This window comes from Lynx canadensis, chromosome B3, assembly GCF_007474595.2.
Source record: "Lynx canadensis isolate LIC74 chromosome B3, mLynCan4.pri.v2, whole genome shotgun sequence".
In the NCBI taxonomy this organism is placed as follows: Eukaryota; Metazoa; Chordata; class Mammalia; order Carnivora; family Felidae; genus Lynx; species Lynx canadensis.
In genome coordinates this window covers 133,792,860-134,051,324 of record NC_044308.2, presented here as the reverse complement: position 1 = coordinate 134,051,324, position 258,465 = coordinate 133,792,860, and the positions used below count along the sequence as shown (strand labels likewise).

Here is a 258,465-nt window from a genome sequence, read left to right as displayed (position 1 = left end):
ATTAAAATTTACATCAGCAACTGTCTTGAGAATTCAGGGAAATAGAGTGGAATTTAAAATTTCAACCATTTTGTTAAACCTAGAAACGTGAAATTAGTATTCCAAAGAGATTCTGAAATTTCATATCTTGGGAAAATGACGGTACATTAAATCTAAATTGAGGCTGGATGATTTAAAAATAACATATTTGACTTTTGAATAATAAAAAGAAAAGTGAAGAGTAAGAGAAATTGTATTAGTTGTATGTTTCTTTTCTTTTCTTTTTTTTTTTAACTATTCCCTTTGGAATACCAGCTGGAGTTGTAAGTGGTGGTCCCTAAATAATACGTGGCCAAAGGACCATCAGCTATCACCTTAGTGCAACAGTATTTTTAAATAGGTTCCTTTTATTGTCGTAGGTGTTAAAATTCTTTTAAGGAAGTGAAAACATACCTTGACATCACATACCCTCACTTTTTTTTTTTAAATAAGCTTTTAGAACTTAAGAATGGGTTTACAAATGTGAATAAAAATCCATATCCAGGAAATGATACTATTTTAAGTATCATACTTTTAACTGAGTTAATCTAACAAGCACTGTGTGCTTCTACTCTTTTGCTTAGTTTAGTCCTCAGTAAATTCTAACATGTGGTACCAAAAACAAGGTTATATTTAATAGTTGGAAAGAAAACCAGGAAGTGATAACTTGTTACAGTCATGAAACAAGTTTTATTGTTGGCTGTTTTTTTAAACAAATTTTGGGTGCATAATTAACTATAAGCGTTTAAGTGTATTTCACTACAGTCTAGAGATACTTCGGAGACTCCAGTTCTGGCTATTAATAATTGAAGTTAATCAAGTTACCTTATCAATAAAGCGAAGAAAGATCTTAATTATATTACGTCTTCCTTTGTTACCTAGCAAGTCCCATGTTTGTGCCTTAACCGTACAGTTTAAACTCACTGCTGGTTGGGCTCCTGGAACACTTGTCTTGGTGTTCTCACAGCTCTGAGTAGAGGGGAGGAGCGCCCCATGCTTTCATAAATTCCGGTCCAGTAGTTAAATTAACTATTGGCCCTTGACAGGTAAGAGATACCCCTTCATTGATGGATAGTTGCATTTTCTCAGCTATTAGCAATTACAGGTACTGAAGCAGAAAACTGACACCAACTGCTATAATAGAAATTAGTTCTAAAACAGCTGGTCACTTTGCAGAGGGAAACTTAGCAATAAATTGCTAGAAGGACAACACTTGAATTGACAGGTCCACCTGACTCAAAAGCTTGTACTGTTGAATAGATACGGTCTTGAAAATAGATGTAAATATAATGGTGTGAAGTTAGAAATTCTTATTTTCCATTTTAATGATACCTATTGGCTCTTTTGCTCATTTTGCAGTGCTTAAAATGAAAAACAAAAATTGCATTTCTGTGGGGTGATTTCCCAACAACTTCTGAAAAAGACTTACAATTAACTGCATGAAACACCTTGATATCCTGTCTGGTCCAGAAATGCCACCCTGGCTTTTTTTTTTTTTTTTTTTTTTTAAATAGAATTGAAGCCTGATAGTTTTTTCCCTGCCTGACTATACTCAAATCTTGCACATGATTTTCTCTGGAAGTCAGTTTTTGTGAATTTGGAAATGAAGGAGAGAAGCATGGAACGGGGGACACATTCCTCCTACTTTTGTCCTTAAGCAGTAGTCTTCGTAAAGTTACCAAGATAAGAATAGAATAGCAAGCAGTTGATATTAGAAGATCTCTTTAAGTGGAAAACTTTTCAGTTTCTCAACAGAGTTTTGGTATTTATCATAACTGTTTAAACAGCACGGTCAAAATCACTTTTGGAGGAAAATTTAGGACCTTCAAAATTCTTATATACAAGGTTATATTAACTTTTTCTGCCATAATATCCATTTTGAGCAAGAGGATTATAAAAACAAATTTGTATGGGCTGGATTATTGTCTGCTGTTATACTGGGACACTCAGAGAACACAGGGAAATGGGGAAATCGTATATTGTGATACCCAGTATAAACTGGTAAGCCAGTTTGATTCCTTTCTCTGCCTTTCATCTTGGCTCCTGAGAATAGTTCTGAAAGGAAACTGTAGAGCGCCTCTCTTCAGACAGATAAATGTCTAGTGGAGTCAGATGTCTTGGTCCTTAAAATAGCTCTGGTTGGAGACAGAAGTTTACTTGACCTTTTTGCTGTCCTAGGTTAAGTTCTTCCATCGACTCGTAGGGAACACTGATTTCTCCAACATGATGCTGAATGGGTTTTGATTTAAATTCTATTCCTACTATTCCAAAGACACTGCTCTAGTGTAAGTCACATTCTACCTACAAATTTGGAGTGGACCCTTGTTCCATCCTTATGTATATTTTTTAAAGTTTATTTATTTTGAGAGAGAGCGAGAGGGGCAGAGAGAGAATCCCAAGCAGGCTCCGCATTGTCAGTGCAGAGTCCCACGCCAGGCTCGATCTCACGAACCATGACATCATGACCTTAGCCAAAATCCAGAGTCAGACGCTTAACTGACGGAGCCACCCAAGCACCCCTCCATCCTTATGTTTCTTGACACTTAGGTCAAATCTTTAAGCACGTGGTGTTAATGGAGGCCAAGGTATGGAGAAGACCGTGGATAGTAGCAGATGCTCTCTTCCTTTGATAGCTCCCTTGTTTATCCCTTAAATGCTGGGATTCTCTACTGCCCCGTCTTGGGTGCTCATCTTCCCAAGCTCCAGCCAGGGCATGTTAATGTCCCTGTCCAATCATGCTGTGCCCTACAAGACTGCCTAATCTGTCATGTGCCCCTTTGAATGCTCTTCTTGCTTTGCCTGCTGATAAACTTATATTCATCTTTCAACCTTGGGAAGTGTGCTCCTGACACTACTCCTTCCTTGAGGAAGGGGTTATATCCTCTTCAACTTTGTTTCCATAGTACCTAGCAAGATACCCTAGCCCACAGATGGCTCTCCAAAACGTTTACTGGGTGAATGAAAGATGGAGTAAGGTGCACACAGATCATACACACTGGGGAAGTCTTTTGGCTGATGCCCTTACGTAGTTACGAGTTTGACTCCTTGACCATGAGATTCCCACTCTGTGGATATAAGGGGAAGACTCGAGACCTCTGTCCTGTCTCCTGTCCTGCCTCAGGTTAGAAATACCAACAAAGGGCTCTCTCAAGTTCACAGAATTACCCTATATTGAGTTATTTCAGCAACTCCTAAAATTCTGTTTAGGCTTTCCTGGTCTGTTCATCCCTGGCTCCAGCACCTTTAAGTCATTCTCTCTCTTACTGGTCTTTCGATCATAGATCTTTGCCTGTAAGTACAGACCCCTGCCTTTTATCACTGGACCAAGCCATGAGCTACCAATTCCAAACAACACTTGCCTATTGGGATGGAGTGTTTATTAAGCCTCATTCTATTAAACTTTTACATCTTGGCATATTTCCTGGAACGTGAGATCCTAGAAGGCGGGCCCCAGATTTATGCGATTCTCTCTTGTGCAGCTATTAGAACACAGATGGTAGGTAGACGGCACATAGGTCAGGCAGATAGATTTCCTATGTAGGATTGATCAACTGATACTTCTCAGTAACTTGATAAAAGGGATTCCTTTTCTTTATTTCTTAAAGAATAATTCATTTTAGATAAAGAGCCTGAAAAATGTGATCAAAAATTGCAGCACCTAATTTTATCACCAAATATCTTTCTACAGGAATGTGTTTCTGTTGCCTTACAGAAAAAAAAGCAGATTAATTTTACTTTAATGTTACTGTAATTCGTGAATTGCTACCTCAGGTGTTCTCATTCTAACTTGTAAAGCACTACTCTAGAGGAGCATAAGGAAATCATGAGACAGTTTATTAACCAGCCTCCAAGATGGTTCTGTCGGGTTTGTACTGTGAGGTAGGAGTTCCATCAAAACTAAGAGCCCAGAAAAATTTGGCCTTTAGAATTCCCAGGTGGCTTTCAAAAAGTTTAGGTAGGGAATGTGAGGAATTGCTATTAGTGAAAACCTTTCACCGAAGTCCACCCCCAAGCCCCTGACCCCTTTTGAGACCTCAGGAAGAGGTCTATTCTGGAAGACCGTGATGGGGGTAGATAAAATAAAAGAGGCTGAAGGAGCGCTCAGGAAACCTCACAATATGTGCTCCATGCATACCGAGTGGTGACTGGATTCTAACAGCAGGTTTCCTGGTAGAAAGTGGTGAAAAGCCGAGGGCATGGACAAAGTACCTATGTGGCAACAGCATAGTCAGAAAGCTGTGGGTGTGAACAATCATGGTTATTCAGACCGTGGGCAAGTTCCTTGAACCTTGGTTTCCCCGTCTGTAATGGGAGTGACTTCACAAGCTTGAGGACGGCAGAGCGGATGTGTACACGGACAGCAACTCCCACGGGCAGCTTTTCCAGGGACAGCAGCCATTTAATATGGTGCACTAATACAGTCCCCACCTGGAGGGAGACGGGCTACGGTGCGGACCTTTTAAAACCTGAAACTGCCTGCTTTTAGAAGTCGCTCGTAGTCTCTGCAGTGTAGGGACCAGTATACAATATACTAGTTACGATTATACATCCAGGGATGGCCCGGGGTAAGGAGCCTGGCCGATCTTCCCTCAAAAAGCAATTTAAAAATGACAAAATTGTTACAGTCAACCATTTCAGGGCTTTCCAAATTAGCTGAAGACACGTAACAGACTGAAAAAAAGTTCACTCGAGAATCTTCAGACCGGTGAAGAGTCTGTGCCATTTGGACCTGTGGTGACTCATCCCCACCCCTGCTCCTCCCTCAGCTCAGTCTGCTAGGAGCTCTACCAATGCAGTTTCCTAACTGGAAGTGGCTCACTTGGAGTACAGGAAAACACACACGTGGTTGTTCACAGAAACAGGAGCTTGACCAAGAAAAATGATTCCGATTATTCAATTCAGAAATGAGAGACATTTGGTTGGGGCCATCGTTATCCACCTTACAGAAAGAAAAAGAATTAGAAAGGAATATTATGATTAACTGTATGCCAATACACTTCGGTAACTTAGGTAAGAATGGACCCAGTCCAAAAAGACACAAAACTACTGAAATTAAGTCAAGAAGAAATGGACAAAAATCTGAACAGACCGGTAATCAAAAACTTCCCAAGAGAAGTCTAGGACCAGATGGCCTCACTGGTGAATTCTAGCAAACATTTAAAGAAGAGTACCAATCCTCAAATTCTTCCACAAATTAGAAAAGGTAGGAACAACTTCCAAATTCATTATACAAGGCCAGCATTGCCCTGAAAGCAAAATCAGACAAGGACACCATAAGAAAAGAAAGTGACAAGCTAACATCCCTGAAGACCACGGATGCAAAAACTGTCAACAAAATATTATCAAACCAAATTCAACAATACATTAAAAGAATCATGCACCACGATGAACCTAGATTTATTCCAGGCATATAAGGGTTCAATATCCACAAATTCAATCAATGTGATAAATCAATAAAATGAAGGATAAAAATCATAGGATCAACTCCGTGGATGCAGAAAAAGCATTTAACATAGTTCATCTAATTATGATAAAAACTCTCAGAAAAAATCAGGCATATATATATAAAGATATCCCAACATAATAAAGGTCATATATAACAGGCCTACAGCTAACATTCTTGGTCAATGGTGAAAAGCTAAAAGCTTTTCCTCTAAAATCAGTAACAAGACAAGGATGCCCACTCTTGCCACTGTTGTTCAATACAGTATTGGATGTCCTAGCTGAAAAAAAAAATAAGCAAAAAGAAAAACACAAGACATCCAACTGGAAAGGAAGTAAAACTGTCACTATTTGCAGATGACATGATATTATATAGAAAAAAAATGAAGGCTCCACCAAAAAGCTATTAGAAGTACTAAACAAAGTCAGTAAGGATGCAGGATACAAAATCAATATATAAAGCTCTCTTACATTTCTATACGCTAATAACAAACTATGAGAAACAGAAATCAGGCTCAGGACCAAGGCAGAGCAGAGAGATCCTGAGGTCACCTCCTCCCGCAGACATGCCAAATTCTACGACTACACACACACACAACCACCACCTCTGGGGAGGAACCAAAACCAGCAGAACAGATCACACCCAACCAAGGAGGTAAGGAAAAGCCACGTGACACACCGGAGGGGTGGAGACACGGTTTGGTGGGGACCCGCACTGTTAGGAACGTAGAGGCCCTCCCCAAGGAATGAGGGGTCTGGGCCCCACATTGGGCTCCACGGCCCGGGGACCTGCATTGGGAAGATGAGCCCCCAGGGTGCCTGGCTGTGAAAATGGAGGGGGCTTACTGTCCGGGAGAGGAAGAGCAGTGGGAAACCAAGACGCTGCTCTCGAAGGGCACGCCCACAGTCTCATCGCTGAGTTCCAGCAGAGGCAGCAGTCTGAAAAGCGCCTGGGTTACATGTGAAGGAAACCCACGTGCTAAATGAGGGCACTGTCAAAGGGGCAGGGATCCGCTGGAATGCTTGCTCCCTGGCAATGTGAGAAAAGTGGTGGGCACCATTTTGTGTTCTGTTGTTCTGTTTTGGCACTTACCTCCCACCCGGAGGCCCAGTGCCGGCAGGTGCCTTTTCTGAATATCACCATCTACTGTGCCACCACTGCTGGCCCCTCCCAGGTGCTCCCCTGCGGACGTGCTCTGTCAACCCTGGAGCCCCTCCCCAGTGGCTCCCTACCCCACCTCATGTGCTGGGCAGGCTCAGCCAGCCCTAGAGCCCTTTGAAGCGCTCTTACCCCACAGCAACGTGCCTGCGGCAGTGGTGGCCCGGCCTCTGAGCCAGACAGGCCAAGGCCACACTCGCACACCCATACCACGTGCAGCCGAGCGCACAGGCAATCACTCTGGGGGACAGCCCCACACACGAGTGAGCCTGCGCCAATGCCACCCAGCCACGACAGGAGGGTGCTTGCAGCCCACACGGACACTTCTATGGTGCCTGGTTTGGGTGACTGGGGCGGGGGGCGGGGGTTGTGTTACTGGGCCCCAAGAGACACCTTCTGCATAAAGCCACTCCTTCAAAACTGGGGGAAGTAACTGATGTAATACATAACAACACATAATAATAAGAGAACTGGGCAAAGTGAGGAGATGGAGAAAGATGTTCAAGATGAAAGAACAAGACCAAACCTCAGGAAAAAAGAAAAGGAAACAGATAAGGATGTTCAATGGACTTGAGAGAACAACAGATGACCACAGTGAGAACTTCAAAAAACAGAAAATGGAGAGCCAACCAGAGCTGGAGAATATAATAACAAATAAAAAGAAAATACACTAGAGAGACTCAACGGCAGATAAGAGGATACAGAAGAAGAGATCAGTGATCTGGAAGGCAGGGTAGTGAAAATCATCCAGGCTCAACAACAATAAGAAAAAAGAATATTAAAACATGAGGCTAGGTTAAGGAACCTCTGGGACAGCATCGAGCATACTAACATTCACATTATAGGGGGCCCAGAAGAAGAAGAGGGAAATGGGCAGAAAACTTAATTGAAGAAATAATAGCTGGAAAATTCCCCCGAACTGGGGAAGAAAAAACATCCAGGTCCAGGAAACATAGCCCCAAACAAGATAAGCCCAGGCAGGTCCACATCAAAACACACACAAAAACAGGACCCATCTGAATACTGCCTGCAAGAGATGCTTCAAACATAAAGTCCAATACAGACTGAAAGTGAAGGATGGGAAAAGATATTCCATGCAAATGCTAAACCTAGGTTAGCAATCCTTACATCAGAAAAAATAGACTTTAAAATAAAGATGATACCAAGAGACAATAAGGTCATGACATAATGATACAGTGATCAATCCAACAATACAGAAATTTAAGGTTTATGAACCCAACATAGGAACACCTAAATATATAAAGCAAATATTAACAGACATAATAAGGGAAACTCACTGTAATGCAATAAAAATAGGGGACTTTAACACCCCATTTACACCAATGGATAGATCATCCAACAGAAAAATCAATAAGTAAACGATGGTTTTGAGTGACACATTAGACCAAATAGACTTACCAGATATTTACAGAACATCCCATCCAAAAAACAGCAGGCCACATACCTTTTCAAGTGCACATGGAACATTCCCTAAGATTGAACACATGGCAGGCCACAAAACAACTCTCAATAAATGTGAGAAGACTGAAATCATACTAAGCATCATTTCTGACAATAGTGGGATGAAACTAGAAACCAACCATAAGGACAAACTGGAAAAACACAAACATGTGATGCTAAACAACATGCTATTAAACAACCATGCAATACATTAACAAAAAGGTAAAAACCATATGACCAGCTCAATAGATGTAGAGAAAGCATCTGACCATATTCAATATCCATTCATGATTAAAAAAATTATCAGAAAAGTGAGTATAGAGGGAACACATCTCAGAATAATAAAGGCCATATAAAATAAATTATACCCAATGGTTAACATCATACTCAATGGTAAAAAGCTTAAAGCTTTTCTTCTAAAATCAGATATAAGACAAGGATGCTCACTCTTGCTACTTTTATTCAACAAAGTATTCGAAGTCTGAGCCACAGCAATCAGACAAGAAATAAAAGGCATCCAAAATGGAAAAGAAGTAAAACAGTCACTAATTGCAGATGACACGATGCTATATATGGAAAATCCTAAAGACTCCATTAAAAAGCACCAGAATAAACGAATTCAGTGAAGTTGAAGGATACAACATACAAAAATCTGTTCATTTCTAGACACTAGTAAAACTACCAGAAAGAGAAATTAAGAAAGCAATAACATTCACAACTGTATCAAAAAAAAAAAAAAAAAAAAAAAAAAACACAAAGGGGCATCTGGGTGGCTCTGTCGGTTAAGTGTCTGACTTCAGTTCAGGTCATGATCTCATGGCTCATGAGTTCGAGCCCCGTGTTGGGCTCTGTGCTGACAGATGGGAGCCTGGAGCGTGCTTTGGATTCTGTGTCTCCCTCACTCTCTGTCCCTCCCCCACTTGTGCGCACACACGTGCTCTCTCTTGAAAACAAATAAACATTAAAAAAAAATTTAAAAACTCCACAAAACAACATAGGAATAAATTTAACCAAGGAGAAAGACTTGTAGTCTGAAAACTATAAGACATTAATGAAAGAAATTGAAAAAGACACAAATAAATACAAAGATATACCATGCTCATGGACTGGAAGAATACTGTTAAAATGTCCACAATACCCAAATAATCTACGGATTCAATGCAATCTCCATGAAAATCATCATAGAAATGCAAATAAAAATCTCTTTGAGTTATCAACTCACACCTGTCAGAAAATGGCTAGTATCAAAAAGATAAGAAATAGTAAGTGTTGGTAAGGATGTGGAGAAAAGGGAACACTTATATACTATTGGTGGGGATACAAAATGGTACATTCACAATGAAAAACAGTATGGAGGTTCCGCAAAAAATTAAACACAGAACTAGCATATGAACCAGGTATTATCCAAAGAAAACAAAAACACTAATTCAGAAAGATACACACACCCCTTTGTTCACTGCAGTATTTACAAAGCCAAAATATGGAAACAACCTAAAGCGTCCTTCCATCAATAGATGGATGAAAAAGATATTGTATATGTACACACACACACACACACACACAGACACACACACTGGAATATTACTCAGCCATAGAAAGTATGAAATCTTGCTATTTGCAATAACAAGGGTTGACCTAGAGGGTATTGTGCTAAATGAAATAAGTCAGACACAGAAAGGCAAGTCATACACACACAAAAAGATATGATTTTACTTCTATGTGGAACCAAAAAAGTAAAACGAATGAACAAACAAAAACAGACCAACTGATACAAAGGACAATCTGGTGGTTTCCAGACAGGAATAGGGTAGATGATGGGCAAGATTAAAAAGGCATTAAAGGTACAAAATTCCAATTATGAAGTAACTAAGACACAGAGATACAATGTACAGCACAGGAAACAGTTAACAATATGTACCAACTTTTTATGGTGACAGATGGCAGCAAGATTTATCATGGTGATCACTTTTAATATACATTAACGTTGAATCACTATGTTGTACACATACAGTCAATATTCTACGTCAATCAAAATGAAAAAAAAAAAGAGAAATTAAGAAAACCATTCCATTCAGGACTGCGTCAAAAAGAAAACACCTAGAAATAAATTTAACTAAGAAGGTGAACAACCTGTACGCTGAAAACTATAAGACACTGATGGAAGAAATTGAAGACACACATGGAAAAAGAAAGTATTCTGTGCTCATAAATTGGAAAAAATATTGTTAAAATGTCCACACTACACAATGCAATCCACAGATTTACTGTAATCCCTATCAAAATTCCAATGGCGTTTTTCACAGAAATAGAACAATCAATCCTAAAATTTGTATGGAACTACAAAAGACCTCGAGTACCCACAGCAATCTTGAGAAAGAAGAACAAAGTGGAAGGCATCACACTTCTGTTTCACATTGTATTACAAAGCTATAGTAATCAAAACAGTATGATACTAGCATCACAACAGAAACATAGATACCTGGAACAGAATAGAGAGCCCATAAATAGCAGGGAACAAAGGCGCTGGCCAGTGCCATCTCCCTCTCCCATCCCCCAGCCGAAATCCCAAAGGGAACCAGTTCCCGACACCGAACTTGCTTGCACCACGCAAACACCCAACGCTGTGCTTCTGTGGATCCATCCCTCCGAAGGGTCGGCCTGCCTCCCTCTGGTGCTGCAGGGCCCTTCCCACAGGGGACCACCTACGGCAAAGCGAGCTAAGCCTGCTCCCCCTGCCCCTGTGCACCTTACGGATCCACCCCGGCTAATACGCCAGATCCCATCAAAGCAGCACCACAAGCCTGGCAGTGTGCAAGTAGCCCAGACAGGGGCCACACCACTCCACAGTGAGTCCTGCCCCTGGGAGAGGGGAAGATAAGGTAGACACCAGTCTGACTGTGGCCCCAGCGGTGGGCTGGTGACAGACATCGGGTCTGACTGCGGCCCCGCTCACCAACACAAGTTACTCCAGACAGCACAGGGGAAGTGCCCTGCAGTTTGGCCCCACCTCAGGGACTATCCAAAACGACGAAACAGAAGAACTCTCCTCAAAAGAAACGCCAGGAAGTAGGGACAGCTAACGAAGTGATCAAAAACAATTTAAGCAATATAAAGGAACAAGAATTTATTATTTTATTTTTTTATTTAAAAAAATTTTTTTAATGTTTATTTATTTTTTTTTTGAGAGAGACAGAGTGTGAGCCGGAGAGGGGCAGAGAGAGGGAGAGACAGAATCTGAAGCAGTGTCCAGGCTCCAAGCTGTCAGCACAGAGCCTGACACAGGGCTCGAACCCACGAACCGTGAGATCATGACCTGAGCCGAAGTTGGATGCTTAACCGACTGAGCCACCCAGGCACCCCAAGAATTTAGAATAATAGTCATAAAATTAATCGCTGGGCTTGAAAAAAGCATAAAGGATAGCAGAGAATCTATTGCTACAGAGATCAAGGGACTAAGAAATAGTCATGAGGAGCTAAAAAATGCTACAAATGAGGTGCAAAATAAAATGGAGGCGGCCATAGCATGGATTGAAGAGGCAGAGGAAATAGGTGAATTAGAAGATAAAATTACGGAAAAAGAGGAAGCTGAGAAAAAGATAAAAAAAAATCCAGAAGAATGAGGGGAGAATTAGAGAACTAAGTGATGCAATCAAATGGAACAATATCCGTATAGTAGGAATTCCAGAAGAGGAAGAGAGAGAGAAAGGGGCTGAAGGTGTATTTGAACAAATCATAGCTGAGAACTTCCCTGATCTGGGGAAGGAAACAGGCACTGAAATCCAAGAGGCACAGAGAACTCCCTTCAGACGTAACTTGAATCGATCTCCTGCACAACATATCATAGTGAAACTGGCAAAATACAAGGATAAAGAGAAAATTCTGAAATCAGCTAGGGATAAACATGCTCTAACATATAAAGGGAGACCCATAAGACTAGTGACAGACTTATCAACTGAAACTTGGCAGGCCAGAAAGGAATGTCAGGAAATCTTCAATGTGATGTACAGAAAAAATATGCAGCCAAGAATCCTTTATCCAGCAAGTCTGTCATTCAGAATAGAAGGAGAGATAAAGGTCTTCCCAAACAAAAACTGAAGGAATTCATCACCACTAAACCAGCCCTACAAGAGATCCTAAGGGGATTCTGTGAGTAAAATGTTGCAAGGACCACAAAGTACCAGAGACATCACTACAAGCATGAAACCTACAGACATCACAATGAGTCTAAACCCATATCTTTCAATAATAACACTGAATGTAAATGGACTAAATGCTCCAACCAAAAGATACAGGGTATCAGAATGGATAAAAAAACAAGACCCATCTGTTTTCTGTCTACAAGAGACTCATTTTAGACCTAAGGACACCTTCAGATTGAAAGTGAGGGATGGAGATCTATCATGCTACTGGAAATCAAAAGAAAGCTGGAGTAGCCATACTTATATCAGACAAACTAGACTTTAAATTAAAGGCTGTGCCAAGAGATAAAGAAGGGGATTATATAATAATTACAGGGTCTATCCATCAGGAAGAGCTAACAATTATAAATGTCTATGCGCCGAATACGAGAGCCCCCGAATATATAAAACAATCACAAACGTAAGCAACCTTATTGATAAGAATGTGGTAATTGCAGGGGACTTTAATACTCCACTTACAAAAATGGATAGATCATCTAGACACAGGATCAACAAAGAAACAAGGGCCCTGAATGATACATTGGATCAGATGGACTTGACAGATATATTTAGAACTCTGCATCCCAAAGCAACAGAATATGCTTTCTTCTAGAGTGCACACAGAACATTCTCCAAGATAGATCACATACTGGGTCACAAAACAGCCCTTCGTAAGTATACAAGAATTGAGATCATACCATGCATACTTTCGGACCACAATGCGATGAAGCTTGACATGAAGCATGACATGTGGTTCATGTGGTTGACATGAACCACAGGAAAAAGTCTGGAAAACCTCCAAAAGCATGGAGGTTAAAGAACACCCTACTAAAGAATGAATGGGTCAACCAAGCAATTAGAGAAGAAATTAAAAAATATATGAAAACAAATGAAAATGAAAATACAACAATCCAAATGCTTTGGGATGCAGCAAAGGCAGTCCTGAGAGGAAAATACATTGCAATCTAGGCCTATCTCAAGAAACAAGAGCTCATAAATAAATCCACACATATATGCTCAATTAATTTACAACAGAAGCCATGAATATATAATGGAAAAAGGATAGTCTGTTTGATAAATGGTGCTGGGAAAACTGGACAGTCACGTGTGAACGAATAAAATGGGACCACTAACTTAGACTATACACAAAAATTAACTCAAAATAGATTAAAGACTTGAACATAATACCTGAAGCCATAAAACTCCTAGAAGAAAACAGGAAGCTTGTTCCTTGAGAGGAGTTTTGATGATTTTGGGGGGGTCTGACAGAAAAAGGAAAGACAACAAAAGCAAAAATGAACAAGTGGGACTTTGGCACACAAAAATGCTTCTGCACAGCAAAGGAAACCATCAACAAAATGTAAAGGCAATCTACACCAAATGGGGGGAAATATTTGCAAATAACATCTAATTAAAGGATTAATATGCAAAATATACAAAGAACTCCTACAACTCAACACCAAAGGCTCATACAATCCAACTAAAAAGTAGGCAGAGGATCTAAATAGACAGTATTCCAAAACAGACATACTGACTGCCACAGGCACTTGTAAAAGTGCTCAACATCACTAATCGCTGAGAAATGCAAATCAAAAACCAGAATGAGATCTTACCACACGCCTGTTAGAATAGCTACTATCAAAAAGAGATAACTAGTGTTGGTGAGGGTATGAGAAAAGGGAACCCTCGTACACTGACGATGTCAATATAAAACTGCCCCTGCCAAAAAAGTACGGAGTTTCCCCAAATTACAAATAGAACTATCGTATGATCTAACAATTCTATGTCTGAGAATTTATCTAAAAGAAATGAAAACATTAACTTGAAAGATACATGCACCAACACTGAATCTTCCACGTGGGACCACTCCCCTAGAGTAATCAGCCAGCTACCTGCTAGTAGGTTAACTACACTGGATGCTTCCATCACGGAAAGGCAGGATTCTTTTTCCTTGCTAGAATACACACATACTCTGGACACAGGTTTGTCTCCCCTGCATACATGCTTCTCCAAAAATCATCTGTGGACTTACAGAGAGCCTTATACACCACCACGGTGCTCCGTATCATTGCTTCTCATCAAGGAACTCACTTCACAGCCACCGAAATGCAGGCATGGACTTGTGCTTGTGGAATGCAGTGAGTGGTCTTCCCACATTCTTCACCACCGTGAAGCAGCTGGCTTCACAAAGGATGCTGGAATGGACTTTTGAAGACATAGATACAGCATCAGCTAGGTGGCAATACCTTGCAGGTTGGTGCAAGTTTATTAGAAAACTCTATATGCTCTGAATCGGTATCCAATATATGGTACTGTTTCTCCCATTGCCAGGACCCACAGATCCAGTAATCAAGGCTGAAAATGGGGGTGGCACCACTCACTATGACCCCTTGCGCTCCACGGGCAAAATTTCTGCTTCCTGTCCCTACAACCTGATGCTCTGCTGGCTTAGAGGCCTTAGTTCCAAAAGGAGAATCGCTTTTACCAAGACGATTTCATTAAACTGGAAGTTAAGACTGCCACCCAGCCACTTTGAACTCTTTGTACCCTTGAATCAACAGACAAAAACGGAGTTCTGTGCTGGCTGGAGTGACTTGATCTAGTCACCAAGGGGGAAATGGGGCTGCTCCTCCACAATGGATGTAAGGAAGAGTATATATCTGGAATGTAGGAGATCTCTTAGGGCATCTCTTAGTATCACCATGTCCTGTGATTAAAGTCAACGGAAAACTACAATTCAACTTATGCAGGACTCCCAGTGGCCCAGACCCTTCAGGAATGAAGGTTTGAGTCACGCCGCCCAACTAATGAAGGTCAAGAGCCATGACCACGTCAGGTGTTTACTGAGAGCAAAGGGAATGTGGAGTGGCTAGTGGAAGAAGGAAGTTATAAATAACAGCTATGACCAAGTGATCAGTTACAAAAGTGAGGACTGTAACTGTCATGAGTATATCTTCTTTATTTTGTTATGAATGTGTGTATCTCAAATATATTTTTTTGTCTCTCTTACCCTTTATCATCTTACCCTAAGGTAAGAGGTCCTGACTTCATATATTGAAGTGTTGTTAATGACATCAGAGTATTTCAGTTATAGGACTTCAAGTACAACAGGTCATATCACACAGGACTTTGTATTCTCTTCTAGGGAAAAGTTCGGCCCAATTTTAGTTGTGCACAAGACGAGTGTTACCATGTTAGGCAGAAACATAACCTTGTTATTGTCTTTTTTCAGAGATAGAGTGTGGTTTAAGAAGATGTGTTTGGGCACCAAGCTGATTAAGTGGTAGATTTAATCAGTTCATTGCGATAGTTCATTTTATGTGCTTACTTAGCTAGGCCGAAGTACCCAGAGACTTCATGGAACATCTGAATGTTGCTGTGAAGGCATTTTTTAGATGAGATTAACATTTAAATGGGTGGACTGTGAGTAAAGCAGATTTCCCTCCAGAGTGTAGGTGGGCTTCATCCAATCAGTTGAAGACACAAAGAAAATAACTGAGGTCACTGGAGGAAGAGGCAATTCTGTCTCTGGACTGTCTTCAGACAAGAGCTCCAACATCATCTCCTCCCTGGGTCTCTAGGCTGCTGCCCTAAACCTGCAGGTATGAACCTGTCAGCTCCCACAATTGCATGAAACATTTCCTTAAAATAAATCCCTCCCCCCATCCTCTCCCTCTCTCGATATACTGACATGTACACACACACGTGTGTGTGTGTGTGTATGTGTGTATGCACATATCAAATATAAATACACATACAAATATAGATACACACATCTTATTGGTTCTGTTTCCCTGGAGAACTCCGAGTGATACAGATGCCAAGCCAAGATCACATCATTCAACGGGGAAGAGTATTTTCTACAAATAGTACTGAAACAAGAGAGAGCCACATATCAAGAATGAAACTGCATCCTTACCTCATACAAAAACCAACTCATAGGAGCGCCAGGGTAGCTCAGTTGGTTAAATGGCCAATTTCGGCTCAGGTCTTGATCTCATGGTCTGTGAGTTCGAGCCCCACACCAGGATCTGTACTGACAGCTCTGAGCCTACAGCCCACTTCAGATTCTGTGGCTCCCTCTCTCTCTGCCCTTCCCCTGCACGCACGCATGCGCATGCACTCTCTCTCTCTCTCTCTCTCTCTCTCTCTCCCCCCTTCAAAAATAAATAAACATTAAAAAAAATCAACTCATAATGGATCAAAGCCCTAAGTGTAAGAGCTAAAACTATGGAATTCTTACAAGAAAACATAGGAGGTTCAGCATTTTGATCTTGGATTTGGCCATGAGCCAAAAACATGAGCAACAAGAGAAAATTATATAAACTGGTCTTGATCAAAATTTTAAGGTCTTGTACTTCAAAAGACAATGCCAAGAGAGTGAAAAGACAACTCACAGAATGGGAAAAATATTTTCAAATCATACACCTTATAAAAGACTTGTACCTGAAATATATAAAGAACACTTGCAACTCAAAAGCAAAAAGACAAATAATTAAAAAACAGCAAAGGATCTAACATTTATCCAAAAGATATACACAAATGGTTGATACGCACATGAAAAGATGCTCAACATCATTAGCCCAGCCATCAGGGAAATGCAAATCAAAACCACAATGAGATGATACTTCACACCCACTAGGATGGCTGAAATCCAAAATGTCAGATAATAAGTGTTGGCAAGGATGTAGAGAAATCATACCCCTCATACATAACCGGTGGGAATATAAAATAGTGCACTTTGGAAGACAGTCTAGTAGCTCCTAAAAGTAAATAAAGACAAAGTTACCACATCACCTAGCAATTCCATTCCTGGGCATACACCTTAGAGAAATGAAAAAACAGGTCCATACAAAAACTTGTACGTGAATGTTTATAAGAACATTACTCTTCAGAGCTAAGAGGTGGAAATAACCCAATGCCCATTAACTGATGAATGGATAAATAAAAAGTGGTATGTCCATACAATAAAATATTCAACCAGAGTAAGGAATAAAGTACTAATACAAGTTACCACATGAAGGAACTTTGAAAATATTATGCTAAGTGAAAGAAGCTCAGAACAAAAAACTATACTATATGGTCCCACTTATATGAAATGTCCTGAATAGGCAAATCTAGACAGATAGAAAGTAGATTAGCGGTTGCTTAGGGCTGGGGGAAGAGAGGAATAAGGAGATGATAGCTAGTCCAAGATGGCAACATAGGAAGATTCTGAGCTCACATCCTCCATGAATTTACCAAATCTGTATCTACGTATAGAGCAATTTCTCCTGAACTAGAACTGAGGGCTGACTGAACGGCTTCTGCACAATAGAAGACAGAAGGACCACATGGAAAACAGGAGAGACAGAGACAGGGTAACAATAAGAACCACCCCCACCAATGCTCTGAACTGCAGTGGGAAAGGATAGTACTGTGGGACTGGAAGCAGATTTATCTGTCCTGGGGCACAGAAATAAAAGTTGTGGTTTAAAAGGGCAACTGAAATACAAAGGAACTAACCTTCCTATTAGGTGGGGGAGCCTGCTGGAACTGTTTCCAGGTCAGAGAGGCTCATGAGCGCCACTGTTTACACTGCCCCTCCACCATGAAGGTACAGACAGGAGCAGGATCTGGGCGCCCCAGTTGGCTTGCCACCTGAGCAAAGCTCCAGGCCCCTAGCCTATACCAGCCCAGCCTTTCCATCAAGGAGGCTCCAGCACAATGCACATGAGGACACCTCTGTGCAGTGTCCTCTACTGCTCCAGCCATCTTGCCAAGGCAACACAGGCATGAAGCACCTTGGGAAACCCCAGGCTCCTACCTGCTTCAGCTCCAGACTACTCACCAAGGTACCTGCTGCATGGAGCATCCTAGGACCTCCCAGCCCACACGTGGTTCAGCTCCAGCTTTCCTGCCAAGGCACCCGCTGCACAGAGTGCCCGAAACCTGGGGCTCACAGCCTCCTCAGCTCCAGCTAGCCAGCAGGGCTGCCTCAGCTCAGAGCACTGGGACCCCCCCCCCCCAGCAGCTCCAGCCAGCCAGCCACAGCCACCATGCACACACAGTGTACACAGGTAATGTCCCTAGGCAAAGCCATTACTTCAAGTTTAGGAGACGTAGCTGTTCTGCTTAATTCATGGACACAAACACAAACAAAATGAGGAGACAGAGGGATATGCTCCAAATAAAAGAACAAGTCAAAATAGGAGAAAAAGAAATAAATGAAACCGAATTAAGCAATCTACCTGATAAAGAGTTGAAAGTAACGGTCTTAAAGATGCTGACCAGACTGGAGAAAAGTGTGGATGAACTCAGTGAGAATTTTAACAAAAAGGCAGAAAATGTAAAAAGGAAAAAGAGTTAAAGAACACAGTAAGTGAAATGAAAAATACCCTAGAGCAATCAACAGCAGATGACAAGATATGGAAGAATGGATCAACAATCTGGAAGACAAGATAATGGAGAGCACCTAACTTGAACAGTAGTAAGAAAAAAGAATTCCTAAAAAAATGAGAGCAGGTTAAGGGAACTCTGGGACAACAGCAAGTATGTGAACATTCACACTACAAGGAGTCCCAGAAAAAGGAGAAAAGAACAGAAAACGTACTTGAAGAAGTATTAGCTGAAAACATCCCTAACCTGAGAAAGAAGAGAGACATCCAGGTCCATGACATAGATGACCCCAAATAAGATGAAACTAGGAGGTCTACACCAAGGCACATAATAATTAAAATGTGAAAGATTTGGGGCACCTGGGTCACTCAGTCGGTTTAAGTGTCCGACTTTGGCTCAGGCCATTATCTCATGGTTCGTGGGTTTGAGCCCCACATTGGGCTCTGTGCTGACAGTTCAGAGCCTGGAGCCTGCTTTGGATTCTGTGTCCCCTTCTCTTTCTGCCCCTCCCCTGCTCACTCTGTCTCTCAAAAATAAATAAACATTAAAAAAATTTGTTTTCAATGTGAAAGATTAAAGATAAAGAGAGAATCTTAAAGGCAACAAGAAAAAAACAACTATTTACAAATAAGGGAAACTCAATAAGGAAGTCAGTTGACTTTTCAGGAGAGATGTTGCGGGCCAGAATGCAGTGGTAGGATATACTGAAAATGCTGAAAGGAAAAACCCTACAACCAAGAATACTTTACTCGGCAAAGATACCATACAAAATTGAAGCAGAAATAAAGAGTTCCCCCAGCAAACAAAAGTTAAAGAAGTTCATCACCACTAAACCAGCCTTATAAAAAATGTTTAAAAAGGGGCACCTGGCTGGCTCAGTCAGTAGAACACGTGCCTTGATCTCAGCATTGTGAGTTTAAGCCTCACGTTGGGCATGGAGACTATTTTAAGAAAAAAAAAACACAACAGATTTATTTAAGTGAAAAAAGGCCATAATTAAAGGAAAATTATGAAAGGAAAAAATTTCATGAAAAAGTAAACATATAAAGGTAGTAAATCCATCTTAAGGGGACTCACAAAATAAAAAGATATAAAAATGTGACAACATATACATAAAACATGGGGAAGGGGAAGCAAAATTGAAGTTCCTTTAGAATGCACTGGAACTTAAGTGACCATCAACTTAACACAGACTGCTATAAATGTAGGATGTTATATACAAACCTCATGGTGACCACAAACCAAAAACATATAATAGATGCATGTAAAAAACAGAGAAAGGAATCCATCCACAACACTAAAGAAAAGTCATCAATCACAAAGAGAGCAAGAGAAGAAGAAACAGAGAAGCACTACAGAAACAACCAGAAAACAATAAAATGACAATACATACCTATCAATAATTACTTTAAATGCAAATGGCCTAAATGTTCCAATGAAAAGACATAGGATAAATGAATGAATGAATAAAACAAGACCCATTTATATGCTGCCTCCAAGAGACACATTTAAGACCTAACGACAAATACAGACTGAAAGTGAAAGCATGGAAAAAGATATTCTCTGCAGATAAAAACGGGGGCGGGAAGCCAGGGTAGCAATACATCTGACAAAATAAACTTTATTTTTCTTTATTTTCTTTTTTCAAAAAGTTTATTTATTTTGAGAGAGAATGTGTGCATGTATGTGTGGGAAGGGGAGAGAGACAGAGACAGAGAGAGAGATTCCCAAACAGGCTCCATGCTGTCAGTGTGCAGTCCAACGTGGGGCTCAATCCCATGAACCATGAGATCACAACCTGAGCTGAAATCAAGAGTCAGACACTTAACTGATTGAGCCACCCAGGTACCCCAAGACAAAAATAACTTTAAAACAAAAGCTGTAACTAGAGACAGATCATTAAATAACGATAAGGGATCAATCAATCAGGAAAATATAATAATTATAAATATCTATACACCCAAAAAAGAACCAAAATATTTAAGACAAATATTAGCAGACATAAAGGGAGAAACTGACAGTAACACAACAATAGCAGGGGAATTTTCACACTCATTTACATCAATGGATACATCATCTAGACAGAAAAACAGTAAGGAGACAGTGTCTGAATGACACATTAGATCAAATAGACTGAACAGATGCATAATTCCATCCAAACACAGGACATATATTGTTTTCAGTGTACATGGAACATTCTCCAAGATAGATCACATGTTAAGCCACAAAACAAGTTTCAATAAAGTTAATCACACTGAAATCATATCAAGCACCTTTTCTGACCACAATGGTTTTAAATTGGAAAGCAACTACAAGAAAGAAAAACCTGGAAAGAACACAAACATGTGGATACTAAACAATATACTACTAAACAACCAATGAGTCAACAAAATAATTAGTTTTAAAAAGAGAAAAAATATATGAAGACTAGTAAAAATGAAAACACAATGGTCCAAAATCATTGGGGTACAACAAAAGCAGTTCTTGGAAGTTTATAGCATTGCAGGCCTACCTCAAGAAGCAAGAAAAATCTCAAACACTAAGGTTACAGTTAAAAGAACTAGAAAAAGAAGAACACGCAAAGTCCAAAGTTAGTAGAAAGAAACAAATAATCAAGATGAGAGTGGAAATAAGTAAAACAGAGACTAAAAAAAACAATAGAAAAGCTCAATGAAACCAAGAGGTGGTTCTTTGAAAAGATAAATAGTGACAAACCTTTAGTCAAGGCATCAAGAAAAAAAGAGAGGGGACACAAATTCAGAAATGAAAAAGGACAAGTAACAACAAACACTACAGAAATACAAAGGATTACAAAAGAGTACTACAAAAAATTGTAATACCGACATATTAGGCAACTTAGAAGAAATAGAGAAGTTCCTAGAAACATACAATCTTCCAAAAGTGAATCAGGAAGAAACAGAAAATCTGAACAGATCAGTTACCAATAATGTAATTAAATCTATAGCCAAAAACACTCCCAACACACAGAAGTCCAGGATTAGACGGATTCACAGGTGAACTCTACAAAACATTCAAAGAGAAAGTAAGTCCAATTCTCTTCAAACTATTCCAAAAAATAAAAGAAGAAAAGAAAATTTCCAAATACATTCTATGATGTCAGTCTTGCCCTGATACCAAAACCAGACAAAGACACTATAAAAAAAGAAAACTCCAGGCCAATAACCCTGATGAACATAGATGAAAAAATCCTCCAAAAAATATTAGCAAACTGAATTCAATAATATATTAACAGGATCATTCACCATGATCAAATGAAATTTAGGGATGCAAGAATGATCCAATCTATGATCAATCAACATGATATATCACATTAACAAAATGAAGGCTAAAAATCATATGATCACCTCAATAGACGCAGAAAAAGCATTTGACAAATTTTAACATCTGTTCATAACATAAACTCTTAACAAAGTGGATTGAGAGAGATATTTACTTTATAAAGGCCATATATGACAAACCCACAGCTAAAATCATAATTTAAGATCAGGAACAAGACAAGGATGCCCACTCTTAGCACTTTTATTCAATATAGTACTGGAAGTCCTAGCAATCAGACAAGAAATAAAAGGTATCCAAATAGGTAAGGAGGGAGTAAAACTCACTATTTGCAGGTGACACTATCCTATATATGGAAAACCCTAAAGACTCCATCAAAAAACTAAAAAACTCAGTAAAGTTGCAGGATACAAAATATATAGAAATCGGTTGTAGTTTTATACAATAATGAAGTAGCAGGAAGAAAAATTAAGATAATTCCACTTTTAACTGTACCAAAAAAAAAAAACCCTAGAAATTAATTTAAGAAGGAAGTGAAAGACCCATACTCTGAAAATTATAAAACACTTAAAGAAACTGAAGAGGATAAATGGAAATATATACCATGTTCATGAATTTGAAGAATTAATATTTTCAAAATGTCCATACTACCCAATAGATTCAATGCAATCCCTAAGAAAATACCAAGAGTATTCTTCATAAAACCAGAACAAATACTAAAATCTGTATGAAACCACAAAAGACTCTGAATAACCAAAGCAAACTTAAGAAAAAAGAATAAAGCTGGAGGTATCACAAATCCAGGCTTCATGATACATTACAAAGCTATAGTAATCAAAACAGTATGATACTGGGACACATAGATCGATGGAACACGATAGAGCCCAGAAATAAACCAACACTAATCTGCTCAATTAGTATACCACAAATGAGAGGAGAATATACAATGGGGAAATGTCAGCCTCAAAAGATTGTGCTGGGAAAACTGCACAACTACATGCAAAAGAATGAAACAGGACCACTTTCTTACACCATACACAAAAATAAACTTGAAATGGATAAAGATCTAAATAGGAGAACTGAAACCATAAAACTCCTTAAAACATAGGCAGTGATCTTTTTGACATCAGCCTTAACATTTTTCTAGATGAGTTGCCTCAAGCAAGGGAAACAAAATGAAAAATAAATGACCATGACTACACCAAGATTAAAAGCGTTTGAAGGAAACCATCAATAAAACAAAAAGGCAACCCACTGAATAGGAGAAAATACTTGCAAATGCTATAACTGACAAGGGGATAATATCCAAAACTCATAAAGAACTTATACAACTCAACACCATATACAAATAATCTGATAAAGAAATGTGCAGAAGACCTAAATGGACATTTCTCCAAAGACAACACACAGACAGCCAACAGAAATATGAAAAGATGCTCAACATCATTAATCATCCGGAAAATGCAAATCAAAACTGCAATGAGATATCACTTCATACTTGTCAGAAAGGCTAGTATCAAAAAGACAGGAAGTAAGTGTTGGTGAGGATGTGAAGAAAAGGGAACCCTTAGGCACTGTTGGTGGGAATGCAAATTGGTGCAACCATGGCGGAAAACTTTATGAAAGTTCCTCTAAAAATTAAAAATAGAAATACTGGGGCATCTGGGTGGCTCAGTCAGTTAAGCATCCAGCTATTGATCTTGGCTCAGGTCATGATCTCAGGGTTTCATGAGTTCAAGCTCTGCATTGGGCTCTGCACTAACAGAGCAGACCTCCTTGGGATTCTCCCTTGCCCTCTCTCTGTCCCTCTCCTATTCACGTGCTTGCGTGCTCTCTCTCTCAAGTTAAATAAATAAACTTAAAAAAAAATACTATATGATCTAGTAATTTCACTATGGTATTTATCTCAAGATAAGCAAAAACACTAATTCAGAAAGATACATGCATCCCTAGGTTTACTGCATCATTATTTACACTAGCCAAGATAGTGAAGAAACTTGAGTCCACTGATAGATGAATGGATAAAGAAGATGTGGTATATTTACACAATGGAAAAAATATTCAGCCATAAAAAAACAATGGAGATCTTACCATTTGTGACAACATGGATGGACTTAAAGAATATTATGCTAAGTGAAGTTAGAGAAAGACAAATATCATATGAGGTCACTTATATATGGCATCTAAAAACCGAAAGAAGTAACCAAACAAAACACAAAACAGAATCATAAATACAGAGAACTAGTGGTTGCCAGAGAGGATTCTGGGGAGATGAGCAAAACAGGCGAAGGAAATTAAGAAATGCTAACCCACTTACATTGTAAATATTAAGTCACAGGGATGTAAGCAGAGCATAAAATATAGTCAATAATATTGAAATAACATTGTATGGTAACAGATGGTAACTACACTTACAGTGATGAGCACAGCTCAATGCACAGAATTCTCCATTCACTATGTTGTACACAGGAAGCTAATATAACATTGTATTTCAATTATATTTTAATAAACAAAAAGAAGGTGGTAGCAAAAGGATCCAGGGTCTCTTTCTGAGGGTAGGGAAAGTTCTAAAATTGTGGTGATTATTGTGAAGATCTGTGACTACACTGAGTTGTACACTTCAAATCGGTAAATGGTCTGGTATGATAATTCTGTCTCAATACACCTATTTTTAAAAATAAGAAAAAATATCTTAGATAGAAACAATGATCTAGCTTCCACTTTAAGAAACTAGACAAAAAGGTAATTAGGCCCAAATCAAGCAGAAATAAGAAAACGGAGAGAAGAAACTGATGAAATTAAGAATAGAAATACAACACACAAAATTTTTTTCTTAAAAAAATACAAAAGTGGGGAGAAACTGTCGGTTAAGCATCTGACTCTTGATGTTAGCTCAGGTCTTGGTCTCAGGGTCATGAGTTCAAGCTCCACCTTGGACTCTGTGCTGGGTAAGGAGCCTACTTAAAAAAATTCGGGGCGCCTGGGTGGCGCAGTCGGTTAAGCGTCCGACTTCAGCCAGGTCACGATCTCGCGGTCCGTGAGTTCGAGCCCCGCATCGGGCTCTGGGCTGATGGCTCAGAGCCTGGAGCCTGTTTCCGATTCTGTGTCTCCCTCTCTCTCTGCCCCTCCCCCGTTCATGCTCTGTCTCTCTCTGTCCCAAAAATAAATAAACGTTGAAAAAAAAATTAAAAAAAAAAAATTCAAAGTTGATAAATTGAACTAGCCAAATTGACCAAGGGAACAAATAGAGAGAAAAGACAAACAGCAAACAGCAAAAATGAAAGGAAAACCAATACAGACATTACAAATGTTAAAACGATAAGAGACTAGTATGAACAACTTTATGCTGATAAATTTGACAATTTAGATGAAACAGAGAAATTCCATAAAAGACTCAAACTACCAAAGTTTAATCAAGAAGAAATAGATAACCTGAACAGTTTGTGTCTATTATAGAAAGTGAGTTTGTAGTTTAAAACCTTCCAGCAATAAAAACTCCAGGCCCAGGTGTCTTCACTGGCAAATTGCACCAAATATTTAGGAAAATATAATGCCAACTCTACACAAACTCTTGTAGGATATATAAAGAAGGAAACATATCCTAAGCCATTCTATGAGGTTAACATTACCTGACACATAAATCAGAAAAAGACCATCATAAACAAATATCCCTCATGAACACAAATGTGAAACTTCTCAACAAATTACTAACAAAATGAGAATAAAAGCACATAAAAGGAAACAATCAACACGGCCAACTGCGGTTTATCCCAAGAATGCAAAGTTTGTTCAGCATTTGAAAATCAATCAATGGAGGGGCACCTGGGTGGCTCAGTTGGTTAAGTGTCTGACTTTGGCTCAGGTCATGGGTTCAAGACCGCAAGAGGCTTTGTGCTGATAGCTCAGAGCCTGGAGCCTGCTTCGGATTCTGTGTCTCCTTCTCTCTCTCTCTCTCTCTCTCTCTCTCTCGTTCTCTCTCTCTCTGCCCCCCCTGACTTGTACTCTGTCTCTCTCTCTCTCAAAAATAAATAAAACATGAAAAAAAATTTTAAATACTAAAGTAATGATCATAAAGATACTCACTGGACTTAAAAAAGAGTGGAGGACATCAGTGATATCCTTAAAAAAAAGAGATAAAAAAGACCCAGTCAGAGATGAAGAACACAATAAATGAAATTAAAATTACACTGGATGGTATATATACCAGGCTAGAGGAAGCAGATGAACAAATTAATGACTTGGAAGACAGAGTAATAAAAAGTAACCAAGCAGAGCAAATGAGAGAAAAAAAATACGCAAATTGAAAACAGTTTCAGGGGACTATGACTCCATCAAGCATAATAGAATTCACATTATAGGTATCCCAGAATAAGAGAGAGAGAAGGGGGCAGAAAATTTATTTAAAGAAATAATAGCTGACAAATTCCTGATCTGGGAAAGGAAATAGATACCAAGATCCAGGAGGCACAGAGTTTCCCCCCAACCCCCGCCACCAAAATCAACCCAAGGAGGTCCACATCAAGATACAGAGTAATCAAAATGGCACAGTGGTGATAAAGAAAAAATTTTTTACATCAGCAAGAGGAAAGAAGACAGTTACATACAAAGGAAACCCCATAAGGCTATGAGATTTGTAAGCAGAAACTTTGCAAGCCAGAAGGGAATGGCATGATATACAAGGTGCTGAATGGGAAAAATCTACAACGAAGAATACTGTATCCAGCAAGGCTATCATTCAGAATAGAAGGAGAGTTTTTCAGACAAACAAAAACCAAAGGAGTTCATGACCACTAAACCAGCCCTACTAGAAATATTAAAGGGGACTCTTTGAGTGGAAAGGAAAGACCATAAATGAGAGTATGAAAAATATGAAATACAAAAGCAGTAAAAATAAATATTTCTGTAAAAGGTCAAGGATTCACAAAATAAAACAGTGTAAAATATGACACCAAATACCTAACGTGGGGGGTAGGGAGAGGAGTAAAGTATGAGTTTGAACTTAAACAACCATCAATTTAATACAGACTGCTATATGCAGAAAATATGATATATAGAACTAATGGTAACCACAAATCAAAATCCACTGATATGCAAAGAATAAAGAGAAAGGAATCCAAGTATATCACTAAAGAAAACCAGCAAACCATGAAGAGAACAAGAGGTCAGAGAAAAACTACAAAAACAACCACAAAATGAGTAACAAAATGGCAATAAATATATGTAAATAATTACTTTGAATGTAAATGGACTAAAGACGCCAATCAAAAGACATAGGGTAAGTGTGTAGATTGAAAAAACAACAAAAAACAAAAACCCATGCATATCCTGCTTACAAGAGACTCATTTCAGACCTACAGACACACCTGCAGATTGAAAGTGAGAGGCTAGAGAAACATTTATCATGCAAATCGATGTCAAAAGAAAGCCAGAGTAGCAATACTTATACTGGACAAACTAGACTTTAAAACAAACTGGAAAAAGAGACAAAAAGGACACTACATAATAATAAAGGGGACCAGCCAACAAGATTTAACAATTGTAAATAATATGCACCCAAAATGGGAGCACCCAGATACATACAAGTTAATAAACATAAAGGAATTAATCAATAGTAATAATAAGGGTTTTTAATACTCCATTTACATCAATGGACAAATCATTCAAACAGAAAATCAATAAGGAAACAGTAGCTTTGAAAGACACACTGGGTCAGATGGATTTAACAGATAAGTTTCAGAACATTCCACCCTAAAACAGGAGAATACATATTATTTTCAAAAGCACATTAAACATTCTCCAGAACAGTTCATGTATTAGGCCACAAAACAAGCCTCAACAAATCTAAACAGATCGAAGTCATACTGTGCATCTTTTCTGACCACAATGTTATGAAACTAGAAATCAACCACAAGAAAAAATCTGGAAAGAACACAAATACAAAAAGGTTAAATAACATGCTACTTACTGAACAATGAATGGGTCTACCAAGAAATAAATAACTACATGGAAAGAAATGAAAACAAAAACACAATAGTCCAAAATCTTTGGGATACAGTAAAAGTGCTAAGAGGGAAGTTTATTTAATACAGGCCTACCTCAAGAAGAAAGAAAAATCTCATAAAAACCAACTTAACTTTACACATAAAGGAGTTAGCAAAGAACAAACAAAACCAGCAAAAGGAAGGAAATAATAAAGATTAGAGCAGAAATAAATGATTAAAACTAAAACAAACAAACAAAAAAACCACAATAGAACAGATCAATGAAACCAGAAGCTGGTTCTTTGAAAAAAATCAACAATATTGATAAACCTCTAGCCTGACTCATAGAGAGAGAGCGAGCGAGAGCAAGCGAGCAGATGCGCAAGAAGTGAGTTCTGTGACCCAAAGAAACAAAATCACAGATGAAAGAGAATAACACTACTATGGAAATACGAACAATTGTAAGACAATATTATGAAAAATTATACACCAACAAATTAGACAACCTAGAAGAAATGGACAAATTCCTAGAAACATATAACCTACTGAAACCAAAACAGGAAGAAATAGAAAATTTGAACAAACCAGTTACCAGCAATGAAGCTGAATCAGTAATCAAAAAACTCCCAACAAGCAAATGTCCAGGACCAGACAGCTTCACAGGACAATTCTACCAAACATTTAAACAGTTAATACCTATTACTCTCAAACTATCCCAAAAAATAGAAGAGGAAGGAAAACTTCCAAATTCATTCTGAGGCCAGTATCACCCTGACACCAAAACCAGATAAAAACACCACACACACAAAAAGGCCAATATCTCTGATGAACATAGAGCAAAAATCCTCAACAAAATACTAACAAACCAAATCCAATAATACATTGCAAAAATCATCCACCAAGATCAAGTGGGATTTATTCCCAGGATGTAAGGGTGGTTCAGTATTTGCAATTAATCAATGTGATACATCATATCAATAAGGATAAAAACCATAAGATCATTTCAATAGATACAAAAAACATTTGACAAAGTACAACATCCGTTTCATAATAAAAACTCTCAACAAAGTAGTTCTAGAGGAAAATTACCTCAACAGAATAAAGGCCTTATATGAAAAACCCACAGTGAAAAGCATACTCAGTGGGGGAAAAACAGAACTTTTCCCCTAAGGTCAGGAACAAGATGAGGATGTCCACTGTCCCCACCTTTATTCAACATAGTACTGGAATCAGATAAGAAAAGAAAAAAAAAAAAAGCATCCAAACTGGTAAGGAAGAAGTAAAACTTTCCCTATTTGCAGTTGACATGATACAATGCATAGAAAACCTAAAGACTCCACCAAAAAACTAGAACTGACAAATGAAAATTCAGTAAAGCCACATGATACAAAAATCTACATACAGAAATCTGTCACATTCCTACATGCTAATAATGAAGAAACAGAAAAGTGAAATTAAGAAAACAATCACGTTTACGACTGCATCAAAAACAATAAAAAATCCAGGAATAAACTTAACCAAAGAGGTGAAAGACCTGTACTCTGAAAACTATAAAATACTCATGAAAGAAACTGAAGAGGACACAAAATAAAGACATTCCATGGATTGGAAAAATATTGTTGAAATGTCTATACTACTCAATCCACAGATTTAATTCAATCCCTACCAAAATATCAACAACATTTTTTGCAGAACTAGAACAAATAATCCTAAAATTCGTTTGGCACCACACAAGATCCCAAATAGCCAAAGCAATCCTGAATAACAAAAGCAAAACTGGAGGTATTACAATTCCAGACTTCAAGTTATGTTATAAAGCTGTGGTCATCCAAACAGGATGGTACTGGCATAAAAACAGACATTAGATCAATGAACAAAATAGAAAACCAGAAATAAACTCACAATTATACAGTCAATTAATCTTTGACAAAGGAGGAAAGAACATATAATGGGAAGAAGACAGTCTCTTCAGCAAATGGTGTTGGGAAACCTGGACAGCGACATGCAGAAGAATGACAGGACCACTATCTTACACCATACACAAAAATCAACTTCAGAAAGGGTTAACGACCTAAATGTGAGACCTTACCATACAAATCCTAGAAGAGAGCAAAGGCAGTAATCTCTCTGACATTGGCCATAGCAACATTTTTCTAGATAGGTCTCCTGAGGCAAGGGAAACAAAAGCAAAAATAACCTATTGGGACTACATCAAAATAAAAAGCTTCCTCATAGTGAAGGAAACAATCAACAAAACTAAAAGGTAACCTACTAACTGAGAGAAGATATCTGCAAAGAACATATCCAATAAAGAATTAGTATCCAAAACATATAAAGAATTTATACAGCTCAACACCCCCAAAACTCAAATAATCAAATTTAAAAATGGGCAGAAGGGGGCACCTGGGTGGCTCAGTGGGTTAAGCATCCGTCTCTTGATTTTGGCTCAAGTCACAGTCTCACGCTTCCATGAGATAAAACCCCGTATTAGGCTCTGTGGTAACAGCTCAGAGCCTACTTGAGATTCTTTCTCTCCACCCATCCCCCACGCTCTCAAAATAAATGCTTTTAGAAAAGATTTTTTTAACGTTTATTTCTGAGAGAGCGAGAGAACAAGTGGGGGAGGGGCAGAGAGAGAGGGAGACACAGAATCCAAAACAGGCTCCAGGCTCTGAGCTATCTGCACAGAGTCCAATGCTGCACTTGAACTCACAAATCATGAGATCATGACCTGAAGTGAAGTCAGATGCTTAACTGACTGAGCCACCCAGGAGCCCCAAATAAAAACTTTTAAAAAAAATGGGCAGAAGACATGAACAGACACTTCTCCAAAGACATTCAGATGGCCAACAGACACATGAAAAGATGCTCAACATCACTTATCATCAGGGAAATGCAAATCAAAACTCTAATGAGATATCACCTTACACCTGTCACAGTGGCTAAAATAAAAAAAATACAAAAAAGGACAAGTGCTGGTCAGGATGTAGAAAAAAGGAACCCTCATGCACCGGGTTGGGAATGCAAACTCATGCAGCCACTGTAGAAGACAGTACAGAGGTACCTCAAAAAGTTAAAAATAGAACAACCCTGTGATCCAGCAATCACACTACTGGGTATTTACCCAAAAAGTACAAAAGCATGAACTCAAAGGGATACACGCACCCCTAGGTCTTCTGCATCTGCAGCATTATTTACAATAGCCAAATTATGGAAACAGCCCAAGTGTCCGTCGATAGATGAACGGATAAAGAAGATGTGGTATATCTATACATAATAGGATATTATTCAGCCCTAAGAAAGGTATCTCGCCATTTACAACCACATGGGTGGAGCTAGGGAGTATTATGCTAAGTTAAACAAGTCAGAGAAAGATAGTATGATTTCACTTGTATGTGGAATTTAAGAAACAAAAACTAACAAAGAAAAATAAGAGAGAGAAACCAAGAATTACACTCTAGAGAGCAAATGGTTACCAAAGGGAGGTGGAGGGTGGGTGGGGATGATGGTTGAAACAGGGGAAGGGGGTAAAGAGCACACTTGTCACCATGAGCACTGAGTAATGTATAGAATCGCTGAATCACTATACCATACACCTGGAACTAATGTAACACTGTATATTAATTATCCTAGATTAAAATAAAAAAAAGACTTAATTTTAAAAAAAGTGCTAAAAGACAATAACTTCCAACCAAGAATACGCTGCCTGGAAAAATTATCATTCAAAATTAAAGGAGAGATGGAATTTTCTGGACATTCGAAGCCAAAGAGTCCATCCTCACTAAACCAGCCTTAGAAGACATGCTAATGGGACTTCTTTAAGCTGACTAGCAACAAGAAAACACAGGAAAGCATAAACCTCACTGGCCAAGGTAAATATATAGTAAAGGTAGAAGATGCATCATATAAAACTAGCCTAAAGGTTAAAAGACAAAAGTAGCAAAAATAACCATAATTACAATAATTAGTAAAGGGACACACAACATTAAAAGATGTGACATGTGACATCAAAAACATAAAACATGAGGGAACAGTAAAAATGTGCTTTTAGAATGCCTTTAAACTTAAACTGTTATCAACTTAAAATAGGCTGTTATAAATTCTTATATGTAATCTTCATGGTAACTACAAGCAAAAACCTACGGTAGATACACAAAAGATGAGAAAAGAATCTAAACATGCCACTAAAAAAAATCATCAAGCCACGAAAGAGAGCATGAGAAAAAGAAAGGAACAGAGGAACTATAAGATACAAATAAATGGAAAGATATTCATGCACATCAACTGGGAGAAAATTGTTAAAAGGTCCATGTAACCCCCAAAACAATAGATTCAATGCCATCCTATCAAAATTTCAATAGCATTTTTCTTTTTCTTTTTAAGTTTATTCATTTTGAGAGAGAGAGAAAAAAAAGAGGAGAGGAGAGGAGAGGAGAGGAGAGGATCCCAAGCAGGCTCTGCACTGTCAGTGCAGAGTCTGACAAGGGGCTCGATCTCACGACTGTGAGATCATGCCCTGAGGCGAAATCAAGAATCAGACTTTTAAGCAACTGAGCCACCCAGGCACCCCTATTTATTTTTGAGAGGGAGAGAGCATGTGCACATTAGCAGGAGAAAGGCAGAGAGAGAGGGAGAAAGAATCCAAGGCAGGCTCTGCATTGTCAGTGCATAGCCTGATGCAGGTGTCTCTAACCCACAAACTTTGAGATCATGACCTGAGCTGAAACCGAGAGTTAGATGCTTAACTGACTGAGCCACTCAGGTGCCCCTCCAATAGCATTTTTCACAGAAATGGAACAATCCTAAAATTTGTATAAAACCACAAAAGACCATGAATAACCAAACCAATTTTGAAAAAAACAAAGTGGAAAGCATCATGCACCCTGATTTCAAACTACACTACAAAGCTACAGTAACCAAACAGTATGATAGTGACATAAAAATACACACACAGACCAATGGAACAGAACGGAGAGCTCAGAAATAAACCCATGCATATATGGTCAATTAATTTACAACAAAGGAGCCAATAATATACAATGGGGAAAGGACAGCCTTCTCAATAAATGGTGCTGGGGAAACTGAACAGCCACATGTAAAAGTATGAAACTGGAGAGGTATCTTCCACTATCCACAAAAATTAATGCAAAATAACTTAAAGACTTGAACACAACACCTGAAACCATAAAACTCCTACAAGAAAATATAGGCAGAAAGCTTCTTGACATTGGTCTTGGTGCTACTTTTAAAATCTGACACCAGGGGCGCCTGGGTGGCTCAGTCGGTTAAGCGTCTGACTTCGGCTCAGGTCATGATCTCACAGCTTGTGAGTTCAAGCCCCGCGTCGGGCTCTGTACTGACAGCTCAGAGCCTGGAACCTGCTTTGGATTCTGTGTTTCCCTCTCTCTCTGCCCCTCCCTGGCTCACACTCTGTCTCTCTCTCAAAAATAAATAAACATTTAAAAAAATGTTTTAAAAAAATAAAATCTGACACCAAAAGCAAAGGCAACAAAAGCAAAAATAAACAAATGGAACTATACCAAACTAAAAAGCTTCTGCACAACAAAAGAAACCATCAGCAAAATGAAAAGGCAGCCTACCAGATGGGAGAAAATATTTGCAAGTCATGTATCTGATGAAAGGTTAGTACCCAAAATATGTAAAGAACTCAACCCAATACCAAATAAGAAAAAAAAAAAGTCCACAAACAATCTGATTTAAAAATGGGCAGAATATCTGAATAGACAGTTCTCTAAAGAGACATACAGATGGCCGATATACGAAAAGATGCCCAACATCACAAGCCAACAGAGAAAAGCACATCAAAGCCATGAAGAGATATCACGTCACACTTGTCAGAATGGCTATTATCAAAAGGACAAGAAATAATAAGTGTTGGTGAGAATGTGAAGAAGAGCGAACCCTGTGCACTGTTGGTGGAAATGTAAATTAATGCAGCCCTATAGAAAACAGTATGGCTTTTCTCAAATAACTAAAAATAGAACTACCATATGATCCAGCAACTCCACTGCTGGGTATTTGAGGAAAACAAAAACATTCAAATTCAAATTTGAATTCAAAAAAGATACATGCACTCCAATGTTCACTGCAGCATTATTTGCAACAGACAAGATATGCAATTAACCTAAGTGTCCATCAAGGAACGAATGGAGAAAGAAAATGTGGTACACATGTACAGATGGCATTATTCAGCCATAAAAAAGAATAAAATATTGCCATTTGCCACAACATGGATGGACCTTGAGGGCATTATGCTGACTGAAGTAAATCAAAGAAAAACAAATATGATATAGTTTCTATGTGGAATCTTTAAAAAACAAAAACAGGGGTGCCTGGGTGGCTCAGTGAGTTAAGCACCTGACTTCAGCCCAGGTCGTGATCCTGCTGTTCAGGAGTTCCAGGCCCATGGGGGGTTCTGTGTTGACAGTTCAGAGCCTGGAGTCTGCTTCAGATTCTGTCTCAGTCTCTCTTTGCCCCTCCCCCGCTTATGCTCAGTCTCTCTCAAAAATAAATAAAAACACTAAAAAATCAAAACAAAACAAAAACAAAAACAAAAACAGGGGCGCCAGAGTGGCTCAGTCAGTTAAGCGTGGTACTCTTGATTTCAGCTCAGGTCATGATCTCATGGCTTGATTCATGAGGTCCAGCACCGCACTGGGCTCTGCACTCAACAGTCTGGTGTCTGCTTGGGATTCTCTCTCTCCCCCCCCTCCTCAGGTCCCCCCTCCATCTATATGCTTGCATGTGTGCTCTCTCTCTCTCTCAAAATAAACAAACTAAAAAAAAAAATAAGTAAAAAAACAAAAACAAAAAAACCTAACTCATAGATACAGAGAACAGATTGGTGGTTGGCAGTGGGACTGTGGGTTGAGGGGGGTGAGTGAAATGGGTGAAGGGAGTTCAATTTCCTCCTGTAAAATAAGTCAGGGGAATGTAATGTACAGCTTGGTAACTATAGATAATAATACCGTACTGCATGTTTGACAGTTGCTAACAGAATGTTAAAAATTAAAAATTCTTACAAGAACACAAATTTGTAACTACATACAGTGGCAGATGTTAACTAGACTTACATGTGGTCATCACTTTACAACACACACAAACACTGAATAATTATGCCGTATATCTGAAACTAATATAATGTTAATTATATCTCAAAAAAACCCACAAGAAATAAAAAACACAGACGAGGAGGGAACATTCCTGAACCCATTTTACACGGTTGGCATTACCTTGGTATCAAAGCCAAAAAGCATACTACCAGAAAGGAAAACTATAGGCAAATATCCCTGATGAACTGAGATATAAAAAATTCTCAGCAAAATAACTAGCAAACTGAATTCAGCAGCACATTAAAAAGATCATTCACCATGATCAGATGTGATTTATCGCTGGGATGCCAGGATGATTTAATACGTACAAATCAATGTGATACATCTTATTGAATGCAAGGAAAAAAAAATCCCATGGGTCATTTCAACAGACACAGAAAAACCATTTGACAAAATTCAACATCCATTCATGATAAAATCTCTTTATAAATTAGGCACAGAAGGAATGAACCTCAATAAAAGCCACATAAGACAAGCCCACCACTAACAACATACTCGATGGTGAAAGGTTAAAAGCCTTTGCTCCAAGATCGGAAACAAGACAAGGGTGCCACTCTCACTACTCCTATTCAATCTAGTACTGGAAGTCCTAGCCAGAGTAATCAGGCAAGAAAAATATAAGGCATCAGAAATGGAAATAAGTGAAACTTTCTCTATTCGCAGATGACAGGAATTTATACATAAAAAATCCTAATGATTCCACCAAAAAACCCTGTCATATCAAATTCAATAAAGTTGTAGGATACAAAATTAACATACAAAAATTAGTAGCATTTCTATACACTAATGATGAACTATCTGAAAAAAAAAATCCCATTTACAATAGCATCAAAAACAAAAAAAAATACTTAGGAATAGTTTAGCCAAGAAGGTGAAAGATATCTACACTGAAGACTATAACACAATGAATAAAACTGAAGACACAAATAAATGTAATTTGGGTAGGAAGAACTAATATTGTTAAAGTGCTTACACTACCCAAATATATCTATAGATTTAATGCAATCCCTATTAAGTTCCAATAGCATTTTTTAAGTAAAAAAAAAAAAATCCTAAAATTTATGTGGAACCACAAAAGACCCTGAATAACCAAAGCAATCCTGGGAAAGAACACAGCAGGAGGCAGCACAATCACTTCCTGATGTTAAGCTATGCTATAAAAATATAATAATCAAAACGCTATATAGCATAAACACAGACGAAAGGAACAGAACTGAGACCCCAGAAATAAACCCATGCAAATACGGTCAACTAATATTTGACAAGGGAGCCAAGAATACTCAATGGGGAAAAGACAGTCTCTTCAAGAAATGGTGCCATGAATATTAGATATTCGTAAAAAAAAAAAAAATGAAACTCAACCCCTATCTTACTTATACCACTCACAAAATTTAACTCAAAATAGATTAAAAATTTAAATGTAAGACCGGAAACCATAAAAATCCTAGAAGAAAATATAGGAAAAAAGACCTTTTCCATGGGTTTTGGCATTGATATTTTTGGACAGGACACCTAAAGCACAAACAACAAAATCAGAGATAAACACGAGGGACTACATCAAACTAAAAAGCTTCCACACAGCAAAAGAAATGATCAAAATGAAAAGGCAACCCACAGAAAATGTTTGCAAACCATGTATCTGCTAAAGTTTAAAATTAAAAATATATAATGAACTCATATGATGCAATAGCAAAAGAACAAATAATCCAATTTAAAAACGGGCAAAGGATATGAATAGATATTTTTCCAAAGACAAATGAAGGGCCAATAGGTACATGAACAGATACTCAATATCACTAATCATTAGGGAAATGCAAATCAAAACCACAATGATATATTATCTCATGCCAGTCAGAATGGCCAGATGGGAGATAACAAATGCTGGCAAAAATGTGGAGAAAAGGGAACCCTCGTGCACTGTTGGTAGAAATGTAAATTGTACAGCCACTCAGAAAACAGTATGGAGGTTCTTCAAAAAATTAAAAATAGAACTACAATATGATCCAGCAATTTCATTTCTGGGTATTTATCAAAAAAAAAAAAAAACAAACAAACCCAAAAACCCTAACTCAAAAAGATATCTGCATACCCATGTTCATAGCAGCATTATTTACAATAACCTAGACATGAAAACAACCTAGGTGTCTACTGATGGATGAATGGATAAAGAAGTTGTGGTACATACATACAGTGGAATATTAGTCATAAAAGAATGAGATGTTGCCATTTGCAACAACATGGTTGGACCTTGAGGGCATAATGCTAAATGAAATAAGTCAGAGAAAGACAAATACCATTTGCTCTCACTTATACATGGAATCTACAAACAAAACAAACAAGAAAAACCCCACACATATTGTAGAATAGAAAATGTGGTTCCCAGAGGCAGAAGCTAAGGGGGAGGGGAAAACTGGATAAAGGTGGCCAAAAGGTACAAATTTCTAGTTATAAGACAAGTCAGTACTAATGCACAACATGGTGATTCTAGTTAACACTGCATATGAAGGGTTGGGTGTTAACTACTTGTGGTAATCATTTTAAATGTATTAGTTAAATCATTTGCTCTATACCTTAACCACCGTTGTAGTTCAATTTTATATCAAATTGGAAAAAGAAAAATTTTAAAGCCTACTATAAAGCTACAGTAATCAAAACACTGTGGTATTTGTATAGAGGGAGGCATCTTGACCAATGGAATGGAAAATCCAGAAATAAACCCGTGTGTATACAGTCAAATGACTTTTTATGAGGGTGCCATGACCATTCATGAGGAAAGGATGGTATTTTCAACAGATGATGCTGGGGAAACTGGATTATCCACAGGCAGAAGAATGAAATTGGACTCTTAACTAACCCCACATACAAACATCAACTCAACGTGAATCAAGTACCTAAAACAATAAAACTTGGAAGGAAACACAGGACAAAAGCTTCAGGATATTGGATTTGGCAATAAACTCTTGGATATGATGCCACAGGCAACAAAAGAAAAAAAAGGTAAGCTGGACTTTGTGAAAATTTAAAATTTGTACATCAAGAGACACTATCCAGTGAGCAAAAAGGCAACCCATGGGATGAGAGAAAATATTTGTAGATCATTTACCTGATAAGGGATTCATGTTCAGAATATATACAGGATTCCTTAAACTCAACAACAACCACATTCAAAAGTAGGCATTTCTTCGAAGGGGATATACGAATGGCAAGTATATGAAAAGATGCTCAACATTAATCATCAGGGAAATGCAAATCAAAACTACAGGGAGATCCCACTCACATCCATTAGGATGTCTCCTACCAAAAAAACAAAACAAAACAAAACAAAACAAAAAACCAGAAACAGGTGTTGGTGGGGATATGGAGAAATCAGAATGCTTGTGTTCTGCCGGTGGAATGTACGATGGTAGAGTCACTGTGGAAATCAGGAGGGACGTTCCCCCAAAACTAAAAATAGCATTACCATAGGATCCAGCAATCCCACTTCTGGGTACATACTCAAAAAAGAATTGAGAGCAGGGTCCCAAGGAGGTATTTTGCACACTTGTATTTAGGGCAGCATTATTCACAATAGTTAAGACAAAGAAGCAATCTAAGTGTCTATTGACCAATAAGTGGATAACAAAATGTGATGCATACATACCATGGAATAATAGTTTTGAAAAAGAAGGACATTCTGAAATATGGTATAACATCGATGAACCTTGAGGACATTACGTTAAAGGAAATAAGCCAGTCACAAAAAGATAAATACCGTATGATTCCACTTATATGAGGTACTTTGAATAGTCAACGTGATAAAGACAGAAAGTAGGATGGGGGCTGCCAGGGGCTGAGGGAGGAGAGAATGGAGAGCGACTGATAGGTATAGAGTTTCAGATTTACAAAAGGAAAAGAGTGATGGTGATGAATGGTAGTGATGGCCTCACAACAATGCAAATGTATTCAATTTTGATAAACCGAACACACTCAGTGGTTAAGATGGTGAGTTTTAGGTTAGGTCTGTTTTGACGTACGAAAAATATTTTTAAATTATGAAATACACACTCATTCCAACAAAAACCAAATACGAAGAAACATTAACAAAGAGCCATTCCTGACCCCCACCCCCAAGTTGCACAAATAATTTAAGCTATCAGGTAACCTAGATATGCCATTAGCTGACAGTGCTGAGCCAGCATTTTCCAAGAAGGGAAGGAAAATTCCTTTTCAGAATGAAGAACATAATTAAAGTAGTCCTAAGAAGCAATGCCTAAAGCAGAGAAATTACTTTTTATATAGAAACAAGCAAGAAAAAAAATTAAAGAGTGAAGCCTCAGACAGATGGAGTGAAAGCCAAAGGGTGTTCAGGTGGGGATGGAGAGGCTCTGCTTAGTGGTTAGCAGATGGTCTGTGTGTAGGCTCCCTGAAGCTATGCTCCAATCCAACGGAGACTTCAGGGAAACAATTCTTATTTAAGAGTATTCTTTTTTTTTAATGTTTATTTATGAGAGAGGGAGCACGTGCACAGTACGACAGGGAGGGGGAGTGGGACAGAGGATCCATAGTGGGCTGCGCGCTGACAGCAAAGAGCCCCACGCAAGGACTGAACTCGCAAATCCAAGATCATGACCTGAGCAAGTCCAAAGTCCGATGCTTAACCGACTAACCATCCAGATACCCCAATGAAAGAATTCTTATTAAAGTGGTGATAGAACCCTCTGCAAAAGATCAGCAAGAGACTGTCATTATGGATCTTTATAAATCCTTTCACATGCACCACCTTGGGCCTCAAAATTATATTTTAAAGTCACATAGGGGAAAACGTTCTTATTTCAATTTTAGAAATTAAAAGTCTTCTAGGAAGTACCTTGTACAGGTGGTCCAGCCTTTCAAAGACTTTCAACCCTGTAACCTGGGCACCTTCTGGATTACCTGACCCCCTGCCTCTCAGGAAACAAGAATGCTGAGCAGTCTCTGAATAGGGTGAGGTTAAGGTCTAGGCAATGAATGATGGATACATCAATGATCATGAACCAACACGGCAGCTAATTGACCCCAAATCAGAAATTTCCGACCTGTGGCCCAGGGATTACCAATGTCCCCAGGGACAAATTCTCTCATCATGATGAGAAATGTCTCATCCCCACTGTCACAAAGCATTCATTAGTTCAATGTGTTTCTTAGCACAAAACAGTATGCTTATCAAATAACTTTAAAGATCCCTCCTTGTGTCTCCAGAAGAGTTGGGGGCAATGTGGAAAACACTCTGGTCCTTCAGGCATTCACTACTTTACAGAACAAAGACCTTCCAAGCAAAGATGGATGTAGATACATGCTACACCTGTTTTCCAACCGATTTTACAATTAAGGGCAACTAGGGAATTAATAAATTTCTGGTGCATGGGAAAACTACTTGGGTTAGAAATTTTAGTTCCTTCGCAGTGTCCCAGTTGTTTCCTCAGTTACCTTGACTTCCACATTTCTCTTTAGGAACTCTTAATCACCCACTTGGCTCTTGGGGCCGCAATGTCACCCCCTTACCAGCCCAAGATGAGAGAACTCGGCTGCAATACCACACTTCACCGGCAGATGCCGCAGGCTCAACACCTGGCAGCCAACTTCGAACTGACTACCAACTCAGCTATTTGATGCCTACTGTATACTTGAATACACTAGGCGCTTCAGGTCAACTCCACACCGGTTGGTTCACCTGGACAACGCGTGAGGATTAGATTAAATCGCATAAAATGCTTTGAACAATGAACTGAATCGTAGTGTGAAATTATTACCAGCCCAAGGTGAGGTGGCAGACAGGAACTTGGGTCCACCGCATTTGTCTCAGCAGACTGGTCGGGTCCCAGGGCTTGCTTTCCATCCAGTTGGGCCCTTTTCCTTTCTCCTGTCTTCCTCCACTAAACTGCTGCTACGTCCTCCAATTTGGAATCCGATATTTGGCTCCTCTACGGCAAAGACGCGGTAGTTTTGAGGGTCGGGATCACAGTGGGGCGGGCCCAAGGAGCATCACCGTTCACCTACTGGAACTTTTAAAAGGGAGGCAGACCGGGAGGTGGCGCGGCGGGACGCAAGAGGTCGCGTTCTTACGGTCTAAACTCAACACTAAGTTTCCTCCTGTGACCTCCGGGCTCGCGCCCCATCTGCACGCGAGACCGACGCCAGCACGTGAGGGGGGGCGGGCTCCGCTCTTCTGCCACAGGCCGGGGCGGGGCCTCTGGCGGCACCTGGGCGGCTGGAACTCCGCGTGGCCGAAGGGCTGCACCTGCCCGGGGCCGGCGGTCTCGGGATCTGGCTCTGCTGTGCCCCTAGCGTGCGGTGGGCCAGGGACGACCCTCGGAAGCAGGGCGCCCGAGTCTCCGGCGCGCCTCCCGGGTAGGCACGGGGGCGCCAGCGCCCGCGCGCTCTGGCCCGCACTGGGAGTTCGGGGCCGCCGCAGGCGCACGCGCGCAGGGAGGCGCCACGTGCTGGGGCCCCGAGCGCAGAGGCTGCTGCGCTCAGCGTGGGTGCGTGGCTGCGGCCCCACGTGGGGGCAGCCCCGCCTACCGCGCGGACGCCCCCTCCCCCCGCACACGTGCGGGCCTTCGCCCCCTCCCTGCTCCCAGCGCAGCAGCGCCAGCGTCCGGGATCCCGGCTCCGGCACCGCGAGGCGGCGCGCCGGCTGCCAGGGGCTGCTGAGGGGCGGGGCTGCCGCCCTCATTGTTCCTCCCCGAGTGGCGGGCCCTCCCCTTCCCCCAGCCCCGGGCGGGGCGCGGGGCCGCCGTAGCCGCGGAACGTGGGCTCGCGCCCCGCCTTTGTCTCCCGGGCGCGAGCCGCCGCAGCCCCGCGCCCGCCGCTTGCTGCCAGAGCCGCTTTGTGCCGCGGCGCGGGGGACCGGGGCGTGGAGCCGGCGGGCGCAGCCTCAGCATGGACGTGACCGTCTCGGAGCTCATGGAGCTCTTCCTGCAGAGCCCGCTGGTGACCTGGGTGAGTGCTCCCAACTAGCTCCTTGCCTTATTGTTGGTGCACCGGCGGTAGCCGTACGTTCTCTCTTCCCGGGGTACGGGGTAGCTTCCGGAACGCGAGGGACTCAGTAAGTGCTCCTGGCCAGGGTCGGGGTCTGAGCCCCGGGGTCCGGAGGCATTTCCAACTTGGGAGCCGTTGCGCCTGTTCCGACCGGGGTCTGAGCGGGTACACCTGTTCCCACTCGGGCGCTGGGCTGTGTCCCTGGAGTGGACAAGGTCTGAGTAGTCACCTGGGCCCCCCCATGACTTGATGACTCGAGTAAAGGACCCACTCTCCAAAAATATCCTCGTGTAGTTTCTGAATCCCTGAGGCCGGGTGGATGGCGGTGGGGATTGGGGGTTTCCGAGTGAGAACGTTTATAGGCTGGGGTCGGCGCAGTCCTTTCCAGTAGATTTGAGACGTGAGAAATTTATTGAAAACTCCCTTTTGGGTTTTTTTTTTTCTTCCCCCTCCGCCCTGGAACGCTGGAGAAAAGCGGGGAGGAAGTTTTCCTCCTCTCTGGCTTCTGTTGCCTGGCACGAGGAGCGGGTAGAGGCCCTAGAAAAGGGTGGGCTTGGTGCCTGCTGAAGGGTGGGTGAGTGAGTGTGGGTGACCCCCTTTTCCTACACCGTCCCTGCTCGCCTTTCCCCGAGAGAGCTTTAGACTGTGCGCTTGGGGGTGACTTTTCCTGTCTTTCTCTTTATGCCCCTTTCCTGGCAGGTGAAAACTTTTGGCTCATTTGGAAGCGGCAACCAGGACAACCTGACAATGTACATGGATTTAGCGGATGGCATCTTTTTGAACCAAATCATGTTGCAAATGTAAGTTATCTACAAGGAGAAAGGAAAAAATGATGCTTCAGAACGTTTAAGGTTGTAGAAATGGAACATGAAGTTGAAACAGGAGGGTTCTTTGCAGGCAGGTCCCTGGTATTGCAGTATAGTATGAAGGTGACTTCTTTCCCTTGGGGATATGGAGAATTCCAGGACAGCAGGTTGGCAGCTTGTTTGGTACATTTGAAATTGAACGACTATCATCCTCTTGGTCTAGATAGCACAATTGACTTCAAACTCAGATACTTGAGGTTTGAACTCTGAAATAAAAAAACAAAACAAAACCCTTTTTGGGGGCAAGGAACTGTAACGGAGAGTCTGGTTACAGGAAGTGTCTAGGGTGGACCCAGAGCATCTGTGAGGGACTATAAAGTTCCACTGTAGGTTGGGATGCCTGTGTTTCTGAGCTTTCCATTTCTTCTTGTTTTCAGTTGCCCCGAAGCAAGTGCAATTGGTTAAGGCCCTTCCCCTGTATTGGATTTGAAGTCACTGTGTTAAGAGAGGCCCTGGGAGTCTCAGTGCTGTGGTACTGTTTGTCTTGAAGCACTCGCAGCTTAAACAGGGTCTTGGTGGAAGTTACACTTGTTAGCATGTATGTCTGACCACATCCTTTCCTGTTGCTGAATTCTGCAGAGCCTGTTTGATTGACAGCCTGCCACACGTAGGTGTTGGCTCTCCACTGCGTTCTGTTTTTAACCCAGAAAGTGCAGGGAACACATTGGAACTGAGTGTCAGCATGATTCACAAGCGCTGGAAGCAAAATAAAACATTCTAATGTTCTCTGTGGATCGGCCCCTTGTGCTCACCTACTCACCTGCAACTAAGCAAGTTGTCATACTTGAACATGAAGCCATTAGCTAATGAGAATCAGCTTTGCGGCCCACACAGGAGGAGCACTTAGCTTGGGCATATTCAGAAAGTGGTTTAAATAGATCTACCTAAAAAGGCCTGTTTTTTAAAATTCCCTGGCAACACTCCTTCTTTTAGTAAGTCATTGGGTGTCATGTTGTGTGAGAGACACTTCAGTTTGCCTGTTTCTTAATCTTACCAATCTTGTGTTTGGTTAGATTCTAAAAAGACAAATCTGTTGCCACTTTGGCAGCTCTTGTCTGAGAACATTGATGAAAACGAGTTTTCCTGGGGTTGTCAAGCGTCATATTTAAGTTCTGGCAACTCTACCCCCATTTTGGTGGACCCCGAAAGTTACTGGATTTCATTGGTTCGGTGACCAGTGTGTAACCCAAGCCCAAGACTGTTTAATTAAAAACAGCAGTATCCTCAGCCTTTTCATTCAGTTTTTACACCCAGGCGGAGGGGAGAACAAAAGCCCTGGGACTGTTTCTCTTTCTTCCCTGACCTTTGGAATTCCTGAAGCGTTTACCACTTGCTTGTAAATCAGGAGAGCCTGTTGGACCATTCCTTTGAGAAATGCCAGCTCATCACTTGTTCACACTTGGCCCGTGGCTAAATTCAGTTTGAAGGGCTTCTCCACTTCCCTTGACAATTTTACATGGTCTCTCCTCTGTGATATGCGAAGATAATCATTCTAGAAATGGGAGCTGATAAGTCCTCGAAGCTCTTATGGCCTCAAGCAGTGTTTCTGGTGCCTTCCGGCCAGGGTCAGGAACAGAGGAAAGGACACCAGGAAGCTGTTTGGGTGGCTTTCTGAACAAGGAAATCAAGGAGTGAATGGCTTCAGCAGCACACCGTTTACAGAATGACCCTGTTCCAGGTGATAGCAATCAGAACGTTGTTTGCACCTGGAGGTGGGTGGGGATCGTCTGGAAAGGAGACACAGGTGAACTTTTAGGGACGGTAATACTGATCTGTACATTGATCAGGACATTGATCATGAAATGAAGGACATTTCATTTTTCAGAACTCATCAAGCTGTAACTTACGATCTGTGCATTCGCTCTATGTAATTACCTCAATTGAAAAAAAAAAAAAAAAAAAGTGTTCCAGCCCTAGTGTTGACAGCCTAGCTAGCCAGCCAGGGTTTGAACCCTAGGTCAGCTTACACTCACCAAGTGAGGCTGGGCACACACAGCTCAACACTTCAGTTTGCTCATCTGTAGAATGGGAAGTAAATTGCCTCCTTTAAGCGATGGTTGTGAGGATTAAAAGGGATGATGTGTTAGCGATTAGCACAGTGCTTGCCACTTAACAGGTATTAGTATCAATTATATATGTGCCATCTTAATCCAGAACGGATTTGAGGTGCCCCTTAGGAGTTTTTCCAGTCTACCTTTCTCCTACGTTGTTAGTCTCCTAGATTTCTGCGTAGCTCATAGCCTTGGTCCTCTCTCAGCAAGTGCTAGGGCACAGCTGGATGCTGGGACCCGAGTCCAAGCCCCATATTTGACACTGTCTGTAAGCCTTGGTGTTCACTTGTGCCAAATGGAGAAATGTCAGGCTAACTAGCAGGTAAGTGATAAGGCGATTCTGCCTTATCTCCTATGCTGATAGCTCCAACTGTGTGCTACTTGCCTATTTTGGTAAGTTCTCCCCAAGTTGGTAGGACCTGGGAAAATTGTAGAGAGCAGTGTGCTCAGTGGGTTGCTGGAGCTCAGATAAGAGGCATGTTACCTAACACTTCAGAGCCATATGGATGCCGGCGGGGGTCACGTGGCTGCACCTAGGCTTTGTCTCCGGCAACTGAAGAAGGCCACGGTAGTAGTCTCTTGGCCCTGGCCTCATGGTGACATCAGTGCCTGGAAGCAGGAAAGCCCTTGTGGGCTCAGCTTTCAGGGGAGGCCCAGGTCTAGGAGAATTCTTGAGTGAAAGGCATTGAGTGGCTTGGAACAAGATGCATAGGGCACCCTGCTGAATAGTGCCTCTGTAAATGCAGTCTTTCTGGGTGATCTGCTGGTACCCAAGGGAAAACAAGATTTCTGATTCACTTTGGACACGTTTCTCACTGTCTCATAGCAAAAGTATTTAAGCATTTGCCTGATGTTTTCAGGGACCAAGTTCACGTTCCCTTCTCTGCCACTTACTAGTTCAGCCACCTTGGGCAAATACTTACATTCTCTAAGCCTCAACTTCGCTATCAGTAATAAGGGGATTGTATTTTATAAACTTGGGAGGATTGAATAAGATGATGTGTATAGAAAATGCCCAAAAAACGTCCATCATTGTTGGGAGTGAGGCCTGGGCCATGTTCGTGCGTGCACCCCCGTGCCTGCTCCAGCGTGCATCTGTACTTCTGAGAGCAGACACCTTCTGATTTGAGGCTGTGGCTGTTGAGTGCAGTTGGGAACTTCGGATTGGGACTGAGAGCCTGTGCCCTTGCAAGGCCTGTGGGAAGTCCAGCACTATTTGCTTTATTCAGACTCCCTTCTTTACCCCTGGTGCTCACTGCAAAATTCAGGATCTTTTTCAGGGGTTAGAAACCTCCTCAGGCCTAAGTTTCTAAAAGGCATTTGAAGGATAATTTTTTTTTTCCCCTAGTGTGCTGGAAGAGGAGTTCTATTCCTATTCGGTATCTGTGAAAGCTGAGGATATAAGGGCAAATACTTGTTGTTGAATGAGTTTGTGTTGGCAGGAAAGTGTTGGCGCAAAAATTTTTACTTGTGAACTTAAGTGATTTCCTTTTTTGGCTACAGAGTATGACATGGGGGCTTTGAGTCCTTAAAAATAACACCAAGGGGGGCACCTCAGTCAGTTAAGCATCTGACTCTTTAGCTCAGGTCATGATCTCACGGTTTCTGGGTTTAAGCCCTGGGTCAGGCTCTGCATTGACAGTGCAGAGCCTGCTTGGGATTCTCTCTCTCCCTCTCTGTCTCTGTGCCTCACGCACTTGCTTGCTGTCTCTCAAGTTGAAAAAAAATATATTTAATTACACCAAAAGTTTACACTCGTTGCAGGAGAATAAGAAATGGTGAGCAAAATAAAATTACCTATAATTTTACCACAAAGAGGTAGCAGTGCTAATCTGTGTCTTCTGAATGTCTATAGTAAATAGGTATATGTTCCTTAATGTATTTTTATGCAAACTTGGGCTCATGCTGTTGTTTTTTTAACATCCTTTTTTTTTTTTCACCTGTGATATATTGTAGACATCTGTTCTGTGTCAATACGTTTCTTGACTCAGGTTTAAATTTTGGAAGCCTTTGGAATATAACCAAAGTTGGGGGCTGGCTTTCAAAAAGGAGGGGGGCAAGATTGCTATAAACCTAAATCATAACTCTCTTTAAAATTCTAGGGCAAGTTGATTTCCTTTTTTCTAGTTAGAAGTTTTTATGAGAAGGAGGCCCTGGGGGCCCCACACTTTGGGAACTCTCCGAGATGGGACACACTACCAGATATTTGCACCCCCAGTGCCTCTCTCCTGCCCTCTGACATCTAGATATTGTGGAAAGAAGATCTTGTTGTTAATGATGGCTTTTGGGGATGTGCAGTTGGTGCAATGGTTATATGATGTCCTTTCTGGGATCTAGGACCAAGTACGGCCAGTGCGACCTGGCCTTCACAGAATGACAGTCTAGGGCTGGAAGGATCCTACAGTCATTTTGCAGATGAGCACCCTGGGGCCCAGAGAACCTTGGCCAGTCCTGTACCCCGGACTGGAGTCTGTGTCTTCTGACCCATTTCCTGCAGCATAGAAAGGTGGAGGTTACTTAGTGCTGGGAGAGTGAGGATGAGCCTTACTTAACCCTAGTTGACTTTTGTTTCCAGTTGTTTCCTCATAACCTCTCTACCCTGGGATGGGAGTACTAATGATCGTGATAATGAGTCTAATTACTCATATGGTAAGCATCGAATGAGGCTCTTTTGTAGTGTTGTTTCTCTTAGCTGAACTGGGAGAACAAAAGCCGAGATGGTCAGAGGCTTCCCTGCTGTTATCTGAGGGGCACCCAGGTCCCCACCGCCCCCCCCCCATCCCTTGTGCATTGTGCCTTTGCTCACGCAGTGAACGTGTATTCCACCACGCGTGCCGAGACCCTCTGACTCAAAGCTGGGACCGCAGTAGCAAAACAGAAAAAGTCCTGCGTGTTCTCGAAGTTCAGTTTTAAGAAGTACTTTAGTCACGTTATGAACTTGTTTCTCATCTCTTGAGATACCTAAGCAGAGGAGAAGTGAGCCTTTGAGATAAATTATTTGTAATGTTAGGTATACTTCTGTAGCTAACAATGCCTTTGCGGTTTACGTTCTGAATGCCGCCTCTATTCCTAAATTAATTTCCACTGAACTGTTAACCTTTGTTTTCTCAGTAATGAATGGCTCCAAGAGAAATCTAACGTGCAAATGGCTTGGCCAGGCTCCATTACCGTGTGGGGACAATAAGACATGTTGTCACATGACAGTTGAAAAGAGATTCCCTGGTTGACCCAAGGTACCCATGCGATTATTTTAGGGGATACAGGGTGTTCAAACAAAATCCATGGCTGACAACATGTAATGCGTAAAGGGGTTTGCGTACACATGAAACAGGGTAGGGACTCGTGGTGTATATGTCAAATGTTTAACGGCTGAATTCCAAACAGCTCATGTTATTAAGAAGATTATACTTCCAAAGTATATATACTTGAAAAGATATACTTGAAAAGATTTCTATTTGTAAATTTTTTTTTGGTCAGTTTTGTGTTAGTTGGCTTTGGGATGAGTCGAGTGGCATTGAGGTTGATTTCCTTAACTCTCCCCCCCCACCCCCATTCCTGTGCTCCTGTCTCCTTGTGGGCCGATTACTGAGGAAGAGGCTGACTCCGCCTTCACACCACCCCGGGGAGGTTCAGCACCCTTATCACGGAGCCAAGATGACAGATGATGAAGCCCTGAAAACAGCCCTCATTTCAGTTAGCTCTCTTTGTGGAGGATGGGAAAGGCACCTGGGAGGGAGGGCTTTGTTGTGGAAAGCATCGCGTGGTACCTGGGGAGGCGGAAGCTGAATTTCTTTTCCTGACTCTGTTCTCTTCACATAAACATTTTTGAAAAATGTTCTGGACGTAAATGAGAGGAATGATAAATCACTTGATTCAGATTTCTAGTTTCATCGCAGCTGGACCTGACTTTTGCCTGAGATTGGAAAATAAATGACGCTTTGGGGGTTTCCCACATGAATTATTTATATCTCTGCTCTTAGCCTTTCTCATAGGGTGCGTGTATGTCATGCCCTGTCACAGACTCGGGTTTTTCGGGGGTAGAGTTGTGTCCCTGAAATGTCAATCACCGGCAGGACCAGCCTAGACCAATCTGGTTGACGGGGTGGGGGAGGGGGAGATGGAACTTTAATAATTTTGATTTATTGTCAGAAAACATCATTTTTTTTCCTTGTCTTTCTTGGTATTTAGTATATTTTGGTCTGTTCAGACTTGAACATTTTATTTTTTGTAAGTCTGTTTATTTTGAGAGAGACAGCGTGGGGGGCGGGTAGAGAGAGAGGGAATCCCAAGCAGGCTCCCCACTGTCAATGCAGAGCCTGACACAGGGCTGGAACTCATGAAACCGTGAGATCATGACCTGAGCCAAAGCCGAGAGTTGGACACTTAACTGACTGAACCACCCAGGCGCCCCTTAACCTTTTTAATCTTGAAATCTTGGGATGGGTTATTGGTTTTTATACAGTATAACCTTTTGGGTCTGCGCTGGCGTTTGGTGGTGGATTATGGGTGTTGCTAGCAGTAGGGATGGAAATAGCATTGACTCCAGCCGGGGGATGGGGAAGCAGGGAGGTGATGCCCGCCCCGCCCCCCCCAAGGTCTGGGACTTGGCAGTAGCAGAATAAGGAGAAATAGCATTGACTCCGGGCCTGTGATGGGCTAGGTGCTGCGGGATGGGGAAGCAGGGAGGTGATGGGGCACCCCCACCCAAGATCCGGGGATTGGCAGTAGCAGAATAAGGATTTGACTCAATCCATAGTCATAGCTGCATAGTAACCGAGGCTGGAGGGGAGGACGGGAGGTTCACACTTGCCTGGGAATGGGGGTGCGTGGCAGATGATGCGATACACAGTTTCCATTCTCCTCTTCCTTCTCTAGTGACCCCAGACCAACAAATCAGCGCATCAACAAGCACGTTAACAACGACGTGAACCTCCGCATTCAGAACTTGACCATCTTGGTGAGAAACATTAAGACCTACTACCAGGTAAGGGCCAGGAACTCTGTCCCCCCAGGGTTCTGCTGTGCATCTGGCAGTCTCGTCACTCAGGCGGTTTCCCCACAGGAAGCTGAGAGGAAATGGTGTTCATAGTTAGGCATCTACTCGCTAACGCTTGGTGTGTTTTCACTTTTGTATTTTTTGGGGGTGTCATGAGAAGGGTCTGATGTTGGATTACTTTGTCTGGTGAACGTCCTTTGAGCTGTGTGCCCAGCATCGTGTATGGTGTGGTGGGGGTTCCCAGAGATGGCCCTCCATTCATAGCCGCAGCCTCAAGCATGCAGCTGAACGGAGACTGGCTCCAGGGGGCGGGGCGGGGGCACCCTGACGTGGTGTCACCCACAGCTCAGTGAGCTTTTGTTCAGGAGCAACTGCAAGGGTTGGGGTGGGGGGGACCACAGAAGGGTTATGCTTGAGCCCCCAGCTTGCAGACAGGGATTCATGGTGAGGAGTGTCCGTTTGTTAGGGTCTCCCTGTATCTCACTGGCAGATAGGTGATGGGCTGGGCAAGGGGGCCTGCCGGGGAAGGCCTGTTAAAATCCCCATCCCAGCCTTGGGAAGGTCAGGTGAGAGTCTTTGATATTGATTGTAAATGGATGTGTGTAATTGATTGTAAATGGATGTGTGTAATGTGTGTGTCAGAACCCTGGTTTCCCAGCTTCATAGCAGTGAAACAAGAATTCTTCCCTCTGCATTTTTCCTGAAGCCCCAAGTGAAGCCCTAGTGACTCTGATTGACTTGACAGGTCCTAGTGGTCTCTACTCAGCTTCCCTCTCTCCCTCTGGGGATCTCTGTGGTTTCCCAGGACCCCAGGGAACACCATTTGAGAACGACTGCTCAAGAACAAGTCTTTTCCAGAATTCATGCTGGGGCTTCCCTGATTGCTTGGGCAGACTCTGCCTCTGAGACCTGTTCCTAGCATCCACTTTCTGGACTGTAACTCCGTCTTGGTGCTGGGGTTCAGGGGCATCTTTCAGAGTGGAGAGATCCCTCCACCCTTTCAGAGTGGTAGGCTCCCTCTCTGTCCTGTGTGGTGCAGTGGTTGCTGGCTCTGAGGTGAGCTGAGGCCTCATGCAGGGCCAGCTCCTGCTGAGGGCTGTGGTGGCTGCAGGGGTCCTTCTGACTCAGTACAAATTTGGGAGCAGATGGGAGAGGGAGAGGGAGGGAGTGGACTGTGTCCGGGGTTTTCCGAGATGATTGTTTCCACCCTCTCGTTGAGATCGGGGTGTGTGAGAGAAGGCTTCGGTGCTAGGACACTTTCCCTGAGCAGCCAATTCCACAAGCCACCTGAGCTCATTCCATGGACCAGCACCTTGGACTCTCTGAGCAGCTTCTGGGAGACTTAGGTCCAGCCCTGCCCTATTAGTCCCAGGTAGATGCCAGCTGTGCTGAGGAGAGGGCCTGAGCCAGCTGGATCTGTGGGGTGAAGTGGGTTTGTTTCCTCATCTGAGGGGTGCCACACTCGGGGCCGGGCGTGCTGCAGGCAGGCAGGAAATACTCAGCGAGTGTTCCCCTGGAGACGGCCACAGGCAGGGGAAGTTGGGTAAAGGTGATTGGCCTGCCAGTGAACTTGAGTCTGGGCGTGGAAGGGGCTGTTCAGCATGTACTCAGGGCTTGATCCCTGTCTGAAGGTGCCTTCAATGGTGTGTGCTAAGTGCCTGGAGAAGTGGATGGTGCAGATAGTTGGGAGAGACCAGATCTCTAACCCATGCTGCAGGGTTGGAGAGGGGGAAGGCTTCTTGGAGGAGGGGGCACCTGAGTGGAGTCTTGGTAGGTGATTGAGTTTCCACGTTTGGAAGGTCATGGGAAAGAGAAACGGGAGGGGTGTAGAGGTAGAGGAAGACATGGAGGCACGAGACAGGTCTGTCCTCGATCTGTCAGGGTCCACATTTTCTGCAGCTGCTCAAATGAAGGTTTGTTTCACTAAGTTTTAGATGAATCAGAACTGGAGAGGATATGAACATAAGAGATCCCGAAATTCAGAACCGGTGTGCAAGGCTGGCCAGGGCTAACAGCCCTGTCGATAACTTGACAGGTGTGTCTCAGGCCCGAGGCATGGCAGGGAGGTGGTACCCTCTCCCTGGTTGGTGGCAGTGATGAAGCTCTCAAGTGGAGGTGATGGCCATGCAGGGGCTGTCCTCTGCTCTTGCTGGTCCAGGAGGTCACATGCTGATGGTGGGCAGTGGCTCCTGACAGTCCAGCCGAAGGGAGTTTGACGCTTATTTGAGACAGTGTCCGTTTGGAGGCGGATTGCTGCTCTGTGTCGAGTTCCAGAAGGTGAGAAACTGGGGGGAAAAGATGTCTAGTCCATGTTCAGGGCCCAGGAAGTCTCAGAGGTAGAAGGGAGGACCCTGCATCCTTGTTCTGCTTCTGCACTGTTAACCCTTCGAGGGCAATGCTGGTGTGCATTAGCAGCCCAGTCCAGAGTGAATATTTGCTGAAGGCACTTGCTCAAGGCTGCAGAGCCGTTCTTGCCCTCAGTCCTGCTTACGTGGAGAAGGCCAGCAGGCCATTTGCTCTTTGGGCTGGCACACATTAGACGTGGGCAGTTGTGTATATTTTTTCCTTCCAATTTATTGTAAAATTAAGCTCTAGTTCTGTAAGTAATATGTGCTCTTTGTAAACAACTTGGAAAATAAGTAGCAAGAAGAAAAGAACACCCACAATCCCACCACCTAAAGACAATCCCTGTTAACGTTTTTACTGTTTCCTTCCAGTGTTTGCATGAATAGTTTTTGTTTTACATGGTTGTGGTCATGCCATATATACAATTGCATATCCTGCCTTTTTTCCTTCCACCTGACATTCAAGTGTAGACATAATTGGTTATTATTATAAAAGGTCACTCAAGAAAAGTTTCCAAGAGAAGTACTGCCCGAGTCCCTTTGTGAAAGTGGCCTGGCAGGTTGTGAGGGCTCAGGATGAAGCAAGACAAATGTCATTCCTTATTATTACAAGGGTGGCCTAGAAGGGTGAGAGGCTGCCCCCAAGGGAGTGGGACTCCCACTTGGCTGTGGCTTTTCAGTAGACTTGAGACATTGAGTCTTGCCTGTGGCTTTTCTGAGAAATTGAGGTCACAGAAGCCAGCTTTGAGTGTTGTTTGCCAAGCAGTGGTTCTGCCTTTGGCGGTCCCCTTCTTTTCAGAGGCACCATGGGACAGGGACAGTTAGAAAGGATGGGGACCTCTCTTGAATAGCGTGGGCTTCTGTCACAAGGAAACTCAAGTTTTGGCTCTGAAAACCTTCGGAGACAACGATCCTTGACCTTTTGCTGGGGCAGAACATAGACGGTGGGTAAAAATAAGCATGGCCAGTCTCAGTCTGACCATTGGTGTGTCAGCCAGATCTCAGGCTGCCTTCTGACCTGCCGCTTGGACTTCTCTGCCGTTGGGGCCTAGATTCTGCATTTTAGAAGTTCTCCAGCTGTTAGTCTTGCCATCCTTCCAGCAGGATTGGGAATCACTGGGCTTTCTCAGAGTGTGGTCCCCAGGCCAATGGTATTGACATGGCCTAGGAACTTAGTAGAAGTGGGGATCCTCAGGCCCTTCTGCAGACCTCCCCAGCCCTACAGTCTGTCTTAACAAGCCCTCCAGGTGATTCTGATGCACATTCTCTTGGGAACCAAGGGTTAGAGCGTTTCTAGTCATCACCAGAAGAGGCATCTTCAGCCAGGTGTCCCCAGGTGACTCCTGTCCATCACATACAGAGGCACATCTCATGTGTCCTGGGACAGTGAGGCAGAGAAGAGAGTACCTGGTTCGGTCTCTGGCTTTTGCAGAAGAAAAGGCTGGCAGTCCAAGGTGGAGGTACCTGCTCCAGGATGAGTCTCCACAGATAGGACATGTGCTGAGGCTTGGAGGAAAGGCAAGCTTAGACCAGAACTGCACGCTGCTTCCGGCCACCTGGCTGGCCAGCTTTGAGCCCGGCATCATGTGATGCTTGTTTCAATGCTCAACAACCAAGCCCTTCTTCATCTGAGTCTTTTTTAAGTTAAAGTTTGGATTTATAGAATGGTTCTTTTTTATATTCAGATTCTTGAGTGTTTATGTTAAATGCATGTTCATTTGATAGTGGAGCCAGTAGGAAAATATGGCTAGTATAAGCAGAAATCCCTGGTGCAGCAGTGGCTGTGTGTTTGTTCTTTGGGGTTTGTGCGTGAGTGTCCCATTGCCGTTACCTGCCCTGGATACCTGCACCCTTGTTCTGCCTCCTGACAGTCAGGGCCTACTTGTCATGTGAAGTTTCTGAGGCTTTTTTTGGCTTTATGCTGCTGGGAAGCATTTCAAACAGAGGCTTGGATAAATTCACTGTGTGTTGATCTTTGTTGTCAGGTACACATATAGATCTCTGTCCTGAAATCGGGACCCTCAGGTGGATGTAGAGACCCACCTGCAGAACTTACCCTGAAATGAGAAATTTGCGGGGTTTCTTTGAGCTTCTCACCTTAACTGATCATGTACCGGAATAGTCTGCGTTCCCTCTCTGGGCCGACTGAGTTCTCATCTGTCAAGAAGTGGATGGGCCCTCATGGGCCTCAGATTCCACGGTCACGCAGTGGCCGGAGACATCTGACAGGTCACCTCAAGGAAGCTCTGTTTTATGAGTTCCTTGAACTTGGCTCTTCTGAGCTCTCGTCTCTCACCATGGTCAGAAGACCAGAACCAACCCAGAATACTGTTTTTTATCTCAGAAGAAAAGCAGAGTAGAGAATCTGGGGTTGCCTTTTATCTTTTTTAGTCTCTTTCCTTTATTGCCTTGAAAAACAAAAGTAGTACGGATGGTCATAATGCACCCTTGTGTCTCTGTTAAAAATAAATGTGAACGTGTGAGTATTGTTCATATCTGCTTTAGGTTCCCCGCCCCCCCCTACATTTCTCTGATAGAAGTCCCTAGGATGCCTCTAGTGAATCGAGTTCTCCTTCCCTCCCTCCCTGGAGATGACCCCATTGTTAATTTGGTGGGCGTCCAGTTCATGGCTTTACACTCTTGTGTGTATATATGTTTATGTGTATGTGTGCATATATGTTGTTTTTTGTGGTACCTTTAGATAAAACTTCATGTACCGTCTGTACCTTTTCCCCACTCAGCCAGTTTTTGCTATCTGTCTGTTTCCTGTAGTGGTTGTATTTGATAAGCATGGGCTGGCTAGTTAAAATTAGAAGTATCTCTAGAAGTGTGTTCCCTCAGTTGGAGAAAGGAAAGACTTTTATCAAAAGTAAGAATAGAAGGAAATGTACGTTTGATATCATTGGTGGGAACATAGTAAACTTCATAGGTCCCTCTCGAGAATTCATGTGGTCTGTAGCGTTTAGTGGTTAGTTCAAGCAAAGCCTCCTTAGGTGGGTGTGACCTGCTTTGATGGATAGGGACAGTGCTCAGGAGAGCTTATGGTCCACACAGGCCCTTTCTACAGTACCAGTACTGGCAGAATTTGCTTTGTGAAAAATACATTGTATCAGATTTGCGGGGGAGTACTTATCTTCTCCACTTTTGATTTTATAGAGGACTGTGAGGCTTCACGGGAGACGGAGGGGGGATATTCTTTTAAAAATTTTTTTTTCTTTTTCTTTTTTTTTTTTTGTTTTTTACATTTATTTATTTTTGAGAGACAGAGCACAAGTGGAGGAGGGGAAGAGAGTGAAGGAGACACAGAATCCCAAGCAGGCTCCAGGCTCTGAGCTGTCAGCATAGAGCCCCATGCGGGGCCTGAACTCACGAACCGTGAGATCATGATCCAAGCCGAAGTCGGGCGCTTAACTGACTGAGCCACCCAGGCGCTCTGGAAGGGGGGGATGTTCTTGATTTTGTAGCTTATATTTACGTTTTGAAGATGTTAAAAGTAACATTTTTTATTATAAAAATTTCTGATCGCAGATGGGGAGAAATCAGGAAAAGTAAGTTCACCCATGATCATGCCACTTAGAGCTGCTGTGGTTAACGTTTTGGTGTTTATGTGTACATGGGTTTCACAGTGTGGGTTATATCCTCTATGCTGTTTGTAACCTTTCTTTTCACTTACTGTGCAGTGAGCATTTTCCCACGTCACTAAATGTTCTTTCATTACATGAATTTTAATGTCTACATGGCACTTGATGGCTCCACCATTGTCGCTGGTACGGAGTTATTTCTGTCTCAGAATTATAAACAATACAACCATGAACATACTTGGTACTTGAGCCTTTCAACAAATGTTTTCATTTCCTTGGGATAAATTCCTGGTATGGAATTGCTGGGTCAGAGGGCATGAATACTTGGAGGACCCCGGTTGCTCACTGCCAGAATTGCCTTGTTTTTCTGGCCGGATTGCCCGTTGGCGCCCTTTGCGTATTAAGATGTGCAGTGTTTCATATCGCTGCTGAATGAATAATGAAGATTTCTGTGTCTCTGCCGTGTGGATGAAGGTCTGAGATTTTTACTGTATGCCTAGGCACGTTTCCTTGTGTTGGAGTATTACTGGATGCTGGTCTGGAATCTCCAGCAGGACAGCCTTCCGGCAATTGTGGTGTGGTGACCGAATGTGGTCATGAGCTGTGCGGTGCAGCCCCAGGCCTGGGAGGCCTTCATTAGAGAGGCCCCTGTGTCCTGTCCCCAGTCAGGGGTAGGAGCTCTTTTTCTGTTAATGGGCTTGACCCGGGAGCTTGCCTACTTCCCTGTGACTATTCGCGGTCAGTTTAAAGTGCAAGAGGGAACCTTCCAGGCTGTGTTGGGAAGTGAGCCTGAGAGGGGCGGTGGTCTGCACGGACCCCTCCTTTCCTCTTTCCTTCATCTCACTTCCTGTCCCTCATTGTCTCTAGTGCAGTGATGAAATGTGGGCTGAGGAAGCCCTGGGGGCCCACAGGGGAGGGTGTCACTCGCCAGGGGTTGCCTGGTTCCTTTCTCTTTCTTGTTGTTAAAGCCTTTCTCCAGACCTGAGGTGCCCACCTCCAGTGGGCAGAAGAGAGGCCACAGGGCACAGGAGGGAGTTCCCCAGCCTGGGAAAGGGCAAAGCTCATGGGGAGCTTTCTGTAGGGCGTGACACTTGTACTGAGTCTTGGAGGATTGGCAGGGAGCTAGGCTGGCTGAACATGGGGTGCGTGAAAGGGGGTGTCCTGGGAGAGGAAAAGCACCTGCAAAGCTGTGGAGACATAAGACAGCCTGAGGACTGATTGAATCACTTCAAGGTGGCTAGAGGTTGGGTGTCTTTGCGGGTGGTGATGGGGGGAGCCTGGAAAGATGAGGAGGTTTCAGGGAAGTGGATGCCATGCTAATGAATTTGAACTTCATCCTAAAGGACTTGGGAGTCTTTGGAGAGTTTTTAAAAGGGAAAGTTTAAAAAAGGCAATGCTGGCACCAGCATGAAGAACAGATTGGTGTCAGAGGGAGTGGGGAGTCAGGACAGATCATGGGGGTCTGGACCAAGGCAGGGGCGAGGGGACGAATTCTGAGAGACTCCGTGGGGTGTTGCCCATATGGGGCTATGGATAGCAGCGTGCTTGGTGCCCCACCTGGAGCGAGCTTCTGAGGGGAGGGCAAAATGCATTACCAGACCCAGGACCACTGAGAGCTGCAGCAGATCTGACCCTCCCTCCCACCAGGCTCCTGGGGTGCAGGACCCGCCCGATGGGGTGGCCGTGACTCTGAGTCAGCTGGAGGGGGGCAGCTTTCAGGGCCACTAGAATTCTGTTTTTCTACACTAAACAGAAGGTATTTACTCCTGACCTGTGACCCTTCCTGTCCTGCTGACCAGGGTGGGGCAGATGGGGCTGAAGCCCCAGGGTCATGTGCTTTGCAGTCCCAAATCTACCAAGAGGCAGGTTTTGTTTCCGCAAAATGGGAGACTAAGTGTCAGTTGAACTTGATTTATTTGTTTTTTTCTCCTTTTTGTTTTAGAAGAAATGCTGTCGAGGCATATGAAATAGCAAGCAGGAACTTTGAGACTTAGTTTTTACCCCCGTCAGAAGGCTAGAAGAAGATAACCGTGCTTCCTATGAGCCAGGCCCTGGCATAGTGGGGAGGAAATTGCTGTCCCCATTTTACAGATTAGAGAAGGGAGGCTCAGCAAATAAGATATGGAAACAGCGCCGGAGAGGTGCAGGGTTTCTTGGTCTTTGGTTGCTTGGTGAAATGCCTTTCTAAGAAGCCTCCTGTAGTCTGTTGTGTAGGGAGATAGCTTGCTGTAGGTAGAGAGTCTGTTTTATAAAGGTTGGCAGGGCCACCAGGAAGGATCTGCACTGACACCAGAGTGAGGTGGATCCTGAGCTCAGAAGCTTTGCGTGGTGGGCCAGGCTGGGAGCGCTGCTTCCTGAGGCTCTCCCGTGTTGAAAACTAGATTTCACACCAGCCTGGAGCCCCAGAGGAAGGGACTGGATTGCTTCAGGCACCTTGTGAGGCCAGCAGTTCCGGGGTTGGGCGGTGGGTGGGATGGAGGGAACAGCTGGCCTCAGACTTCATCCTGCACCCCCAGAGCAGCAGGAAGCAGAGAATCGGGGTTAATTGCAGAGGGTGGGGAGGGGTGAAAGGTGGGTCTGATGTAATTAGTGGAGCTGGAATTTGGCCAGGCCATGGAGGCTGAAGGCGAGGAGGGGAGAGAGAAAGACACACACAAAGACAGAGGAGGCGGGGGAGTATGTGTATAGACACCATCCTTTCTGGTCTGTGTGGGCTCCCCCTCCTGGCCTTGAGTCCAGACCTTGAACTGTTGGGGCTTTGCCTCCTGTCCCTGAGCTGCCACACCTTCCCTCCCAGGTGCTGAGGGTGCCACCCAAGGCCCCTTGGGCTGCCAGCTGGCTTTGGGCTGTTCACAGCACGGAGCCCAAAAACCTGGTGCAGGATTGGCCCAAGGGACCCACTCAAACCTCTGCTTCTGCGAATCCGAACTTTGTCCCGGCTCCTCTCCTTCTTCTGAATGGCCCTTCTTTCCTGAATCCTGTTTCTGATACATGTTCTCTCGCCATGAATTTCCTTCTCCACTTTTAGCTCAAGTTTTCTCGTAGCCAGTGGCCATTCGTTTAAGAAGGGTCTTTTTGTGAGCCCTTCTCCGAAGGTCTGGGCACAGAACGGAGCCGGGGGTGGAAGCTTGGCTGGGGGCGGGGGGGGGGGGGTCACGGGGGGGGGTCACCCCACCACCGGGCAGGTGGTCTGAATTTGTGCTTCCAGCAGAATATTGGCTAAGCCAGGCCGCGAAACTCTCCGATGCCGAGGATGGGCCATGCTGCTTGTAGGTGGAGCGAGTTGGCGTCCTTTTCAGTTAGCTCTTGTTGCTCACACATTCAGAGCGGAGCCGGGAGTGTTGAGGATCCAGCACTGCCGGGTGAATGAAGGTGGTAGAAACAACTTTCGTAGTGCACTAGGCACCAGAGACGTAGGAAGCGGTTAGAGGCACCGATGCCCTTTGTGACGAAAAGGAGGGAGGTGGATTTCTCAAGGTTTGAGAAAAAAAGAAGGGTCTCTCCCTCGCCTTGGGTTTTGGTGTTTGGTGCCGAGATCAGCATGTGGGATGTTACAACTCCTTTGTCAGGAGGAGTCCCTGAAGAACTTGCCCAGGCAGGCTTCACCCCTCCATAAAGCCGCCCGCGTGGCTCACGTCCAGGGCTAATGGCAGTTTTCCTTATTCAGCCTTTCTTTCTGGAAAGGCAGAGTTTTTCTCCTACTTGGCCACAGATTCGGGGCCTTGGTCCTTAATCTTAAGATAGAATTGCAGTCGTTTTTCTGGTATTGAGGAGGAAGACCAAGGAGGATGAGGAAGTGCTCTTAAATCGGTGGGTTCAGCAAGGTTGATGGAGGTGTTGAAGAGGCCCCCAGTTCTGAGTTTGTTGGTGGTATGTTGACGGAAGGTGGAGGTTTTGGAAGGGCTGTGCCAGCTACACCCTGCAAGGTTTCCATTGGCTTGGGATTTAGGTTTCTCAAGAGGTTAAAGGGGGGAGGGAGGTGTTTGAAGTATAGGGCCATGCTCTGACCCTATACTGACCCTATATCCTATACTGATGGGGCACAGCGCAGCTTCGGGGGGGGGTCGGGGGGAGCCTCCCATTGCTTCTGTCCACCTAGAAAAGGAGGCAAAACTGAAAAGAACAAGCCCTTCACTCAGGGTCTCAGGATTGCTATTCAGGGAGCACCAAACATGACCGAGTAACCAGAGAGTCCCACTTGTGTGGGGAAAGTAAGGGGTTTTTATGAGAAAGAAGAAAAGGGGGTGATTACATGATACCGATAGGGAAAAGGAGAGAAAAAGCCTGCTAACGTAGGCCCTGACGGGTTGAGCTGCTTCTGATGACTTATCTCATTGATTATTTTATTGAAGCTACCAAACACAACCGTCCCTGATGTGTATTAATTAATTTTACTGTCTTCATATGATACAACTGCCAGTTGCTCTGTTGAAAGTTTATGAGCAACTGCTAGTAAAACTATTGCCACTTCTGGCCCAGTTCAAGAGTTCGTATCAGTTGGAAAGGAAAATGGAGCTTGAAAGCAGGGTGTCCAGAAACGTCATATGGTGGCACACTTCCGTTGGCTGGGAGGGGGTAGTCGGGTTTGCTTTCTCAGCTGGGGGCAGGATGTTAGCCACTGGCCTGTGGAATGGATGAGTGAGCTCTGTGGGGCGAGAGCCAGGAAGGTGAAGCCAGAGGGGGAAGAACCAGATGGAAGCTGGGGGGCGGGGGCAGAAGTAAGGGCAGACTCCACTGCTTTGTCAGGTTGGGTCATGTTATTCTTTCAAGGGTCTAGAAACTTGTGTGTCCCTGTTCCTACCGATGTGACTTAGGCTGGATCATTGAACCTCCCCTGTAAAGTGTGGGTAATACCATATTGCAGGTTGCCATGAGGCTCAGGTGAAATAGTGCCAAGTTTCTTGAGTCTGTGAATGCTCATGGCAGTGGCTCCTCTCCCAGGCTGACCTGGCATTTGGTCAGTATGAAGGGGCCAAACACAGCACAAAAAGGAACTGTAAGCCTCTGTCTGCAGAGGCTCGGGATCCTGCAAGCTCACCGCTCAGATTGGTGACCTCAGGCAGCTTCATCTCCGAGAGTGTTTATCTAAAAACGAGGATATGAATAGCGCCTGCCTCAGAGACTATGAGGAGGGTTGAATGAGGGCCTTGTGCAGGTTCCCTGCCAGCCGTGAGGATAAGATGCGCACTGGTGGAGCAGAGGGTATCGTGGGCAGGTCTGCCTCTCTGGGCGTGCTTCATTGATTTCTTAGTGGGTGGCTTATGGACGGGCCCTTCCAAGAGGTGCACTGTGATTGGTTTGGGTTAGTCCAATGAGCATGCACGTATGTGCTTGACTTGCCATACATATTTTTTCCTATATGAGCTTTTTAAAAAGTTTACTGTGTGCTCATGGTGCGGAGTGTCTTAGGCCTATTATCTTACGCATATTATCTCATGATTTTATCTGCCACCAGCAGTGAAACACGTTAAAAGTAGGCATTACATCTTTGTGTCTCACCCCATCAGCATGGAAACATTTCAGCGTGTGTTAGAGACAAGATACGAAACAACAGAACAGACAAGAACGACTCACTCTGGAGTGAGTCTGGAGTAAGTAAATTCAGAAAGTAAGTCCTGGCATTCAGGGAATTCATTACTGTGCTGGGCTTGGACCCAGGATCCTATCTCTAGGCGAAAATAGTCCTACAGAGTTCCCTGACCTGTTGCTTCTTTCTAGACTAATTGGAAGACAGGTCCGTGTGTGTGTGTGTGTGTGTGTTACATATATGTGCATATATGTACATTTAATGTTAATTTTTGAGAGAGAGCAAGTGAGCACAAGCAGGGGAGGGGCAGAGGGAGAGAGAGACACAGAATCCGAGGAGGGGCTCGAGGGGCTCAAACTCACGAACTGAACCATGAGATCATGACCTGAGCCAAAGTCAGAGGAGCTTAACCACTTAACGACTGAGTCACCCAGATGCCCCAGGGCCTTGCTTTTTTCATTCTGTGTGTCCCTTGAGTGCCTGACACACATCAGGGACTGGGGACCTGACTGTTGAGGAGGTCACTGGGGGCAAATGAGATCGAAATGGGGTGGGGTGGCTGGAGCCTTTGAATCCCACTCTTAGAGGGGACCCCCGCTGCTTTCACACCAACCTGCAAGCTTTCATGTGGTGTTTGCTTTGTTGATGGAGATGCCATCTGTCAGGTACTAGGGAGGCCCAGTCCCTGGGGGGTGGAAATTACATTGATTGTTTTCAACTTTGTCTAGCCAGCTTGGCTCCCCTGAGGTTAGTAATGTTTAGGCTTAATGGCTTTAAAACTTTAAAAATGAATGCCTCCTTTTCAAACCACAGCAACCAAACAGGCTTTTCCTCCTGCTCTTGTAACCAGTCAGAACAGTTTACTTTCCTTTAAAATGTGGAATTGTGGCTGCTTAAAGTATCAGAAACTCTGAGGGTGCCTCAGTTAGGCATCTGACTTTAGCTCAGGTCGTGATCTCACAGCTCTTAAGTTCAAGTCCTGCCTTGAGCTCTGTGCTGACAGCTCAGAGCCTGAAGCCTGTTTCAGATTCTGTGTCTCCCTCTCTCTCTGCCCCTCCCCTGCTCCTGCTTTGTCTTTGTCTCTCTGTCAAGAATAAACATTAAAAAAAAAAAAATTTACAAAAAATATCAGAAACTTTGAAGCAGGTTGTCACTTCTTGTGCCAAGTTGGTCTTCTAGCCACTCTCTCTCTCCTTTTTACGGTGAGAATTCTGAATGTTGGAATTTTATAGCATAGAGCTTACAAAATTGGACTTTTCAGATGGAAAGGGACTAAGTCGCAGCTGTACATGTCCCAAGGTTGAGATGCCAGAAGAATGAAGAGTGGGTAGTTTCTTTAGCTGCCTAGGGCAGTTAATCCAAAATGGCTTGCCCCCACTTTCCGAGGAAGGCAGATGGGGACTGAAGTATAGGTCGCCTGGGAGGAAGAAGTGCTTAGATCTGACCTGCTTCTCTTTCCATCATCTGTCATCATCCTGGTTTCTTCCTTTGGGAGGTAAACTCTCAGGCTGCCTTCACCTCATTTGCCCCCAGCCCATGTGCTGGGGCCTGGGGGGGTGGTGGTGCTCTGGACAGTGTCCTTCCTGGACAGTGTCCTCCCCAATGTTCTGTAGACAGTAGACAGCAGGGTCTTTCCTCCCCTGGCGCAAGCAACCTGACCCCTCTAAACCATTTCCTCCTTTGTCTAAGGGAAATAATTGAACTTGACTCCCTGGGTCAGAGTGCTTGCACCCCCGCGTGGCACCTGCTGCAGAGCTGGAGGCTGGTGCCGGCAGACTGTGCCTGTTACCAGGCTGTAGTACTTACGTCTTTGCCCCACTCTGTGCCCACCTGCCTCCCCCTCCACTCCTGTGTCTTGTCTCGGTACTTTCTCCTGTCAGAGCACCTTACCTTGGTCCTCCTCTGTGAACCTAGGTTTATTTATCTTCCTGAGCCCTGCCATTTCAGCTCCTACCTGCTTTTCTGGGTCCTGCACCCGTTTCCAGCTTTTTTCTCAGGGCAGGAACTGGCAGCCTTGGACTTACCAGGGACTGGGGGCAGTAAATGCCGACTGATGGGCCGCCCGGCCACTTGGTGTCTGAAAGCAGCAGTGCGCCTGCCCCACCGGTGCCTCCCTGGCCTGAGGGTCCAGGGCCAGCCTGAGAACTGCTGCAGGCAGCTTTAGGTGACAAACTAGACTCCACTGTCCCTGCTGTGGTGCATCGCCTGCATTGAAACTGGGTCTTTATCCATCCGGCGTTCAAAATCTGGGAGAAATTGATTTCTTAAAAAAAAACAAAAAAAAGAGGTCAGAGTGGGAGAGAGCCAAAGCATAAGAGACTCTTAAAAACTGAGAACAAACTGAGGGTTGATGGGGGGTGGGAGGGAGGGGAAGGTGGGTGATGGGTATTGAGGAGGGCATCTTTTGGGATGAGCACTGGGTGTTGTATGGAAGCCAATTTGATGATAAATTTCATATATTAAAAATGAATAAATAAATAAAGGCAAAGCCACTTTGATGAACCCTTTCACAGCCTTTTTAAACAGAGAGTAATTGGAATCGTCACCAGCGAAGGTTTCCTCTTTTCTTTTTTCCTTTTGAAAGTGTCTTCCTCTAGTTCTGAATGACTGAGGTTCCTTCCCTGCTCTGGGAGGTCAAGGTCAGGACATAGGACTTCCATTTCCATAACCATCCCCCTCCTCCAAAGGGTCCAGTTGGGTTGGGTTCTTTTGGGAGGGGAGCACGTGGTGAGAAGGGATGGTCGTGCCAAAGTCCATAGGTCATTTAAATTCCCAGGTGTGTGTGAGCTCCCAGGTATAGTCTCTGGAAAGGAGAGCTTGAACCACTGGGGAAGATCAGGTCGGCAGGAACAGCGTCAACTGGGAGCAGCTATTATGGTGGTCCTGATGATAGCTGCCACCCTGAGAGTCCCCAGAAGGCCTGGAGCAGCCAGATGGAGCTGGGAGGTGAATTCATGATGTGACTTTGAAATGTGAGTGTATGTTCACATTTGGACGGGAAGAGCTTAGAAAGTATGAGGTAATTACCAAAAAAAAACCAAACCAAAACAAAAAAAACATGGTATGCTCAGGAAAATTGAACTTTTAGGGGTGCCTGGGTGGCTCAGTCGGTTGAGCGTCCGACTTTGGCTTAGGTTGTGATCTCAAGGCTCGTGAGTTCGAGTCCCGCCTCAGGCTCTGTGCTGACAGCTCAGAGCCTAGAGCCTGATTCCGATTCTGTGTCTCCCTGTCTCTCTGCCTCTAACCCACTCGCATTCTGTCTCTGTCTCTCTCAAAAATAAATAAACATTTAAAAAAAATTAAAAAAAAAAAAAAAGAAAATTGAACTTTTAGCCTTTAAGGAGGCTGCCTGGTTTTAGAAATCCTCTTTGACTTAAAAGGCAAGGAACGCCACCCACGTTCACAACAGCATTATTCACAATAGCCAAGGCGTAGAAGTAACCCAAGTGGGTGGATGGGTAACAAAATGTGGTGTGCATACAGACAATGGAATATTAGCCTTAAAAAAGAAGGAAATTCTGACACCTTCTGTGACATGGATGAACCTGGAGGACATTAGGCTAAGTGAAATAAGCCAGTCACAAAAAGACGAATACTGCTTGATTCCGCTTACATCAGGGACCTGGAACAGTCAGATTCATAGACCTAGAAACCGTTAGGATGGTGGTAGGTGCAACAGTGTGAATGCGGTAACGGTACTGACCCGTACGCTTAAAATTGGTTAAGGTGGTAAATGTTAATGTGTATTTTACTTGGTTTTAGGTTGTGTGTTCTACCATAGTCTTACCCCAAAAAAGGACTGAACCCATTACCCTTTCCTTCTGGAGGCCCCTGTTCTCTCCTCTCTCCGGTCCTTGGGAGAATCATTGTGTTGTTTCGATTTTTTGTTTTGTTTTCGGCTCTGGGAATCCCCACAGTAAAGTGAGACCAGCTGGTGGCTTTTTGCATCTGGTTCCTGGAAGGTGGCTTCAGTGACACTTTTCAAAGGGTGCTGCGAGGGTAGCTGTGGGCTTTACCTCTTAGGGTCTGGCAGTGTGGATTTGAAACAGCCAGTTAGCAAACAAAGAGATTGAACTGGTGTGTGCCCCACGAAACCTCACAGCCCCACAGGTTTCTGCGGTTGAGGGGCTTTATTTAGTGTTGATACCTGTGAGATAGCCAGCTTGCATGATTTCTGCATTTAACACACAGCTCATGGCATGCTTTGGGTGTTGCGCTGACTTAGATGGGTCCCCACCCTCTCTAGTATGGTAATGAGGTAGAGATGCTAAAAGCATAAATGGAGAGGATGATAGGAGGTTTTTGTGGAACATATGGCTCTGTGCCAGATGCTGGTCTCATATTTTCTGGAGGAATGAGGAGAGTGTCTAATAAGAACATACGTGATGTTAATCATAAAGGGCTTGAGACCCCAGCCCCAGCTTAAAAGTGCCGTGTCTCTGTCCCGTTTCGATGGCTTAATGACAATGGGGGGCTACTTGAACACGGTCAGTCAGCATTTCTTTTATTTTCCTTTCCTTCCCCGCACCCCCCCCCCCCGCCATCTTTTTTTTTTTCCTTCTTGTTTATTGTAAAGGAATAACCTTTTCACCTGGAGTCAGTGTAGGGATTTTTCCACATCAAAGCAATTAATCTTGAGTCCTGGCAGCCAGGATACTCCTGCTGATGATGGATAGTCCTAAGATATGAGGACTTTTTAGAAGTTCCTTCTTAAATCAAGCCAGGATTAAATTGTCAGACACAGAAGCATCCCTTTCCCCTTGAGGTCTTCTGGGTCTAGGTCAGTGACTTCATTTTTGAATTGGAATCACATCTGTCCAGAAGAGAAGTTGGGAGGCAGTGAGGGGGATGGTGGTAGCAGAGGTGAGAACACACAACCCCTCCAATTCCCATTTTAGTGTCTGGACTTGGAGGGAGAGTGGATGGAGCCATTTTTCTTCTCCCCTTACCTACCCCTACATGACCTATAAAGGCCCCGCTCGGCTCTTAGCTGCTGAGGCCGTAGTATGAACTAATCTGACCCTCTTCCGGTGGAGGACAGGAATGCTCCCTGTGCACCTCGGTTTTTCTTGGATCTGCTGCTGGTCTGGCATCCAGACTAATGTCCTGCCTTGGGCTGGTGGGCACATGCTGGAGGGAGGGGTCCTTTTCCATCTGGAAGTGAGCCTTCTCCGCACCCCCATGAAGGAGACCTTGGCCTGCTCTGCAGAGCGAGGTACCTGGATGCTTGCTTTTCTGTCTTCTGTTGTTACCACGTAAACGATGGTCATCCGAGTAAAACTTCACATTAAAGGACAGAAGGCAGATGTCTCCCTGCCTTCCTGCCATCTCAGCACATCAGAGGGGTTCATAGTTCACCATCCTTCCCAGCCAAAATCTCTTTGCTAAGAAGGGCGTCTCTGGCTTTTGTGGGGACAGCTGGCGGTTATTAATACCCGAGGAAGTCCGTCACACAGGCCCCAAAGGGGAGGAGTTAGCATCTCTCTCCCCAAGCATGCTTCTGAGGCACAGCCTGCTGTGAGAACAGACCTCGGTCTTTATTTGGTTGCAACGTCATGTGTTAGAGTGTTCCAGTCCTTTTTTAGTCATTTTCTGTGCTTCCCAAGTGGCTGACAGCTTGCCATGTGTATTTCTTGTTTACAGATCCGTTTGAGAGCTTATTGTGAGCATCTGAGTGCTGTCCTGAGCAGCAGACACACTCATAGTGTGCTTTTGCCATAGCTTGTGTCACCCAGGAACGGCTCAAGTCCTCGGCTGGGATCTCGAGTCCCCATGCTGGACTGGGACAGATGCCTTAGCCTGGGGTGTTGCTGGGGCAAGTGCCACCTGGTTCCTGCCTGGACCTCCCAGTGTAGGAAGCCCAAGGTTTAGAGGCAGCATCAGTGCTCTGGAAAGCTGGGCTGAAGCCCAGAGCTACCCTCATTCTACACAAGCAAGGGGGTCAGGGTGGGGGAACAGGGGGCAGTGGGAGAGGGGCTCGGCTGGGGCTCTGCAGCGAGTTAACAGCAGAGCTGGAACCCGGCTCTCATGTGACATTACAGAAATCTGGTCATGCGGTGACTGGGGCTCATTTACCACCCCGATCCTCTCTCATGCTAGCCAGAGGCACGGCTCAGACATGCCTGGGGCCTGATAAATGTCCCTCTGTGGTGTTAAGGCTCAGGAGACTGTGACAGAGGGGTGTTTCAGAACGAGCCCTGCTGGGGTGTGGCTGGCAGAGGGTTAAAGCCAGGAGGGAAATGAGAGACCCAGAGTGGTGTGGGGGTCTCACCCCAGAATACCTAACATATGCTGCACGTGTTCCCCGCCCCCACAAAGTGAGAGATTTGGCTTTTTTTTTTTTTTTTAATTTTCTTATTTATTTTTGAGACAGAGACAGATGATGAGCAGAGAGAGGGAGACACAATCTGAAGCAGTCTCCAGGCTCTGAGCTGTCAGCACAGAGCCCGACACAGGCTCGAGCTCACAGACTGTGAGTTCATGACCTGAGCTGAAGTCGGACGCCTAACCTAACCAACTGAGCCACCCAGGCACCCCCGGGAGATTTGGCTTTTAACTGGCCTACGTGGGCTTGGGTGTCAGTGTTGTTTAAAAGCTCTCTTGGGGGCGCCTGGGTGGCGCAGTCGGTTAAGCGTCCGACTTCAGCCAGGTCACGATCTCGCGGTCCGGGAGTTCGAGCCCCGTGTCAGGCTCTGGGCTGATGGCTCGGAGCCTGGAGCCTGTTTCCGATTCTGTGTCTCCCTCTCTCTCTGCCCCTCCCCCGTTCATGCTCTGTCTCTCTCTGTCCCAAAAATAAATAAACGTTGAAAAAAATTTAAAAAATAAAAAATAAAAAAATAAAAGCTCTCTTGGATGCTTGTAATCAGATGATTGTGATGCGCAGCCAGGCTGAGAACCACTAATCCTGTTCCGCCTGCTCCTCGCTCCTGGCTCCTCGTTTAGCAAATGGGAAACAAACACAGGGCCTTTGAGTGGTTTCCTCTTGTCCCTTCTGTGATTCGGAGGCAGCGGGCAGCTGAGTCCGTCTTGGCTCCCTTCTCCCAAGATTGCTGTCTCATCTCCTATCCCTGTTTCCCCATCAGGCATCAGCCCGGGATCTTGGTGAGGCTGTGGAAAGTTGCCGGAGCAGCACTGGGGAGCCTGTGTACTTGGTGTAGACAGATCGACCTGAGAAGGCCTGAGTGTGCTTCCCGGTGCCTTTCTCCAGCCTAACAAGACAGGGCAGGATGGCTTGCCTGTTTCAGTTTGCACCTGGCTTTGGAACTTTGGGGGAGCCAGAAAGTGAGCTCTCTCCCATGCGTGCAGCAGCCGTCAGCCCTGTGCCAGGGTGGTTTTGTCTAGAGAGTGATTCCTACAGTGTGTGCTGCTCATGAGGCTTGGCCTGGGCGGGTTTCTGGGAGAGGACACAGTGGAGCTGGAAACATGGCCTGAGCCACTTGGCCAGGCCTCCCAGGCTGGCGACTGCCTCCTCTGTCTCCTCCCCATTCTCCCCAGCAAGGCTCTCAGGAAAGCACTGAGCTCTTAAAGCAGGAGACTGTGCATAGCCTCCAGGGGCTTACCTTCTCAACACAGGGCCCTTTGAACCAGAACTGGCTTGTCTTAGAGCCCCGACCTGCTGTTGGTAGAGACCTTGGAGGTTGTTCTTAGGCAAGCGTATTGTTTCTGTTTTGGTGGCCACATGGTGTGATTATCCCTCTTTGAGCTTTAACCATCCAAAGGGGTTATTCTGTCCAAAGGGTGGCGGATGCTTTCCTCCCATCTAGCTCCTTCTCCTCTAAAAAGGCTTTTGCAGAGAATCCTGGGTGCTCACTGCCCCCCAGTCACTACTACTCAGCTCCAGCTGGCTTCCTCTCAGAAGACCCTTCCTCTGCTGAGTGCCTACTGTGTGCCCACTGCTCTCACGGTACCCCTGGTTCTGCAGATGCAGGACCTGAGGGGCTGAGAGGTTCAGTAATGTAACCAGGCCAAGGCAGCACCTTCACCAGCTTCAGAGCCGAAACTCTCTGATGGCAGACTTCACAAGCAAGTTAAATGATCTTTGCGTAAACCTTTTCTGTTTCCAACCATGTAGTTTATTTTCTTTTCCAGCACAGGCCCTTGTGTTCGAGGCCAGACATTTTGATTTGATGTGAATGGTTGCACCAAAAGCTGGTATCACCTTGGGCTTGTTGCTCTGCATGTTCATGCCTCAGTTTCCTCATTTGTTAACTGAGAATCCTAACAAGATTGGACTGAGGATAAATAAGTCAGTATATTTAAAACACTCAGGGGGGTGCTCACTCAGTTATGACCTGAGCTTGATTTCGGCTCAGGTCATGATCTCAGCATGGTCAGATTGAGCTCCATGTCAGGCTCTGTACTGGGCGTGGAGCCTGCTTGAGATTCTGTCCCTCCCAGGGCGCCTGGGTGGCTCTGTCAGTTAAGCGTCCAACTTCAGCTCAGGTCGTGATCTCGTTGTTGGTTAGTTCAAGCCCCGCACTGGGCTTCATGCTGACAGCATGGAGCCTGTTTGGAATTATCTCTCTGCCCCTCCCCTACTCTCTCAAGATATGAAACTAAAAAAAAAAAAATATGTCTCCCTTTCCCGCTGCCCCTCTCCTGCTTGTGCTCACATTGTCTTTCTCTCTCTCCAAAAAAGAATATAAATAATAAATACTCAGAAGAGTGCCTGGGACTTAGTATAGAAGTGGCAATCACCGTTCTTGCATCTGATGGTAGAGGGTGCCCGGCCCAGTCTATTGCATTGGGGTCTGGCTCCCTTCTCTGGCAGAGGTGCTGTAGGTAGAGATCTAAGGCCCCCGAGGTGGTCTGAGGGGCTAGACTGGCCCTCTGGATCCCTCAGGTCATTCTAGTGCTGGGTGTGAGGAGAAAGGGTGCCAGCCTACTGGGGAATTGGTGAGGGTTCCCTTTGGTCTGAACAGTCACGCCCCACATCATGATGTGCCACGCAGGCTGCATGGGCAGAAAACAGATTGGCCTCTAGGACAAACTGTCAGCTACCAGGGCAATGAGCAATCAAGATGTGATCATGATGAGGATGTGTGTGTGTGTGCATGCATGTGCAAATATACACAAATCCTGTTGGTTCTGGCAGGAGTGTGCTGGCTGCATTCACTTTAATTGTAGGTTCATCGTAGGATAGAGAGAGAACACTCATCAGAAGATCTATAAAAAGTATGAGGTGGGTGGTTCAGGTATCATGACCCCCATTTTACAGATGAGGAGATGAGGCCTTGGCTTCGTTTCTGTTCCTAAGTGGCTTACTCAGGGTCACAGACAGCTCGTGGGTGTCAGACCTGACATCGGAAACCTGATCTTTCTGCTCCTGGTACGGTGTTGTCTTCTGTGCTTCATGGCCTCTGAAATAAAAATGCACGTGGATCAGTTTTCTAGGCGATGGGGAAGGTGGGTAGAGTTGTGTCATAAGCAGCAAGCCCTGTGCCCCGTGACAAAAATGGGCTTTTAATACTCCAGAATATCCAGACCCCCTTGGGCACACCCTGAACTTCCCAGGAATGGTACCACCTTCTGGCTTCAAAGCCATCCACCACCTGGTGACCTGAAGCCCATCTCCAAGCACGGGTTTCCTAGGGGGCCATGTAGGGATGGAAGCCCCCCACCTTGGAGGGCTGGGCAAGTTGAAAGATGCCTGACACCTTGCTGGTCCCCATGCACTGGCTCCCTTTCTTATTGAGGCTGCGGGAGGCTCCCAACTTCATAATGCTGCCAGGAGACTGCTGGCTTTCAGAGCTGGTGGTGGTCTGGGCCACAGGCCTGATGGGGAGGGCGTGGTGGTGAGTGCAGGCACGGGGGCATTTCTTGTGTTAAGGTTCCTTGTTTGGGCAGGAGAATGCCGCATATGGGAGAGATGGGGGAAGGCATGTTGGGGCTCTGGTTGGGTGACATTCGTTGGTAGGCTTCTTGTTTTCTTAGATTGTTAGAAGTATTCAGAATCCTATAGATAAACCCTGGCCGACAAACCACTTTTCACCTGGAGTTCTGATGCTTTGGCATCTTGCAGACCCTTGAACCTAAACCTCAAAGCAATACCAGCCTGGGGCACTGTGCTCCTGGTGGGCCTTGTCTGTCAGAAAGGGAGAATTTGTGGGTGCTGGTCTTACCATGTGGTTCACTGGAATAGGCTCTTGGGGATCTCAGTGATCACACTGCAGTGTTTCGTGAGGAGCAGTAACTTTGAAAGAGAACAAAGGAAAAGTTTGGAGAGTAGGCACCGTATTGCCCTTTGATGCTGGGTGGGTGGTGGCCCCTGTGCTGTGGGTTTGGGGAGCAGGGTGTGAGGCGTCACTAGATTCAGCCGCGTGTCCTCCTCTGGGGTTCTCTGGTGACCGAGGACACAGCGGGCCTGGATGCACGTGGGCCGTGACCAGGCAGGAAGGGAAGTGAGGATCGCAGAGCCCAGATTCCCTATGTGACTTGTTAGCACCACACTGATGAGCCTGATTCACCAGCCGGCCAGTGGAGCAGCCGAAGCGCAGGAGAGTGTGGCTGAAGGGGTTCCAAGGTGTGTGGTGGAGGAATAGCGAGCTGCCCTCTCTCCCATGTGCTAGCGCTTAGTTCACAGCAGAGTCGTGAGAGGCAGGGTGTTTTCCTCCTGAGAATATTTGGATGATCCTCAGGGTTTGGATTTCGATGCACTGATTCTCTCACCTTAGTCTTACTGGATGCACTAGAGCACCATGATCCCCAGGTGTGGTGCTCCCGGAACGTCTCCCCAGGATGCACCAGTGCACCGTGGTCCCCACGCGTGGTGCTCCAGAAGGCCTTCCCTCACTTGGGGTGCAGAATTGGTCTTCAAATTGGAAATGGAGAGACGCAGCCTTTCTGCGGGCTTCACGGTGTCACCTGTTACTGGAAAGGTTGACACACACAAGTAAATGTGTTTCACTGTCTCACTGTGAGAAAGATGGGTCTCCTACTAGAGTTTGAGGTGATCACATTTCCGTGGTACATCCTCTCCATTGGTGGCCCCAGCTCCCTGTCGGAGCGCGCAGCTGACAGTAAAATGGTTTATAACCTGTGGGAGTGCTGTGTCTTTTCCCAGTGCTTCATTTCCCCCAGAACAGTGTTGTTCCCAGGGGTGTCCGGTTTCCCACTGCCATTCACCAAGCTCGGTCTTTAAGCAGCAGGAACTGGTTTTGCAGAGTAAACTGATACTTCCGTGGGGATCCTCAGTGCGAATAAGGATGGGGAAGCTTAATAAGTTACTGGCGGACCTTTGAGGAGGCCAAATGACCCTGGCTCCTGGCCTTCTCCCCCACCCCCTCTTCCTCCTGCTCCTTAACACTTGAGTGCACAAGCAGAATGAGGGAGGGCCTTCCCTTTCCTAGGCGTTGTGGGGGGAAGGGCTTGATCATCAAAGCCAGTCTTGCCTGGGGCCCTTCGCCGCAGGACCCCCCACTGGAGCAGGCAGGCCTGGGCTTCAGACAGACCCCTTGGGAGATGAGGCTTTCTGTCCACCTGACTGCTCCCAGCTGTAGTGCTCCAGAGCTGCGGTACTCTGGGCTGATGGTGAGGAGAAGCGGGCTCCTGCAGGCAGCTGTGGGCTTTTAAGCTTTTTGCGAGGTTTGGCAAGAAGGCCCTGGGGCTTGGGAGCGTGTCAGGTGCTGCCAAAGGAGGGGCAGTGAAGCGTGGGAGCCAGACCCGGGGGGTCCCTCAGCCGATCTCAACCTGCCCTTAGAGGCTGTTGTCAGTAGTACTAGAAGCTGGGATGAAGGAGAATGCCCCCAGCCTGGGAGGGTGGAGGGCAGGGAGTTCAGGTGTGAGGACTTCATTCTCTCCCTGAGGGCTCGGGGGTAAGGGACAGGTGCGGCCGCCTCCTTCCCCTTCTATGGCATGAGTATTGAAAGAGGCACAGTCAGAAGAGGCCATGTGTCCTGATAAATCAGGATTTAAACTTTGTGTGGGCAAGTCTGTGCCTCATGTCGGAACGGCTGTGGTCTCCCCCTGGGTTTTCTGTAGGAGACCAGACAGTCTGTGTGACCCCAAGGGGCTTCCACTCATGCCTCGCGCCCTTCTCAGGCTGACATGAGACGAGGTTTTCTCTCTCCACCTTGGCGGCTGTGTCTCTTCTCTGCCCTCTCTCTCAACTGCTGGATGATTTCCTTAGGGCGCAGCATGAATTGGGCTCGGCCCTGGGCCCCGAGGCGGGTGGAGAAATAGCCGACCTCACCCCTGCTGGAGGAGCTTGGCGTTAAGATTCCTTCGAACACGGTGCAGGCAGAGCTGAGCTGGAGATGAGACCGCCTTGTAAGGGCCTTCATCTGGAGAACTTCAGAGTCCATTATTCCCACCAGAGGTGGCCATTTCAGAGTCCAAACACTGTCAGGGAGGATCTCCTGTTCCCACTTTTTGCATGATCTTCTCTGGGTGCTCTGTTGTGGGGCCCACTGTATTTACAGCGTCCTTGGAGACCATCTAGCCCAGGGAGTGGCGGATGAGCTCACGCTGAGGTACAGATGGAGCAGGTGTGGCCGCGCAGAGAACTGTGTGCAGAAGGGCCGGGAGGCCTGGATCTGTGGGAAAGAGGGCTTCCTTCTGTAGTATGTCTGCCATGGAGGGAGGAGGAGGAGGACAGTGCTGTTGCCTGCATGGCTTCATTTTACACATGAAGAAACCGAGGCCCCGAGAAGGTATGATCTCTGTGTTTAATGGTGAGTCTGGAACTAGAACCCAAGGCTGCTGTGAACCTCAGCTCTGTGCTCTTTCTGCTGCCCGGACATGGAAGAACCTATCCTAGCTGGAGAGGCCAGACGTGCAGATGTGAAACAGGAGAAGATAGCAGACTAACCCTGATGAAATGGGCTGTTAAGAAAATCCACTGAAAAAAGGAATCAGAAAGGAGATCTGGGGGTGGGCTTGGACCAGAGAGGGGAGTGAGCTGGGTCTTGTAGTAGAGGCCTGATTGGGACGAAGGCAATTAATTGTGCAGTCGCCTCTGCGAGGCAAAGCCTGCCACCTGGGGCAGAAAGTACAGAAGCTGCAGCCTTCCTCTTGATGTGTCAGGCTTTAAAGCCTTGACCTTCAGGGCTCTTTGCCACCTACTTTCTGGAGCTATCTCTGCTGGAGGCCAAGGCAGCAGGATGGGAGCCGGATTGGCACTCAGCTGCGGCGCTGAGCCTGGCGCACTGCTTGCTCGATGGGGCGGGCTCCGACTTGGAGCCCGTGCTTTGCAGGCATGGCTCAGGGACGTACTTTCCTGGTCACAGTCCTTACCGTCTCAGAGAATGAGAGACCTTGTGGTGGGGGGAGGTGCACCCAGACTTGATTTTTCTGGATGGGAGAGAAAATGCTGTGCCTGTCTAGTCTGGAGGTGTCCGAGAATGAGGTGTTTGTCCAGATTCGGGGACCTTAACCTTGTCCCGGGGTGGAAGATAGAGCATCTTCCTGGCCTCAGAAGATCCTGTGTCCCAAGGTTGAGAATGAGAGGTGGATCAACCTCGAGTCCCCCAGCTGCCCTTCTGGCTGCAAATGGGGTGTCCAGAGGGGCGCCCCCCACCTCTCTGTTAACCATTTAACTGGATGCTAAGGTGAGTCCTCTTTTTGCCCAGCCTGTCCCTCCCCCAACCCCCGGGGTAGAGCTGGATGTCTGTCCATCTTCAGCCCCCCCCCTCTCCACTGGCCTCATCCTGCGGGGGAGAATCGGGGGTCTGACTGTCCTCGGCACCCTCCAGGCCAACCTCCTGAGACCCCCTGATTGGTCCGAGGACAGGATGTCTTCACTGCTGCTCCTGCACCCGCCTCAGGTTCTCTGTCTCCCCGCTGCAGCCCCGCGGAGCTGTGCTCGCTCAAGCCTTGCATGGCCTGCACTGTGCTCCAAGGCCCCATGCCCGGCAGTGTAGCCATCCCTCAAGTGCGCACAGCCCCAGCTCCAGGGCACCAACTTCGCTGCCGCCTCTTGCTCTGCCGCCCCCAGCCCGGGCCTCCCTGAGTCTGGACACCCCATCAAATAAAGACTCCCCGTGTTTATCCTTCTCCCAGTTCAATAAAAGAGTTTTTTATTCTGGGGGTGGGGGACAGCCTTGGCCTTCAGTAGCAGGAGGAATGTGTAACTTCATGGGCATAGAGAAATGCGGAGAAGATAAAACCCTAGACCCAAAAGATTGTTTCCGTGTTGGCCAGCTGGTTTGCCGCACCTGCTGTGTCTCCGGGACCTGGGCTCTGGTGTTTTTGAGACTTGGGGTCCCTCCTCTCCATGCGACCCCTTTGGTAATGTGCAACGGGTCTGGTGGGTCACAGGCCCCCTTCCTGGGATAGGCGGGGGATGGGAGACTCAAACTCCCCACAGAGAAAGCCCTTAAACCTTTAACTTCTCCCCATGTTACTACATCCTTCCATGTCCTCAGCCCCCCAATCTCACATGCTCCTTAGTCAGTGGTTAGAGTCACGGAAGAAACAAATCTGCATGGGGCGTGCACATGGGGAAACCCCTCCCTAGAGCATACTGCAGGTCTCACATGAAACCTGTATCCACGCTCTCCCTGCTCCTTCCCCCCTCCTCCCGCCTCCCCCCTCTCTCTCACTTCCTGGCTGGACTCTAGAAACATACAGAGTGCTTCATTTTAAGAAGCACGTAGGAAAAAGAAAATAGCATGTAATTGTGGTTATGTAAGAAAATGCCAGTGTTCTTGAGAGAAACATTCTGATGGAGGGCTGAGATGATGTGATGCTGGAGGTTGTGTGAAAATAATTTTATAGCAAAGGGAAAAATGACATATGAAGCTGATCTTGCTGGCTGCTGGGTACGTAGGGCTTATTGTACTGTTTTTGTCTCCTTTTATCTACTTTTGAAAATTTGCACAATAACCATGTTGTGAAAGTGTATATATAATAGGATTCTTCTGGAAACTTTTTGGCTTGCATGTAATTTTGGGTGCTCTTGCATTAAACTGGTCTGCCCGCTTTGAGAGGCATGTCTGATGCCACACTGGCACTTTGCTCTTATGTCCTTGCTTCTGCTGCATGTTGAAGCAGGTGTGCTTCCCTGTGTAATGCTTTCCAAAAAGTTGCAGAAGAGTTAACCACCCCAAGATGACCAGAATTCTATCCATAGCATTTGACAAAGATTTTTTGGGTGCTCTTGTATAAATAGCAATGAGAGTTTTGTTTCTATTGGACAAGTATTTATTGAGCATCTATGTGTGAAGACAAAACAAACGTGAGGAAATGACTTTGGGGGGGTGCTGCTAGTGTCAGGATGACAACTTGAAGCTGGAAGGTGAGTCCTCGTGGCATAGCATGGAGGTCCTTTCTCATAGTGGGTTTGTCCAGTCCCCACCAACTCATCTCGTTCTGATGTCCCACGACACTTATATTCAACCCCAGACCCTTTGGCCTTCACTCACATGTTTGCAGGGTGGACCCTTTCTCCAGTAACTAAACTACTGACCAAGAAGATTCAGTTTTTTATGTGTTGATTTCAGGCAGGCCCACTGGAAATGACTGGAAGTGGGAACAAATGAGGCACTCCAGTGGAGGGCCCAGGCACCAGTGTAGGTACCTGACCTGGCCATGGAGAGCCATCACTGTCACTTGTCCCTGGAGCCAAGAATGAGAGCAGGAGCTGGGATGGAGTAGAAGGAGGCAAGCTCAAGGAGCCAATACTTATGTGGCCCCATCTGCCACCTCGTCTGGTGGGCTTGCATTGAGGCAGTTTAAGAGTCAAGGGCGGTGGATGACAGAGTGAGAAAATGTCGGCCATTGAAGACCAGTCAGACTTGGCAACAGCTCATCCCTGGCCCTGGGTGACAAAGGTAGGATCCTATACAGACTGGCCTGGCGTGTCTGTGTTTCAGCCCTTGACCCTGAACTTGATCCTGTTGAGGTGTCTTAGATGTAATCCTTGCCCTTCCAGCCTTTTCCCTCTGGCGGGAGTTGGCCTGTCAAGTGGGGAGGTCTTTGTGGTTGGGAACACGGGATTTTAGAGTCCAGCTGCTGATGGGTCAGGACCTGGCTCTTGCACGCAGTAGGTGGTGGTGCTGGGTCGGTGTTTGCTCCCAGTCTGACATGAGGCTACTGGGAGAGAACTGGTGAACTCTTGTTGTGTGGCCAGTGTTGGCTGTTCTGTTTCTCATCCTCTGCTGGAGGGAGTGCAGATTGGTGCAGTTACTTTGGAAAACAGACTGGCATTAATGGCAAAAGTTCAGCATCCACATACCTGATGGCCCAGCTCATTTTACGCCTAGGTGTATACCCAAGAGAGTCTCTGGCGCGTGAACTCTGGGAGACTTGTACAAGGATATTCACAGCATTTCTGTTCACAACAGCAAAAACCTGGAAACAGCCCAGATGCCCATCAGTAGGGGAACGGATGAATACACGGAGATGTGACCACACAATGGAATATTATACAGCTGTCCAAACAAATTAACTGCAGCAACGTGCAGTGATGTAGATGAATTTTAGCAATATCATAAATATTAGGTGAAAAGAACATATGCTCTCAAAGATTACATACACCATCGTTCCTTTTCTTCTAAAGTTAAAAAGCAACTAAATGTGCTTTTTAGGAATATTTACAGATGAAGTAAAGCTGTGAAAAAGAGAGCAAGGGAATGTGCACTTGTGATCCAAGATGGTGATATCTTGGATAGAAGAGGGGGTGGAGGTGGGATGGGGGAACCATCTGGTTAGATGGAGGTTATTGTCAAGATCATAGCCTGTGTTTGGGGTGGTGGGTTTGCAGGTGGTTATTACATTGTAAAAAGTAACTGAATGAAAGCGAGCCATGTGTGACCACAGATGAGTGTCATGAGCCAAGGATTATGTTTAATAATTAACCTAGTTCTGTGCCTGTTAGGTCCAGCTTGCCCCCCCCCCCATCCCCCACTGCCAAGTTAGTTTTAGCAAAGGCTGTGATGGCCCAGTGTTCACAGGGAGGGGGGGAGCAATCTGCTTTTCCAGAGCTGCCTTCCCCCTGCCTCTCTCTTGCCTCCCTTGCAGTTCAGGCCTCCCTCTTCCACTAATGCCTGCTGGCTGTAGCAACCTCCACGGCCCATGGCTCTGTTCTGCCTTAACCACTTGTTTCCTGTGTGTCAAAGTGTCTTGTTATAGGTGGCCTCACCCACTAATCATCTCCACATGTGTGTATATATCTAACGAGACGGTAATTTCCATGAGGCCAGAGGTCGTGTTTTATTGCCTGTCTTATGTGGCAGATTATCCCCCAGCTCCTGTCCACTCTCCCCCTTCTTCCTTAATAAAAGAAGCCCCAGCCTCCCCTCCAGCCGGCATGGCTCTGAGGTCAGGATTGAGTGCCACTTCTGGGAAGCCCTCCTTGAACGAGGGGGCAGCATGCCTTTCTCAGAAGCTCCCTCCTGCCCACTGCCTGGAATGCTTCGCAGTGCCCAGGTCCCTGACACCTAGGGCGTCACTGTTTTCAGGTCTTCATTACTCCCAGATGACTGTAATTCTCAGGGATCTGTCAGGTAACCGCCCCCAGCTCCATGGTTTCTAAGCACCGCAAGGTGCATAATGACTGGACCGAGAGTCCTGTGGATTCTAAAAGGTCAGCAGGATCTCACATTGGCGTCAGGATTCCAAGGAATTGGCATTGGGTCCCACACTCCACTCACCCGCAGGTAACCTGGGCATCACCTAACTCCTCTGAACTCCGCTGGCTCATGGGGTTAGGACGGTGCCTGTGGATGCCAGAGTTAATCAGCACCCGTAGACATGTGCTGTAATTTTCACAGCAGCCCCACGAGCTCAGGGACTCCACTGTGGAGGCATAACGTCACCTCTCGGCCTGCCCTCCGTGGCGACCCCACTTCCCAGGAGTGGATTTAGGGGCCCTTTGACACACCTGTGCCTGTCGAAGGTGCTCTGTTCCCTGCCTGCTGGTGCCAGCCCTCGGCAGCCACCGTGAGCCCTCTACTCTTTAGAGGAAGCTCTGGGTGGGTGGTGTGAGATGAGATGAGCTTGCTTTTTCAGGTGGGGGTGCTTTGTCATGGCTTCTGTTTCTCTTTATTTTTCTGGCTGAAAGCAAAGACCAGTGTCTTAGACACGGGGTGAGAGCCCCTCTGTGCAGAGGGAGGTGGTGGCGATGCTAATGGAGGGGCGGCTCATGTGTGCGTGGAGCTGCAGCCAGAGTAGCCGGCCGGCCTGCCTGCCTGGAGCAGTTCTGTCCCAGGCCCAACGTCTGGCCTCGTTTTCCTGGGTCTTAACGGCCAGGCGAGCGCAGCGTGACTGTTGGAGCAAAGGCCTTTCCTACCGCTGCAGGCCTGGGCTGTACCTGGGCAGTCTGCCGAGAGATGGGCCTATCCCGTGGCTCAACCCGTGGTCTTCCCTCGGGCCTGTGGTCCTGGCTGGGAGCGCACAGCGCGTCCCACTTCCTGCATCTTTCCTCTCTGCTTCCGGACGGGAGATGGAATTTATGATGACCGGCTGCTGGCTTTGCAGTATTCCATCTCTCCTGTACGTTTATTCAGGAAACGTTTACTTGGAGCTTTCCCTGTGCCCGCCCACAGCGCCGTTCCTGACTGAGCTCACTCGTGAGGGTGGTTGATAAATGCCCGTCTCCACCAGGAGTGTGTGTTCACTCACCATCATCACGTCCCCGACCCGAGCACACTGCCTGGGATAGACGTAGGCTCAGTAAATACTCATTCAGTGAATTAGCTAATGAATGTAAAAGTGAGGCAGTCCACGAGTGTGCAAGGCACGGAGGACCATGAGTGCATTCTGGAAGACAGATGCACTCCCCAAAAGCCAGGTGTAAAACAGACACCTGCCCCACTCAGCCCACGACAGCATGTACACACTTGGACCAGACCGAGATGTTCTACACACAGACACACACACACACACACACACACACACACACACACACACACACACACACAGTAGGTGCTCAGTTCATGTGCACAGATGGCATCTTTTCTCATCATCTTTTGGCTTGGGCTGGAGGAGTCCACCTGCCATGGGGTGGGATGGGCACAAACCGTCACCCTGCTGGATTTGAGCTCAGGAACAGGTGGCCAGGATGCCTTTATTTGTTTGAAGGGTGGGTTCTCAGCTGGCCCCACAGGCAGCCTGAGCAGCTGGGCCGCCCCGTGGCCAGGTGCTGGGGTGGGTCTGCATGCCTTAGTTTTCCCACCCCCCCCCCATGTTCCTGGATTCTGGTGGTCCTCACACCCACCTTACCCACATCTGAAGGGAAGCCTCCCTTTTCTTTTTTAAAAGGAAAAGAAAGGTGGTTGCTTTGTTTTGTTTTTGTCTTCAGGTCAGATCCTCACCCAGAAAGGCCCAGTTGGTCTAATTGAAGGCCATCCTTTCTGCCTCTGTCCTTTAGGGACCCACAGTCGGGCTGTTCACACAGCACGCATGCCAGCCTAGCTCATCCGATAGAACACTGAGTGAACCCCTCCTCGTACCACACCCTGGGCAGCTGCAGGGAGGGAGATGGTCCAGATCCCCACCTTGGGGACCCCACAGCCTGGTATGGAGGCTTCGCAAGTGAAGATGGTTTCGCAGAGGGAGCTCAGTCTGCAGCTTTATAATGAGTGACAGAGAAATGCTGGTCCCTTCCTCTTGTCTCCACAGCATTTTATACCACAAGCGTGTTACAGCACTTTATTACACCGGGCTCTACCAGGGAGTGCCCCCGTGTCTTAATTCCTAGCTCGGGCTGACCTCACTGATCGATCGTGGCACTCTCTAACTCTGAGCCCTGGCTTCAGAATCCTTCTCAACACAGCGCTCCAGATAGCCACCACTAGTCACCTGTGCCTGGTGTCCAAGGCTCAAAAGCTTTAGAACCCCTGTGTCCTGGTGAGTTGCTCGTGTGACATTCCTGTGCTGCCTCAGGCTTCAGAGTGGGGAGTCTGACCCCGCGAGTCCACTGCGGGCACTGCTGGAAATGGCACCACAGGTTAGGGTGGGCCCCTGCCAGTGTGCGTCACCCTCCGTGGGACTGCACGGTGTGTTCCAGCCACAAGACTTGCCCTCTTGCAAGACTTGCCTGTGGCTGGAATTCTCTTCTTCCACGTGTCCATCTGGCTCACACCCTCTCTCCACTCATGTTTGTTCAATTATCACTTCATGGAAGGGCTTTCCTTTGGCTGCGTGTCTGTAATTTCTTTTTCTGTCACTCCGAATGGTCTTACCTTGCTGATTTTTCTTCTCCGCACTTAGTATTTCTTGGCACGTGCTTATAATACACTTATTTACCTCTTGATTGCCCTCATTGACTGCAGCATCCCCAGTAATCAGAAATATTTGATCGGGGTACCTGGGTGGTTCAATCAATTAAGTGTCTGACTCTTGATTTTGACTCAGGTCATGATCTCACAGGTTAGGATTCTCTCTCTCTCCTTGCTCTGCTGCCCCCTCCCCTGCTCACACTATCTCTCAAAAATAAATAAACTTAAAATATTTGTTGATTAAACAGATCTTGTGTTGGCAAAGAGCCAGCCAGTGGACCTGGGATACCGCCTGCCGGTTAGGACTGGCTTACTGTTCAAAAGCCAGTGTTGCTTGCACTCTGCAGGAAGGGTGAAGATGTAGTCAGTGACCTGAGGTTCTGAGGCCTCTGTTCTCACCAGACCCTTCCTCCTGTGGTCAGTGGGTTTGGGTCAGCCAGCAGCTGGTGACCATCTGTGGGCAGCACGTGCAGAGGCCTGGGGTGGTGGAGGGGACGATTCAGAGATGAGCACCTTACGGCACCCCAAGACCCTGAGGTTCCCAGTCACATTGAACTGACTATAGGGGTGCACGCCCGGGGCTCAGGGGCACAGAGGAGGAAGTGATGATGTCCAACCAAGGAATTTGGGGAGAGGATGGCACTGGAGGTGAGTGTTGCAGAGTGGGGGAGATTGCATCAGGTGTTGGGGGGAGGGGGCATGCATTGAGCCACCACCAAGCCCTTGCCCAGCTGCCTTGAAGCTGATACCATCTGTTGAGATTTTCGCTTCCTGACGAAATGTTACTCATTACAAACTCATTTCTTAACCTTCCTCCCCCCAGTTTTTCAACTGTGTCCTGAGTTGCCCTCCCCCAGTTTCCTGCTATAGAATACATTTTTGGTGATAGGAAAATAAGAACCTTTCAGAGTTCCTTACTCTCTAGATGAAGTCTGGCCATGAGTGGCAACCTCCTTTAACGATGCGAAGTGACCAGTGTTTATAAGATTTGTTTGCTTACACCATCTGTTTCTCTGTTTCTTTGCTGTTGTGGTGGTTGTTCCCAGGTGGGTTATTTGTATGATGGGGAAGGCCTCTGATGATCAGACGGATGTAGCAACTGCTACTGTTATTGGAAGATTAATTTTTAGAAATGTTCTGCTTTTAGTAAAACGGACTAAGTATGCTCCCCCCCGCCCCCGCCCGCCCTTAGGTCACTTAACATGGATTTGAGGATTAGTTTTCAGAAATCCTGAGGAGTAAATGTGTTCTCCCCGTTTTACTTTTCTAATAACGTAGAGTTATTCTAGTCAGGTTCCCTCCAAATGCAAGGATCCTGGCATTTTTGACCCAGTATATCATTTTGTCAATGCGTCTCATTTAGTTCACAGAAATCCCTCCTCTGGGAGCCAAAAGTCACCTCTTTGTAACTTGTACCTCTGTTTCATCTGCAGCTTTCTGGGAGAGGGAGGCAGTAGTACAGGCCTACCTAGCTCACTTCCTGCTGTGGAGAGTTTGCATTTCCACCTTTGCTGGTCTCAGAGGTGCAAATTCTGTCTTTCTGCCTGAGGCAGGCATCACTAATCAACCAAGCACCCCCCCCCCCCCATGCCCAGGCATCACTAATCAACCAGGCACCTCTCTCCCCATCCCCCAGGCATCACTAATGTACCAAGCACCCCCTCTCCCTACACCCCCTCCCCTACAGCCGAGGCCTGCCCTGAGAATTCTCAGCATAGCACCTGCCAGGCCTTGAGGGTTGAAACCTCTGCCAGCCTTTGCAGTGCCTACCATCGTGTGTGCTTTTCCTCCAGCGACTGGAGGGAAGAGAGAAGTAAGAGCAAGGGAGTAGAGGTGTCCAGGTGTTCCTATTCAGTCCTTTCTGAAGGAGCCAGAGCAGTAGAGAGGAAAAAGGGGTGGGGAGGATTTCTCCATTCCCGAGGACCTCCAGGGTGAACTCCCACACCCACCTCACTGTGGCTGTCTTCACTTCTGGTCTCTGCAGGCCTCCTACATGTGTGCATCCCAGAACTGTTCTAAAGCGGGACCCTTGATGCAGGAGGCAGGCATGTGTTCTCCCTAAGAGTGTCTGGGGGCCTCATTATGTGCCAGGTGCTGTGCTCGGTCTCCTGTGGGTTAGGTGTGATGCCCCCCCTGCCCGCCCAGCCACCTGGTAGGAGTTGGAGCTGAGGCCCAGTGGCAAGAGGCTGCTGGTGGGCCTGGTTTGGGGACTCCAGAGCCACTGCTGCCACCGCAGAGCTGAGTACAGAGTGCATGCCGGGGGCCCCAACTCCCTGAGCAGGGTTTCTGCTGCTTCATTCTGGACCGGGCCAGGAGATGGGATTCCAGTGCCCGTGTTGGACACAGGAAGTGGGGGTGGGGTACCTTTTGCTTCTTCCTTTGCCTTTGTTGCCTCCTTTCCCTGCCATCAGCACGATCTGCTAGGCATGTGACACGCCTGGGGGGCACCTGTGCCTCTCTGTTCCATCATAGCTCAGTGCCGCCTCTTCCTGAAAGCCTTTCTGGGTGAGCCTCTCCCATGTGCTCCTCAGCTGAGATGCCTCTCATCTCTGCTGTTAGGGTGCCAAACTTGCCAGCAGGTCGGCCCCCTGCCAGGCAGCAGGCTCTTCAAGGACGGAGCCGGGCCCCATGCGCACACACCCTGGGCACCCTCACTGCTCTTACACGTTTTGTTGAGCTTGTCTTTCTGTCTGTCTGTGTATTGTAGATTTGAGGACAGAAGTCATCTCTGTGTGACTCCCCTCCCCCCACCACACACACACCAGCACACCACCTGACACCTGTTAGGTACCCCGAAATACAGTGGTGTCCAAAAGAGAGTGATCGGCTGTCCTTCTATTCCCCCTGCCCTGGGGAGATGGGTGTGGAGGCCTGGCTGACTTGGATGCGTTGGTGCCTTGGGTCCTGCGACGCTCACGCTCTGGGTTGGTCTTCCCTCCCTGCCTTTCCCTGCCCTCGCAGGTCCCAGCAGGCTGCCACCTGCTGCTGGAGGCTCCCAGGCACTCTGTCCCCTCCTGCTCAGACTTGTACCCTGGGAGCGAGGGAGCTGGTACAGCACTGTCAGGAACGGGTGAGGGCTGCTAGGGTGTGGCCCCTGCTCCAGCCCTGCCTGGGCTGAGTGATGGATGCAGCAGAATGGGACACAGTGGATGCGTAGACACCCAGCAACTTGCTGGGACAGGGGAGGGCCGCACCCCTCCCACTAAGCTCTGTAGGCGTGCCCAGGGCAGACGGTGCCTGGGAAATCAGCCTAGGGCCCCCAGCTGCTGGGGGTGTAGGGGAGCAGTTTGGGTCCTGTGGACTGGTGGTGTTGGTGGCTCTTCTAGCCTCCCTCCCTTACACACGTACCCACACACCCTCACACCACACCCTGGCCAATGGGTGGTCTGCCTGTGAGCCCCACACCCTCCCTTGCCTGCTGATCAACAGAAATGTAGACTCTTCCAAGAAGCTGGAACACAGGGATTCTCCAACTGCTGGTCCACAGCTGTAAGATCCCTCATTGCCATGAAGTAGGGGTCTTGTGTCAGCCCCAAGCACTGATGCTGTTGATGTTGCTGAGGAGAGGACAGGGTGGCCCTGAACCACTCTGGGCATTGAGTGTGAGGACAGGACCACCCCTCCCTCCCCCGAGCCCTTCCTGGAGCATGGTCCTGGGTGTAGGAGGCACCCAGTAGACACTGATGAATGAACTGCTCTCCTTGCCGTGGTAGAAAGAGCTCTGGGGTGGAGGCAGAGGAGACCTGGCTTTCTAGACCTAGGTGTGATGCTGCCCGCCCCCCCGCCCTGTGATTTTCCTCTCTGGGTCTCAGTTTCCCTGCTCTGTAGGTAATCTGGAAGCCTCTTGCAGTTTTAAAAGCTAGTTCTCACCAGCCCCTTGATGCTGGCCGGGATCTGTCAGCAAGTCTGCGTGTCCGTCCGTTGGTCCATCTGGAGCCCTGTGCCCCTCCCCCAGCACCTGTGGCTGCTGATGGCTTTGCTGCAGAAGTTGTCCCCTAGAGCCCAACCTTGGCTGCTGGTGACAGGCTTGTGTTTACCATGTAAAGTGGCTCCCGAAACACCATTTATGGGCAGAAATTCTTCTCAGAGGAGCTGAACGCAGTGCCCTGCCCAAGCTTCCGGGGCTACCCCACCACCTTTTTTTGGTCCACGGGCTCAGAACAGGCACTTACCAGCATCAGATAAGACAGCTCCTGCTGCAAAGCAACCCCAGGCGTCATACCAGCCCTAAAGGGAAGGTGACAAGCGTCTGTGGGGACATTTGAGCATCCTGCAGTCCCGTCCCTTGTTGGGTTTCCCCTGGGTTCTTCCGGGACACATGGGCACTTGCCTGTTTTCAGAGTTGGCAGTCCTGAGTTAGTGACCTGATAAAACTGTGATGTGCTCCTCTGTGCCAGCATGCTGTCTCCTTTCCCAGTTCCCCTCCCCCCAACTTCTGAAGGAGCCAGACATCCCTTTAGAGGTGGTCCTAGTCCTGTTACAGATGAGGGTGTGGCTCAGAGAGGGACTGTGGCTTTCCTGAGGTCACACAGCACATAGCTTTTGCCCTCATGCAGTGGTGATTGAGTTTCCAGGGGCTCCTTCCCACAGGTCTCCTCCTCCTCCTCTGTGGAAGGAAATACTTGTTTTCCTTTCTGCGAACAAAGAATGGTGTTGTTTGCTTTTGTGAACAGCCACGAGGGCAAGCAGCTACAAAGCGTTCGGGGCAGGCGGTTCTTTCACGATGTGATAACCACGGATGGCCCAGGTTGGTGGCTTTACATCGCTGGGTCCTGAGATGCGGCGTGGCCTAGTTAGGGGAGCCAGCACTCTTGGGCTTGTGTGGATCCGGACTGGTTTCAGGCCCTGGGGACCCCAGGATTAATTGAAAGGAGTTGGAACAGATGGATTGAATCTATCAGCAGCTTTACGTGACAGCCTCTTAACATAAAAGCACTTCATTACCCACTCATTTTGCCAGGGCTCACTGCCCCAGTGAGAGGGAAGGCGGCCGGAGCCAGAGCCCCTTGTCCAGATGGAATTACAAGCACGTGGCCCCATGGGCTCAGGCTTTGAACAGGCAGCCGAGGATAAATCATCAGACTTACGTCTCCTCCCAGCAGCTACATTAGAAACTCGTGCTCTTGGCTGTGATATCCCAGAAAGTGGGCTGTGGCACCTGGCCTTGGAGTCTAGTCCCTGTTGCTCTCAGATTGGGTGATATCATGGGAGGCGTGATCTGTCGGGGTGAGGCCGGCAGGCTGTCAGTACCAGGCATCACCATGGAAGGTATGAGGCAAGCCTCACCTGTAGAGAGTGCTCTAGTGTGAGCCACGGGGAAGCTGGCGTGGTATGGGGGAGAGCTCGCCACGCAGACTGCCGGTCTTGGCCCTTGCTCTGGACCCCATGTGAAGCCCCGTTACCTGCCCTGTGCTGTGGTTCCCTCAGATGGGAAATTCTAATAATTCTTGTCCTGAGTACCTCTTGTGAATATTGGGAGAAGGAAAGAGATGGGGCACTTTCTGTGGTTGGGTGTATGTTTGGCAAGGTCAGGCAGGGTTTCTGGCACCTTCTGTTTTGACTGAGGAGTCCTCAAGGGCGTTAAGGAACCCCTCTTGGCCAGATGCAGGTGGGAGGTTTCAAGGTATGGTATGGAGGACTGCTAATTGATGACATGAGCACACACTGTGTGGTGTGTGTGCAGAGGACCCCTGGAGCTAGTCCCTGGCTCTGTAGGTCTCTCTGCGGTGCTCTGTGAGTGTCTCATTGTCGGATGCCCACCCGTGTGAACCCCAGCTAAGTGCTCCGCACTTCCTGGACGTGTTCTTGCTGTGGGGTTTAGACATGTCACCTCTTCTAGGGCACTGGAATAGACCCTGAGAACATCAGAATTCAGGTGATACCTTTCCTGTCTGAGTCATTTCTGTAGTGTTAGAATTTTTAAATACCCTCGTTCTGCTTCTCTTTGTTCATAAAATGATCGTATTTGGGAATTAACAATCAGAAAGCATGGTGTGCCCAAACCAGCATTACAAATTGACGAGGAGATGTTTTAACTTTTGCCTACATCTGCAGGCTGTTGAATCTTAAGGCATGTGGCAGCCGATTTTGCCAAGATTCCAGGCAGAGACAGTTGAGTTACTTCCATCATGGTGGTGGAGCAAAGCAGATGGGTTTTAGGACTTGGTTCCCCGGTTAGTGTGAGAGAGAGAGGACACCTCTTCCCAGAGGATAACTTTTTTTCATCTTAATATAAATGTTGAGGAATATTTTCTGATCAGTCTGATTTTCTGTCAGCTGTCACTGTTAGCAGCTTTTTGCTGCCTTTGAATGGGGAGTTGATGAAGAAGGCAAAATGTGAAAAGGCCACAGAAGAGGGCAAACGAAGCCTTAAGAATTCAGGGGAAAGAAAATCATATGTGATTAAGGGCATCGGTGGTAGCTGCATAGAGGAGGTGATGTTTTCTGTGAGTTTCGGAGAATGATTAGGATTCTGACTGGTAGTAATCGAGGCTAGGGGTATGTGAGGAAGATTGTGCCCCAGGAGGAACTGCAGAGTATGTATAGTACAGGGTAACCAAAGGCTTGGCTTGTTGGCCACATTTAGCAGTTAATATATTTTTGGGCTTTCTCCCCCGCCTGTGGAACTCCTAAGCATTCTCCGTAGCCCAGCTCAGAAGCCGCCTCCTCTGGGAAGCCTTCCCAGACTTGGTTGCGCTGTGCTGCTCTGACTGACACCTGTCCTTTTGCGCTGTGATTCTCTGCCTCTCTGCCTTTCCATTCAGGCTGAGAGTTCCCCACTCACAGCACGGTGCTCAGTATGTATCTTTGGAATATCTGAACCCCAGTTCTAAAGGGGTGCTGGGTGTATGCTCAAAGCTGATAACACGCGTGTCTGATTTTCAGTATTGGCTCTGAGAACGTGGACAGGTCCACAACAACACTGTTTCTTTAGCCGTGTGGAAGGCATCTTTTGCTGTCTGGACCGGCCAGACCGCCTTGGTAATGATCTGGATGCCTCTGCTCGGTGATTGTCTTAATTTTGCTGGGATTTCCCCTCTTTTACTCAGCATCACCTCCCATTTAAACCCCTCGGGGGGGGGGGAGGGGTGGTGTCACTCATGGGCCTGAAAACTTGGCTTGTAGTAGCATTTATTTGGTCTTCCTGGCACCATATCAAGCCATAAAATTCAGTTTGATTTTGGGGGGGGGGAATTATTTCAGCAGCTTCATGAAATCCTTGTTCTTTTTTTAAAAAAATTTTGTTAATGTTTATTTATTTTTGACAGAGAGAGAGAGAGAGAGCGAGCGAGCATGAGCGGGGGAGGGGCAGAGAGAGAGGGAGACACAGAATTCAAAGCAGGCTTCAGACTCTGAGCTGTCAGCACAGAGCCCGATGTGGGGCTCGAACTCACAGACCGCGAGATCATGACCTGAGCTGAAGTTGGACGTTCAACCGACTGAGCCACCCAGGCACCCCAATGAAATCCTTGTTCTTAATCCCGTAGTCCCAGTACACACGTGTGTTTCTACCCCAGAACTTCTCCAGGACCTCGCATTTCTTCCACCAGGAGAGAAAATGACCTTTCTCTTTGAGCGGGAACAGAGGTCCAGATGGGACCTGGCAGGCTTTGTAAGCCTTTTCAGTGAGGCCTCTGCATTGCCTCGGGTGGTAGATGGGACTTTTCTGGGACCCCTAACCTGAACCTTCAAGGGGCTGATGCTCTGGAGCCCACCCCTTCCCCAGGCCTATAAGTCCGCCCTGTCCCCATCCCTGGCCAGGTCGCCTGGGTCCTGCTGGCTGGTGTCTGCTCTTCCCAGCTGAGGGAGAGGGGGGAGGGGGGCGTGTTTTAAAACATGGGAATCCATTTCATTCATCTTGGATACCTGATGAGTTGTCTCAAAGGAGGTCATTTTTGTGAACCTGTCCTTTCATGGCTTACTATCTGATGAATAGACGCTGCGGACTGTATGTGTGAGAAGCCATATGGGTTAAAATACCATAGATATGAGCACATTACAGGCCCTTTAGAAAATACTGGAAAACTTGCTTTTGTTCTGACAACACGAGTGAAGAATGTGGTGTCATTCTGGTGCATTCCCTTTGAGGGTTTCTTTTTCTTTTTTCAACCCCAGTACTGCACATAGAATTGTGTGTCCTTCTATTCACTGAGGCATCTTGTGTTCTAACCAGGACCACCTACCCATCGGTAGCCTCAGTGTTGAAGTGCTACTCCCGTATCACACCAACTCCCCCCACCCACACCATACTTCCTTTCATTTGTATGTTGAGGTGTTGGGAGGGGTATGTTAGGGTCTCCGTTTAATACTCTGCTGTTGACAGTTGTGCAGTAGACAGTTTACCAAGAGTTTGGGGTACATGCACTTATTCCCAGAGGTAAGTTTGCAGGGACCTGAGCTGAGTCCCCTGTTCCTAAGCCAAGGGTGGGGTCCTGGGAGAAAGCCCAGGCTCACCTGGGGGCTTCCGGGACATTCAGCTGTGTGAACATGGTTGTGTGGGTGCAGTGTGCATAAGTCCTGAATGGGGACTGGCCAACGTGGAATTAGGGGGCCCAGCTCCCACAGAACCTAACAGTTTAATCGAGTGACTGGACAGACGCAGAAATTGAGCCGCATCTGCAAGCCCCTGGGAGCTGAGGGTAGGGAGGTGCATGAGGAGGGGGGTCACATCAGGCCCTGGGCCAGAGGAGGTGGATTGAGGCAACCAGGAGTGCTTGGGTCCATCCCGGGTCCCTCCCAGCCCCTGCTGTGCCGCCCCAGGCCTCCCACTCCCCCTCACTGTGTCCTCCTGCCTCTAGCAGGACAACCCTGTCCGTAGAGCAGTGACGGAAACTTCCAGATCTTTTCATCCTAAGACTTTGCCCTGCTGACACCCACCAAGTGCAGGCGTTCAGGAGACTTTGCAGCCTCCCTGGGAGGAGTGAGGTTGGAGGGAGCTTGGGGGGGGGGATGGCCGGTGACAGTAGGGAGTGACGAGGGTGCAGCGTGACACTGTGGAGCCAGCCCGAATTGCCACCCGGGCCCCGAGGTGGACTCACAGACCAGCAGGACCAGTGTTTGGCCACGGGCAGTGAAGCTGTGCCCTGGGTGCTGCAGTGTGGTCCACAGTGGCTGCTCGCTTAGTTGTGCGTTGTGTGTGTATCCAGGTACCTCTGGAATCTGTTCATCCTCATCCTCCCATTGTCCTTCCTGTCACTACCAGCACCCCATTAACTGGAGCCCAGAATGGGGCTCCCGCGTCCCCGGGTTTCCCCCCACTGAGTACATTTGTACTTGTCATGAGAGGATTCTGATGAGAAGGAAGCCTTTTCCTTGCACTCAGCTTCCTGGTTCTGTTCTTAGAACTTCTCCCCACCGGTGACTTCTGAGAGCCAGGCCACGGGCCCTGGGTCACCTCCGGTGGCCGCTGCCGCTGGAATCCGAGGGTGGGTGAGTCTCTAGGCTTGTTGACAGACACCATGTGCAAACACAGATGCAGCCCCTAACCCCCAGCAACTGGGGTGACAGACGCTTCCAGGAGAGTGTCCCCGCCCCATCCCATTCTCCCCTAGCTTGTAGGGCTCACAGCCCTGGGAGGAGCTTCGGAATTAGGATGAGATTCTCGCTCCTGGACTGGCAGCCTCGCTGGTTGGTGTCCCCTAGGTTCTGTCCCCTTTTTACATTACAGAGCACTTGCCCCGCCTCTGCTGCCCGCAACACCCACCCTCCTTTCGTCCCTTCTTGTGACTTTTCCTTGAATTTGTTTACAGCAGTTACCCATGGGATCCTTCCAGGACACAATTAGGGCAGCTTCATTTATGAAAAGGAGCATCTGGGGTCCCCCTTGCATCTTCTATTAGGATCTGGGAACAAACTTAGAGGGGGAATGGGGAGGAGAAGGAAGAGGTACAGAATCCACCCTGGATCTCGGTATTTAACACTTACCCCACCCCGGTCCCTCCAAAGGGTGGGGTCTCAGGAAGGCTGCACCCTGACCCTGACTCTTCCCTCCTGCCCATCAGGCCACACGGATGGGGTGACCAGACAGAGGCTGCCCTTGTCCTTCATCATTGCCTCGGGATGTGGCATTGGCCTTTGCTTCTGCTTTTTGCAAAGGCCTGGCTGGTGCCAGGAGGGCTTGCTGGCACATTTGAGGGCTGCTCAGAGCACACCACTGGGCTAGTGTTCTCTGTCCTGGCTCTTGCCCACCCCACGCAGCCAGCCAGGGTGTGACCAGGTGCCTGCTGAGCCGGCCAGTGTCAGCTGCGGCCTCCACAGTGGCTTTCTGTTCTGAGTACCAGGCGGGAGGGTCTCCTCGTCAGCAACCACCTCACGTCCCCACTAGATGGAGGGCCTGGCCTGTCGCCTTGGAGGCCCTGCCACCCCGAGGGGACCAGGAGACACGGCTTTCCTCAGGGACTGATCTCTGCTGAGTCCCCTTGTCACTGGTGTCGGGGAGTGTGACAGCTGCTGGCCACATGGGGCTGTTGGGGCCTCCAGATGTGGCTAGTGTGACTGAGGAAGTGAAAGTTAAATTTAAAAACTGATACTTGATTCAGTTATTTAGGAAAACTTTTTTAAGTGTGTTTGGAACATCTTGGGGTGTGTGAAGCTACTTTTGCAGATCAGGTGTTTCCAGTGAGAATTTAGCATCCAAATTGAGATGGGCTTTGAGACCAGAGACCATAGTATGAAAAGAGAATGTAAAGTATCTCATTCATGATTTTATGTTAATTATGTGGTGAAATAATATTTTGGATATATATTATCTTAAGGCATTATTAGGATATTTTCATATAAATACACCTTTTTAAAAAATCTTTTTTTAAGACGGTTACTAGAACATTTGAAGTTGATTTGTGTCTCGCGCTGTATTTCTCTGACCTTGCTGCTTCTATCTTGAAGCCTGCTTTTACTGAAAATGTGATTGGTAGTCCTTGGCGGGGGTGGGGTGGGGGTGGGGAGATGGTTAATGTCTCAGGAGTGCTTTGGGCCCCAGGATTCGATCTTGGGAGACCCACAGTGTGTTTTGAAAGGGACAAATAAAAGATATCTTCTGTTCATAAAGCATTACTTCTTGATTGCACAAATGACCTATTTCTTGTGGGAAAATTAGTACTGATTAGACAAAGTTAAACATGCTGCTTTGGAAGGGGAGTATGTGGGTGTTCTAGCAATATTCCCGAGCAATGCTGCTCATCATTAGCAAAGAAATACCACTTTGCGTCATTTCAGAGTCCTTTAAGACGCTTTCATGTTCTGTATCTCTTATAAACGTAAGCACCCCGATAATAGTGCTAGCACTCCAGACTCCTGGACGGTGGCAGGGCGAAACCAGCCAAGACTCCAAAAGGGACTATAGCTGGTTGGACAGTGATAACAAGTAAATCCTCCAGAAGTTGGGCTGCGCACTTGAGTTTACCGTTGGGGCAGAGCAGGGACTCCGTGCCAGAATGGGCTAATCTGGCCTGGAGTCCTTCCTTTTACTGGATGAGCAAGCTGGAAAGTGGATTTTGCTGATTTTACTGTTGATGTGTGTTTTGCCCCAGGGTGGGACTGTGGAATCCTTTGGGGTGAGTGCATTCAATTAAGAGACCGTGTGTGTGTGTGTGTGTGTGTGTGTGTGTGTGTGGACTTCTTTCAAGCCCTGAAGGCGGGCTGAGGCTGCTACAAGGTTCACACTTCTGTCCAGCACAGGTATTTACAACTAAGACGTGTTCGAGAAAACATGAGGATCTCTGATGTGGTGACCTGTGACCCCATCATCGAGTGGGGAGGGGCCCGGTGTGTTTGGGTCCACATCCACTCCCCCCAAGTTCTGGTGTGGACAGGAGCCATAGAAACAGTGAGGGGGAGATAAAATCACTTTATATGTTTTTTGAAGGTGTTGGCCTCTTCAGGCATGCCTGCCAAGGCTCTCGCTCTAATCTGATGATTTGGACATCATTCTGGGGTGTTCAGCTGGACCCTGTGGGATTAGGGCATTGTGTGATTGTCCCTCTTGTCTCCATCAGTGCTAGCTGGCAGTATACAGAATACAGAGACCCTCGTGTTGTGCAATAGAGTGACTCTGGAAAAAAAGCTGTCTCACTGGAAACATTTTTAAAAAGGCCTAAGAGGAGCTTTGTTGGTGAAGTTTCTGTAGTGACCACTTTTGTAAGACCAAGAATACCTAAGAAACATATGCCCTTACTGGTCTTCTGTAAAATTAGACTTTTATCTTCTGATTTGTGAAAAACCAGGTACATCTGGGCGGGGGAGGCAGACCTGCCCTGAGAAGTGCTTTGGGCAACATGAGCGGTGGGTCGGAGCCGGCACACTCCCAGGGGGAGCTTGTTAAAGACCCCAGACACGGGGCCATGACTGATGGCTGGTGCCTGAGCCTCCTTTCAAAGCCCCTTGGTGTGAGGGCCAGAAGGCGGCTCATTTCCGCGCGCTGCCTCTAACGGTGCAGATTAGCTGTGATTTATCCCCTCTCCCAGGGAAGCCAGTGTCGTAAAGGAGAGAAGTTCCCTCATTTACAGCTTATACCAAAGGCCTGCTGAATGCTAGGATCCTGAATCATCAGGTCGTGGGGACTCAGAAGCATCTTTGTAATCTTTACTCTGTACTTTTTTTTTAATTGCATGAGCAGACCATAAAATAAAAATAAAGACATCTCTTAAAAAGAAGCTTACACCTAATCCTCTATCCTAGCATGCAGTAGATCTTTTTCCCGAGATCTCTGTACATATGCAAGCATGACTTTTATTTGTTCATGAGCAAGGCTGAAGTATAATTAACTTTGACTTTTCACGTTTATTTGTATTGTAAATATTCCTTCCTATTCTATAGGATCCTTCATAGTTACCGTTCAACGGCTGCACGTTTCGTCCAGTGACTTGATAAACTGTAATTTTCTTAATCATTCTTTACTTTTGTTTCCTGTTCTTAACGATATCTTTTCCCCTTTGTTTCTGTAGGAAGTTCTCCAGCAGCTGATCGTAATGAATTTGCCCAATGTTTTGATGATTGGCAAAGACCCGCTGTCTGGTGAGTGGAAGCTGCCCCCTGCGGTGCCCGGGCAGTGCCATTGGCTCTGAGCAGCTGCTGGAGACAGAGCTCTGGCTGCCGGCTCAGAGCCACCACAGTGACAACACGTGATCATTTTGGTGCGATTCTAAAGGGTGGTTTATTACTCTGAGGCATTAAGCCAAGAGCTTTTTTCCCCCCTTAAGAATGAGCCCTCCCAACCCCTCATATGCAAGTGTGGAGGCAGGCGAGGCCACTGCTTTGTCAGGCTTAGGCGCCTGAGTCGTAGGCCAGACTTGCTGGGGGTCTCTCCTTAGTAAATGTGGAAGCCACACGGTCATGGTATTGTGGTATCTATTGGCAAGAAAGTTAAGAACCTTTTGAGCGAACGAATGTCCCTTCCGCTGGATTGTACTACACTTTGATTCACACTGTGGTGTATCTCTCCGGCATGTCCTGTTTTGTATCTGTTTTCATACCTCCCACGGGTCTATGGAGCCCGAGAGGGCAAGGTTTCTAAGTCCCAGGCTTGGACACTCGGTGTGCCTTTGAAAGACTGAATGAAATGTCCTCCATTGCAGAAAATCAGAGCTTAATTCATACCTGCCCAGCTAACTCACCGGGAGAGTTAAACAGGCTGATGGATTTCTTCCCTGCCACAGTTGTGTGCCTTGACCTGCACCCATGGCTCATGGACATCAGCTCGCCGGCCCCAGGGACAGTGCACTAGCTGGCTGGGACCCGTTCCAGCGGACACTTGGCTAGCGTAGGTCTCTGGCCTCCTAGAAACAGGTGAGGGTCCAGGAATGCAGGAAGGACCCCACACAGTAGAGGCTTCTACCGAAGGAACCGAAGCTTTCCTCTGCAGCATCTCCTCTCACCCTGCTCCCACTGGAGTCTGGCCGTCTTTGCCCCTGCCTGTATGACATTAGCTAAAGTTGCTCCTGCCTGTATGACATTAGCTAAAGTTGCCTGCAGACTGAAGGAAGAGTACACCGAGTGACCAGCCCAGGATACTTCTTGTAGAGAAGTTGTGTTTTAGCGCCGTGGCCCTCGGCTGCAGCAGCATCCGGGGGCACCAGGTCGGGGGCAGCTGAGCATCAGATCACTTTGCTCCTGGCGAGTGTCCTCCTGGGCCCCAGCTGGGTGGTGTGTGTGCCTTTTCTCCACATGACCTCCCATAGTCTTTAGCACAGCTGGCCATGAGCACTCACAGCCTTGCATGATGGCTTTGCAGAGGCCACCCAGGCCCACCGGGTGGCTCCTGGCAGCGAACGCCCTTACCCACCGGGTGTGTCGGTAACCGGGGCCTTTGGTTCACTTTGCCCCCGGCTCTGCCGTTGGGCCGTTCGTCTTTTGGTTTGATTTCCTGGTTCCCCCACATAGAGGATGCCAGCCACAGCCCCGGGCCCCAGGGACAGTCGGCGCTCTCGTATTTCTGTAGTAACATCAGGAAAGTGGGGGTCTCCTTCGCCGAGCAGAACTGTCCTGACATATTCGGGGGCCGGTCTTACAAGGGAAGAGAGATGCCTGTGGGAGGCTGGCCATGCAAGCTTCGTTCTGCTCTTCTGCCTGCTCTGGAGGCGGCCACGTAAGGCGAAGAGGCGGGCGGGGGAGCAGGAAAGAAGGACGCTCCCTCCTTGAGCCCTTGGTGAGCCTGCCATGTGCTGGGTGTTGTGTATGTATTAAAACGTGGAAATCAAAGTGTGCTTCTGGGGTGTGGCTGTGCCATCCTGTTTATAGGTGAGAAGATGCAGGCCCGTAGAGTTTAAGTGATGAGCCCTCGGTCACTCAGCCCGTAAGCAGACCCCGGAGTCTGAACTCCCCATCCATAGCACACACGGACATGTGAGGTTGGGCCAGTGTTCAGCCGTTTTGACCTACAAAACTGGCAGTGGCAGATGGCTCAATCTAACATGAAACTCCTCCCACTCAGCCAGCACCCCCATCACCCTGGCGTGCTGTGTAGCTCACCCGCTTCCTCTGGGTACCCTTTCTTTTCCCTGTCAGTGTCCTCTCTTCCTGCTGCTGGTGGGAAGCCTGTCCCCTGGAAGCCCCTTCACCAGGTTCCTCCTCACCCTGGAACTCTGGCCCCAGCCTCCCCCTCGGCAGAGTCTCTGTTCCAGCCTCTGAACCACAGGGGCCAAGAGGTTGTCCACATGTAGAGACAACACAGGCCCCCACTTCAGGTGCAGTGCTGAACAGAAACATCCAGGTGAGGTGGACGCTGACTTTTTCTTGAGACAGCTTTATTGAGGTATAGTTTGCATCCCATAAAATTCACCCGTTCTGAGTATACTGTGGGGTGACTCTCTGTCATAATCCTATAGAGTCGTGTGACCTTTGCCATAGTTCAGGTATAGAACGTTGTGGGGAAGCTGCTTTCCAACTGACAGGTGCGTGGATTGTCTCCAGCACAGAAAAGAATCCGTACATGTCACTCAAAAGGTTGTGTCTCCAGCTCTCAAGGAGAGGTTGGAAAGAGACCTCGAGCGTGGGCCTCGTGACAAGCCCAGAGGGCCCCCAGGCGGGGTCTTTGCGGGCCGTGCACAGAGACCGGTTCTGGCTCATCACGGCGCTGGCGGCCTGGCCGGGAGCTGGGAGCTGGGCACACGCTTGGGTAGGTTTTGACAGAAGTGCCAGGGGGCCTCCGGGAAGAGAGAAGGGGTTGGCAAGAAGATGCAGAGGCCTATTTATGGAATGGTGTTGTCTGTTTTCAATTAAAAAAAAAAATAGATGAGTGAAGCATTTGGGGTTTGTTTTTGAATAAAGCACAAAGTTGCTTTCTGTTTTGGGTGGTGGCCTGGAAGTGGGTTTGGAAGGTGAGCCGAGCGCTGTCTTTTTACTCCTCCTCGCACGTCGTAGGAAGATGCCTGTGCTCTTTTCGGCTCACGTTGACACTGTACCGTTATTTATAACACATCACAGTTTGGGGTTGTTGTTACTATTTTTTTTGGCAAATGCGTCTCAGTGGAGCCAGGGGCCACGGGCGGGACAGAACCCAACAGAGCATCCAGTCCCAGTGACACCCATCCTGAGACGCCAAACCTTTGTCCCCTTGCTCTGACCCCAACAAGGGAGGTGTCATGACTTCTGTTATGAGATTTTTTTCTGTGTGTCTGACCTGCTGTGCCTGCGCCCGTCAGACAAAAGGATGTTCTCTTTTTTCTGCCTTGGGTGGGATTCGAGAACTGCTCAGTAACTGCGAGAAAGAACTTCTCTCTCTCTCTCTCTCCTTTTCTTTTCTTTTCTTTTCTTTTCTTTTCTTTTCTTTTCTTTTCTTTTCTTTTCTTTTCTTTCTCTTCTTTCTTTCTTTCTTTTCTTTCTCTTCTCTTTTCTATTTCATTTCTTTTCTTTCTTTTCTTTCTCTCTCTCTCTCTCTCTCTCTTCCTTCCTTCCTTCCTTCCGAGCGAGTGCAAGCCAGGGAGAGGGGCAGAGAGAGAAAGAGGGAGGGAGAGAGACAATGAATCATAAGCAGGCTCCATGCTCATGATTGGAGCCAAAACCCAAGAGTTGGATGCTCAACCAATAGCCACCCAGTTGCCCCAAAGAACTTCATATACTTTAAACTGTTGTTAAAATCTCTCTGCAGTGGGGCACCTGGGTGGCTCCATCAGTTAAGTGTCCGACTCTTGATTTCGGCTCAGGTCGTGATCTCATGGTTCAGTTGATGAGTTTGAGCCCCACATTGGGCCCTGCAGTGGTAGTGCAGAGCTTGCTTGGGATTCTCTCTCTCCTTCTCTATCTCCCCCTCTGCCCCCACTTATGTTCTCACTCCCTCTCTCAAAATAAACAAACTTAAAAAAAAATCTCTCTGCAGTACCTGCCCCTCTGGCCCCAAATCCTCATTCTCTCTTCTTTAGCTTGAATTGTTACTCTGGATTTTCTCTTTAATGGCACGATGTTGTGCAGCTGTCTGTCACCTGGGTGCCAGTCCCTTGGGAAGCGTCTGTCCAGTACCTCATTACTGTGGACCCCACTTGTTGGAGCCCAGCTGGGGTCTCGCAGGACTCTGCTCTGAGCCCCTTGCTCACTTTTACATGATGGCTGTGAGCAGGAAAGCCTTGCCCTGGTGGCTCCCACCTTGTTCTGGTGGCTCCCAGGGCTGGGTGTTGTAGGGTGTCCCTTTGTTTTGTTTCTAGTTGGCTAAATCCTGACCTCTCTCACCCACACTTGTTTGTCAGGCAGATACCTCGGCTGTGCCTTCGCAGCACCTGAGTTCTTCTCTCCTCTTGCCACATGGCCACCCTGATCTCCCACCCGGCTGCGTGCCAGAGTGGCTTTGTGACACCTGCCTGGCTCTGTCCTTGCCCCTGGTAGTCTGTCCTAAGCACAGCCCCTGGTCCTCTTAGATACACGCCAGTCAGGTTGTGTTACTTTCTTGCCCCTTCCCTCCTGGCGCTAGGGTCTGCGCAGTGGCTGTTCCCACTGCCTGGCACGCTTTTCCCAGACACAAGTCTTTGCTCAAGTGCCCCTCCCGACCCCCTGTGTCCCCAGGCCAGTCCCCTCATCGTGCTCTGCCTCCCCCTTTCCCAGTATTTATCACCCTCCAGTATCATTTATTTTTTCATCTCTGTTGCGTTGCTTACCCATCCCCACCCCCAGGATGTAATTTCTCATGAGGACAGGAATCTTTGGGTTTTTTCTTCTTATTGCCGCCCATCTATCCCAAGTGTCCACAGCAGTACCTGGCCCATAGTAGGTGCTCAGTAAAGAAAGCATGCCTGCCGGAGACCTACCTTTATCTCCTCCTGTCCCCACTTCCCTTCCTTCAAGCAAGTGCAGCTGACAAGTGTTAAGCACATGCTCTCACAGATGCAAAAGGTCAGATGTCAGTGGTCGGGGTCAAGTGGAAGTCCATCTCTGCCCAACACCATGTGTGTGTGTGTGGCTCCGTGAGACTGGAGATGATGTGCTGGAAACTGCCCTCACCCCACCAGCTTGCCAGCTGTGCATCCATTAGGGACATTTATATGGTTTCTCAGAGTCTGTTCTGGAAGAAGTCATGACAACCAAGAGGTGATGTCTGCTTTATCTGTTAAACGAGGGAAGGTTTTTGGTCACACCTGGACCAGCTCCCTGGTCCCCTCAAGCTCTGCTTTCTCAGCAGCCAGGCGTGTCACCGGGCCACACAAAAAAAGACTAGATTCGTCTGACAGAAGCCAAGGTGGTAGCAAATTAATTTCTCCGATGAATCATTCAGCAGTCATGCTGGAAGAGAGCATTGTTTGTCTTCCAAGGTTTGTATCCAAGTGCAGCAGTGGTTTTCTGACTTGTAAATGGCTGATCCCACCTAAGACGCTTAGAGTGGAAGGAAGGGAGCCATGTTAAGTTGGGAAACCCAGCTCAGAGAGGAGAGGGAACTCCTTCAGAAGCATATGGCTTGATGGCCCCGTAGGTAAGAGACGCATTTGTCACTGTTTAAGTTCTGCAGATGGATATATACGTGGGTCATCAGGCAGTGGCCACTGTCATCCTTCAGCCTGGTGCTGCGTGGATTTTAAACACAAGGCAAGATACCCGGGTCCGTGGAGGGGCTGTCCCCATATCCTACAGAGTGCTGTCTGTGAATACAGCTGGAACACTTGAGGATAGTCTTGGGGATTCCATTAATTGCTATTCAGTGGGCTGGCCATTGGTCTTCTGTTTTCTCCCTATTCTGGTGCTCACTGAAGGGCTTCTAGTGACCGAGAAAGCACCTTGATGAGTGGGAGCATTCTGTGCCTACAGGTGCCATAGCTTCCTCCCAGCTCATGCAGGCCTCCGTTCTGATGGAGGAAACCAAAGGGCCAATTTCTGCCCCTCCCCCGCCCCCATAGAAGACTAGAATGGCCCTGTACCCTTGCTTTTTTGAGTAGGCTACCCCTCGGCCAGAGGCCCACAGAGAAGTTGAGCCCGACCCTCTCCTCCAGCTTTCATTGTCAGACGCCCACCACGCTGGGTCCAGGGCCCCTGGAAACAAGGAGGCTGTTTTTGCTCAAGAAGCCCCCAGTCCGTGTTGGGGGAGGGAGGATAGGAAGACCACGCTGGTAACTGCTAGATCTTTTCCAGGGTGAGAAGTGACATATGTGTGCTTTCCATAAAATGCAGAGCAGATGATGAGTTCTGCCAGGCAGGCCAGGAAGACCTCCTGGAGGAGGCTGTGTGTGGCAGAGCAGCAGAGGAAAGGTGTCCTGGGAGGGAGAAGCTCACAGGAGTGGAACTGTGTTGGGAATCCCATGAGGGGCATCTGTCCTCAGGACACTAGGAGGAAGTCTCTGTCACAGCCGAAGTTTACTTTTCAAAGGCCGGAGGGAAACTCCTGGGATCAATATTTAACCCTCACAGTGTTTGCTTGCTCTCCTGTCAAAGGCATCCCCAAAGTGCTTTTCAGACCCTGTGGAAGCCTTGCCTCCTAGTCCACACGGCGCAGCTCTGCCTTCTGCAGACTAGCAGGGAGCCTGGGTGGGCTGTGTGCCTGTGGCTTGCTCCCTGCAGCCCGGGAAGAGGGCCCGGAGCTAGGTTTGTTAGGAACAGTCTTCTTGCCCCAGTGAGTGTTCTCTTAAAGATCTCGAGGGCTGGCTTCCCTCCTCCGCCATCTCCCTGCGGTTCTGCCCTCCCTAGTGCCGCCGCTTGCCGGGTGACCTGGTGGCAAGCGTCCACCATTGGGGGTTAAAGGGAGATTTCTGGTGTTACTTCTCTTAACCTTTTTTTTTTTCATTTCTCCCTCACTGTAATTTTGTTCTTGTGTGCACATATTTTTATTTTTGTATTTACGAAAACCTCAGGTTCTTTATTATTTTTTTATGTTTGTTTATTTTGAGAGCGTGAGGGAGGGAGGGGCGGAGAGAGAGAGAGGGAGAGAGAATTCCAAGAAGGCTCTGCCCTGTCAGCACAAAGCCCAACATGGGGCTCGATCGCATGAACTGTGAGATCGTGATCTGAGCCAAAATCAAGAGCAGGACGCTTAACCGACTGAGCCACCCAGGGGCCCCAAACCTCAGGTTGTTTAGACAAAGAGGGAAGAAGTAAGTGAGCAAAGGAGAACCAACCTTGTGGCCATTTGGATCCTGGTGACGCTCTCCGTTCTGTCCTGGAGGGAGCAGGCTCAGAAAAGCATCCAAGTGCGGTTGCAAATGGTGAGGCTGCGGCCTGCTGCTTTGCTCCTGTGCTGCTTGCTGGGTCCGGAAAGGAGTCTTTTGGTCCATCTAGAATGCGGGGGTTGCTGGACACTTGAGCTGAAAGCCAGCACTTTGCTTTTCCAGGAGCGTGAAAAGCTTGGTTAACACGAGGCACAGGCGGGTGTTAGAGCGCAGCCAAATGCCGGCCTTCGGAACAGGCCTGGGATCTGCCTGGATACCAGCCTTTGTTGAGTAAACTTCTTAGCGATGGTCTGTACACAGAGACGGCTCCCTGGCTGTGGTAACCACGCCATGGCTTCCAGCAGCACTGTTCCCTGTGGCCGTGGCTGTCCGAGGAGGAGGGACGAGATGTTGTTTGTGAAAGGTTCTTTATGGTCACTGATAGTATTTGGGCTTTGAGTTTTCTGCCTGGTGGTGGGGAGGAACCCTTCCCTTCCTCGCATCATCTCCTGCCTGTGGCACCCTCTCGCCTGCGACCAGTGCAGATGCTGGGTCTCAAGCTGAGTTCTTGTGGTCAGATTCTGCTTTTTTCTTCTTCTTTTTGTTAATGTTTGTTTACTTTGAGAGAGAGACAGACTGTGAGCAGGGGAGGGACAGAGAGAGAGGGAGACACAGAATCTGAAGCAGGCTCCAGGCTCTGAGCCATCAGCCCAGAGCCCGACGCGGGGCTCAAACTCACGGACCGCGAGATCGTGACCTGAGCTGAAGTGGACGCTTAACTGACTAAGCCACCCAGGCGCCTCTGCATTTTGCTTTTCTGATCTGTAATTGTTCGGTGCTAGGGAGAATTAGCTTTCCCCTGCTGTGGTCTGGGTGGGGAGGGAGGGGGGACAGGCAGGGAGTCCTTTCTGTCGGGCATGCTGTCTGAGGGGCTTGGGGTGGCTGTTTCAAAGTGTTATCCCCAATCTGGGAGCAGCTGCCTCTGTTGCTGGGCAGATGCCTCTTGCTGCCCACACCTGGCGGTGCTGGGGGATCCGGGGGTCGGTGGCAGGCTGGATTGGGGGGTGCACTGATGCTGGGATCAGGGGGCCGCTGGTCGGCGGAGGGGGGGTGCGTGGGAGGCTCCTGCACCATTTGCACTGACATGCAACTTGGTGCCTGCCAAAGCCCACCTGTGATAACCATTTGTTCAGTAACTGAATAAACAGATAGTGGAGTGCCTGGTTATGTTCCTGCCTGGTGGGGGCCCTGTTTGGTAATGTTCTGGGTGTGAAAAAGCTGGGTGAGGGCTTCCTAGGAGTCACCCTTCAGCCAGTGAGGTATTATGTGGAGATGCCTGCTTCAGACCGTATGCACCGAGACAGGTATGTGGGGGATGTCCTCATGTGCCCACCCACCAGGAACTCCCCATCCATTCTGTTCCTCGGCAGTGCCTGCGGAAGGTGACCCTGACTGTTCAAATGATAATAAACTGCTGGTTTTGATGCAAGCCGGGTCCTCCGGAGGGCCCACAGAGCTGTGCTCTTGTGAGTGAGTCTCAGGATGTCATTAGACGTTGAAGAGACATACACATGGGTCACGTTCAGCACAGCATTACTTTCAAGTCAGTGAGACAGCCCCATAATCATCCTTAGGAAATAATGGTTTTTTAAATAAGAAAGCACGGAGGGGTGCCTGGGTTGCTCACTCGGTTGAGCATCTGACTTGATTTTGGCTCAGGTCATGATCTCAGGGTCGTGAGATCAAGCCTCACATTGGGCTGAGCACTGGCCGTGGAGCCTGCTTAAGATTCTCTCTCCCTCTGTCTCTCTCCCCAGCCTCCCTCTGCCCCTCTTCCCTGCTCAAGCACTCTCACTTTTTCAAAAAAAATTTTTTGTTAAACAAGAAACCAGGGGGAAACACAGTTAGTGATTGACTCTAACACACAGCAGAGGAGAGCGGTATAGAGAATTATTAAGAACAAATAGGTACATACGAATGCATAGTCTCCATCCCAGCAGGGAAGGAAACTGAAATTGTTCTCTATGTTCTACCCAGGGACTCAGTGTTAACTGTTAATGTCACTCGCTCAGTCAGCAGGCACTGGTTAAATGCCTGCACTGTGGCATTTGGGTCAGATAGAGTTCTGTTCTGGAAGGAGCTGTAACCCTCAGTAATGACCGTTTCAGGGGGCAAAGGGACGATAGGGAGTTAGGGCAAAGCAGGTGGTGAACAGCCCAGGACCAAATCTTAGTTCTGTGACTCTGCTGGTCTGAACCTGTTCTTGTTTGTAAAGTGGAGATAATGCTGTCCTTTGGGGTTAAATCAGATGACTGTGTGTTTTACTGAAAGTGCAGTAATGGCCCATAGGCATGAAGGGCACGGGGTGGGGCAGGGGCAGAATTAACCTGAAAGGTCCATTTTCCAGGTGGTGAGGGTTAAACCCTCAGCCTGGCTGGCAGTTTGCTGATCCTGGGCCCCTGTGGTTGTGGAGAGCTGAGTGAGCAAGACTGAGGAGTCAGTGTCACTGCCTTTCTCTGACGCTGTCTTTGCAGGCAGTCACGGTGCCTTCTGACCTCAACAGAGCAGAGGGTGTGCAGGAGGGGCTCCGTCTTAGAGGGGACTGTTAGCATTCCTTTGCCTAAATCCCCACCTTCATACCTAAGTGACCATTTATCAATGACAAGGTTTATTTTCCATATCCAGAGACCAGGAAGTGGGAACATTCAGAGGGCTGCATCTTGGAGACTCAGAGTGGACCCAAAAAGGACCCTAGAGATCACGTACCAGGCACGGAAGACAGGTTTTGTTTCATGTGTCAACTTCGGTTGATTGGCAGGTGCTGTCCAGTGCTCTTCTCAGAGGGATTCTGAGGCCTCTTTCCAGGCTGCTTAACAAGTTGTTGATACTGACGAGCCACATGTACCACAGACAGGAGATTAGAAAGGGGATTTTCCAGCCCTGATCTAGCTCTGCCTCCACATTTTAGAGGTTCGTGTACTTTAATTATCAAACTACACTTCGAAGGGCACCTGGGTGTCTCAGTTGGTTAAAAGTCTGCCTCTTGATTTCGGCTCAGGCCATGATCGCATGGTTCGTGGGATCCAGCCCCATGTTGGGCTCTGTGCTGATAGTGCAGAGCCTGCTCAGATATTCGTTCTCTCTCTCTCTCTCTCTCTCTCTACCTCCCCTGCTCGCTCACTTGCTTGCATGCTGTCTCAGAAATAAATGAACTTACTAAAAAAAAAAAAAAAAAAAACCACTTCTGTCTACCTACTGTCTATCTACTTCTATCTTTTGTCTACCCTCACACACATGCAATATCAGATAGTTTCCCTTCTGTTTTGGAAGCGGGTTGCTACAAACATCTAACTTTATATATAGCTTAGACCAGCATATGTTGATGTATTCTATTTCTGCTAAGGCTGGTGTGAGTTTCTCTGTGTCAGGACTGTAGGAAGCAGGTAGTAAAGGAAGGTTTTTCTTAGATTCAGCCATTAGCTCAGGCTGTCGTGGGATTCCCCCCTGGGGTTGTGGGTAGACACAGAGGGTGTCGGATGTTTTTGACCCTCCCCCCTTGGTTGCCTGTGACTCACTCGGTAGAGAAATGAACATCGCTTCGTACCCTGCCCCCATTTCTCACTCTGAAGACCCACCCGTAACCACAAAGCATTCATAATTTGACAGACACCATGTTCCCTTACCTCTGGGCCTCTGCACATGCTGATCCCTGTGCCTGAGCCCTGGTTCACCTGCTTCCCACATCCCTCATCATCCTTGGGTCTCAGCTCAGGGGTCGTTTCCTCAGGAAACCTTGCCTGATCCTTACTGCAAATTAGATGTCCTTCTTCTGGGTTTCCATAGCATTTATCAGCTTTTTAAAATTGCTGGTCCTGGTCTGAGCTCAGAGGACTGTGTTGATTCTGGTTCTGTTCTCAGCGAGCCTCCACCCCTGGGGGTGCTTGGGAGGGAGTTGCCTGCAGGTTTATTTCTTCTTGGCCTGCTTAAGTGTGTCACTGAGCCAGTCTTATTGGCAGGGACCCAGTACAGAGTCTTCGGGTATGTTTTGAAACTATTCAAAACCTACAATCTGGCAGATTTATGAAAATAGCAGTAGTTTGCCTTACTGTTGAAATCCTGAGAGAAATTGGGCATCAGCTTCCCAGGAGAAATGAGGGAACTTGTATTCTTCCATTTTTTATTTTCATATACTTTTTTAACTTCGCAGGAATCTGTGTAGGGGTAAAAAATCACAGGATGCATTTATTTATTTTTTAATTTTTCAGAATGGGTTTTGTTTTTGAGAGAGAGCATGAACGGGGGAGGGGGCAGAGAGAGAGGGAGACACAGAATCCAAAGCAGGCTCCAGGCTCCGAGCTGTCAGCACAGAGCCCGATGTGGGGCTTGAACCCACGAAGTGTAAGATCATGACCTGAGCCAAAGTCAGATGCTCAACCGACTGAGCCACCCAGGCGCCCCAGGATGCATTTATTATAAGCAAATGTTTGTATTCACTTAGCCTGGTGAAAATGAGCACAGCACTGGTTCATTTGAATGAGGGCAGGGGTGATTTTCCTGGTACCCTGTTCATTACCAAAAAGTTTATTTTAAATACTTTTTTTCCATGAGAATTTTTCTAAAACTCTGTCCCTTTAAAACCTTTCCCCCCTACTCTGTTCTAAGACTTAGCAAAACAGGAATTGCATACTTTTCTAATAGGTGTGAGTGAGTGAATGAACGAATGAATGAATGACTCATAGTTGTCAAGGTGTGTAAGTGCTGGGTGCTGAGGGAACAGAACCCTTTGTTGTTTGAATAGCCACAGAATGTAGTTTTGAGGCCTTGGTGTGTGTGTACATAGGGTTTCTGGTCTTTTCCTTGCAGTCACTGGCTTGTGCTCCTGCTACTGGCAGTGGGCGTGTTCAGTGCTTGTTCCCACGTTTAGTTTGCTCATCTGTTGCGAGCCAGGAAGATGGATCATCGGGGCTGTTTAAATTATTCTAGTGTATGATATAATGAGGGCCTTTGGGGCCTTCGCTGTGAACACAGTATGTAAAGATTCTCCGTGTGAACTCTGACTTCCATCTGGGCTAACGGGAGACCTTGCGAATGCTTTCCTCCTGTGTGTCCCTGCCGGTTATACGCTGGGCTCATGGCCCATGACAGGTGGTGAATCACTGGCAATGGCTGGGAGGGGTCTGTACCTGTTCTATCCACCAAAGGTGTATGAGGGGCACTGGCTGGGTGTCTGGGGACAGAGGTGAGGGTGGTCACCTGGGCTGGATGCAGCACTGTGGCCAGGGAAAGATTTTGGTGAGACTGATGGTAGGCTTTTAATATTCAGGTGGGCATTTCCTTGTAATCGACACTAAAATTGTGATTGATCATCAGTTCAGCTTTAACAGAGAAGTGAGTCATTGTGGCCATCTATTTATTTATGTCTATGGATTAGACTTTTGGGACAAGTAAAAGGCCTCCAGTAAAAAAAAAAAAAAAATGTATGAAAGTCTGAAAATGTTCCCATTTCAAACACTGATGAAGTTGTGCACCTTATTAGCAAAGAGAAGAGCATTAGCCCAGTACAGTGATGTTCAGTGCCATCAAAGCTAAGTGTGTTAAGACTGTGGAATCTGAGTGCTCGGAAGGGTCCCTGTGGTCCAGCTCGCCAGCCCCTCCTGCCCACCTTCAGGCTGGAAGGTAAGAAAGGGTGTTCGGTTTTGGCTGAACGAATGTCCAGCCCCCACATCTGAGACTCCACCACGATGTCAGGGAAAAGCTATTTTGAGACACTTTTCTGTTGAGAAATATTAGGATAAGATCGCATGTCACTCCACACCCACCTTACACCCAGGGACCTGGAATGAACCACACTAGTTCCTGGGACCCAGGTTTGGTTTGTTTATCCTAGCAGTTGTTGGGGATACCTGGGGCCGTTTTTGCACAGGGTGAGCTCATGCTGGTAAGTCTGTCAAGAAAACCAGGCTATATGTGGCATGTCCCTTTTCCCCCAAACAGAAGAGGATATAATGAGAAAGGGAGAATCCTGTAGAATTTTTCAGCTGATGGAGGGCACCTTTTGGGATGAGCACTGGGTGTTGTATGGAAACCAATTTGACAATAAATTTCATAAAAAAATGAGATTGAGCCCCGCGTCAGGCTCCATACTGACAGCATCATACCTGTTTGGGATTCTCTCCCTCTCCCCCCCCCCCCCCAAAATAAACTTTAAAGAAATTTTTTTTAAATGAAAGATGTAAGTATGTGCATAAAGAATTAGCCACTAAGATGTTCTCTATCACATTATTTAGATTAGAGTATCAAAAACTTGAACCTCTCCAAGAAGATTGGTTGAATAAGTTTGTGGTCTTTGTACAAAGTAAAGATGAGACCATCAAAAATGCCGCATGTATGTTAGGAATTTGCTTTCGAGTATTCTAGTCGAATGTGTGTGGGGCGGGGGGGGGGGGGGGACCGAACCGATGCATAAACAGTCCATAATGTGAAGACAGGCTGTGAGTGTGGCAGTTTGTTTCTCTGGCTCCTGGACGTTCTTTGCATGGTGGAAAAGTAAAGTTGCATACGGCCGTGTTTTGGAGGACTCCGTATTTCCCGTGGGGATTACTCTCTCCCAATGTACTTTGCTTCCCACACACTGAAAAGAGCTGCTGGTTCTGAAGTTCCTTCGTTATCATGAGAGGATATTTATGCTATCTGAATGGAAAAGGGCCACAAATAGTCATATATGGAATTCTCATTTGGTTTAAAAAAAAAAATAAACCCATACATAGAAAAGAGATGGACTGTGCACACCTACGTGGATCTCGCTGGGTTGAAAGAGTACTTTTTCTCTAGCTTTCTAGCTTGATCCCCTCCACCCCTGCCTCCCCTACAGCACATGCAGATCAGTGGTGAAATTTTATGAACAGTTGAGCTTAGTTACATTTATCTTGCTCTTTTGGTTTAGGGAAGAGCATGGAAGAAATAAAGAAGGTGCTGCTGCTGGTGCTGGGCTGTGCCGTCCAGGTAGGGATCCGGGCATGCAGTGGGGAGGGCCTGCTCTTAGCCATCTTGTGTTTGGAGTTGTGCGGATCAAACGCCCCCTGTATTGAGGTGGGAGTGAAACCATTGGTTGCCTGAGAGACAGTGGCTACCATCTTGGATGGCACTGATTTCTCACACAGAGCACCCTGTGCAAGAGAGCAGGTGGGGATCCCACCGACCAAGACACCATGAGTAGACGGCCCCGTATGGGAACATCTAGAACAAGATCAGTAGACTGCAGCCTGGAGGCCAAATTGACCTGCCACCTGTTTTTGTAAATGAAGTTTTATGGGAACACGGCCATGCTGATTCCTTTACATATTATCTGTGGGGCGTGGCCCACTGGGTCTGAGAATTTTTTTTTTTTTTTTTTTTAAACCATCTGGCCTTTTACCAATGAAGTTTGCCAGCCCCTGGCCTAGACCAGGTGTTCTTGTTCTTTACCGGTTTAGGAATCATCTGGAGAGATTGTCCAAAGTGCACATTTCAGGGGCTCCTGGGTGGCTCAGTGGGTTAAGCATTTGACTCTTGATCTCAGCTCAGGTCTTGATCTCAGGGTTCTGAGTCCAAACCCCACGCTGGACATGAAACGTACTTAAAATATAAAGTGCAGATTTCAGCGTTCTACTGCCAGTGTTTTCAGTCTGGGATGTGCTTTTTTAAAAATCTGCTATAGGTCTGATCTAGGTAGTCAGAGCAACTTCTAGAGAAACCTCAGTGTAAGGGCTGGTAAGGGGGACAAGAGCATTCTGGGGTTATAAAGGAGAAAGCCAGGGCTTGGGTGGATAGTTTGTACTTCTGTAGCATGGTGGCCCCAGGTTGCCCTCATAGAATGCTTCCATTAACACCTGTAACCCTCCACAGTGTGAGAGGAAAGAGGAATTTATTGAAAGAATCAAACAGCTGGACATTGAGACCCAAGCCGGGATCGTGGGCCCATATACAGGAGGTAGGTGTGTGGCTTCGTGGGGTGTGGCTGTGGACCCGCCACTCCTGTGGTGGGCCAGGAGATGGGGCAGTCTCCACCGGTGAAAAGTTGGAAGAATATGTCACCCATCAATATTCTTGCTGATCTTAGGTTTCAGACACCACAGACAAATGTATTCTATTTGGAAAGGTAACCATCAGCGAGCTAAAATAAAATGGGGTAAAAATAAAAAAAATTTTTTTAAGCCCTCAATCAAGTCATCTTTTGCCTCCTCTTCTTGCCTAATATGGACTCAGACTATTTTTAAGAGCTGTCAAGTGATTTAGGCTCAGAATTTGATTTACAGACCCTGAAAATGTATTCTGGCAAATGTCCCCTGTTTTGAATGGTTGATCTTTATAGAAGAGATTCTCTGCTTCTGTCAGTAACATGGCAGAGAGACAAGCCGCGCCACTTGAGAAGTTAAAAAACCAGCAGTCCCAGAGGGCTGTCTCCAGAGGACCCAGCGTCCAGGATGGGGTCAGGAGGGCTCTGCACTGAGAGCAGCCTCTCTGCCATTGACCTTGGTGGGAGGGGTTTCCCTGGAAAACGAGCCTGTAGAGAGAGGCAGGTGCTCACCTGAAAATTTTCTTCCCTGATCTCCACCCCACCCTTACACCACAATTCTTCAATTACCTCAGGACTTAAGGTTCAGCCTTCAGTGTAATTGGACAGATGTATTAAATATAAAAGACATAACCAGGAGCTCGTAGGAGCAGGTATATAACTGACAGGGGTCAGTGAAGGCAGAGCTCCACTGCTGGCACCAGGGACAGGCTGCTCCTGGCTCCTGGGCTTCCACAGCTGCCCAGGGCACTGTCGGGGCGTTGGGGGCATGAGTTCTGAGGTGGGATTTGAAGCAGGAGACAGATGCAGTTCTTGGCCGGTGGGGGGTCCATCAGGGAAAGTCAGTAGTGTCACAGATATTCTCAACCACCTTTATCAGGGGCAGACCAGCTGTTAGCCTAAGAACCATTCTGCTTTTAATTTGAAAATTGTATTTATCTGGGGACTGGGTCCTTGAGGCCAGCAGTGTTTGTTTGTTTGTTTTTTGCCACTGACCACCTTTCCTGCTCAGACAGCAGAATATCAGAGAAAGAGAAGGTCACATGTGGCCAAAAAGGAGTCTTGCATGCATGTCATTTGGTGGCTGGCTATGGGACTGGGCTTCACATCAGTTGGGTGCTGCTTAAACGTTCAGTGTCCTGACCCCACGAGAGGCCTGCTGAGTCAGAACTAGGGGATGAGGGTTAGGGTTAGGGTGACTGATGTGCACTGGGGTTGAGCCCCTGCTCCCCTTTTCTCCTCTGTGGGCAGACCTAGCACCCATCCAGCCTGTGCTCCCAGTTCTGAGAGTTTAAGGTACCCTGTACCATGGGATAAGGTTCTCCTGATTCCTCAGGATCAGCTGAATCTTAGCTTTTCCTTTGTCAGGAGGGGAGAGGTAAGAAAGGCCTTTTGAGAAACTAAAGGGCCCTGTCTTCTGTTTTGTTCAACTATCTTCTGTTTCTGTTTACTGCTCTGAAAAATTTAAGAACTTTTTTTGGTGCACCTCACTGAGTGGGTAGCTCTGGCTTCTTTCTGTTTTCCCCTGTTGAGGCCTGAGTACGCGAATACTTCACTTCCCAAACTGAGCTATCAGGTGCTCCAAATAGATCTTCTGCCCCCCAAGGTAGGTCTGGGGCTGGGGGTGGTGAGAAGGTCCAGACTGTCACAAATCCATGGAGAGGCTGCTGTGTGCGGACATCGCTGTGGGTCTCCGCTCACACCTGGCGGAGAAAGGGGAAAAACCAGATGATTTTACGTGAGGAATGAGATTCAGGCTTACTGAAAATTGTTTTAGATTATGAAATATCTTCCCCCGAAATAAGATTGTTATGTGCCCCACATTCTGACATAAGACTTTCATGTAACATTTGCCGTATTCACATTGGATTTGAAGTAGTAACACAGGGTCCCCCTCCTGAGGGACCCTCCCAGCCCCTGAGGCTTCCCTTTCTTGAGTTGTAAATTGACAGCTTACAACAACCATATCTGAGGACTGTTTAGGGAAATACTGTATTGTAGGAGAGCTTCTGGCATTAAAGAATCCAGGTGCTTGGCCCGCCTGGGTGGTTCAGTCGGTTAAGCTAAGCGTCTGACTTCGGCCTAGGTCCATGATCTCATGGTTCCTGAGTTTGAGCCCCATGTTGGCCTCTGTGCTGACAGCTGGAGCCTAGAGCCTGCTTCGGATTCTGTGTCTCCCTCCTCTCTGCCTCTCCCCCCGCTCCATACTCTGTCTCTGTCTCTCTCAAAAATAAACATTAAAAAAAAAAAATCTAAGACTCCAGGTGTTCTCTGAGCGGTGTTGAAAGCAGGAGTGTTTTTGCACCAGAGCTTGGTTGAAGGGAGTTTGCACTTACTCATGGGGCCCCCTTGGTGCAGTAGATGTGTCAGTGACGGGTTGATAATGTCAGTGGGACGTGTCAGCCACGACCCGCCGCCCGGCCTAGCGCGGGGAGGCGGATGCTCCCTGCCGGCCTCTGCAGCGCCTGCCTGTGTGCCCACAGGTGACCCACAACCAGGAGAACGTGTTTGACCTGCAGTGGCTGGAACTCCCGGACGTGGCCCGGAGGAGCTGGAGGCCCTCTCGAGGAACATGGTGTTTCACCTCAGGAGGCTCATAGATGAGCGTGACGAGTGGCACGGAGGTGCGTGGCCGCACACACCTGCGGGAGGAGAAGTCCGTAGAAATGCCGAGCTCGGGCCCTGCCCCCATTCACGCACTCCTTGTCCCACCGAATATTCCAGCTCTTCCTACAAACTCGAGCCACCTCCCTCGGGGTTCTCCCCCACAACCCGGCCTCTGCTCTTGGCTTTCTCCTGTCTGTCGATGTTGGGCCATGGCGCGGGCGCGCTGGTGCGGACTGCTCTCCCCCCCCCTCCCCCTGCCCTGGCCGCAGCTGATCGTGGACCTGACGCAGGAGCGTACTACCTCAGGCGCAGCACCCGCCCAGCCCGCTCAGGTCCTCCAGCGCCGAGTCCACCCCAGCCCCCCAGCAGCCTCTCCAGCGAGGACAGCAGCACCTGGCCGTGGAGCTGGCGGACACCAAGGCCAGGCTGCGCCGGTGTGAGACATGATCTGTGAGTCCCCGCAGGGTCCCCCTGGGCTGGGCTGTCTTTCTGCTTTCGGGGTGGTCTTCGTGTGTTGCGCCAACCGGAGCCCTCCGACCCGGGCCCCAGAGCCCGCTGCCCCAGGCTCGCTCGACTGTTTGAACGTGGACTAGTCCCCTCCCTGTCCGGGCCTGCACAGGGAGGGGTTCTACCAGATCTTTAGGGCTCCAACCGGCCCGGGTTACAGATGGTCTGCAGATAGCCTCTTGTCCACACTTGTCCAGTTTGGGGCAGGGACTGATCACCTACTGGCATGTTTTCTTGGCTAGAGGGAGGATGCAACCCCACCCCACCCCCACGCCGCCACCCCACCACCCCACCCTGCCACCCGGTGAACCTGTTGTCGCCTCTTTTCCTGCAGCAGGAGAATGTCCCTGTGCCCCGTCTGGGGAGCTGCCCTCCTCCCCCTCACAGCCTGCCTGCCTGGCGGTGGGGAGTGCACCTGTGGCGGGAGCCTCCTTACCTCTCCCCCTGCCCCCGCACCCTCACAGGGAAACCCAGTGTCTGGTGGGTGGAGTTTGAGAGCAGGCTTTGAAAAGTTAAAGCAGAAGAGAATGCGAGTCAGGAACATTTTTGTAAGCCCCGTACGCACACTGCCCTCCACCCTCCCAGAAGCCGCCGTCCCGCTCCCTGCTGTGGTCTCATGAGGTGGGGGGCCGCTCGGGGTGCTGGCTGAGGACGCTCCTCAGCTCCGTTCCTCCACATCGCCCCTAGGGAGGAGAAGACCGAGCAGCTTGTGGACACCAGGCATGAGGTGGACCAGCTGGTGCTAGAGCTTCAGAAGGCCAAGCAGGAGGTGAGCGGGAGGGCCTGTGCGTGTGTCCTGGAGGAGGTGGTAGTGGCCGAGACTTCTGCAGTGACTGTGGCCCAGAGGCTCAGGAAACCAGCATCAGGAGCTTCCGGCAAAGGCCTCTGTTTCTGTCTGCTCAGAGCGACGCTGCCTGACAGCCAGCTGTCCTGAGAACTGCTGTGGGGGGACGGCCCTGTGTCTTTGTGACAGCCTGTGGGGGACCCCAGGCAGGGGCCTGCACGCGACCTGCTGGGCCCCCCGGACCTGACTTCTCCTGGGATATCCCAGAAAGGCTGCACTGCAGGGACTTGGGCCCCTCTCCCCTCCCCGGAGGGGGGGCCCTAAGCTGGCTTCCCCTGCCTTTTCCCACCCCCCAGAACATCCAGCTGGCGGCTGACGCCCGGTCTGCCCGTGCCTATCGCGACGAGCTGGACTCCCTGAGGAGAAGGCGAACCGCGTGGAGAGGCTGGAGATGGAGCTCGTGCGCTGCAGGGAGAAGCTGCACGACGTGGACTTCTACAAGGCACGCATGGAGGTGAGCCCAGCCTTCCAGAACACGTCCGTGCCGGCCGGGAAAGGGAGCTGTGAGATCTCCACGGCGAGGCTTTCCCTGCACCTCAGCCTGTCTGTGGGCCCAGGAGGCTCCCTCCCTCAGCTCCTTGCCCACCTAGAGGTGTCACATGGATGAGGGCGGGGAGGGAACCTGGTTCTGTAATGAGGAGCTCAGACTCCTTTTAGGATTTTTCCTTTTCCTGCTTCCTGCCACAGTGATGACCTTCATTCGTGGATTTTTATTTATTTTTTTCCTACTTCTTGCATTTCTGTGGCTAACTCTTACAGGGAATTAGTTTTCTTCGTCCATAAAAATAGAAATAATCATACCACTTCATGAGTTCTCCAGATGAAAGACAAAAAATACCTGTCACTTGGACCAAGTCCCATAGGAGTCCTCAGTCGTGGAGCCCACTCTGATCCCAAGGTCTGGGAGGATGCAGGGGAGGGCGTCAGGGCTAACGGGGGGGACTGGAAACCGAGACCCAAGTGGGGTTACCGGTGCTTCAGCTGCTCACCCTGACTGCCTCATGTCAGCCACGGGTTCCAGGACCCACTTTCCCAAGGATTTGGGGGACTTTGCCCCTATCAACAATCCCAAGGTGGGGTCTGGAGGTAGTTTTAATGAGATGGTGAAATCAGGATGTCAGCCTGTACGAACCGGGCTTGTTTTGGTAAGAAAGATTTCCAGTTGCCATTCAGGAGGCTTTTGAGGGGACCAAACATGGGTCGGGGGGCATGGTATCCTTCTCCCAGCCATGCTGCTGGCAGGCCAGCTTGGGGAAGGCTGTTTGGCTGAACACCCGGACGCGCTCTGCTGCTACAGGCAGGCCCTGCCTACGGGCCGCAGGAGGTGGTAGGGAAGGCTGTGGTGCCGGGCCCATTTGTTACCCAAGAAGTGTCTGTTCCCCGAGGAATGTGACGCCCTACCTCCTGCAGAGAAGGCACCTTTGGTACTGTGGCTTTGGGGTGCAAGAGGTGGGGAGTGGGAGACCACCTCTGGCTTTGTCCTGGAAATGGTCCACTGGCCCCGCTGAATTTGAAAGGCATAAATCCCCAGCACAGACAGGTTCTGGGACACGGGCATATACCGGGGCCTTTTATCACTTACTAGAAATGCCACAGTTGAGAGAATCGGGGGGGGGGGGGTCCCGCACGTTTCCCCAGAGTGCTGCCCCAGCAGCCCCTTCTAAACAGTGCAGGCCTTCCGCAGCCCCCAGATGGGATCACAGGCAGAGTGTGGCTCCCACACCTCACCCCAGTTCTGTCCCATGGAGCAGGTGGGCATCGGGATCCAGTCTCTGTCTCTGTGTGCACCCCTGGCCCTGTCCAGGCAGCCTCACACGGTCATCCAGACACGGTGACTTAGCGCCTGTGTGGTACCAAGGCCTGCACCAGCAGCTAGGGATCTAAACCCAAGATGATGCATGCCCTGCATTCACAGAGCTTCCCCGACTTTTAGGGTTTTCTCCCAGGACCCCCCCTTTTTCTCAGACTTCTCAAATTTTCAAATTTCATGCCTCTGTGTAGTAACAGCAACATTTTTCATATTGATTAATTGCATAGTGAAAAGTTACTGGGAGCTTGGTAATGCCTTGAATTTTACTTTAGTTTTTATTCACCACAAGAGAAATGGTATGTGTCTGCATGAGGTGTTTACTTTGGGGCAGGCAGGGACACGCATGGGTTTGCAGACCTTTGCCGCCCAGGCTGGCTGATGAATTGGGCGTGGTCCACGGAGTCCAGGCCACTATAGAGAGGATGAGTCTTGCTGTGCTGGGATGCCCCTGATGACAGGGTTCAGTGGGCAGGAGCACTTGGGCGCTCATCCTTAGATCTCAAGTAGTCACATCAGCCTTTCTCGCTGTCTGGAGGGGGCCAGATACTCCAGCCATGGAAGGTGCATGGCATCCTCAGGAAGCGTTTTAGTGAGGGGCATGGCATGGTTTGGATTTCAGAAAGCACATTTTGGGTTGCCAGGTGGGGAACGGACCAGAAGGGGCAACAGGATGCCATGGGCTGTGGAAGTCTGCCAGCTAGATGGGCCCACCTGGGACCCATGCACCCTCTTTTCAGCCAGGATGGGCCCATCTCCAGCCTGGTGAGCTTCCTCCCTCTCCTGGCCACAAGGCTGCAAGTTGCTGAGCTTACTTGAGCAACATCTGTGTGTTCTCATTCATTTCTCAAAGCAGCCCTGAGGACGAGCTAAGCTTGGGGAGGTTGGATGGACTGCCCAGGGTCCATTCTGCTATAGCTTCCGTGACTCCCAGTGGCATGGGCCCCAGAACGGGGACTCTGCTTTGTTCGTGGGTATGTGCTCAGCATCTGGACCAGTGTCTGGCCCATGGGTGGTGGTGGATGAGCATTTGCTGGAACAATTTGTTTCCGGAGTTTTTTTTTTTTTTTTTTTTTTTTCTTTCTTTTTTCTTTCTTTTTTTTTTTTTTTTAGTATTTATTTAATTTTGGGAGCGTGCAAGCAGGGAAGGGGCATAGTGAGGGGGACATAGGATCTGAAGCGGGTTCTGTACTGATGGCAGTGAGCCCGATTTGGCCCTCGAACTCCCTAACCTCGAGATCATGACCTGAGCCGCAGCTGGACACTCAACCGGATGAGCCTCCCAGGTGCCCCGTATCTGGGGTTTTCTTTGATCAGCGTTTATAGAGCTTGTTGCTGCTGGGCCGCAGTAGAGCCTCTGCCTTCTCCGACCCCTGTGCAGGCTTCCCTGGCCTGCTGCCTACCAGGGCACACTGGGGTATGTTGGAAGTTAACCTAGAATGCTGCTTAGAGACCTCAGGACAGGTTGCTTTGGGATGCGAGCCAGTAGTACTTGGGGCCTGCAGGGATTGAGGTGGGCTGCCTGTCCCCAGACTTAGGGGTCCGGGCCTGGGCCGCTCAGTCCTTCTGGTGCTTTGTGTCAAGGAGAAGCACTACCTTGATGCACGCGTGTGTTTTTTGGGCCCATGTTTGTGTTTCAGAAAACAATGTTGCCCAGCTTGTGTACGTAAAACCAGATTTTCCAGGGTGTAGTGATGCACACCTCCAAGGGATTCACCCCAAGATTCTTGAATAATTTCTAAGTAATTAGAAGTATGCAGTACCATGCAGAGATGTGTCTGTGAATGGAGATTGACCTGCATGTGATAAAACCTTAGATTGGGAAAGACCCAATTACGATGTTTACACATCCAAAAACTAACAACAGAGGATGGGGGGATATGTGACAAAGCAAATATAGCAAAACACTAATTACAGAATCCTGGTGATATGTGTATGGTGTTCAGAATATTTATTTCAACGGTAAAAAGATAGCAGTGGATGTTAACCCTTTTGAATAAGCTCATACGTGATTAACATCAACTTAATAGTTTAAAATACTGAACAGCCCCATGTGTTAGATCTCCATTTCTCAAGAGGTGGTCTGTATCCACCTGTATCTGAGTCCAGCATGCCTGTTCAAAATGCAGATTCCTGGGCCCCAGAAATGTGTTCTGAATGCTCTCTCCCAGATGGCTTTTCAGCATTGCCAAGCGTGAGGACCACAGTCATATGAACAGGGTACTTTCCTCCGACTGCTGGCTTTTCTCTGCAAGAGGTGGGGTTGGCAAGGCTGACGGCTAGTCTGTGGTGGAGCTTGGCCTGAGGCTGCTTGTATGGAACTCGAGCCCCTGAGCGCAGGGACTAGGTCTTAATATGACGGCGTGGCCAGGGCCTGGCACACACAAGGCACTTGGTAATCACCCCACAAGTCAGGGAAAACCTCATCACTCAGCAATAAAAAGACTTGATCTGGAGAAAAGGACGGGAAGAATCTAGAGCTTTTTTCTCTTGGAGAATGGGGTAGTGGTAGGTGTGATGGTCAGGAGGCAGAGAGAGGAACAGGATTGACACGTTCGTGCCAGCTCACATTGTGGACACCTACCCTGTGGGGACGCTCTTCCAGACACAGAGAGTGGCAGGAGAGTGGCAGGCGGCTCAGGTGCCCTCCCCAAGAGCCTGTCAAGTCTCCCCGCTGAGAGACACATTAACGCCTATCATGGGAGGCAGCGTGTGCTTGTGTGCTCGTGCCTCATGGAGGAAAAGATAAAAGGCCTTGGGGTTCAGGACAAGGGCAAAGTTAATTTTGGTTAGAAAAATATGGACCACAAATTTCCATGTTTTACCGTGAAGCTTCTGGCAGCTTTTCCGTGCCTCCCGGTGTAGTTTACGTGAGGGTTCACACTACAGGACGAGAGTGGTGTGGCCATCCCTGGGAACGGCGGGAAGCATGGGGTGCACCAGGTGGTCCTTGGCTTCTTTGCAAGCACTTGTCCCTCCTCGCTGCTGCCAGTGAGCCTTGTGGAGGAGGACGAGGCAGAGGCTGCCCGGACGTTCCTCTTGTCCTGTGATTTGGATTTGGCTGAAATTTCCAACAGCAGAGGACAGGTGCTTCAGTGCCATGTGCATCTGTGTGGGGTGGAGGTAAGACAGGCCTTGTCCTTGCTCCTATGTGGGATTTATGGCTTCCTAGGCAGTGCTGGCCCCAAAGTAAACAGTCTGAGAGGCAGAGACCTAGCAGGGCACAGTCCTAGCTGCCACCCCCCTTGCCGGGTGTTCTGTAAAAGGGCATTGTGCACTATAGGAGCTGGTTTCCAGTGAGCTGATCCTAGCAAGCCCTGGGAGCTGACCATACGGGGCGGGTGGGGGGGGGGGAATGCTGTTGGCAAGGCAATTAGGAGCTGGGTTCATGATCAGTCCACCCAGCCCCAGATGCTCCCCATCCTCCAGAGCCCATTTTCCCACCTGCCGGCACGTCCCTGCCACTGTCCAGGGCAGGTGGAAGGGGGAGTGAGGGTCTCTGCCCTACCGGCCTTGTCTTCGTTGCTCATGTGACCCCACAGCCTACACACAGGATGTCTTCCACGGGTATCCAAACTGGCCATTCTGCCTCTGTCCTTGTCCACATTCCTCTGCGTCCCCCAGCCTTCTGCTTCGCACTTCACCTCCTGCAGGCCCCAGGTAGTGCTTCATGTGACCCTGGGCAGTGCTCCTCACATGGTGCTGTGATGTGTGTTTTCCTGTTTCCTGCCCACACTGGGAGTTCCTTGAAGCCCAGGTCCGTGCCTGACTGACTTTGAGCATGTTGTGTAGCTTGGCGATGGCCAAACTACAGTCCATCTAGGGGAGACCTGGCCCCCCATCCACCTTGTAAGTATAAAATTTTACTGGAGCACAACGGCATCCGTCCGTTCATACATTTTTCTGTGGCTGCGTTTGGTTCACCTGCAGGGTTGGATGGTTGTGACAAATTTATGACCTGAAAAGCTGAAAATACTTAACTGCCTGGCCCAGAGTAGGTGCACAGTAAGGTGTTAAAGAGCAGTTATAACTGTATTTATGAAGCTTTTTCCGCATGCTAGGAATGGTTAAGCTCCAACTACATCACCACGTGTAAGCCTCATGGTGGCCCACAGGGTTCAGCAGCCACTGCTAAACATGTTTTCATGGGAGAAAACTGAGGATTGATTTACAGTGTCTGCATTTTGCCGTCAGTACGGAGGTTGCATTGAAATGTGTCTGCCTGCCTGTAGGGCCTCTGCCTTGACGGGGAAGGAAATAAAGGCAGGGGAACTCACAGAGAGACGCAGCAGTGCGGGTGGGGGTGGGGGTGGGAAATGGGTGCTCAGGAGGGGTGATGGTGGCCCCTGCCTCAGACAACACCGTGAAAGGGCAGACGGAGGCCCCGCCTCCAGTGGTCCATGTGGGAATTTGGATGTTGTGTCGTGAGTGGGGAACGTTAAATTCGGGGAACTGAGTAAGAACCTGGGACATATATTGTCTGTTTACACTTGGGACTTTGTGTTTCTCCATGTTTCTTAATGGCTTCTAAGGAGTGCTGATAAATTCGGTACATAGGTAAAAACAGGGCAGACAGACCTGATGTTTGTACCGATCACCACACTCCTGGAGGCAGGTGAAGAAAGGGCAGGTGTTCTAGGGAGCCAAGCTGATGGCAGTGGGACGGGGCGAACAGGTGGAGTTTAGTGAGGGGGCGATCTTGGCTGAGTGAGCAGGAGGTCCACCTGCCCGGTGTGGAGTGCCCCTGTCCCCGTCCTGAGGACACCTCCGGACTGGCTTTCTGTTGCTCTAGGTTCAGGAGAGATGCATTGGGTACTGCGATCTGAGTGCAGCGGGGAGGAACCGGTGGTTGGTTTGATTCCGCCTCCCCTCCCCCTGCCCCGCACCTCTGGCATTTGGTTGTTGGGGGTCAGGGAGGCCCCCTGGAAACGAGTGTTGGCCTGTTGCTTGGTGGCTGGATGCCTGGGAGTGCTGGGCTGACCACAGGGGCATGAGGGAATGCCCCTATCTCACTGGGACTCAGGTACCGTGCACGGAGTATTTGACAAGCATTACTGCATCTGATCCCGTATCGGCCCTACTTGTGTGCCCGTCGCAGAAAGGAAGGATCCACAGTTGAGGGACATTCACTTGCTTCACATCCCATGGCTAATAGCGCATTGGCAGGCCTGGGAATCGGAGCCTGTCAGCCCACATTCCCGGTCACCGCTCCCAGTCAGCACGACAGATTAGCTGGGGCAGCTCTTTAGCCCCTTGGGGACCAGCCATCAGACCTGGCCCGTGACTCCCTAAATGTAGCCCCTCAGCTGTTCGCAGGCTGGGTCAGGCTTTTAAATAGCCTCCTGGTTCAGTTGAGGTCAGGTCTGCGGGGGGCAGGCTGGCTTCAGGCAGCTGCCCAGAGGGGAGGAATACAGATTCTCATCTGGGCTGAGCCCGCGGCTTGCCATAGGAGCTGGGGCACAATTCCACGCAGTTCTAGTCCCTCCCTTCTGAGGTCGTGGGGTGTCCAAGACAAGCTGATGTACTTCTGTTGCCTAATATGTGGTGGAGGTTGATAAGGCCAGAGGATTGAGATATAGTTGAATAGTAGTTAGAAATCACCCTGTTCCATACTGTGTTTCACTCCTGGATACTCTTATCCGTCCCTGCCTGTTGGAAGTCGCTGAGTCCTTGAGGGCCCACCTCACATGCCCTGACTCCCCCCCGCCCATCCCACCCCACCCCTGCTGCCCACCCGTTTCAGCCAACAGTGTTATTGAACAATCTATGAGGCTCACAAGGGCAGAAATGGAACAGCCCTTCCCTGAGGAGTTTAAGGTCTGGGGCAAGAGGGCAGGCCACATTGCCTCACAGCGTGTCCAGGGCACTCTGGGAGCCCAATACCTGGTTCAGCAAGCCGGACAGAGTGAATTTGCAGGCATTTCTCAGAGGGGCAACTCAGGCTGGGTTTTGAAGGCTGATCAGGTTGGTTGTGAGGATGAAGGGGCAGTCTGTGCTGTGGGCACGGAGAGCCCAGTAGTGAGGTGATGGTGGAAAGTGCTGGTGGGTGCAGCTGCTGGAACTCAGGTGTGAACAGTGGGGGCAGTGGCCAAAGAGGAAGGGCCAGCCTTCCTTTCTGCTTGACACCCCCATGTGCTCTGGCTCACATCATTATGGCTGGTCTGGGCCTCTTTCCCACGTGAGCCCCTTGAGGATGAGTTGTCAGCTGAGGGCGGTGAAGAGAACACATGTCTGGACCTCTCTGGCCAGAGCTCAAGTCCCCGCTTCGCCCCTCAGCGGCTTTGTGACTTGGGGCTCATGGCTTACTTTAAGCCTCTTCATCTGTAAAAAGGGTCTGTCCCTGCCTCCCTCTCGGGCTGTTGGGACGAGTGAGGTAGAGGGTGTGCCCAGGGCAGGGCCAGCTGCATAGTAGACAGGGTCTCCGACAGAGAGAGGACGTCTAGGTAATCTGAGTCTTAAACCCTTCACAGCTGCCATGCTTTGATCAGAACCGTGACCACTGACCGAAGGCACGTGGTTTCCCCCTTAACCAAGAATCTTCAGTGCAGGGAAGACACACATGTAGTGGATAAGCAGAGCTTCCCGGTTGTTAGGGGGCAGGCCTTTGAAAACTCTGCAGACACATTCCCACATGTGTGTGTTTGCATGCACCGTGAAGGCGTTTTGGGAAACTGTCCCTCCAAGATCCTGAGTGGTGCCGGAAGGGCTCTGAGGAGAAGAGAAACCAAGAAGCCCCATAACAAAGAGGGAGGAGAAGTGGAACAAATGAGCCGAATTCCATCGTGTGTGCTGGGCTGTCTGGTGCAGGAGCAAGAGTCCCACTGCCCCTCGCCCACAAAGGGGTCTTCGAGGGGATGGCCATCACGTTCCACACCCAGCATGTGCCTAATACACAGGGGGCCGGTAGCACTTACTTTGGGGTTCCCATTTGTTTGTGACCTGTCTCGGAGACTCCCCATTTCCAGAAAACTGCTGAGAACTGTTGTTCTTCCAAGTACATATGTGACAAGTTCAGATAGGAGCTGGGTATGGAACGAAAGCTGATCTCAACAGCTACCTGTTCCCAGGACCCTGACTACAAAGTGAATGTTGAGTCTACAGGACTAGACTCAGTCCTCGAATCTGGACAGACTTGTCAGCCCCACCTCTTTCTTGTTAAGGAAACGGGGCTCGGGGCACCTGGGGGGCTCAGTCAGTTAAGCATCCGATTCTTGATTTCAGCTCAGTCATGATTTCACGGTTCATGAGTCCTCTGAGTCCCGCAGCGGGTCTGTGCTGACATCACAGAGCCTGCTTGGGATTCTCTCTCTCCCCCTCCCCCTCTCCCCCTCCCCCTCCCCTCCCCCCTCCCTCCTCCTCCCCCTCCCCCCCTCCCTCCTCCTCCCCTCCTCCTCCCTCGCCCCCTCCCTCGCCCTCCCCCCTCCCCTCGCGCCCTCCCCATCTCCCATTCCCCTGCCGCCCCCCCCTCCCTCCCCCTCCCTCCCCCCCCTCCCCCCCTCCCCCCTCCCTCCCCCTCCCCCCCCCTCCCCCTCCCCCCCCCCCCTCCCCCCCTCCCCCCTCCCCCTCCTCCTTCCTCTCCCTCCCCTCCTCTCCCTCTCCTCCTCTCCCTCTCCCCTCTCTCTCTCCCTCCCTCTCTCCCTCTCTCTCTCTCCCTCCCTCTCTCCCCTCTCTCTCCCTCCCTCTCTCCCTCTCTCTCCCCCCCCTCCCCTCTCCCTCTCCCCTCTCTCCCTCCTCTCCTCCGTCTCTCTCTCTCTCCCCCTCTCTCTCCCTCCCCCCTCTCTCTCCCTCTCCCCCCTCTCTTCCTCTCCCCCTGTCTCTCTCCCTCTCTCCCTGTCTCTCTCCCTCTCCCTCCCTCCCTCCCTCTCCCTATCCCCTTGGGCCTGCTCATTCACTCTCTCAAAAATAACAACTTTAAACAAAAAGAAAGAATGGGACTCAGCAAGGCCCCATCTGTCAGCAGAGTCCACTTGTCCAACCAGATGTTTTAAATGGCAAACGTCTTCATACCATGGGCACATAGACATCGAGGAAGTGTCTACTGAGGAAGACACCAAATTCAACCATTTTCTTGATCCGGGCTTTTCTTTCAGTAGGGCATGCCCATTTGGCCTGGCCCAGTGAGAAAGGTGGGGTGCCGAAGGTGTACGTACCTCCCCCCCTGCACAGCGGCCTCACCCCTATGTTGTGTGTTTTCGGTCCAGAACCCTGTTGTGAGCCATGCCTCATCTGACGTTCTCGTGTTGTTTTTTTGCTGAGCTAGGAGAGACAACATCATTTTAATCGAGACCAAGGCCATGCTGGAGGAGCACTGACTGCAGCCCGGGCCGGGGCGATAAAGTTCACGAGCTGGAGAAAGAGAACCTGCAGCTGAAATCCAAGCTTCACGACCTGGAACTGGTATTGCCCTCCCGCCACTACATCCGAACAGATTGGGGCGGTGTCCGGTTTATGCCGTGCCCTCCTCGGGGCTTTCACCCCTGGGCTTGCTGCCGCCACCACGGTGGCTCATGAACCATGGTGGGCAGCTTGCTAAGCTCGCGCGACTGAGTGGGCAGCGCTCGACGCCCATGACACGGACTCGACTGCTTGTGCTCTTCCGTAGCGTGGGTGTACGTGCATGTCTGTGGCAGAAGGTCCTTGCTGGCCTTCATGGTGCGGGTTGAGCTGTGACGTTGTGAGTCTCTGTACGGCCTCTTCAAGGTGTGGGCCTGCTCGGGACCCCAGAACCACCTGTCGTCACATTAATTCTTTAAAGCCCTGCATAGTGTCACTTTGTCAAGACAGCCAGCATCAGTTAGAGACCTCAGGTCTCTGTTCATTACCTAGGTTCCTGGGGCAGGGTATCTTAATGGCCGTAACTCAGCTGGTCCTGTGTTGGAGAAGTTTCCTTGCAGCTGTATTTTTGGGAAGTGAGCCAGTGATGGCATCCCTTCCTCCTGGGGGGGGGGGGCGGAAACGAGGGCAGGGCCTGGGTTGGAGGGGTTGGAGCCTGTCCAGCAGGCCCCTGGCCACAGCCTCACTCCTTCGCTCTTCCTGCACCAGACCGGGACACAGACAGAAACGATTGAGGAGCTGCTGGAAGAGAACATGTCCTCGAGATAGCCCAGAAGCAGAGCATGAATGAGTCGGTGCACCTCGCTGGGAGCTGGAGCACTCTGTCCAGAACGCAGACCTGTCCGATGGTGGGTACCGCCTGGGGTCTTCAGCCGGCCTGCAGCAGCTTTCTCATCCAGGGAGCTGAACCCTTGGCTCAGAATCTTCCGTGTCAGTCTAGCCATTCACCCCAAGTAAATAGGGTTTCCATCAAGAGCCATTTGGAATGGTTTCATCACAGCTCTCCCCAAGGAGAACATGAGGGGTCCGGCAGCTTTGGTGTTGGGACATGAAATGCAAATTAAGCGTTGCCAGCTTTCTCGTTTCCCATATGGACAGTCCTAGGAGCTTCCAGATTACAGCACGCTGACCCCCAGAGGACATGTTAGGCCTCTCTATGGATGATTGAAAGCTCTGGATGGCAGGTGACACCCCCAGTGGTCATTAATCTCCACTATACACGTACCCCGGGCATTATTTCCTCTGTTCATTTGCATAATTGGGCAAGATGGATGCAGTCTGTTTTCTGTCTCTCTGGGTGGGGATTGCTAAGTGGCTGCCCCTCACAGGACCCAGGCCTCTTCCTCTCCCCCCTGTGCCCAGCACCCCAGGCGAGGTGTTGGCTGGGGAATGGCGGGTGGGGCAGCAGGAAGCTCCAGCGCTCCGCAAACAATAAGCCAGTTCCTTTGTTCAAAAATAGTACACGTGCACCTGATAGTGAGTTAATGTTTACTTAGAACTGTACAGAGTGTGGGTAAGGTATTGGGTGCATTTGGGGGACTTTTTCATTTCTGATAAACATCCCTAAACTAATGGAGGGGTTACTGAAGCAGCTGGGTATTTCTTCTCTTCAAGCTCCAAACCTAAAATACGTTGATTAAATTATTAATCAGTGTAAGAAGTTAGTTCTGCCTGTGCCATGGTGTCCGGGGGCTGTGGTGGGGCCTGAGGGTTGGTGGGGTGGTTCACATGGATTCCTGCCCTGGGAGTTCAGGTTCACCGGGAAGACCACTGCCCCCTGGCGAGGCAGAGAGGTGGTGCAGGCTGCCTAGGACAGTATCAGACCAAAAGGGAGTGTTTCAGTGACACCCAAGGGCGGCTGTTGGAGTCGGAAGCCTCACCGATTCACACCGACTGAGTGTGTTTGTGAGCCCTTTCAGGTCCATGATGATTTATTCTTGGTGTTCCCAACTCCTAGTGCTTAGCGGGGAGCTCGTGGGCTTTGGTTTGAATGGTGGCATGTGAGCAGAGCCCGAAAGTGCTTGTGCATGTATGGTGTGGTGGCTTCTTGAGTCAGAGGTGGTTGTCCAGCCCAGTTTCCTTAGCTGCAATATGGGGTGATGCAGCCACCTCGAAGGATTGCCTTGAGTACCCAGTGAAGCGTTACACTGTACATGGCCCACAGGCACTCTGGGAAGGGCTTCCTCTTTCTTCCTGTCTTGCTCGTGTCAAAACTCCTCCCTCCTTCCCTCCCCCTCCCTCCCCCCCCCTCCCCCTCCCTCCCTCCCTCCCTCCCTCTCTCTCTCCCTCTCTCTCCCTCTCTCTCTCACACACACCACACACACACACGGCACACACCACACACACACACGACCTGTCTCACAATCTGATTGCTGGGGGTGCTAATGAGCGAAGCACTCAGTCAAGAGTCATTGGTGGTTTTGTGATAAACTGTTGGGTCCTCATTGTCTCTGAGGGCCTGCCTTTCACTGAAGGGGAAATGAGGCTTGTAATCAATTCCTTTGTTTAATGTGTGGAACCTTCACATTTATCCTCCATGAGTACAGAGCTTCAGTTTGGGATGATGACAAAGTCTGCAGATGGATGGTGGGGGCGGTTGAATCTAACCAGTGAGAATGTATCTAATGCCGTAGAACTGTACTGAAAACGATAAAAATGGTAAATTTTATGTTCTGTATATTGCACCACAATGAAAAATGTGATATTTCCCATGAATGCTGTCCCAGTGATCACAGGTTCTGAGTCAGTGGGGTTTTAGGTCAGGTTAGTTGGATTCGTAGCGCAGTTGAGACAGCCCTCTGTGCACACGTTTTTGCACATCGAGAGCGCATGTGCTCGTGGGTGCGTTAGTGCGGGGATGGTCAGCACTGCGGACACTCCATCCACCTCCACTGCTGCATGCCTGTTGTTGCCTGTGGTCTTGAGGCCCTTCTGGTTTGTTGGGTCTGTACTGCTGTCCTTGGTGGGTGAAGAGACCTCAGAGAGGGATGTGGATGCCTTCCAGTTCTTAGGATCATGCAGGGGATCCAACACACGTTTTTTTTTTTTTCCCAGCTTGATGTGCTTGCTATGAAAGCCTTCAGCTCTTGGTACCTCCAGGCTCTAGCGTGATGAGTAAGCAGCAGGTGGGGGAGGCCATATTAGCCATACAGTGTGGTAAGGCTCCAGAGCTGAGCATGGTTCTCACGGGACAGAAGAGGACAGGACAGCCCTGATCCCTTCTCTCAGGGGCTTTCACATATATCCTTTTTCCTTTCCAGAAAAGTCCCTTAAGTTACCTAATATTATTCATCTGCTATGGCAGGATGGGGCCAAGAACTCCTGTCCCCTGACTCTTGGGTCTGTGCCCCCTTCTTCATTTATTTGTATTTGAGCTGTTTTAGAAGCAGAGTAGATAATCTGCCTTTTTCTGTCTTTGGCTCACATTTTCATCTCACTTAGAATTTTAAAGCAATTTATATATACCATCTCATTTTTTTCCAGTACAATTGTGAAATTACAAAATCTCTGTCAAAGGATGGCAAGTACCTGGCATACATCCCCACAGTTGCTGGCCACTTGTGGCAGACATAACTAGTCAATTGTCATGTTCCTCCTGCTGAACCTCCCAGAACCGGACCAGAAATGTCTCCTGTTTGCCATCTCTGTTGGTCTGTACAGTCCTTGAGTGCACAGTCAAGTTAGCAGCTTGGTAAAAACAGTTCCCAGCACTTAGTCTGTGACTTTTACATTGGCCCCTCCTCTATGAGCTGCTTTCTTCTTAAGCTCCTGGTTGCTCCCCAGACCCCAGCTGAGCTGGCAGAGGGACTGGAACAACCGGAGAAGGTCTCTAGCGTGCTGACCACAGCAGCACCGCATGGACTGGGGGTGAGGCACCCAACTGATCCCGGGGTGGGGAAGAGAGTGGAAGCAGAGTCTCTCCTGGAACCTGGACTGTGACCCGACTTTGTGTTTCAGCCTCCCGAAAGTCATTTGTGTTTGAGCTGAACGAATGTGCCTCCAGCCGCATCCTGAAGCTAGAGAAGGAGAACCAGAGCCTCCAGAGCACCATCCAGGGGCTGCGGGATGCATCCCTGGCGCTGGAGGAGAGCAGCCTGAAGTGCGGAGAGCTGGAGAAGGAGAACCACCAGCTCAGCAAGAAGGTAACCCCAGCCGGGGTGGGCGACCTCCTCCCCCAGCCCTTGTCTATAATGTGCAGCCAGGCAGAGCGTTCAGGTGTTGGTGAGTGTGCACAGCTGGGGAAAATGCAGAATCCACTGCAGGCACAGTTCATTATAATAGAGGGATAAGCGTGTACTTGACCAGAGGCAGCATGGCTTGTCCCTGCACCACAAATGCAAATGTGGCCCCAGTGTGACTAGACCCCTGTGTGCCTTGTCTTCATCTGCGAAATGGGGTTAATGGGGGTTGTAAGGATTTTATGGGTTATGTAAGTAGAGTCGGGCACATACATAGTAAGTGCTCTATGAAAAGAACGCACTGTTAAAAAGCATAGGACGGGGCACGGGAAGAGGAATCGGTGATGTCAGACATGCCTGCGTGTGTGTGTGTATAGGACACTGATGGACTATTTTAGGGCATTGCTGGTGGTAACACAAGGTCAGAGCACACCTCTTTCTCTTGGTTTATGGGGTGAGGAAGAAGAGATGGCCAAATTGCATTTGCCTTTCAGGACAACTGCTGGGTCTTTGATTTAGCACTGTAGAGCCCAAACCTCTGGGAGGACAGACAGAGGCTCCCAAACCGTCTTTGTTCTCCAGTTACGAGGACCCCTGTTCGCACAGGGGATGCGGATCGGGTCCACGAAAGGGCAGTTGAGAGCCAGGGATTGCCTGCGTGTGTTGGTCACAGGGCCTCAGTAGACATCACCCACACTACAGACAGCGCACCTGCGTCGTGGGCTATCCACACCACCTGCCAGATTGCAGCTGAGGGAGAGGACAAGAGTGCTCTTGCCCGCTGACCACCGTGCAGGGCCGATGCTTCTGGGTATCTGGGTGTCTGTCCCGACCTGCCCACTGTCTGGCCAGTGTCATTGACTGAGGTTGCACTGGCAGGGGGAGGAGCTTGGGCTGCAAACAAGAGACTGGGGTCCACTGGTGCTGGCCCTGCCTGCACTTCCTCTCTGGGGGAGGCTTGGGGCATCCCCTCCTTCTATGAAATGGTCTCTCCCATCCCCTCCTGGGACTTCCCAGGCTCGGTTACTCACCCTTCTGGTCCCTTTGAAGCATTGTGTGCTCCGCAGCGTGGTAGGTGCCAAAGTCTGTCATCTCTCATTGGACAATGGAAAACACAGTCTCTTGTGCTCTGTGTCTTAATGCAGAGCAGCGTGTGGAGGGCGACTAGACGGTTTGGGTGTTTAGGTTCACATGGGCCTAGCTCAGGAAATGTCTTTATAAATGGCAGTCTGATCTCAGCCAAGATTAAAAAAAAAAAAATTTTTTTTTGACCTTTCGAGAAATGAGAACCTTCAACTCCACAGGTCCTCACGGGTCTGCCGTAGAAAGCTGTGCTGAAATCTTGCTGGCCCAGCTCCCAGCCAGCCTCAGAGGTTTTCCCTCCCCTTGGGGTCCACCCTGGTCCCTCCTCTGCACAGACAGGACCGGCAGTGGGTGCTGCCTGCCCAGCATTATTTCTGAGCCCCCGTCTCTCAGTCCCACCTCCTGCTTCCTCTCTGGATCATTTCCCCGGGGGGATAGCAGCCCTCCCTGCCACAGCCTATGGGAGCATATCTTGGCACAGCATCCCTGGTAAAAGGGAGGTGCCACTGTTCCCAGACTGGAGCCACCCTGTGTCCGGAGCCAGGAGCCCTGGGGAGGGAGTCCTTCTGCCCACTGGAGCACCTCTTCTCCCTGTCCTCAGCCTGCCCGGGGTCTGGCTGGATCTGTTCTGACCCAGCGTGGGTAGTTACGTTCTCTCCGCACTCCAGCTTGGTACAGAACACTGGAGGGTTTCCCCAGCCTTGGTCACCTCACTCTGCGCTTCTCTCCATGGAGTGTGTCTCAGTCACCAGCTGGCATTTCTTGGTCAATAAGTGAACCACCAACCCAGCTGAGCCCCACAGGGGACACATCCCCAACAGTGACTCCTGGAATAAGGGAGGGCACCGCCTTGGGACGAGTCCAGACAACACAGCTACCCTGGGAGGTATCTACAAAGGAGGGTTAAGGGCCAACCAGGACACAGGGACCTGGAGGCCCCTCCCGCCCCCTGCCGTGCTAGCCCGGCTCTCCCATCATCCTGCACGTAGCCCAGGCTGCAAGCTTGCTTAGGTTCGGGATGTCTGTGGGAACCATCGTTCCCCAAAGTTAATATCTTCCTTCTAATTAATGAAATTTTCATGGGACTTAGAGAAACTGCCTCACCCTTGTGACTATAACTGTGTCAATACCTTGCAAGTTGAACGCCTTGAGCTAAGAAGTAAAGAATCCTTAGTTTCAGAGACAGGAAGGCAACCCGTTGAGGGTGTGTACAGATCCGGAGCTGAGGGGAAGGCCCCTGGCACCCACATACTCTGGGAGTCCATAACCTGAGCCAGGTACTTGAGGAAGGATGGGAAGCCCTCTCAGGGCTGACAGGCCTACGGCCAGCTCACATCTCAGCCCCGCGAGCTCCCCCAGGGCCACTACGGTCCGTCGGGGATGGGTAAGAATAGGGGCTCCAATTCCATGGCAGAAAGAACCAGAAAGGGAGAAAGATGGCAGTGGGCATCCAGCAGTGATAGGTGGGATGTGGGGACATCGTGTCTTCAGACTAGAAGCAAGAACAATCAGAAATGCAGAAGCTGGAAGAACATTCCTTTCTCCAGGAGAAAGGGGCAGCCAGGGTAAAGGATTACCAGTGAGGTCAGCGGGTGAGCTGGGAAGGCAGGGGGCACGCACCACAGGCTGCTGACAGTGCCTGGGAGCAGGTCTGGGGTCACCCACTGGTGTGCATCCTAGCCCTGCTGTGTCCTCACTGTGAGGCCTTGGGCAAATCACTTAGTTGCTCTGGCCCAGAGTCGTCCACTGCATGATAGTCAGTAATAATTGCCTGTTCCCTTACCCGTCACTGGCAGGACGCTCTTGGGGAGGGTCTGCTGACATTGGCACACCTGACACCTGCCAGATGCGTGCTGAGCACTTGATGGGATAGCTCATGAAGATGGACGCCGCTGGCCCAATGTCATTTACCAAAATTTGCTCATCATGGTCCTGTTGTTAGCAGCAAGGGACCAGACTCTGAACCCGTGTCCCTCTGACACCAGTCAGTGCCGTTTCCCCAACTCCTGTCCCCAGTGATAAGGAGTTTGGGGTTGGCAGGGAGGGACAGCAGCCCCCACGAAGCCCTCAGACTGCAAAAGGTGACATGGGCATCACCTGGGAGCCGAGTTGTAGGCCCTGCCTTCAGCCTGCCAAGTCAGAATCTGCATTTACCACGATGATAAATGTGGGTATCGGGCATGATAAAGTGTGATAAGCCCTGAGCTAGGTAGTTCATGTTTAGGAAGGATGGACGCTGGTGGGTCTTAGCCAAGAGCATGGCACCCAGGAGGTGATACAGATGGTCATCCAGGCAAGATGGGAGTGTGGTCCAGGGGCGCATGGGTGGTTCAGTCAGTTGAGCATCCAACTCTTGATTTCAGCTCAGGTCATGATCTCACGGTACATGAGTTCGAGCCCCAAGTTGGGCTCTGTGCTGACAATGCTTGGGATCCTCCTCCTCTGTTTTGTCTGTCTGTCTCTGTCTCTCATGCTCTCAGCCCCTCCCCCACTTGCACGCATGCACACACACACACACACACACACTCTAAAAAATAAATAAACTTTAAAAAAAAAGATGGAACATGGTCAGGCCTGGGGTAGTCAGGGGGCATGTGGAGGGGGAGGGCACAGGTAGAGAGGACAGGACTTGCTGACAAACTTATTGGAGGGTGAAAGTGGAAGGAGAGATGCATCAGAAGACTGCTCTGAGCAGCTGGGTGAGCAGGTGTGTCCCCAACTTAGGTGGCCTTTGTGAAGGAGAGGGTAGGAGGGTGAGTCCAAAGTCCCTGCAGGGCATCCAGCAGTGGTGGCTGGTGGCCCCTAGAGCATGTGCTCTGACCTTGAGAGCATGGACAAGGCCTGAGACAGAAGCGAGGGACCTGGGTGTGGCTAAGACATTTGGCAGTGAGGATGAGCAGGGGTGGGGTGAGAGGGAGGCTGACTGGTTGGTTGGTGCCCAGGACCCTCCCCTCTTCCCTAAGCCGAAAGTGCAAGGTGTGAACTAAGAGTTGAGATTGCTACGGAACAGCACTTGGATGTTTTTCCTTGAGAAGAGGCCTGTGCAAGTATTCTGTGAGGCTGGCAGGATTTTGGTTTGTCTTAAAACGTCGTTCACTTGTGAAAGTGACTTTTGCACTGGCTGGGTCTTCTGGCTCTACAGATTGAAAAGTTACAGACCCAGCTGGAGAGAGAGAAGCAGAGCAACCAGGATTTGGAGACCCTGAGTGAGGAGCTGATCAAAGAGAAGGAGCAGCTGCAGAGTGACATGGAGACCCTGAAGGCCGACAGAGCCAGGCAGGTGGGTGCCTCTGGGATGAATGTTCTTTCTCGCCTGTCTTGGGAACTGTGCCTACAAGGGGAAGAGTCCAGGATTATAGCCACTTCCTGTAATTGATGATGATATGTGTGTTACCACTGACCCAGCTTAGCTGCCCTCAAACCAGCCATTTTTAGCTGACGGTGCAGGAACAGGGGTCAGCTTTTGCCTCCCAGGTGACAACGGCAGTCCTGGTTTTGATTGTCGTGATTTGGGGGAGGAGAGAAAAGGTGCACGTGGCCTGTGGGTGGAGACCAGATGGCCTGCAGTGCACAGGACGGCCCCTCAGGATGAAGAACAGATCCAGCTGTAAACGTCTGTCGTGTCCTAGCAGAAAACCCTGGCAAACCTTTGAGCTTTATTTGGCTCACGCTATAAGAGGTCCAGGGTGGGCAACGCAGTGCTGGTGCAGTGGCTCAGTGATGCCAGCCAGAAGCCAGGCTTCTCTCTACCTGTCCTGCCAGGCCTAGCTATTGCACATCCCCAAAGTATGGGCGGGAAAAAGGTCACGATGCCCAGGGAGAGCGTCCTGCTGGGTGCCAAGCATGTCCAAGTCATGGAGCTGACACTCTCCCTGAGCCTGAAGGACGAGGAGGGGACAGAGATGCTGTAGATCAGTGGGGGGAAGATGGGGGATGTTCAAGGCAGAGGGAACATCACGTGCAGCGTCCGCAGCGGGGAGAGTGGCACACGGGGAGGCCACAGGTGGCAGGCTCAGGTCGTGGGGTCTTGCTGCCCAGGATGAGGAGTACCAGAGAAATCCCTTTCATTCTCATTCTTGTAAATAGAGGAAGAGAAGTGGTTTTACATTTGTGAATCGCTGTGACTGCTGTGGATGTGTTTGGCTTGAACTGAGTAATGACTGCCCTTGACCTTGGCCTGGGAAGCAATGGGATGGCTCTGGGTGGTCCTTCAGGGGCCTACAATTTATTCTCCTAGTTTGGACCCAGGTCACTGAAATTTATCCACGCAACAGCCACCTCGTGTGTCATTCGCGTTGTATTTCTCCGCAGATCAAGGATCTCGAGCAAGAAAAGGATCATCTCAACCAAGCGGTGTGGACGCTGCGGGAGAGGTCGCAGGTGAGCAGCGAGGCCCGGGTGAAGGACATCGAGAAGGAGAACAAAGCCCTCCACCAGACAGTGACGGAGACCAGCAGCAGACTCAGCAAGCTGGAATTCGAGAAGCAGCAGCTGCACAAGGACTTCGAACAGGTGAAGGAGAAGGTGGAGGGTGGAGGAGGGAGAGAAGGGCACCGGCTGGAGAAGGACAACGAGAAGCTGGCCAAGAAGGTGGCCTCCCTGAAGACCGCCACCGAGAAGGTGGACGCCCTGGAGCCGAGAGTCGGGGCCTGGCTCTGGAGAACCGGAAGCTCAGGAAGTCGCTGGACACCCTGCAGAACGTGTCCCTGCAGCTCGAGGGTCTGGAGCGGGACAACAAGCAGCTGGACGAGGAGAACCTAGAGCTGCGCAGGATGGTGGAGACCATGCGCTTCACCAGTGCCAAGATGGCTCAGATCGAGAGGGAGAACCAGGAGCTCGAGCGGGAGAAGGAGCTGAGGAAGAACGTGGAGCTGCTGAAGGCCCTGAGCAAGAAGTCCGAGCGCCTGGAGCTCAGCTACCAGGGCGTGAGCGCCGAGAACCTGCGGCTGCAGCAGACCCTGGAGAGCAGCAGCCAGAAGTCCCAGGCCCTGGAGCAAGAGCTCGGCGAGCTGGAGGCCGAAAACCAGGTCCTGCGGCGCGACCTGGAGGCCCTTCGGCTCTCCCACAAGCAGCTGGAGGGCTGAGAAGGACAGGAAGGCCCTGGAGCAGGAGGTGGCCCCTGGAGAAAGACAAGAAGCTGCTGGAGAAGGAGGCAAAGCGGCTGTGGCAGCAGGTGGAGCTCAAGGAGGCGGTCTTAGACGACAGCACCGCAAAGCTGTCTGCCGCCGAGAGGGAGCCGCGCCCTGGACAAGGAGCTGGCCCGCTGCAGGGACGCGGCCAGCAAGCTGAAGGAACTGGAGAGGGACAACAGGGACCTCACCAAGCAAGTCACCATGCATACGAGGACGCTGACCACCCTGAGAGAGGTGAGCTGGCACCGGCAGGCCCCTCCCCCGTGGTGAGGGGGTTGGGGTGCGTGCCTCCCGAGCAGACGTGAGACTGTGTGTGTGTGTGTGTGTGTGTGTGTGTGTGTGTGTGTCCTCCCTGATTCCGAACAGAATAAGGTCTGCCAGTGCAAAGAGCAAAGGGAAAGCACTGGTTCTAATCTCCCTGCCCAGAGATGACCACTGCTCATAGTCTGGCCGATTTTATCCCATCATTCCCCGTGTGCATTTGTACATACACACCTTGACATCGTGCGTCCCTGCATCCTAAGCTCTTCTGTTGTTTACTTACTCTGCCTTTCTTTTCTCATTACAGTAAGTAAGATTGAAGCCATGGATTTCTAATGGCTACAGGGTTTTAATGCTGTAGATTTACTGCAATTAGTTTTTGGACGTTTAGGTGGTTTTCCAATTCTTTTCATTATTTTAGATACCACTGGACACTTGCATACATATATCTGTTTTCTCAGGCTATATTCCTAGAAGCAAAAGTAGGGTTCTAAGGGTATGAACATCTTAAAGTTTCTTGCTAAGTTGGCATCCTGCTGTTTCCCCAGTATTTATTGCATGGGCCCTCTGGGGGTTCCTTCAGTGTTTGAAGGGGAATAAACTGCTTTAGTAAATGACTTCGGCATCTGAATGGCCCGCACAGAAGTTGAGTCTCACGTAGGTAGGAGTTGAGTGTGGCTGTTCATGGACAGCCTTAAATTCAGTGACTTGGGCACCTGGTTTCTCCCGTCCTGTGGCTCGGCCATCCCGCAGTGGAGTCCTCTTCCGGCTGTGGCAGTAAATGAGGAAGACAGTGGGTAAGAAAGATTGCACTCCACTGTGCAGAACGCGGTCACATGGCTGCACCTAGCTTCAGGCGAGGCTGGGGAACGTGTTTCAGCGGTGTGCCAGGGGAGAAAAGGAAATAGATTTGGGGAACACAGGGATGTCTCCATGTTCATGTGCGGGAAGATCGTAAGGCTATGGGAGAGAGTTCACTAATGACCCCTAGTCCCTGTCTCTGGAAGCAGAAGATAAGTTCTGCCGTGGTCACACTCAAGCCCGGAGTCATAGCGGCTCATCACGCCAGGGACTGACTTCTCATTCGTGAGAGTCCAGGTGACTCCCCAGGAGCCTGTCATCTGTGCTGTGACTCAGCAGTCCAGGCTGCTTTGATTTATGGCTCCGCCTTCTCAGCACGGGGCTTGGGCAGTTGCTGAGGCAGGACAAAGGCAGCTGGAAGGTCAGCCACCGGCTCTGCTGTGCTGCAGCCAGGAGGTGACCCACAGCATGTCCACCCACCACTCACTGGCCAGAACTACCGGGTAGCTGGACATTTGGGGTGAGCTGGAGTGTTGGGAGAGCGCCACGCTGTCACACGGCCGTCGAAGGCCTGAGGATTTGGTGGGGGGTCAGCTTGCATGCCAAGTAGCTGGGGCACTGGGCAGAGAGCAGTACCTGCCTGGAGAGCTTCGAAGATGGGTGGGAGTAAGGGGGACCTACATACAGTAAGTAAACCACCTAAATGAGAGCAACTGCTTTTGCAGAATAAACCACAACCAGAGTTTTTAGTAAAATCTTTATCTCTTTTGTCCTTTTTTCTGTTCCAAATTCCCGCAAGGAGCATTTAATTCCATTACTGCACAGAAAAGGTAATCGTGTTAGAATTCAAAGCTCCTACTCAAGGGTCAACATAAATGGCGTTGCACAAACACACGTCCTTCCCGTATCACCATGGAGGCTGGGAGGCTGGGAAAGCGCGTCTGTCCCTTCCCTTTGGAAGACGTCCTGGGGTTCACCTGTCCCGTGGAACTGTCTGCTCAGCCCTCAGGACACCTGAGTCAGCCATGACTCGGGAAGACGGCTCCTCAGCCTTAAGAAGGGCCTGTGCCAGGCCCTCCGTGCTGGCTCCTGTCCCATGCGCATCCTCTCCCTGTCCTGGCAGGACCTGGTGCTGGAGAAGCTCAAAGCCAGCAGCTGACCAGTGAGCTGGACAAACTGAGCCAGGGGCTGGAGAAGGTCGGCCTCCACAAGGAGCTGCTGCTACAGGACGAGCAGCCATGGCGACACGTGAGGACCTCCCTGCTGGTCTGTGGGCTCTTACCCGGCTGCATGCCGCACGCTCCCAGCTCCAGAGCTCTGTTCACTCTGCCTACCTCGGGGCTTGTTGTCTTGTGGTCTTTATGAGGGCTTGTGTCCTTTCAGATCATCTCCCTGGAGGTTTGCAGGGAGGGGTGAAAGGAGACTCTCTTGTCCAGTGGAAAGGCTTCTCAATTTTTTTTAAATACACTTTTTAGAGCACTTTAAGCTCAAAGCCAAGTTAAGGGAAGGACAGATTTCCTGAATGCCCTGCTGCCCCCCTCAACCCCCCCCATAGCCTCTCCTGTAATCCGTATCCCCACCAGGGTGGTGCATGTGTTCACTTGATGTGCCTCCACTGACCCATCATCACCCGAAGTCCACAGTTTACATTGGAGGCCGCTCTGGATGGTGCACATTCCATGGGTTTCAACCCTTGTGTAATAACCTGTATCTGCCAAGTGTCCTACAGAATGGTTTCTCTGCCCTGAAAATCCTGTGTTCCACCTATTCATTCCTCTTTTCCTGGTCCCAGCCCTTTAATTTTCAAACATTTAACCGTTGTAGTCTTTGCCTGCGGTTCTTTCAGTAACCGTCTCATTGTTCAAAGAAATCCAGTATCATGGATTTTTCCCGGACTTGTAACTGACAAGATCCACAGGACAGATAATGTGTGACACGCTGTCGGTGTGGTGAAAAGGCTACCACTTACCTAGCTAGCATTGTAGTCTTGGGCAAATGGCCTGATCTTTTTCTTTTTTTCTTTTTCTTTTTCTTTTTCTTTTTCTTTTTCTTTTTCTCTTTCTCTTTCTCTTCTCTTTCCTCTTTCTCTTTCCCTCTTCCTTCTCTTTCCTCTCTTTCCCCTCTTTCCTCTTTCTTTCCCCTCTTTCCCTCTTCTCTTTCCTTCCTCTTTCTCTTTTCTCCTTTCCCCTCATTTTCTCTTTTCTCTTCTTCTCTTTCTCTTTCTCCCCCTCTCTTCTCTCTCTTTTTCCTTTTCTCTTTCCTTTCTCTCTTTCTCTTTTCCTTCCTTCCTTCCTTCCTTCTTTCCTTCTTATTTTATTTTTTAAAGAGTGAGTCAGGGAGGGGAGGGAGAGAGAGAAAGAGAGAGAGAATCCCAAACAGGCTCCTTGCTTGTCAGCACAGAGCCCAACATAGAACTCCGTCTCACAAAGTGTGAGATCATGACCTGAGCTGAAATCAAGAGTCAGATACTTAACCGATTGAGCCACCCAGGTGCCCTGTGCTTAATTAACCTTTCTGAGACTAAGTTTCCCCATCTGTAAAATGGCCTTGATGATACCTTCCTCTAAGACTATGCCTGTAAGACTACAGCAGTGATGTCTCATTGGAGGGTGTCACAGGTGTGTGCAGGGAGCCCCGGGGAGGGCTCTGGGTGATGCTTTTGGCTCCTACAGTTCTTCTGGGCCAAATGCTGCAGAATAATAGGGAAAACGAGCTTAAGGAGGAGATAGGTGTTGGTAGCTGGGAGACTGGGGGCTTGTGGGTGGAAGAGGCAGATAGGTACAGTTGTGTTTTGTATTTTTCAGAAGTTCAAGATTCTGGAGGACAGAAATGACTCATTAAAAACAACATTAGCCCTGAAAGAAGAAAAGATTGTGTTTTTAGAAGCTCAGATGGAAGAGAAGGCCAGCCTGAACCAGTTGCAGAACGAGCTCCAGGTGGTAAGATCTGGCCCCTTCGGTGCCACTGTAAGTCCCAGTCATGAGGCCCCTGCCCACCTTTTCCAGCCCCTCACCTGGGGGGTAGCAGAGGGCCGGCCTGGATGCCCATTTCTCAGCAGATGTGCTGAGATGCAGGGTTCTGAGCGGGGGAGCTACCATCACAATCCTGTGCATCGGGGCTGGACAGGATCAGATGCCTGGGAGGAGAGGAGGCCACATTCAGAGCAGCACTGAGTCTGCTAGGCAAGATCGGGAACACCGATGAGGACCAGTGTGAGATGATGAGCATCGAGACCAGACAGAGGCCTCAAGTCTCTTGGGCACCCTCACATGGGACAGGTGGGCGTGGGTGCACAGGTGCTTCATCAGGATGTCCACTCCTGGTGATATGTGCTCTTCCAGCTCTCCTTTGCTTCTTTTAAGCAAAGCCTTTTTTTTTTTTTTTTAATGGTTATTTATTTTTGAGAGAGAGAAGGAGTAGGGGAGGGGAAGAGAGAAAGGGAGACACAGGCTCCGAAGTGGGCTCTGCACTGACAGCAGCGAGCTCGATGAGGGCTTAACTCTAGAACAGATCATGGCCTGAGCTGAAGTTGGACGCTTAACCAGCTGAGCCACCCAGGCACTCCCCCAACCCCCCGCCCCTTCTGCGTTTGAAGCCTTGTCACATTTCTTGGCTGCGTGATTGAACAAGGAATCTAGAACAAAGTGGTTCTAGAGCTGGAAGGGGCTTTGTAACATCACCCGGTCCACGTCCCCCAGTCTCATCTCCATTTGATGGAGTGGACAGCTGAAGCTCGGGAAAGCGAGAAGACTTGCAAGGTCATGTGGTTGAATTGAGACCGGAGGCAGATGTCTGGAAGGAGGGGGAGCACAGGGTGGGTTATGTATGTTCCCTGCAGAGCAGAAGGACGGTGTCTGTGCCTTATCACTGGTGCCAGGTGAGGGGTTGGGTTTGCTATGGGGCTCTCCTCTAGCCACGCAACTCAGAGCTCTGAACCAGCCTTTTCCTGCCCCAAGTCTGCTTTTCCTGCTCCCACCCCACAGTTGAAGACCGAGTGTGAGGTCCTCAGGCAGAACCAGCAGGAAGGGAAGCACTTGGAGAACTCTTTCAAACACCCTGTGGACACTCTGGTCACCGGTCTCCAGGGGAGGGAGCCCTGGGGACCCAGCCACAAGGAAGCCACCATGGAACTGCTCCGAGTGAAGGACCGGGCCATCGAGCTGGAACGGAATGTGAGTGGGCTGCCCCCGCTGTGTCGTTGAGAGAGAGAGAGCGACTGTGAGCGCGCAGTGCACTCTGTTGATTGTCCCAGTGATAGGCCGCCATTACCATAAAGGACACGAGACGTCAGAATCTGTTGAGATTTACCCAGATCCAGCTGAATACTTCTTGAGTTGTCCTGGCAAGTCCTATGAGCTACTTGTCATTTGAGATCTCGTCAGCCTTTCTAGCGGAAAGGAGCGCGTTCACATTTTCCCATGGTGAATCCTTTTCTGCCTGCCCTGTCAGACTTGGCCCTTGGCTTGTGCACCAGCCCCCGTTAACACACTGTTCCCCTAAGGGTTGACAGACCGTGGCCTGCCAGCCCACGGACATATGCTTTGTTACGTATTGTGTGTGGTCTTCCCACCCTCGTGGCAGACGTAAGTGGTTTGCAGTGGAGACCACGTGCCTAGGAGACTGCAGAATTCTGTCCGTCCCTTTACAGAAGTTTGCCGGTGCGTGTCTAACCCCCTGATGTTGTCGGACTCTCCAACAACCTTGTGAAGCGGGTAGTGATGATCTTCATCATTTGACAGATGAGAAAGTGGAGACAGTTTAAGAGACTCGACCCTAGGCCCCATGCTAGTAAGGGACAGCACTGGACTGTAACCCGTGGTCCTGACCCGGTTGGTGGCATATTTTACATGGTATCTCTCAATCTGCTGGGACGTGAACCGCCTTATTCTGTCTGTTGTCGCTCCTGAGTGGGGTGAGGTGTGGCCACAGGCTTTGACTCCCTGTCCTGTGGGAGAAGCTCACAGAACTGCACTTGTGGGGTGTTCAGCAGAGAAACAGAAGCATTACAGAGAGAAGTCACTGCACGGCTTTAACCCCAGCTTGCCTTTGCCTTGCACTCAGATGCTTCAGGTTTGAAGCCATATCGCCATTAGGTGAATGCATTTCTGTCTGGAAAGCACATACCAAAAAAAAAGTAGTTCTCTCCCCCCCCCCCCAATTCTGTTGATTGTCTTTTTCCAAGAGGGAAACGTTACTTGTCTCACCTGTTGGATTCTGGCTTTAGTCCCCATAGCATCAACTCTCGCGTGTTGCTTCCCACCCCAGTGCCTGTGGCCGGTTACATTTCCCGAGCTGGTGTCTGACAGGTCCCGTGCTTCCTCATCCCCTAGAACGCAGCTCTGCAGGCAGAGAAACAGCTGCTCAAGGAACAGCTGCAGCACTTAGAGACCCAGAACGTGGCCTTCAGCAGTCAGATCCTGACACTGCAGAAACAGAGCGCCTTCCTGCAGGAGCACAACACCACGCTGCAGACCCAGACGGCCACGCTGCAGGTGAGTGAGGGCCCAGCCACAGGCATCACGTAGAGACCCTCCCGCCACACTGGCTCCTCTGAGCACGGGAGAGTCTCCACACATTTATTTTGCATTGGTTCATTGCAAGCAGCGGGGCCCGGCCTGGGGGTCTTTGAAGGTGGTGTGGGTTTGTTTCCAGTGACTGAGCTCGTGGCTGCAGGGCTGGAAACGTGCTCTGCCCGGACTTGCCTGTTTCTCAAAGTCTCTTCCATAAGCTTTGACCAGGAATGACTTGGAAAAGAGGTTCTGGACTCAAATAAGTCAATTTTATTTACTATAAAACCTGGCAGAGTCTCTGTTAAGCTAGTGTGAATTTTTAATCTCCACGAGGGACGTATAGGGCATCAAGTAGCTGCCAGACTTTTGAGAGCTTCTAGTGAAACTGGCATTCCATGCCGCATATTCGAGGACGTTGGTTTTTATTTACGGTTAATACATTGTGAGGAAATGAATTAATCGTTCATTAATGCAGTTTCTGAGAAAAGCGTTTGAAACATGGGTCAGGACAGTAAACGGGAAACTGTTAGGCAAAGATGTTGGAATTTGTTGTATTAAAATAACAGAATTGATATTGGTTGTTGGTTTTTGGTGGTGGTGGTTGTGGCCAGGTCTTCGTCTGGGTTTCACGTCAGTAAAAGTGGCCCCCAGAATGAGTCAGGCAGAGCTGCCCCTTCAGTTTTCTGATAGTTTGGGATGTTGTGGGGTGGTGGTTCTGTGAGCATCATTAGGGTGGCTGGTGGTGGTGACCGGGTATTCTACAACCTCACTGGTTTTCTACTTGTTCTAGGAAACAGGTGTGTGAAAGTAGCCAAAGAGGGTGCCCGGGAGCTTCTCCAGAGAAAGGACATAATTGGCCCCAAAAGGTCCCATGTAGGGAGGGTGCAGGACCAGAGCCGTCTGACAGTCTAGTGCTGCCTCTTCCAGAGCGGTTTCTCAAGTTCAGACGGAACTGTCCTCAGCGGCTGGGGTTGGCTGCCCCGAGGGTCCCTGTTGTCCGGGTGTCTGCCTCCGGCCTCCTCACGGCGTGGTCACTGCGAGCTGGGGACACGGGAGCGTGTGGCTCCCTGGGGCCTGCCCGCGGTCAGGCGGAGCCTTCTCCCTCCCGGCAGGTGGAGAATTCCACTCTGAGCTCCCAGAGTGCCGCGCTCACCGCGCAGTACACGCTGCTCCAGAACCAGCAGACGGCCAAGGAGAGCGAGAATGAGAACCTGCAGAAGCAGCAGGAGCAGCTGACGGCGGCCTACGAGGCGCTGCTGCAGGACCACGAGCACTTGGCCGCGCTCCACGAGCGGCAGTCCACGGAGTACGAGGCCCTCATCCGCCAGCACAGCTGCCTGAAGACGCTGCATCGGAACCTGGAGCTGGAGCACAAGGAGCTCCGGGACAGGTGTGTGCGGGCCTCTGGCGGCGCCCCTGCCCCTCCGGGCTCATGTCCTTGCCCACAAGCCTTCCCCGCGTTTCCTCTCGGGCCGTTGCTTCACGTTGTCTGGGACACCCAGACTTTCCCGGAGGGAAGTCCATCGAAAGTCCCACCCAGCGGTTGGATGAGTTTGTGCAGCTGGAGGCCGAGTGACAGGAGGGTCCCCGAGTAGAGAAGGGGGTGCCGTGCCCACTCCCAGCTCAGGGAATCCCCAGCCTTGGGGTTCCTGCTTCCCTAAGGATTCCCCCACCTCTCCCTTCCTCTCCAAACCAGGAAGAAGGAGGCCATCCACCACAACTGCCCCGCAGTTTTTTACACTGACCCGCTCCCATGGACTTCCCCAGCCTCGTTTTCCCCGTCAAGGTCTGGGACGCTTTCTTTCCAGCCTTCGATTTTGGCAGCTTGTGAATGTATAGAAAGCAAATAGAACAGTATAATGAGACCCCCGTGTACCTCTCAGCTCAGCCATACCTCTCTCTCCCCCTGCCTGCCCTCCTTTCCTTTTTTAATCTAAAATTTACATGCACTGAAACCTACAGGTCTGGGCACTCTTCACAAAGCAGGGTCCTGGGTTTTGTGTACATTCAGCTAGCGTTGCCCGAGCTCCTGTCCCCCGGCAGATCCCTGAGTGTTTCCGGGCAGGACCCGGAGTCTGGTGGGAGGGGTGCTATGCACCTGACTCTGACCCAGGAGAGAGCTGTGTCTCTACAGAGAGGTGGGCACTCGAGCCCACGGAGCTGTGTAGGAGGGAGCAGTTGATTACCCACTTCCTGTGCTTGTCAGGTGTCCTTGCTGACAGCATCTCCTTTGACTGGTCTTAGTCATTGAGCTGCAAAGTGGTAAGGGCATCTGATGACACTGAGGGCACAGAGGTGATGACATTCATTTATCCACTCACCCGTTGCTTCTGTTTTGCCTCTCTCTGGGGTCCTCTACCTGCTCTCTCCACCCACATCTCCTTTCTTCAGGAGCTGTCGAAGCATCTGCTCCTAGTAAGACACTATGCCTTCCAGCCCAAATTAGCGTCTTGTGCCTCTGGGCATTTCCATCTCCCCTCTCCTCCTGAGCCCCTCCTAGGTTCGTGTGGCACTTGGTGAGCGTGTACTGTGTGCATGGTGCTGTGTCTAGACTTGCCAGGGATGCTCCCGGTTGGCTAATGAAATGGAGCAAAAGGTGTTCACAGAGCTCTGAACCTTGCCCACTGCTCACCAGGCACTTATGCATCTTGTCATTAACACCTTGTTCTATGTTCTAATCGTGTCTCACGATATTCTTAGTGTCTGTTTAGAGGGTGAAGGTTTTTGCAGGTGGAGTTTGGACTGGCCTTGAGGGGGTTCACTGTTGTTTTCCCTCTGGCTCCTTGTCAATACAGCAGGCAGAACTACTGTGTCGCTTGAATTTTCACTGGCTGGACAGATGGCTGGAGGCCCCCTTGGTCTGTCTGCAGTGGGACTATGGCTTTGGGAGTGTAGGTACTTGGGACACAGGGATGATGGCACTTTTTAAATTGGATGCTCATTTCTTCGTTCCCTTAATAGATATTTACCAAGTGCCATGCCTCGTACCCAGGATTCACTGGTGAGCAGGACACATGGCATCAGTCCTGCAGTTAGGTGGTTACTAGTGGTTACAGATACCCCTGTGGGCTTTTCCAAGACATGACCACAGGGAAACAGGTTTTGGGGAGCCCTGATATCTGCCTGTGGCCCTAATTTGCAAACCTGGATGGCTTTTTTCAGAATTGTTAGCCTGGTTGAGAAATGTCACCACCTGAGAAGCTAGACAGAGCTTCCACTCCCAGCTTTATGCTTCTCCACAGTGTGGCAGAAGGCCCCACAAAAGTGTGTCATTGAACGGCTGCCTAAGCAGGTTTCTGGCTTTCATCCCTGACTAGTCCTGGCTCTAGTCAGGTGGTATAAGTGGGCGCAGGCGTGGGGCTGTGAAGACAGGTTGGGCACCCTGTCACACTGTCTGACAAGGAAGGGGTCTGCAGAGGAGGGATTTGCCCGAATGGGGACGATTGAAAGGTGGTGCCTTAGTCGTTGCCATGGATTTGGGGGAGATCCTGAGTCGTCTTTGAACACGGATGTTTCCAGCAAGTAGGAAAGACAGCCTGGGCTTGTCAAGGGGTCCATCCTCCTGTGCTGTGCTGGTCTCCAGAGACAACTACACAGTAACCCCCAGAGACTGAGGCTGCAGAAGGAGAGAAAAGCCTAAGGGGAGGGGGAGGGCTGTGGTTGGGGATCCTGAGAAAAGGCTGTGCGCGCATGCGTGTGTGTGTGTGTGTGTCTGTGTGTCTGTGTGTGTGTGTGTATGAAGAATTGGCCACTGGCAGCCAGTAGGTCCCCACCAAGCAAGCCTCTGTCCCAGCAGCAAGGCCAGGCAAAGAACAAGGAGACTCAATTCCGGAGGAGAGGAGGGCGGAGGGCTCACCCAGGCCCCAGTGAAGAGGGATTAAGAGTTAAGTGTGGTGGAATTCAGCTGTTTATTTTGTTGTTTCTTGTAGATGTGTTTGTGCTTAGTGAACCACCTAGTAATGTAGCCATGACTCCTGAAGGGAAGGGCTCAGAGTGCAGGAAACATAGCCTTGGTGTTCCCCAGGCGGCTGGGGGAGGAATGGCTGCTTTGACGGGGAATCTGAGGGACTGTGGACACGTGTGGGGCTGGAGGAGACCCCTGGCCCAGACGCCTCTCCTGGCCACCGTTCTCCGTTTTTCTGCTGCCCTGCATCTCACCCTGCCTGTTCCTGCCCCATCCCCCTCAAAGACCCCAAAGAAAGCCTCCAGAGGGCCCTGCCTTCTGTGGGCAGCTTCACAGTCCTCTGGGGAGTTGGGTGCCTGGAGGGAAAGGAGCCCCCAGCCCAGCTCCCAGCGGGTGTGCTCCCCTCCGCCAGGCACGACGACATGCTGAAGCGTCAGGCGGAGCTGGAGGAGCGGGAGAAGGTTCTGAACACCGAGAGGGAGGCACTGCAGCAAGAGCAGAGGACAGGCGCCATGGCCGTGGGTGAGAACCAGCGGCTGCGGGGAGAGCTGGACAGGTGAGCTCCGTGTGGGGCGGCTGCCATCCGGGATTTCACGTAGACGCACTCCGCCCTGCCGAGAGGAGGTCAGCGGGGGTCCCCTGGCAGTCCTGTATTTTTATATTTTTACTTAAAAAAATTTTTTTATTGACTTTTTGAAAGAGTATGCACGAGTTGGGGAGGGGCAGAGAGAGGGGGAGACCCAGAATCGAAAGCAGGCTCCAGGCTCTGAGCTGTCGATGTGTAGGCTCGAACTCATGAACCGCAAGATCATGACCTGAGCCGAGGTCAGATGCTCAACCGACTGAGCCACCTGGGTGCCCCGCAGACCTGTATTTTTATAAACCCTGTCCTGTTCACAGCTGGGTGGCACAGTTGAGAGGGGGCTCTAGCTTTTGTTGCTGGGATGGAAGGACTCGGGAGACACATTGCATCAGGCCCAGACCCTCATCTGCTGTAGGCCACACGGCGATCTCATGAAGGACACACCATTGATGCTTAGTATTCACACGTTTCCTGTTGTGAATTCACCTCCTTCCTAAAATGTATGCGTCACCCCCAAATTGATGCTCATGGTGCTTTGATGCACATGCCCGGGGTGGCCCGGTACCTGAGTCACCTGATGCACACATTTCCAGCTGAGGACATACAAGGATGCTCTGCCTTCCTGTGTCAGTTCTCATGCTGTGAATAAGCATCCTTTTTGTGACCCGTGGGATTTTCATATTTTTGTCTTATTTCGTGGCAGTTTTACTATTTAAAATACCCACCAAGTGGAGTACTGAAGTGTTGTCTCGTGTTCCTAAGTGCAAGGCTGTGATGGCCTTACGGGGAAAGTACACATTAGATAAGCTCCATTCAGGCAGGAGCTACGGTGCTGTGGCCGGGAGGTGTCTTTAAACAGAAACCCCTATAAAATAAGGAATGTCTTGATCGGTCGACTAAAATGTTGTAACCAGAGCAGGAACCTGTACTGTGCATTTTCCCGAGGAGCAGTGGTTCAGTATCCACCATTTCAGTGATCTTGGGGGACCTCACAGAGCATCACTACCTCAGATAACGAGAGTCAGCTGTACTGTTATTATCCCCCCCACCCCACTTTTTTAACAGATAAGAAACAGGCTCAGAGATGAGCAAATTTTTTCAAAATCACTTAATGGCAGAGTCAGGATTTGAATCCAGTCTTACCACAATGACCGTATAAAGCTGCTTCGTCTCCATGTCCTTGCATGAATGTGCACCGGGGCCACATACTGCGGTGTGTCCTGTGCCCTGGGAGACCAGGCTCGTGGGTGAGGGAGTGTCGGCGATAGGCCTGACAGTGACGTGGGGAAGAACACAGCGGCTGAAGGTTGTCAGCCACGAGGCAGGCTCACCGCTACCAGGTCATCTTTCCGTTTTATGCTTTTTTCTTAAGAGAAACGGGACATCAGAGTATTGATGTGAGACTTTCAGGTTTCTAAATGTTGGCACACTGATCCATTTAAAAGAAGGGTGCGGGGCCAAATAAGACACAGCTGTGTCCAAATGAAATCCGTGAGCCTCCAGTGACTAGAACTTTCTGATCCAAATCTTCCCCCAAGAAATCCCAGTTACATAATAGTTATCATGATGATGATAATTTTAGTGGGTTTCTGTAAAACCCTGGCATCTCATATTTTATTTACTCCAGGAGTTGAAGTTAGAAAGGAGCTTGAAATTGGGAAGAAGAGCCAGACGCAAAAATGTTCTGGTTCTGTGTTTCCAGAAAACAAAACAAAACACGCTAACTACTGAACCCTTTTTTCCAAGTACATATGCAGATATCCCAAGGCTTTAAAGGCAAAAGACATGATAGCAGTGATACTCTGTTGGAGCAGGTGTCTGAGCCTACCCACTCTGTCCCCCCAGCCCAGTGCGAGGACACCAGGGGGACCCTTGTAGGACCCCAAGGGATGCAGTTTGAAAACTGCTGATTTTGTTCAAGCCTCTCATTTTACACGTGAAAGAACTGAGGCCCAGAGAGGCTATCATCTTGTGTAATGCTGCACAGCAGGGACAGCTCTTCAGCTCTTGGCCTGTGGCTCTCCACCCCCAGGGTCAATTTCCTGCACCACCAGCTGAAGGGGGAGTATGAGGAGCTGCACGCCCACACCAAGGAGCTGAAAACCTCCCTGAACAACTCACAGCTGGAGCTGAACCGCTGGCAGGCACGGTTTGACGAGCTGAAGGAGCAGCACCAGAACATGGACATCTCGCTGACCAAGCTGGACAACCGCTGCGAGGTGAGGCCTCAGGACGTGGACAGCCCTGGGCCCAGTGGGGTTGCGATGGGTCTGCGCTGGCGTCGGCATCCGAAGACTCCGTGGAAGGCGGTACAGGGGCTGAGAGGGTACTGAGGCATTTAAAAGGGAGACAGACACCATGACTGGCAGAGATGTATTAGAAAACACCTTTCCATCTGCCCTGTGCTTCCCCGAGCATCAGAGACATGTGTGGGGACAGCAGAACACAGACTTATTTCCATCCCCTTGTCTGTGTCTACACTTTCATCTTTGCAATTCAGTATCCACGCTGTTCCCGAGAAATGGCGTGAATGGCTGACTCTGGCTCAGGGTCCTGTATCCCGGGGCATCTGGGATGGAGCTTACTCAGGAGTGCCCGGGTTTCCAGAGGAGCAGAGCTCTCTTTTGGTGCACTAGGTTGGAAATTGTCTTCTTAGACAGCAAAACCATCTCAAATGACATCGTAAGCAGACCCCGCGACAGATAAGACCAAAGCGGATTGGGCAGGGGAGAGCACTTGGTCCCTCCCCAGCTTCATCCGTGGGTCCCTCCCCATGGATGGCACCATCCCCAGGACACAGCTCCTCTTGCCTCTCGTTTGTCCAGAAATCCTCTCAGAGGCCTTTTCCTTCGAGCTCGTGGTGGCCCTTTGGGACATCTCAGTTGAGGAAACCAAGGCCCAGGTGCCTCAAGGCCCCCTGGGCTGGGGCAAGGGGCGTGTGGAGGAGGTGGGGGCCAGACTTTAAGCCAGAGGAAGCCTCAGCCACCATAGGCTGTGTTGTCACAGGGAGGTTCTTTAGGGTTTTGGAGGAGACCTCAGACTGAGGTCCACGGTAGTGGAATGGAGCTCTGTCTGAAGCCAAAGCCTGCGATTTTCCTGCTACATCAACCGTACTGATCTTCTGAAGCAGGAGTTGGCAGATCTCAGCCCATGAGTCAGATCTAGCCCACTGCCTGTTTGTATACATTCGGCTATGAACTAAGAATGTCTTTGACAGTGGTAGTGGTTGGGAGAAATCGAAAGAATAGTTTGTGTCAAGTGGAAATGATAAGAAGCTTAAGGATAATTTTTTTAATGTTTATTTTTGAGAAAGAGGGAGGGAGGGAGGGCGGGCAAGCGAGTTTGGGAGGGCAGAGAGAGAGGGAGACACAGAACCCGAAGCAGGCTCCAGGCTCCTAGCTGTCAGCACAGAGCCCGATGCGGGGATTGAACCCACAAACCGTGAGATCATCATGACCTGGGCTGATGTCGGACACTTAACCGAATGAGCCACCCAGGCCCCCCAGAAATGATAGGAAATTTAAATGTCCATGTCTGTCAGCAGTGTTATGGGAACATGGCTACACCCGGTGCGCTTACATTTTGTCTGTGGCTACTTCCTGCTGCAGCAACTGAGTCGAAGCTTTGCAACAGGTGACCCCCTTTCAGTCTGGAAAGCCTGAAATACTTAGTGTCAGGTCCTTTGAAGAAAAGGTGTGCTGACCCTCTTCAAGAGCAGAGCTGCCCACCAGAAATAAAGCACAGGCCACGTGCACATGTTAACGTTTTCTAGTAGCCATGTTAAAAAAGTAAGAACAGGTGGGATTAATTTTCAAAGTATATTTTGTTTGGCTAACATATCTAAAACATTATCATTTCGATGTGTATCCAAAAAAATCTCTTCTACGTTCTTTTCTTTACTATCGTTAAGTCTTCACAGTCTGTCGTGTACTTTGGCACACCTCCGTTCAGACTAGTTGCATTGTAAGCTCAGTGGCCACACGTTGCTGGTGACTGCCAGATTGGGCAGGGCAGGTGCAGAGGGAGTTCAGCTCTTCCCATGCCGTTGGCTCTTTTGGTCCTTGCAGGTTCTCGCTGGCAGAGGGAGGGGTGCACGTCCCTGTGCACGTGGCCCTTCCCCTGGAAGCCACATTCCCAGCAGAGGAATCACGGGATCGCGTAGTGTCTGAAACGCTGTTGATCTGTGTTGTAGCTGCTCTCCCGTCTCAAGGGAAACTTGGAGGAAGAAAATCATCACCTCCTGAGCCAGATCCAGCTGCTGAGCCAGCAGAACCAGATGCTTCTAGAGCAGAACATGGAGAGTAAGGAGCAGTACCACGAGGAGCAGAAGCAGTACATGTAAGGGCACGTGTGGGGTTGACGCCTGTAGGCAAAGGGCGGGGGGAGGTTCTAGCTTCCCGGGCCCCATCCAGGACCTGTGACACTGTGGACAAGGAATGGCCCCGAGCCTGTTGGCGTCCTGAGGGCAAGGGGACAGACCACCTTACCAACACATCCTTCTCTTGGCTTCCCTGGGATGGTTCTGGGTTTCTGTAAGTGGTGGTGGTTAGCTTTTGTTTGTGTTTCAAAGGCAGTACCCCCACCAGAAGCTTTGGAATCTGCTTTTGGAATTAAGCTCACTTTTAAAAATATGACAGTGCTGGGGAGAAACACCTCAGGGAAGAATCCAAGTGGAAGCCTGAGCACAGGTGCCATAGCTGGTGTCTTTCTGTCACCTGTGTCTGTTTTCCCCTGGATTGTCGCAAACTAGGTGGTTGTTGTGCTGTGATTGTCCTCCCTCAGCTGGTGTTAATGAAGTGCCAGCTCTGGCACGGGCCCCATGGGGTGCACAGATCCATTCCCTGGGGGCCAGGAACTGGTAGGGGTGGGGGGTTGTGCGAGGAGCACCTCCGTGCTGGGCACCTGCTGAGCATCGTGGAAGGCAACGTAGTGGGGAGATGAGGTTCTCTTGTGGACATGGAAGGTGGGCAGGTGGGGAACCTGAAGGTGGAGCTCAGCAGTGTTCTGGGTGCAGGGAATGTGCACGGAAAGAAGCCTGGACGAGGAGGTGGGCACTCAGCCGTGGAAGGCTTCTCTGCGCAGCTTGTGAGTTTGGATTTGCCGGGAAGGATGCCATCATCCGAAAGGATGCTGGTCTAGCAGGGCCTAGGAAACAGAGGTCTGGAGGAGGAGCCCTGGTCCTGGAAACCTCATGCTTTAGAAGTTGAGTAATCCGAGATCCATCTCATGGATCTGGGGTGATTTTCACCACTCTGTGCTGTGGTGGGTGGGCTCTCCTTCCTCATGAGGGGGACTGGCTGGCCAGTGTGGGGAACGCAAGAGGAAGCTGGCTGGCAGAGGGATGTGATCACAGTGAATGCCGCCGCACTGGGCCCGCTCTCCAGCATAACGACGCTGCTTCGTTACTTTTCTGGCTTTGATCCTGTAGAGGTGGCTCGCCACCTACTGGAGGATGGTTTACATTGAAAACCACGCTGTAAATTTAGGGTAGATCGGACTGACGGAAGTTGGCTGTCTGTAACCCAGTTGATAAAAAATGCCAGCTGGGGGTTGGGCAGGTGCTAACCAGAAGAGTAAGAGCCTGGTATCCAAGGGGGATGATTTGATGGTGGTTTTGCATTAGAGAGTGCGGAATGCCGGGGGCTTAGCAAGCTTCCCAGAGCCTGCACTGAACAGAGAGCACCGTTCTGGGCCCTGGGAGGGGTGCAGTGCCCGCTCGCAGGGAGTTACTGTGCATCTGTGGGGCCAGACAGCCACGGAAGTGCTCACAGAGGAAGGCTGAGCAGCATGGCAGTGAGGACAGAAGAGTAACACAGACATCAAGCCAAGGGGGCTGGGAGCAGAGTGGGGCTTCCTGGTGGGCGCCAGAGGTTCACGAAGCTGTCACTCTTGGGATGTCATTGTGCAGTGTTGTCTCAGCCCTTAGTTCGGATGGAGCCCCTACAGCTCCACGACAGAGGCCTGTGTACCTGTCTCTGGTTCAGAGGCCTCCTTTTCTAACAAGGAGACCAGGGTTCCGAGCTGTCATGGCTGCTGAGACCCAGGTGGCAGCCTGTGGGCAGTGCGTGTAGAAGGCACCGCCCCTGGGACTCCTGAGATAAAGCAAACCAGAAGCACACCCTTCATATCAGGAAGGCCAGACTCGCCTAGGGCACAGCAGTGCCCTCTGGCAGCCCCAGGGTCCAGAGGGGTCTTGATCCTTTTTGTGTTTTTGAAAATGTGAACTGATCTCCAATAGTTAGACATCAGGACATGTTGCTTCATGACCTAAGTTTCTGGCTTCTCTGAAAACATTGGCGGGTCTGCCCTGTAGGCCTCATGCATCCCTGCCTAGTGGCCATCTGTTTGGGCTACCGTGCCCACCGCTCCCCCTGCTCTTTCTAGGCCTGCTTTGCTCCTTCTCTGGCCCCGGAAGCTTTTGAGTTTGCCCTCGTGGAATGTTCTCAGGAACCGGCATCGGGATAGGTCCAAGTCAGAGGTCTGACTTTGCCGAACTGACTAGCTGAGGGCACACCTTTCCCCTTTCACCAAAGGTATATTAACGTGCAAGTGCTGTGGCCACCCCCGAATGCCCAGTGTCCTGAAAGACCTGGCCGCCAAGTCCTTAGAGCTTCTAGAAACATGCAGGTTTTCAGATGGTTAGGAGTCTGCTCCCTTGAGTCGGCTTGCATCCAGACCCTAGGTGATTTATCATGGCTCCTTAAGGTAGCAGGGCTCCCTGGACTCATGCCAGACGTTTCCATTCGCACATTCCCAGCTTTGTGATCATGAGGGTCATGACACTATGATGTCCGAATCCCAGAAAAGGTCCCAGGCTGTGCTGATGAAGTAAATTCATGTGTTTTATTTAAAACTGGATTGGGGCGCCTGGGTGGCGCAGTCGGTTAAGCGTCCGACTTCAGCCAGGTCACGATCTCGCGGTCCGTGAGTTCGAGCCCCGCGTCAGGCTCTGGGCTGATGGCTCGGAGCCTGGAGCCTGTTTCCCATTCTGTGTCTCCCTCTCTCTCTGCCCCTCCCCTGTTCATGCTCTGTCTCTCTCTGTCCCAAAAATAAATAAAAACGTTGAAAAAAAAAATTAAAAAAAAAAAATAGTAATAATAATAAAACTGGATTGATAGCCCCCCTTTCCTCTCTCTTCACAGAGACAAATTAAATGCCTTACGGAGACATAAGGAAAAACTGGAGGAGAAAATCATGGATCAGTACAAGTTCTATGACCCCGCTCCCAAGAAGTGAGTCGATGGAAGTGTCTGTGACTTAGACCTAGAGCAGAGAGTGTCCGTGTTCATGAGTGGGGTGGAAACTGCACCCGTCTGGAGCAGCACCCAGCTCGTAGAGCCCATGCCTCCCGCTCTGTGGAGGCCCCGTGTGCAGGCCGCTCCCGTGACAGAGGGGAATTAGACGTTCGGCCCCGCCCCCTGTGCTCTGGCTTGTCCTGTGAGGGACGGCGGATGCCAGCTGACTGTGATGAGACGTGGGCTTAATTTAGCCACAGCCCTTTCAAGGGGGCAGAGAGTCTGTGGTTTTGGAGCCATTAAAATGGGACAAATGGCTGCCGTGTCAGGTTCTGTCTCAGGATTTCGCAGGACATTGCAAATCACGTTCCTGTTTCGGAGAAGGAAGCTGGTATAGCACCTCCTGCAGGTGAACACGGGAACCCCTGGGCCTCACACAAATTCCTCTGGGCTCCCTGAACCCCAGGGCAGGTTCACAAACATATTTCTTTCTCCAGGGAGCAGCCGCCCCCTGGCTGTGGGGCCCGCTCAGTCTCCCAGCAGGGCCGGTCAGGATTGACCCCTGAGCCAGCCCTCCCGTGTCCTGTCCCAGCCCAGCCTCAAAGTCAGAATCACCATGAAGCCTCAAGGCTCTTCTGGTGAACCACAGAATTTCAGAACCTCATTCTCACCCTTCTCTCTGACAGAGAAATGGAGGCCCAGATGAGGAGACCGAGTGGTTTGTGTAGACACAGTGCTATCTAGTTTCAGAGTCAGTTTTTTTGTTATATCAGGATGCCCCCATTTCCATTCAGCTGCTACTCTGTCGTTTACTCTTAAAATTCACTGGTTTTAATTTAAACGACCTACTCTCTCTACCTGCCTCCTGCTCTCCCATATTCCTCTGTGCCAGGGACTGGGAGAAGAATGTCCACTCACCTCACCCACTATTAACTTTAACAGAAAATGAAGAGGTCCATGACTCTGTTCCAGAATGGCATTTTGACAGAAAAATTGCCAGCGAACACAGATGAGGTTAGCACAGCACCACTTGGTTTCACACAGATAACCAAGAGTCAGTGGCCGTGTTTGAAGTCTGTTTTCCCAAGAGGCTAGTGTGGATTTCTGCCACAAGACACATTTCTACCATCCCTGGGCCCCAAATCCAATGATTATGGTGATGAAGAGCACCACCATTCTGAACCCCAAATCAATGGCTTCCAGGCTTATGGAAAGTCCAGCTCCCATCGGGGCCCCCCACCCTGTGACCTGCTGGAGGGACAGTGCGGGTTGGCCTTGTCCTCCTAACAATCTGCTCGTAACTAGGAAAAACCACTGGATTGGAGCCAAAGCCTTAGTCAAACTCATCAAACCAAAGAAAGAGGGTTCCAGAGAACGACTCAAGTCAACCGCAGACAGCCCTCCCTGGCAGCTGGAGTCCCCAGACCCGACGACGCCATCTGCCTCTCAGCCCCTCCGGTTGCAGCCAGACAACCCCGAGACGGCCCCGTCTGGCTCCAACTGTGCGGAAGAGCAGGACCCCCTCAACGGGCCTGTGGGGAAAGGTACGAGTGGCCGACCAGGCTGCAGCCAGGCTCTGGAGGGGATGCTCCGAAGGGCCGTGCCTCGAGGGTGGAATGAGAGACGGTGCATGGATGTGCACGCATGTGCAGAGGGGCATGGAGAGGGTGTGCCTCATATGCACACATCTGCCTCTTCGCGTATGTTAGCAACCAGGTAGAAAATATACATCCACTTCAGCAGCTTCGTCCCATGACAGTTGTTATTTTAGAATGAGAACCATTGCCCAGCAGGTACGCTGGGGTCGGGGGTCTGACACCCACAGAGATACTTATGCAGGCGCTGTAGAGACAGGCTCGGTAGTATATGTTTTGGGGTTGTACATGTCAAAGATTTAGTGTGAGCTGTTCCTGTAGGGAAATCCCAAGTGCGTTTAATGTGTTCTGTGTGCACATTAGATCTTCAGTCAAGTCACTGAGTCCTACCAGCCATGGGGCACAGCTTACCCTTGTACTTAGGCCTGACATTTGGAGTTTGCCAGAGGTTCTGAAATGGAGTTCTAGTTGTGTATGCTATGTTTCATCACATCTAAGACTCTATCAGCTCTACACTGCATAATTACTTAATATGCCACCCGGGAAGAAAAAGACTGGCAATCAGAAGAGGCAGTGCCTTACCACTCAGAAACTTTGTTATACTCTTGTTGGAGAGCTCTTCCAAAGACTTAGGTTGCTGTGCCCAGACGTAAACGGAAAACAGGAGCAAAATAAGTTGGTAGTGACAGTGACCGTTTTATCAGAGGTGGTACCCCCTGGCCAGTGGTGACTTTCAGACACCATCGGAGCTGTGTCCTGATTTCAGAGATGGGAAGGAATGGGGAGAAATGCGTGTCTTAGAATCAACCAAACACGGCAGTGGCCATGAAACGTTGTTATATTTTCAAATTTACTTTTAAGTGGTGATTAAAGATTACTTACCCATAAATCTTGCTAGTAATGTAAGTGTTTATGCAGGACCCTAGGACTGTCTGAAGACCAGGCCTGAGACCTTTTTGCCCCCGGCTGCTGACAGCTGGCGGAGACAAGCTGCCTCTTGAGTGTGGCACGTGCACAAGTCTTTTGGGGTGGGGGGGGGGGGACATTCACCATGCGAGGTCCTGTTGTGTCACTTTTGAATGCAGAAAAAACGTGCATACGCACACACATTGGTGATGAATGCTTGCCTCCCTCTCCTTCTTTACAGATCAGATTAGGTGAAAGGCTCACGTGCAGCTAAGAGATAAGGAAGCCTAACCTTGGTTTCTAGAGGAGCCCTGTTGTCTCCCGTTTTCATGTTGGCCATTTAAAGCCATTGACCTTTATCCCCTCCGCTTGTATTATTCTGTAATTGACTTAGTGAACTACCATCCGTCTAATGAGCTAGGAAAACTTTGAGAGGAAGAAAAGTGCTTGACTGGTCCAGACCGTTGAGCTGATCCATGAACGAGCAGGTCAGGAAAATTATTCATAGTGGCAGCCATGTGTGGGGTGCTTCCTCTGGGCTCGGCATCCCTGTAGCTAATTTACATGCTTTACCTGTCTCCTTGAGTCCTAACTACCACGTCCGGCAGGCACGATTAATCATCCCTCCTCAGAGCTGAGAAAGTGAGGCTTGGTGAAATTAAATCCTTGCCAGTGTAACCAGTGGTGGAACTGGGGTCCACGTCTGTCGGGGTGCGAGCTGGAGTTCTTGACCACTGTGTGCAGTTAAAGCCCTTTGGGTCCCCGAAGATGCTGAACTAGTGTGGCAGAACCTGAGGTCCCTTATTCTGGCCACCAGGTGGCGCTGTGGAGGAAGAAATAACCGAGGATCCCATATTGCTTTAATCCTAAATGAGAAATTGGTTAAATCAACTGTGTCAATATAGGACGTGTTCAGAAAGTAAGACTTGAGTGTCTGCTCTGACAAGACTCTAAAGGCCAAGAAGTGTGGGATTGGGGTAGAGGTTGTGCGGGAGATCGAAAGGGAAATAATTCTTGACAGGAGGTTTGGTACAAAAAGTGATTATTTTCATTGTTTTTAAACATATACTGCCAAAAGAGGTTATTGTAGATATACAGAGTTACTGGTGAATACTTGAGGGTAGACTGTTCATGACACCAGGCCAGAAACAGACCATTAGGGGTTTCCAAGGCCTTTGAACAGGAACAGGAGTAGAGTGAGCACCACATCATCAGGGGGCCTGTCATTAAAATGGATGAGTAAGGGAAGCCGGGTCCTAAATTAACAAACATCCTTATTTAATAATTTAACACTTTGAAATTGAAATATGTCTCAGCTATTGGCTCCTTGAGCAGTATATAGTTCTCCTCACGTGCAGAGTGAAGCATTGGCACAAAGATGCCGGTGAAATTAAATTGACTCAGAGCATAAATGATTCACGGAGTCCTGGTTCTGGGCTTGTCATGGGTATTGTTTCTGTCTTTCCTGGGTTGGACAGGATTCTGATTTCCTGACTACATTTAGCTTATTTAGAGTCATTTGTTGTTACTCATTTGATTTATTTATTTTTTTTCTTTTCCTCCTCTCTTGGGTGTTCCGGGGAATAACAATTTAGCAACTCAGCGCAAAAAGAGTCCCTTTTTGAGAAGCAAAAGCAAGGACAAAGACAAGTCTCCAACGGCCCACCCAACTCTGTCTAAACGCCTGCGGTTCTGGTCTTCCTCTGACATCCCATCCTCTCCTAATGAGCCTGTCCCTTTTTCAGAAATTGGAGATTTCTAATCCTTTTCCTGTATCATGTGTCTTCATCACGTAATCCTCCTTCATTTCTGAAATTCAAACAAAACCAAAAAAGAAACAAACAAACAAAAAGTACCTAAAGGCCAGATGACCCATAGTGGACCCCTCCTTCCCAACCCCAGTTCAAGCCAAACTTAAAGTAGCCAGCGTGGATTCTGATTTCAAAAGAGAAGATGAGTTGTCACACCCTCTGGACCATTTCTCCAGCGCAGCACAGTTTTAGGGGAGCCTCGGGACATCCGTGCACAGGTCCTTGGGCCAGGATGTCCGTGCTAATAAGTAAGTCTGGTGGCCGTGGGCTGCCTTCCCCTCTCTCGCACCTGCAGGCTTATGTCATGCCCGTGTGTAAAGCAGGACTGGTCGGTTGTCGCTTTGCTTCCTAAAATATACGGCCTCTGTCAAGTGAGATTTTTTTTTTTAAGACTTATTTTTAAGCAGCTAAATTTAAAACCACTGCCCTTTCCTTTGTCAGAGCACCGAATTGTTGGCTTTTGCTGACAAGGCCCTTTTTAGATGTACTCTATGTTTTGAAGGATTTACTGCTCCATTCAAGCGTTTTGTATAATTGGATCGATGTTGCCAAGCCAGAGGGCAGCCCAGAATGAAGTTTTATGACTGTGTGGTAGCTCTCTGACCTCTTGGACGTGGAAGCCAAAATGGTAGCGGACAGAAAGACCATCAGCACACCAGTCACGCCCAGAGCGGGGGGATGCTGGTCGATAGAGGCCTTTAGCTACTGCACTGTTTGCTGTCTTCCGTCATTCCTGTGTGGTCTTCTTGAGTTCTGCCACATTTTTTTTTTTTTTTAATCACCTGTATGATTACTTCCGTGTTTTCCCTTGAACTGACTCAGCGTTGCTACTTAAATTTATTTTTAAAAGGAAAGATTATTATCAGTACTGTCTGTGGAAAACCAGTATCAGCATAAAAACAAGGGAACCATAAAAGTACATACATACCTACTAAGCTGTTGAAGTCGGTCAAAGTGGCACTGACTTCATCTCGCACGCTCCGCCTTGGGGACCCCGGGCCACCATGCTCCTGGTCCCCCAGGACTCTGTCTCGCCAGCATGCCATTGGAATCGCCCTGTCTCTCTGCCATTCGTGCTGTCTGCTCATCTCCACCTCCCCTCCGCTCATTTTAACCGCACCTGTTGGATGCCTGTCCCGACTCATTCCACCAGACTTGAATCTTGCTTCTCATCAAGGGTATCTTTCAGAATCCAAATTTTGCCTTGGTTTCAAGTTGTAAGATTTGGGCACTGAAAACTTCCCAGCGAACCCAGACTTCGAGTGGCTGAGGGGCCGGTGGGGTCAGGTCCACGGAAGGGCCCTGGCTCTGGGTCCCCAGCCACGGGGTTCCTGGGTTGGGACATGGTGACGTCCTCCTGCTCCTAGTAGTTCCAACGGCACTCGTGTTACCTTCCATTTAGAGAGCCCATCTCCTTTCCTACTGTTAGGTAGTTGGAATGAGTTAGGGCTTTTTTTTCTTTTTTAATATTTTTACATAGATTTTGGTTTATAATAAGAGTATGTGTTCATGGTAGAAAATGCAGCGATTGCAGAAAAGCACAAGATGCAAGGTAAAAGTGACTCTTAACAGAAATTAAGAATTCTTACATTGTCAGCGTGGCACTGAACATCTTCAAATCCTCAGTGAAGCCAGTTGACAGGATGCACATCCTGGGCCTTTGGAACCTTGGCTGCAGGCCTTGACTGATCTTGAGCGGAAGTTATGAGGATCTTTTTAGATCAGTCATTGGAGTTACATACAGCAGGTGTACCCCGTAGTTTGTATGTGGGACCTGTAGCAACAGTGTGTCGATCGTCTTGAGTTCTTTGTCTTCTCCCAGCTTTTCAGGGCTTGCAGTAGGATCCATCTGTAGAGCCAGGGCCGGCCTCTCTGGGCCTCCCGACACAGGCCTGCAGCCTGCACCCTCTTGTTGAAACCGCAGCCCAGCTTCTGTCTTGTTGTGGTCCGTGTGCCCTGGTGTCCCTGCTTCTAGACCTCAGTGTGGCAGCCCAGCCTTCGCATGGGCTTTTGCAGCCCCATTTCTCAATGTCCTTCTCTGCCCCAGGCCCTGGGGACCTAAAACCAAAGCAAGGGTCCCCGCACAGAGGCAGCCTTGACCACACGGATGCCTCCGCCGACCCGGCCATGAAACCCTGGCCCTCGGAGCTGAGCTCCCGGACCTGTTCAACCTCAGCCATCACTACAACCCCTTCCAGCTCCACCCCCATCTCCCGGCACCCAGGCCGCACCAAAGGTGAGTTGTGGGCCCCTCCAGAATAAGAGGGATAAGCGCCCAGGGTCCTTCCGAAAGACCCCAGGCTATGAGGTGGTAAGCAGAGCAGGTAAGCTGTAGACAAGCTTTGAAATCACAAAGGCATGGATTCTGCTTACCAGCCGTGTGACTCAGGGCAGACAACTTCACCATCCAGAGGCCCGATCCTAAGCTGCTCTCACCAGCACTTTTCAGGAAGTGGTGGCACCCAGTAGCTCCAGAAGGGAGGTGAACTGGAGTTTGGGCTAAATGCAGGCAACGCCCTCCACCGTGGTGGGAGTTTGGAGGTTTATTCTCTATGGAGGAAACACGAGCGTGTCTCTGAACTGGAGGTCCGCTCAGTAGATTAGAGTGGGTCTCCTAAACTGAGGACAAGGGGATTTGGGGAGGGGCTTACAAACTGAACTTCTCCCTGGGTGCCAGGAGCCATACGTGTCCACACCTCTGGACGTGAGATTAAAATGTTCTTCAAGCCATCTGATAAGCTTGAGAAATTCCCACCAGAACAGCTCAGTCATATCTTGCCAAGTGAGGCCTAGGGAAGTTCAGGGATCCCTGGACACCTGAAGAGAGCCTCTGGCCAGGGCGACCAAAACCAATACGAGGCCACAGAGTAAACAGCACAGAGGTGACAGCTTTGAAATGCCTGTCATTAATAGAGTCCGAGGTAAGTGAGGTGGTTTTACCCATGAAACAAGAACAGGATGCTGTAAAAGAGAGCAGTTGGGGGGAAAAGCACTTGGAAATCTAAAATCTACAAACAGGAAGATAAAGCTTAAGACTGAAAAAGACATCCTGCTTATAGTTTAGAGATATGAAAATATCTGAAGCAACAGCTGGAAGGGGTGCCTGTGGGGTGTTGGAAATTGGAGAAAACCGGGAAGGATTACTGTTATACCACCACCCCACCCCACCCCACCATACCACCTGGCTGTGCAGAACCTTGGTTTGACAGGCAAAGCACACAGGGTCCCCACCCTTAAGGGGCGTCTGGGTTAGCTTCACGACCTTGTTCACAGCTCATGAACACCTCTGGGGAGATGAGTGGGCACAGGGCGAGCAGGTGGTCCTTCTCTACTCCTGGCCAGACACTGGAAGTGGTAGTCTCATGCTGGTGGAGGTCAAGGGGATGGTGTCACATGCTAGGTGGACAGCCTGGACAGGCTCCTTGTCACCAGTCTCCCCCCGTTCTCCCGGGGCCTGGGGTACAGAAGCCCTGCCTGGTCTCAGGGAGGAGCTGGGACTCCATCTCCCCTCGGATTTCCAGCGACCTGTGCGGTTCAAGGTCCAGCCCTTCAGACTAATTTGCGGGCCCTGTCTGGATCCCAGTCCTAAACCAGAGCCTGAGCCTAGAAACCTCTGTGGCCATTCCTACACCTGTGGAGCCTGCAGGAAGGTGGGTCACCTCTGCAGACCCAGTCCTGGCCACGCGCTTCCCCGCCAACGTGTACTCACACTCCTCAGTATTGACTGCCATTGGGCAAATAGCCAGCTTCAAATGGAAACCCCCCCCTTAGAGTCAGCCATTTCTCTAAATCTGATTCCTTTTAGAACAGAATTTATCAGTTTGTTTTGTTATTTTTGGGGGGAGAGTGCGTGTATATGTAACCAAGGGAGAAGGGCAGAGGGGGAGAGAGAAGGAATCCCAAGCAGGCTCCACACTGAGCGTGGCTCAGTCTCAAGACTGTGAGACCATGACCTGAGCTAAAATCAAGAATTGGACAACCGACCGATGTACTCAGACGCCCCTAGAGCAGAACTTAATAATCAAGATCTGGCCGCTAGAGAGTTGCCATTGCTTCTGGCCCTTTCAGTAGAGAAAGATGGGACACGTTATAAGTTTGTGTCAATACTTCCGATTCAAATGTAACATTACAGGGATTTTTCCTTCTTTGATTTCATATCTGTGTGTCCTTTTCTTACATGGAAATCTGGTCTCCTGAAACATTGACTTATTTTTTCCCCCCAAATATGTGGTAAATGGTTTAAAAAGTTATGCCAGTGTTATTAAAGTAAATCCACTAAGCAGTATTTTCTTTATAGTTTTTTTACTCTTTAAGTTCCATCTCACTAAGGATGCACACATAGAGTTTTACATTCAAAATGTAAACAGATCAATGTTTCTCTCTGATTGTTAACAGTTGAATGCAGTGAGGTTTGTTCTGTTTTCAAATTTAGACTTCTTCATAAATTAACCCTGTTTTTAAAATACATAATACAGATTCAAAAACCTGAATAATATGAGGAGGTATTCTCAGTGTTCAAGGTCCCCTCTCTGCCCCCGTCCCCTGAACTCTATTCCAAAACCACTCTCTGGATACCCTTTTTCTTTCGATACTGGTTGAAATTCCTGGTGCTTCTTTCTGCAAAAATAAATGGCACCTTGATTTTTTTTTCCCACCTAGGCATACATCATGGAGATCTTTCTTACTTTAATTGGTATTAAATGGCCACATATCACACAGTCTTTTCAGCCAACCCTTCTCCAGAGCTGATTCCTTGAAGTGGGATTGCTGGGTCAAAGGGCAAATAAAAGTATACTTTTTCCTAAGTAAGAGTCTGTAGTTTTTCAAAGTGTTCCAGAAACTCCTGCGTTAATAACCGATGACCTTACTGTCACCATAGGCTATAATTCAGATGACAGCCTCTGTGACCCATCCCTGGAGCTGGAGTTCAACCACAGGCAGTACGGTGAGTGCTCAGCGTCATGTCCTTATGCCTGGGGTCTCAGACTCATTTTCATCTGCAGTACTTTCCTTCAACCTCAGTCCTGTGTGGACGTCCGACATATAAAATGGGTAGACGTGAGGATGGAGAGGGGCCGCAGTTCCTCCAGGCTCCTTCCTGCCCTCCCCAGGATCCTGAGCATGTGGCTTCTGCTTACATACCTCCAGGGACAGGGAAGTCACCACTTCTTTTTTTTTTTTTATGTTTGTTTTTGAGACTGCACAAGTGGGGGAGGGGCAGAGAGAGAGGGAGACACAGAACCCAAAGCAGGCTCCAGGCTCTGAGCTATCAGCACAGAGCCTGACATGGGGCTCAAACTCATGAGCTGCGAGATCATGACCTGAGCTGAAGTTGGAGGCTTAACTGACTGAGCCACCCAGGCGTCCCGGAAGTCACCATTTCTAAAGTATCCTGCGTCTACAGGCTCCAACTGCCCTTGCTTTGGGGTGCCCCTCAGGTTTGCCAGGGCATTGTGGTGACCCACACGGGGAGCACTGAGTGCCAGGAGGTCCCTCACTGTCCTCACTTGGAGTTCAGTTGTCCATAGTAGCTCCAAGTTGTACTAGTCTTAGGAATTGATGAAGCCCTTAGCCATTTGATTTAGAGACATTGTAAGTTTCTGCAGAAGGGAAACAGTGAATCATACCAGCTTTCTCAAAACTTAAAAGCTGCTTTGGGTTTTGGTGAGTTTTGAAAAACAAAAATCCTATAAGGGTGAGGAAATGATTCTTAAAATCAGAAAGCTCACTGTGAACTCTGCTACTTGGGAAGTGATCAACAGTAAGTGTAGGGGCTATAGCGTTGTCTCCCGTCCGTCATTGTCTTCAGTGTCTTATGATGCGGACGTTCATACAGATACAGACGCTGGCGCTCTGTACGAGTGGAAGGACATGCTCTGTGGCACAACAGTCTGACACGAGGGCCCCTTGTGTCTTTGCACCGAGGGGGGGGCGGTGCCACACCTGGACATACTGGCCGCGGTGCTTTGTTAGGGGCACTGAAGAGCCAGATTGGTGCTCCAGCGGCTGACCAACCGAGGGGTTTTCTTCCTAAACACTCTGATTCCTTGAGCTTTTCTTATCAGGGGAGAAGGAAGGAAAAGCAGTTTTCAATGCTGTGGTTGAATAAACAAAAGTGCTTTGGGGTCCTGTTGATTTGTGTCATGGTTTTCTTTGAATGAAACTTAATTCCTTTATAATTTTTTTTAATGTTTATTTATTTTTTTTTTGAGAGAGGCAAAGTATGAGCAGGAAGGGGTGGGGGGGGGGGAGCGGTGGGGACACAGAATCCGAAGCACGCTCCAAGCTCACAGTTGTCAGCACAGAGCCCGACCCGGGATTCGAACTCACAAACTGTGAGATTATGACCTGAGCTGAAGTCGGCTGCTCAACTGACTGGGCACCCAGGTGCCCCAAAACTTCATTCCTTTTTAAAGACGTGTGTTTTCTTTAATTTTTCCTTCTGAAAGAGGGGACTCTGCTTTTACACTGTTCGTGAAAACTGCGGATTTTTTGGCTCCTCCCCAAACCCTGTTTGCTAGTAAGAGTTTTCCAGATGCCTGCTATTTGCAGAGCGCACCAGCACTTGGGAACTGGACGCCCTATAGACCCAGTAAAGCAAGAGCAAACTCTCCCCAGGGGCGCAGTGAACAGAGCACCTCCGCGCGTCTTCGGTTCTCCGTGCCCTTCGGCTCGACACCAGCTGCGTGCTGAGGTGGATGCAGGGATGACAGAAGGGCAGTTCTTGTCCCCCAGGGGTTCGTGGTCCGGCAGGACAAACAAAGTGGTGTGGGGCAGGCCGGCAGGGCTCCTGGAAGAGTGGACCAGGAGAGCGGGGGTCTGCCGGCTTTGGAGGGCCAGCCTGCCCTTTGCAGCGGTGAAGCCACCCCCACCTGCAGCCGGGCTCGCCCCCCGCCTGCCCCCCCCCCCCCCGCCCCCTGCCCTGAGCTCCCTTGTGCACACACTCAGGCAGGCTCATGCAGCCAGGAGAGCTGCTGTCTCCAAGTTCCTTGTCACCGGAAGGGCTGATTTTTCCCTTGGGGGTAGATGGAAATTCGAGGCAGAGGAAGCAAGGAGCTGAAGGGCCACAAACAGCCAAGAAAAGCAAAAGCACACTCTCCCTCCCCTCCTCAGGGTCCCCGCACTCACTCCCGTGGATCAGCAAAGGGAAGGTGCCCTGGGCGCAGGCACGCACCCCCTTGTACACGTGTGTTCCAGAAAGCTCTATGTAATAATAGGCGTGGGCGCTCTCCTCTCATTAGCTTCCCCTGAGCAGCCCTTCTCTTCCGGTCTGCTTCCTGGACTAGCGTTCGTGTGCGATTCGTGTTGTTACCAAAATTGTCTCGAGTCCTAGCCCTAACGCCACCTGTCGTTTCTGGGTCGCTTGCTGGATGCCATGCCTCACACGCAAGTTGCTGGCGCTCCCGGTGGGGGAATATAGAGAACCCCGGCACCCATCCATCCTCAGGGCCTCTGCCTGGACTTTGGCGTGGACGTGCTTTGTTCTGCGGCCTTTCTCGGGTCAGGTGTTTCAGTCTGGGGTTTACCTGCTTGTTGGCCCTTGACACAGAGTGTCCTTTCCTTTCAGTGTCCCGACCAGGCAGCTTGGAGAGCAGTCGAAATGCATCCAGCGACAGCTCGCCCCTCAACCTGAAAGGTCGGTCAGCCTTGGCTTCCGCACGCTTTTCGTTATATTGGGGGCTTTGGTTCTGGGCTCGTGTGGTTTTTTTTTTTTTTTTTTTTTTTTTTTTTACACAACAAAGTGGTCATCTTCACAAGGTTGTCTGCCTCATCGGACATTTGCCGGTGGAGTCCACATCGTGCTGTTTGAGGCACACACCTGGGCGTTTGAGCGGATTTGAGTTTGAATCCCTTCATCCCCATAGACCAGCCCTGGGTGCCCGCCCCCCTGCCCCCCGTTCTCTGAATCTGAGCTACGTCATCTGTAGCGTGGGGGTACTGACCATAGTTCTGTCTGGTGGCCAGAGAGCATAGTGGGATGACTTTGATTCTTCTGTACTTTTTTAACTTCGTTTTATAGTGCACAGTATCGTCTGTCTTAACATTTCTGAGCATTTGGAAAGAATATGTGTCTTGTCCGAAGCCTGGAAACTTTGCACAGATAACTTTTTTTCCCTTCGCATGCACGTGATCAGCCCCCGGAAGACCCCTAGCGTGGAACAGGTGCTGATTAATCCTTTAATACATGGATGGATGAGACCTACTGAGTGTGGTGCCTTCAGGCTACTAATATTAAATAATAGCTTAAGCGTTACCAGAAGCTTTCCGCTTTTATCTCCAGGAGTTTCGTTTTTAAATGCCAGAGTGAAATTCTGAAGCTCTCCAAAACGTCCTTAACATCCGAATTGCAGCTGGGAGAAGTGTGGCCTGGGTGCCCTGGCAGGGAGGGCTCTCTCTGTTTTCGGTGACTGCGAGGCAGCACAGAGCCCGCCGGAGGCAGAGGAGACGGCGAGGGAGACTCACACGTGTCCCTCTGTACCGCCCCGCCCCCACTCCCAGGTTCCTCTGACCAGCTCCACAGAAGGTCCGAGAGCTTCAGCAGTGAAGACCTGATCCCCAGCCGGGACACGGCCACTCTGCCACGGGACGCCAGCACCACGGGACGCGCTGCCCTCAGCCGCCATGAGTGCCCCCCGCCCCGGAACGGGCCTCTCCCCCAGGAGGGCATCCAGAAGAGGGGCACGGGCCAGCCTCACGCTGGGGGACGACCCAGCTCTGCCTCACCGAGCAGTGAGATGGTCACCCTGGAGGAGTTTCTGGAGGAGAGCAACCGGCGCTCCCCCACCCCTGTGAGTGGCCCAGGGCTTGGACACAGAGTGCCTGTCTTCCCCACATGGGCACTGGGGGCCGAGACCCTGGCAGCAGAGTCCCAGAAAGGGCCGGGCCGGGCATGGTGTGGCCTGGGTGGAGAGCTGGCTTGGATGGGAGAGGGAACCCACTGGTGAGCAAGCCACTGGGCACTGGCAGCCGGCCCCAGACCTCGGAGCCTGTTTTCTCCATTGTGAAGTGAGCAGGCAGGAATTTGCTGCCAGCATAGAGGGTAGGGATGGGATGTGCCCACCACTGGGAGCTGCTCTTGGGATATGGCCGGCACCCAACTTGGTGTGGCTAGGGTCTCAGCAGCTTTTGTGGCAGAGCCCCGAATACCCACTTCCCCCGAGCCTCCACCAGCAGAGGTTGGCAAATTGTTTCTGTAAAGGGCTCGATGGTAGATATCTTAGGCATTCTGGGCCATGCAGTCTCTATCGCAACCTCTCAGCTCTGCCATTTTCGTAAGGACACAGCCTTAGATCTTCTGTCAGTGAATGGACATGGCTGTCTTCCAACAAAACTTACGGGTATTGACATTTGAATTTCATTTAATTTTCACGTGTCATGTAAGGCTTTTCTTTTTAAAAATTTTTAAAAATCATTTTAAAAATGTAAAAACTCTCCTTAGCTCTTAAGCCATACAAGAACATGTGGCCAACCGAGATTGATCTCCAGCTGTAGTTTGCTGGCCTGCATCCTGCAGCTCTGACCCCCAGACATCACTGGCGTTGGGGTGCCCTCCTCTGTCACTTGCCAGTGTCTCTGTTTAACTTTCCTGAAGCTACACGTGTGCCTTTTACACGCTCTGCCTGACTTCAGTCAAGTAAGCAGTTGGGTTACTGAACAGATGAAGTATACTTTTTTGCAAATGAGATCTTGTAAGGGTGTTTGTGTTTTTTGAGCATGCATGAGTGCACGCATGAGTGGGTTGGGGGCAGAAGGAGAGGGGGAAAGAATCAGAAGCAGGCTCCACACCCAGCATGGAGCCCAACGCAGGGCTCGATCTCATGACCCTGAGATCATGACCTGAGCCGAAATCAAGTCAGATTCTCAGCTGACTGAGCCACCCAGGAGCCCTGAGATCTTGTAAGGATTTTTAATGCTTCCATGATTCTGTCTCATTCCCCTTAACAGTGGAACTTTCTTTAGCCACATGGTAAACTCTATGACCCACCTTATAGGCCATGGTGGAAACACTAAGTATTAGTTTAGCAGATACTTACTGAGCACCTACTACATGTTACACAGTGTGCATAGTGCCTGCTCTCGAAAATCAGAGCAAACCATTAATTGGCAAGCTTTTCTCATAGATTTGCTAGGTGCCGAGTCTTGTGGTTGGCACTGGAAGGAAATAGAAAACATGGCCCCTGCCGTCCCTTCATTGACGTTTCTGTCCGGCAAGCACTGGCTCTGTGCACTAGGACTTGGAGAAACCACACAGAAGCCCTGCTGCTTTCAGGAAGCTTATGGTCTGCCAAGTGGTTCCCAGACTCTCCTGGCGGCCTCGCCAGGACACAGGCTGCACCCTGGAGCTTCTGACTCCGTGGGTCTGAGGTGGGGTTCCCTGAGAATTTGTGTGTTTACTGGATTCCCAGAGGATGCTCTTGCTGTCAGCGTGTGTCCAGGCATCACACGCTGAGGAGCCAGATTCCATTTATCCGGTGGAATAAGTGAGAATGGTCCAGAAAGCAGGGGTGCCTGCAAATTGGAAGACTTTCCTTCTCGACCCTTTCCGACTATATACCTACCGCAGTGAGTTTCCTTTCCTTTTGTAGATTTCGGGGGGTGGGTCCTGTTCAAGGGGCAGGGCTGCTCCCCCCTCAGTTCAGACCTGTCCCTGGTAGTCCCTGTTCCTCACGCTCCATATCATCACCTGTCCCTTTTCAGCCTAAACAACCCCAAAATTATCTTACTGCAAAGTCCGTGTTGGAAGCCGATGTTTGGCCCTGGAGAGCCACCCTCACCTCTCTGCCTGCCTAGGGTGCACACCCCCTGCCCAACCCATGCACCTGACCTCTCCCACCCTCCCCCGACCAGTCCGGAGAAGTCACAGTGTGCCCGTCCGTGCTTGCACCTCCCTGATGCCAGCAAGGGAGTGTCTCAAAATGGGCTCCCTGGGTGGCCAGAGAGGGTGGCCCCATGCAGGTGCGCACCACAGGATTAACCATGTGTAGGCAGCAGCTGGGGTCAGCCAGCAGTAGGTGTTAATCCTGGTCTGTGCTCTCCAGGTGTGGGACCTGTTAGACCCCTGGGGCTTCAACTTCCTTCCCTACCCAAGATTGTTTTAATCCAGCCTTAAACAGCCTTGCAGCGTTGCTTCAAGAGTTCAGGGAGGTTTGGGTTTTCTTGGTGATTACACCTGTGGTTCCTAGCACAGTGTCTGGCACTCAGGAAGCACTCGATAAATGGTTCCTGTCCCTGCTAATGACTGAAGATCTTAGCGCGTGCTCAACCGAGATCTGTGGCTCCAAACTAGCGTAAAACAGTAGATTTTGCCTCTGTCAAGTTGAGCATCCAGATGTTTCCGTGGGCCAGCAGTTTGTTGGCAGGTACAGATGGCTTCTGAGCTGCTGCCCCGTCCTGCAGACTGGCCCCTCCCACCCCCCCCCCCCCCCCCCCCCGACAGCTCACAGCAGGCTAGGGTCGGACTGCCTCAGCCCTCAGTGCCTGACTCCCACCTGCCACGTGAATGCACTTCTTTGCCTGGTTTTGCAGTGTCCATCAGCCCGAGGAGGAACCTCCACTTGGCTCGTCCAGGCCATGAGGTGCTGACAGGAGGCTGAAGTTACTGAGCGGCATCATAGACCTGGGCCTCCGGTGGCTCTGTTTGCCTACACAGTGGTGGCAAGAGGGCACCAGTTCCCTGGCCCGGGGAAGCCCAGCCAGGGAGCGGTGGCTTGAGCGGAGCAGTCTGGCGGGCTGGGTCGTCACATGTCCCCCGTTCCCGCCACCCTGTCCTACCAGGCAGCCTGCCGTTCTGGCCCCCACCCACCCCCGCTGTGCCTGCCTCTTATGTGGAGAGTGGTCTGAGTGGCAGTGGGGGTTCTGGCTTTGCAGGAGCTGGTCTTGTTCCCCTTCCTCTGTGGCTCCACACACAGAGCCCTTGCAGTGTGTCTGAGCACAGTGGGCTGACCGGGAAAAGAAAAGTGCGGCCCTGCCGGTCAGCTTCCCTCGGCCCTGCGCGGTAGGAAAGCGAGAACAGATTGGAACAGTTGGCTGTGGTCGGGCTTTCAGCCCTGACCTTTCCAGAGACTGGATGAGCTTTGCGGGAAGTCCTTCCCGTGTCTGGAGGTCTTTTCTTTTTGTGAAGTTAGGGGGCTGCCGGAGTGGCATCTGGGGTTCTTTCCCTGGTGTTCTGTGTATCGCCCCCTCCCCGTCTTGACTAGTGTGTGTGGGGCACGGGCGATGCTCTGCCTCAAAGAGGCCTAGTGGGGGCAGGAAGCCTCAGTCCTGGCCACCTGTGCTGCCCAGGGGACGTCCTGGGGTGGGGAGGGCCGTCGGAGCACCTGTCGGGGCCTTGGCCCACTTCTCACTCCTCCTCTCTTCCCCTTAGGACACTCCCAGCTGCCCAGATGACCTGCTAAGCGACTTCTTCAGAAAGGCCAGCGGTCTCCCGGCCATTGGAAGCCAGCCGGGGCCACCTGCCAGGAGAGAAGGGGCCAAGATGCCCACCAGCTTCGTGGCCCCTACCATCAAGATGCCTGTCAACACCCCTGAAGGGAAGTTGCTGAAGCCTGGACAGTACGTGAAGCCAAACTCCAGACCTGCCGAGGCCGAGGCCCCGCCCAGTGCCCCCCCGAGGCAGGCCCAGCCCCCCCAGAGCCTGTCACTGGGCAGACCCCGGCAGGCCACGATGCCCCCGACGTCCCACACACCGGCCGGCCGGAGTGCATCCCTGAGCCGTGCCTTTAGCCTGGCCTCGGCCGACCTTCTCCGGGCCAGTGGGCCAGAGGCTTGCAAACAGGAGGCCCCTCAGAAGCTGGGGGGTCCTGACACCTCAGGGGGCAGAGAAACAGGCAGTCACGTCCTGCAGAGCCCCACGCCCCCCACCTCCCACAGCCTGGCCCGGGAGCGGACCCCGCTTGCGGGAAAGACCTGCGGCAGCTCCGGTCAAGGCCCAGCCCCCCGCAGCCGGCCCCCGGACGTGAGGCGCTTCTCACTGGCTCCCCCAAAGGAGGAGAGGCTGGTCCCCCTGCAGCAGTCTGCCACGGCCCCGGCCATCGCCTCCGGAGGTGGCGGTGCCTGTGGCAGCAGCTCCCAGCCCCAGCACTTTCCATCGGCTGCGGCCCCGGCTACCAGGACCAAACCCCAGACGCCCCCCCACTCGGGGGAGGCGGCCACCATCGCCCCTGTCCGGGGGGCGCTCGGCCTCTCAGAGGGAGACGGGGTCCCAAGGCAAGGCCACGGCGAGGGCCTCCCTGCCAAGAGTCCGGGTAGGTCTCCCGACTTGGCTCTGCACACCAGCCGGGCCCCTGAGGACTTCAGCCGCGGAAGCAGCTTGAAGAGCACGCCGGCGTCCCCCGAGCCTGGCGGGGACCAGCAGACGGTGTGGTACGAGTACGGCTGCGTGTGACTCGTCCGGACCAGCGGCCCCTGAACCCTGAAACTACTGACTCCCCTTCTGGCGGTGACGGCCTTTGCTTCTGCCCCTGTGGTGCCAGGAAAGGGCTTTAGAATGAGGATGGGGGTTCCTGTGCGTCTCTCCTGTTAATGAAAACACTGTGCCAAGCCCTGCGAGGGTTACACTCCCAGGTGTGTGTCTTCTGTAGCTTCCAGCACCTTAGAGCTTTCAAACAGATCCACACTTGACGGGGACACTCAGAATGCAGTGACAGAACCATTGAAGCAGACACTATTTGAGCACGTCCCGGTAGAACACTCATTTGCAACTCGTCGACCTCTCTTAAGGCACGGGTGTGTGTATGTGCGTGTGTGCAGATACACTTTCACGTGGCCAAGCCCCCGCCCCACGGCTCTGGAAACTCCATTCCCTCTCCCCAAAGCCGTTTGATCCTAGGAGAAGTCCAGACTGGCCAAACTACAAAGATCTTGAGGACCTTGGTGGGGGGACCCCAGAATTAGGCTTGCTGCTGAAAATCAGGGGTGTTGCCATGCCATTCCTGGGGTCCCAAGCAATCCCCTTCTGCCCCAGGGCTAAGGTGACCTTCTAGGCAGGTGGCAAGTGGCCTAGGGCTTTGGCCCCTCCCCCCCCCCCCCCCCCCCCCGTCCCCCTGCAGCCAGCTCCTGGGCTCTGCATGGTGGGCTCGGGGGCCACGGGGAGACCTGCCTTCCCTGACTCACTTCTCTACAAACACTGGATCTGCTGGGGCTGGGGGGCTGGGGGCAGAGAGAGGGCCCTGCCCCAGCCCCGACCAGCAAGTGCACATAGTGTACAGAGGGGAGGTGTATGCAAGAGTGGGGTACAGCCTCTCCACTTCCCCAGTCTCAGATGAGATATTGATTTATTATTTCTGAATAACTTCTTGTGGTAGAAACCAAATTTCTTTTAATATATTACATGTGTATGTACACGCCCCTGTGAGATATATGTCCTTTGAGGGGGAATCTATTTATGTTCCACTGGGAGTCCTTCTTTTCGATCAGGAATCTTAACCTGCTGCTTTTGTGTATTTGGTCAGATTCCTGACACGTTTTGTTTTCTGTTTAGTAAAGGTGCTCTTTCTGGGGTATACTAAACTTGGTGATTTTTTTTTTTTAAGATTTATTTTTTTTCTTTTGATTTAATCCGAGGGAAAAATGGGATTGTTAACAAGGTCAGTTTTAGGAGCGCTTTCGGTTGTGTATTGAATAGCCATTCATTCTGGAACACACGGACAGGATCGTAATAAAATGAGATGGCAGAGAACGGAGTCCTGGTTTTCTCACTGGACAGCCTTGGCTTTATGGGACAGGCTGTCGGGGGCTCCCGGGGCTCCCTGCTTCACCTCCAAGAGCCTTCTTGGCCTCTGGAATCTACTCTTTGCCAACAGGTCAGAGAACAAGTTTTTCGTGCTTACTATACAGCTTTTTCCCAGACTTGTATATTTTTTTTCCTAGAGTTTATTTTGAGAGAGAGGGCGAGTGAGCAGGGGAGGGGCAGAGAGAGAGAGAGGAGACAGAATCCCAAGCAGGCTCCTCACTGTCAGCACAGAGCCGGATGCAAGGCTGGAACTCGCGAACCGTGAGATCGTGACCTCAGCCGAAATCGAGAGTTGGATGCTTAACCGGCTGAGCCACCCAGACACCCCGTTTTGATGTGGGATTCAGCTCCAACTGGTCCTTTGGATTTTCCCAAGAGTACTCAACTAGGATCTGGAATTTAGATCTCCGGGACCTCAGATCAGATGCTTAAATAGGAGGGAAGGAGGATGGGAGGCATATACATATCCACACATGGTGAAGTCTTTCTTCAAATGGCTTTCTGTCTTGCTGCCTCGGTGTCTCTCTCTTTCCTCACCAAGCTTTTTTTAACGTTTATTTTTGAGAGAGCACAAGCAGGGGAGGGACAGAGTGAGAGGGGGACAGAAGATCCGAAGCAGGCTCTGCGCCGACAGCAGAGAGCCTCATGAATGGCTTCAACCCACGAACCGCGCAATCACGACCTGAGCTCAAGTGATTGAGCCCCCCGTGTGCCCCCCGATTAAGAGTCTCCTGCCTCCTCGCCTGTCCTTTCGGAAGCTTGCAGTCCCGTGTGACCGCTCAGCGGGGGGCTGCCATCCACAAGGCTCAGGCCAAACAGCAGCAGCCACCTCTCTGCTTCCTCCTGTGCAGACTTTGCCACCTGGCCACCCCGCCCCACCCCCCACCCCTCTGGCTCCCTCGCTCATTCAAGGACCAGCTGTCCTGTTATCACAAAAACCAGAAGCCCGAGATGCAGGCTTGGCCCTTCCTCTCTCCACACCCCACACCTATGTCACGTGCTGGACTGTGTCTGAAATCTGCACCCCCACCCTTGTCTCAGTTTTTCTCATCTCGGGTCACACACACACACCTGGCCCTGGGTTTGGGCGGTAGCTTGCCCAATAGACTGCCTGCCTCAAACAACTTAGCCCTCGTGGCACCTCTCAGGGCATTCGCCCCCGGTGACCTTTCCTTTTGACCCATTCCCCTCAGTCTCTGCCTCTGCACTAGTCACACCCATGCCTTTGTGGACTGGGCCGCTCTACATGGCTCACCGAGGTGCACCCAGCCCTCTTACGGCTCCCTCTCCTCGCCCCAGACAAGCTCACACACATCCACGATTTTAATTACAGTCTGTTCCCAGAAGGCTCCAAACAGCTCCAGCCCCAGCCTCTCCTTGGAACCTCCGGACCTGTGTTTCCAGCTTGGATGTCCCTCTAACTCAATGCTCAGCATACTGTTTACCATCTGCCCCCCACCAAAGCCTCTTTGTGGTTCCCATCTCGTCTTCTCTGTCCCCTAACCTCCAGATGATATTTGACACCCCCCTCCCTCTTCCCTGTGTCCTATCCATTACTTTATCAGCTGGTTCCAGCTCTGACACCTCGCTCACATACGCAGCCAATCCCAGGCAATGGTCCCCACCCCCGGGCAGTACCACAGGGTCCTGTTGCTAAGCCAGGCATCCCAGATCATGCCCTTCCTGAGCTCCAGGCACCTCCCTCTGCACGGGCCTGGGAGATATGGGACCTGGCGTCTGGGGAGCCGACTAGCAGTTGGCATTCGTGTGCACAGCTCCAGGGTGAGGTCTATACCTGGAAAGAGATTTGGAATCATCTCCGGGACAAGACGGGCTCACCCTGGGTAGAACACTAAAGTGAGAAAGCACAGGACAAACCCTGGGAAGGATCTAGCCAGTGTAAAACATCCAGCCCAATGTTCATCAACCGAAGGAGAAGGAACATGTATACATACATAAAATTTTATAAAGATGTGTCATAAAATTTACAAATAGTAAAATATCTAATACTTTCTGCCTCAGAACCCGTACAGCCAATTGATTCTCCTAGAAAGCTCTCATCGATTTCTGCCACACTTGTGTATTTGTAGCCAGCCTGTGCTTGCAACTGACATCTGTCAGTATCATTCCAACAGGGATGTTGGTTGAAATTTCCCTTTATGTTAACCAGTACCATGAAAGCAAAACGAACCAGAAACGCATGTCAGAACTTCACTCCTTTGTGGATGACACGGGGACTACCTGGTCATGGAGGAGGTCTGAATGCAGGATGAGCAAGTTTCCTCCATTTTGTGCTGTCACATCATCATGGCTACAGACCGAGCACACTTCTTAAAAAAATAGATGTACCGCCTTACGTGCCATAAATATTCACCCAAGACATACTTTAAAGTTTACTCTGCACTGTGAACATTTTCTTTGCCATTTTCTTAAGTCTAGACACTGAGAAAAACATAAATCAAGCCCTGATTGGTAATATCTGCCAATTTCTGTGGTGTAAATATTCTCACCATGGCCGATTCCAAGCTGCCAACATGGCGTCATGGACCATGGAGGTGGGAAGAGACGTGTGGCACCTGTTACGGAGCATCACCTCCACACCGATACAGTGGGTGTAAATAACCTCAAGAGTATGGGTACTGGTAAAATAATTAGGAAGCAGCAAGTTTTATGTATTTATTCCCTTTGCTTTTAATATGCAGTATTTAGGGGTTGCCTGGGTGGTTTGGTCAGTTGAGCATCCAACTTGGGCTCAGGTCACGATCTCATGGTTGACAAGTTCGAGCCCCACAACGGACTCTGTGCTGACAGCCTGGAGCCTGCTTCCGATTCTGTGTCTCCCTCTCTCTCTGCTCCTCCCCCACTCATGCTCTGTCTCTCTCTGTCTCAAAAATAAACATTAAAAAAAATACAGTATTTAATCAAAGGTTTACAGAAGTTAATTTTTTTTAATATTATTTATTTTTGAGAGAGAGAGACAGAATACGAGTGGGGGAGGAGCAGAGAGAGACGGAGACACAGAATCCAAAGCAGGCTCCAGGCTCTGAGCTGTCAGCACAGAGCCCGACGCGGGGCTAGAACCCATGAACCGTGAGATCATGACCTGAGCTGAAGTCCGATGCTTAAACCGGCTGAGCCACCCAGGTGGTCCTAGTAAATTAACATAATTAAATTAATGTTAATTAAATTAAAACAAGTTAATTTTTAGTGATGACTGTTTATCAACTGGCTTGCAAAATTCCTGCACGCTCCTGGGAGCACCACCTTTTTAGAGATGGGCTGAAAAAGCAGAGACAGAATTGAGAACCGAAGAAGACCAAAGAAGAGGGAGGAAGCTGTGAAGAGCTGACCGCCTACTCCGTGTTGGTGTGGGTGGCGCAGAGTTCTTCCAGCACAGGGCACAGGGAGCCATCGCTGGAGGCTGAAAGCTCGGACCCGGGCTTCTGTGTCTCCTCCCATCGCCCCTCCTTGCCCTTCTGCCCCAGGTAGAGGGAAAGAGTGGGCCCGAGGAAAGCCCGCGACCTCTGCGTCTGTAAAATGGAGCAGTGAACGACGTGAAGTCAGGCAGGAGCCCGGGGCGCCGGGCAGGCCTGGCACGTGCTGGGGAGGGGTGAGGAGGGATCATGGCAGCGCTCAGACCCGTCCTCCCCTTTCCAGGCTTTTTGGCCCAGCCCACTGAGGTGAAGATTACGGGGGTCACCTGGCGCAGTGTGAGAGCTGGCAGAGGCAAAGCCGGCCACCTGCTCCCCAAATCCTCTCCTCCAAGAGACCCCCAATAAAGAGCCGGGAGGAAACCCCAGGGCCCCTCGGCGCTCCCCGCGGGAGAGCAATGGTTCTGGAAGCCGCACCCTCCCCGGATCCCTGGGGCGGCTGCTCGGCGCCCGCCGGGAGCCTCCGCCCCCTCCACCTCCTCCCGCGGCGAGGCGGCGCGCGAGCTGGAGCCGGTGCGCAGTGCCGCCCGCACCTCGTCCCCGGCCCGTCCCCGGCCCGTCCCCGGCCCGTCCCCGCCCGGTCCCCGCCGCCGCCGCCCGCTCGTCCCTCCGCTCCCGCCCGCCGCGATCCGGCCTCCTGCGCCCGGGACCCGAGAGAGGTGAGTGCGCCCCGGGGCAGCGCGGGGTTGGGCCGGGACGGCGGGGCTGGCAGCGCGCGGATGACGGCGGCCCGGCCCAGGGGACCACGGACCTTCAGCAAGGCCGGCTCCCTGACATCTCCTGCGGCGGAAAATTCAAAATCCAGTCTCCAGATAAAGGCCTTAGCGGGGAGTGGAGGAGGAGGAGGAGAAGGGCTGGGAAGTAGGTCCGTGTCATCCCAAGGTCCACACTGATAGTGCTTTGGGGGCCCAGGGACCTATCACCCAGAAGGTGTGTCACGAGAGGGGGCGTTTGGGGGTGCAGCGGACCGGAGGAGGCCGCCCTGCCCAGGGCCCCCGCGGTCCCCGCAGATTTCAAAAGTCCAACACCATCCAGGTCCCCGGGACACACACCCTGACCCTGCATAAGTGCAGCTAAGGCCCAAGGAAGTGCGCCGTGGGCGGAGTCCAAGGACCCGGTCCCAGACTGGAGACTTTCCTGATGGGGGGGTGGGGGAGGGAGGAGGGGGCAAACTAACGTCTCCCGAGTGCCTGCTGGTGCCTGGTGCTTTTCCAGGAGCATCTCCACTGTCTGTCTCTGCTCTTCCCCCATCCATTCCCTATGGCCCATTCAGCAACCCCACATGGAGGGAGCTGGTCCCCGCCCCCCTGCCAGTACAACTCACACTCTAGCTGGAGAGACAGATCCACCTTGTTTCTCTTTCCTGCCCCAAACGATCAGAATCTAAGGGGGCACTCGCCACCAGCAATATACCCTTGGACTAGTGAGAAATTCTTAAGCCCCCCACCATCAATACTCAAAGGACCCCTTCTGTAGCCACAGCATCATGAACACCAGTCACTGGGAGGAATTCCAGGATGCTCCTGCCCCCTTGTGGGTTTCAGTTTAGAAGTCACCTCTTCCAGGAAGGCCACCTTGACTGCTGTCCTCTTGATCAGATGCTCTGGTACCTTGGGCTCCCACAGTATGGCCCTCCTGCCCTTCATCCTGTGATCATAGCTGCTCTCAGAGTATTGTCATTGCCGTATCAATCCCAGCTTTCCCTCCTAAGTCAGTTTCAAAAACTCAGCCACTCTAGTTCCATGTTAGTATATACATGACATTTTTCTTGATTTTACTTTGGAAACTGGATTGCAGAACCTCTATTCAGGAAATAGAAACTTTTCTCTGTTGGTCATCTCTTCTCTCTGGCCAGCCCGCACTGGCCCGGATGGCCCCTGAGTGGCTCTTTCGGGGGCACAAGGCAAAAAGTTACCCAGAGGTCCCCTGGGCCTCCCCCTCGGTCCAGATCCCATGGGCATCTTGGCTCTAGCACCGTCTCCTCCTGCCCCCCACCCTGGTTCCTGCCCCACCAGCCGGCCCCCCGGGAGCTCAGCTCCTGCCCTCACATCCACTTAGCCACACAAGCCTGCATGACAAGTGGAGGACGGCATGCAGGCCACTCACTGTCCCCTGGCTGTCTCCTGCTCCTCTCCAGGCTTCTTTTCTTCCCGTCCAAAAAGGCACACTGAGCAGTTTACTGTGCCCCCTGCCTTAGCAGATGGACCCCAGATGCTCCTCTCCTTGTAGCAGCCCCGCCCCCCTCCACGAGAATTCTCTTAGAGAATCTCAGCCTCTCAGTGGCCACCCAGTTTCCGCTCACCGTCCCCAGCACCGCACATGGCCCAGAATAGGATGTGGAAGTTCTAAGGAGTCAGGCCCGTCGCTGTCCCGGGCACACACTGTGTGCCCCTCTTGGTGTTCAGCTGGACCCCGGTGGTCAACTCCGGGATAGGAGGGAGAACCCCTCACTGACTCACGGTTCCATCACACTTACGTACAGTTCTTTTTCAAAGGAAATTGTGTTCCGCTCACAGAAGTGGAAAACCAGTACCCTCTGCCACAAAATGAAGGTAATTAAACCAATAAAAACAAGGAAAACCAAGAAGTGTTGTTAGACTTCAATGGGCACCTGTTGCCTGCATAGCACACCCGAGTCTAGCTCTCCAGGTTACAAAGCGAGATTAATAAGAATTAAAGAATTCAAGACACACTAACACCCAGCTGAGACTTTCTCCTTAGTGCAGGAAGACGAGCTAAGGAAGAATTAGCTAGAGGTGCCTGGTGGCTCAGTCAGTTAAGCATCTGACTCTTGATTTCAGCTCGGGTCATGATGTCACAGTTTGTGAGTTCAAGCCCTGCATCGGGTTCTGCCCTGAGGGTGTGGATCCTGCTTGGGATTCTCTCCCTCTTTCTGTGTTCCTCCCCGTCTTGTGCTCTCTTTCTCTCTCTCAAAATAAATAAAACTTTTTTTTAAAAAAGAAAGAATTGGATAGTGAATAATAAAATATATGGTTAAACTCCTCTCAGTCAGCACCTGCTGAGTACAGAGCACCACATACAGCCTGAAGTGATACGGAACAAGCCTTCAGTTTACCTATCCTGGAAGGGCCACTTCCTCCAGGAAGCCCACCCAGATGTGCTTCCTTAACAAGCTGTACTCGTCCTGCTGTAAGGGTTGTTATATGCTTTACTATAATGGGGTATTGGCTTCTACTCCCAGTGTAAGTTCCATAAGAACCCCCGCCAGGTCTGTCTCAGTCACTTACTATCCAGATGTCTATCCCCCACAGGGCCTGGAGCACAAGTGCTGAATAGGAAGATGAATGAATAATGATTGAATGACCGTGTTGACCTCCTTGACTTCAGTCCCCCTGGGCCTCTTCCCACAATGCCTTTCCTTCCTCCTCCTCCTCTTCCCTGCCCAAACCCCACACCTTTCATCCTTCAAGGCCCACCTGAGGGTCTAGATTTTCCAGGAGGCCTTTTCAACCCACTGAGCCCACTGGGATGTGTCCTGCCCTTTTGTATTCAATCCCTGGCAGTGCCTGTGCCCAGAGGAAATTCAGTTCCATGGTCCAGGGTGTTCCCCACGCCTGCACGGGACAAGCAGAGTGGGTGATGTCACAGATGCTTCATGTCTACTGTGGAATGAGTCAGCGTGGTTCTTCCCTCAGGGATGCAGCTGAGTCGGGTCTCGGCAGCTGTATGAGTTCCCTGCTGCTGCTGTAACAAATTACTACAAGTGTGGTGGCTTAAAACAACACAAATTTAATCTTGCAATCCTTGAGGTCAGAAATGGGTCTCATTTCCTTTTTCAGTTCCTAGAAACCTTGTAGAGGCTGCCTGCATTTCTTGGCTGGTGGTCAACTCCCATGTTCAAAACCAACAAGGGCTGGTTGCGTCTTTCCTACCTGTGGAAATTCCAGGATACTCTCCCCATCTTGAGATCCTTAAATTAATCACACCTGCCAAGTCCCTTGTGCCATAAAAGGGCAACACAGTCACAGGTTCCAGGGATCAGGACACGGACATCTTTGAGGAGGGGCATTATTCTGGCTGCCGTAATCGCTGTCCCTGGTGGTCAGAGGGCACTGTGGCTGGTGGTATATTAATAATAATTGACATTTACTGAACACTTACTCGGGCCACGGACCGTTCTGAACGCATCACCCAGCACTCTGAGGTAGGTGCCATAGTTACCACCTTCACGGTACAGGTCAGGCACTGGGAGGTTAAATAACTTGGCAAGTGGCAGAGCTGGGATTTGAACCCATGCAGTCTGGCTCTGGTGCATCCTCCTGACCTTGGGGCTACACTCCCTCCTTGTCACCATTCTCACCTCCAAGATACCAGCCAGCAGCCTGCGAGAGGCCAGGCAAGGTCTGAAGCCCAACAACAGGAGGGGGAGAGTTCTCACCGAGATTTTCTGGGTGAGGCCCCATCTCTGGCCAGTCCCCTCCCATTTCAGCCCTCTCTCACCCCATTAGGGGTACCTAAGCCTATCTCGGGGAGCTGCAGGGAGCTTCCGATGGTTCTTCAGGCAGGTGGGCCTGGAAAAGCTCCTGGGTGCCAAGTACCAGTCAAATTCACCTCTGCCCTCCCCCCACACCCCTCCCCCAGGCATACAAGCCCCATAGAAGGCAAGTCTTCTACAACAAACCAAAGAAACGAAACCACATTTCCCCAGCTCGCCATTACAAAGAAGCCTGTATATCTGAGCCAGAGGAGAACACGGAAGCCTTCCACAGGCACTCGGTGAGGAGGGGTGCCCTAACATTTATTGAGCGCCCACTAGGGGCAGGCGTATTTCCAAGAGTTTTATACTCAGTAACTCATTTAATACAACAACCCTATGTGATACTGTTATTATCCCCATTTCACAGATAAGGCAACTGGGGCAGAGAGCAGTCATGTGACTGTTCAAGGTCACACAGCCAGTATGAAGATTCAGTCCATTCTCCATGAACAGGAGAACCAAGGCAGAGGCTGGTCAAGGCTAGCTGAACAGTCCCAGCCTGACTCCCTGTATTTCAGTTGGCCAAGCCCCTTCTGTGCCTTCCCAGCATAACCTGCCCTCTTTGCACCTGCTAGGCTGGGCCCCTGGTTTCTATGACAATATATTTCTTTTTTTTTTTAATTTTTAATGTTTATTTATCTTTGAGATACAGAAAGAGAGCATAAGTCGTGGTGGCGGGGAGGGGCAGAGAGAGAGGAGACACAGAATCCGAAGCAGACTCCAGGCTCCGAGCTGTCCGCACAGAGCTCAACGCAGGGCTCGAACCCATGAACCATGAGATCAGGAACTGAGCTGAAGTCAGACACTCAACCGAGTGAGCCATTCAGGTGCCCCTGTGACAACAGATTTCTTGAGAACACTTTTGTATTTCATCCTCACACCAGTCTTCTTTATCACCCCCATTTTTATTTTTTTATTTTTATTTTTTTAAATTTAGAGCAAGCAGGGTTGGGGCAGAGGGAGAGAGGGGGTAGAGAGAATCCCAAGCAGGCTCTGCACTGTCACAGAGCCTGACGCAGGCCCAGAACCCACAAACCATGAGATCATGACCTGAGCCGAAATCAAGAGTTGGATGCTTAACCGACTGAGCCACCTAGGCGTCCCATTGCCCCATTAAAAAAAAAAGAAAAAACCAGGCACAGGGAGGCCGCATAACTTGCCAGAGTTCTCCCAACTAGAAAGCAACAGGTTTGGGATTTGAACCCGGACATTCAGATGCTACCCCCTCTCCCAGCCCCCAAGCCTGAGCAAGCCCAGCCTGAAGGCTTCTGCCGGGAGTCTGTAGCCAGGCATGCGACATGGGTTCCCCAGCTCTCCAGAAGTGTGTGCTTGTACTTCAGCTGGACTTGTGCTGTCTTCTCCACCAGCCTCAGAGTTTCCTGCCTTTGGGTGGCTCCATTAGTCACACTCCGTCTGAGAGCCTGGGGATTGTCTGAGTGGGAGCGGAAACAACGTCGTATTAATCAGGTCAGTCTGATTAATCAGTCCAGGCCCGAGCCTGCCGGAGTGTGGTTGATGCCAGAAAAGATAATTCGCAGAAAAACCAGCTTCTTGCTGCTTGAAACTGTCCTGGCAGGAGCATGACTCCGCAATGACAAACACTTCTCAAAAGGAAAGTCACACATACCCGAGTGAATAGCCAGGAAGCTCATGGCCACAGGCAGCACAGGGCAGGGGAATCTGCAAGAGGCAGCGATGTGCTGCTGACGTAGCAGAGTGAGGAAGCAGGGACTCCTTCAGGGGATAAAGACAGATTTCCTCTGAGGCTGGCCAGCTGTGCTCATTGGAAGAACCAGCTGGAAAAACAGTAATTTTTTTAAAGTAGATAATCTGTGCACATTCTAAATATGTGCATATTCTTCCATTAGTGTGAGTTTGCAGTGAAGACGCATCTGGCCCGTGCACTTTTGTGTCACTCAGGGTCTTGGCGGGAAGCGGACGCAAGGCCAAGCAGGGTGACCGAGGAGAGGTTAACACAGGGGATGGTTTTTAATGATGTGGGGATAGAGTTAAGGGAACCAGCGCAGGAGTCTGCAGCACCCTGGGCCTGGCGTCGTCGCTGCCCCAGGCTGGAGGGGGCAGAGGAAGAGCAGAGTAGGACAGGGACTCCGGCAGGAGCTAAAAGGAAGCAGCCAACCTGAAGCTACCCTGGCAGGGGGATAAATACTCCCTCCTCCTCACTCTCTTGCCATCTTCTGATCCCAGTTAGTGCTTCCCATTGGCCAAACCCAACAGAAGCCAGAGGGCAAGGGAGGCCGGTGATCCAATCCACGGAGCAGGATGGAGAGGGGTGGACAGTAGATCTGGATGGGCCCATAAAAAGTCCTCAAAAAGTCCTCGGCACTTTTCTGGCCCTCAGGAAACAATCCCTTTCAACCATCCCATCAGCTGCCATTTCCGGGCCCTGCAGCGGCCTCCCTAACCCAGACACTGGGAAAATGCAAATGCCGAGACTGAAATCCCCTGAGAGACTGGAAAAGAAGCCAGTCTGGAAATGAAATGGACGTGAACGTCACTTATGCCAGGTATGGAGAAATTCTGACCACGTCTCCGGAGTCCAGCCCATTGCGGGAGATGATTGCTGTGGGCAAGGAAGATGGTTATTAGCGCAGTGTCTCAGATCAGCATTCCATGGGCCGTAATTTGCCATTCCCTGGGACCAGGAAGGTTCTGGAAAACAATGCATGCTTCATTTTAACATGGTGAGCTGTAGGTTGTTTGCAAGGCCAGTGCCAGGTTTTGTTTACAAAACAACAAATTCTACTGCTCCTGCCAATGACTGGGCAGCTTGACATCAAGACACGGCAGAAGTCGAGCCAGAAGGTGACGTTGCAGGCAGGGCGGCGAATCTCTTTGCTTCCCCAAATCTAGCATCTTCTGAGGGAGAGCACAGCCAGAGATGCCAACCCCATCTTCCACAGGCCGGTTCTGGATCTTTCAGTGAGTAGTATAGGTGCCATGCTGTTCGGTCTCTAAAGAGTAAAGCATGAATCCAAACAGAGCTTTGCTTTAATCGAAGAGTATTTATCCTCGTGAGAGGTTCTGTGTTTGGAGATCTGTAAGCAGAGACTGTGTGCTAGAAAAAGGCAGGGAGAGAGGGCCACCAGACACTGCCACACTGTTCCAACTCCAGGGGACACCATCCGGTCGGTTCCAGTGTGTACGGGCCCCCCAGAACCGTGCGTCGTGGCAGCCCGGACAGGGTTCCCTTGGTAATAACCTTTCCACATGGCATGCGCGGTTTGTACCCCTGGAAGCCAGAATCCTGCATCTGGCAACTGACGATGGGCTTTAGAACACCGCACTCCTTTCCTGGGGGAAGGGACCCGATTGCTGCAAGAGCAGCTTCCCTTGAGACTCTCTCAAGTCCTGCTTCAGACACTCAGAACCGAGTGGCCTCAGGTAATTCACTGAATCTCAGCTTCCTGATCTGTAAATTGGAGAGAATAAAACTACTTGGAATTCAAAGAGAGCAGCGTGCATAGGCACTAAGGACAGTAAGCATTCAAAAGATAAGAGCCGTGTAGAAGAGGGTATTGGGAGGAGACAATAATAACAGCTAATATCTACTGAACCCTAATACCTGCTGGGTGTCGAGCTAAGGGCTTTGCCTGATTTAATTGTGAAATTGCTTCAACCCCCTTTTGAAGGGGTGTCCCCATTTCACACATGAAGAGCTAGGCACAGAGAGGTTAAGGGACTTCTCCAAGGTCACCCTACTGATAGGTAACAGAGCTAGGACTCTAATTCAGACACTGGCTTTGGAAGGCAAACTTTTTTTTTTTTTTAGTTTATTTATTTATTTTGAGAGAGAGAGAGAGAGAGTGCACGCACACGCACGCGTGGGGAACGGGCAGAGAGAGAGAGAGAGAGAGAGACAGAATCCCAAGCAGGCTCCGCAATATCAGATGTGAGACTCGCTCTCACTAACCGGGAAATCATGACCTGAGCTGAAATCAAGTCAGACACCTAACCCACTGAGCTGCCCGGGGCGCCCCTGGAAGGCATACTCTTTAACAAGTACTCTCAGCCTGGCAACTTTTGAAAAGCATATGTGCATTTTTATGGCCTGAATAGTTAATCCAGAAAACTCCATGTGTGAAGATGTTGCAAGAAGGAGGAAGATGTCGCACCAGGGGCCCCATCCAGCCTCTGCTTCCGCTGCCTTTCCTGCTGAGGTGTCCTCTGCCCTCTTGTTCACTGTCCATCTCCCTCCAGAGACTCCCCTAGGGGCCAGGTCACAAAGTGAGCAGCTATGAGCCACCCAGAGGGGTTAGCAAAGGGTGAGACATCTCTCCATCTCTTTACCTCTCCTGCCTGCTCTCTGACTGCCCTCTGTCCTAACCCCTGACCGCCGGTCCTAATGACCAATGGCACAAGTCTGCAGACTCCCGCAGTGACCATTCCCAGACACTCAGTTCACAAATTGGAATAGGGTGCCGTCTTCTGAGCCAGGCACTGGGCCGGGAGTGAGAGTCCTACAGAGAGACGCCTGTGCGCCAATGACCCCCATGGACGGTGCAAAAAGACGCTGAGAAGGGGTCAGGGGAGCAGAGCACAAATTGCCTGGAACAGTCGTCAAGGCCCGGTAGCAGAAGTGACTTTTGGGTCTTAAAACTGGGGCTGGAGTTCAGAAGATGGGGACAGGAGTTCTTGTGGGTGGAGGGGGACACAGGAGTTGATGTGAACGAGCAGAGGTGCTGAGGGAACAGCTAAGGCTGGCTTGGCACAGACTGCTGGCTCTGGGCTCACCTGCCTGAGTTTGAAACCCACTGCCTCCATTTATTACCTGCGTGACCTTGGGCTCATTACTTGACCTTTCTGTCCCTTATTCCCCCATGTGTAAAATGGGGTGATAATGGTATGTACCTAATAGGATCATCTAAGCCCTTGGCACAATACCACAAACCCTGGCTGCTGTTTTTGCCGTTATCCGTGAGCCGGAGGGGCAGAGGGGGAGACCGACAGCCTCCTCGACTTCCCTCTTTGACCTCCACAGCAGGAGGTCTGTGTTGTGACCCAGGCACACTCAGGCCCTGGGAAGCACCAGCACAGGAATCCAGGAAGCAGCAAACCTAAGTGCAGACTCCTGGAGGGGGGGCGCCCGGCTGAGGTCAGGGGAGGTGCCAGGGGAGGTGCCGAGAGGCTCAGGGCGGCAACGCGGTACCGCATTTACTGAGCGGCTACCGATGTGCTGGCGCTGAGGATAAGGACCCGCAAAGTACAGGAAGGTCGCTTCATGGACTCTTCTCTCAGCTTCCCCAGGGATGTGGCTGGAGAAGGAACCTTGTCCTTCTGCAGCCAAGACCAGTCTGGCCCACCCTGGCCACCCAGAGCCTGTTCCGGGGACACGGTTGTAGTGGGTGGGGAGTGCTGTGCCTCTAGGACAGGTCTGAGCCACTGCGGTTCCTCCTGGCAGGCGCCTAGCCTGTGGCCTGCGGTCAGAAAGGCTGGGTAAGGACCCGGCAGGGCTGGGTGTGCCCGACCGGCAGGCGCGGGAAAGGGGGAGAGGATAGAGGAAATCAGGGCACAACGAAGAGGAGGAGGAGGGCCCAGCCAGGAAGTGGACCCGCCGGTGTTCCCAGACCACCCCTGCCAGCAGTGCCCACCCTGCTTGCTGGGCATCGGCCCTAGGAGGGGGCGCCGACAACTGCGACCCACACGCGGGCCCTTCACCGCGCAGGTAGGTCCCCCACCCCCCCAGCTGGGCCTCTTCCTCTCGCCAAGGTCGTGGGGTCCCTGGCGCGCCCGCAAACTGCTTGCGGACAGCGGCCGCGTCCTGGACACTGGCAGCCAGTTCCCCGCCTTCGCCGAAGCGGCCCCACGAGCGCGCGATGACGCTTCGGGCCGGTGGGGCCACCTGTGCGTGCGCGGAGCGCAGCTACCAAGCGTGCGAGCGACCTCGTGTGCGCGGGGGATGGGGGGGCGGAGGGGCGGTGCGCGGGGCGGGCACGTGCGTGAGCGGCCGGGTGTGCGCGCGCCCGGCGGGGTGGAGGCGGCCAAGTGCGGGCGCGCCCTGGGCGAGCAGTACGGGCAGACGCGGCTGCGGCCAGGCCCCGCCTGGCCTGGTGTCTGCCCCCGAGCGCCGCCGGCGCGTCAGGGCCCCCCTCCGCGGTAGAGTGTCTCCTCCCGCGGTAGCTGCCTGGGTTAGCAGCCACCCCCTCGGCTGGCTCTGTGGCCACCTGGTAATTAACACACACACACACACACACACACACACACACAGCTAACCCTTCTTTTCCCAGAGCTCGGCAGCACAGGGGACCCAAGATTCAGCGTGGGCCAGGCTTTCCCTTCCTTCCCCCAGACCTGCGCGGTGTCTTTTACGTGAAGGGCAGGTGTCCGGCACAGGGAAAGCTTGTCTGCGATTGGCCGAAGGAGCGCCCGGATGAGGTTGGCAAGGCCACCTGCCTGGCAATCCGTGGGCCCGGGTACTCCTCAAGCTGGAGAACAGTGACGCGTTGGCCAAAAGGCACAGGAAGACACTTTGGGATTCAAGAGGAGAAAAAGAGGAGGGAGCACTGATTTGGAGCCAGAGGCAGGTCACTTCCTGTGGCTGGGCCTCTGTGAAATGGAAATAACTACTTAGTGAGGACAAAAGAGATGTGAGAATGTTACAGATCTGAGATGGTGAGATTGTGTTGTTCTCCCCGCAGGTAAGCTTCCAAAGAGAGGATGGTGGAAAAAGGATTCCTAAGCTTAACAGGGGATGCCGGGCTGGAACAGTGTGGATGCTGTAATGAGAGCTCAGTTCCAGAGCGAGATGACGGGAGTGCAAATCTCAGCTCTTACTCTTAGGAGAGCGATCACCTTAGCAAATCAGCTACCCTCTTTTTAAGCCTCCGTGTGATTTTCTACGAAATGGGCATGATAGTCGAGCCTGCTCTCTAGGGTGTTACGAGATCATACTGGAGAAGATCTCGCCTTGAAAGCCTTGCAGAGCCCCTGAGTGTTAGCTAGGAGTCTTGTTATTACCGTCAGGTTGCACCCTTCTGGGTACAGCACACACACCGTAGGGAGAGAAGACTCAGGGAAACAGTAGAAACCGGGTTTTATCTTTCCTAGCTGGCCGGTCTCAAACAAGATACCTTACCTCTCTGAGCTTTAGTATCTCGTGGGAAAAATGGAGATTATTATATCCACCTCACAAAGTTGTTATAAAGGTTAAAATAACCACATGAGTGAAACCAGCACATGATAAGCCCTCACCTGATTTTGGAGAAAAAGAATACTTGTGTTCCAGTTTTTACTGCTGCCTAACACACCAGTTTAAAGATAATGGCTTAAAATAACAGTACTCAGCTGTTTTGCTCAGGAAGCTGTGATTTGGGCAGGGTTTGGTGGGCGTGGCTTATCTCTGCTCCTTATCGCCTCAGCTGATACGGGGCCGAGCTGGCGCCAGAGAATCTTCTGAGATCGCACACTTGCGTGATCCTGGCTGCCAGCTGGGACTGGGGCTAGGGTCTTGGTTCCTCTCAACGGGGCCACTCCAAGAGGCTGCTTGGGCCTCCCCATGACATGGCGCCCAGGTTTCAAGAGCAACTCTCCCAAGTGATAGGAAATGGGGGTTTATAGTCTCTTCAGCCGTGGACTCAGAAACCAGCACAGTGTGTTTCCACTTTATTCTACTGACCATGTAGTCACAGAGACCACCACCATTCAAGGGGGAGGGGACCTAGACTCCATCTCTCAATGAAAAAAGCATCAAACGATTTCCAACTATCTTGACTGTAGCACAACTTGAAAGTCTTTTTTAAATTTTTTCTGGGTGCCATGGTGACAAATTAATTCATCCTTGCAAAGGAGAAGACCAGCAGAGATCCAGATATCCATAACGAGGGCCTTATCACAGAGCCTGTTTCGGTCACGGTCACTTTCTTGGGGCCTGGTTCCTGAATGAGGGAGCAGGCCTCCTATACAGTGGCTTCTCTAGGATCTGTTTCCCGGGAACCTCTCTGCTAGCCCCTTGTCTTTAAAACCAGAGGGAGAAGCCAGGCAGGGGATAATTTGGATTCAGAAAAGTAGATTCTAGCAGGTGGCCCAGGCTGAGTATAATGAACATCTATGTAGCGCTCAGTTCCCTGGAGAAATCTGTTTGTTTTTCACGAGGGTTGCTGCTTGGGTGCTTGGGGAGTGACTGTTGTCCTACATTATTAGGTTATTAACTGATGGGTTGGAGCCCCGGGGGGGTGGGGAGGCAGGAGGCCAGAGAGGGCAGCAGGCCCTAGGAGTCGCCATGGCAACCTTCAGGTCTGTGGTTTTGTGCTTTGGCTCCAAGCAGGAAGGATGTCCCAGATGGCTGAGACCTTCTCAGAAAGACCACAGACTCTCCAAAGAGAGACCAACGGCTCTCTTTCGGCAGTAGGTTTCCGCCGTAATGCATTCTCACACGTGGCCACCCACCGGTGTCTTCAGAGTCAAAACCAACCCTCTTCCTGTGGCCTGCCCCAGTCTCTTAGCTCCTGACTTCAATTTCAGCCACACTGGGCTGCAGAAAGAAACAGATTTTAGATTCATTTATTCATTCAAGCATTCAACACATTTCTGTTGTGCGTTTATTTTGGGCCAAACCACCTCTCCCTAAGAGAGAACAGTACAGACCCGGCTCCTCCTTCCGCACGGGCTTACTGTCTGGAGGTGGAGGTGGGCATTAGCACATAATCATACAGATTCCCATGCACTGCATTGATAGTTACTTAGAATACAATGAATTTATTTTTTAAATATTTTATTTATTTGGGTTTTTTTTTTTAATTTTGGAAAAAGAGTGCAAATGGGGGAGAGGGGCAGAAAGAGAGGGAATGAATCTTTTTCTTTCTTTTTGTGTGTGTGTGTGTGTGTGTGTGTGAGAGAGAGAGAGAGAGGGCGCAAGTGAGTGAGGGGCAGAGAGAGAGAGAGAGAGAGAGAGAGAGAAGCCGGGCTTGCTCGAAGCTGGGCATGTGTTCACCTGAAGCGGGGGTTGAGTTCACCCAGTGCAGCACTTGAACTCATGAACCGTGAGATGGTGACCTGAGATGAAGTCAGATGCTTAACCGACTGAGCCCCCCAGGGGCCCAAAAATACAGTGGATTTAGACTTGACTTGAATCCCGGCTCTGCCAGCCCTGTGACTCTTGGTGTGTTCGGTGGTAAAGCCGGGATGATAATATTTACCTTCCAGGGTTGCTGCAAGGCATCAGCAAGGCATGTTGTGGGATACACAGAGCCTCGCACGTAGCGGTAACTCTGAGTATGTAAGCACCCGCCCGGTGTCCCCTCGTCCGGTGCCTGTTTGTCATTTGGAACTCATTGGCCACCTTCTTTCTGTATGGAGAGCCCCGGTCCCAGCTCCCTGGCAGTCACAGTCCTCAAGCTGGCCAAGGAAGGATGAAAAGAACCCAAGGAGGGATGTGTGCAGCACATTAAGCTGGGCCTGAAAGCCGTGGTTCTCGGACTTTGGCGTGTGTCAGAAAAACCCAGAGGTATTGCTCAAAGTGCCGCCTCTTGGACCTCATACCTCAGTGATTCTCAGTCAGTGACCCAGGGCCGGGCCTGGGAATACTGATGCAGGTTTGCTGGAGCTCCCCGGGGAAACGGGATTGGGCTTGAAAGACTAGGGAGCAGAGGCCAGGAAGTGGGTGGGCCCTGTGTTGGGACTCAGAGCGAGGGTGATGGGCCTTCTCCCTTCCTTCACACTTCGGCCACCTCTGCCCACCCCCCCCCCCCCCCCCCCCCCCCGTGCTCTCAGGGCACCAGCTCAAAGCCCATCCGCACCCAGAGGCTCTATCCCAACTCACCACAGATGGCTCCACGTCTCACAGATGGCTCCATCATTCACGCCGACATTCCAGAAGCACTGCTCTATAGGGTTTTAGATAAGTGCGATGTGGTGGTGTGGTCAGCAGAGATAATGACCCTCAAATGATGTCCAGTTCATAGTCCCTGGAGACAGTGAGTATGTTACCTTACACAGCAAAGGGAGATTAATTAAGATAGCAGGTAGAATCAAGGTTGCTAATGGGCTGACCTTTAAATAAAGAGACTGTCCTGGATTATCCAGGTGGGCCCAGGATGATCGCAAGGGTCTTTAAAAATGGAGGAGGGGAGCAGCAGGGTCAGAGTCAGAGAAGAAGATGTGAGGCTGGGAGCAGAGGCCGCAGTGACGCAGCGCGACACGAACTCAACCCGCCACTGCTGGCTTGGAAAACAAAAGCCAAGGAATGCTGGAAGCCTCTAGAAGCTGGAAAAGGCAGAGAAATGGATTTCCCCTAGACCTTCCGGAAGGAATGCAGGCCTGCCAATACCAGTGAAACCAATGTCAGACTTCTGACCACTAGACTCTAAGACAAGAGATTTGTGTTGTCTTAAGCCACTAAGTGGGTGGTACTTTGTTCCGGCAGCAACAGGAAATTCATACAGTGGTCAAGAGTCATTGGTGCCAAACAGCTCTACTCTTTCCCAGCTATGCGACTCGGGGCGAGTTGCTGGCATGCTGGGTCTCCGTGGACCGAGACAGGGATAACCCTGGCTCACAAGGTTGGTGCCAGCATTAAAACAGGAAGCATCTGAGAAGTGCTCATCCCAGGTACTAAGCACATGCTTCCACAATGGCAATGACTATGCTCTTTGGCCCTATGTTGCCTCCACTTCTTCCCTGACCCCACCAGGGCCGTGGTGCCAGGGGCTCTGGAAGGTTCTCTGCTGGTTCTTTTTCTTGGTCCTTGGAGCCATCCTTACTTCACACCTGGCCACCTTTGAACCTGCAACAATATCGCACCATGCGTTAGCTCCTCTGATGTAAGCCTGTGCTTACAGCCTGTGCCGCTGATGTAGAAGGCCTGGGGAAGGCCAAGGCTGGCCTTCAAGACACAAGTCAGCAAAGGTCCCTGGTGTCAAACAGCCGATGGCTCATGATAAGACACTGGTACTTGTCAGAGCCCCTGGGGAGCCTCCGAGGTCGTTACCCCAACCAGCCCCAAATCAGGAGAGTAGCCGTGGGGATAAGGTAGTGCACCATAAAAAAATACCTCACCAAGTTGGCCTGCCCACCCTTCACCCTTTCTAGGGGAAAGAAGACCATGGGGCAGGACCTTCTAGCCTGTCACTTCCATCACCACCATCCTCATCACCCCTGGATCCTCACTAACATGGAGGACCTACTGAGTGCCAGGCTGAACCTCATCTCCTTTGGTTCTCACAGAAGGCCAGTGGTCACAGGGTATGCGATTTCTCAAGGTCACATAGCCAGACAGTGGCAGCCCGGGGATCTAACCTGCACAGTCTGGTCCAGAGCCTCTGCTCTTAACCTTCATCCCGTGCCCATGGCATTGCTGCCATGCGCTGGACGGCTTGCAGGGTGCCACCAGCTCAGGGAAGACTCTGAAGTCCTCCCTATGATGAGTCTCAGACTGTCTGGATTCTAAGAGCCAGGGGTGCCCGAGAGCCTTCTTGCCTATGGTCCTGTTGCCCTCAAAGTAGCCTCCAGAGTGGCTCAGAAAAGTCCACCAGCCCCTCAGAGCCAAGGTTGTTGGAGGAGATGTTTATGCTGGGGGCACACAGGTCTTCCCAGGGCTCAGTCCAACCTTCTGGGACTACCATTCTGCTGGGGGCCTACAGGGCTTCCTGTCTGCTGTCACTGAGGGCTGAGAGATGGAGACAGTGAATTCAGGTGGCAGGCCTGGTCCAGTTGATGTCCTGTGGCTTTCCAGGATGGAAGGAGACACTGAGGTGGCCCCTAGCAGCCCCTATGAGGTCACCGTACCCCACAGAGCTCAGGCATTCTGGCCCTTCACTAAACTCCCCGTTCTGCTCAGCTGCAGCTCTAAGATACTATCACTTTGGGCTTAAGGACAGAAGTCTGAATGCAAGGAGGCAGTCCGGGGGCTTCTCTTGAGGCTGTGTTTTTATTACAAACTCATTACTTTGTACTTAGTTACAGGTTTATTTAGAGAGGTTTGGGCGACTCCAGGTTATGGGGTCCCTAGGGCCCCTCAGGCCCCTGCTTGATGCTTTGTGTTATCACGCTTTCTAGGCCTTCTTTCCTGTTTTAGGTTCAAGACAAAATCCTGGCAGCAAAGGAGAACACAGCACGGGCTCCTTTTTCTCTTACTGAGTGGGTGTCTCCGAGGATGTGGGCTCAGCTGACTTGAGTAAAACTAAAGCGCCACCCGCCCCCTGCGTGTGCGTGTCCTATTAGGCCGGGCCCCCCTGCAGAAGGAGCCAGAGACATTCTCTCTGGCCTGTGTGTCCACCGGGTGGTCAGGCATTCACCACTAAGTCACCCCTGCCCTCCTCACCCACGCATTCCTTCCTGTGACATCAGGAAACGCCAGCCACTCTTCCGCGGTTCCGGAAGAACATCTGTGTCGAGAAGCATTTACTCGGAGGGCCCGGGCCCAACCCAGGGGGATTTGTTTTTCCTGAGACCTCTACCAAAACAGTCCCCCCAAAAGACTACAGCGATTCACCCTCTGGAGAGGACGAGTCCCACAGATCACCCAACGGGGCAGGGAGAACGCACTTTCTCAATGACCCCCATGCGTGGCAGACGTTGGCTTTGTGGCCCCAGCAACGTGTCCCATGATGCAGCTTCCAAGGAGAGTTCTTCAAAGGGAGGAGGCTATGCCAAGACAGCATGACGTCTGAAGTCGCCAGCGCATTCTGAGAAAATCACGGCTCTGTCATTTAGCTGTAAGGCCCCGGTTTAGAGCCTTTGCCCTTCTGTGTCCGAGCGTCCCCATCTGTAAGATGAGGGGGCTGGGCTGCGTAACCTCCAGGGGGCTCTTCCAATCCCGCTGTGCTGAGCAAGCTTAGTAAATGCTCCTGAGAGACAGAAGACCCCGTGAAACCAGAGCCCTGTGCTTGCTCTCTGCTCGGGGCCGTGCTATTTTAAAACATCGATGCTTGCCTTCTTCATAGCCCGGAACCTTCCCCGTTGCCCTGGCTCTATCAGTCTGCAGAACAGGATCCAGCTTGCCTCCACCACCACATCAGTGCTTCTCCACCTGGCCGCCCACTGGAATTGTCCTGAGATCTTTGAAAAACATTGGTGCTGGCATCTCACCGCCAGAAAGGGTGATTTAATTCATCTGAGGCGGGGCGTGGGCATTAGTATTAATTTTTATAAGTCCCCCGGGTATGTTCTTAGGTGAGTTGCCACCCACCGACCCAGATGTTGGTTGTTTGCCGCTGAAGGGTGACAGCCCGGGGCTGGGGGCGGAAACAGTCCCCTTCCCCTGTCCTTGCCGGCCGTCCCATCGTTCTTGCCGGTGTCCGCAGCATATTCTAGCATTGGCTTGTCTGAACGGCTCAAGCAAGGACTCCTGGGGCAGGGGTTCGACACCCTGTAGCTCCTCTCCTGGTATCTTGTAGGTTCTCAAGGTGGTTTGATGGGTAGAATTAGTGTGGTTAGCTCCTCCTGCACCCCCCACCCCCACCCCACTCCCCAGGACTCTTGCCCCTAACTCAGGCTTTCACATTCCTGGCAAGGTCTCTCCCTGCCCCCCTGGGGTCTGGAAGCATTTGGAGGATGCGGATGATGGAGGGAGCAGTCCCCCCCTGCTCTCATCCTTGGCTGGCAAGTGTTCCTCGGCAACCACCCAGCCTGATACCGGATCGGAGTTCACATGATTCTGCCTCAGCTCGGGAACGGGCAGCTTCCAGCTGGGATTTTCTAGACCGAGCTGGGAGGTGTGGTCTGTGGGAAATCTCCGGAGGGGAAGCGCGGGTCCTGGCTGCAGAGTGGCCTGCTGGGGGCCATCCACCAGGCCCGGCAAGGTGGGTCCCGTCTCCTCCCCCGGGACTCTCCAGAGCCAGAGGAAGCCCGGCTGTTTGAGGTTTGAGGGCAGAGCTCAGCCGAGTAGACAGTCAGAGAAGAGCCAGATTCCCCCTTTGCTGCCGCTCCCTGCCTGTTCTCCACCTGGCGTCAGAGACCATCGCCTTCCCGGGGTCTGGAGGCTGAGAAGGCGGGGGATCAGCCCAGTCGTTTCCAAACTGAGGATCGTGACTCATTAGTGGGTCAGGAAATCAATTTAGCGTAGAATTGATCAGAGTGCGTCGCAAGTAGTGGGGTAAGTATTGCTTTGGGGAAGTTTTATTCTCTGTATGCACGCATGTGTGTGTGTGTGTGTGTGTGTGTGATGTCTGTGTGCTTGGTTACAATGTCAAATGTATCCTTGCTACGCTTTGTGGTCAGAAGAGCTTAAAAGGCAGCAAATCAGTGCCGTGATGCCTGGGTTCTGGGTTCTGGATTCAGATCCGCCCGACTTACTGTGTGAACTTGAGCCGCTGGCTTAGGCTCTCTGGGCTTCAGGTTCTGTGAAATGGGATAGCAGTGCGAGCCCCGCCTGCCCCAGAGCGACTGCCTGAGCCCAGATGGGACTGAACTTCCCAACAGGGACAAGGGCTTGAGAAATGAGATTTTCTCCTTGTTGTTGTTGCCCGAGTGAGGCTGTTTGGGAGCAAGATGGGACTCAGGAAGCCTGCAGCCTGATTTCTACTCCCGTCCCAGAGGGAAATGTCAGCCTCTGAAAGCAGGTAGAAGTTTGACCAGCTAAAGGGAAGGGAAGCTGGGTGCGCAGGAAACTCCCTGCTCCGTGGGCTCGGGGCTCCGTGAGTAGCCGTCTGTGTGCGTGCCTGTGTGCAGCACGCGGAAGAAACGGCGACAGATTAGATCACTGTTTATGCACCGGCTCCAGGCCAGCATCAGGCACCTCCGCCTTCTGGCTGGGGATGTGCAGGAGGCTCTCAGCTTGCGTCAAAAGGCGCTTCCTTCCTTTCAGGGCTAATTTTTCTTGGTCGTTAAGGTCCTGGAAGACCTTTCTCCGTGCCGACGAGCATTTGTAGAAAGATTTGCTTTCAGGGGTTCGTTGTGTCGTGGATAGTCCGTGGATTTCTTAGCTGGGTGATGAAGCGTTTGAGGTAGATGCAGAGACTCCTTGTGTTCATTCTCCGCCCCTCCCCCCCGCCCCTCGGGCCACCACGGACTGGGCGCACTTTGGGTGCTGAGGACATGGGTGACCCGGTAGACATCCGCCGGGTGCAGGGGAGCAGGCCCGGAACTAAGCCCGGTGGCCCTCCTGGTGGCATCTGAGGACCGGAGCTTGGCGAAGCCTGGGGGTGGAGGGTGGTTGCTCACGGATCACCGTGATAGACAGAAAGGGGACATGACACAGAATTCATGTTCACAGAGTTTGGGCCGGTCTGAGCTCCAAACCTAGCCTACCACATCGTAACTGTGGAATCCTAAGCGGGTTGGTTCATCGCTCTGAGCCTCAGTTTTTTCACCTGTCAAATGAGCACTGATGAGAGTGGTATTGAAAGGGAGCGAAGGTGCAGAAATGTGCCTGGCACGTCGAGCCCTCTCGGCCGTTGTGGCTTGGTTCTTCTATTCCATCTAGGTTTTCCCATTCACGGAACACTTTTGCATCCACTGTGTCCCTTGATTTTTGAGGAGGAAGTTTCTTATGGACAGCAGGTAGAGAAGGGACCCTCCTGGCAAGGTGGAGTTTCTATCTGGGGGTACCTGTCCTCAGGAACTGGTAGAAGGGAAGGTTGGCTGTGATAAGACCTGAGTGCAAAAGCTGGACCCTCTGACCAGCTCTGGAGGCTTGAGCAGATGCCAGGCTTCTGAAGAAGAAACCCCAGTAATCCTTCCTCCTTACTTTTCTATTTCTATTAATGATACCCCACTGTCCCAGCACCCAACCTCAAACCCATCTACCTATCCACTCACCCATCTATCCATCTCTCTCCCCATTAACCCATCCATCTGTCTACCCCTCACCCATCTAGCTATACTTTTTTTAATTTTTAATGTTTATTTGAGAGAGAGAGTGAGCAGGGGACAGGGAGAGAGACAGAGAGAGACACAGAATCAGAAGCAGGCTCCAGCCTCTGAGCTGTCAGCACAGAGCCTGATGTGGCGCTCAAACCCACGAACTGTGAGATTACAACCTGAGCTGAAGTCGGACGCTCAACCGACTGAGCCACCCAGGTGCCACCCGCCACCATCTAGCTGTTTACATATCCATCCACCCATCCGCCCACCCATTCATCCATCTGTCTACCCATTCCCTCATTCATTTATCCATCTACCTCCTCATACATTCATTTACTCATCCACCTACCCATCTATCCACCCATTCACCTATCCACCCACCTAACAAATAATTTTTGAGAGTTTATAAGGACCAAGCACTAAGGAAAATCTCAGATTTGTCCCTGACTGGGGTCCCTGCCCCCCACCTGCCTTCTAATTAGTTGTCAGTTTCTGCAGCTCCTTCTTGTCTCCTCTCTGGCCATGCTTCCTCATACCTAGACCCAGTCATGCCAAGCTACTCTCAGTTCCCCAAACATGCCCGTTGTCTCTCTCACATTTGGCCTGTTGCACACATTGTTTCCACAGGCAAAAACTCCCCTCTGCTTGGGTAGCCCTTCCCCCTTCTTCTGTCTTAGTCTGACTTGCCACTCAGGAAGGCTTCTCTGGCTGGGTCAGGTTACCTCCCATGAGCTCCCTTAAAGTCCTGTGCTCTCCTTAGGAGCTGGTCTCACCCGTCTTCTCCGCTGTCTCATGAGTAAAAGCAACTTGAGTTTCACTAAGTGACAGTGTCTAGGGCAGTGCCTTCCATACAATAGATACTCAATAAGTGTCTGTTGTATGAATGAATAAGTGAATGGATGGACAGATGGATGGATGCACGAAAGCATGGTTGCATGGATGGTTTAGAGGATGGCTTTAAGGGCGGTCAGATGGAGCTAGGAAATCCAACAGGAGGCCGTTGTACCGATGCTGGGGGTGAAGTCTTGACCAAGTCAATCTAGGGCATTGGTGTAGGAAATGAAGAGGAAGAGATTGATGTGGGAAATATTTAGGAGTTGAAAATGGTAGAACTGGGTAATTAATTGGATGCTTTGGATGAAGATAAGGGAAGAAGCCAAAGGCCATTCATCTGCACAGGTAGAGATGCCCCTTCCAAGAGGCCATTAGTGCAGAAAATGATGGAAGGGGGCTGGGCCTCATCATGGAGCACGTCCTGTGAGACAGCGGGAAGCTGGTTACGTCCACTGTCCGCCTGGTGGGAGGCCTGGAGTCGTCAGAGTGCAGATGGGGTTGAAACCACAGAGGGAGGCTGTCCCACAGAGGCCGTGTGTGGAGTGAAAAGAACAAACCAAATTAAACATGAGTATGAGGGGGGCTCACAGTACCACTGTGCGCTGCCTCGAGCGGTAGTCATTTGTGCGTGCTGTTCTGTCTTATGAGACTGGAGGCTCCCTGAGGGTGGGAGGAACACAGAGGAACTGGACTCTTGGACAAGCCACTCCATCCCTCAGTGTCCTCTTGCCTAAAATGGGGAAAATAACAGGGCTGTAGTGAAGATGGGTGAGAGGGCAGAGGTGAAATGCTCTGTAAACTGCAGAAGATTTTGCAAATATGAGGTGTAAGAACCCTGACAGATCCAGTCCCTATTTCTTGAGAGAGCGAATCAGGCTGTTGACCTCCCAAAGGCTGCATCCTGGTTCTGCCCATAAGGGTTCTGTTGGGTCGTTAAGTTCCCCTTACAGCTACCTCTGCCTCCCAGCTTGGGAACTCGAGTTATCAGGATACTTATCCTGCCCCTTATCAGGACTCAGATCCCAGACTTTCTAGAGCTTTGAGTGCCTTGCTACTCACAGTGTGGTCAGCGGGCTGGCATACCAACACCACATAGGAGCATGTTGCAAATTCTCAAGCCCCACCTCAGACCCACTGGATTAGACATTCGGTAGGTAAGGCTCAATAATTTCAATAAGGTTTTTTTTTTTTAAGTTTATGTATTTATTTTGAGAGAAGAGAGTATGAGCGAGGGAGGGGTAGAGAGGGAGGAAGAGAGGGAATCCCAAGCAAGCTCCACACTGTCAGCACGGAGCCCGACACAGGGCCCGAACTCATGAACTGCGAGATCACAACCTGAACCGAAACCAAGAGTCGGACACTTAACCAGTTGAGGCGCCCCTCAATAATCTGTTTTAAACAAATCTTCCAGGTGACTCAGATGCACCTAAATATGAAAACCACGGCTCTGGAACACCCAAACCCACTTTTCGCTACAAGGGAACGTAGGAGGTGTTTTAACCTAAACATAGTAAATGTTTCTTCTCTGCCTTGCACGCTTGAACATTTTTTACTTCGGTTGCCAGAATTCGCTTATTGTTGGCCTAGGAAAGAGGAAGCCACAAGCCATTGCCCCAGCTCCCCCCTCACCCGCCACACACACATATATACACCCACCACTTATAAACAATAGGCTTCAGCCTGGTGACCTTCCAAAGACCCAACAGGACGTGTTTTTCTTCACGATGGCTTCATTTGCCCTGTTTTGGGGGCATCTGGGGGCCTGTGCTTATGAATGAATTTTATCTTCCTGCGGGTGGACTTTATCTGGACTTTGGAGAACCTGAGGTAAATCTAGAGACAGGGGCTGTCCTGGGTGAGTGCTCTTGGGGACAGTTCAGGGACGTGTCCGGCTGTTGACCTCATATGTAAGCCAGCTGAACTGTGCGTGGGCTTGGGATTCAGGGATAGGAGGGCCGGCAAGTGGAGGGTGAGTGGAACCAAAGTTTGACTCACCGGCCGTGGGCAGAGTTGAGGGGTCACAGGGCTCATCTGCCCCCTTTCCCCCTTCCTCTCACCATCAAAACATATAAGCAAAACCAAAAAAAACCACAAAAAGCAAAAAATAAGAAAACACCCTCATGCACTGTGGGTAGGAATGTAAAATGATGCAGCCACTATGGAAAACAGAATGGCAGTTCCTCAAAAGAATTAAAAATAGAACTGTCCTATGATCCAGGAATTCCACTTCTAGGTGTTCACCCAAAGAACTGAAAATGGGGACTCAAGCGGATCCTCGGCATCCCTGTTCATTGCAGCGTTATTCACACCGGCCAGTAGGTAGGATAGAAACAACTCCGATGTTCATTGACAAATGAGTGGAAAAACAAAAACACAATACATACACACAATGTAATGTTGTTCAGCCTTCAGGAAGAAGGAAATTCTGCAATATACTACCCCATGAATGAACCCGGAGGACATTTTGCTAAGTGACATAAGCCAGACACAAAAAGGCAAACACCGAATGATTTCCCTCACACGAGGTCCTAGCATAGTCAAATTCAGAGACAGAGAGTAGAATGGAGCTTGCCAGGGGCTGGGGGGTGAGGGGAATGGGGTATGGGGTATAGGGGAATGGGAATAGGGTATAACGGATACAGAGTTTTCCAGTTTGGGAAGATGAGAAAGTTCTGGAGACGGGTGGTGTGGTGATGGTTGCATAACCGTGTGAATGTACTTCACACCGCTTAAAAATGTACACTTAAAAATGGTTAACATGGTACATTTTATGTTATATATATCTAACCACAATTAAAAACAGCGAGAAGCACTCCCCTCCGCCACCATCACTGAGATTCCGGGCTTGTGTCCTGGAGAGGGTGGGGAGGTGAGCCCGACGGGAGTCCTGCCTTCTGGAGACTGACTGAGAGTTCGAGAGTGAGTCTCAGGTGGGGACTGGCTGGCCAGGAGGGGGGACATGGAGTAGGCAGACCTGGGTCCTCCTGCCCATGCTTCCTTCCTCGGGCCTGAGGCTCAGAGAGCTGGCCTTTGTAGCCAGAGGGTGGTGGTGGTGGGCAAGGCTGAGGAAGTCGGGGCCAGATCATGCTGGGCCTTGTAGGTCCCGTAAGGAGTTTGGGCTTTACTGTAGGTGTGATAAGAAGCCATCTCAGTGGGTTTTAAGCAAGGAAGAAGAAGACCTGGTTATATTTAGAAAGATGGCTGTGCCTTCCATGTGGGTAATGGGCAGGAGCATGAAGGGGAGAGTCGAGGTGGGGTGGGGGAAGCCCCAAGGAGTCCCAGGGACTCCAGGTGAGGAGGGTAGCTTTGGACCAGAACCATCTCTTGCCCATTTAGAGGCAAGAGGCCAGGCAGGAGCCACAACAGAGCTGCAGGAGGGAGATGGCGGTGGGAGGGGGGCCTGGTCAGCTGGCGGTGAGGTGGCTGGGGGCAGACTCTGAGGCTTTTCCCTTCTGGGTCCTTGAGTTCCAGATTGACTATTGTTGAGAGACCATGCAAAGGACAGGGTTGATTTGCTGATACTTCAAAATAGCTTAATTCGAATGTTACTCATTCAGAATTTGCAACCATATAAGACTGTATGTTCTCCGGGGGGGAGGGGGTGGTGAAAAAAATCTGAGCTATTACGATGATTTGTCACCCTCCAAAGGGCTACAGGACACAAAGAGATATGCAATACATATGGGGTATTAAAATTTCATGGAAAGGGGGTGGTTGGGGGAAAAATGTCTAATGAGGGTCTTTGGGAGAATAATTCTTTTTTTCTTTTCTTTTCTTTCTTTCTTTCTTTCTTTCTTTCTTTCTTTCTTTCTCTTTGAGACAGAGAGAGCATGAGAGAGTGAGAGTGGAAGAGGGGGAGAGAGAGAATCCTAAGCAGACTCCACGCTCAGCACGGAGCCCGATGCAGGGCTTGATCCCACAACCCTGGGATCATGACCTGAGCTGAAATCAAGAGTCAGACACTCAACTGACTGAGCCACCCAGGTGCCCCCGGGGAGGATGACTGTTAAACAAACAAGCAAAAAGTTGAAACATCCTGATTTAGACTCACAGTGAGATTTTTCACTGGAACCAGGAGTGTTTAATCAATAGAGGAGCTCAGGCTTTTCATTATATATATATATATATATATATATATATATATATATATATCTGTGTATATATATATATATATATCTGATATATATATATCTGTGTGTATATATATACACACAGATATATATATATCAGATAATTTATAAAGTAGGCTTACAACAACAATTTTTATTCTATTTTGTTCTAATGTATCTGTAAATAGAGCAATAGCATTTTCTTTCTTAAATTCTCAACACGATAAACTTCTTGCAAATACTATCTTTGACTCCGCCTCTTTCCCTCTGGCAAAACAATGCCGTGCATTTTGACATCCATCGTTTGATGTGGCCCTGATACTGCCCCTGAGGGTGAGTGCTTCTATCCCCACCTTCTAGATGAGGAAACTGAGACAAGGGGTAAATGACTTGCCCGGCCTGTAAGCGGCTGACCCCGGCCTCGTGTTCATTTCTGTTGGTTCCCGTCTTGTGCTGTTCCCTGCGCTGGGCCCTCAGTTCTCCAGAGAAGAGGTGAGGGAGCACCTGCTGGGGAGCACCGAGAATCCAGGCAGTGGCCTGAGGGAAGCACGGCCTTTGTTTCTTGCCAGAGCACAAGAGGACGTGACAGGGTTGGGCCCTGCTGTCTGGAGAGGCCCCCAGGAGGGGCCGTGACCTCAGTGTTAACTGCCCTGGTACATGTCTTGGAGCAGGAAAGATGTGACGGATGCATAGTGCTGTCGTAGAGAATGGCTGGAGCCCTCACTGTCGTGCGTGGGTCGGAACTGAACTTTACCTTGAGCTTCCCTTGGAGGGTTTGTGCTCACGAGGGCTCCTAGCCTTGCTTGCTGCCCCGAGGGACCAGGAAAATAAATAAGGGACGGGAGGCCACGGAAGGGGGACAAGGAGGCCCAAACCACATTTTACATTTTAGTATCCTGGTGTACAACCCGCTGGGATAGTCTAGTTGAGTTGAGGCCGGTCCGTCTTCTCGATCGGGTGAGGCACTTAGAACGGGACCTGGCACACAGTAGGTGCTACGGAGATGTGAGCTGCTGTTATTCTAAGCCTCTCCCGCCTTCAGCTTTCAGGGACTTCCCCGCCACCGAGGAGGCCCAGCCTTTGAACCGGCTTGAGCCACATCCCGCAAGCAAGATGGCGTCAGAGAGCCCGGCCCCTTCCCCGAGCCCATGAGGGGCGAGGCCCCTTGAGGCCCGAAGATGGGGAACGTCACTGAGAACTCGTCGCTGAGCTGTCCCATCGACCACACCATCCACCAGACTCTGGCCCCGGTGGTCTACGTGGCGGTGCTGGTGGTGGGCTTCCCGGCCAACTGCCTGTCCCTCTACTTCGGCTACCTGCAGATCAAGGCCCGGAACGAGCTGGGCGTGTACCTGTGCAACCTGACGGTGGCCGACCTCTTCTACATCTGCTCGCTCCCCTTCTGGCTGCAGTACGTGCTGCAGCACGACAACTGGTCGCACGGAGACCTGTCCTGCCAGCTGTGCGGCATCCTCCTCTACGAGAACATCTACATCAGCGTGGGCTTCCTGTGCTGCATCTCCATCGACCGCTACCTGGCCGTGGCCCACCCCTTCCGCTTCCACCAGTTCCGCACCCTGAAGGCGGCCGTGGGCGTCAGCGCGCTCATCTGGGCCAAGGAGCTGCTGACCAGCGTCTACTTCCTCAGGCACCAGGAGGTGGTGGAGGACGACAAGCGGCACCGCGTCTGCTTCGAGCACTACCCGCTGGAGCCGTGGCAGCGCGGCATCAACTACTACCGCTTCCTGGTGGGCTTCCTCTTCCCGCTGTGCCTGCTGCTGGCCTCCTACCAGGGCATCCTGCGGGCCGTGCGCCGCAGCCACGGCACCCAGAAGAGCCGCAAGGACCAGATCCAGCGGCTCGTGTTCAGCACGGTGGTCATCTTCCTGGCCTGCTTCCTGCCCTACCACACCCTGCTGCTGGTGCGCAGCCTCTGGGAGGCCAGCTGCCAGTTCGCCAGGGCCGTCTTCAACGCCTACCACTTCGCCCTGCTCCTCACCAGCTTCAACTGCGTGGCCGACCCCGTGCTGTACTGCTTCGTCAGCGAGTCCACCCACAGGGACCTGGGCCGCCTGCGCGGGGCCTGCCTGGCCTTCCTCACCTGCGCCAGGACCGGCCGGGCCAGGGAGGCCTACCCGTCGGGCACCCCCGACGCCTCGGGGAAGAGCGATGAGCCCGAGTTGCTGACCAGGCTCCACTCGACCTTCCAGACCCCGAACTCGCCTGGAGCGGGCGGGAACCCCGCGGGCGGCTTGGCCTAGCCAGGGTCCCGCCGTGTGGGGCCAAGTGAGGCCTGAGCTTGCCCGCCGCCTGCCGCCCGCGTGGCCAAGCGCAGGTGGGAGCGATGGGGGCCTGGGCCGCCGTGAGACCTCTCTGGTCCCGGCGGGGGCTGGGGGGGCCTCTCTGGTCTCGGGGGGTCTGCTCCAGCTTGCTGAGCCCAGTGGGGATAAGCCCCCATCAGCTGATGGGAGTCGTCTGCGGCCGGCTTCCGGGGAGAGGAAGACAGTGAATTGTCACCTCCAGGAAGTTCACAAAGACAGGCTGGAGGGGGGGAGGGTGCAGAGCGTGGGTGGGGGGGATTGGGAGATGAGGGTGGGGATCTGGGTTCACGCCTGCCAGGACCTTCCAGGGCCGTTGTCACCGATGACACCTGTCCAAATGCACGGGTGTTTCCTGAGGACATGACACACGAAGCTGTATTGTCATCATTAACCCTTGAGCCCCACCCCACAAAGGGGTCGGAAGGGAGATGACCTTCCTGGAGGCCGGAGGGGAGAAGGCAGGTGGGGAGGCGGTCGGGCACTGGGAGCATGTGGTGGGGGGACAGTGAAGGGCATGTCTCACTTTCACAGGAAAGGTGAGTGGATTCTACAAGCCCCAGAGCTGATGGAAGACAAATCCCAGGGCTCCCCGGGGCTCCCTGGGGCCATGTCTGTGGCCCTTTTAAACAGCCAGTCCTGAAGCGCAGGGCCAGGACAGAGGCCTAAAGCCAGTGTGTCTAACCGAGTTCCCAACACACAGAGTTCTAATTATTTTTCTGTTTCCATTTGCCCAGAAGCACCAGAGGCAGATGCCAGGAACCCTATGTGTTTGTGTGTGTGTGTGTGTGCGCGCGCGCGTGCGCGTGCATGCAAGCACGCATGTGTTCACCGTTAAAATGCCAGGGTCTCCATGACAGCTCTGTGCCAAGACACTGAGGCTCAGGTTATATGACTACTGGCAGAGTTGTCTCCCCCCCCCGCCCCAGTCCCCACCTCAGCCCCCTGCCACACACCCTGTGGAGTGTCTTAGCAGTCTCAGAGAGGACCCTGACATTCTCTCCCAGTTCTCAGATACAACAAAACAAAACGGAGACTCATTCTCTGGCATCTCTCAGCCCAAAGGCCTGGGGTTAAGCTCCATAATGGTTTAAATAGCCCCTGGGACAAGAAGAGGAGGTGGCCCCGGGCTCGCCCTGCCTCTTTTGTTCTCCAGCACTGCTCGTCTGCCAGACGTCTCACCTCACCACCTGGAGAGTGATAGTGGGTCTGTAGGGCCATATGTAGACCAGGGTACTGCTCGCCATCTTCTGTTCTGTCCTGGGAAGCTCAGTTACCAGTCTCATCTCTCCTGCAATTTTGTGCCCGACCGACCATGTTGAGCCTCCACCCTGCTGAACATACCAAGGACCAGAAGAACTTCTTGCTGCTCCAAGGGTCTGCCCACCTTAACAGAAATGCTAGTCCTTCAGATTTCCTGGTCAGTGGGCTGGGACCAACTCTGACTTCCATTGGAGTTCTGGGATTCAAGCTCCTCACTGCCAAGGGGCTAGGTGGACTCAAGCCTGGGGAGGGACCAGGGGCAGGGAGACACAAGCTGGCATCCATAGAACATTTATGGAATCTGCTAAAAGGAGAGCCAAGGAGAACATCCTCTAGATCTCTCTGACTCTCCTCCCATCCCTTTCCAAGAGGTGGATTTACCCTGAGTCGCTTACTCTCTAATCAGGGGTGCCCAGAGGCAGATACCCCAGGTTGGATGTGTCCCAGGGAAGTGGCTTTGGCTTTGACTGGATAGCTCTACTCTAGCTCCTTATGGAAGGCCTCCCATAACCTGGGGAGCTTCTCTTCCCCTTCTTGGAGGAGGCAGTGACCAGATCTGAAAGTGGCAGAAAGGCCACACTGCCAAGAAAAGTCCACCCGGCCCCAGCCCAGAATCTTACTGGGGCAATGGAACTGGTTGAGACCTCCATGCCTCCTCATGCCAAATTTCCCCCTATTTTGACCTTAAACATGGGTGTTCCCACTAGGAGGATGGACGGGGATGAGCTGAGGGTGGTTCCTTTTACTATCAAGAGTTGTATTTTTGTACGGTCCTCCCTTTTATGCCAAGTATGTGTGTGCCGAACTGTGCAATGGATTTACGTAGCAAACTTGAGTCTGCAAATAAAGCAAAGTAAAAAGCCACAGCTGGAGTGTGCTGCAGTCTTTATGGGGAAGGAGGGTTCTTCCAACACCAGGGGTATCTAGAAGGCTCTTGAAATACCCAATGGAGTTAGGAAGATCCAGGGATTGGTTTTCTTAGAGAAAAGTCAAAGAAATTAGGGTATTTTCCCTTGGTCAGCCAGCAGTGGCCAAAAACAATGGAGCCTTCAAGTGAAGTTGGGTCTTCTCTCTCTCCTGCTGAGATTCATAAAGTGTCTTCAGCTCTATAGCACATCGTTACAAATCCACTCTGGGACTTACCTTGTTTTCCTCCTTTTGAGGACAGAGTCCAGCCTTGTGATTTGGAGAATATCACTCCCTCTGTCCCCCACAGTGAGGAAGGGCTTGATGAGAGAGACCACCCCGCTCACCATGGAAGATTGCCTAAGTAGAAAGACCTGCTGGAGTCATCTCTTGGGGATGTCCTCACTTCTTGGGCTTTGTTTGGGGAGGTTCACATTTGTTGACCAGTCCTTTTAGGTTTTAGCATCTTCTCAACAGTGGCAGGCTATGTGTTTATCGCTCAAGATTAACTGCATCATATTAAAATGTAAATTTGGTTTTGGTCACTTAATCCTTCTCTGGGTCGGATTCCTGGAGTCCCGAAGTATTCTGCAACAATTGATCCTTCTTCCAAACAGACTAAGTGAGGACGTTATTGGGGATTAAGAGTCCTTTCTCTCCTGAGAGAATGGATGGAGGAAAAGGCCCATCTGGTTTGGACGGAAGGTGACAGAGCCATTAGATTCCTTTTTTATTCACCAGTGTTGCTTAGCAAGATGAGGGCTCATCTTCCTGTTTATATACATTGGTCTGTGGGTTGGCCAGACAAGAGTGGGAGAAATTTTCAGCACAGAATGCAGCCCCATCTGCCGCATTCCCTCTGGCTGGTAGAGCCAAGATAGCCAGGATGTGGTCCGCTTGGTTCACTGCTTTTCTGAAAAATCTGCTGCTTGAAGCTGGCGATCCTACAGCCTCCATTCCTGGAATTCATCTAGCAAGACAATGGCCTTTGATGGCAATCACCTGGAGGTCACAATAGTACCCAATGATCTGGAGAAGTGGTGGGATTTTTATTCCATTTGCTTTAATTCAACAACTCTCAGAAGGACGCTGCTAGATTATATGTTAGATATCATTGCTGGAATGCACCATACAGGTCATGATATCCCGTTTTCTCTCCATGAATTATCCCAGGTATATCCCCTCTCCCCCAAATGATGGTCCAGTTTTCTGAACAAATACCACCAATGACACCAATTTGCTACTACCCGAGATAAGTCGTTCCAGGGTTGGTCAGAAAATCTTAACTCTTAATGAGCCAAAGTGGAACCACTTTCCCCACTGGCCTTAAAGCACATGAACTGTGCCCCTGGAGTACATGGTCCTTCCAGCACTGGCATCTGAAGAGAATTTTCTTATCCTACTTCTCAGTATTAGACCTTGCAAGCTTGTATTAGACAAGGCTGGGTTATACTGCAGTAATGAATATACCGCCCCCCCCCCCAAATCACAGTGCCTTAAAACAAGAAAAGTTTGTCTTCTGTTCATCCAAAGTCCAACGAGAGGCTGCCAGTTCTGGAAAATCTTCATCCAAGTGATGGCAGTGATTCAGAATCCTTCTATCAAGAGGTTCCCGCATCTTGAGGTACTGTTCCATCCACACAGGTAGGGGAAGCAGCACCAAAAGAATCTCACGGGGCATTTATGGCCAAGTCTGGAAGTGACTGACATCTACTACTCACACTCCATTGGCCAGATTCCAATCACATGCTCCAACCCAACTGCAAGGGAGAATGGGAAATGTAATTTTCCTATGTATTCAGGAAAGGGAAACAGAAGTGGTGAGCAACCAGCCAGTCTCTGACAGATGGCAATTTAAGTCACCTACCTCCATTTAACAGGTTTTAAGCTCTCACCTTCCTAAACCTTACCTGAACACAACTCACTTCTTCAAATGTGATGCTTGGATCTGAAGTGAGACCAAGCCTGTCTGATCTGCACTGAGGAGAAAGGGACCATTTACCTCACACTGTGCTTCTCCTCCTCCTCCTCCTCCCTCTCCTCCTTCTCCTCCTTCTCCTTCCCCTTTCTCCTTCTCCTTCTCTTCTTCTTCTTCTTCTTCTTCTTCTTCTTCTCCTAATGTTTATTTTTGAGAGAGAGGGAGAGAGGGTGAGGGGGTAGGGACAGAGAGAGCGGGGAGCAGAGGATCTGAAGTGGGATCTGTGCTGAAAGCAGAGAGCCCAAAGTGGGGCTCAAACTCATGAACTGTGACATCATGACCTGAGCCAAAGTCAACCACTCAACCGACTGAGCCACCCAGGCACCACTACCTCACTGTGCTTCTGTCGATGCATTGGCTTTTCTGGCAGACACAGCACATCATTGACATACACTGAGTCCATGGGAACTGCTCTTACGCCACATCTTCTCCGTCCTGCCTAGAGCGGTGGTCTCTTGAATCTGGGAATTATCATTGAGGAGCAGTGAAGCCCATATGGAATGGGCAGGAAGGAGCAGAATGCAGTGGACTGGACGATGGTGGAGCTGGCCATCAGCAGGGCCCATGCAATTAGGGGGGGCATGAAATGAATTCAGAGGAATGTCTTGCCCAGATGAGCAATAGGACAGCACTTGACCAGGGGACAGCAGGGGTCTAAGGAACCCTGACTCCATTGGTTGGCTTGCTTGCCTTTGTGTCCCACCTCCTGTAGGGTCTATGGGGCATGTGCATCTCGATGTGCCCAAAGTCTCCAGCCTGCCTTTGAATATCCAGAGAGCATCCCAGACACTGCTTGCCAGGATCCCCCTCTAACATTCCTGGAAGTGCCCCAAGATGCTCACCTGCCCCATGAATCCATCCCGGGGGACGTTCCAGCCCATCTTTACCCCAGGCTGCCCCACCATTCCCCACCGCAACTGGCTTCTCCAGGCCATAGCCATGCTCACCCAGTCACCCTAGATGTGAACACAGGCCCTTTATCAAAACACAGCCAACACTAGGATAAACTTGAGCCAAACTTTATGAAAGGCTTGACCAGGAATCATCCTGTGGAACAGAAATGGCTGAAAACTGGATCCTGGAACTCAGAGCTCCAGTGGTCCCTGGGCTGGTCCCTGCTGGCCCCTTTTCCTGGCTCTTGCTTGCACCTTAGCCCCTTTCTCCCTCCAGTGTGTGTGTGTATGGGGGGGGGGGGTACTGCGGATGTCTCACTCCAGAACTAGGACCCCCCACTCGCGGCCTTCTCTGGGCTCCGCCCAGGTCTCGGCCTCTGTCCTAAACAATGTCATCATCATCTCATAAACTTCTGGCCACAGCGCACATAACCTATTACACGGTCATGCCTTAAACTTCTCCATGCCAGAACAGAACTCTGTTATTACTATTGCAAAACCAAAGGCCCATTAGTGTCTTTCCCCAAAATATGAATCAGAAGAGTGATGGCAGCTTTACCAAAGTGATGCTTCCTCGCTTCCTCTCTCCTAGTCATCGAGACTTCACAAATGCCAGGGCGGGCTCTCAGAGGCCCCCATTACGTGGAACTCTGCCGTCTCAAGTCAGGGCCGAAAACTGTAAGTGTGGACCACCTGGTCAGTAAAGCTGACAGCGGAGACAGGCTCAGTGAGCTGTGAGAAGTTGCAGATGGGAGGGACTGTGAGCTCATCACGATAAGCACGTCAGCCCTGGAGGCCACAGCGGAAGCACAGACCTATAGGTGGGGACTCCCCGCCAGAATGACAAAGGGAGGTCTGGACTGTCCCACCCCTAGCTGGCCAGGGGCTTTGCCGTGTAAATAGCACTGCAAGTTAATCCCAGATTACTTACTACACGTTTAGGCTTTAACTCCTATTGAGTAGACAACCTAGGGGTAATTTTTGTAGCATGTGTTTCACGCTTCACAACTAATGCCCCTTAAAGAGTTGAAGTGGACATGTTTAAGGAAATAAAACAAAGCAGGCCCAATAAACATTTGGAGCTGTAGCTGGGAAGCCGGACTACCCCATCTGGATGAGTGAGCCATCGCTCGGCAGTGAACTAGCACGAGATACTGTATTAGCTCAACAGGGGAGTGTAATGGGATGTGGTCGGTGATCCTGCTCCTAATTTTGTTGGGAAACGTGCACTGGACGAGTGTGAGTGAGATAAGGACAAGCTGACCACAGTTGTCCAGGAGGAGCCTGTGAGCCACCTGAGCCCTAGACACTCCTGACCCCCCAACCCCCTGGCTCCAGGAGTGTGGCCGCCCTCCTATTCAGGGAGGCCAAAGCCTCTGGCTCTAGGCTGGGGCTGAGCATATGGGGAGGAGGCGGGCCAAGAGTCAGGCTCTGTGGTAGGGGGTGTCGGGAGGTGTGGGGGTGAAGAGAGGTGAGGAACAGAAAGGAGGGGTGATGGCGATAAGCGTAAGGTTTGAAGACCCAAGGAAACAAAATGTTTGAAAAAGAAAGCATTTCAGAGGTATAAATATTTTGTTGGTGGTAGTAGTGAGTAAACCTTTAGTAAAGTCCCAGAGGTTTGTAAATATATGCTACATATTTGTACGTTGAACGATTTCTTTTTTTTTAAGTTTGTTTATTTTGAGAGAGAGAGTGGGGGGGGGGCGGTAAGGGCAGAGAGAGAGGGGGAGAGAGGATCCCAAGCAGGCTCCACACTGTCAACACAGAGGCTGACACAGGGCTCGATCTCACAAACCACGAGATCGTGACCTGAGCCAAAATCAAGGCTCAGACACTTAACTAAGTCACCCAGGTGCCCCCTCCTCACCCAGGTGCCCCCTCCGTTTTTTTTGTTTTGTTTTGTTTTGTTTTTTTACTATTTCTTAATTAGCCTTGGGATTATTCATGGCTCTAGTCATGCCTACTCTTGTCCCCATAAGTGGTGCCTCGGAAAACTCTCAGAGCAGACCATGTGGGTGCTCTGAAGAAGCCTGAGGAGGAGGGCTGAAATCAATCCCTCTTAGCACTTAGGAAGAAAAGCAAAGGACTGGAAGCCCTGAGGAAACATCCTCCTCAGTCCCCAATGTCTGCGCTGTCCCGTCACAGGCGCTGCTCACCCAGGACCGTGTGGAAAGGAGCTCGGGGCCCTCAGGGAACTCCCTCCTAGTTCCAGGCATGGCCATCTGGTACGCACTCTACATGCGAAGTCACACACCCATCGCAGTGACATCCAGCAGCTTCTGGATCATCTGGGCGTGGGTGCCGTGGAAGGGCAGCCCATCTACCTCCGGGCCCACCTCGCCCGAGACTCCACTCTGGACTTGGGTGCCGCACCAGGATGCCCAACGCTTTTTCTTCCTGGAAAAACAAGGGGATGGGGATAGAATGGGGGAGGGGGAGGAAAAAGAAAGAAACACATACATTTACAAGTGGAGGAAGAGTGTTTCACTTGGCGTGGACTCCTTTTTAAAAACGAATTTTTGCTTAACCACAGTAATGCCACTGGCAGACTCATAATGAAAAATAAGTGTCCTGTATCACCTGTCATCTGCCCCAAACCTCCCAAGAAGCAGCAATTTGGAACAGTTTGGGATGTTTCCTCTGGTAACTACCTTGGAGTTAGTGTTTGTTAAAAACACTGAAGATTCACTTCTGCGGGGACAGCACGGGCTACTCCTTGCAACCTAGCCCCTGCTCAGCTCTGGATCATCTATCTGCGGCTTTTGTGCCGGGGAGGCTCCCATTCCTCCTGAGATGCCGCCGTTAGCCTCCTGTGGGGCGTGTACCAACTCCTGCTGCAGCCACCTTCTTGTCTTCTCCATACGACCCAGTGTGGATGTGGGGGCATCCGGAGGGAGCAGAGCCGTGGAGAAAATGCAGCCTGACCTGAAAGCGCGGGCCTACGCCAGCCGACTCCATCTTGTTCTGTGTCCTTCACCTTGACCACGCCTCCTCCCCTTGAGTAACTTCCCGCTCACCTGCCTAACAGGACTCTGACCCTTCCCCAGCCAATCGGCTGAGGCCACAGCCATTACCCCACCAACTGCCCCTAGGCCCTAATAAAACCTTTGTCCTTTTGAAACTCGCTCTCCCCCCCCCCCCCCCCCCCCATCTCTTGAGCTGGAGCTAGCTCGAATAAAGGCTCTTTTGCTTTTACATCGGACTCGGCTCCCTGGCGGTCTTTGGGGATCATGAATTCTGGGCATAACAGACCCTGGGCCCAGCAGGCAGGGTTTAGGATCAGACAGATCTGACTTGGGTCTTTCCTGGTAGGTGTTTTAACTTCTCCTTGCCTCAGTGTCCTCATCTGTATAATGGGGATTTTGATGATAATAGTAGTAATGCCTCCATTAAATAAGACGATGGAAGTAAAGCACCTAGTGTGGTCCTTGGCACACAGTAGGTGCTCATGAGATGAAGTGAACTATTATTGGCAGGGTTGGGTCCCCTGGCCTTTAGCCCAGAGCTTTTTTTCCTTTGACATATTTGCTCATTTTTTAAAAAGTGATTTGATCCCCCTCATTTCACCTTCTGAAAGTAAAGGTCCCAAAGAACTACTTATCAAAGCTAGCATGAGTTACCCTCTGGTTGAAAAGTTCTCCCTGAGGAAGGGGGTCTTGGGTGTGGGCAAAAGGAGAGAGGAAGGTGCCTGAGGGGCAGAAGTCAAGTATGTTCTCCCCCTCCTCCTCCTCTGAAAGCAGAAGGTGGGGGGGGGGGGGGGGAGTGGTGGAGGAGACATAGGAATCCACAACAGGAAGGTTAGGACAGGACTGAGAAGGGCTCTCATCTTCCTCCTCAGGCATTTGCTCATTCATTTCAGCACCCATCAAAGTTTCCTTGAGCACCAGCTGTGTGCCAGAGATGAACCAGGGATACAGTGGTGAATGTGACATAGTCCCTGCCCCTCTGAGGGGTTCATAGTCTAGATAAGTGACCAGGCAGGCACAGTCTATGGGGATCACAGCACCAAGCAGGGGGCATCCAACCCTGGTTATCAGAGTGGCTCAAGAAAGACTTTCTAGAAGACAGACAGCTAGGATGTCAGATGACAAAAGAGCAGGAAGGAGCCAAGCCAGGGGCTGTGAGGAGCACTCACTGAAAACCAGTCAAAACAATGGAGAGAGTGCTGGCAAAAGTCACCTGGGAACTGTCTCTACTCCCAGCTGGTGGGAGAGCCTGCCTTTCCACCTGCCCTGGGTGCCAAGTTGGGAGGGACACCCACGGGCATTTCCAGGCATCTCTTTGTCCACCAGCCCCTTCCCAGGGACCACCCAGCCTAGAATGGCATTTCCTGCCCTTTGTTTGGGCTTTATTCTTCATTTCTCTCTCCATTGGATCATATCCTTTCTTTCTGGGGGAGTGCTCCTGGGTCCCCGGAGGGGGGATGGTCATTTCCTCTTAGCGCACTGCCCACTGGCACCATTCCCATCCTTCTGGGTCCCAGGGAGAGGCTTGGGGTGTCAGGGTGCATGTGATTAGACAGCAGCTTTGGAACTGGTTGGCACTCGGCCTCTACCAAGAGCCACAAGGAACAGCTGGGCCAGTGGAGACTGCCTGAAAATTTCCAGGAATCACTGAATGACCACACCATCTTCAAGGAGATGCCACCACATGGAGGAGGTGACAGAAGACAGGAGACTTGACCTGGAGGCAGAGCACCTGGAGGCTGTGACACCAATCCAGAGGCTGAGACAGTGTGGCATGAGAGGAGGGACAGAGGACTGAAGTGAGACAGGAAGGCCAGGGCTTGGGGCCTAGTTCATTGTGAACAGGGAAAGAGGCCCTAGGATGCCTTCTGGGGCTTAGTGGCTGAGTGTGTGGGTGGTCACTGTTGGTTCACACAGGGTGTGTGGTAGGGTGGTGTCATGGGTAGGTGATGTTGCTGTTCAAAGTGGGGTGGGAGAAAGGGGCCTCCTAGGAAGTTAGAACTGTTCTGTATCATGATCTTGGCAGTGGCTATATGGATGTATATGTATGTAAAAATTCATCTGCTGTACATGCAAGGTGTATGCACTTCTTTCTTCTATGTAACTCAATTTTTAAAAGTTAGAAAGAAAAGTAGAGTGGGATGAAGGTACTGGAAGAGAAAAGGAGCCCAGGATGAAGCCATGCTCCTGCTTGTCTGTATCATCCATCTATCCATCCATCTGGCCAGACAGCCAGCAATCCAGCCATCCAGCCAGAAATCCATCCACCCATCCACCCATCCATCCATCCATCCATCCATCCAGGCATCCATCCATCCATCCATCCATCCATCCATCCATCCATCCAGGCATCCATCCATCCATCCATCCATCCAGGCATCCATCCATCCATCCATCCATCCAGGCATCCATCCATCCATCCATCCATCCAGGCATCCAGGCATCCATCCATCCATCCAGGCATCCATCTATCCATCCATCCATCCATCCATCCATCCAGGCATCCATCCATCCATCCATCCATCCATCCATCCAGGCATCCATCCATCCATCCATCCATCCAGGCATCCATCCATCCACCCATCCATCCATCCAGGCATCCATCCATCCATCCATCCAGGCATCCATCCAGGCATCCATCCATCCATCCATCCATCCAGGCATCCATCCATCCACCCATCCAGGCATCCATCCAGGCATCCATCCATCCATCCATCCATCCAGGCATCCATCCATCCACCCATCCATCCATCCAGGCATCCATCCATCCATCCATCCATCCAGGCATCCATCCATCCATCCATCCATCCAGGCATCCATCCATCCATCCATCCATCCAGGCATCCATCCATCCATCCATCCATCCAGGCATCCATCCATCCATCCATCCATCCATCCATCCATCCATCCATCCATCCATCCATCCATCCAGGCATCCATCCATCCATCCATCCATCCATCCAGGCATCCATCCATCCATCCATCTAGGCATCCATCTATCCATCCATCCATCCATCCATCCAGGCATCCATCCATCCATCCAGGCATCCATCCATCCATCCATCCATCCAGGCATCCATCTATCCATCCATCCATCCAGGCATCCATCCATCCATCCATCCATCCATCTCCATCCATCCTTAGTCCTTGTAAGGTGTCATCAATCAGCTCTTAGCTCTTGACGAGGTGTGGGGAATGCTCTCCAGCCATTTAGTGCCCTCAGATAAAACTCCCAGGCACAGCCAAGGGCTGGAGCAGGCAGGGTGTGCCTTAGATGGTGGTGGCTACCTTCCCTGGGCTCCTCAGCCTGGTGCCCACACCTGCTACAGTTACAAGGGGATCCCTAAGAACTGTCCCTGAATATGGGAGGCCCTGCTTACAAGCAACTCACAGAGCAGAGATGGGGGGGGGGACATTCCTCATCCTGCTAATCAAGCTGCACCACCTGCTCAGGCCACAGCTCTGCCCACACCTCTCGATGAGTCAGGGACATCCATGGAGCCACCTACAGAACTCTAGCATGACGATCCCAGTTACTCCCCCTGCACGCTGCACTGCTTCGTGTGCCTGCACCTTGGCTTATGTGGGTCCTCTGCCTGGAAGAGCCTTCCCACCCTTTCTTACCTGCCTACTTATATCCCACTTATCCTTTAAGACCTAGCTCAGCACCACCTCCTCCAGGCAGCCTTTCTTGAGCCCTCTGATGGAGCTGAGTGCCTGCTCTCTGTCCCCACAGCAGCTTGCCCTGCACACTTCTATCGTTCCATGAGTCCCCACACCTGACCCCAGGGAGATCCCGAGTTCCCTACCCAGGGCCTGGGTCTGACCCCATTGCCTCTCAGAGCAGAACTGGCCTGGCCCAGAGGAGGGGCGCAACACACACGAGTTTGTACTTTTGCTTTGAAAACGTTTCCTTTTATTTTCCTTACAAGAGCGATATATTATTAATGTATTTATGAAGGACTGGGTGGAAACTCAAAAGGAGAATTTTCCATCCCCAGAGGGTAAGCATTTGGTCTCTGTGAATTTGTTTGGCTGGGTTCATTCTTTTGTGTCTGTGTGAATCAGGAATCATGTGTCAGGCAGCCCCCCTGAGTGTTTTTTTCCAGTTCAGATCCAGGAAGTGCAAAGAAAACACAGAAGGCCCTGTAGGCCCCTATGGGGCAGACCGCTTCCCCTGAAAATGTCACTTCAAGCTGCTCTAGTGCCCCCAACCCCACATGGCACCCTGGCATTAGCAAGAACCAGGAAACTTCTGAGCCACGGAAACAGAATGGAGTCAGAAAGACCCAGGCTCAGGTCCAAGGTCATCTCTTAGCTGGGTGAGTTGGGCAAGCCACCTCCCTTGTTGGAATCCCAGCTCCCTCATGTGTAAAGTGGGGACAACATCAACCCAGGGAGGTGTTGCAGAGAAACGGGGTGGCAGGGGGGAGAAAGAGACACGGAGGGAGAGACAGGGCTCTGGATGCACATGCTTCTCCAAAGTGAGGGGCTCTGGGCCTCAGCCCCTGGCTGCCTGGGGACTCATCACAACCACTCGCCCCACCTGAGCTGCTATGTCCAGGCTCGAGGCTCAGCCTTGGGAATGCCTTCGCTTCTCCCCAGACCAACCCTCTAACCCAGGGTCTCAGAGTGTGGTCACCCAGAACATGTCAGAAATGCCACTTCGGCTCAACTCAGGTCTCTGGAGTCAGGTGCCCTGGGGTGGGCTTTGCACCCTGTGGTTTACGATGCCCTGAGGTGATTCAGATGCCTCTAGATTTGGGGACCTGCTGCCCTAACAAAGCACTGCATCGGCCTGCCCGTTCGTTCATTTGTTCGTTCTACAAGAATTTACCACTATGTTCCCTCTGCTGGTTGCTGGGAAAGCAGACACAAAAGACCTGGTTCCTGGTCTTGCATTTAGCGATCCATACCTTTGGGAGGCCAGGCTAGGAAAGTGAGGCCTTCAGTTGCACGAGACTGCTTCTGGACTGGTTAGGAGTGGCCGCGGGGTCAGCGGCCCAGCCTGACCTCGCACGGGAATCCCTCCTCCATGGGCCCACGTCAGAGGCTTCCTCCTTGCAGGGCTGGGCAGCTCGGCAGAGGGCAAGGTCTTCCTTACAGTGAACCAGAATCTGCTTTCATGATCTCTGCCTTTTGGCCTGCTTCTGTCTCTCAGGGGGCCGAGGGCGTTGTCTGTCTCCCTCCTCCAGGAAGCCATTCAGATTCATGCCCCCCCCAGTCTTCTCCCCTCCAGGCCAAACACCCCAGCTCCCTCCATGGTTTCTCAGGCTTTGCGGCCCTCTCAGCCTCCCGCCTGCCCCCAGGTGAAGCTGCTGCTCACGGGCAAGTCCCTTCAGGCCTGGGATTTAGACATCAAGTCAGGGCTTTGGCTCCAATTTCCCATGATCCAAATTATTCTGGAAAATTCTCCCAGAAGGTGCTTCAGGCTCAAGGAGGAGCAGGGGATGAAGAGGTGGGTTTGAGTCTGCGATTGGGGTAAGTGGGTAGGGCCATGGGAACTGAGGCCCCAAGAGAGAAGGGCAGAGTCATTGAGTCCTTCTGTTTTCAAACAATAATCATCCTAAAATAATCCACATGCCAAAGAGCCACATTTTGTGGTGGCAAATTTTGCTCCCCTACATAGGCAGGCTCTGCCTCTGGCTGTTAACAGGCAGCAGTGGTCCTGGCCCTGGGCTGAAAGCCTGAAAGCCCTGCCTCTCCTGCAGGGAGTGGCCAGCTGGGGTGTGTTACCTTAGCAACGGATGGAAGGGCCTGAGCCCAGTCCTGCTCCCCAGGTGCTCTGGAGGGTCCAACTGCCTCCCTTAGGAGGTAATGTCTGTGGACCTCACATGAGTTGAGGATGTACAGCACACAGGCCAAGGCACAGCCTCCCCAGTTAGAAACACCTAGAACAGAAAAAGATTCTACCATAGAATTGGAAAGCTTATGGGGTCCATCACCCTGCCTCTAAGCAGCAGAACTCATCTCAAAGAGTGGCCCCAAGGGGGGTGTGGGTGGCTCAGTCGGTTGAGTGTCCAACTTCGGTGACCATAAAACCTATGACCCACAAGGAACGGTATGGCCATAGACCACCCCTCATACGATGGAAACAAGCCAATCAGGAATGGACCACCCAGCATCTAGAGTTATCCAGTCAATAAGGGTAGGACCTGAGAAGAAACAAGAGGGAAGGGAAGGGGCTGACCAAAACCCTATAAAATAAAGACCCTTGTCTATAGGGTCTTACTTACTTTGTAAGTAAGAGTAATCTTATAGTCTAATAAACTATTGCCTGCTGCTCAGTTTGTGTCCACATCTTCATTCTTCAAAGCAATGAGACAACAAACCCCGGGTATTGAGGTAAAAAAAATTCTTCAACACGGACAGTTCAGAGCCTGGAGCCTGCTTCAGATTCTGTGTCTCCCTCTCTCTCTGCCCCTCCCCCACTCACACTCTGTCTCGCTCAAAAATAAATAAACATTAAAAAAAAAAAAAAAAGACCAGTGGCACCAGGAGCTCCTGGGAACTTGTTAGAAACATAGATTCTTGGGCCCCAGCGCAGACCTGGGCCTGACTGGCCCGCCATGTGAATACTCACCAGTGATGACAGCAAAGTCAGCCTCCACATCACAGGCAATCACATCCCCATTTCACATGTGTCTTTTCACAGCCTCCTTGACTTTGCCCTTCCCAAGCTGATTGCCCCATCACCGACCCCTGAAGGCAAGGGGAACCAAGTCAGTGTGTGTATAGGATTGGGCAAAATGGGGGCTCGTTGTGCGGCAGGACGGTCCCCCCCCCCACGTGTTTTGTTGCCTCAGGTTAGGAAAAAGGGTTGCTTCTGGGTACATTTTCAGACAACTAGGAGATGTACTTCTCCTTCAGATCTTCTAGGAACTTCTTTAGTTAAAATTGAGTTGAGGGGCGCCTGGGTGGCTCAGCAGGTTAAGTGCCCAACTTCGGCTCAGGTCATGATTCCACAGTTCATGGGTTCGAGCCCTGTGTTGGTCCCTGGGCTGAGGGCTCAGAGCCTGGAGCCCCTGCTTCAGATTCTATGTCTCCCTCTCTCCCTGCCCCTCCCTCACTAGTGCTCTGTCTCTCTCTCTCTCTCTCAAAAATAAATAAAACATACAAAGTTTTTTTTAAAAAGGGAGTTGAAGTTTGGAACTCACTAGAATGTGGCCAGGGCCCTACTGAGTCATGCTCTCTAGTCACAGATGGAATACGCCCTATGCTGATGTTACCAAGCCCGAGGGAGACGCAGCTGTGGTTCCTCAACTTTTGAGTGACTCCTGCTTACAGAGGGGCTTCAAGGAAGGCCCTGAACCCCATCCATGTGCTGGGGAGCTGATACAGATTGTAAAGGTCAATTCTGTAATTTAATGTAAATTAAAGACTGAGCCTGGGTGGCTCAGTCGGTTGGGTGTCCAACTTCGGCTCCGGTCATGATCTCACAGTTCGTGAGTTTGAGCCCCACATCAGGCTCTGTGCTGAGAGCTCAGAGCCTGGAGCCTGCTTCAGATTCTGTGTCTCCCTCTCTCTCTGCCCCTCCCCCACTCATGCTCTGTCTCTCTCTCAAAAATAAATAAACATAAAAAAAAAAAAGAGTATGAAATATATGTGTGTCAGTTAATCTACACCAGAAGGGTGCCTGGTTGCTTGTGGAGTAGCCTAATGAGGAACACATACCACAGGGGTGGTTGGTTAGCACTGGAAAGAGACCACAGCCTAAAGGCGATCTGATAAGCAGCACCAGAGGGTTTGTTAATTAGCACAATAAATGCCAGCGCAAATACGTTAGAATAAATCAATATCAGAAATGATTTAATTCTTCTGTGAAAGGAATGGTGTTGAAGATAGGTGAACTGGCTAAAAATAATTACCAGGCTGCACCACCCTCACAGGAACAGGATGCAAAAAAATCTAACCAGGGGCACCTGGGTGGCTCAGTTAAGCGACTGACTTCAGCTCAGGCCATGATCCCGCGGTCCACGAATTCGAGCCCCGAGTCTGAGCCCCGAGTCGGGCTCTGTGCTCACGGCTTGGAGCCTGAAGCCTGCTTCAGATTCTGTGTCTCCCTCTCTCTCTGTCCCTTCTCTGCTCTGTCTCTCTCTCTCTCTCTCTCTCCAAAAAAAAAAAAAAAAAAAAAATTATAACTAACTCTGCAGCCTACCCATCTGAGGTGGTGCTAGAGGAACACCGTTTGGTCCTGTGTCCAGGTATTTCTGGAGACTTCTGTAGGCCAGAGGTCAGCTGAATCTGCCTCCAGGAGAGGGTTGTGGCTGCCTTAAGATAACCGCTTACCCAAAGCACTTGTCCAAGGGCCTCAAGGGCAGAGGGCCAGGCCATGCAAGCCTGCAGAAAGGTTGCATGGCTCTTTTTGTGTCTGTTTCTAGAAAGGCCTGGAATGCGTGGAAGCATTCCACCAGAGGCTAGCATTCACTGTGAGATGGTGGACAGGGACCAGAGCTACCCCACCTCGAGTGCCAGAGACCTGGACGCAGCCCAAAGAATCAGACTGTTGTGAATGGCCAGATGCCTTAGGTCCACACCCTGAGGATTTCTCTCTGAAAAATTTTCTGGGTCCACGACAGGCTACTGAATGAAGGGAAAAAATAACCCCAGCATTGGTATTTTGTCTATTTCTGTCTCTGCTCTTTTGCATTTTATGAATTTTATCTTGTTTGCTCCTCAGGTGAGTCCTTGTTTGCCTCACTTGATGGCATTCCCAGAATCTCCAAGAGGGATGGCACCTAGGTCCTGGGTGGTCGGTAGTACGTCCATGACAAGGTAGCTGCCGGTGGAAACTGAGGAAAACAGGGTGTTGATGGAGCAGAGGGGAGAAAAGACCAGGGGTGGTCCTGCTGAGAAGGGGGTGCTGGGGGAAATCACAGGAGAAGCTTGGGATCCTTTGGGTAAGAGAGGGGTCCAAGGGCCCACAAAAAAGGGGCAATTGGAAGGCACAAACAGCAAGCTCTACCTGTGTCCTCTGGGATCTTAGGGGGATGAGCAAAGATTAGGGGTCCATTCATCAGGGGAAGAGCAGCTCCTTCAGACCCTGATGGCCCCTTTGGACTTGGAGACCCCTTCCCTCCCCGCCCTGGGCACGCCTTCCTCCAGCCCTCAGGTCCTTCGCCTGGCCAGCCTCGAGAGACAGGAAGCCCAAGCCAACTGTGCTGTGGGCACCACACCCACGGCCTCTTCTGGGAAAGACCAGGCGATTTGCAGAAATTTTCTACCCAGCCAGGAAGACTTTCATTGTCTCATCCAACCTCAAAAGCCAAAGGAGACTAATGAGTCTGGGAAACACTCTGAAGTGTTTGAATGAAGAGAACAAATAAACACAGAACAGAGAAACTTGCCTTAATTACCCCAGGGTCTACACCTACTCCCAGGGGAAGAACACTACTCTGGGAGTTACAGCAAGCCTTTCAGAAATTCAGTTAAAGCAACGTGATTCCATGAAAAGCATGTTTGGAGGGGTCCTGGGAGTCTGGACTCCTAATTCTACCAGCAACACTAATGGGCTCAGCGACCATGAGGAACCTCCATAGGCCTCATTTTTGGACACTCTACCTTACCTACTTCCCAAGGTTTTAAAGAGGCTTCAACAATATATGGATGTGAAACCTCTTTGAAAGCGATGAAGTTCTGTACAAACACAAATGATCACATTATATTATTAGCAATCGGAATATTGCACTAATCATATATTCAAGATATATTTCAAAACTAAAGCTCTTATAAGATGAAGCACAGTATATACATGGTGCATTGGTCCTGCATGACTAAAAGAATATGTTATGCCTTGATTTTATTATTATTATTATTTTACTATTAGTTTTTTTTAAGTTTATTTATTTGAGAAAGAGAGAGTGTGAGTGGGGGAGGGGACAGAGAGAGAAGGAGACAGAGAATCCCAAGCAGGCTCCACACTGCCACACACAGCCTGACACGGGACTCTAACCCACAAAACCATAGATCATGGCCTGAGCCGAAACCCAGAGTCGGATGCTTAACTGACTGAGCCAGCCAGGTGCCCCTATTTTACTATTAGCTTTAATATTTTAGAGTTGGGGGAATAGAATATGCTAAAGCGTCATTTTCCTTTCTTGCTGTGGGAATGTTGGATTTCTAAGTGATAATGTTGTTATTGTCTACACAGATCACAATAAACAAAGAACATCTCTGGAGTAGAAAAACTATGGACCCCATAGAACTCCTTCATGTCACCTGTTCAATAGTCAACTAAAAAGGCGTTTAGTGCAGACACGCTCTTGTTGAATCCTCTGTGCTCCCGGCTTACCAGTAGCTGAGATTCCAGGAATCTTCTGTGCTGCCAGGAAAAGATCATCAGTGGGGTCAACCCAGTGCCTGATGCTCATCTTCCTCGCATTATAGCAATTACCATTGGCGGCCCTTCCTGTGCGCTCAATTGCCACCAGATGGTCGAATCTGCCAGGAAGCAAGGGCATAGGGGGTTTATGGAGGGTGTGGCTGACTTGTTGGGTCATGTGTTTGTGTGAAGGACCCTTGTGCTCTCTTTGATTCCTTCATTCCTACAGAATTTGACTCAACATTTATGTGTGCCACGGCCTGTGCTGGGGGCTAGTTGATCAGATCATTTTTTTTTTAAGTTTATTTGTTTATTTTGAGAGGAGGGAGGGGCAGAGAGAGAAAATCCCAAGCAGGCTCTGCACTGTCAGCATAGAGCCAGACTCGGGCCTGGAACTCAGGAACCGTGAGATTATGACCTGAGCCGAAACCAAGAGTCAGATGCTTAACTGACTGAGCCACCCAGGTGCCCCTCGATCAGATCACTAAAAATCTCATCAGAATCTCTAGCGGTTCATTAGAGTCAGAGGCTGTGAGATTGAGAAGGCCAATGGTCAGGGTCACGTGCTTGACGCTGCTGATGCCCTGCCCCATCTCCACTAGCCAGTGGGCACCAGCACCCAGGGGTTGGAGCGTTGGCTGCTCCTGGCCCACTTGTGGCTTCTTCTAGGTTCTTGTTCGGTTTACGAACACAAACAGACTTAAAAAAGAGTTGAAATGGAAGACGAATGAATCTAATACAAGACGGGGATTAGATAAGAGGCACAGGGAGCAGCGGTAAGCTTGTGGGCTATGGAATCAGATGGTGTAGGCTCTGAGTCCAGATCCTCCCGCTCCTGGCCTTGGCCAAGTGCTTAACCTCTCTGACCCACATTTGCTACCTCGGATGACCTGACAAGGGGACCTGTCTCATACAGGGCTGAAAGCAGCCTCCCTCGGCCTCATTTTTGGACACTGTGCCTGCAATATCTACTTCCCCGGGTTTGAAAGAGGCTTCAACAATATAGTGGAGAAAATGCACAAGAGGTGCTTAGCAGAGGGCCCTGCACCCACTCAGTGCACGGTAAGTGGTAGTAGTTGTGGATGTTATCACTATTAGGAGGAATATTATCTTTTTTTCTCCACTATTTTTAAGTTTTTATTTAAATTCTAGTTAGTTAACAGACAGTGCAATATTGGTTTCAGGAGTAGAATGCAGTGACTCATCACTGATCTACAATGCCCAGTGCTCATCACAAGCGTCCTCCTTAATGCCCACCGCCATATAGCCTATCCCCCACCCACCTCGGGAAAATACTGTCTTGATTATCCAATTTAAAAACATGAAAATCACACTTCTTTATTTCTGCAAATCCTCCCATGATGGAGTTCTTTAAAATCTTTGCTACAGGTAGCTAGGTGGTTAAGCGTTGACTTCAGCTCGGGTCATGATCTCGCGGTCTGTGAGTTCGAGCCCACATCGGGCTCTGTGCTGACAGCTCAGAGTCTGGAGCCTGCTTCGGATTCTGTGTCTTCCTCTCTCTCCGCCCCTCCGCCGCTCATGCTCTGTCTCTCTCCCTCTCTCAAAAATAAGTAGACGTTAAAAATTTTTAAAAATCTTTGCTGTGGGAAACTGTGTGGTGGTTGCTCAAAACACGTAAAATAGAATCACCACGCGAACCAGAAATTCCACAAAAGAACGGACAGCGGGGTCTCCAAGAGATATTGCGCATCCTTGCTCACGACAGCGGTGTTCCCACCAAGCGAACGGTAGAAGCAGCCCAGTGCCCACCGACAGACGAGCAAAAAGAACCAAAAGCGGTGCGTCCTCAAAAAGGACAGAAATTCTGGCACGTGCTACAACATGGATGAAACTTGTGGATAATTTGCCGACCGAAATCAGCCAATCACAGAAGAACGAATACTGTAGGATCTCACCTTTATGAGGTACTAGAGCAGTTGATTCATGGAGACAGGAAGTAGAAGGGTTGGGGTCGGGGTTGGGGCCGGGGTGGGGGATGGAAAGTCACTGTTTAATGGGGACAGCATTGCCGTTTGGGAGATGAAAAGGTCCTGGAGATGGACCCACGACAATGCGAATACACCTTAATGCCACTGAACTGCACACTTAAAATGGTTAAAGTGGCAACATTTATGTTATGTATATTTTACTACATTAAAAAAAAAACAAAACATTAAGCTCTGAATGCTTTTTCTGTACATGTTTTTATTTCTATTTTATTAAAAATATTTTTTTATGTTTATTTATTTTTGAGAGACAGAGACAGAGAGAGAGCAGGGAGAGGACAGAGAGAGGGAGACACAGAATCTGAAGCAGGCTCCAGGCTCTGAGCTGTCAGCACAGAGCCCGATGTGGGGCTTGAACTCACAGTCTGTGAGATCATGACCTGAGCTGAAGTCGGACGCTTAACCGACTGAGCCACCCAGGTGCCCCTGTACATGTTTTTAAAAAACAAAATCTTGGGGCGCCTGGGTGGCGCAGTCGGTTAAGCGTCCGACTTCAGCCAGGTCACGATCTCGCGGTGCGTGAGTTCGAGCCCCGCGTCAGGCTCTGGGCTGATGGCTCAGAGCCTGGAGCCTGTTTCCCATTCTGTGTCTCCCTCTCTCTCTGCCCCTCCCCCGTTCATGCTCTGTCTCTCTCTGTCCCAAAAATAAATAAACGTTGAAAAAAAACAAAATCTTTATGCCTGGTCTGTGCCCTCTGGTTGTGCATAATGTGGTGACATCATATATGCCTGGATGAATAGGCCACCGGGTAGGTTTTGGAATGTAATCCTGAGGCTACATGTCCACGGCAGAAAAAGGCAACCACTGAGAAGCAGAATCAACAAAAGGAAGGAGCTTTTTTTTTTTTTTTTTAAGTTTATTTATTTATTTTGAGAGAGAGGCAGAGAGAGTGAGCAGGAAAGGGCAGAGAGAGAGAGAGAGGGAGACAGAGAATCCCAAGAGGTCTCTGCGCTGTCAGTGTGGATCTTGATGCAGGGCTCAAACCCACGAACCGTGACATCATGACTTGAGTCGAAACCAAGGGTCGGACGCTTAGCTGACTGAGCCACCCAGGCGCCCCAGGAGGAAAGAGCTTTGACCCTGAATTTCCTCTAGATCTGTATCAATGTCGTTGAAAAAGCTGTTTACAAGACCTCCAACACATTCTCTGTTCTGCAGGGAGAACACCATTTCTGGATCTTCCCCCCAGGAGAATTCAGTTATATACCTCATGAAGGTGGATTGATTTTTTTTTTCTAGGCCTGCAGGGTCCATTTAGCTACAGTGGGAAGTAATCCACTCCTGGGAAGCCTGTTCCCTGGAAAGAGTTAATGCATCTTCTCCAAAGAGAGCAGAACCCTCTCTCCACCTCTCTCCATTCAGCAAACGGAACAGCACCTGTGTTAACTGCCATCGGGGATCTCACACAAGAGAATGTTCCAGCTTCTCCCCGGAGATCCGGAGCTTTGTTTATATGCCAACTGTTTGCAGAATAGAAACATCTCTAATATGAACCATACATGTTCTTGCAGCTTTAAATAGCATATCAGCTCCATGATTGAACTTTTCATTGGTGACTCAGGGTTGTCATTATGATCACCAAATTCTGCTGTGACATGCAGTAAAGCTATGCCCTCCAGGCCTATTAAGTCAGTGTTTTAAGTTCTAATGGGACACTCATTAGTGGGTTGTGAAATAAATTAGGCCACATCAGCATTTCCAGAAAAATAAAATAGAACACCGAAGAACAGAATAGAACAGACTGGAATAGAAAATGTCAGAAAATACTGTTTTTTGAATCTTCTGTTCTAGTTGTGTGTGCATGCATGTGTACTGTTTTGCAACGCAAAATGTATTATGTATTACTTTTGTCAAAAACGTTTGCAGAACACGGTATTAAAAATTATAAGATCGCGTTGAAAAAAAAAATTTAAAAAAAAAAAAAAAAGGGGGCGCCTGGGTGGCGCAGTCGGTTAAGCGTCCGACTTCAGCCAGGTCACGATCTCGCGGTGCGTGAGTTCGAGCCCCGCGTCAGGCTCTGGGCTGATGGCTCGGAGCCTGGAGCCTGTTTCCGATTCTGTGTCTCCCTCTGTCTCTGCCCCTCCCCCGTTCATGCTCTGTCTCTCTCTGTCCCAAAAATAAATAAAAACGTTGAAAAAAAAATTAAAAAAAAAAATTATAAGATCTGAAATTCATCCCTACCTACTATAAAAATATTTTTCAAAATGTTTGATCATAACACACAGTAAAAAAAAATACACGTACTTGGGGGCACCTGGGTGGCTCAGTCAGTTAAGTGTCTGATTTTGGCTCAGGTCATGATCTCACAGTTTGTGAGTTCGAGACCTGCATCGTGCTCTATGCTGACAGTTCAGAGCCTGGAACCTGCTTCGGATTCTGTGTCTCCCTCTCTCTCTGCCCCTCCCCCACTCACACTCTGTCTCTGTCTCTCAAAAATAAACATTAAAAAGGCACACACACTTGCATAAAGTTTCATGACAGTACTTAACATGATGACTTAAAACATACAATGGTATTTCTATTTCTATTTCACCTTCCAAAGGTGCTGGTTACCCCCACTGGAATGATTCACTCCCCTCTGATGGGTCATGACCCAGTTTGAGAAACTGTTAAGGTTTTGTTTTTTATAATTGTCCTATGGTCTCCCTCTATGGAGAAGACATGCCATCTCTCAGGGACCTGCCACTCCCAGAGACCCTCTGCGAAGCCCCCAGTACAGCTTGAGACCCTCCAGCCTGGCCCATCAGAACCCCGAGGTTCTGTCCTCTCTGGAGTTGTCAAAGTTAATAGCGTGTGGGCTTTTCCACCACCACCACTCACACTGGGAGGTGACATACATACCTAGGTGACTTGGGGTCCCCATCTTTGCAGAGAAATGCCTGAGCAGCTCCCGCTGATTCACCTTGGAGAGTTAATATGGGGATCTGTGTCTTCAGGACCCCTTGAAAGTAAAGGCAGAGGGTGGACGCATCAGCCCTAGTGCTGCATTTTGGAAATTCACGTTGGCTTTTCAAAAGCTTCTTTGGAGAGGATCATCATCATGGGTGAGCAGCACCTACCTGTAGAATACTTTGCTAGGAAAGCCAAGACCTGGATGCAAAAATACTTGCTTCCTTTTAGTCGTGAGTAAACCCCAGGGCTGGTGGAGTGTGTGACCCTGAGTGGAACTGGGCTAGTGGCACCAATATTGTGGGCTAGCAAATAGGCTGCATGTAGATGTCCATAACACCATGTGATCGGAGGCCTACCTATTCTGGCTCACTGTCCTTGTGAGCGCTGAGGACATATTTAGGTGCCCAGGTGACAGGGAGGCAGCTCTCCACTAAGTATGTGACATGCATGCTTTCATTTAACTGGCACAACAATTCTATGTGATAAGAACCATTATGAATCCCATTTTACAGAAGAGGGAAACTGAGGCTCAGAGATGCTAAATAACTTAGGCAAAGCTGAACATGGAGGTCAGTGTCACGACCTCAGTTTCCACCCTAAGTTCTCATCTGGTCCCCACCCTCCCCTCCCTGCACACCCTTGGGGAAGTTCGAGAACAACAGAAGAGAGGTCCCAGAGTCTGGGCCTGGAGTTAGCTACTGATAGTAAAGTGATTTCCAAAAGTGAGTTTGACTCTCAAAAAAGGCACCTTTCTAATTACAATAATAATACATATTATTGTAGAATACATGGGAAGCACACACAAATTCCAAATTAAAATAAACTGACTTGGGGCAGCTGGTGGCTCAGTCGGTTAAGCATCTGACCCTTGGTTTCTGCTCTGGTCGTGATCTCACGGTTTCGTGAGTTCTAGCCCCGCTTCAGGCTCTGTGCTGACAGCTCAGAGCCTAGAGCCTGCATCAGATTCTGTGTCTCTTTCTTTCTCTGCTTCTCCCCGGCTCGAGCTCTGTCTCTCTCTGAATCTCAAAAAATAAGTAAATATTAAAAAAAAAAATAGTCTCCTTCTTGGGATAGATTGAAACTAGTTCAATCTTTCTTAAAAAAAAATAAAAATAAAAATAAAATTGACTTGATTTTCTTTAACTAAGACCTCACAGCAGTTTGGGGTGGAACCCATGCGCCTTCACTGGCCCAGGATGAGGTCTCCCCGCAGAGCTTGAGACGCCTAACAGAGGGCCTGCGACAGGGATCGGACCCGGCGCTCATGATCCCACTGGTTCTGCAGGACCCCCCAGACTGCTCTGTGGACCAGAGGGGGTGTCATAATCTCCGTCATCAGCCCCTCACACCCCTCACATAAACCCAGCCCAGGTAAGGTCTATGTTACGACCATGTGCTTATATAACAAATGTGGATTCGGGATGGCCCAGCTTCACCGTGTTGTTGCCCCAAGCCCTTTGGGAACTGCCACAGTAGGGTGGAGGGGCCAGAATCATTGTCAGAGACCCTAAAGGGCCTCCCTCCAACCTCTCTCTCCAGCCCCACCCCATGTCTAAGGGGGAAAGACAAGAGGAGGGCAGTCAGTCCACTAAGGGAAACTCACTGAGCACATTCTACATGGGGCAGGCCAGGGAATGGGCAGGGAGGGGGGTGCGGGGGGTGGTCACAGCAGGCTGAAAGATCCAGCCCATTTCTGTGCTGTGAGGAGCAGCCTGGTGGCCCGGCACGAAGACTGACTAAAACCCCCCTGGGTGGGAAGCTACGTTCCTAGCTGTGTGATCTTGGACAAGTCACAGAAATTCCCTTAGTGGTAGTTTCCTCCTCTGCAAATGGGGTTAATCATGCTTCCTTCCCCCAGAAGTGCTGTGGATGCAGTGATAGGATATGTGCCAAGCACTGAGCTGGGGGAGGCTGGTGCATAGTAGGTGCTAAGTTAAGGCTGGTGGTTTCTTACTTTCTTGACGTTGGATCAAGGATACAGCATTCCCGTAAGAAGGGGTACCAGGGGCCAAACAGGGCGGGGCACATAACATACCTCCAAGAGGGGGGCACACAGAAAGAGCCCCTGCCAAGGAATGTCAGGGCAAGATGAGAACTTGCACCTGAGCTACGAAGAACCAATTTATCAGTTTGGTCCATTTATGCTCAAGACAGGGAAGAAATGACTAAGCTCTTTCTTCTTTAAACATGTGCAGCCTTTGGTTATAAAAAGAACTGAAATAGTTTTCATCAAAAGGGCCAAATCTCTTTTGCTTTCTTCGTCCACATGTAATGAAATTTCTGCACAACCTAACCCAGTAGATTCCACCTGCTAACCCGCCCGGCTGAGCGAGCCCCAGTTCTGAGCTCTTGTGCCGCCGGAGTTGGAGCCAGCGAGCAGGTGAGCAGAGAGCAGACCTGCTTCTGGGAACGCGCGCGGCTAAAAATACCGGACCCGGCTGTCAGATGGAAAAAAGACTGCCAGCCTGTTGGCGGTGGCTGCCACCGCGGCCCGTCCCTTCTCCGTGTTGACAACACAGTCGGTAAGTTTTCCTCTGTCCTCAGGGCAGCTACTCCCTTCTCCATCTCCCTGCTGGCTCCCCCTCTTCCCCTCAGCCTCTCCCTGGGGAGCGTCCCAAGGGGGCAACCCTGGGCCCTTTCCTCCGTCTCGTATTCCCTCGGTGATCTCACCCTGTGTCTGGACTTAAAAGACCATCAATATGCCAACTGCTCTCCGATTTATCTTTCCAGCCCAGACTGCTCTCCTGACCTTGACTCGTAGATCTGCCTACTCGACTTCTCCATTTGTGTGGCTAATAGATTTCTCACCCCGAGGCTCCAACCTGCACTCTTTTAAAAACTCTTAAAACGTTGTGATTTTGGTAAAATACATAATGTAAAGTTTACTCTCTTAGCCATTTCTACGTGTGCATTTGCCCGGCATCGAATACATTCGCAACGTTGTTTGACGAGCACCCCACCATCCCTCTCCAGAATTTTTTCATCTTCACGAAGAGCTTCATTGAAGCCCTTTTTAGAGGCTAAAGGGAAAAAATGTCTCTCTAAAGAACACAGAGAGGTAGGCAATGGGAAGCAGGGTAGAGCACCAGGCTCCCAGCTGATGCCCAAACACCACCTGTGGAAGGGAGGACGGGTGAAGAGACTTGCTCACAGTGCCCCCCAGGCCGATCGTGGTGCACAGACGTCAGCAGCACAGCCTCACCCCAGCGCTGTTTGCAGCTCTCGTGCCACCTGGGTGCTCTGGGAACCTGTGCAGCATGGGGCATCCCCACCCATGCGGCCCCGGGAGGGACTCTGCCACCTGAGCCCTTCAGCCACTCTGTTCTTGACTATCCCGCCTCTGACTGGGGGGCGGGGGTCCAGGGCTGGCCAGGGCTGCTGAGTCCTCTGCAGGTCACCAGGGCTCTTATAGGGAGGGGAGCAGGTGCACAGTGGGACCTTGGGACCTGGAGCCTGAAGGACCGGGGTTCAAACCCCAGCTCACCATTCCCATCCGGGGAAATCACCTGGACTTCTCAGAGGCTCAGCCTCTTCATCCATAAAACGCGGATATAATGCTGCTTATACCAGAGAGTTGTTCTGAGCTTTACGACAAATGCCCCTGCCTAGTGCACAGCCCTGTGCTGGGTGCTGGGCAGGAGTTCCACACACGCTGACCCCCACCCTCTGCCCGAGGAGGTCCCCTTGGGGAAATGGACTGCCCTCATCTCGCTGCTCACCTTGCTCAACGGCATCTTCAACAAGTTTCTTGAACAAACCCGAAGCTCTCAGGTCAACGATCACGGAGACCTCCTTCTCCAAGGCCTGTAGGCAGGCGGCCAGAGCAATGGCTCCTGATGGGCCGTCTGTCTCTTCTGGGGGCTCATGGTTGAAGTGAGTGGGGAAGCCGGCGGTGACGAGCACCGAGCGGGCGTGGGACAGTGACAGGGAGGCCCTCAGCAGCTCACCTTTACAGAGCAGGTGTCCGATCCTCCGGTGGCCTAAAATTATTTGGAAAAAAAAAAATCATAAAACGTCATTGTGTTTCGAGTCGAAACTTATGCAAACAGCGGTTTGGTTTTTGATTTCCTTTTGCTTCTCACGTGGATTTGAGGGGTGTGGTAGAGACGGCTGGTCGTTCCCTGGAATGCCTTCTCCTCTGTCCCCTCTCACAAAGGGTAGCTGGTCAACCTCTGCCCAGCAGCAATTCCAGTTAGTGGGGGTGGGGGAGGGGGAGGGCACAGGACTGGGTTCTCTCTGCAGCATTCGGAGAGGGTCAAAGGGAATGTGAATGGAAGTCATGTGCACCCCCTCTGGGCCTGCCACACACCTCCTTGCCTACCCCCCTTCTCGGGTGCTGGGGTGCGACAACCAGCGCCTGCTGGGGGTCACGGGGTGTGATGGCAGAGCTTCTGGTGGGGGCAGGTCCCCCTTCCTGCTGAACGTGAACACTCACCTGGGAAGGCTGCTCTGGATAGTTGCGTGAGAGCCACACGCTTGTACTGTATTTGAGGAAAGCATCTTGGGGTCAATTTATTATCGTGGTCTTAGCAAATCCTAACTCGTATAAGAACGTCAAAGGAGGAGAGGCAATGGGGCTGCCCTCGTCGGGGAGTCACCAGAAGAAGGCCCTGAGACACGGACTTGGGGGCAGGGATTTCAGTGGGAAGTGAGCCCAGGAACATGAAGTCCGAAGATGGAAGAAGTGTGAAAAAAGGGAGAAAAGCCGCTACAGAATGCCTGAGTGAGCAAATCAACCCCAAAGGCAGCTGGGGCCTGATCCCGCTGGAGATGCTCTAGGAAACTGTGGGGTACACACCTCAGGACTGTCCTGCCTGAGAACAGGGAGACTGGGCATTGAGGCACCTGCCCCTGTCCCCTGCTGGGTGCAGGTTACCCATCAGGACATAAACTCCCCATCACCCGGGGCTGTGCCTGCTGTGCTGGGTCTGGAGGTACAAGGACATGCTCGGGTGGAGGACAGAGAGATGTGAGCCTAAGTGGGGAAGCTGTCCCATTGGGAACCCCCCACTGCAGCAGCAGGTGAACCCCTGGGGGCAGGGGAGACAGGTGGGGCGCCAGCGGCATCTGCTGTGATGCCTACTGGTGACTGTCAACCTGGTCCCAACTGGGCGGCACAGCCTCCCAGGGCCTGTCACATTTCATCATGACCCTGTCCGTATTCAGGGCACCCCAGATCATATCTGCGCCCCGTGAAGGCAGGATGTGGCTCAGAACTTCCCCCACAAGCTGTGGCTGAAATGAGAGGTGGGCTGAGGGACGCAGCCAGAGGAGGTCAGCTCGGCCTTGAGCTGCCTGGAGAACATGAAGGGACACAGGGTTGGGCTTTCTGTTGTGGGGGGACAGTTCCAGACTTAGAATCCGGAAACTTACATTCAAGCCCAGGTGTCGGAACATGGTAGCTGTGTGACCTTGGCCTCATCCCTGGATTGCTCTGGACCTCAGTTTCCTAGTGGAGCATGGGGGGAGGGGTCCAGGTGGAGGAGGGTGCAGGGAAAGGGCCCTTCACATACCTCCGGTAGGAGCGCCAACTGAACATTTGTCTGGAGGGCGCTTTGACCTTAGATTGGCATATTCTAGTGGTACCAGCAATTCATGTGTAGGAATTTACCCTCATAAAGTGATTGTGGGGGGGTCCACACACATAGTCAGAAGGCGTTCATCACAGCCTTGTTTGTGGTGCCAAGTGACAGGATAATAATATAAATGGTGGCACATTCCTCAAATGGAATTCTAGGAAAACATTAGAAAGGATGTTGTAGAAAGCTAATGACATGGAAGGATGTTTGCAATATAAAAGGAAAAATATATTTACAATTTGTTTACATATATAGAAAGAATATATATATATATTCTTTCTTTTTTTAAATTTTTTTTTTAACATTTTATTTATTTTTGAGACAGAGAGAGACAGAGCATGAACGGGGAAGGGGCAGAGAGAGAGGGAGACACAGAATCAGAAGCAGGCTCCAGGCTCTGAGCCATCAGCCCAGAGCCTGACGCGGGGCTCGAACTCACGGACCGCGAGATCGTGACCTGAGCCGAAGTCGGACGCTTAACCGACTGAGCCACCCAGGTGCCCCTATATATATTCTTTCTATATATATTCTTTCTATATATATATTCTATATATATATATATATATATTCTTTATATATATTTCTTCAGTCTTACAGGTTTAAGACTGAAGTAAAAGACTTTAAGGGCAAATATTGAACGGCTGATAATGGTTAATTGGGATGAGATTTTGGTAATTTTTTTAATGTTTATTTATTTCTTTTGAGAGAGAGAGAGAGAGAGCAGAGAAGGGGCAGAGAGAGAGAGGGAGACAGAGAACCCCAAGCAGGCTCTGCACTGTCAGCACGGAGCCTGAGTCGGGGGGGCTCGATCTCACAAACCGACTGAGCCACCCAGGTGCCCCGATTCTGGTCATCTTTACTGCCTGTTTACATTCATTATTTTCTGATGCTTCTCCAACGAGTATGAACTGCTGTTGGTGGAAGGAAAGAAGAACATTTTCGAAGAAAGAAATTGGAATGTAACCTATTTCATAGGATGTGATAACAAAAGTGAGAGGAGGAGAGAGAGAACTTTGTCAAATTTAGAGCAGTGTATGATTTCATCATTTGTGATGATTTTATTATGAGAGAAGCATCATCGCTATGAACCCTGTGTTCCTTCATATTCTCCAGGCACCTCAAATGCAAGCCAACGTCGTCTCAAAAATGACTGAGTGGCTCTAATAGTGAGTAATGCTCAGTATACCACCATTAATCTTGTATCTGCTTATGTAATATAGTAGGAATCAAAAGCATCTATTGCTCTTGGGGATTAAAGATGTTCCTTAATAGACCGTATTGGCACATCCGGACAGTCATGAATCTGCCTTTCCCCCAACCCTCATGCTTCAAACCTTGACACAGTCTGACTAAGCACCGAAGGGGGGCTTTGTGGATGGCCTCCTAGGTCATTCTTAGTAAGTTAGGGTGTGCTGGGTCTACAGTAAATTTGCTTCCTACTTACTTTTTTATCTGAGCTAATGGCAGAGTTAATAATTCATCTTCCCTTATGACCCTTGTGCTGAGTGGAAGAGATATAGCCTGGATAAGAATGTTTGTGAGGGAGAAAGTATTGCGGAAATTAAAAAAAAAATCCACCCAGGAGATCAACTATGTAAGAGGTGCTCTCTCTCTCTCTCTCTCTCTCTCTCTATATATATAGCCATAAGCATTCAACTCCGTATATGCATATGTCCTTAAAGGTGCACCTGTGATAGGTATAGATCTCAAATTTACTGTGGGTTTATATGTAAAAGAAACCATACTCTTTGCAGAACCAATGAATGAATGAATGAATGAACGAACAACCTAACAGACATACAAAAAATCAAAAAGCTATGCCCTGTGGTTTTGAAGGACATTTTGCTACTGCAGACCTTTGATCCCAAACCCAGGGGAGAGAGAAGACTTTTTTTTTTTTTTTTTTTTTTAATTTTAGAGAGAAAGAGAGATCATGAGCTGGGGAGGGGGGCAGAGGGAGAGAGTGAGAGAATCTTAAGTAGGCTCCATGCTCCACGAGAAGTCCAACATTGGACTCAATCCTACAACCCTGGGACCATGACCTGAGCCAAAATCAATAGTCAGACACTCAACTGACTGAGCCACCCAGGCACCCTGAGATCAGACATTTTTAAGGCTGGTTACTGGTCCCGGAACTATTTGATTCTTGGCCGCAATATTATTTAACATAAAAAGGCACCCTGGCTGGCTGCTCTATGACTCTGCCCAGCTGCTGCTCTCTGTACCGATGTTACTGTCATCAGCTCTGTCTAGGTGCTGGGACTTTGGCCAGGAGGGTCGATGTCTCCAGGCTGACCTTACCCCTCTGCTCTCCACAGGGGCCCCACCACCATCAATCCAGGTATCTGCTTAGGAAACAGGGATCAGATGGGCCAGCAGGGAGACCACTATATGCCTTCGCCAGACATTCAAAGTACAAAGAGCTCCCAAGTCTAGAATTACAGCCCATGAGAAGGTGCAGAAGAAATGGGGTGTGAGCCAGGAGAGACCAGAGCACTGTTTTAACTGGCCCAGTGGGACCATGATATACGATTTAAACTCAGATTCCAATTTATGCAACATTTGTTGATCGTGGGCTTTGGAGTCTGTTAGCGTGGATTCAATATCTTCCCCGACCATCTGCTAGGTATGTGGACTTGGGCAAGTTTCTTAACCTTATATGCCTCAGTTTCCTCATCTGTTAAAGTTAATAATAGCTGTCTCATAGGGTCACTGGAAGAATTCAATAAGATGAAATGTGTCAAAGCTTTTAAATTTTTTTGAAAGTTTATTTATTTTGAGAGAAAAAGAGAGAACACAGAGGAGGGGCAGAGAGGAGGAGAGAGAATCCCAAGCAGGATTCGCACTGTCAGCACAGAGCTGGATGTAGGGCTCAAACCCACAAACCATGAGGTCACGCTTAATGGCTTAATCAACTGAGCCACCCAGGCGCCCTGAAATGTGTCAAAGCTTTTAACACGGGGAGAGCAGCTGGGAAGGCTGCACCTTAATTCTCTGGGGAGCACGAGCCAGCAAATTGATGGACTTTCCATGCACATCAGCGCCCTCTGCTGGCCGTATGTTTAAAAATTAGACATTTGGCTCTTCCAAATGGTGCTGCAGGGGAAAGAGAAAAGCCCCTCGACTGGCTTACAGCCAACCTCCTCCTCCTTGCAACCAGAAGACCCCTAGTGGATCTCATGTCTAGAAAGCCAGCAGGCCGCAAGCCATAGAAGGAATGTCCTTTCTCTGAGACTCAATATACAATATACATGTTGCTTCCAAACTCTTGTGAGGCTGTCTCTTGCAGGGTCCTGCCCTACCAGAATCTGCGAGTGGCAACCCAGCCCCCCGCCCTCACCTCTGTTGCCCAGCACAGCCTATTCTGCACCCAACCTCAGGGCAATGGCACAAAAAGAAGGGATTAGGGACACTGAAACCCGGGGGTGACTTGTTTAAATGGTGCCAGTTGACTACCTAGGAACCATACTCCCTCTTTTCTTACCTACCCGGTCCCAACTGAGTCCTGCTGGCAATGTGCCCAATTAATAAGCTCACCTTCCAAAGTCCCTCTTATCTTTAGTGTTGACAATTTTGGGGAAAAAAACATAAATAAAACCCCCCAAAATTATTCATAGTCGAACTACCCAGAGATCACCAACATTAGAATTTTGGTGCATTTTTGGGGGATTCATACACAGTATAAACATTTTTAAAAAGTCACACTGTGGGGGCGCCTGGGTGGCTCAGTCGGTTAAGCGGCTGACTTCGGCTCAGGTCATGATCTCACGGTCTGTGAGTTTGAGCCCCGCGTTGGGCTCTGTGCTGACCGCTCAGAGCCTGGAGCCTGTTTCATATTCTGTGTCTCCCTCTCTCTGACCCTCACCGGTTCATGCTCTGTCTCTCTCTGTCTCAAAAATAAATAAACGTTAAAAAATAAAATAAAATTGGGGCGCCTGGGTGGCTCAGTCGGTTGAGCGGCTGACATCGGCTCAGGTCACGATCTCGCGGTCCGTGAGTTGGAGCCCCGCGTCAGGCTCTGTGCTGACAGCTCGGAGCCTGGAGCCTGTTTCGGATTCTGTGTCTTCCTCTCTCTGACCCTCACCCGTTCATGCTCTGTCTCTCTCTAAAATAAAATAAAATAAAATAAAATATCACACTGTGGGAATGCTCAGTAGAGGCAAAGAGGGAATTTAGGCAGCTGACCCTTGTATATGTAGGTGGAGGTGGAGGGGAAAGACGACTCAAACAAGTATCTTAATGACTCTCAAGTAACTTTTTAAAGAGTTTGGAAAAGGGGCGCCTGGGTGGCGCAGTCGGTTAAGCGTCCGACTTCAGCCAGGTCACGATCTCGCGGTCCGTGAGTTCGAGCCCCGCGTCAGGCTCTGGGCTGATGGCTCGGAGCCTGGAGCCTGTTTCCGATTCTGTGTCTCCCTCTCTCTCTGCCCCTCCCCCGTTCATGCTCTGTCTCTCTCTGTCCCAAAAATAAATAAACGTTGAAAAAAAAAATTAAAAAAAAAAAAAAAGAGTTTGGAAAAAAAAAAGAGTTTGGATTCTGAATATCTGTTTAAAATTTTTTTTAAATTTTTTAATGTTTATTTATTTTTGAGAGAGAGAGAGACACAGAGTGTGAGCAGGAGAGGGTCAGAGAGAGAGGGAGACGCAGAATCTGAAGCAGGTTCCAGGCTCTGAGCTGTCAGCACAGAGCCCGATATGGGGCTTGAACTCACAAACGAGATCAATCTGAGCCAAAGTCAGATGCTTAACCGACTGAGCCACCCAGGTGCCCCTAAATTTTTTAAAATATTTATTTAGTTTTGAGACAGAGAGAGAGAGAGAGAGAGAGAGCAGGGTAGGGTCAGAGAGAGAGGGAGATACAGAATTTGAAGCAGGCTCCAGGGTCCGAGCTGTCAGCACAGAGCCCGATGTGGGGCTTGAACTCACGAATCATGAGATCATGACCTCAGCCAAAGTTGGACGCTTAATCGACTGAGCCACCCAGGTGCCCCAAGGCTATGCCTACTTTCTTGGTAAAACAGCAACTTCTTCTCTTTGATAGTGCTAGTTAAATAAAGAGGAATACATTCTTCTTTTCATAAAAAATTCGTACTATAGATGCATATACTTTGCATGCTGCCTTTTTCACTGACCATTACTTCAATGGTGAATTTCTGCAAGTCATTAAGGTGTGAACACTTTGTTTCTTACCTGGGTCTATGGCAATTATAGTCTCTAGTTCTCTAATCTTCTGAACAGCTGAAGCCGATGCGATGCTGTAGTGCAAAGGATCTTGGGAAATGGGATGGACCTCAGGAATTCCCTCAGGGGTAAGACAACTGGGTGGAGCCTCTGTATTCTTCAGGCTGGTCATGACTGTGCAACCCAGTGCACTGGTGAAAGCCAGCGGGGTCTCTAAAACACACAACAAGAGGGCCTGAATGCACTCACTTCATTAGACTCAGTTCATTCTCATCTAGCCCACTGTCGGACGGGCAAGATGGCACCATGCATCAATTCTGCCAACAGTGCTTCACGGCTTCTTGCACCAAGTCAGAAAAAACTGTCTTATGGCTAAATCAAGTCCCACTCAAACAAGTGCCTCCAAGTTTTAGGAGAGTGAAGATGAGTTGGGTATGGAAGAAGGGAGAAGGGAGGCACAGCCATAGCTACAGATAGGGCTCTAGGAATTTCCGTCAATTTAATCCCACGGGTATCCGAAAGTACTTACTGAACTCTTACAATGCATGAAGCCATCTTTCTGTACTTTGCTAATAAATAGCTCTCTCTGAACATACCTCCTATTTTTCCCATAGGACTTTTATTTTGATTTGGTATATGCTAACTTTGTTCTTTAAAAAACTCCCCCCCCCCTTCCAAAAAAAAGGGCTCAGTCCATTGAGTGTCTGGCTCTTGATTTCAGCTCAGGTTATGATCCCAGGGTGGCGGTATTGAGCCCCACCTTGGACTCCGTGCTGATCGTGGAGCCTACTTAAGAGTCTCTCTCTTTCTGCCCCTCCCCTGCTTGCATCCTCTCTCTCAAAATAAATAAATAAACTTAAAATATTTTTTAAAACAGATTCTCTCTCTCTCCCTCTGCCAGTCTCCCACTCACACCTTCTCTCTTGCACACTCCCTCCCTCAAAACAAAACACAAACAAAACAACACACCTCTCCCACACTAAATCCTGGGCAATGTGAATCCCGGGCACTCTAGTATAGTTATAAAGAGCTGGCTTTAGTGTGCCAAACAGAGTTGGAGATGAGACTTTATCTTCTCTAAACACGTTTCTTCAACTATATCATAATGATAATGCTTCAGATGGTTGTTGTCAGAACTGGAAAATGCACATAAAAGTGTTTTCTCAAAGTGGTTCAGAGTAAACCTTCAGTAAGTGATGGTTTGCCTCACTGAATCAGGCACAGTATCTTACTCATCCTATGCTTTTGTGCCTGGCTCATTTAGGTGCTTAATACCTCCTGTCCTTCATTTACGTCTTCTGCTTTCTTCACTGTCATTATTATCCTAGAGTGCTTCCACTCCTACTCAGCTATGTGCTCCCAGAGATGAGGGACCATCGTTTACTTATCTCAGAATTCGAGTGTCTCAACGCACAAATGTTTCGAATTTCATGGAAAACAGTCACATTTTTTTCAGATTTAACAAAAGTCCAAAGTTAGTCAACACTTCAGAAGGAAAACCTACTGATAACTGCAGAAAGCATTCTAACTTAATTTTTAGACAGGCAAAGACTAAGGATTTTGATGAATGTAATCACTTTAGACAGCATCTAAAACTGATCACTCTAATGCCAGGTACACATCAGAACAGTCAGCTCAGAAGGTGACACAGGGTTTTTCCCCACCAGCTGTGAGGTGTGTAGCTATCACCGAGAGAAGTTGAAATGTTGAAGTTTGAGCATGACTTTTGTAAGTCAGAAATATTCAAGGTCATCCCTAAGCCAATGACGTCACTTGGTCTCATTTACAGTCAGAAAGGCTATTTCCAGCCAGAGCTAAAGGGCTGGAGTTTGCTGCAGAACAGGGCGTCCCCTGTGGCTGGTGGCAGAGAGGAGTGAGGCCACCATGCTAGACAATATTTACTGCACGTGTGTGGATGTGTGAACACACATGAGCACACACACACTCAGAAATGACCACACACTCCCTGAGAACTGCATCTTTTCTCATGCAGCATTTTATTCCCAAGATCTGGGTCCATGCCTGGTACATAGCAGGTGCCTAATACATTTAATGTTAGATAATAGAATTCCACAGATCTCATCACCATATTAATCTTCCCGTGTCATGAGGCCATTCTGATAGCTAAACTTATATGAATGATTTCAAAATCAATTAAAGTAACACTAAATTCTATGGATTGTAGTGTGAGTGTGGCTGACCTGGCTAGAATTTTCCAGTATCTATGAAATAGACTTCAATAGTTAATGTTTTATCACATCCCTACCTTACTGTGAGCTAGTTAGGGCGCCCTCGTGTGTCGCTTCGTTGTAATAGCATCCTACACTTGGGGAAAAATTAACTGACTGTATATACATCACTTTGAAATACGGAGGTCCTGCCGGATGAAGATCTGTTCCAAGACCCCCCGTGGACAGGAAACCGCGGATAGCACCGAACCCTACAGACTATGTTTTTCCCTATATGTACATCCCTATGATAAAGTTTAGTTTATAAATTAGGCACAGTAGGATTAAGAAGGCTAATAATAGAGCAATTATAACAATATACTATAATAAAAGTTATGTGAATGTGGTCTCCCTTTCTAAAAATACCTTCCGGTACTGTACGCACCCTTCCTCTTGTGACCCTGTGAGGTGATAACGTGCCTGCGTGAGAGCTGAATGAAGCGAGGTGAGCGACCGCAGGCATTGTGATGGAGTGGGAGGCCACTACTGACCTTCTGACGATTCGTCGGAAGGAGGATCATCTGCTTCTTGACTGCAGTTGACTGTGGGTAACAAACCTCCCGAGGCAGAACTGAAGATGAGGGGGGCCCGCTGCACCTTGCCAACACCACGTGGAATGGTGTGTTTAGCTGTGCTTTTGCCTTCGCTCTTGTTTTCACAAGCCCCACCCACCTTCAAAATGTCTCAGAGAGTCAAGCTAAATATTGGTCTTTCTATCACAATGGGCTGGGAGCCCTCTGCAGTGAGAAATATTTTAATCAAAGCATCCTTGGGCTGAGAGACGAGCTGCTGGTGAGACCCAGCCCTGGGAAGGGAAGAAGGAAGCCAGTGAGATCTGTATGCTTTGTGTTCTGTTTTGTGACTCTGTTTCTTTTTTGTTTTTGATGTTTATTTTTGAGAGAGCATGAGTGGGGGGAAGGGAAGAGGGAAGGGGGGACAGAGGATCCAAAGCCGCCTCTGCGCTGTCAGTGTGAGCAGGGCTCGAATGCAGCGCGCGGACTCACAAACTGTGAGATTGTGACCTGAGCCGAAGTCGGATACTCAACTGACTGAGTCACCCAGGCGCCCATTATGACTCTATTTCTTAAATCACTGCACTGTGAGTCTATGCTTTCAAGAACTACAGCCCCACTGGTTTCCATCGTGGGTCATGGTGATTGTGCCCCATAAGCCCAGACACACTGCAGCTGCTGACAGCTTCGAGGCTGGTCATTGGAGAAGGTCAGAACACTGGGACGTCCCCCGGCTGACACACCACAGGCTCCTCATAGTCAGGTCTAGAAAGATCTTTGATTCCCAACCATTCTGCAAATGGAAAAAGAAAATGAAGTCCATCGGATCCTGCCCTGGTAGGTCCCATCCAAGGTGACACACATTGAGTGGTTTATGCTTCTTTCTCCCAGACAAACTCTGGTCCTAGGATTGCTGTCGATGGTACTGGAGAAAAGGAATTGGGACTTTAACAACCCAGGGTGCTTGCTAACTTCTAGCCCATTCTGAGTAGCACAGTTTCCGAACACAGAACCTCAAGCCCCTGGTTTGATTGCTGGAGGAGCCTTGGGTGCACTTAGCCCAGCACCTTGTGCACGATGCTAACCAAGCCAGCATTTGTGAGCCCACATTTATCTTGCTACAAGCTGAGTCACATAACGCAGACCTAAACTCTGTTGCTTAACCACCAACAGCACCCCTACTGATGGTCTGGCATCAGAAGGCTCATGAGGACAGCAAAGATGGATGTGTTGGGCCAACCCAGGCCCACCGATGAGATGACAATTCAATGATTCATCAATGCACTTTGCTTTGGGGGGTCCTGAGATCATCTTTCTAAGAGGAAGGTGGCCCCGCTGTTGATTGCATCTTTAGAGAAAGCAGGTTTTGTCTGATTGGCTCGTTTTACACAGCTGAGCAAATTCAGTTGCACTGAGCTTTGACTCTCACCCAAGACCCAATCCCAGGTTCTCACCAGGTCCTCTGAGAACCACAAAGAGGCCTGGACAGCTGCCACTTTTGGATCTGCTCACTCACTCTCAGACTGACTTAAAACCCTGGGGATCAGTTGAAGTGAACATTTGGAACAAAGCCTTCCCCTGCTAAATACGCTGCTGACCAACAGCCTGGATTAGAGGTTGCTCTCAGCTCAAGTCCCGGGACACATAGCTGTGCTGTCACTCTCTACGACCTGCTTCCCCCGACCCTTCAGGTTCACCTTAAGTGCATGGGAGATGATGGGTGAGGCTGACTATTCTGCCAAGGGCAACACCTTTAAACCTGAGGGACCTCTGTAAACCCAGCCCGAAAGCTGCTGCGGGAGTCTGATCCTCGTCCAGGACGCCCAGGACCCCTGGGAAGATGAGGACAAGCCGGGGGAGTTCGGGAACATAGCAGGTTCCCGTCTTCTCGTGCTGAAGTTCAGGGGTGGCTGTCAGAATACTGAATGAGAGTGGACACTCACCCGGGTCGCCGATATGAATGGGATGTCCCTTATTCCCTGGGGAGCAACTGGCCCGTACCAGCCCTTCCAGCTTGTTCTTGGGGATGGGCTACATTGTGACCACCAGGTGGCAGCAAAAGCCAGCAATGGTGGCACAAGGCGCTGTCCTCTGAAAAGAAATCAAGGAAAACAAGTTGAAAAACAGAATTCACACAGATGGAAAGCCTGAACACCAGGAGTTCAAAGCAGCTGAATGAAAGAGGGGATCCAAGCAGCTATTATAAAATTATAGCTTCTGCTTTTTGTTTGTTTTTAAGACTGATTTCATAATATTATATTATATTATATTATATTATATTATATTATATTATATAGTGACAGAGACAGTGCCAGCAGGGGAGAGGCACAGAGAGAGAGGGAGAGAGAGAATCCCAAGCAGGCTCCTCTCTACCCACGCAGAGCCAGATGGGGGGCTTGAACCCGCAACACTGTGAAATCATGACCTGAGCCAAAAATCAAGAGTTGGACGCTCAACCAACCAACTGAGCCACCCAGGTGCCCCATGTTGCTTCTACTTTTATGTGACATAGAAATGAGAAAGCCTGCTGGTATTTATTGGTCTAAAACAGAGAACCTTGTATGTGCTGTGGATGCTCTAGTAGCTTGGAGCAGCTGCAGACCCCCACTTAAAGCAATGTTTTTAACTACAGAAAAAGAAACGCATAGGTTTACAAAGCCAACCAATTATATTGCACATGCAGTTATCAAATTATGAAAAAATGTGATGCAGCGATATGTATCCTTCATTAACAGCTTGGGGAACAAGACAGCAGACCTACCATTATAATTTTGGTGTAGTGATCAACATATAGGATATTTTTGTGCTATCAGACTGGCCATGAGACATGAAACTATCTGGGAGTTCTCTGGGCAGCCACAAAATCACAGGGTCTGCTGATACAACTGCAGTTCCTTGTCTGCGTTCATAATCAAAGGAAATGCTCAGTTTCAGTCTGAAGCTATAAAAATAAAGATGTAATTTTTTCCCCATCCAATTTCATGGGTCCTCTGAATTTTCTCCACAGACCTCTAGGGGTCCGTGGACCGCAGGTGAAGACCTCTAAGTCAGTGGCAGAGGGTTCCAAGGACAAGGGATCTCTCAGGAGGCATTGGGATCTGCTCTGCCTCATGAGTCCACACTGGGGATGGGGGCCCCACTGAGCCCTGCCTCACTCCTCCTGCCTTAGAATGACCTGTGTGACTTTCACTGGTGGCGGTGTTTGTGGTCTGAATGGTTTCTGGTGGCTGCCGTGGGGCTTATGAATGATTTAGGATGTGGCCAGGATGAAGATCCACTGGGACATGGCTGCTGCCCAAAGGGCTTGCTGTTGGCACTGAGGGGGGAAAATGCCACCCCAAAATACACCAGTTTGGCATACGGATTGTTTTGAATTAAAGTTACTTGAGAAACCGCCAGTGCAAGAAAAACACTCTACACCCCTTTCCAGCCCCCCCGCTGAAAAGCAGGAAATAATCCTCCCACGTGAAGGGACCCTCCCCGTACCAAGAGGGTAGAAGGCATCTTTATCTCCAGAGATGGGAAATCAAGGCCGAGAGGGCTGTGTAAACAAACCTTGTGACTTCCTTGTGAATTTACTACCCCAAGCTCAAACTTGTCTTACCAATTCTTCACAAATTCATTGTTTCTTTGTCTGAAAGGTGTAAAAGCTATCTGTTTTGGTCACTTCTTTGAGCCTCACATATTTGGGGCTCCTGTAGGTATGACATTAAATTTACTTTTCTCCTGTTAATCTACCTCCTGTCGATCTAAGTGTTAGACCAGCCAAAGGGCCTAGAAGGGAAGAAGGGACAAGTTTTCCTCTCTGGCAGTCCCTGGTGGCCACAGGATGAAACCTTGGCGTGCCTGCCCGGTTGGTGTCTGAATCACAGCACTGGGGAAGGGACACGCGTCAGGGACTTTCACAGGGGACAGGCAGCGCTCCCCGAGGCTGCCCCTCAGGGCCCCACCTGAATCCAAGATGGCTGCCTGGCCGTATCTCCCAGGAGCCAAGGGCCTGAGGCAACCGTACTGAACAGAAGGCTATTTGGTAAGTGAGCTGTCATGAGAAAACCATGGCTCCCCTGAGCACTGACCATGGCAGTGATGAACATGCTGTGCAAAGCATCCCTTAATCGTCACACTTCTACTAGTGACATTTCATAAACGGGAGCCAGGAGTCCTAGGGTACGGTCTGGCTTTGGGATATGGGCGAGTCCTTTTCTCTCTCCAGGCCTCAGTTTCCTCATCTCAATGACAGACTGCCCATGATGTACCCGCTGCCAAGGGCGGTGCGGTTGGGGGCCACCTCTGCCCCAGGGCCCCTGCCAGTGACTGTACTTCTGTCTCCGCCCTTCCCTACCTTTAAGAAAACTGCTCAGGCACATGCTTCACTCATGAAAATTGTTTCTCGTCAGAGGCAGCTCGGGCCTCTCTGGCAGGAGCCCAAACCAGGCAAGTTTCAATAAATGTCCGGAAGCCCAAGACAAAATCTGCAGTCCAAGTCCTCCATAGAGGACCCTGCAGCCGGCCGTTGACGTGGGCTGATTCACACGATGTCCTGGAGGGGGGTCAGGGGAATGAGGGAATCCGGTTCTCCTGCCTTGACAAGCAGTGGCTGGAATGGAACTTCAGAGACACAGCAGGGAGGTGACCCCTAGCAGCGGGCACGTCCCAGGAGAGGCGACCCCCAGGGGCCACCGCTGGCCAAGAACAGAACCCAGCTTTCCTGACAGAAACATAACCCGGCAGCCAACAGGCTGGCCAAGGCCCTGCCACAAATCCCCGGGGCATTTACCTGGCCAGGCACATTCTGCCCGATGCCAGGAAGTTTGAGCCAAGGAGGATTTTCAAAAAGCTCACTGAGATGCTCTAAGTTAAAGGAGCCAGACAAATTCCAGACAGGTTTGGTTTACACGGTTGCCACAATGTCTATAAGGGCTTGACTTGCACACTCAAGGCCACCCTGGGAGCTCACAGCAATCCCAGAGGTGGGCACGAGGGAGGCTGGACATTCCATTTTCCAGATGAGGGGACAAGCTCAGAGAGGTTAACCGCTTGTCGGGTTGCACAGCAAGAGAGTGGCTGAGCTGAGGTCACTTTAGTCTCTGACCTCCTGAGTGCATGTTCTCCCCACCACAGGAAAATACAAGGTGATGCACATTTTCAGGTCATTCTGCCCTTGGAGATTGTGTCCTACCTCGTATGCACCCACGTGACCATGCCCTATGGAGTCTCTTCTGGGGAGCCCCACCTTCTCCAAGGCTGCTTCCAGGGAGGAGCTGCAGTCCGGGAGGAAAGTCACCATGTCCCTCAGCTGCTCCGAGTACTCCTCCAATGAGGTCAGGCTGCCTCTGTGGGCAACAAACTCGTACTTCCGGAACTAGGGACACCCTGTCCTGGGGGGAAGCTCATAGTTCCAGAATCAAGATGGCCCCTGACCGTGCATTTTTAAAAAGAATGGGGGATGGGGTCCCTGGGTGGCGCAGTTGGTTAGGCCTCCGACTCTTGATTTTGGCTCAGATTCATGAGTTTGAACCCCATGTCGGACTCTGCACTGACAGTGTGGAGCCTGCTTGGGATTCTTTCTCTCTCTCTCTCTCTCTCTCTCTCTCTCTCTCTCTCTGCTCTTCCCCACTTGTGCTCTCTCTCAAAAATAAATAAGCTTAAAAAAATCTTTTAAAAAAAGAGAATTTTCTGTAGAATTAAAATATTATGGTTTTAAGCCAGTTCTTTATTCACTCCAAAATTATTTTGTTGAGCCATTCCTTTGTGCCAAGCACAAGCCAGGTGATGGGACAACAGTGACAGAGAGGACATCGGCCCAGCCCATAAGAAGTATGCAATCCTACGTTGGCGGTGAGACTGCACTGAAAACAAATACTTGCAACACAGAGCAGTGAGTGTTAACAGTATGGGTGAAGGAGTGACCCACGGAAGGGAGGAACTCATTCTCCCCCACAAAGGGGAAGGTGCTGGAACTGGATCCTGAGGGATGAATAGGAGTTCACCAGCTGAACAAGGGGGAAAGCACATCCTAGGCAGAGGGAACAGTATGTGAGCAGCATGGAGGCATCAAACATGTGACACACCGTGCGATCTGCTCTAAGCGTCCCCAAGATGGTAGCCTAGGGGGTGCTAGGAAAAAAACAGAAGGAGCTGACCTCAGGTCTGGGTGGGGTCTCTGAAGGACTCTCCTAGCCCAGAGTCCACAAAATGGTAGCAGCAGAATGTTCTGGGGGAGCTTTCTCTCTGGGGAGATGGCTGGGGATGGCTGGAGCGTCATGGGGGAGGGGAGACACTGAGCCAGGGCCTGGTCACTACAGGTGACCAGGTATCAGGCCAAGGTGCAAGTCATGGGAAGGCACTGAAGAGTTTATTTATTTATTTATTTTTATTTTTAAAATTATTTATTTATTTTTGAGAGAGAAGAGAGACAGAGCATGAGCAGGGGAAGGGCAGAGAGACCAAGATACACAGAATCCGTAGGAGGCTCTAGACTCCGAGCTGACAGCACAGAGCCCGATGCAGGGCTTGAACCCACAAACCATGAGATCATGACCTGAGCCGAAGTTGGATGCTTACCCAACTGAGCCACTCAGGCGCTCCATGGCACTGAAGATTTTAAGTGGGGGAGTCATGTGTTCAGACCTAGCATTTAGGAAAAGTCACTCAGGTGGGCGAGCAGAAGAGATGTGAGCCTGAGCTGGGGTCGTGGGAGAAAGGCGGGCTCGTTGGGATGCTATGGAGGAAGCAGAATCAGTAGGCCCATTTATTCAATATGTTATATTTTCGAAGTCTGTGAGAACATATCCACAGTGTTAATAACGGCTCTCCCTGGGTAGGTACCAGTAGTGCAAGTGTTTTTACTTTCTTCTTCATCCAGTGCTTCCGATTTCTGGCTTGGGTGAGGAAGTGGATGATGGGAGATGCCAGCGGCATTTCTGCAGCCAGGGCAGGACTATCTTGGTGATCCCCAAGATTTTTCCCAGGGCAAGGGGCAGGGACAGGGACAGGGATGGGAATGGAGGGGAGGACAGTTCATCCCTGAGCAAGAGTCATGGGTGAGGCCTTGTACCAGGTACTGAGCATCCCCATGACTGGACAAAGAGGTCCCCGTTGACAGACACACCTGGCTGCTGCATGTGGCCACTCCCAAGCTTGAACCCTGGTAACCCAAGCATTTTACCTGGTGTCCAGAACAGCGTTCGGGGTAGGCAACGTCCACTTGCCTGGCTCAGTCAGGCCCAGTAGGGGCAGAGGGCCATTGTTGGTTTGGCAGAACTTTTCAAAGGCTAGAGCCAGGGACCTGTGCAGGACCACCATGCTGGCTGGTCGGAGCCCTGAGTTTGGTGAGAGAAGGGACACAGTCATAGTCGGTTGCCTCTTGGTAGAGCCTTTCAATTTTAACTCTTTATCGTAGCACAGCACAGAAAGATGCCCATAAGTGTACAACTTGATGAACACGTAACCAACACCCAGGTCAAGAAACAACATTATCAACATTCCAGAATCCCTCTATGCCCCTTATAGTTCATCACCCCAGCCTCGAAGGTGGCCGCTACCGTGACTTCTAACACCATGGGTTACTTTTGCCTGTTCTTCATATAATGGAATCATACGATGTGAGCCTTTTGAGTCTGGCTTCTGTCACTCAATCGTATGTCCGGGAGATCCATTCATACCTTTGTGTTTGACAACAGCTGGTTCATTCTCATTGCTGTGTGACATACTCATTACCACAATGTATTTACCCAATCCTGTTGTGGATGGAAATTTGAATGGCTTCCAGTTTGGGGTTATTATAAATGGTGCTGCTATGAGCATTTTAATACATGCATGTTGGGGTGCATTTCTGTCTGGCATACCCCTAGGGTTGCAGGGTATATACATGTTCAGCTAAGTGGTTTCCAAAGCGGTTGTACCAATTTATATTGCAAGTTCTTGCTTGTTCCTTACCCTCTCCTCCTCTCCGGTGCTTGCTGTTGCCTATCTTTTCCATTCCATCCACCCTGGCAGGTGGGTAGTGGCCTCACACTGCAGTTTTAATTTGCATTGCCCTGAAGACCAATGCGGTTGAGTGACTTTCATAGGTTTTATTGGCCATTTGGGTATCCTTTGTGGGAAAGACACTGCTCATGTCTTTTGTCTGGGCAGATTCTTTTTTTTTTTTTTTTTTAATTTTTTTTTTTCAACGTTTATTTATTTTTGGGACAGAGAGAGACAGAGCATGAATGGGGGAGGGGCAGAGAGAGAGGGAGACACAGAATCGGAAACTGGCTCCAGGCTCTGAGCCATCAGCCCAGAGCCCGACGCGGGGCTCGAACTCACGGACCGCGAGATCGTGACCTGGCTGAAGTCGGACGCTTAACCGACTGCGCCACCCAGGCGCCCCAACATATTCTCCTTTTTATACAGTTCATGAGAGAAATAACTAGAAGGAAATACATCTACATGTTAATCACAGTTATCTCCTGTATCAACACTGCGTGATATTTAATGTTCTCTTCTGTGCTTTTCTCAATTCTAAAATTTACGTAATAAATAGGTATCATTCTGTAACTGGAGGAAAAAACAAACAAGAAAACTTATGGTTTTTTTTTTTTTTTTTTAAGGAATTATTTCCTTTAAACACACCATCCCAAAGAAAAACATAATTATGCTGCTTTTGGAGAAATAATCTTGGTGACAATTCTCCTAAATGCTAGGTTGCCGTATCAACATGTGGGCATCTCTTTTCCACAACGATACTGTCTGCTAGTATTTTCTCTTTAGCTCTGATATTTTCCTTAGCTCTCTGTGCTAAGTCATTTGTAGACGTAATCACTTATATTTTATACGTAAGGAGAACAAGGCTCAAAGAGATGAAGTGACTTCACACGGCTGGGGCATGGCAGAGCCAGGATTTAAGCCTGAGACAGGGGACCCCTGAGTCCCTCTAGGGTCACCATTGGACTGCAGGCATCGGACCTTTGTAGGATGGGTCCACCACCCATTCCGGCACCTTCCTCAGGGATGGTAGAAAGAAGTGGATACAAGCAGATGCAACGATCCGTCCGGAAAGTTCTAGCACCAGCTTCTGCTCTAACATCCTGGAACTCATTGCCTCAAACCCTCGGTGCCTGCCAATGCTACAGACTTTGAAAATGGGGACGAGCTGGACACTCCCAGCCGCTGAAAGCCCAAGGAAGCTGACTGCATGTCTCGAGCAAGCCCAGCATGTCTCCAAAAATAGTCTGGAGTGAGGTGGAAGGGAATCCAGCCAGCCTAGAAGCCTGGCTTTCCCTAGCCGCCTCCTTTCTTACCTCCAAAGCCTGTTGTGAGAGCAAATTGGATTTTTAATACCGCAAATCAGAGAGGTATTATGAGCACAAAGCTTCTTTGTTTCCTTTTTAATTAAACGCACTTCAGAGGGCACTGTGTTTTCATTTTGCTCATCTCCACTCCTGATGGTACCAAGTCCCCAGTTGTTCCCATTAGTAACAAGACACCAATAGAGGGCTCAGTGGTGGCTTTTGGAGGGGGGTGGATGAGTGAGGGGAGGGTCTGAACTGATTCCTGTGTTGCCTGGGTCTCTCCGGCTCCATCTAAGGTCATGACAGCTTTTTCTTTGTGAGGAGAAACAAAGTGAGCCTTCCGAGTCCTTTTACCTCAGAGCAAAGTTGTCCATTCTTTTTTTTTTTTTAACTTAATGACGGGAGAGGGAAATAAAAAAGCACCTCTAATGTCCCTAATCTGATATAAAGCCCGGAAGACGTAGTCCCGAGCTGAGGTGCTCCAGCTCTTCTGCAGAATGAGCTTCTTTCCTTGCGGAACATTCCATGACAGCGGCTGACTTGGATGGTACACCTTACCCCCACGAGCTCAGTTACCCCTCCTGACAGCTCCTGAGGGAGGACTGAACTGTTACTTTCAGGGTGCAGGTGAGCTTAGGGAGGTCACACACCTTACCCACAGCTACAGCCAGAAGGAGCCAAGCTGGGACTTACATCCAGACTGGTACGCTCTGCTCTCTTGGAGCCCCGAGGTGCTAGCAAGCAGTGGGGTTCAGCTGGTGTTTGCTGGTACGTCGTGTACAGGGTTGGGGGAGACTATGACCCTGGTGGCTCTCTACAAAGCACGCTCCCTAGGGCTCACAGCCCTGAGTGGCTCCTTCCCCGTGGACTCTGTCCTCGGCCACGTGCCTTGCTTTGCCAACGGGACGGTAGGAAGTATGACGCAAGCGGGTGTTTGATGCGTGCTTGGGCATTACAGCTCCTCCTCCAGGAATCTTGAGCTACCCTGTAAAGAAGTTTGGCTACCACTGCTGGCGAGGCTTCCAACAAGAGAGAAGAATTAGGCCGGCCCCAAGTGCTCTGGGCCTCCCAGTAGACACTCCAGACATGTGAGGAAGAAGCCATCATGGATGGTCCAGCCCCAGCAGACATGGTAACACGTGAAGCAGAAAAACCCCCCGCTAAGGCCAGCGTCATCGCAGAATATCGCTTAAGCCGGTGAGTCTGGGGTGCTTTGTTATGCAATAATAGAGAATTCTGTTGGTCCAGAAATAGCCACAGAGGCCAGATATGTCAATAAACAGTGAAAACTGTCCTGCTCCAGCACTTTAAACCATGCTACTGGTTTTTCTCTTCGGCGATTCCGGTAACCGGAAGTCTTTTGTATCATGAAATTTTGCTGGGACTTGCGTCAGTGACAACTTTGACGGCTGTTTTCTCTCGCAGGACCTCTCAGAGCCTTGAGTGTTACTCCTGGAAGAGACTGGGGAGACGGTGCACCCAGAGAGGAACAAAACGGGGAGACGTGGTCTGAATCAAAAACCAGATTAAAATGCAGTGTTATCTGGGGGTGCTTTTCCCCCCGAGGGAAAACCCCTTTCATCATCTGAGGCCATTGGCAGGTCCCCCTGTGGAGTTGGGGTGACCAAGCATAACCGGTGGTACCGGAGCCATCTGGTAAGGTGTTCATGCCTGAGTCTGGCCCAACTGCCAGACCTGCTGGGACATTAATTAGGGACCCGAGCAAATATCATCCTGCTCTTACTTCCTGTCTCCCAGGCAGAAGCTACAAGTTTCAGGAATTCCTGGGCCCTGCACCGCTGGTATTTCTAGGGATTTTCTTTCTTTCTTTTTTTTTTTAAACGTCTATCACTACTTACCCCCAGCCATGCTGGACATATTTCTGATGTCTGGTGTCTTCTGTAGGATCAAGCTCCTTATGGCAGAGGGAAGTGTGAAGGTTATCATGCCGTCTTTGAACGGGCCAGAGTCTGGGTGAAGGAAGGAAGAGGAACAAATGAGAAGCTCAGCTTCCTTGCAGGGGGCAGATTCGACGTCAGGTATCCATCACCACCCCCCACCCCCGGCCCTACCTGGTCCTGGCCCGAGTGGGCATTGTTTGGAGCAAATTCTCCCCACCCTATTCCCATCCCCTTCATGTCTCAGTTTCTAGTGAGAAACTCCTAACACTTCAAGACCTTTGTTCATGACCTTCCCCTGGCCCAGGATGTCCTCCCTCCCTCCCTCCTGAAGACCTTTCCATTCCTCAGTACAGGTTCCAATCCTCCGCCTCTATGAAGCACCCAGTAGGCTCACGCCGACTGGTTGCCGGGTCTCCTTGACCCCAGAGCATTCTTTGAGCCACTGACTTCGGCCTGATGTTTTACTGGACTCTGAACCCCCTTCCTCTTTCCCGGGGAGACCCCAAGTACCCAGAGAGCAGGTTCACATCTTGGGCCTCCCGCGGTGTTACGACAGCCAAAGCACATAGCACACACCAAAAATACTTATGCTTGGATGAACAAGCGACTGCATGCCACGTGCAATCACAAATGAAAGAATAGGCCAGATTTTCTGTCTATGTGTGACTTCTGTTATTTAGATTTAGGTGCCTAGAAGGAACAGATTTTATGTTTTCTTCTTTATATTCCCTGCCCCACCACCCCACCCCGCTACTCCAGGTACAGTGCCTTACAGAGATTTTTGGTGGATGAATAAAAAATACTGCAGATTTTTAAATACAGAGATGGTGTCAAAGCTCCAGGAAATTGCATTCAGAAAGGAATCCTGTATGTTGACTTCTTGTGAAAACTAATGAAAGGAAACCAGTTTAGTTCAGGTTATGGTTGAGTTTAAAACGGAGGAGAGAGGCCAGCAGGGGGAGCTCTCACAGACCCAGCAGGAAGACCTACACCTTACCAAGTCCAATACTACTTTAGCTACTAGTTTGCTGCCCCAGCAGAAGGAAACGTCTCCTCCTCTCCTGGCAACAGCCCCACCAATGACAGTCACAGCTCAGCCAATCAGGAGGCGCTACCCTTCGAACTCCCAGTTTACTCCAATGGACTTCTGGATTATAACAGCTCTCCCATCTTCCCCCTTCACTCTGGAAAGGAGCTACCTACCTCCCCTTTGCTCCCCGGACTTGCCTCTGGCCTTGCCTGTAGTTTTGGCACAGCTCGCACGTCCTGGGATTGCAATTCTCTGCTATTTCCAAATAAACCCGTTTTTGCTGGTAAAATGGCCGGCAGTTTTCTCTTTAAGGTTAACATGCTCTAGAAAGAGGTTTCAACGTGTCAGCGGAATCTAGGGTTCGACAGATGAAGAGGCGAACGAAATGACAGAGATGAAAAGTCTAGCATAGAGAATGTGGCCGATAATATTGCAGTAGTTTTGTGTGGTTAACAGATGGTGACGACAATTACCTTGGTGAGCACTGCGCAGTGTATGGAATTGTCAAATCTGTGTTTGTACACCTGAAACTACTACAACATTGTAGGTCACCTATACTTCAATTTACAACAGTCCAGGGCTAGACAGTCTCATTGTGTTGGCCTCCAAGGCACAGCCCATGTCTTCTTCATCTCAATATACTACATGTCTAGCACAGTGCCTGGCACAAAAGTGTAGTTCAGTGTTTGTTGAATGGCTAGCTGACTGACTGCACAATGGATGAAAGCAGGATTCAAGGGTGGTGTCCCCAGTGAAGGTTCTGGACAAGCCAGATTTTCCACAGCCCTTTCTACCTAGAGAAGAACCCAATGGGATTCCAAACCACCAATGCAGTTTTCAACTCCAATCTCATAGGGAGAAAACCATGCAAACCCCACGGCCATTTTAATGAAAAATTTGAGATCGTATAAAAACTTTAACAAACAAAATATAAGAAGTATTGCCCTGGAAGGGGTAGAGATGTGTTTTAAACTGACAGTGAGTGCTTTAATAGCCACAGAACAAAGTGCTTCGGGGACACAGAGGAGAGAACAGTTGGTCCTGCTGGGCTGAGGGGGTTGGGTGCTGGGAGGGTCAGGTGAGGTTGGATTCCATTCCCCAGTTGAAGATACTGAGTATTAAAGCAGCTGCTTTGGGAGGTCAAGCCTGAGCTTGTCTGCTGGACTGAGAGAGCCCTCCTGGACCTGGCCGGCCTGACCCCTTGGCCAAGCATCTGAGGCACCGGCTAAGGTCGTGGATGTCTGTGTTTTCCCAGGGTCACTGCAGAAATGTTAGCACCTCAGCCAGGCACTCAGCAAAGGTCGAAGAGAGAACCATTCCATAATCAAGCGGGGACAGTGGCCAGACTCCTCTGGTAATGGCCTTCACTTCATATCTAGAGGAGAGAATAGAACTTACCCCAAACCCACCGAAATGAGAGCCCTCACTGGTACCTGTTAGCTGTCGCCCCTCATTTTTACTCTATAAGACAGCAGGTGGAAGCTGGGAGCTGGTTTGCAAATAAATTGTAGTCAAAAGACCAAAATCTGAGGGTGATTGCCTTTCCTTTCCTTTATTTATTTATTGTTTTAATATAAGTTTAAGTGGATCTAGGTCATTCCTGTAATAATGTTGCTTTGCTGGCCTGGAGATTAAATAAGTGTAGCATGAAATCCTGCCCTGTGAAATGCATGCTGGGAGTGTGCCAGTCACCTGAATATTACCCACTGTGCATGTTGGGAGGGAAAGAAGGCTGAGAACCCCTACCCTACAGAGTCATCCCCCTTGAAGGCAGGGGCCAAATGGAGCATGAAGGACATGCTCATTAGCAATTGTCAATACACCAATGACAGAGTGCCCAGTCATATAATAAATGATGGTAGCTACCACCCTACCATATATGAGAACCCACTGCATGCCAGGCACTGTGCCAGACCCTTTACCCTCTTTGGTTTGCAACCATTGGTTCTTCACCACTGCCCCACAAAAAAGACACCGTTAATCCCATTATGGACAAAGAATGGGGTCTTGGGGAGATCAAAGAAGCTCCCTAAAGTCTGATAACTATTAAGTGGTACAGCCTAAACCCCCAAATAAGTCTAAATTCATGCTTGCTTGACTGATAATCTACCTTTCTATGCCTATGTGTCTATATATCCATCCCTCCCTCCTTCCATCCATCCTCTGGTGTTAATAAGAACCACATCCTCAGTAGGAATAGCAAGGACTTTCCCCTTTTCCCCCAAAAGGTGATTCCAGAACCAGAGTCTCTTGAGTCCATATGTTCCTTTGGGGACTGAACCCTGAACTTCTCTGGCTTTCCACCAGGGCTTCCAGTGAACTCACTGCTGAGTGGCCCTGCGTGGCCCAAGTGTCTCAATACCCAGTAAGGCCTTACTCTAAGTAAGGGATCTAATCATTGAGCACTAGTTGGACTCTAAGAAGCTTACCCTTCCACTGTGAATTCTTTTTTCTCTTTAGAGAGTGACAAACTATCAAGCCCACAGATATCATTCCCTAGCCTGGGATACACCAGAGAGGGGCCCACAGACCATCAATTCCTTAGAAGGGTCTGACACACCCCAAAGCCCAGTATAAAAATACCTCAGCTATGCCTGTCACAGATGACTGAAATTCCACCATTAGAAAGTCATTTCTCTGCTTTACCCAAGTAATCCAATTCTAGGAATGCATGCTCCAGATGTTCTCAAACAGCCAGGTGGAATGATGGGAGCACATGGCAGCACTATTTGTAAGAGAAACAATGTAGAAACAACCTAATACAGGTTGGGTAAATACATAGAGGGCTGATTAAATAGAGGCATAGCTAAACTATGGTACATCCATACGGCACAATGAGATACTGTGTAACCATTAAAAAGAATGAGGCTACTCTATACACCCGGTATGAAACAATCTCCCAAAGACATAAAATGAACAAGGTAAGGTAAAGGATTCTATGTTGAGTAACACACCCATGATCCATTCAAATGCATGTAAACTATCTCTGTAAAGATGGAAAAGAGCTTGATATCAGTTGTGGCCGCAGAGAGGGAAATTAGGTGGATGGGGTCCTGAGCAGGAGCAGTAGCTGCCACACTGTATTTTAGGTGAGTGGTGCCCTCTGGAGTTGTGCTAGGGGGTGGCCCTGACGGAAGAGGGATTTTCTGCTCTTTATCCTTCCTACAACTTTCAATAGGACAACATGTAAGTATCACATAATTTAAAAACTGGAATTTAATTTAAACATATATAAGGAAGGATAGGATCATATCCTTTTTAAGTAACCTCTACACCCACTGTGGGGCTTGAACTCACAACCTTGAGATCCGGGATCGACTGAGCCAGCCAGGCACCCTAGGTCATTCCTTATGTCATGAGTTTTTTCATTCATTTGGTAAATATTTATTTAGTCCTTACCATGTGGGTGGAATGTGCTGAGCACACAAAGGTGAGTAAAGCAGAACTTATCACTATTAAAGGGCATGTATGCCTGGGGCACCTGGGTGGGTCAGTCTGTTAAGCGTCTGACTCTTGGTTTTGGCTGCAGTCGTGATCTCATGGTTCATGAGTTTGAGCCCTGCATCGGGCTCTGTGCTGACAGAGTGGAGCCTGCTTGGGATTCTCTCTCCTTCTCTCTCTCTCTGCCCCTCCATCCCTCCCTCTCTCAAAATAAATAAATAAACTTAAAAAAATAGAAAAATAAAAGGCATGCATGCCTGGGAGTGTGGACACCATGGTGATAATAAGGACAGCTGTCGCTTACTGGGTGCCTGCTAGGCACTTAGTATCCAGACACGATCCATCATCCACCTGCCATTCAACAGGCATTGCAGTACAGAGCACAGATTAGGGGGTAGGCTGTCTGGATTCCAAGCCTGCCTCTACACTCAGGGAGGGGATCATATTCACCTCCCTGTGCCTATTTTCTCATCTGTAAACAGGGACTCATAACAATATGTATCCCACTGAGTTGTGGTAAGGATTAAATGAGCTAACACACGTGAGATTCTTAGAACAATTCCTGGCTGGGTGCACAGTTAGCACCACAAAAGCGTTGCCTGTTTACCACTCCTCACCCAGCGTGCTGCACATACTGTAGGGAATAAGACAGCCACAGCCCACGCTCACAGGGGGTTTGCCATCCCCAGAGACAGACATTAAGCACATAATTACCACTGTATCTATCTTCAGTAGCTATAACACCATGTGCTGAGCACTCCTGGGCCACGTGGACTACAAGTGGAGGAGGAAAAGAAGCTCAGTCTAACAGGAAGAGTAGGGGTCAGACTAGCAGACAGGTGGGGAGGGGGCACTGTAGGTCAGGGGACAGCATGAGCAAAAGCAGGGAGGCATGGGAAGGAAACCAGCTTCCTGTGCCGCTGGAATGTTTGATGTAAGGGAGGAGATAGGGGAGTAGGGGCTGGGATGGGGCAGTGGCCAGCTCGTGGGTGATCCAAGAGCGATGAGAAATCAAGAAGGTGTTAGGCAGTAGAATGACTTGGTAAGACCTACCTTTTATGAAGAAGACTCTGGCTGCAGGTGGGGGACTGGACCGCAGGGCAGGCAAAATAGGAGACTGGTAGATGAGAGGGGAGGCCAGAAGAAAGATGAGCATACAGAAAGGCTCCCTCCTAGGACGTGCCCAGGTGGCTCAGTCAGTTAAGTATCTGACCCTTGATTTCAGCTCAGGTCATGGTCTCATGGTTCGTGAGTTCAAGCCCCATGTCAGTGCAGAGCCTGCTTTGGATTCTCTCCCTCTCCCTCTCTCTCTGCCCCTCCTCTGCTTGTGCTCTCTCTCTCTCTCTCAAAATAAATAAACTTAAAAAAAAAAGTCTTCCTTCTAGAAAAAATCTTGAAGGAGAGACGGTACCTTAACCCTTTGTTTGTCTGGCTGGACCAGTCAGTGTTCAACACGCTTCAGGGCAGCAGCAGAGGCTGGTCCTGTGGAACGGACACAAGAAATCACACACACGTAAGAGACAAGGCTTTCTGTTTCCCTCCAGTTCTTCCACGGAAGGAGTTCTGATCTTCTTTATTCCTTGCTGTATCTCCAGTACCTACAACAGTGCCTGGCGCATGGAGAATGCCCAATAAATGTCCACTGTTGGAGGACACAGGCAGAGCAAGTAACATGCATAAAGGCAACCATGATGAGGGAGCCAGGGAGGGAGAGGAGAAACCATGGCCCAGAAGCCAAGGGAAGCAAGTGTTGCAGGGGGGGAATTGGTGGTTATGGAGGTCAAGGAGGACCTATGGAGGTCAACAAGCACCCACTGGAGTTTGGAATTCATGCCCTTTCTCCCTTACCACCATGATGGTGTCATCGTGGTCCTGTTGGTTAACAAGCAGCAGGAGCACCCGCCCCATAAGCAGGATTGCGTTTAGGACCTGACCTGGAAGGGTACAAAAATAGGAGGAGACAAGTCCATTCCCTTGATGTTCAGAGTCTAACCAGGAAGATCTTAATTCACAAGCATGAGCAATTCACAGTAACACAAAACTCCATTTCTGGTTTCTGTAGATGTCCCCTGGATCACTTCCCCAGAGTCCTACAGCTTGATAATGGAAGAACAGAATAAGTAGGTGTACAGACCTTGTCTTTACTCATTAATTTTTGTGGTGGGAGTCGCTCGACGTTTGCCAAGAGAGTGGCTGGTGGCAGCCTAAATACAACTGCAAATTTGCAAAATAGATGTTGCTGTAAGGAAGAAGCCATCCTAACTGTATAGACATTTCACAAAAAGTGTTTTCATTACAATAAGAGAGACAAAAGATTAGGGAGAATGCTGGCAGTCATGTTTAGTATTGCTTATCTAATAGGTCAGATTCAAGTGCTCCCAATAAGCAAAAGATTGTGAACAAAACAAGCATTTTCAACCAAAGCCAATGGGTTCCCTTCCTAAACAATTCAGTCCCAAAGTCATTAGGTAGAGCTGAGTGAGGAAGGAGTCCATGGTGGGGGATGGAGGGCAGGAGCCATGGTGACCCAAAGCAGGGGATCAGAGTCCAAGTGATGAGGAGGACAAGCCCAAGGAGGGTGACATGACCCGTGGTGTCACCATCCGATCAGTGCAAGGAGAGATTCCTCATACGGTGGGAGAATGGCAGACTGGCATGTAGCATCAGAGGGAAAGAGTGCACCCACGTGGGGGCGTGCCCATGTGCGTGTGTGTGTGCATGCACAGGGAAACACGTATCTTAGCTCTGCCTGGGAGCACTAACATTTCAAAAGGGATGAGCACATCTGGTGCCCAAATCTTGGATTCCAAATGCCATTTTCCATTAAAATGAATCAAGATGCCTTGGAGAAATGGTTGATTCACTAACTGGGGCCTAGAGGTCAGAAGGTGAGCCTCCTGGAAGTCAGAAGTCCAGAAGGTGTGCTGGAAAGTAGGGATGTGCTGAAAGAATGATGGAACCATACACAAAAGCCACAGAATGAAGGAGCTCTCAGTGGTCAAACTGGGGACAATGTGAGTTTTCAATTAAAGAATGATGGGAATGGATATAACTCACTAACTTCTATAGGAATCCAAAAGTTCATATGGAGATAAAAAATAATTAAAGTTGATGAGGAATGAGACATTTACACAATTTCAAAGTACCTCCCCATAAAATACCTATCAATTACAAAGAGGAAAAGTCTAGTTTTATAGTGAAGAAACCTAGTAGACACCACCTTAACCAAGTGATCAAAGTATAGGAACAAACCAAAATGGAGAACGCCTCGGTAGGAGGCAAGGGGAAGAAGGCAGTGTCATTGCATGATTTTCCTGCTATGGTGTATAACTTGAATCTGATCCGGAGGAAACATTAAGCAAACCTTAACTGAGGGACGTTCTACAATGTCTGTGATCTTTAAAAGTGTCAAGGTCAAAACATTAAAAAACTTTTTTTTAAGGGGAGCCTGGGTGCCTCAGTTGGTTAAGCATCCAACTTCGGCTCAGGTCATGATCTCATGGCTCACAAGTTCAAGCCCCACATCCAGCTCTGTGCTGACAGTGCAGATTCTGTGTTTCTCTCTCTCTCTGTCCCTCCCATGCTTGCTCTCTCTCTCTCTCTCTCAAAAAATAAATAACAACATTAGAAAAAAAGTGTCAAGGTCATG

At 49.5% G+C, this 258,465-nt stretch overlaps 3 protein-coding genes across 4 annotated transcripts; 2 read left to right on the top strand and 1 right to left on the bottom strand.

The window, feature by feature from the left end:
* Positions 1-41,865: 41,865 nt before the first annotated feature.
* CCDC88C (coiled-coil domain containing 88C) lies at positions 41,866-171,447 on the top strand. Its single transcript, XM_030320236.1, is given in 43 exon segments — positions 41,866-42,004; positions 42,743-42,843; positions 49,836-49,944; positions 94,510-94,579; positions 108,563-108,621; positions 109,504-109,572; positions 109,574-109,588; positions 112,156-112,210; positions 112,213-112,293; positions 112,547-112,580; positions 112,582-112,723; positions 113,121-113,266; positions 113,474-113,555; positions 113,927-113,987; positions 113,990-114,088; positions 123,694-123,745; positions 123,747-123,834; positions 124,480-124,525; positions 124,528-124,572; positions 124,575-124,619; positions 127,729-127,913; positions 132,175-132,312; positions 133,344-133,665; positions 133,668-134,112; positions 134,114-134,149; positions 134,151-134,267; positions 134,269-134,398; positions 136,350-136,371; positions 136,374-136,474; positions 138,031-138,165; positions 139,210-139,398; positions 140,557-140,718; positions 141,849-142,126; positions 145,053-145,196; positions 147,256-147,442; positions 149,416-149,561; positions 152,366-152,455; positions 153,764-154,002; positions 158,818-159,006; positions 161,650-161,715; positions 164,338-164,406; positions 165,270-165,559; positions 169,135-171,447. Coding segments are annotated over 43 exon segments (6,159 nt in total). The 5' UTR covers positions 41,866-41,944; the 3' UTR covers positions 170,155-171,447.
* Positions 171,448-184,834: 13,387 nt separating this feature from the next.
* On the top strand, positions 184,835-202,475 carry GPR68 (G protein-coupled receptor 68). Of its 2 annotated transcripts, none has more exons than XM_030319792.1 (2): positions 184,835-185,113; positions 201,172-202,475. In XM_030319792.1, exon 2 carries the CDS (start codon positions 201,308-201,310, stop codon positions 202,388-202,390), a length of 1,083 nt encoding a protein of 360 aa, XP_030175652.1. In that variant the 5' UTR covers positions 184,835-185,113; positions 201,172-201,307; the 3' UTR covers positions 202,391-202,475. The 2 variants fall into 2 exon arrangements, with proteins under 2 accessions (XP_030175652.1, XP_030175653.1); XM_030319793.1 differs by lacking the exon at positions 184,835-185,113 and adding an exon at positions 193,115-193,477.
* A 6,910-nt stretch (positions 202,476-209,385) lies between these two features.
* Positions 209,386-256,046, bottom strand: DGLUCY (D-glutamate cyclase). The gene is given in 16 exon segments (XM_032593439.1): positions 209,386-209,850; positions 209,852-209,884; positions 216,190-216,344; positions 217,037-217,144; positions 217,147-217,155; positions 220,745-220,893; positions 225,622-225,721; positions 229,392-229,652; positions 236,439-236,642; positions 239,840-239,962; positions 241,113-241,260; positions 244,349-244,547; positions 246,338-246,491; positions 250,304-250,414; positions 250,922-251,698; positions 255,870-256,046. Coding segments are annotated over 15 exon segments (1,908 nt in total). The 5' UTR covers positions 250,959-251,698; positions 255,870-256,046; the 3' UTR covers positions 209,386-209,733.
* Between the last annotated feature and the right edge of the window lie 2,419 nt (positions 256,047-258,465).

What these genes read in the sequence shown, in the direction of transcription:
- GPR68 (XM_030319792.1), top strand. Translation starts at nt 201,308, where the DNA reads ATGGGGAACGTCACTGAGAACTCGTCGCTGAGCTGTCCCATCGACCAC.